Source organism: Chroicocephalus ridibundus, chromosome 1 (genome assembly GCF_963924245.1).
Source record: "Chroicocephalus ridibundus chromosome 1, bChrRid1.1, whole genome shotgun sequence".
Lineage (NCBI taxonomy): Eukaryota > Metazoa > Chordata > Aves > Charadriiformes > Laridae > Chroicocephalus > Chroicocephalus ridibundus.
Window position 1 is genome coordinate 163,324,493 of NC_086284.1, and position 277,663 is coordinate 163,602,155.

General features: G+C 46.1%; 15 protein-coding genes across 40 annotated transcripts in view; 6 read left to right on the forward strand and 9 right to left on the reverse strand.

Moving 5' to 3' along the window:
- Positions 1-8,004: 8,004 nt before the first annotated feature.
- Positions 8,005-22,626, reverse strand: IFT27 (intraflagellar transport 27). 3 transcript variants are annotated; one of them, XR_010069325.1, is made up of 8 exons: positions 22,490-22,626; positions 19,129-19,208; positions 18,012-18,071; positions 17,278-17,337; positions 16,202-16,319; positions 15,778-15,887; positions 15,344-15,564; positions 8,005-9,126 (listed from the first exon to the last, which is right to left on the reverse strand). XR_010069325.1 is itself a non-coding variant. In XM_063321880.1 (7 exons), the coding sequence occupies exons 1-7, from the start codon at positions 22,521-22,523 to the stop codon at positions 15,466-15,468; spliced, it is 561 nt and encodes a 186-aa protein (XP_063177950.1). In that variant the 5' UTR covers positions 22,524-22,626; the 3' UTR covers positions 10,574-15,465. The 3 variants fall into 3 exon arrangements, 1 of the variants encoding a protein (XP_063177950.1); XR_010069326.1 differs by lacking the exon at positions 8,005-9,126 and adding an exon at positions 10,574-14,777; XM_063321880.1 differs by lacking the exon at positions 8,005-9,126 and having other exon boundaries at positions 10,574-15,564.
- A 10,035-nt stretch (positions 22,627-32,661) lies between these two features.
- PVALB (parvalbumin) lies at positions 32,662-43,979 on the reverse strand. 3 transcript variants are annotated; one of them, XM_063321914.1, is made up of 5 exons: positions 43,705-43,979; positions 43,325-43,392; positions 41,217-41,349; positions 40,703-40,812; positions 32,662-33,697 (listed from the first exon to the last, which is right to left on the reverse strand). In XM_063321914.1, the coding sequence occupies exons 2-5, from the start codon at positions 43,383-43,385 to the stop codon at positions 33,675-33,677; spliced, it is 327 nt and encodes a 108-aa protein (XP_063177984.1). In that variant the 5' UTR covers positions 43,386-43,392; positions 43,705-43,979; the 3' UTR covers positions 32,662-33,674. The 3 variants fall into 3 exon arrangements, with proteins under 3 accessions (XP_063177984.1, XP_063177976.1, XP_063177971.1); XM_063321906.1 differs by lacking the exon at positions 32,662-33,697 and adding an exon at positions 35,085-35,302 and having other exon boundaries at positions 43,705-43,971; XM_063321901.1 differs by lacking the exons at positions 32,662-33,697; positions 43,705-43,979 and adding an exon at positions 35,085-35,302 and having other exon boundaries at positions 43,325-43,410.
- A 19,341-nt stretch (positions 43,980-63,320) lies between these two features.
- NCF4 (neutrophil cytosolic factor 4) lies at positions 63,321-79,607 on the forward strand. 2 transcript variants are annotated; one of them, XM_063321934.1, is made up of 10 exons: positions 63,321-64,029; positions 70,554-70,638; positions 71,840-71,993; positions 72,294-72,364; positions 73,127-73,254; positions 74,266-74,323; positions 76,037-76,135; positions 76,877-77,007; positions 77,101-77,166; positions 77,954-79,607. In XM_063321934.1, exons 3-10 carry the CDS (start codon positions 71,840-71,842, stop codon positions 78,180-78,182), a joined length of 936 nt encoding a protein of 311 aa, XP_063178004.1. In that variant the 5' UTR covers positions 63,321-64,029; positions 70,554-70,638; the 3' UTR covers positions 78,183-79,607. The 2 variants fall into 2 exon arrangements, with proteins under 2 accessions (XP_063178004.1, XP_063177997.1); XM_063321927.1 differs by lacking the exon at positions 63,321-64,029 and adding an exon at positions 68,592-68,798.
- Positions 79,608-81,448: 1,841 nt separating this feature from the next.
- On the forward strand, positions 81,449-100,148 carry CSF2RB (colony stimulating factor 2 receptor subunit beta). 3 transcript variants are annotated; one of them, XM_063321947.1, is made up of 14 exons: positions 81,449-81,702; positions 82,511-82,673; positions 84,844-84,973; positions 86,712-86,896; positions 87,216-87,364; positions 88,223-88,394; positions 88,480-88,612; positions 88,709-88,869; positions 89,745-89,890; positions 89,993-90,167; positions 91,182-91,272; positions 91,562-91,631; positions 94,854-94,957; positions 95,241-100,148. In XM_063321947.1, the coding sequence occupies exons 2-14, from the start codon at positions 82,604-82,606 to the stop codon at positions 96,436-96,438; spliced, it is 2,784 nt and encodes a 927-aa protein (XP_063178017.1). In that variant the 5' UTR covers positions 81,449-81,702; positions 82,511-82,603; the 3' UTR covers positions 96,439-100,148. The 3 variants fall into 3 exon arrangements, with proteins under 3 accessions (XP_063178017.1, XP_063178026.1, XP_063178035.1); XM_063321956.1 differs by having other exon boundaries at positions 82,514-82,673; XM_063321965.1 differs by having other exon boundaries at positions 82,578-82,673.
- Positions 100,149-106,710: 6,562 nt separating this feature from the next.
- Positions 106,711-122,820, forward strand: LOC134511188 (uncharacterized). The gene is made up of 15 exons (XM_063324818.1): positions 106,711-106,881; positions 107,404-107,589; positions 109,765-109,894; positions 111,644-111,810; positions 112,389-112,537; positions 113,014-113,185; positions 113,271-113,403; positions 113,499-113,659; positions 116,054-116,227; positions 116,308-116,460; positions 117,285-117,375; positions 117,665-117,796; positions 119,516-119,615; positions 120,031-120,302; positions 121,939-122,820. The coding sequence occupies exons 2-15, from the start codon at positions 107,502-107,504 to the stop codon at positions 122,804-122,806; spliced, it is 2,790 nt and encodes a 929-aa protein (XP_063180888.1). The 5' UTR covers positions 106,711-106,881; positions 107,404-107,501; the 3' UTR covers positions 122,807-122,820.
- Positions 122,821-123,521: 701 nt separating this feature from the next.
- On the reverse strand, positions 123,522-136,945 carry CIMIP4 (ciliary microtubule inner protein 4). 3 transcript variants are annotated; one of them, XM_063321990.1, is made up of 7 exons: positions 136,330-136,945; positions 134,104-134,179; positions 132,787-133,424; positions 132,127-132,271; positions 131,096-131,206; positions 130,832-130,894; positions 123,522-123,740 (listed from the first exon to the last, which is right to left on the reverse strand). In XM_063321990.1, the coding sequence occupies exons 1-7, from the start codon at positions 136,345-136,347 to the stop codon at positions 123,736-123,738; spliced, it is 1,056 nt and encodes a 351-aa protein (XP_063178060.1). In that variant the 5' UTR covers positions 136,348-136,945; the 3' UTR covers positions 123,522-123,735. The 3 variants fall into 3 exon arrangements, with proteins under 3 accessions (XP_063178060.1, XP_063178045.1, XP_063178053.1); XM_063321975.1 differs by lacking the exon at positions 123,522-123,740 and adding an exon at positions 128,530-130,296 and having other exon boundaries at positions 136,339-136,945; XM_063321983.1 differs by lacking the exon at positions 123,522-123,740 and having other exon boundaries at positions 130,169-130,894.
- Positions 136,946-137,029: 84 nt separating this feature from the next.
- On the reverse strand, positions 137,030-145,540 carry TST (thiosulfate sulfurtransferase). Its single transcript, XM_063322000.1, has 2 exons — positions 144,955-145,540; positions 137,030-137,516 (listed from the first exon to the last, which is right to left on the reverse strand). Exons 1-2 carry the CDS (start codon positions 145,538-145,540, stop codon positions 137,218-137,220), a joined length of 885 nt encoding a protein of 294 aa, XP_063178070.1. The 3' UTR covers positions 137,030-137,217.
- Positions 145,541-145,648: 108 nt separating this feature from the next.
- On the forward strand, positions 145,649-148,635 carry MPST (mercaptopyruvate sulfurtransferase). The gene is made up of 3 exons (XM_063322013.1): positions 145,649-145,786; positions 146,364-147,016; positions 147,638-148,635. The coding sequence occupies exons 2-3, from the start codon at positions 146,422-146,424 to the stop codon at positions 147,934-147,936; spliced, it is 894 nt and encodes a 297-aa protein (XP_063178083.1). The 5' UTR covers positions 145,649-145,786; positions 146,364-146,421; the 3' UTR covers positions 147,937-148,635.
- A 7,394-nt stretch (positions 148,636-156,029) lies between these two features.
- Positions 156,030-163,367, forward strand: KCTD17 (potassium channel tetramerization domain containing 17). Of its 7 annotated transcripts, none has more exons than XM_063322024.1 (7): positions 156,030-156,248; positions 156,876-156,984; positions 158,769-158,860; positions 159,776-159,871; positions 160,246-160,371; positions 161,027-161,243; positions 162,628-163,367. In XM_063322024.1, exons 1-6 carry the CDS (start codon positions 156,042-156,044, stop codon positions 161,192-161,194), a joined length of 798 nt encoding a protein of 265 aa, XP_063178094.1. In that variant the 5' UTR covers positions 156,030-156,041; the 3' UTR covers positions 161,195-161,243; positions 162,628-163,367. The 7 variants fall into 7 exon arrangements, with proteins under 7 accessions (XP_063178094.1, XP_063178102.1, XP_063178107.1 ...); XM_063322032.1 differs by having other exon boundaries at positions 162,718-163,367; XM_063322037.1 differs by having other exon boundaries at positions 161,099-161,243; positions 161,788-163,367.
- A 413-nt stretch (positions 163,368-163,780) lies between these two features.
- Positions 163,781-185,408, reverse strand: TMPRSS6 (transmembrane serine protease 6). Of its 5 annotated transcripts, none has more exons than XM_063322099.1 (18): positions 184,705-185,408; positions 182,919-183,075; positions 182,601-182,743; positions 182,339-182,406; positions 180,907-181,091; positions 178,126-178,167; positions 176,955-177,159; positions 176,462-176,598; positions 175,795-175,907; positions 175,217-175,326; positions 173,996-174,141; positions 172,936-173,034; positions 170,448-170,561; positions 170,038-170,154; positions 169,128-169,296; positions 167,323-167,594; positions 165,590-165,726; positions 163,781-164,886 (listed from the first exon to the last, which is right to left on the reverse strand). In XM_063322099.1, the coding sequence occupies exons 2-18, from the start codon at positions 183,073-183,075 to the stop codon at positions 164,728-164,730; spliced, it is 2,373 nt and encodes a 790-aa protein (XP_063178169.1). In that variant the 5' UTR covers positions 184,705-185,408; the 3' UTR covers positions 163,781-164,727. The 5 variants fall into 5 exon arrangements, with proteins under 5 accessions (XP_063178169.1, XP_063178161.1, XP_063178180.1 ...); XM_063322091.1 differs by having other exon boundaries at positions 184,604-185,408; XM_063322110.1 differs by having other exon boundaries at positions 185,343-185,386.
- Positions 185,409-187,028: 1,620 nt separating this feature from the next.
- Positions 187,029-201,893, reverse strand: IL2RB (interleukin 2 receptor subunit beta). 3 transcript variants are annotated; one of them, XM_063323539.1, is made up of 11 exons: positions 201,842-201,893; positions 201,575-201,651; positions 200,216-200,316; positions 199,756-199,882; positions 198,111-198,216; positions 196,819-196,927; positions 195,680-195,828; positions 195,078-195,258; positions 193,196-193,292; positions 191,338-191,422; positions 187,029-189,970 (listed from the first exon to the last, which is right to left on the reverse strand). In XM_063323539.1, exons 3-11 carry the CDS (start codon positions 200,295-200,297, stop codon positions 189,143-189,145), a joined length of 1,764 nt encoding a protein of 587 aa, XP_063179609.1. In that variant the 5' UTR covers positions 200,298-200,316; positions 201,575-201,651; positions 201,842-201,893; the 3' UTR covers positions 187,029-189,142. The 3 variants fall into 3 exon arrangements, with proteins under 3 accessions (XP_063179609.1, XP_063179602.1, XP_063179592.1); XM_063323532.1 differs by having other exon boundaries at positions 201,575-201,884; XM_063323522.1 differs by lacking the exon at positions 200,216-200,316 and having other exon boundaries at positions 201,575-201,884.
- A 2,435-nt stretch (positions 201,894-204,328) lies between these two features.
- On the reverse strand, positions 204,329-223,123 carry C1QTNF6 (C1q and TNF related 6). 4 transcript variants are annotated; one of them, XM_063322140.1, is made up of 4 exons: positions 223,006-223,123; positions 218,863-219,100; positions 216,838-217,283; positions 204,329-205,987 (listed from the first exon to the last, which is right to left on the reverse strand). In XM_063322140.1, the coding sequence occupies exons 2-4, from the start codon at positions 219,092-219,094 to the stop codon at positions 205,982-205,984; spliced, it is 684 nt and encodes a 227-aa protein (XP_063178210.1). In that variant the 5' UTR covers positions 219,095-219,100; positions 223,006-223,123; the 3' UTR covers positions 204,329-205,981. The 4 variants fall into 4 exon arrangements, with proteins under 4 accessions (XP_063178210.1, XP_063178202.1, XP_063178196.1 ...); XM_063322132.1 differs by having other exon boundaries at positions 204,329-205,991; XM_063322126.1 differs by lacking the exon at positions 204,329-205,987 and having other exon boundaries at positions 214,273-217,283.
- A 7,929-nt stretch (positions 223,124-231,052) lies between these two features.
- On the reverse strand, positions 231,053-236,598 carry SSTR3 (somatostatin receptor 3). Its single transcript, XM_063322161.1, has 2 exons — positions 236,194-236,598; positions 231,053-233,194 (listed from the first exon to the last, which is right to left on the reverse strand). Exon 2 carries the CDS (start codon positions 233,137-233,139, stop codon positions 231,934-231,936), a length of 1,206 nt encoding a protein of 401 aa, XP_063178231.1. The 5' UTR covers positions 233,140-233,194; positions 236,194-236,598; the 3' UTR covers positions 231,053-231,933.
- Positions 236,599-239,471: 2,873 nt separating this feature from the next.
- On the reverse strand, positions 239,472-249,364 carry RAC2 (Rac family small GTPase 2). 2 transcript variants are annotated; one of them, XM_063323559.1, is made up of 7 exons: positions 249,156-249,364; positions 246,347-246,418; positions 244,560-244,677; positions 242,960-243,022; positions 241,861-242,020; positions 240,504-240,642; positions 239,472-239,731 (listed from the first exon to the last, which is right to left on the reverse strand). In XM_063323559.1, the coding sequence occupies exons 1-6, from the start codon at positions 249,188-249,190 to the stop codon at positions 240,512-240,514; spliced, it is 579 nt and encodes a 192-aa protein (XP_063179629.1). In that variant the 5' UTR covers positions 249,191-249,364; the 3' UTR covers positions 239,472-239,731; positions 240,504-240,511. The 2 variants fall into 2 exon arrangements, with proteins under 2 accessions (XP_063179629.1, XP_063179623.1); XM_063323553.1 differs by having other exon boundaries at positions 240,508-240,642; positions 249,156-249,362.
- Positions 249,365-259,422: 10,058 nt separating this feature from the next.
- Positions 259,423-277,663, forward strand: part of CYTH4 (cytohesin 4) — a 20,144-nt gene continuing 1,903 nt past the window's right edge. Inside the window, exons 1-13 of the mRNA XM_063322171.1 lie at positions 259,423-259,558; positions 265,451-265,533; positions 267,868-267,968; positions 268,228-268,294; positions 270,625-270,743; positions 271,109-271,189; positions 271,886-271,998; positions 272,558-272,706; positions 274,700-274,811; positions 275,259-275,335; positions 275,713-275,784; positions 276,826-276,980; positions 277,307-277,663. The exon at positions 277,307-277,663 is cut by the window's right edge and continues 1,903 nt beyond it. Of these exons, the coding sequence (XP_063178241.1) occupies positions 259,540-259,558; positions 265,451-265,533; positions 267,868-267,968; positions 268,228-268,294; positions 270,625-270,743; positions 271,109-271,189; positions 271,886-271,998; positions 272,558-272,706; positions 274,700-274,811; positions 275,259-275,335; positions 275,713-275,784; positions 276,826-276,980; positions 277,307-277,379 (1,221 nt within the window). The 5' untranslated portion in view covers positions 259,423-259,539 and the 3' untranslated portion in view covers positions 277,380-277,663. The remainder of the gene's footprint in view (positions 259,559-265,450; positions 265,534-267,867; positions 267,969-268,227; positions 268,295-270,624; positions 270,744-271,108; positions 271,190-271,885; positions 271,999-272,557; positions 272,707-274,699; positions 274,812-275,258; positions 275,336-275,712; positions 275,785-276,825; positions 276,981-277,306) is intronic.

The window sequence follows — 277,663 nt, forward strand, 5'->3', positions numbered from 1 at the left end:
TCCTTCTGAGACATTTCCACTGAAAGAAGGAAGGGGTCTTGAAGAGAGAGGCTATTCTGGCACTCAAATCCATCAGGCACCAGCATCACATGTATGGATGGGAAAGCCATTCTGGAAAACTGTGTAGCTCATAGCTCCAAAGAAGCCAGGTTCCTCCGTTACTCTGTACTCTCAAAAAAAGTGCAGCAGCACTCTTCTAGTAATGCCAAACGAGCAACCTGGGTGGAGTGAGTGGAAGCAAAAAGGGCTTAGACACTCTGAAAGCTCACTCAGCCTTACACACCAGGATCGTTCAAAGAGGAGAGGGAGAGAAGGGGTCATGCTGTGTGTTTTCACTTAGGGCTCACCTGTGTAGCCCACACGGTTAAATGTTTATGTTACTGTTACAAATGGTAGTGCTGCTTTGGGTCAGGGTATGGTGGGCTCTACAGACAGAGGTTGTCTCTGCTGAGGAGCTTGCTCTGTTGCTACCCGAGTTTAGCAAGATTAGTAGAGTGAGAAGCAGTCACTGTAGAGGTTGTGGATTTGGGCTTGCAGGGGACCCTAACACTGGGAGAAATTACAGATTTCATCTATAACAAGAACAATATTGCTGAAGTGCCAGATTACATATCTTTACATTTAATGAGTCCAGTCAGATGCAGAGGATGACGCAGCAGCTGGGTCAAAACATAGACCCTCAAACCAATCCAGAACTATTGCCTTTATTAGATATTTCTACAGCTTTGGCAAGTTTGTTTTCAAGTGACTACAGCAACAGGAGAGGGGCACATTGTCCCCAAAGAAATTGCTAGTGTAAGAAGGCCAAGTTTGCAGGGTGATGAGTTCTTTAATCTCTGGCTAAGAGGAGTGAGACCTATGAGGGCTCAGCACATCTCAAGATCAAGACTAAACACGGCTTCCTGCCTCACACTTCCCAATTTCCAGAAATAATTCTCTTCCTGTTACCCTACTTATATACTCTTAGACCATTCACAATAATCCCTCTACAGTTCTAAATGCCACAGGAGAAGAATGGAACAAAGGCAATGCAAATGCCAGGATGTCCTGTGTGACTGCTTGTGCTGTGGCTAGATGCTGTGCTGAGATTTCATCTTTCCTACAAAGAATCATTAAAAATGATAATACAAAACAAGAATACAGAATAAAAACACTGTGGCAGATTCTTACAACAGTCGCATCTTACTGAATAGCGCAACACAGAATGACATCTATAGAAGAGTAAGGAGAGAGAAATTAATAGTCTGGAGGAAATAGAGAGATTTTAAATTACATTTTAAATTACTTGAAATGAGAAGCTGATGAGACAGGGAGCTGCAGGAAGTCTGCTTCCAATGGCAAACTAAGAGTGCTGCTATTTGTGGAGAGAAGGGGCAGTGCTGTAGGAAAAAAAGGGGCACAAGAGAGATGCAGGAAGGGAGATGAAGGGCATGAAGTCGGAAGCAACTGCATAGGATGGTAATGGAACTGAACAGAGTGTTTGTGGATTGAGTGCTGCAGTGGAGTTTTTCGGTACATAGGAGAAAATCAGACAGCAATAGCATATGAAAACTGGTATCTAGGAATCTTCATCCTGGGGAGGCCAGCTCAGAAGGAGCGGCTGTAATGAGATGTAAAATAGATGGAGTTGATGCAGCTGTTGATGCAGAGCAGAGGTGTTAATAGACAGATGCACCAGCAGAGGAGATGTTAGGAAAAATAAATTGGGGTTAGGGTGATGATTATAGAACTGGAAGCCAATGGGCAGAGAAGACAGCAGTGAGATATGATGCCAAAAAAGATGCTAAAATTTAAGAGTTTTCACTGGAGAAAGTTGAAAAAAGTCACATATCTGTATGCTTAGACAAGCAGAGGGGGTGATCAGAGTAGTCATCTCTAGCATCCAAAGCTGAGGGTCCCAAAGCACTTAAGAAACATTATTCACACCATATCTGCATGCTGGTGGTTTTGTTAGACCAATTTAACTAGCAAACTAAGGCAAGAAGATTTGTGGTTTTGCCAGAGAATCAGAGGTGGAGATGTTATAGATAGAGATAGGGAGATAGGGATAGAGATAGAGACAGCGATGGAGATGGAGATGGAGATGAGATAGAGATAGGGAGATAAATACAGATGGAGAAATCTTCAGCGGTCCTCTTTTCTTATCTTCAGGTTCATATAACTTGAGGATTAACATAAAAGACAGTTTAAACATCAAATATATAGGAGAGTAATCTCCAGCGGAACACTGTGACCAGAAGGGAAGAAAGGAGAAGGGAGATACAGGGCACAGAGGTCTAACAATTAAAATGAGTAGGTTTCCATGCAAAAGTGGTGCTAGTGCTGCCCTGAGAGTGCATAAAAAAATTCCTGTGTTAGACAGGAGTGGAACTCTGGCAGGGACCAAGTATGAGATTATAAGGTTGCAATACATAACTCCCTCAGTTTCTGACCTATATCTTCTTCCAAGCTAAATGTTGCGCAAACAATTCACTTAGCCTCATAACACTATTAAAGTAACGTGTTCATTAGTTTGCAGAAGCGCAGAGGCACTGAAAAATTCAGAAGATAATTGTAAGCCCACCAAAGTGGAAGTATTTGCACTGATTTTAGTGGGACCTGCGTGCTATTATAAATGAGTTAGGTACCGATGGATACCCAAGATACCTGTTCCAGATTGTGTCTTGAAGCTAGAACTCCTGCGCTCCATGCAAGACTCCTTTTTCTCATGCAACATTTTCTTCCATTGAATGGTAAACTTTGAAATGTTTGCTACTTGAAGATGGCTGGAAAAACAAAAGTGTCATCTCAAGATCCCCGTGGCTTGATTTCTTCAAAAAGGGAAAGGCTTCCTTTTTTACTTGAAAGAGATAGTGGGAGAAGACTGGGATTCCCAGGATGAATTTACCACCATGATGAATTGCTGGGATGAGAACTGTTTTGTCTCCCTTTCTCTTTGCATGCTGTGCTGAGGTTTGTATGTACAGCAGCCTCCTAATCAATAGGAATCGAAAAAAAAATAATCAATGCCTGCAACCCATTAGCTCTAACAGAGGGCAGGCTGCTAACAAGTCACTCTAGCTGGAATTCCAGTATTTGGTAAAGTATCCTCAGTGACAATTATGTATACATATACATACAAACTTACTGAAGAAGACTGGCAGAGAAAATAAGTTGTGAGAATGTTCCCCCTCCCACAAGTATGTCCATCCCCGTGTATTTGCATAACTATGTTAAACTAAAGACACTAACCCCCACTCAGATGCTGTCCCTCATACTTTTCCACTCCAGAGCACATATTTTTCTACACTCGATCTATAATCCTAGGCTACCTTTATGATGGACCGTTTTGCATATAAATAAGTAGATGCCTCTGCACCTGCATAAACCATAGAGCATAGAAATCCAATTTGAGACCCACTTATTCACAAGCATACAGCTATTCCTTCTCCCTTGCTGTATCCCCAGATCCTTCATGGAAATCCTCTTTTTTCTTACCACTCATACCCAAAACCAGGCAGAGATAGTTCCCACCGACATCCACAATACACCCAACCCTGGGAGCATATTCCAGGAAACAAAAAGTTAGTGAAAAGGTTATGGCACCGGTTTTATAATCAGAATCTGCTCTAAGGCCAAGGCACAAGGAAAGGGTCTCCAAAAGGGATCAGAGAAGCAAAAGGTCTCACTGCCCATTGTGCATGAAATAAGGGCACAAATGACTGTCTTGCTCCCAATAAAGCCTTTGTCCGTCCATCCACTGACTATAATTAGAATAGACTCTTGTTCCTGATCTGCCTCTTATGGAATGGATGGTCTCTCCTGGTCAACTTCAGAATCCACAAATTAAAAAAGTTATCTTTTTTGACAAACAGGTTTATGAAAATCCTGTGAGGAAATGTGCATTGGCTGTGGTTTGGTTCTTTAAGAAGAAAAAAGCCTGTTTTCATGTAAACATAGCAGTAATCAGAGAATTGCAAAGAATAAAGCAAGAAAGAGAGAGGCCTTGTTTTTTTCTGAACTGAAGGTTTTCAGAATCTTTGTGGAAGCATCAGCACAATGATAAATGCTGAGGGAAAGGTAAGGCCTACAGTAAGGATGGTTCATGTTGACACTGATCGATATTCCGTGATACCAGGCTTTCTTCCAGTGTAAAGGGCACAGATGGGGACAGAGAAGATGATCCTGTGCAACCTCATCTGTTCAGAATCATCATTTAAAGACACAATCCAGCCCAAACATGAGCTTTTGCCATCTGGTCTTCAGCAGATGCAGAGGTATCACTGGGGCTTCCTGTACGGGGCAGACTTGCTCTCCTAGGTCTGGTGGTACTGAGGCAGATAACCCCTCTGCAAGCCAGCTATACACACTTTGATCTTCTTTAGGACATCCCTAGCTCTTCTTCTGTCAGATAGTTTAGGGTATCAGGGGAGGAATATTGAAGTTTTGATTTCTCTGATGCTCAGTAATAAATCAGGGTTAAAAGAGACTCTTGAAGGAGCATCCTAGGAAAAACAAGAGAAACTGTTAGTCTCTGGGATAGGTTATTCAGTCCCTCTGACTTTTCAGAGGGACAGATCAAGAGAAGCACATATCACAACACCTATTCAGGAGTTCAGTGAGCGGGCAATCTTAGGAAATTCAAAATCACCAGGTCCCACTGATGTCAGTAACAGGCTACCGATTTTAATTCAAGAGGGTTTTTTTTCTGTAGTCTGACATAGTCGGGGAGACATCCCATGAGATGTACGTGTACTTCGGACCTGGTTTTAGAGAAAGCCAGCTGGTGTATTGTGTCCAGAGGAGCTGTTATCTGAATTCCTAGGATTTGGTTTTACATTACCATTGTAATGGTTTAGGATCCCCAATGTGAATTCCTATAGAGGAAGTAGGTTAAACACATCAGATCAAGCCAGTCAGATGCTAGACTGGAGCATTATGATGATGCACAGAATAGTATGCCATGGATAGAAATTGTAGAGGTGATATTCTCTGCCCTGGGAATAGAGACCTATTTTAAAAAGAAAGGAAAACACATACGTCTTTTTAGGCTTCTAACTCCATGTTTAGACATCGAAGAACTGTCCTGATTTTCAGTTGTGCTGAGCAGTCAGCATCTCACATTGATTTTGCAGAGATGTAGAGGCTCCAAATACCTCTGAAAATGTGAATGTCTGTTTTGATGTCTTAATGTCATTTTAGCAGATTAACTTTGACCTTGTATAACAACAAAATTCTTAATGTAAATGAAATCAGAAGTCCCAAGTCCAAATGCCAGGCACATCAGGATTTGCCACATTCAGTCATTCACTGCAGCTACTGACCACTTGTAAAATTCCTGGGAACAGTCTGAAAGCAGAGTTTACTCATACGGTGGCAAATCATGAGACGCGAGGAGTCTACTGCAGAGCAAAGCAATTCCCAGCAGTGCACTTGGCTCATGCAGCTCCACCAGATCAAGCTCAGGACCTTGATGATGCCTCTCTGCTGGTTATGGGGGTCTCCTTGGCAGCACCAACCCCAGCAGAGACTTGCCAAACACTCCAGCCCATCTGCCAAGGGTGTAGGGGTACAGTTCTCCCTTGTGCTTCTGTGGTTTGTTTGCTCTGTTGTTGTCCGCTTTGACGCAGTGAGCAGGTCTGGCGGGGGGCACAGGGAAGTTTATCTCAGCCGTGCTCCCCTCTCCATATCAGGGACACGGGAACATGCACAGGAGACAGCTCAGAGCAGGAAAAGGGAATCTCAGGCTGGTTATTCCCTGGGTTAAGGGGGTGGCTGGGAGATGAGCAGTCCCCTATGCAGAGCTGGTCCTCTTCCCACGCTCACCACTACTGCATTCTTTAACAGGACACTTTTCCAGGTTGCTTGATTCTGTTGGATAAAACTATTCAGTTGCCATCTTTCCAGTAGCCAGTCTGAAGCGACAAAGCACTTCTCTATTTCTCAGACCATTGGGACGCTTCTCTGCAACTGACCTATATTAGTTATAAGCTTCATTCGTTCTGGCCTGCGCTCCTCTCTCTTCTCCCACATGGAGCACTTGCACTGCTCCTCCCCCTCAAACAAACACCTTTACACATCCAAGGACATTGTAAAAATAAAATGATCACAACCTGGCCCTCCGGGAACCTCAGTTTTACAGTTTGTCCCGCTCTGATGCCAACAGAATTCACAACCCAGTTCAAGAGAGACAGACAGTGAGTGAGAGCAAGCAGGCAGACAGGCACAGGCAGAAGGAGACAGAGGAATCAGGGAGAGATAAAAAGCAGCAGAAGAAAAGAAACAGGGCAGCCGGAAGGAATAAACTGCAGCAACAAGGGAAGGCATGTAAACTAGGAGTCTAGAACACAATAGAGAAAGGGGGATGGAGTTACCGGGAAGAGTAAAAATTTAGAATTATAGAAAGTTGAAGGAAGAGAGAAAGAAGGAGAAGGAAAAGGGCAGAGGAAAGAACAGAAGAGAAAAGAAATGGTCAAGGGGAAGGAGGGGAGGTCAAGTCAGGCAGCAAAGCAAGGTGCTGTCTGTGACACAAGGCAGAAGAATTAAGAAGGTGCCCGTGAATTTGGGCACTGCTTTTTCACGTCTCCTTTTCCATTAAGAGTACACTGTGAGGAAAAGGGCAAGAGGAGGTGGAAGAAAAGGATAAATAAATGCCTGAGCTGCCATCTTAAACAGCTCCTAGTAGCCAAGTAGGTACACTGGAAACAGGCAGTCCACAGGTTGGAAATGCTCAGGTACGCATCCCAGTCCAGCAGGCAGGAAAGAGTCTGGACTAGCACAGTGGCATTTACACTGCCCGGTCCACTGGGTCTCTGTGTGCACTGGCAGAGAGCCCTGCACACGTAAAAATGCTGCTGGTTAGTACTGGGTAGTTGTGCTCTGATCTCTGCCCTGCACCCTCTCTCAGGTCCCAGTAAGAAAACCTCATCCTCAAAGACATGAGTGCTGCTAGTCTCCCTCCTGCTCATACGAATCCCCTTCCTCCCCCTGCCTGATCCCAGCTCTTGATCGCACTCCAAGGGCTGCCTTGCCTTCTCCTGCCCTCTCCACGGTTCCTCTCTAGCCTTGCTCTTTTGCTCCTCTGCTTTCTCTCTCTCCTCTTTCCTTATGGCTCTTCTTCCTCTCTGTCATGCATTCAGTTCCCCCTTACACAGGCCCATATAAACACCCCCTCCCCCCGCTTCCCCCTTATCTCCATCTCTGTAGTTATCCACTTACCTATAACTGTAGTACCTGGCTGACACACATCTCTCCCACAGACAATCCATCTATCTCCACGCCACACACCTGCCAAATCTGCCTGTCTTTCCTTCCTTCGCAGCCTTTCTCTTGCTGTCCCCCAGCCAGTCCATTTCTTTGCCTCCCCCTGCCCCAGTTCTTCTGTCCTTCCCTCTCTACAATCCATTCCTCTCTCCTTCTTCCTGACTCTGCCCATCTGTCCCTCCTTCCCACAGTTCTCTCCAGCTGATACACATGTACCCCGGCCCGTCTCTCTCTCTCTCTCTCACCCCTTCTTCCCCCGCTGCTTCACACATTTCATCTCTTTGTGTCTCCTACACACCCAGGCCCACGCTTGCTCTCTCCCATACTGAGAGGAGGCGGCAGCAAAGAATTTGCTGCTGACCGCTGCATTGCTAGGAGGCAAACACATGGCCGGCCTTGTGCAGGCCAGTTTCTGCCTGAGTGCCCCAAGTCACATATCCCCAGCATCATCTCCAGCACTGGGAAAACAGATGGTATAATAAATGAGCGCAGTCTGATAAAAGGAGGAAAGGGTGCCTGCCTCGGATGCCCCTCACCCGCGCAGAGACACACATCCAACATGGGCACAGCTCTCCCGCTCCTATACCAGTCCAGTTTCGTGCCAGAACTGGCCAGCTGAACAAGGCACAAGCTCTACCCTAGTACCAGATGGAGAGGAGAGGGGTAGAAGAGGGTGGTAGTGGATAGAAAGACCAGTGTTGCTTTTTTTTTTTTTTTTTCTGACAGCAGCTTATAACCCCAGAAAGAAAAGTACATGGCGGGGGACGGATCTAAGCAGTCTTAAGGCAATGGGGAGGGCTGCTAGCATGGGAGCTGTAGCGGAACTGTGGGGATGTATAGTTACAAGACCTCCATGTGCAGAGACAGGAGGAAAAAGGCAAGAGGCATGGACAGTGTAGAGGAGTCAGATATCAAAATGGCTGTGGACTGAGATGGCATGCAGTGATCACTTCTGTCTTGGTGAAGAGAGGGAAAGCCACCTGACTGGCAGCCTTAGCTGGGAGGGCCATCAAGAGCAATGACTTAGTCCGCTTAAGGGAAATATCCCCAGGTCTCAATAGGTGCAGAAACTAGAGGACAGTCTGCATTGTTCTGCTTTTGCCCATACCAGAACTGTCGTCCTGCCCTTACTCAGTTCCATGACGTTGCCCAAGAATGCTCCACTCCTCCTCACCTGCTCCACTACCTCCCCAGACATCTGCATGCAGAGTCTTGCAGCGTCATTTCCCCTGTGTTTACCTCAGTTACAAGAATCCCACACTTGTTACCCATTTCCAAACCCACCAGCATTCCTTTCCCAACTAACGTTTTCACATTCATTGCAGCCTGGTCTCTCTCTGCTGGCAATAGCACTGAAAAGCATTATCTTAACCCTGTAAAATGTCCTTCTAGATACTCTGTTCTGCTGTCCTTATGAGCTGTTTTTATGCCTGATGCTTCAACTGCAACCTGAATTCCAAAACTTCCAGTTTCACAGTCCCCAAACTGAAGCCACCCAACATCACAAAACCAAAGTCCTAGAAATAACACGCAACGGCCACGCACAACTGTTAGACTAAGAGAAAGTGACGCTTCGTGGCAATCAGAATATATTAGCAAAGGCAGCGAAGGGAAACCACTGCAGAAAAGAGATTCCTCCCATGCAGAGCTGAAGATATTTTTTATTGTAGGTAATTTTATTCATGAACAGAGTGATTTCTCTCTGTTTTACATTGACCTCACACACATTGCATTTTGCTATTTTTTGAGGTTAAATATTGATAGTCTGGGGAGACCTTCTGCTGTATGAACTGATTGTGAAGTTTTTGTTCGGAGATGTCAATGCTCGAGTTGTAGTGGGCACTTCTGCTTGGTCAGGTGAGGTGCAGGTTCTCTTTCCATTCCCTGAATGGATGAACATAATGTATTCAGGATGCTGCAGCACAATTAGGCACAAGTTTGTGCGTTGTCGTGTCCCTCCCCCCGCCACCCAAAAAAATAAAAAAAAATAAGCAAATAGATCACCGCACTTTCTGGCAAAAGAAAATAGAGATGGCACCGGAACTAATTTGTGTTTTAAATGACACAAAGTTGTGTGGTTAACAATTGTGTCTACTTCCCTCCACTCAAAAATCCCCTCAGAAGAACTGTACACAATCTGAATTTCCAACACCACTTCATGCTCTTCCACCTTGATAGTCCAAGAGTGTCCTTAGTTTACCTACTCTGTTTTTTCTGGTCTCACCTGGATATGCTGTTTCCAGCCACTGCTCCTCACAGAATGACAGCTTGCTGTTCTTATCTCCCCACACTACTCCTTGACTTACCTTTCTGGATTCTCGCTATCAAATCCCAGCATCAACCCTGTCAAGCAGACGTGCCTTGTACTACTGCCGGCTCTACATCCTGAACCTAAACTGATGGCTACCATTGACCTTCCTCACCATGGCTCTGAATTCTCCAAACTGATCTTGGCCCTGAAAATCTCTCTTCAGATTTATTTGATCTTACCACCTGCCCTCCCACCTGCAGTGTCATCCAGCTCTACCCTGTATCCTCATTTTCCCTCAATAGCTCTTACAAAAATTACTTTTCCTCCCACTTCATTTCCATACATCATTCTACAAGCCAGGAAAAGCCTTAGGTCTTCCCACCCCTAACTCCCACCCTGCCTCAGCAAACCCTTTGGGCTCTTCATGAAGGGATATAGACCCCACTCTTTCCTACATGTTCCTGTTCTCCTACTGCTCCTGCATTTCCCCTCTTTGGGACACAGCAGCTGGTCATTTCTGCCTTTATACCTTTCTGCTTACAGTTCCTAACTTGAAGCCCTCATATTGTGTATTTTTCCAGTACTTGTGCAGGAAGATTACAGGCTCCACATTTCTCCAGTTGATGCATATCTGGCTGGAGGGAAACTCATCAAACTGACCCCATCCCTGACCCTGGCTTGACATGTAGGGTCTGTCACATTTCCCTTTTAAACATTGCCAGATTTGGATTTGATCTCAGAGACCAGGAAAGAGAGCAATTCCAGGCTTCTCTTGACAAACAGCTCTAGGGGAGGAAATATGTGAAGCTGTGACAGAAGAATGAGAGAAAGACCCCCAAGGAGTGAAAAAAAACAAAAACCAAATGAACCAACCAACAAAACTCCAAGTCAGAATGAGAACAGCCAGTGTTTGCAAAAGTTACACTGCAGCAAGATCTGAAGAGCCAAAAGGAGGCTTGTCAGGACTCAGCTGGGGGTCTCCTGCCAGGAAATTACACTCTAGACTGAGCAACATCCCTATCTCTCGGATGACTTCAACAGGGAGTCGCAGCACCTAAAGAGGCCTGAAAAGACCAGAGATTGTCTTTCTCCCTCCCCCAAGCATTGTTGTTCCAGGTCAACAGAGCCAAGGGCAACTAGCACAGAAGACATTGTTCTCAAGGCAAGATGACAGCAGGAGGAAATAGGATGTGAGAAGCAGAGAGATGATGCGCCCTTAGGCTAAGAGACGTTGTGGGGGCCAACATGGCCCTTGAAGAGCTTCTGCTCAGACTCCACCTCTGCTGCAGAAGGTCCTAGAAGTCCCTTAACCCCAGCTTCCATGGAGTTCCATCTGCAAGATGGAAAAATTACTTGCTAAGAACAAGCAGAGGTGGATATTCTACATCAAAAGTGGATATGAGAAGGAAAAGAAGGACTGAGAATGCATGGGGAGAGAGAGGTCCCATCATGAATGGTGTCAAGAACAGAATGTCTTCCTGCTCCAGCAGATAATCTGCCGTCACACTGCTGGCTTTATACGAGCAGACAAGACAACAACTGCAAGCCGTTGCCACCTGAGCATCATAGATAGAGTAATTATTAAAAGCTGAGCATAGTCTTGAGCAGGGTATGGACCCCCATGGATCTGTGTAAGCACCAGTAGAAAGCAGTTGCTGCCTACAGAACAGAAATGCAGTGTTTTCCCTGCTGTCAGCACCTGCGTCAGGCTCCTGGTTTCTCTTGAGATACAGCCCTTAATTGGGATAGATTGTATGTTTTCTGCTGTAGCCCAGCCCAGCTCCCAGTTTAATTGCTAGTTTATGACTTAGCCTGTTTTGTGCTTTCCACGCTACTTCTTTCCCCACTTAATCTAATAGAATTATAGAAAGTATTGCTGGGAGGACCTCAGGAGGCCACACAGTTTATCCTTCTGCCCCAAGGCAGTATTTCATTTTCAACAACATCATGTGTCTTTTGCTATCAGGTCAGATCGGTCCAAGATGTATAGCGGGTAAAGAAATGAAGCTTACCCAGGGGAGTCCAATTGGCATAAAAGACTAAATCCAGCCCTTTAAGTCACTGTAGTTATATCAGAAATAACCCTGGTCCAAATGGTGTCATTTATCAGATCAGCTTTCTGAAAGATGTCCTTTCTTAAGTTTTAAGTCTCTAAAATGAACAAGTCTCTAGAAAAAAAACTGTTCTGACAGGCCCATTTCAGTATATTTAATGCTTTATTATGAACAGCAGTGACCACTCCATTGTTAAGACTGAACAGATCTTATCACGGTATGATCAGCTTTGAAACTCCTATTAACTCCCACAATAAAACCTGATCTTTCTGGAATTTTACATCCTGCATTTCACTCCACAGTAGAATATGTCTGGCAAGACAAAACAAAACCATTAAAGCATCTTTAATATGACGACTTTACACAAATGAACTCCCAGTAAAATTTCAGAATGTCAGTCAGCTTCTTAAGGTTCTTTCTTCCAAGACAATTTGACTAAAAATTCCACTTTTGTTTTCTTTCGTCTATTAATCTCTCTAAGAAGAAATGTCTTGCAGCCTTGGGAATAGATAATGCAGAAATTAGAAGGAAAAAAAAAAAATCAGCTGGTGATGTATCAAGCTAAGTAAAGCAGGGCACAAGTATAACAGGGATTCTATGCAGCAGAACCATGAGGACCAAATGAAAAGTAAGGAGGGACTCCAAGGAGGGAAGAATGGTTTTGTCTGATCAAACAAGCAAGCAGGAAAAAGGAGTATGTATCTCTTAAACATGGTTAAAGGCCTGTTTGTTTCCTCCCCCTTCTTTTGAAATTTCAGTTCTGGTTGAGCTGGGTCTCTTGTGCGTTGTAAACACCCCTGCTGAGCACCTGCAGCACCGCACAGCTGGACAAAGTAGGGGAGCTGTAAGAAGACAACAAGCTTCCTGGTCAGCAGACAGGCTTTCTGTCTTCCTCCCACTGTTCTCCACCATGTTTGTAATCCAGAGTGATGCTAAGGCTCTAAGCAGCAAACATGCAACCTCACCCTACAGACGTGACTGCAACGGTTACTGAACGCAGTAAGAGAAACTTAATAATGGTTTCAGATTCTTACTCATCCTGCTTGTGCAGCTCACCTTCTCACTACCCTAAACTCCATCACACAGACACAAAACTATTTTCCACCGCTTTCCTGTATCTGGCTCACATGTTCTCTATCCACTCTTCACTACTAGCCTCTACAACAAGGTCACAAATAAGCTAGGAAAATAGCAACAAGCATCACTTGCATCATGCTGGTACTATATAGTACATTAGCCAGGAAGGACAACATATTATGCTTTTAAAATGCATTTGGAATGACTGAGATGGTTATTGTCAAACACACCATTTTGAAGGACATGAAATTGTGTCTACATTAGTGGTTGAGATAGTCCTGTAAAAAGCAAGTTGGACAACATGCTTTAGACACAACCTCTTTTCTAATTCTAGTCATGGCCTGTGGAAAGATGGAAACGGGCAGTGGGTGATTCCCTACTGCTAGCTAATTAGATCATACATTTCCTCTCTCAGGCAATATATCTTTCCCTGCATGGGATGCATTTTTCTTCACTAACCTCTCAAAAGCAGCTTCCCTATAAATCACAAATCACCACTGCCAGCATTCCCTTAATGAGATCCTCCAGCTTTTGCATTCATTTAATAAAACAGCGTTCACCAATCTTCATCTGACTGGTGCTTTTAGGCTGTTTATTTGAAGTTATGGGAGGTCCTTCTGGTGCAGGGAGATTGAACTCCCTGGTTAGACATTGCATAGGATTCATTTTATCACTCATTCCAAAGGCATTCGTCCCCCCTATATACCACGTCACAGGTGGCATACACACCTGGCATGCTGTTTTCAATATGAAAAAATATCTGTCTTGTGTTGTAATTGCATCATCAATAGAACCAGGGGGAAATGAGTTACTAAATCAAAACAAACCTTCTTCAATTCTTTAACGAGATCAGCACAGCATCCAAAATAACTTTTATTCTTAATAGTCAGAGGTACTAGCACCTGCAGGCAAGACTCTACTCAGCCCATGTAAATCAACAGACACTCCCCAGGATTAACAAGACCACCCATATAAGATACAAATGCCAGTAACGCTAATCCAATTAAAAAAAGAGTGAGTCTTCTGGTTACCCTAAGCCCATGGAGGAGTCCTTCCTTCTTTGGAGGAACCAAGAGCTCTCCCAGCTGGTTCTGTCATTTTTTTGAGGTGGCTTCTAGCAAAAGAATCTATTCATTTTCTTTTCTTACGGGCTGAGCTCCTACTTTACTTAACCTCTTTACCTGGTATTCATGCTCCCTAGCTAATTCCCAGCCTCAACAAACTGTTGCTGGTGAAATGAGCCCAGATGCTTCTCCAGATTCTTGAAGTGCTTCATAAACTCTGCTACAACATCTGCAGCCATATTTCTTATGTTTAATCCAATATACTTGTCTTAGCATTGGGCATAAAAATGGTTATAAAATGCACATGTAAAAGTCTTGAAAGACAGATTCCTGAAAAGCCTGCTTGTAAAATCATTCAGCGCTCACTCTCTACAAAATTCATCTCCCCTTGCCCAAGAAAGGCTAACATAATCTGGGAGAAGAGAAAGGTTATGGTTTTGAACTCCTTGGTGTTAGGGTCAGTGACAAGGCACTACCTTACCACGGATGCTTTCATATACTACATTAGCAAATAGACTCTCATCCCCACAACATCAGTACTCCACATAAAAGAGCAGTACTCTCCAGGCTTTTACCCTTTCTGATACGAAACTTCTAAGCAGGCAGGGCTGAGTCAGAGTAACTTAGACAGACTGTCTTTCATTTCCTTGGTCCTATTTCCACTAGTGACATCAGAATTGTGGTTTTTAATCTGAAACTCAAGGACAAGCAGGGACAGTTCAACAACAAAGACGACTCTGATTCTAGTAAGGGATTGAGAACTGAACCTAATGAGAACACGGTATTGCCAAATTCAGCTGACAAAAAGAAAAATAACACAAAACCACTTAAGATGACAAAGACATAAAGAAGAAAGGATAATTTGTTTTAAATTTTGGACTCATCTTTAGAATAAGACGTATTCTTGCTATCTGACCCCATTTTGCCGATAAGGCAATTTAGATGTGCCCATAGGAAGTCCTGCTTGCTTCAAGAGAGGTAGCTTCTTGAGAAATCTTGTGACCTGGGACCAGCAGAGGGCACTGCATTACCAAGTGACAGCGGTACAGGTGCAAGACAGTTCCTACCAGGCAGTGAAAGTGAGCCACGCTGAAGAAAAAAACCAGATTCTAGAAGTCAGAAACACATACTGGACACCAGCATATCAGTCCTACAACTGGTAAGAGTAATACTGCTAAAACAGGCCTCAATCAGTGCTCAAACAGTGCTCAATCTCTTGGGCACTCCTAGAAACACACCTAAATCCAGCTCAGTCCCCACACATCTCAGTCTCCATGTGTTGATTTTAGGCCATAGGCCTCGTACTGAAAATGCATTTCTAGCAGCAGGGCCAAATTGGTCCTGCCCTGCAACATATGTATCAAGGATGGGTTGCTTAAATTAAAACAAATCCTGTCAGCTTCCTCTCTTCTTCCCCAAACCTCTAAATCCTTGCTTGTAGCAGCAGGAAGTCTGTTCAAACAAGAGACAAGACAATATCAAAGCAGAGAGCTGGCAATTTCCATTCTGCCCTCCCCTTTTACTCCCCGCCTCCTCCAACCTAGCAGACTTTCAGTAAGCAGAGAACCAAGGTAGAGGACATGAAAGGAATGCTGAGGTAGCAGCTTCGTAAGAGTGTCTTTCCACTTGCTTATTTCTAGTTTATTTTGAATTACCAGAAGATGACCATGAAGAAGCAAATAGCTCATCTTTTTTTCTTCTCTCTGTATTCTGTCCTGCAGGATTCTGGACACTTGGAGAAGCTTAGAGGATAAATAAGTCATTCCAGTCACGGCCCTCAAGCTAGTGAGTGAAAAGTTTCCACTTTCTCTTTGTACAGTTGGTGGAATGACTTTGCCAGGATGTGAAAAGGAGCCTCAAAATTTTTCATCTCTTTCTGTAAAGAAATAAGAAAGTTGTGAACGACAGATGGAATAAGCATTTGACTATATCTGCTCTAACTGCTTCACAAAAGACAGATTAAAACTGAGGGTGAGTTAGATGACAAACAAGTGGAAGAGTCCCCCTGCATTTATCTTTCTTTACCTGAAAGAGAAGACAACTTTACAAACAGCCACTTCCACAGACGGTAAAAGGAGCAGATACTCACCACTGACATCTCGCAGTATTCCAGGCCATGTTTCTCAGCCCACTCCTGTGCTTGTTTCTGCTTCACAACTCGACGACCAACAAGGTCTGTTTTATTCCCCACTAAGACACCTACAGAAAAAAAACATGAAACAAAGAAAAAAACAACAACCCAGAAATGCTGACTTTTTAGCAATAAATGCTGGAACATTTGTGGAAGTAGCTGAAAAAGTTGGAGGCGTGGAGAACAGTCTACAACTACCTAGAAAAGATTCCACAAAGGAAACATATTTGTGCCTTATCCGCTTTGTGATAAAAAGCAAACGAGTTGGAGGAAGCCATGCCTGCCCCTGGCTTAAAATAAATGTTGTATGCCACGTCTCAATGGGAACAACTGCTATCATACAAGAGGGCAGCAGATTACATGAATCTCACCCATTTCTTACCTGGGATGTGCACTCCAACTGCTTGAGCCCTCAGCTTCTCCAACCACTTGGCACAGTTGTTGAAAGACTGCTCATTAGTGACATCATACACAAGGCACAGGACGTTGGGTTGCTCCCACTGCACAGCAAGAAAGGAACATTGTCAGCTCTAATGAAACTGATGTGGTCAACGGCCAGCCTGAAAAACACGGCAAACACAGATGCTAAGACAAAAATAAAAAGCCTAACATACAGGAATCCTATGCCCTGGCTGAGGTTTCACATTTCACTTGAGCTGACTAAATGGGTAGCTGGCACTGGGAGAGGTGGTCTCGCTCTCTTTCCCCATTTCTGTCTCCACGGTCCTGCTCCTTTACTAGTATTGGCTCTGGCACTCATCTGATCCCTGGGGATGCGGATTCTTCATGCTGAATCAGCACAAAATTAATCCTAGAGAAAAATGTAGAAAGGTTTTCTTCCAATTTGAGAAGCTGAGCCAGCTTCTAGAGGGGTCCCTCGCAAACCAGATCTAGTGCAAGGGCAAAAGTGGAATCGCCTCTTGTAGAGCAACGACCCATTAGGTTGTCTCAGCCATCTTATGAAACCTCACATCAATTAATTGATTCCACTTCTCAAAATGACATAACACAACAAAGAACTGTACAGGTAAGGACACAAATGCATGAAGGAAAAAAACCCAAGGGCAGTATTATGCTCAAGGACAAGAATAAGTCTTGTTGGATCAAATACGTCACTATAACAAAAAAACCCCACTGTTGAAGCAGCAGCAAAATAGATGCTTTTCTAAGAAATAAAAATAACTTTAACCAACGGCACTCAGCAATTCTTGGTGAAATATCCCTATTTCTTTTGTAAGAAAACTGAATGACTATCTATCTGCCTTCTTTCCTCTGGAAAGTATTTCTTCTGGTACTTCTACAAGTTTCAGAGAGGTAGAACAGGATGCATTGGCAACTGAGGCAATTGCTCCCATTTACACTAAAGACAAAGTTTGCTACATCTGCCAGACTGGGGAGTTCAGATCTTCAAAGCAAAAGCACTTCTTTGGAAGAAGAGGACAGTTACATAAGACTTACCAGTTTCTCCAGCATTTCAGAAAATAGATCTTTTCCTGCAGAGTCAAAAATGAAGAATTCCTGAAAGCGGAAGCAGAAAGAAGGCTCTTGCCAGGAAAAATGCAGTGTAGGGAAAGTTTTTCAAAGTAAATACTGGAACTTGTAACTCTTGCATTTTGTTCAGTACGGCAGTGTCATGTTCCTATGGGACAAATTCCCTGCACTGAGAATACTCCAGTTCAGATAGTATGAGAAAAGAAACAGCTATTTTTCATGTACAACCAATAAAAGGGTTATCTCCAAGGCCCCAAGTCTAGTTTCCATCCCTACCGGAAACAGAATATGTGGAGTGGGACAGTAGCCTGCACTATTTATAAAAAATTATACATGTGGTCCACATTCCACTAGTGGGAGTATAGGGCATTAAAGAAAAATAACAGATAAGTTCCAGCTTCCATAGTTCTATGAAACATGAACCAAAACTGTGTGCCCTAAAGGACGGAACAGAATTCTAACAAAGCTGGCAACAGCTTTGGTTTCAGATGTCACGTTGGATACAACTATGTAAAACTTACATTTTTAAGATTAAACTAACCCTAGAGTATCAGCAATTGTACATGATCAGCCTCATTTCCTTAATGCAACTTAATGGTCTTATGAACATGCAGAGCTACCTTCCACCGAAATGAGACTGAAGGGAGGCTTGAGCTCTGGATGTCTCTTTCTGACCCAATTTATGTCACAGAAAAACTCACCACACTATCACTTGTCTCTGGAACCGATACAGCCTTCACCAACAGTTCTATGCCCGTTGTCTGTCAAGAAGAATCAGGAAAACAAGAATCAGACGAGTTTTTACGAGCCTGTCCAACTGCATACCAACTATGCATTGGATTGAGGCAATTCTTGTGAATCATTACGATCCCATCAAACACAGACTGCTGGGAACTCCTCAGCTCTGGTAACGTACTCCCACCTACATGTCAAAGCCACATAGATTTGCTCCGATGGGGGAAAAAATGGAGAATAACATCCAGCGACCTGCTTATACACAGCTAAGAGTATTAGCTGAAATCTGCAGGGCTATGCTCACTATCACATCGCTGCTCTAAAGCACGCCTTAGAACGTTTTGCGCCAACCGTGTAATCAGCTAACATATGGGACTGAGGTTATTTGTGCCTCTTCCACCTTTTATCTCATTCTGCTTTGTAGCTTGTTTGTTTGTTCTATTTCTATCCTTAACTTCTGGTTTCCATCTTTATTTCAATGAATAAACATATTTTAAGGGTTTTTTTCTACACACTCATATTTTCCTTTTCTTACTTTACTTATATTTACTTTTACTTTTATCCTGCTTCTGATTAGTCATCATCATTGATTCTCACACTGAAAGACTGCAAACTGTATCCTCTTCATCTGGGAACAGTTTCTGTAGATTATAATTATCTTGGGGCTATGCAGCACATCTTCATGTTTGCATAGCGATAAGCACACTGTCCACACGCACATTTAATAGTTGGAATTAAAAGCTTTCTCCTTCAGCAATGTTTTTTCATAGAGCACTCCCTAAAGGGGGAAGCTCTCTAACACCACAAAAGCTTGTAAAAACATTGGTTCAGCAGGAAAATTATAAAATTAATTAAATTACTCTGCATTAAGTTTCAAAACCAGCACCCACATAATGTAAAGTCTTAAAGAATAGCAAATGGTTTCTCTTCAGAATATAGGGTATAAGAGAAAGAAAACCCTGTAAGACCCCACCTTGAATGCCTCAACTTAAAATCCTGTTATTTATTATTCTAGACTTTCTTAGTTTTCTCATGCAACTCAGAAAAATGTTGGATAGCAGCTTGGGCCTGTTGTATGCTTACCAGCGTGTAGTTCTTCTGAAAATGAGCCCCATCATTGCGGAACATCTGGGCTAAAGCACTCTTCCCCACAGCTGGATCTCCTGCAAAACCGAAAACATAAAAGATTTTTGTTTCATGTAGAGAATCTTATTTTCCCTCAGTTCTGTTACTATCACATGCCATAAGAGCTTGGATGCTATAACTCTGAATACAGGAAAGATAACTGTCATAAGAAGCACAAAACAATCTAAAAGGTAATACCCACATGAGGAAATTAATGTTGCCATTATGCATACTGGTGCTGACATCAGATTTCTGCTCTATGAATGACAGTAAAGGTCCCCCAGATCAGGATGGAACTGCTCTTTGTCCTAAAATTCATGTCTACCCTATAGCCTTTACCTAAGAATTAAAATTTCCTAGATACGTCATCACGTAGAGAAAAACACAATGTGATAAGGGAGACTGGGCTGCATAGGCGGCTATTTCCTCTCCTTAGATTACCCATTTCCTCAGATTCAAATCCTTGTTATATAGTGAGTTTAGGGAAGAGACAGGTCATTTATACACTACAAATCTGCTTAAGCTGGTAACATTCTTTGATGAACTCTTCTTGCTGACCCTGCTAAGAGAGCAACTCTTGCTGACTCAGTGCTGCTGGTGGCTCATTAGTTGCATCCTGGGCATAACGGAAGTAAATGTCACTTGACTGGAGAGAAAGGACCTGCTGATTCATCCCTACAAGGAAGGAAAACCAAGGGGCTTTAGTTTTTGCTCTTCTAGAGCCAAGGTTTTCTGGAATGGCTTGCACAACACTGGGAAAACCTGGCAGCTGCCTGCTTTGGCCTGCTGTTACAAAATTCCGTAAGATCCAAAGCAATGGCAGAGAACTGCAGAATTCACATATGCCCATATCACTCCATGAAAAATATCATAATCCTCACAAAACAAAGACTTAATGTTCCCAAAGGGCTTATCCTCTCTTCACATACTGTGTCACTAGCCTGGATAGTTCAAAGGACAGGAACCGGGAATTAAATACCTCAGTGGGTCTAGCTTTACCCTTTGAGGAAAACTCATGACAGCCAGGCCTGGAATGCAAGTCTTTTATGTTATGTTATTAATAAATAAACCCTGAAAAGGGTATATTTTTACCCTATTACAGCTTCCTAGATGGTGTTTTAAAGGAAATTGGTAAAGTGATCTGCTAACATAACATTATAGAGGAGAAAGGGTGTTTTGGATAGTGACAACTGCTCCTAGACGCATTAACCAAAAGTAGTCCTTGTTTAAACATTTTCAGCATGCTTGCTTACTTTGAGCTGAGTTGGGCTCATAATATTTAGACAGGAAAATCTGGTAAGTCAGCTTGTTTGTTCCCTGATCAGTTCAAGCTTATGTGGAAGACAACACTCTGTTCCGAGTGGAAGCTATTCTGTATTTCAATAGACAATTAGATCCGTCTTTGTAAAATGAGATAGAGATGCATACATTGCTCCAAATTGCGCAGGCATCATCCACTGCAAATTCTTAACTAATGTGTTGCCTTTCTTCAATTTGACAGCCCCAGTTGTTCTTTCCCTCTTCTTATTCTTTGCCATCCTCTTAGCCCATTACATCACTACACTGTCTCAAAATAAGTTTCCTTGCCCTTTTCATTTAGTTTGGTCTCATCTGCCAGTACTGCATCCCACAGTATTTATTCCATCCATATTTCTGTTATTCTGCCAGAATCTGTAGTTTGTCTCTAAAATGCCTGATACTGCCAACTGCCTTTCTACAATGAAAACCTTTTCATAATGTCTCTATAGTAAGCTCAAACAACAATATCTTTTACTGTGTGTCTGTAAATTGCCCTTGAGATAATACAGGAATCGCTTTCTATTGTCAAGTTAATAGTCTCTCTTTTGCTAATAAAAGGCCTTTTCCCCTGTTGTTCTCTTTGACCTTGGTGCAGCTCCCAATGCTGGGAGCCACTCTATTCTTCATAACCATTTCCTTAGATACACAAGAGTTCCCTGTTCCATTTCTGATGTTTTTGCTCCTGCCTATGTAATTGCTTTTTCTTGTTCCCTTTAGGTTGTTGTGGTTACTCATCTCTTATGTCTCTTTCACTATATTGGTATCTTCTGCAGGAGAGAATTTATTTTGCCTGGTCTACTTCATCAATTTATTATTTTTAATAATATATGGATATTATTGTAGTACTTAGGAGCACTACATATGGGACAAGTCCTTCCTGTTGTTTGTGTTGTGAACAGAATTGAAAAGGCAGCTCCAGACCCAATTAGAATTAAACACATAACTGGGTCATCCAAAGAAAACCTATGTGAATTTAAAACGGTCATGGAATTGGCCTTTGGTAACACTAAACAAAACTTGGAAGACATAAGCAAAGCCTACATATTGGGACCTGGAAACTGCCAAATTGGAAATGATGTGTAAGTTTCAAATCTAGAAGACAGGCAAGATACACATGCTGTTCACAGTAACTATCAACAGAGGCATGAGGGAGATTAATTCTTTTGCATTTACCAAAGATCAGACCTAGCTTTGCGCAAGTTGATGGTTAGCTGCTTCTGAGGTTCAAAAAAAGCAAAAATTTTATTCCGGATGAAAGAAAACAGGTTTGGAGCAAAGAGTTAAACTGGGGCGTTGTCTGCATGCAAAGGTTTTATGGATTTGTGCTTCAGGCTGAGGATGCACAGAGCTTCAATGCAGAAGGAGGGAAAAAAAAAGTTTTCTTCCCACAGTGTTAACAGTCAGATGCACTTACTTTCAACACCTCCATAATCCATCCTGACTAAATAAACCAGTGGCTTCACCTCACTTTTTTTTCAGGTTAACCTCTAGTTTCCTTAGGGAAAAAGATGCTTCTGTGAAGTGCACGTGCTTCGTCTTTCAACTCTTTGCTGAGGCTCTACTTTTCCATCACACTCTCAGAATCATCCCAATTTCTGCCATGATTTTTTCCTCCAGCACAAAGCGAGTATGAGGCAGGATTCAACTGCCTACCCTGCTCCTTTCAGACCTTCCCCACCTTCACCCCACCTTTCCACACTGTAGAAATACTCTTTTTTCTTCTTCCTTTCTTTCTTTTTTCCTCACCGTTCCCGTCCCGAGGGACCCGAGGTCCCCACCTCTCTCCTGTCACCGCCTTCCCCACCTCTTCTCCATCGGGGCGACCCCTCGACGAGAGGCTGAGAGAAGCCAGGCCGTCTCCCAGCGCGGCCCACCGCCACCACCCGCCCGGGCCTCCCCCTCACTGAGGGGGCCCAGGCGTCCCAGCGCCGCCCCACTGCCGGCCTCGCCCCACCCCACGAAGCCCGCTCTAGGCCCCTACCACCAGCGGGGCGGATGGGACCGGACGGGCCGGACTCACCTGCCAGGAGGCACTTGGCAGCGAGCTTCACCATCGCCCCGGCCCGGGGAAGGCGGCGACAGCCGCTGCCCTCCTGGCCCGCCGCCGCCACGGCGCTCTGCCGCGGCCCTAGCAACAGCGCGGCCCTAGCAACCGAACGCCCCGCCTACTTCGGGGTGCGAACGACCGCCCTCCCAGCTCGGTTGGCTGTGAGCTCTGCTCATCAATGCCAACGCGGAATTCTTATTGGTTCTCTTGTCTTTTCCCGCCCACCAAACGTCCTGTCAGTCAAACCCGACCTCCCCCGCCCCTTCTGGGCGCTAAGGCGGGGCAGAGCGCTCAGCGGGTGGCGCCGTGGTGTTACGGCGGACGAGGGTGTAGTTTCTGCCCAGCAACTAAGTACGTTATCGGGAGCCGGTTTATTATTGGGTAGAAAGTAGGGGACCGTACCACAGAGCCGAAATTAACCCACGGGGGACAGGGCAGAAACTAATAGAGTTACTGGCTACGAGCTATGCAGTGGGTGCGCAGCAGCACCAAGGAGGGAAAAGACAAGTGAGAGGGAGGGAGAGAAGGACGAGGAAAGGGTGGAGGGAGAGAACCCTCCACGTCCTTCCTACGATCCGACCGAATGGGATCTTCCGTGCGGAAGCGCCCTCACCCCTACGCCTGGCTGAGGGCTTTCTGCGCATGCGCGCGGTCTGCTCGCGTGCCCTGGGGAGCGGGGACGGGCTTTTCCCCGCCCCGCGCTGCGCACGCGCAGACGGTTAACGGTCGGGAAGGGCGGCGCGAGCCGTTGGCCGTTAACCGTGGGCGGGGTGTCCGTTGTGCGGGCTGAGGAGCAGCGGCGGCGGCCGTGGGGTGGGAGGTGTGGGGCCCGCCCGAGGAGAGGGTGCGGGGAGTCCCGTGATTTGGGTCACTTTTCCCGCAGGGCTCAGAACTGGAGTCATAGAATCACAGAGTCACGGAATCATCTAGGTTGGAAGGGACCCTTTAAGATCATGGAGGCCAACCATCAACCTCACACTGCCAAAACCACCACTAAACCATGTCCCTCAGCACCACGTCTACCCGTCCTTTAAATACCTTCAGGGATGGGGATTCCACCACTTCCCTGGGCAGCCTCTTCCAATGCTTGGTAACCCTTTCCGTGAAGAAATTTTTGCTAATATCCAATCTAAACCTCCCCTGGCACAACTTGAGGCTGTTTCCTCTTGTCCTGTCGCTTGTCACTTGGGAGAAGTGACCGACCCCCACCTCGCTACAGCCTCCTTTCAGATAGTTGTAGAGAATGATAAGGTCTCCCCTCATCCTCCTTTTCTCCAGGCTGAACCACCCCAGTTCCCTCAGCTGCTCCTCATAACACTTGGTCTCCAGAGCCCTCACCAGCTTCATTGCCCTTCTATGGACATGCTCTAGCACCTCAAGGTCTTTCTTGTAGTGAGGGGCCCAAAACTGAACACAGTACTCGAAGTCGGGCCTCACCAGTGCTAAGTACAGGGGGACGATCTCTTCCCTAGTCCTGCTGGCCACACAATGGTGGTGAGTCAAATGGGAGTGGGAGTTGGAACTGAACCCTGCTTTGGTCTTTGCTGCAGCTGCTTATAATTCGGCCACAGATCTGCTAAATTTCACAGTGCCGGTTGGGTCAGCATGTTTCAAATGGTCAGTTTATGAGGCCTGTGTGTCCAGTGTGGAAGTTGAGCAACGTTTCATCTCAACTTCGGCCAACATCTGATCTGTTATCATTTCCTCCAGTTCATACTTTTTAGAATTATAGAATCTTGCTCAATTTTTCTTGCTTTTGACTGTTACTGTTCTCCTGGACAGAGCTCTCTTCTTGCTCACCAATTTCTTAGTTGCTTTCTTCTTAGTATTTCAGAGTTTTGTTCCTTTTTTTTTTCCTTTTTCTTTGTTAATTTTGTAGTCTTTCACACTGCAGTAGGTTGATTCCTTTAATTATTTGGTTTTTTTCTTTTTCAAATATTTTTTACTAAGATCTCCCCTGATGACTTTTAAGCTCTTTCTATGCCCTATTCTTAATCTTTAAACTAATCTTAAGCAGTCCAAGTCAACAGTGGTCTTGGGTTAGAGCTGAAAAAGATGACCGTGAAGCTTCCTGGATTTTCCCCTCCTTCCAATCTCTTTGAAAGCTCTTACACTGTTAGAAAGCATGTCATTAATAAGAAACAATAGTTTTTCAGGGTATAAACATTGCTTGTCTACGCTTTAGGTGCTTTACTGTGGAGTGCAGAATCTGCTTACTATGAAAAGCAGTAAGTTAGCTTGGGAAGAAGAGAATAATCAATAATGCATCAGTATTCAGGTTATAAGATTGGACATTCCAAGAGTAGAGTTGGTTGAGAATAAATTTTTCCAAGTTTTATTTTAACCTCGGGGTAATACATGCTTAGAAAGCAGCTTTTTTGGTCTTTTCTGGTATGAGTGACCCATTTTACATATCTGGGACTCTGTGACATATTTGCCAGACATCTAGCCAGACAAGCAAATAACATAAAAATAATAAGTACCTATAACAAAACCAAAGGAGCACATAAAAATTATTATTTCTGTGATAAAAATATGAAAGAGACTTCTTTAGCCTGAGTGGGCAGAGACTTTAATTGTAGATGATGACTGTAGCAAAGTATAGTGATGGAGTCACTACTAGGGGTTCCTTTAAAATGGAAAAGAAAAATTAATCCCAGGTCTCATTATCGCTTTCACTGTTTACTCTTCCATTCCTGAATCCTCCATCACATAAAACAGGTGTGCAGTTATTGATGTTCTCCATCACTTATGTCTAAATGGCTTACCTCCTTTTTCATCTTTTCTGCCTGCTGCTCCATCCTCCAAGAAATTCACTTGTCTCTGTGTTGTTCCATTTTGCAATCTTTGCATTATCCTTTGTTGCCTATTTGTAATATTGTCCTAGTTTACTGATAGGTCTGTATGCGAAGGCTTTGAGGCTCCATTATGGTGTACTTGAGATTTATTGATCGTGGCTGTAATGTAGTGGTATCCATCAGCATTTACCGAGGCCTCAAGTATCTCTACCATTTTACACTGGGATCAGTGTAATAGAAGGCATAGATTATGTTGGAAGTGAGATATTCATTGCTATTGAAAAATTCTGCGTGGAATCTGTCTGTCTCCTTTCAGTTTGCTGCTTTCCTATTAGCACCATGGTCCTCAGTCCCATTCCCTCATTTCCTACTTAACTCCGCATGCACTTGCACACAGAGTTCTTAATGGACTTGTGTCCTCTCTATTTCTCCTGTCCTTGTACCCCACGCTTTTTTTTCCCCACAGTCTCAGTCTTTTCCTCTGCCTGACTTCTCACAGGTAAAAGTTGTTTCCTTACTGGCATTGACAGTGATAGATTAAGGATGGAATTACTTATCTACACCTTGTAATCCAGGCAGAATCGCAGTCTGCTGTTAGCAGTCCACAGGGGTTGCTGCTGAATAAATTGGAGTACTGGTAGCTGTGCTCACTGAAGCTTCTCTCATCTTGAATACGTGAGAAAGAGAAGGGAAGAGAAACCCTGTGGATTTAAAAAAAAAACAACTCAAAACCAACAGAGGATGATGTTCTTACCCTAGAGAAGTGTTTATTAGGTTAAATCCTGTATTTACCAGCTAAAGAGAAATAGACCACTCTTTTTCTTCACACATTTAATTTCTTCCTCAAATAAAGCAAGAGTCCTATGTGTGGGAAGTGCCCCTTCTCTAATGTGAGCAGGATAAATTGACCTGACGGCCACAGGACCCTGAAATCTGAAGTCACATTCCTTTAGGCAATGGTCACAAAACAGCAGAGAAATTGCACGTGTCTATGTGCGGCTCACATTTCGTCGGGCTACAGAAGCCAGCAATGGTGGAACTGCAGCTCCAGTAGGAGCAGCAAGGAATTTCATAAGCAAGGTAAGGCTTTACAATGAGGATCAAACCAAGGGCATTCAGTCTTTTAGATTGATGCATGGCTTGTGTTTCAGATTCTGTCGGGCACTGCGCAGGTCGCTTTATTGTCTCCTTCACAACATGTACCTGCTAAAAAGTGATTTTTGTGAAGCAGAATTCACAAATGTTCCTAGGACTTGTTTTTGTAGTTATTCAAGTATAGATGCAAACATTCTGGGTATGTTCTGAGTTGAGCAGGTTACAACCTGTAACTTGAATGTGCTGCCTAATAAAAGCTACCGAGGAAGTAATGTATCTTTCCTTGGAGTAAGGAATGCTTCTCAGGAGGGCATTAATGTTGAGGAAAGGAATTAGTAGATCTTTCTGTAAGAAATCTCTTAAACCGTTTCAGCAGTTCTTTTTTAAATCTTAGGTTACTAAAAGAAAACAGTGTGACAAAACAAAATCAAAAATATCTTGCAAACGGGTGAATATTCAGAGTTCATGCAGCTTTTAAAATCTGTATAAAGTCTTACAGAATCAACTATGAGTGTTTATTGATATGTCTGGAGAGCTTTGAAAACTGCAAGAACGGATGTGTAAATTTTCTTGTAGATTTCCGTTCTTTACACTTTCCCCAAGTAGTAGAATAAATAGAAACTTCATCTATTTTGAGGGCTATTTCATTTGGCATCCCCCAAAATTGCATTTTGTTTCTCTTCAGAGTGGGGCTATTAGCACAGAAGTATGAATTTGGATGCTTTCTATATCACTGTTGATAATGGCATTATAGTTCCAGGTCTTCAGATTTTGCTCTTTTGTGGTAAGGACTGAGACACGGATATGAAGGCTTTTTGGCTGAGACTCGGTGCACTGAAATGTAAGATGATTATGAAATGGTTGAATCAGCCAAAGGATTTGTTGGCAGTTACAACAGCACTTCTGACTGATGTGGTGTATCTGTCGTTTGTTTTCTGACCTACTATGTTGGGAAAGTGGCAGTTAGAAATGAATGGTGGTTGTGGCATCAATGAAAAGTGGTAAATTGTTAGACGTAAGGTAGGTACCTACAAGGCTGTAAACTTGATTCGAGTATGCTAATTGTAACTTATGTCCTCTCTTCTGATGAATATGGAATGAGGGACAGATTTCTCAAGGATGCATTCAAATCCACAAGAATAAATATAAGGAGAATTTTGGGGGAATAAAATGAGCACAACCACATAATTCTTATTCCTCTTTGTATTAAAGCAGTAGTAAGCACTTAATAATTTGCTATTACCTATACATTTTGGTATCTTTCTAATGATACATTTTTTTAAACTGCATTGCATTGTGAAAATACAGGAAGTGGAGTTTGTTAACAATTAAAATATTAGTATTAAAAAAATCCTTCCAGGCAACGTTTTCAAAACCTGAAGATGTCTCTGAACCATTTGGCTTTTCAGCAATGCATGGACCTTCCCTCCAGTAATCAGCAGTTAAACATTTGACCTCTTGTCCTGTGCCTCTTCTGACCTGTCTAGAAGCTCTAGTGGCAAAGTGGGAATTAACAGAGAGTTACCGTGTTCTTACCCCCCGAGGGCCTAAGTATCCCCTTTGTTAATACCAGTGTTGTACCACTGTAACACCAGTGAAACCAACTGTATTTTTGTACATAAACCATTAATTGCTCAGACGAGGCTCTCCTAGAATTTTGTGTATGTCTGGAAAACTTCCAGCTTGAATCTTTATTTGTTCTTGCACATGGAAGCTAGAAAAATCAAAGTCACAATTCAGTGTCAGGTTGCACTATAAAAAAGAGAAATCTAGAAGGGCTACAAACAAAGCCTAAATCTTTATGTAGTTTTTAACAATATATTCCAAAGCATTAGACGTGAATAGCTGACCACGGCTCTGGAACTTCATGCAGAAAGTCTTAAAGCTGTGTAGATCTCTGCTTGGGGGAGTGTCTGTGACAGACTGAGGACTTGCTGTAGCCTTGTGTGTGCCCTGAACCTCTCTCAGCTGTGAGTACGCTATTGTTGGAGAAATCACTGTCATGCTCTTTTGCACAGAGTTGTGTATAGGGTGTTTGGATGCTGGTAAGTGAGCGTTAAGAATTCTTCTGCGTCCTGGGGAAGGGGTTAATCTGTTGAATACAGAATATATGACATCTTTAAATGAGCTACCCATAATTCCAGCATGCCAGTCATTATATGGTGATGATGATTATGATATCAGCTGGGAATCTTTTTTTGGATCTCTAGCTGCTGTCTGCTTAGAAAGCAGCTGCTACGTTTACACTAATGCCATATCTTAAGTTAAAAACTGTAAGATAGATTACATTGAATTAATGAGATTTATTAAAAAATAAAAGGTTATATTCTGTTTGTGTTTTTAGGGTTTGAGTGTTCAAGGTTTTCTCTACAGGCATGACAGCTAGATTTTTTTTTCCCCTTGCTGAAAACCAACAGTCAGCCACGTGACTCAAGGACCTGGAGCTTTAATGGAGGAAAGAGAAGAGAAATATTTGAGACTCCTAATTAAATTTTCAAGAGTTTACAATACTCTGTTTTCTATCATCTCCACTTTTCTAACTGGTTAATTTTTAGGCACAAACTTTTCCACCTTATCTATGTCCTTTCTTTTCAAGGTCAATTTATTATAATGTATTTATATTATAATAAAACCTTTTCTGCTCTAAGCTTTTCAAATCCCCCCTCTAATCATCTCCAATCCATCCTGCTCTGGATTTCCTTTTCCCCAAGTCCCAGACCCTGAATTTCTGTGTTGTTCACCCTCTGGCCCCTGTCTCAGAGCTCTCTGTCCATGTATTGCTGCTCTCTCCTTCAAAAGCAAGGCTCCCCCTCCTGCATTCTCAGTAGCTGTTTATACCAGATACTTCCTTCCCGTTTGCTGCTGAGCCTTGCTGGTCGAAATCTTTGTGACTTTCTTCCTACAGATGTAGGGCCTTGGTTCCTGCTTCTGATGAAGTCTTAAACATCTGGGCTACGCAGTGAACTTATAAAAATTCTGAATGAGAAGGATCCTGAGCTCGTAAAAGTGGAATACACACAGGAAAAAAATTACATGGGAGCCCTTCATTGTTATGTGTTCCGTGATTTATCTTCAATAGACTAGATGAAATTTCAGGTTAATTTTGACCTATCAGGGCTTCAGTGAGAAATAATTTAAGTTCTTTTGTATCAGTTATCTTCCTTTGGAGCATTCAAAATGAAGATACATTTGAACACGAGGATCCTCAACAGGCCAAAAAAAGACGTAGACTCATTAAATCTATGGGCAACTGTCTCTTAAGACTCCTCTGCTTTGCTAAGAAGGCTATCATGTGTGAACAAGAAAGTTAATACATGCGGAGAGGAACAGAAAAACACTGGCTCTAGTAATGGAGATTGTTACAGAACATAATTGAACACTGACTGCAGCAAAGCTAGAAGGAGACTTGCATTACAATGACATAAAATCTTTATTTTTTCCCCTAACCTCTGATTTCAGCTGTCTGACTAAGAGCAGGTGCTGGGCAATAGCTCAATTTCAACAACCATTGCAGCTGAAAGAGTAGATGCAATTGTGCTGTATCCAGCAAAATTGGAAATTACTTTAAGGGGGAAGGGGAATGCAAATGTTTTCAGACAGAAAATCTTCATTCATCTGCAGAAGGAAGCATAAAATTAGCACAGCCACATAATTCTTATTCCTCTTTATATTAAAGCAGTAGTAAGCGCTTGATAATTTGCTATTACCTATACATTTTGGTATCTTTCTAATGATACATTTTTTTAAACTGCATTGCATTGTGAAAATACAGGAAGTGGAGTTTGTTAACAATTAAAATATTAGTATTAAAAAAATCCTTCCAGGCAACGTTTTCAAAACCTGAAGATGTCTCTGAACCATTTGGCTTTTCAGCAATGCATGGACCTTCCCTCCAGTAATCAGCAGTTAAACATTTGACCTCTTGTCCTGTGCCTCTTCTGACCTGTCTAGAAGTTCTAGTGGCAAAGTGGGAATTAACAGAGAGTTACCGTGTTCTTACCCCCCGAGGGCCTAAGTATCCCCTTTGTTAATACCAGTGTTGTACCACTGTAACACCAGTGAAACCAACTGTATTTTTGTACATAAACCATTAATTGCTCAGATGAGCAACTCCTAGAATTAAAAACTGATGTTGCAATAAGATTTTGACATACTGATTCAGGCACTGACAAGATCCTTTCACTTAGATTTTCCTAAGTGGAAGACCAAATGAGTTTATGAAAAAAACGTCTTATCTAGCTGTATGTTCCATAAGCTTATGAAGTGCCTTCCAGTATTTTTATTTGGATCTTCTGATCCATTTACTGTTGTAGCTCATGCAGTCCCTTCTATTTTTCTGGTGGCTGCAGAAGGGTCTCTAATATTTGTACTTACATTAACTTCTGTCTTTAAAGCTGTATCAACCTTTCTTAAGCTTTGTTACTTTATTAACCAGGAGAGCACTAACCAGAAATGTAATTCCTTCCTTGTGAAGTAATTATCCCACATTAGGGGATCCTACCATCTGGGAAGGTTTTGACGATTGATCTCTCATGCACACAGCTAACCCCCTTCAGACACATTTGGCTTTCATCTCTCTTGCTTAGGAGAAAAGTTGTTTTAAATGTTGGAGCTCTAGAGAATGTTGGGATTTCTAGAGAGTTTGTCTCTTTGGAAAAGAGAAATGCCAAAATACTCGCTCAGAATGAAGGTGCAGCAGCTCAGGTTCAACTGCATTAGTCATGAGAGAGATCAGGACCTAGAGAATATATTTTAATCACTGGGATGTGCTAAAGCCTGTGCTCTTGTATTTGTGTTACCTACAGCTCCTGCATGGTGTTAGAACAAGAATATCAGCACATGCTTTAGCCACAGCTGAATTCTGGTGTGTTAATGCATGCCATATAATTTCTTTTTCATTTGCAATTGATTTATAAATAAAAAAATGTGTTCTGTATCTGCTGACTACTTAAATCTCCATCTGAGATTTTAGAGTCAAATGAAGTTCTTTTGTGTTTTATGCTTATTAATAAAAATTTTGTGGGCTGATTTGTGTCTTCAATTAACCTTGTATAAGTTCATAATATTTGATGATATTTTGTTGAGGCAGAACTTGCTGCAAATATTGTGCAACGCCACAGTTTTTAATTCCATAACAATATCAACTCTGTTTCGGACAGAATATTGTTAGTGTTTAAATATTGTAGCACAGAGGCTTTGATAAAACTATGTGTGTGTTGCTGGAGAGGAGAACATTAACTGCATTTCCAATCTTTGGAAGTATTCAGAAACTAGGGAAAAGTGTCCTTACTTGCCCCCAAAAGATGCAAAATCAGAAAAGGCGAAAGAAGCAAACAAGCAAGTTTTGCTTTGATGAAGTGAACAAAGAGTGGAAGCAATCATAGGACATTAGGCAGTGATGAGCTCAGGGTCGGTGGATAGGCTGTAAATATAAATCCTAGCTCAGCTTCTGCAAAGTGAACAGGTGTTATGGCCTCCAGTCCATTGATTCCCAAAATAAGACATGTGGAAAATTGCTGATCCATGAAACTCCATTAAGAGCTTGGCAGGACCCTTAAAGCATAAACAATTATGAATTTGTTGGTTAGGGGTTTAAACCCTTTTTGTTAAATGCTAATGTCATTTGTTAGGAAATTATGCTTTGTCTATGACTTGAGGATTTGGCTCTTCTTCCTTTTGAACTGTAGCGGAGAGTGAGCTGTATTTCCTACCAATATATAATACCAATGTGAACAAGTTGTGTCTTTTTTTGCATGTGTAAACATAATTTACATATCTTAAATCACCCAGTTCTGTCTCATTACAAACCATTGGCTGTGAATCCAAGGAAAGGATGTGTACTGATTATTTAAAATTTTGTTTTCAACATGGTGGCTGGAGTTGCAGGTTTTTTTCATAACTTCTACTGTATTACAACAGGGGAGAAAATTATGGAACACTTACTGTCCAGGACAAAGAAGTAGTAGTAAGATGCCAATTAATAAATTTAAGGTAAATGTTTTGTGGAGAAACTTAATTTTGCTCCTTTGCTTATGCATGTGAAAATTAAAACATCTTTCTTTATTAAATAGTCCATTGCAGGGTAATGTGGATTTTTTGTATTTATCAAGCGTACTATAGTCCACACTCTGCTGGAATCCTGGTTAAATTTTGTAGTAAATTCTGGTTCCTTCAGTCTTTACAGTAGTTTCTGTGACAGTCTTAAAAAATGAGTGTGATATGAAAATGAAAAAAAATAACATATTGCATGTATAATGTTTTATTTTATGTTTTATTGTAACTTAAAATTTTGCATTTGTTTGCTGCATTTTGAAGCCACTACTAGACAACTTTCATCTAACAAGAAGATTCTAAGAATTTTGGTTAATTGGAAATGGAGCAATTCAAGATTTGGGGAAGGTTTGGAAGGAATTTGGGTGGGAAAAGTAAGACTGTAAGATAAACATTGAAGAGCCAGCAGTGAAAAAAGTAATAGTTTGGTGGTGATTGATACAACAGTAATTTTAGGTTTGTGCAGAGATTTATTTTTATTACACGTGTTTGAATTTTATTTTTCTTTAAATATTGAAATTTGAACTTTGAATTTAAAATACAGTTGGAAAAAAAAGTGGTTTGAAACAGATTTTATGAGAATTCTGATTACATAGGTTCTGAGTATACCAGTTGCATATTTGAATAAACTGAATATCAGGTACTGTCACCATGAAAAGTAAAGATGGTACTTTGAAGGTCTCTCTACCCGTTGTGAGTGACATCCATATTGTAACTTTTTTCAGTTTGACTGTCAAAGGGTATTTCTTTTCCTGTTATCCATTAGTATATAGCTGAAAAATTTCAGGCCAAATTAGGTACTCAATGTTGCTTGTTCAGGAGTGATTGAGGGTATAACGTGATGAAAGACCGATAGAGAAATCATCGGGGTCTACAGACTTTTATGCCAGTAAAATATTCCCATTAATGTTGTTGTAACTTACTTTATTTCACATAATGTACTACAAATAATTTTTTAGACTCATTAATGGCTATGTTCTACTGTGCTATTTTTTGTTAAAGCCCTGGATAAAATTTCAGCTTTCATGCCATCAGGTGAAGCATTAAAATATAAATCCTTGAAGGTTCAAAGAACAGAAAGACACTGTAAAGGGCTTTGCTTACATAGCGATTTTTATGCCGATTCTCTGATTCCGTGGATATTCATTCGTGATACTTCAGTACTCGGTTCCTAATGTTTTTACTGTAGCGCTGTATACTCTTGTAATTACACTTTATTGCCACTTGAGGTCAGCAGCTGCCGAGAAAAAGTAAATAAACGGTCTTGCTTCACTGCAATCCTTTTTATTTGCTTTATTTAGAATACTTAAAAATCAATACATTATTCAGATCTGTATATACATTGTGCAAAAGCAGAGGATTTCTTTTGAATGCGCAGCAGCTTCAGCAAAAAGTCTTCCTTGCAAGTTACTACAGAGTGAAAATCTAGAATGGCTTTAGGGAGCGTTTATTGGCTTCCCAAGTAGCATTGGGTAATCTCTCTGGCAGACAATGGTACTCTGTACAATGTGATGGTGACAGAGTTTCAGCCTTATCTTTTTGTTTATACTAAATTAGTGACAATAAATCTGAATGGAATAAGGTATTATTGCTGCAGAGAATAGTTTGGAATCCAGCAATGTCAAATATGCTTCCTTTTTATTCCAGTAGTAATCAATGTTCTGTCAAGATGTGGGGAAGATGTTGCCTAAAAATGATGATTTCTTCCCCCCCCCCCAATCTTTGCTTTAAAAATAGATAAATAAATAAAAAGTAAAAAGCGTGAGCTCGGTGACAAAGTTTCTGAATAGGATTTGGGAAACAAACGTTTAGCTCTTGGCTCTGTCATAGGCTTACGGTTGGCTAATCACTTCCTTAGCTTGTATTTCAGTTTCCTGTATGTAACTCAAAGAATTCAATTCTCTGGTAAAGTTTTAGAAGAAATAATTTTTGATGGGATTTTTTGAAATAAAATTTTAACAGTGGGAGGGTCAACAGTAGCATCAGACCTGAATCTTGGTGTCCACTTTCCTGAAATTCATACTGTTGTTTCTTGTGAGTATTCTGTTTGTTCTGTCCTAGATAGTTGTGTAACATCACTAGTAAACATACCCTGGTTTTCAGAAGTGACCGCTTTTTAATAGTTTACGAAGTTATCCCACGCATGATTGGCACCAACTGATATTCCTGTCAAACCTTTTATCCAAAAATCCCCCTGCACCAGGCAAATTTAACAAATGATACAGACAAGTATCAATTTACCGATCACCAAAATGCAGCAGGGAAGATGTAGGTTAAATATTAGGAAATACTTTTTAGCTATAACACTGATTAAGTCGAAAGAACAAACTGCCAAATGAAGTTGGGTAATTGCCATCACTAGAGATTTTCCAGGCTATGAGTATGCATCCATTTAGCAGGGATGGCTTAAAAATAATGCAGTCAGTTTTGCCACAGTTCAGAACTTGGACTGAATGACTCATTATATGCATGTTTTATCCCAAATAATTTTTTAAATTTATTCCCACTTTACCCTAGCGAAGGATAAAGCAGCAGGGATGTCATCAAAAAGAGTAAATTTTTCTCTCAGCATGTGCCAAGCCTACATGACATAAGAAACAAGTTATAGTGAGAGAGAATAAAGCCCAGATTGATGTGACCTTTATTATTTTAACAGTGTCTTTCAGCACAATTACAGAGTTGCGGGATTGCAGAGAACAGAGCTGGAGTATAAAATAACATAAATAAATAGAACAGGAGCCAAAGCAGTCAGCAGGAGGTGGTTGGAATTGGGCAGTGAAGGATGGGTGAAGGGTTTGCATTGGTCAAAGCCTTTATGATTCAGCCACCAGAGTTGCAAATTCTGGAGAAAGGAAAAATTGAAAAAATAAATATTAAAAAATAAAATGTAAAGAAGGAGGAAGCATATTACAATGATTACAGAGTCACTGGTGTAGCAGAAACATCACAATAACAGAAGAACAAAGAAATCCAAGTTAATTGAAGGGAAAGTATGACTTGGGAAATCTTACAGTGAAATGAAAGGATTTTTTGAGGGTAAGGGAGATATGTTATACGTGCCAGACTGTCAAGACTGTCCACCGCTATTAATCTGAAGAACTTGATTAGTTCCCTGTTATTCCTTTGTAAATCTCAATGGGATGAAGGCAAGAATGAGAAATTTAATTTTGCAGTGAGATAAATTTCCTTTATATCAGAGTTTGGCAAAGAGACTTATTAATGAGTCTTTCGGAGCATTCATGTCCCTGTATTATAAATATATTACATTTAAACTCAATTTTGTAATGGCAAATTGACTGAAAATGACAGATTACAAAAACAAAACCTGACACAAACCTACGTAGCAATCTCTACCACATTGGTGATAACAAGAAAAATTCCCATGATCTCAGAGGGCCAGGATTTTACCCTGTGGCTTTTATGAGCATTACGCCCATAATATTTACATAAATGTATCTATCTGCGTTTTGGGTTTTTTTTATGCTTTGGTATGTATAACGCCTTTCAGCAGGGTGATAAAGCATGGAAAAGGCACATTTGTATCCCAGTGAATAGCTGCCTGGCATACTGCACTCTGAATACTGTATTACCCAAGGAGGTTATAATTCCTAACTCCATCTAACCTTGGAACAGTTACACTTGAGAATACCTTGCATGGTTGTGTGTGCCTCAGAGCATTAAAAATGACAGACTGGAGGGAATCCCAAGAACGGCAACAAAGATGATAAAGGGATTAGAGGGTATACAGAGAGAGTGGTTTATAGGTTTAACATAATCAGCTGAGAGGAAAATGACAAACAGGGGAGGCAGTCATCTGTAAAGGCTGAAGGGAAAATTATTGACGTTTGCCATAATGAGGAGTAATGTCCTGCAACTAAAAAAGACAGATGAAAATTAGGCATTTTAAAGAACATTCTAATGTTCAGTTGAAAAATGCTAAACTCTTAACAAAGTGAGATCTTTACTGACTGGCGTGTACAAACAGATACCACTTTTGACGACGTTTCCAAAAATCAGGTTGCCAAATGCTGACAAACCATACTGGAAAATAAAAGTGTCAGAGGGTTTAAATTAAATCCAAATTTATCCATCATTTTGAAAGATGTAAATCCAAATTAGGATTAGTGATGCAGATTACTTAACACAAAACATGTATAAATCCTGTGTACGGTGGGTACATAGGTCAAAAGTGTTGCAAACTGAATTTAAGAGATAACATAAAATACTTGTGGTAGAAAACTAGACTGTTCTGGGCAAAAACTGAAAAAGGCTATGATTATTAAATCACTGTGTGAATAAATCCTGCAGAGAGAAACATGAACTGCAATGGATGAAACCTTTCCAAAAGGGAAAACTAACTATGCATATTCTATTAGAACAAGTTGTCATGCTTGTTACAGCTAAATTAAATCCTTTTTATAATAATTTGTATCTATGGAATATGTTTGGAAAAGGTTATTCAGACTTGCAGCCAAATATTTTCTATAATACGTTATGATAGTGATATTATCACTTAATGGCAATATATTTCACGGGTACTTTCTCATAGCCAGCAAACCATAAAATACTCCTTTTTGAATAACTGCTATACGCTTTATACTTTTTTTCCAGGATTTTCAATGGACTTTAAATACTTCAAAGCTGTTCCGGTTGAAATATCTTATAAACTAGTTCACTATTTATTTTCCCATGAAGCTTAGCCCAAATGCAGGTGGCTTCTGGAGGCATTGTTACGAAGTTTATTCATATATATGCAAAACTGAGATAAGGCACTGTATATTAGCCCCTGTGTGATGGTAATTCTTGTAAATGTTTATTGCCTCTGACTGGACGGTTAATGAGAGAATCCTTGTGATGGACTACATCCTGTTTTCCAGTCGTAATTCTCCTTCCAAACAAAATTATATCTTTCTTTGCACAAATAATAGTTTTAAATTACAAGGGTTTAGACTATTTTGTCATGCAGAACAATTTACTAGCTACCTTGTGTCAAAGCTCTGACTTAAAAGGAGAGGATTGTTTCACTATGTTCAGTATAGTTTAGTAGTTTATAGCAGTCTAATGCATGCCCTGTAGTATTTTACTGAAATGACAGATATAATTACAGAGGACATGTAGGCTAATGATTTCTCTCATCGGATTGTGTTTTTTACATTATCCGTACAATAGCGAATCTGTTTAGGAAACTTCATAAGCAATGACTTACACTAATTCATTTTAGAAGATACAAGAGCACAAAGAGGGATAAGAAGAGGAGGACTTCCAAAAGATTTTTCTTTTCTGTTTTGACTTTTTCCTGTGGCAAGATCATGACTTATCAGTTGTAATTTTGAATGCTTGATGTCTCATTTTTACAATGTTTAAAGAAAATAAGTGAAATATTTTAAAATGTCTGCAGAAGTTGAGCTGTATCAAGAAAAATATTTTGACTTACTGGGATAAAAATTTGGATTTGTTCTGTCTACAGTGCATGAATTTTAAATTCTCTATGTACTTATTCAAGTCTGTCAATATCAAGAAACTGAAAGTCATGATGTGCATGTCCAGTACTAATACACAAAACAGAGTAAAAAAACCATTATGAGCAGAAATCTTCATTTTCTTTTCTCCTCTTTCTTATAAATGTTCTCCTGAAGCTAACAGAGCTGCTTCAGCATCGGTTCCCAATCCAATCTGCAAGCTAATGTTTGTAGTTTTATTAGGTAACCTGGCTTTGTCCTGAAATTTTTTTCCTGTTCATCCTCTTCTGTTCACATCAGTGGAAGATGAAGGGTGCTCAATGTCACACAGAAGATGATCATGTCTTGCATGAACAGGCTGCAAATTTTCAACTGTTTGAAAGTGGCAGATCAGCCACAAATTACAAATCTTGATCAGACAAGAGATAAGCTAGTGGAACTATTTCTGAGCTGAAGAGTCTTGCAGGAATGAGAAAAGGTTTAAAGCACGAGACCTAAGAGAAAATTTGTAATGTGAGGCCTCTAACTGGAAGAAGGCTGATTAGGTTGAGATTAATGTTTGTGATGATAGGTCTGAGAAAGATGGCTCTGTGGTGTTAAAAATCCATGAAGATTAATTCCTACAAGTGCTATGGGCTCCCAAGGGACAGTGTTCAAGGGCCATGTAGGGAATTAACATTAACCCCTGTGAAAGGCTGCATGTTTGTGATCATTTAATGGTGTACGATGCTGATGTTTGAAACAAGGGGTAAAGGTGAGGCCTGACAATTCAATTAGGGAAACAAAGAAATGGTTTGCAACAGAAATACAACATTGCAATACTGAATAGGAATGTGATATACATTCCTGACTTTACATTTCGTTTACATAGGTAGTTATAATCTGGAATTGGATTTATGAACCAAAGGAAATGCTGGAAAGTATCTGTCATCCTCGTCCTTTGGTCGCAGTCCCAGCTGTTAACTTTGCATGTATTTCAAGTCTTTCTGGTGTAACAATTTGCTGTTGGAGCCAAATTTAAGAAATGGAGAAGAAACAGATAATATTGTATAGTAGGGATATGACCAGAAGAAGCAAAAGAAAAAGGCCCTTCGTTCTCTTCTCATTACCATTTATAAATTCAGAGTAATTCCAGTTCAAAGTTAAGGAAGTGTAGAAGTTACAGAAGAAAGAGATAAGAAGAGGTGTTTCGTATTGCTTTCTTACAATGTACTGGCTTTCAGGCATTGTTTCAACTTTAAAAAAAAAGTTATGGTCAATCTTAAATAAAAAAGTTAATGCTATATCCTCTTGTATAAGCCAAAGTCATTCTGCAATATCGTTCTTTTATTCCAGTTGGTACTGCTGTTGTTTTCCAGCCTTCCGGGAATAACTGCAAATGTATCTGATGTGAGGTTGGTGGATCAGCTGTAGGTTTACTTACCTGAATCAAGTTTTCCTGTTAAAATCTTGCCCACTGATTTTAGTACCACAGCCACTAATTTTAATGGGAGTAAGGAGGACCCATATAATAAAGCATACAAAATGTCAAATAACGACACACTCCTCGGGTTCAGTAGCACTGCTAAAGTTTAGCAGGAACTTCCCCTAAATGTTTCACAGTTGCTTCTTTGCAAGTGTATTATAATCATGACCTGAGAAATTAACAGGCTTTACTCTAGAAAAAGGATCGTAGTCACTGATATGCCAGTGTGATTATGGACAGGCAGTTTCACCAGTATATTACCTGACTAATATGTCAGTGGGTGATTTTGTACGTCACTTTTTCAGCTTCTGAACTGGGAACCTATGTTAGTTTACCTTATTTTGCTTTTTATTACTTTTTTAATTGCTTTTTAGTTGGAGGCAACATTTTTTACAAATCCCAGAGATCAGGTAACACAGGGAGATGTGAGGTTTTTTTAGATATTTTTTAGATTTCACCCTATCATATGGCTTGTCAATATGGTGAAAACTTAGCAATTGCCTGCTGCCTAGATGATTTAGTACTCTGACCACAAACCTCTGCTACTATCTCCTACAATAAGGAAAGATTTAATTCAGAAATGCATCTCTTCATGTCTGTTCCAATGTGTCTCGGGGATACAGAAGAAAGAGAAAAAAGGAAAAATGTTGTATGTGGGCTAATTTGATTCATCTCAAGGAGGAACAGAAAACAGCAGTAATTTTTTAAGCAATGCTGTGAGAGGAAGAGTTGTTCTTTTCTTGTAGTTCTTACATTTAGTGAAAGGGAGTGACAAGCTTTCTCAGCTGTGAAGACCCACATAAACACTGGCAAAAGATGGGTAGACAGCTACTGTATAGAAATTCTGTAGCAACTGACTGTACTTTGAATTTTAAGAGCACTGCTTTGCTAAGTCATGCATTACTTTCCTATTTACTAATCATCAAGCAGAAATGCTGGTACTCAGCTTTTTTTTCTTTCTCTTTTCTAAGTTTTATAGTCAAGCCCGAGTCATCCGCACTCCACTGAAATCAACAGAAAAGTTAAACCAATTGAAGTAGAAGTTGGATCGCTACTTGGTCCTGTGCTGTAGTGTGCCTTAACTGTTATCTAGATTTCTGTAAACTCTTGCCCCCTCTAGTGTCAGAACTTGGCTCCTGTTCCCCCTAAAGCCTGCAAGCAAGGTATGGCAAATGTAGCAGGACTTGGCATTCCATTAAATCCAAGTTGTGCCCTTCAGAAGGTCACAGCCCCCAGTGATTCCTAGATTTCCTCAGTCCTTGTATATAAGAGTAATATTCCAATGTTACTGTCAAAGTTTACTCCTCTAATCACATACCATCAGCGCCAATTTTACCATCACCGTCCTTATCTCCAGCAGCCAGAAGAGCCTTCGTTTCTTTGTCTGATAGGTCTCTTCCCTCTGGGGTAAAGCCCTTCAGTACAAACCTAAAGAGGAGGCATGGAAAAAAGGAAAGTTTTTTTTCCAGAACAGTTTCACTTTTTGTGTATTTTTACCACTGATTTGATATCTGAGTTGGAGTCTATGATTGTGTCTTCTGTTATTGACCTTCTTTAACTTTCAGGAGTGCTTTACTCTGAAACTGCATTTGAACAAAGAACTACCTGCAAGGTATTGATCATTCATGTGTTTCAGGGTCCTGCAATAAAAGCTACAGCTAGCTACTTCCAACACACTTTAGATCATATAATCAGCAAACAACTGATTATTGCACACAAATACTAGTCAAGAGATTGAATTGCATTCTATTACCTGGAGTCTTGTGAAAAAGAAAACAGGAAAATAGACTCTTAAGGCAAGATTATATGAGAAAGGACATATCTTTACTTACTTTAATTCTTCCTCTTCAATGAAGCCGCTTCGATCTTTATCAAGAATATGGAAAACCTTCTTCACATCTTCTGGGCTCTTCTTTTTCAATCCTACCATCTCGAAAAACTTCTTGTAGTTGAAAGATTCAGCCGCTGTAGGAGATGAAAAGCCAGAGAACTGCTTAGGGAAATCATTGAAACGTATACCAACGCATACCTGTGGTTTTCTTCCGTACTGCTGCGTGTCCTACCCTGGGAGGCACCGTCTGCCCCAGTTGTGGTAAGAGCTAGACATAGGCACTGTAATCGTCCATGCTTCACAGAGACCAAGTGAAATAAACGAAGGGGCAGAGGGGCAGTGTCTCCATTTTGCAGCTGAAGATCTGAGCTACAGAGGGATGGAGACTTGCCCAAGGTCACACAGGAAGCCTGTGATAGAGTTGGGAGCTGGAGTCTAACATGCTTGATCTCATTTCAGTGCCTTAACACCGTTTTTTTTTTTTCTAAGTTTTACGCTAAAACAGTCATCTGAGAGTGGACTCTGACTATTAGATTGCTGTCATTTTTTGACATTTACACCGCCGGAAAAAAACCAACAAAACAACAACCCCGCTCTTGCTCAACTCCGGAGCCTAGCATTGACGAGAAGTGTTTCAAGCACATGGCTATTTCAATTTTGTTTCGTTTTTTCCTGAAGACTTACTAGAAATCAGTGTTGCGTTTTGACCGCTAAAGGTATGTGCAGTCGTGGTTTGTAAGCTCAGACACTGCAAGGGAGCGCCGTTCCGTGTGCTGCCTGCAAGACCTTGTGAGGCACGCTCGGCGCGCAGGAAAAAAAAAAAAAAAACCAAAAACAAACCAAAAACAAACCCAGAGCCCTTGAAATCGGAGCCGAGATAAATGAGTTTACCTGCTCCACCTCTCCCGTCCTTTAACTGCACCCGCTTTTGTCCCACCCATGTAGCCTAACGACTGGATTAGAAAGGTGTGGATTAGGAATCCAATACAGTGACCTCCAAAACGTGCTGTGGACTTCTTTTTTTTCCCCCATTGCATCCTTATTCCCGCCGCAGCTTTTCCTATTACGTAAAATTAAGGAGGCTCAGTCTTTCGGGATCCGCTTCACTGAGATCTGTCGTTAGTTGCTGCTAATTGCACCTGCTCCGGGACTTGGAGCAGACCCCAGAACAATGGAAGCTAATGAGAAAAGCAGCTGCTGGATGGAGCAAAGCAGTTTGTCAGTCCCTTTGACTCTCCGGCTGCTGAGTTCATTCGGGCTCAGCGGGTTTTGCGCTTCTGCCTGTGTGGGAAGGTCACCGCACAGAGCAGGACAGAAAGAGGCTGCTCTCCCGGGTGGTGGGATCAGCCAGGTAGTTTTGGGGGAAAATATAACGTGTGCATCCTGCAGCACCATTGTTGGCGTTTCCTCGGGAGCAACCTTAACTACGTGGATCCCTGTAACCGCGAAGAGGGTTGGCTGTCGGTTTAGGGGTCGCGATGAATTAGAAGGGCAGGGAATATCTGAAAGCCGGAGGGGTCTGAGAGGGAAGCATGGATCGCTGCAGCCATTCGTCCTGCAAAAAGCTTCTGCAGTCGAGCAGTGCACCCTTTTGCTCTACTCTTGTTTTCTGCTCCATCCCGAAAAGCAAAGCCCACCCCGGGGATTCCACACAGGAAGTAAGAAAAGAGCGGTTTCTTATCTCCTTGGAACGAGAAACAGCAGTTCTATAATACCTGAAACTGAATTTCGGAGGTCAGTGGGAAGCTGCCGACATCCACGGCTGACTTCCTTGTCCCACATCAAGATATAATCCACCCCGGGTCGCCGTGGGTTTTGTTCCCTTTGAAAGTATCCTCTCTGTAGAAGCAGAGTCTGCCCGCAATTACTGCTTGCCTTCCTTTAAGTATTTCACCTCTCTAATGTGCAGAGCAACTTTGCTGAGGATGTAGCCCTGCACCTGATAAACCTGTCACGCTTTCACTGCACTTCTGAAAACACATCCTCATTTGATATTTTGTCTAGCAGGATCCTTTAATCTTCCCCGAGTTTAAATAAATACACTGCTATCCTCAGCTGAAGAGGCGAAAGGGAGTAAAAGAGAGGGGAGAAAAAAAAAAAAGCACTCACCTGAAAAGGCTCCCACAGCCTTCTTGATATCCTCAGCGCTGAGCACGTCAGTCATAGCCATCCTGCAACTGTTTGAACAGGGAAGCAAGTGCGAAAAGATTAAAAAGTGCTTTTCTCATCATTTCTGCTCATATGACCAAAGCTGCAGTGCTGTGTGGGGATGGCACACCGGGAGAGGCTGGAGCCGTGCCAGCTATATAGCTCTGCGTGGAGAAGTGCCACGGGCTGTCGCTCGCCAGTTCGCAGAGCACCAAGTAGTCCACAGACGCGAGGGTTCGGCTAAAGAGAGGGGACGGGGGATGCCTTTTGCGGGGACCGGGGTGGGGGAGGACGCGAGGTGGGGGGGGTCGCTCCCTGGAAGGTCGGAGCCTGAGCCTTACTGGAGCAGCGCCAGAGTCTGTCGTGATACCGGAGGGGAAAGAGTTGTGCCAAGGTCAAGTTCTCGGGTGCGGTGGAAGAGCCGGTGGTGCAGAGCAGAGCCTTTTCCTTTAGTAAGTCAGGACGAGCTTCACCAGTTACATTCGGTGATGAGTAAGGAACTGCAGCATATGCCAAGCTTCAAGCTGCTCTTGAGGTCGGGAAGCAAATGTAATGTAGCTTTTGAACATTTGCCTTATCGCTCAAACACTTTAAACATCCCCCCCTTCTCCCTCCCCCCTCCCCTTCACGCACATATTCCTTTTAGACCTCGTTTCTTTCGGGCCAGTCCATATTAAGCATCATCCTCGCTGAATTAATTATCACATCCCTGCGAATCCCACAGATCCCGTTTGTAATGCACAATATGCTGCAGAACCTTCCGCGATATGATATGGTGAAACGAGATGCGAGGTGACAACATGCTCGTGCGGAGCTCCTGTGCAGTGGCGGGCTCCTCAGGCGGGGCCGGGCACTTCCCGACACCGCCAAAACAGAAAGATTTAGGAATTGTAATGTGTTTTCTAGGGTTGTTTTTTTCTCCAAGAAACTGTGCCCATATGGCAAGTAGTCCAACTCGTTCTCAGAGCTTGGGCGGGAGCCATTGGGCTGAGATAGCCAAGGTTAGGGCCCAGTAGTAGGGCAGATCTCTGCAGGAGCATTGGCATCTCTGCTTCAGGACAGATGGGGGAGGGCAGAGCGGTGGCAGCGAGGTCCCCGCGCTGCCACCAGCGGGTACAGCCCGGTCCCGCTGACGCAGTGGCACCCTGGTCCTGGGAGAGCGGCCTGGAAAAGGAGGCGGCTGCTGCAAAAACTCCTGACGCTCCGTCAGTGATTCCTCAGAGCTTTTAAAAGTACGAGCCCCCATCCTTTTCTGCGCGGCCCAAGTTCAGCTATAACGGGTGAGTCATCAGCATGTCACTCAGCGCAGAAGGACGGAGGAGGAGGTGACATTGGGGTCCCCCCTCTTTTTTTTTCTTTTCATTTTTAAACAGCGACTCTTCGTTGTGGGAGGGACTGTCGTTTTTCTCTCCCTGGAACTTCCCCCCCACACACTATTTCCGTGTATTTCCTGAGATACAGGAGAGGCTTAGCTTTCTCCAAGGACAAACAAGGAGACGGATGGAGGAGCCGAGTCCCTCTCCCTAAGCTGAACGCATCTTCTCCCCGATGGACAGGGAAAGAGGAGCGGTGCGCTCGGGTGCTGGACCCGAGATAAGCTCCAGCCCCGCAGAAGGGCTCCGCAGGGGTAGTTCCGGCTCAGCTGCCCGCCTTGTTTCGGCGCTGAGAGGTGAAAGGGTGTGCGATGAAGACGGTACCCGGGTTACTCGTGTCGCTTGCTATAGCAGGGTTCGGCTGGGAGAACGGAGTTGAAAAAGCCTGGTGTAGCACAGGTTAAAACCCAATCGTTACTCTGTTTTACGCCTAGGTTAAATGTAGACCCATCAATATACAGGTATTTACAAGAGAAATCAATGTGCACGAGGTTCTGTAATTGGCGTGCCTTTGCTTTTCCTTAACAGGCGGAAGAGGGAAGAGTCCCTCCTGGTCCCCAGGGCAGACGCCTGCGGCCTGATGCGACGTGGCCGTCCCGCTTCCCTGCTCTGCTCCGCTCGGCATCGGTGCGGTCTGCAATGGAGCCGGACCTCAGCCCCCACGGTTTCTTTTGCTTTCCTACGAACCTTTTGCAAACCCGTTGCTGAGGTTTCCTCGTTCTTGGAGGCACGGATCCTCCTTTTAGGTCCCTACAACCGGGAAGGCCCCCCGCCGGGGAGGCCAGGGAAGATGCTCTCCTTGCGGCTGAGTCGCGTTTCGGTGTCAGCCCCGCTCTGCTGACAGGGCAGGGCACATTTGGAGGGCTGCCCTCGGCCGTAACTCAAGCCGGTGGCTGGCAGAGGCGATGCGCAGCGCTGCCTGCCCTGCTGGCAGACGCCCATCGGCTCAACTAGCCTCATGCCAAGCAAACCGGCCAGAGGCGCGTCGCTCCCCGCCGTCGGAACCGCATTCCGCGGCCGAGTCCCGGGGACGGCAGCCCCGGCAGCCCCCGCCGCATCCCTAACGATGCGCCAAGCGTTTCGCTTTCCCTCGTCATCGGATCCGTCGGGCCGCTACGGCCTCATCGTGCTGTGACGGCGAAAAGTGAGAGGTGCCAGAAAACCGAGATCAGGTGGAGCCGTTTGTGGAGCGTAAATAACACTTCCCCCAGCTTCCCGTCCCCTGCTCAGGAGCCGGGAGGCCGGACCGTCCGTGGCCAGAAGTGTGAAAGCAGCGACATACAGGTTCACAAAGCGGACAGTGGGGGATCTGACACGGAGGGGTGGCTGAGGCCCGTCCCTGATCTCAGCGGTGCATCCCTTTTAAGGACAGCTAGCAAACTTTTAGAAGCTTTTTAACCACCGAGCTGTAGTCAAAACTGTTATGTTATTCTAATATAAAAGGCGTTTCACGAATTGGCAGTTTCACACTCGACCCTTCACCTTTTTCTCATCATCCCTGCGAGATGAATGACGCGGTTTTCTTTATTTCTGAGATTTTGCCAATTTTCCCGCCCGAACTATTTGCAAAATCCACACCGTGGATTTCCAAGTTGTCTGCACAGAAGCTTTCGCATAGATCAACTCCCCCTTCCAACGGCGCCAGAATGATGATATTCTTACTAGAGTAAACGATCAAGTAAATCAAGTAGAAATCAAAACGCCCTTCTCAAAAGCAAACAATTCAGGGAGAATTGCACGAACAGCAAGAAGCCCCCACGCCGAGCAGAAAGCCGGGAGTCCTTTGAAAAAAAGGTGACACGTTTCCTTTATCTTCCTAATGACCGCACCAAGGAGAGCAACTTCATCCCATCGTTTACTATCGTCTGTGCATAAAGAGAGATTTCACTTCTGCGACGTGTTTTGGTTTTTGCCCTTGGTTCACGACTGAGCATTTCAGTAAATTGTGTTTCCCGAGTCCTTGCTCGCGTGCTCCTTCACTTTCCCCCCTCCCCTTCCTTGTTTTGTTATTTCCATTTTCTCACTTTCTCCCCTCCTGTTCTCCTCGATCCCCCTCAATGTGTTCACCTATTTCCTTTTAATAGCCCTTTCTTCTCGTTTTCAGACTTCTCTGCGGGAAGCCGTTCCTCTGTGTTTGGAAGATTTGCACCTCTTTGCCCCTGGGCTTTTGTTTGTGGGCAGGGGATAGGGTCGCAGGGATGGAAGAGATCCTTATCTGCTTTCCTTCGGGCGAAGGTCCTGGGTTCCTGCCGGGAGCGGGCGAATCCTCGTTTGCTGTGGAAGTTTGAACATTTTCTTGCTACTTACCTTTTGGTTCTCTCCTAAGCACGCTTGAAAAGGGTGTTAGATATGGAGGTGGTCAAAAAGAGGTGGAACTCGGGGTAGGAACCCCACTTATATAATCTCCCCTGCTCTTTCTATTTTTAGCAGGTGATACCCACTTCTCACTGGTATCACATATTCAGGGATTTTGGTGGCGGTGTCACATTAATCTTTCCCTTAACTAATCAAGGAACACTATTAATAATCCTTGGCACTCACCTTGCCCTGGCTGTGAAAACCTGTTACCTCGGCAAACTGATGGTCCACTTGAAACTTTATTGTTAAGGGTAGAGGCAGGAGGGATGAATCAGCTATTTGGGGGCAAATAGGCCCTTCATCTTCCATCAAATGGAGGTGGCAGTGTCAGGGAGATCCATCACGATGAATCAGGAGGTTTCAGTTCGGGAGCTGGGACTCTGCTCAGAAGGATGCGAATAGGAAGATGCAGCCTCCTCATCAGAGAGAGGGAAAGCGAAGACTTAACTTACATCCAGGAGTTAGTCCTTTTCTCTCTTTACCCCCGGCAGATACCACTCGAAACAAGAGACAACAGCCCTAAACTGCCTCCCGCACGTAAAGCTGCAACATTCAGCTTTACTTCTTGGCCTTGAAGGAAGGCAGAAATAATTTTTCCTGCAAGCAACAGCTTTCAGGGGCATCCAAAAATCCGCATTCTGGGCCCCAATGGACAAGGCACTTGTAGAAGTCTAAAAAATGTACAACCTGAGCTTTCTTAGGAGAGGTGGAGCGTTGTAAATGAAGAGATACTGTATATACAGTCATAATACATTGACTGTAACCTTTTCGGCATATAAATTCTCTTTATGCTGAATTGCTCATTCCAGGGAAAGACACCTTTGAAGACACCTCTATTTTTACTCTGTCAAGCAATAATAACAACAATAAAAATGCCATTGAGGCCTATTTGCCATTCTGTAATCCATCTGGGGACACTTTTCTTGATATTTAATGTTTTTCTGGCAAGAAGAATCATTTCATAGAGGCCTATGAATCACATTTATCGGGAGTATATTTGTGAGTAAAGAAAAGAGTATTTTCTGTTTCAGGACTCAAATCCTGCAGTTCTTAGGTTAAAGAGCAACCAAGGCTGTTGTGATACAACTGAAATTATCTTTTGGGAAAGGCAGGTGCTGCAAAAGTGAGATTTGTTTTTTTCTACCTTGATTAATTGATCCTGGAATGGAGGAAAGATAATTGAGGTATGTACAGGATAAGAATATTTAAAAATATTTCTCTACTGCCAGTATCATTTTGATGCCGAGTTCTATGATAAATTGGAAAATCTCCAGCAGCTTTAGATAATTTCTAAAGAGGAAGCTTTATTGAATCAAACATGACAAAGGTTAATTCAATCAGTTTAATGTTCTCTCTCTTATTTATTTTTATTACACTTCCTGTAGTGGTTTTTGAATTTTCAGTGTGCTACAGTAGTAGGGGAAGTAATATTACCTTTCAGGTAGCTTTATTTCTCACAAACACTGTGTCTGTACCCTAGTTCAGAGCAGGTGAGGCTTTGTATTTAATTACAATGTGAGATAGATGACTCTTGTGGGTCCAAATGTTTCAACCAACAGCTGTGTTGCCTTTGGAGCAGTATGTTTCACAGCACCCTGTTCGCTAAATACAGTGATGTGGGGTTTGCGTTACACTTTCACATATCACATACCCTTGATGTTGTCCCAAGATTAGATTCTGGTTTAGAGATACCAGCATCTCATGGTGGTTAGCTGGGTGCTCTATTTCCATTTGGTAGCTGGCAGAACAGCTATTCTCTCTCACCTTCTTCTGGCAGTTTAGAGAAGATAAGGACTGCAGAACCGTCTTTTTGGCTACTGGAGTGTGATTTCCATTTCCGTCTGTTCCATTGGGATGAGTGCATTTGTCCACTAGTGAAAGGAGAGCAAATGCCGGGCTAGTCATTGTGATTCCTATGTGTAATTCAGCCATGTGAAAGCAATCCTGATTAGTGGAAATCCTTTCTTATCCTTTCAGTTAGTTCCTACTAAGGCTTATTTACAAAGAGACAAGCGGCTTTATGACCTTGTTGGGCATACAGTGAGGTCTTTGGTATATGTCAAGTCATTCATTAATTGAAAGTGGTTTTGTTGTTGGGATTTTTCTTTTTTTGGTGGTAAGAAGAATACAATCAAAACCTGACACTTCTAGGTTATTCGTACAAATCTGCCTGAAGCTGAAAGACATGCGGAGTTGTGGCAACAGGATCACTGAGAGTCCACCTATGTGAAATGATAAAATTTAGGGAGGAAGTTTGTGTTACCGCACTCATCAGTTTCAGTAATGTGGTTACACATTTACTATAATCTCAATCAGGTTAATTCAGGAAAACATTAGGGCTGGGCTTCCCCTTTAGAAGACATATACACTGCAGAGTTAATTGGGATGCTCATCCGTTGTAATTTCTTTTTCTCTTTCCCACCACACAATTGGGAATTATTAGGAAGATGAAATGTCAAAACCCACATTAGAAGTTGTCCAGAATTTTAGCACGAATCTCTCCTGGTAAAAGTACCACTAAACCTTTCATGTTGGTGAGTACAACTTGTAGCTTTATCAAAAGACACATTTACATAGCAAAGAATGTAGCGCTTATGAAATTTAGTCTGCCGAGAATGTTGTGATGTTGACAATTTTTACGCGTTGGAGAGGAGAATGGGCAAATTCTTGGAAGAGAAATCCATCAAAGGTTACTAAACTCATACAGGCCACATCCAGCTTTGTGAAGTTCCTGACCTAAAGTGGTTGGGATTTGGGGTAGGATTAGGGGAAAGTGTCATAATGTGATTACCATGTGCTTAGATTCCTCCAAAGGCTTTTGTGTATGTCCACTGCTGGGAACTGGATACTGGGTTAAAGAACTAGAGGAAACTTATTTTGATCCGGTATGGTGGTTCTTAGCTTATTTACCTCAGTGTAATTTATAATACCACACATGTGTGAAAAGTGGAAGGATCAGGTGGACAGAACGTATATGAAAAAAAAATCAGTTAAAAGAATGACTCACAGTACCCATAGAAAAACATCTTTTTCCTCTCTAATATAAAACAGGAAACTTCAGTCCATGTTTACTGTGACTGCTTCCATGCTGCTCTTGAGTTCATATATGCCCTCTTTAGGCTGTGTATGAGCATATTTATTTTCAGGTAAATATATATTTTACACTACTACCTTGTGACTGAAAATGTCAGTTGTTTTGTATATACTAATTGTCATTTTCCTTCTGCCAGATAGAGTATATCAGACTGATTCAGGCTTTTTAGGTTCCATTACTTCTTCATAGCCCATGCAATGGACTATTCTTTGGTTTGCCTGAGAGAAGTCTGTATTCCTAAGATCAGAGCTTAGTGGTTCCATTTTCACGTACGGCTCCTCTGATAGTTGTCTCAAAAGCTGGAAACAGCGAATGGCTACAAGAGATACCCCAGAGGCTAGAAGTAGGTCACTAATAGTCCATGCTACCAGTGGGCTTTGGGGACTTTACAGCTTTTGTCGCAAATGGTGTGGAAAAGAAAGTCAAATGTCTTGAACAGTATCACCCAAAGGAGATAATACAAATGAAAAGCAGCAATAGGTGTTTCTGTGTAAAGCCCTGGTGTGAGTTACGCTCAGATTACCACACAAGAAAAAAACTAGTGCTGAAAGAGTAGGTCTGTGTATCTTAACACCTCTTAGCAACTCTCAAATGGATACTTACAGCAGGAAAAAAAGCTGTTAGTCCCACTGGGAAAGCCTGACCCCAAGGTTAAGAGAATGGAAACGGTTTTCTTTACAACAGACATTTGTGGGTATCAGACATTTGTCATAATTGACACTCTGGTGTTGTTCACACTGGGATGGATAAGCCCATGTAATTATTACCACAGGGGTTATATTCCAGAAAAACGAGCACAGCAGAAAGACGGCTTCATTACTTATTCCCATTTATCCTAGGCTGCTGGTAGGAGAGCAGTCAAAGCATTTAGATCAGGGTAAACAGCTTTTGGGAAAATTTGACTTTAGTTTTAGCAGTTGGAATCCTGTGGTAACCCAAATTTTGATAGTTATTTTTTAATGAATCTGTTGTGGTTTTTTTGTTGGTTTGTTTTTTTTTTTTCTTACACTCTTATAATTTGTTTCGGAGCTGTTAGTGCACAGTGAGATGGATTTAAAAGTCATAGGTTTGTAAAGGAGTCATATCTTTCTGGATAAACGGCAAGTGGAAAGAATTTTATAGCAGTGATGCTCAAATGGCAAGTTGGGGCTTTTCCTTCCAACTTCCCAAGTGGAAATTGCTGGCTATGAAAGTCTATAACTAGCAGCAGAAAAGGACCAGGGTAGTGTCAGCTGTTTATTTAATGTCAATATTTCATCAGAAAACAATTCTTCTACTTACATGGTTGGTAAATGAGATAAATCTTCTCATGTTTAGGTCATGATTTGAATCCAGCCAAGGAGGATATCAGTAAATAAAAGTCATTGTTCTGTGTACTACAGACTGTGTTTCAGTCACCCTGATGAAATGAGTTGAACAGCCCCGGTCTGGTAATTAATAAACAGATAGACACAAAACAAACTTATTTGCACTAAAAGAATATCTCCATGTAGTTCACAGCCTGAATCAGACCCAAACACTGAATTTTCCAGTACTTTCTCTTCTTTATCTCTTTAGGTTGCCTAAAAGGAGAACTGCAGGAAGGAAATTTCTACTCTTGTTACCTATGCTAAACTTCTTCAGAGAATGGACGGACATTCAAGTGTTAGCTTGTTCAGCAGCATTCACTTCTGCTGCATCTGGGGTTTTCCCTGAGCTAAATGTCAAATTGAAAATTTGAGTTTATCTTTTGTAGCATTCTTATCCTCTGTCTTCTGGAGAGAATTTTATTAAAGAAAGACTCACTGGCGTATTCCTAAGGGAAGTATATTTTCCCTGCTATTACCTGTGTACCACAACTTCTTACAATTGCCTTTTAGATATTCGTTCTGATAATCATCTTATCACCCTGTTCACAATCTTATGTATGGAGATTTCTTTTTTTTCCTAGGCAACGTGAAAAGAGTTTATTCCCATGTTTGAAAACATTATTTGCAAAATAAGAAATAGTTTTATTGGACTAATCCATTTTATAGAAACTTACATTGCATTTTCTATATTCTGCACATTTGAATTGATGCTTATTATGGGCATACTTTTTTTTTTTCTTGGATGTTTGTATTGTTTCATCTTCCTAAAAAGGTTCACAGTGGTGGTGTCTTACATAAATCACCTTATTGCGGGGACTTTTTGCACTGCTTTCAAAACTTTGTGAATATTCCTTGTGTAGGTAAAATACATGTTTTAATCTAGAAGTGGAGCATTAACATGGCATGTGGTACAGATCTAAATGATACGCAACAGCACTTTAAACTCATGCTATGGGATTTTGGCAGTTATTTGTATGAAGCAGTTTGAGTTTTGATATCAGGAGATATTTGAGTTTTGATATCAGTGGGACACATAAGCTGCTGTCTTGAAAAAGAATGAGATATTTCAGTAAATTGATCATTAATATCTTGCTTTTGGATGAAACAGAGACTCACAAGGTACAAGTGATGTGCTGATTGGCAGCATTTTGCCTCTTTGAAATCACAGACTGGTAGGAGTTGGAAGGGACCTTCATCTAGTCCAACCCCCCTGCCGGAGCAGGGTCACCTAGAGCAGGTTGCACAGGAACGCATCCAGGTGGGTTTTGAATATCTCCAGAGAAGGAGACTCCACCACCTCTCTGGGCAGCCTGTTCCAGTGCTCTGCCACCCTCAAAGTAAAGAAATTTTTCCTCATGTTCAGATGGAATTTCCTGTGTTCCAGCTTGTGCCTGTTGCCCCTTTTCCTGTCCCTGGGCACCACTGAAAAGAGTCTGGACCCATCCTCTAGACACCCGTCCTTTACATATTTATAAGCATTGATGATATCCCATCTCAGTCTTCTCTTCTCCAGGCTAAACAGAGCCAGGTCTCTCAGCCTTTCCTCGTTATAGAGATGCTTCAGTCCCCTGATCATCTTCGTAGCCCTCCACTGGACTCTCTCCAGCAGTTCCCTGTTTTTCTTGAAGTGGGGAGCTCAGAACTGGACACAGTGCTCCAGATGTGGCACCAGGGCAGAGCAGAGGGGGAGGATGACCTCCCTTGACCTGCTGGCCATGCTCTTTTTAATGCACCCCAGGGTACCATTGGTCTTCTTGGCCACAAGGGCACATTGCTGAGATGTATCATCTCTGTTATTTTTCTGCACTTCTGTTGATGTTTCTACCCTCTAATTTGGGAAAGAAAGAACAAGTAGCAGGGCATACTAAAAACCTCATTGATCTCTGAGGTAGTGTACCTCCATGTCTTCCATTACTATTGTCTGACTGTCTTGGGATTTATTGTTCCAACAACACTTTCTCCTGTTAAAGGGCAGGCAACCGAAACACCAACAAACCAACAGTTTGCATGAGACCACACGATAGAGTGGCACAAGAAATTGCATCTTGCATCCTGTCCTGGGATAATATCTTCCAAAGTGGACCATACTCTTCTTTTTTGTTGCTCTAGATCTTGATTGTGAGAAGTACAGCTTGTGACAGCAGTTTCACTGCCCGCAGCAGCGGGATCATCCGTTTCACAGAGAGGATCCATTTGTTACTTGACCTCTTCTTTGCTACCAGGTTCACCCTGTGTATTGCACAGAATATTGTCTCTTTTCAGTTGGGCTTCTCTTACCCTTTCTTAATAGAGCTAAATTTTTTCTAATTATTAATATTATTCATAAGTGAATTTATTAGAATAATGCTTAAAGCTGTAATCGGAAGAGGCAGGGGAAGGAGAGTGGCTCTTGCTTTTCCCAGGAGAGGGAAAGTTTGCTAATGCCCTGTGAGGGAATGACAGATGATTTCTCTCTCAGGTTACACACGCTCTAAATCCTCTTCGCCATTTCTCTCCAGCAATGAGGAGACAGATGCTACTGTAACAGCACAGAACTTGTGCGAATCCCTTACAAGGACCCTTTATTACTGCTATGAGTAAAAACAAGCGACTCGCTTAGCCTTTCATCCTATTTTTAGAGAGGTTTATGTTTCTGAAGGACATATTTGATTCCCTTACATGGCTTTGGCTAGTTTTCTGTTGTTGACTTTTTTTTTTTTCCCCCTTTTCTTTTAGTGTGATATGGGAGGATGAAGGTGGGAGAAAGCAAGCGTCTGTTTCTCTGAGCTGTTGTGTTGGAATTTGTTAACCTGACATTTTGTGTGCTGTGATGTGCCCAATTCCCTTTCTAGCTGTTTCTAGTAGCCATGGGGATACAGACATCAGAAATCACACTTCTCACACACACTTTCTGTTCTGAAAAAAAAAGCTGGTGAAAATGATAGACAAATGATTTTGGAAACATATCTTTGATGTGTCCTCAGAGTAAATGCTATGAAGTCTTTGGAGAGGAAATTTGTTTTTGTTTCACCAGTTTACTGTAACCTGCTTTGCAAGAATTGCTTTTACATCCAGAGAGCTGTAGTCTCAACTCAGTTGTCTTTTTGGGACCTGAGCCATCTTCCATATTTGTCATTGGGACTCTTTCTGCCGTTTTTAATGGAGAAATTTCACCAGGCCCCTCTTCTAGAGCTTTTTACAGAAATTGCAAAGACATAAGGATCAATTAGTACCACTGAATAATTACCCTGTAGAGAGAAGCCCAATATGTTAGGAATTTGATTGACAATATCGGTCTATGTGGGTTCTAATCTCTTGTTATATATCAGTGCCTTCTGAAAACTACTGACGGTTTAGATTGCAATTGCTTTCCCACACATAAAAAATCTGTATCTTATGCCATTTCCTCTTAAGCATCCATGTTTTTTCTATGTGCTTTTTTCTTTTTAAGGAAGAGTACATACTGGATTGTCCCTTTTTATGTTTTGTTTTGTGTGTCTGTTTGTTTGTTTATTTTGTGTGTGTAGGGATACATAATTGTCCTCCTTGTGACATGGAAGAGCCATAGAAGTTCACAGTTCTGGAATAATAAGGGATTATCATATATTGTAATCAAAATTGACCAATTATTGATGTTGACATGCAAATTATTTAAGACACTGTATTTTACTACTCACTAAAAGCAGGAGTGAGAGCAGGAGGGATATCTGTTCTGATAATTATTTATGAGTGTGAGTGAGAGAAGCAAACAAGGGACTGGCTGATAGTGTGAGGACAAAGACTGGGGAACAGATACATGTGCGTATGTGAGATATATTGATATATGTAGATTAATACCTTTTCACCACATGTGTGTCAGTTGGAATGGATGTCTCGGCATGCATGCAGCCTTAACCTAAGTGTGTGTGTACATATACCTCCTCCATATATAATATACACACTTGTAGCGGAACGTATGTACCTGTGTGTGAATTTATGCACATGTATGCATGCACACACCTGCTACGGAATTAAAGGACAAGTTGTTTCAATAGTTCAATTCTGGCTCTTATAAAATCAGGGAAATTGTGGTGATCTTGAAAAATGTGTGGCAGCTTTGAGAAACCTTTAGAGAAAAGCACGGTTCTCCTACCTCTTGGTAAGTGGAACACTTGGAGCTTTCTGTTCCACCTCTCCTACCAGAAGTGCATCTGATACACTGTACAGGGATTTCAAAGTTTAATTTAGCTTAACTAACTCTTGGCTGCAATCAACTGCTGATAAATTTAGTTGGGGGATTAGGGATCCTTAAAGACTAATAGCTCCTTAAAAGGAGCCTGAAGATGAGACAGCAAAACAAAAACATCTGCTAAAGTCTCCCTTAGAATGGTAGCACACCATACAGCCAGAGTTTAGAGAAATAAATAGGTTGCTTTCAGGCGAGAAGGGATTTTTGTAGATAAAGACACTTGGAGAAAGAAAACCAGATGTGTAAGTATTTAAGAGAGTTGATCCCTTTACAAAGTGAAGGAAAGGATATCCTGATTGGAAGTAATACCATATAGCAAATACCCTTCTCCTGTAGTTCTAGATAGTTTGCTAGACCATAAAAAATAGCTATTGTTAACTCCTTTTCCCCATTACATCTTTTTTTCATAGACTGTCATGTTTAGATAAAGTCTTTACACTTCTGTGGCAGCATTAATTCAAGTCTGAATTCTTAAGCGTGGCTACCACATCTTCTTAACGCACTCTGTGGATAGTAAAGTGACCAGTACTTCATATATGCAGCCAAAAATGCAGACTGAAACCAAATCAACACAAGAAAACTCAGTCAGATATTTATTTGGAGAATAGACCTATTAGAAATCACTAGAAGCTTCTTTTCCTAAGTGCTTCTTTCTCAGTTCTGTTCATATTGCTTCACATTTTGTAGACCCAGCTGTCACTTAGGCCTTTCGTTAAGTATTGTACTTCGATGTCTCATAGCAAGGAACAATTCTTGTGTCAAAGGCACTGTGATCTTGCACAGCGTTCTGCTTTATGCCTAACTTTTAAACTATGAATAGTCCATCTGAAGCCAGATTTGGAGCCTAAATGAGAATCCAGTAACTATTTCATGCCTTTTTTTTTTTCTTGCCTTCTTCACGCAGCTTTCTGCTGTCCCACAGTTACATTTTTACATTCTATTGCCCAAGGGCCCAAGAAAGGAGTTAGGTGAGAAAAGGTTAAAAAGAAAAAAGTATTTGAATAATTATTATTCAAATTAAGATGGAGTAATCATTTGATAAAATTTAAATCTGCTTAAAAAGAAATGTCCTTTCACAGTGTTTAATTATCTTGTGGGTTTAGCAGCTGGATGGCTATTATTTCAGCAAAGAGTTTATTGAGATTTGAAGAAGGATTATAAGTAAAAGTAGAGTATCTGCTCTTTGCCTAGCTAAATCTGGTGGTCTTTGAAAGCATAAGACAATCACCAGCAGAAGTAAAAATGTGAACTATATTGCCATGGCAAGGAAGTGTGCTTTGTATTCAATTTTTTTTTTCTTTTTTCTTTTTTTTTTTTTTTTTCTGCAACATATGGAATAAAGCACTACTGGAAAGAAAGTATTCAGAGTAGAAATACAGGTCAGCTCTGATGAATCATGAGCGAGAGAAAATAACAATTTTTCTAGTATAAAGATTTCTGATGTTCATAAACTCTTTGTATAGTTACATCATGATATAGGTGGACTGGTAAGCGTACATGAACAGTGACTTTTGTGTAACTGAGAGCAAAATTACACTGAATTTTCAAATTATGTCTCTGAAATACCAGTTGGACTTATGTAGTTATGTGGTGAAAGTGTTATCTTCTGTGATTCTTGTTCTCTGAACCAGACATGTTTTTAAAACTCTGCAGCCTTTCTGATTGTTCACTAGTTAATGGTCTTAAGAGTCCAATTTCAAGTTGTGTACATTTGTCTTCATCCTTTTTTTCACTGTCAGTCATATAGGCAGGCATGCTAAGTTTCTATAACCAATCTATTTCTTACAGTAAAACTCTTGATGTCTAAAGGTCACAGCACTAACAAGAATAAAGAGACTGAAGGTAATGGGAGCCAAGCTATTTAGGCAAAAGAAAGACTGAAGAACTATATTTATAGCTAATAAAATTATTGCAGATCTAGTGCTTGTGTGGTGCATAAGTTTAGTCTCTCTACCCATTTTCATGGTAGCCAAATTCCCCTCCTCCCTCCATTTCAAGCACCGAATACTTGATGCGTCAGACACCATTTAAAGAAGGCTGCTCCATGGTACCTTAGGCATCAAACTCTCTTGTTTATTTTACATGATCATTAATGCAGACCAGGCTTTCCCTGGGATTACCAGATCAGTTTATGGGCTTCTTGGTCATTCCAAAGCTTCCTCACACACTTGATACACCTGCTGACAAGAGAGAGCTGACAAAGCAGGAACGGGCCCAAAGCCAAATATTTAGCTGCTCTTTAGGGGAGGTGCCTTGAAGAATTATTTTCTGACTCAGGATCAGAGATTTAGGACTAGAATAAAGGGTGAGATAGGGATCAAAAAAAGACAAAAAAAACATGACATGGAGAGGAAAGTAGGTTGGGGAGGAAGATAGGTTAGGAGAGGGATGAGTGCCACAAGGGGGAATGGTGAGGAGGGAAAAGTTGGTGTTCAAAGAGAAAAGAATTTGTAGGTGCATGAAGTAGGTAGTATAAGCAAGGCACAGAGGTCAGTTGATTGCTTCTTACTGTCAATCCAATCTGAATATCCACCAATATGTTTCGCTATGAAGTTATTAAAGTTAATATTTTTAGAAGTCTTGTTTTTAGGAGAACTTGTGTTTCCTCCCATTCCTTTTTTTTTCTTTTTATACATGAAATTTAATTTTATAGCACTGTACCATAGACTTTCTGAAACGTTCACAGTTGCTAAATGCCTGTGAGATTTTAATTTATGGCAAGCATATTGTCTTGGATAAAGTGACCAGTAACTCTGATGGAGACTTTCGTTAGCTGAAGATAGCATCTGGTATCTGAACATAGAATAAATAATGTTAGAAGGGGCCACTGGACATCATCTATGCAATGGCCTGCTCGAAGCTGGGCTAATATAAAAGATAGATCAAGCTCGTCTAGTCAAAGTTTGCAAATCTCCCCGGCTGGAGACCTCATAGCCTTTCTGGGACGTTGTTCTAGTGTGCTGTTGAATTATTTTTTCTTATTTCCAAGGAGATCTTTGCCTTGTTGCGACTTGTGATTCTTGTCTTCACCCTTATTTGTCCTCTGTTGAACTTTATCCAGGTTGTCAATATTTCTCTTGTTTTGGGGGCTCCAAAATTAGTGATAGTATTCCAGATACAGCTTTATAAGCACTTAGTAGAGAAGAAAAATAATTTCTCTTGACCTACTGGCTACTGCTTTGTTAATGCAAAAAAAAAAAAAAGAAAAAAAAAAAGAAGTGCATATATATATATATATATAGAAATAAAGGAGATAAACAATGAAGTTATATGAAAGAAGAGGAAAAAGCAAGGATTTGAGCAAAGCTTGCAAGTATCATGGATCTGAAAGTGTAGTTGGGCTAGGCAGCCATGCTATCAGGCAGTGTAAAAAAGGCTCTGATCTATCAGCTTTTATAATGGAGAGGTCTTGGCAAGGAATATTGCCACCTCAGGACACCTGCAGATTTTAAGTGCCAATACAGTATATCCCAGGCAGTGCCCATGAGGGCAAGATTCTTACTCGTCAGTTTTCCCTTCCCCTCTCCTAATGTAAATCATTTTGGCTTATCTAAGAGACATAATTTATGGCCAGCCTGCTGGCTGGTCAGCTTCACGTCTCTCATAAATTAGATAGCCAGACACATGTGGGTCAAGTTTGGAAATGCAATGTATGTCTTTAGAGGAGGGGTGGATTCTTCCCAATCCTTCTTTACATTTGATTGTTTCTACACATCCCTATTTTTATCTTTTTTGTTCCTCTTTTTGTCATGTGCATTGTCCTTGTTTTTCCTCTCATTTTCTTCTTTTTCTCCAGTTGAGAATGTTGATGGCTGTGACAGATCAGTATATGAACTTATCTCACTTTTATGCCTAATCTTTTGTGTAGCCCACCCCCCAGAAATGGAATAAAGAATTACGTTCCTCTTCCCAGTCTTTCCTCCCCTGCCTTGTTCTGTCTACGTAGGCACATATTTCATGATGAGAGGAACTGCAACGAAAGTTCTCTGCGTGTCAAAGCTCACAATGTTCTGTTGCAGCTGAACAGCAGTAAAAGTCCCAGCTCTTCTCAAATTCTCAAGAAAGATTATATTTAGTCTCAGATAGGTCTGTGGGCTATAATCGCACTTGCTGTACAGCAAGGCCTGAGATCTGTAATTTTTAAGACCAGGTCTGGTCTTAATTCTGCTGGTCAACATAATTATAAGAGAAGAAGCATTAGTGAGGAGGATGCTGTACCATGCAAAGAAATCTTTAGGCAGTGCAGTTTATTTTTTGTTCTGGTGTAAAGTGTTTGCAGTAGAAGTTATTGATGTAATTCTGTTATCAAAGTTCTTCTTAACCTGTAGTTTCCTCACTGTCTATTGGCTGATGCAGTTCAGAGAAAGAAAAGTTGGAGTTGGGAGAAGACAGTGGTATGGAGTGTTCTTCTTCTGGCATTATCAGCACCAGGGTAGAAGTACGTAGTATCAAAAATGGGTCTAATTCAAGATTTTCTCTACTGTGGAAAGTGATGATTACACTGAAAGACTTCAGCAAACTTTGGTCCAGTTAGCTGGAAGCAAAGAAAGATGTCTGGCAACAAAGGCTTTTCTAGTCAGTTAATGGGGATACATCCAGTCCAATCCTCTTTTGAGTATGATCAGGCCAGGTTTTGAAGGTTACTTGTCCATTCTCATTTTAGTGGAATATATTTCAGGGCAGTTTATCTCTGTGAGGTCCAGAGATGTTAACGAAGGTGGGGAGAAAGAGGCACCAGTTTCTCTTTTAAACCCTTGATTATAATCCTGCAGAAATCACTTCTTATTGTGTCTCAGGGTAGTATTGGAAGAGCCTTGTGGCCAACAGCCTGACTGAGTACTAGAGCAGACAGATAGAATCTAATGTGGGGAAAAAAAAGGACAAAAGCGAGTGCCTTAAGTTGACTGAGTCTTTGTAATTGCTGGCAAATTCACTGGACCGCTCTGTTGACAAACAGGACAAGCAGAGCTGGAGATAGATCCCTGGTAGATCTGAGAGCCAAAAATCAGCCAAACATCTTGGACAAGTTTGGAAGCTTCTTTCTTGTTTGGCTCCTTTCCTTCTCCCTTCCCCCATTTCTCTGCAGCAGAAACAGCGTGAAGGGTGTGTACTCTGGCAGGCTGTTGGAGGAGTCTCTGGCCTCAAATTACACAGCATGAGAACTCTGTGCATAAAATTAGCAGCAGAGTTCTGTGTATTAGGCGCCAGGGAAAAATGTCACATTCAGCAGAACTCAGAGGCGAGAGGTGGAACAGAAAGAACTGGAATGGGACATCAATCCCCCTCTACCTTCTACTGTTTTGCAGCAGACACATCTGAGAGTGTCAGAACCAGCTGGCTTGGAGCAAAGATTGTTTGGGTAGTAAATAGATTTTATTGCATGTCGTAGTAACAGGGATGTTTGATTTTTCTCTTCCTCTCTCCCCCCTTCACTTGCTCTTTATTCTGAAGATCTATTAATTTTTTCTCTTTTTTCAAGGAAATCACTTTTAGCTCATGAAGAAGTCCTGTTGACACACAGTTTTCTGCTCTCCTTTCCACCTTCCTGTGGTCTGATTCCTGGTGAGAAACCCACTGTAGTGGCATTACATTTGAATTCTGCAATAGCTTACACAAGCTGTTTGTAGTGAAATCTGGAAAACTAAAGAAGGTGCTGGCAAACAGGGCAAAGGCACTTAAGCAGAGAGAAGCAGCTATTCAAGGGCTAGATTCTTTAGATATTATCTCAGTAGCAGCTATCTCATTCAGAAAAAACTGTTACAGAAAAGGTCACGCTTTGAGGGTGTGTTTTGGCTCCTTCCTTACATCATAAAAGCAGTAAAATCCTTGCCACAACAGTGTTAGATTGCCCTGAAGCATATGCATGAGAGAGGCTGCATTAGCATCTGTATGTGGAGATGGATTGCCAAGAGACATAAATGTACGCTTGCCTAAATTGTTTGGGGATGTACATGTACACACATACATCCACTGTGTTGTCAGAATGCTTTTGTAAGACAAAGTTATCAGGCAGCAATGCTGGTTTAATGTGTTCCTTCCCTTTCGTTCTCCATATTGATTTCTGTGCTGTGAGCTGGGCTGGGAAATTGATCCGTGGCTTAAAAAAATATTTTTACAGCTGGACCACTTAGCTGATGTGTTTTGCAGCACAGCGTCAGACGTGCCTTCCAGTGGGGCAGGAAAAAGCAAGAGTACGTGAAGACAGGGAATTTCCTAAGCTGATACTCTCACCGTATAGTCATTTCTTGAAATCACAGCTTCAAATTCCCCCATTACCTTTGTTTGTCTCAGATTATTGTAGCAATCCACAAGCAGGGTGATGTATTCCTGGGTTAGATACTGCTCTGAGACAGACGGCTATTCTTCATTTTGTTTCCTTGTTCTTTTCCATAGTAGGGCAGGCTTCTGCTGTTCAACATATCTGATAGTTTAGCAACTACGTTCTTTTCTAAGGGTTCCGGAATCAGTTCTAAGGCCTGGCATCAGAGCATTACTGGTACATTTTTAAAAAGCTACATATTTATATTGTTTTCAGTTTGCACTGTAGGTGATTTTTAGTGCTAAGGCTTGGGTTGCTAAGGATAATGGTTGTAATTTCTCACTTTTCACCTGACTTTCCCAAAGAATTATACTTCTATTGAGCCTTTTTCCTTCTCACTCTTGCCCATGAGGAAAGTATTACTGTCAGCCCCATTTTACAGATGGCAAAGCTGAGGCACAAGGAGTCACGTAGCAAGCCAGTGGCTGAACTGAATACAGTTAATTGAGGTCTCTTATTTAGACCCGGCCTCAGGTAACAAGGCAGCCTTCTGTCTCTTGAGGTATTGGAGACACAAATTCCAGCCTTCCACACGTGAAACGGTCAGACGGGCAGCTGGCTTGAGAACAGTTTGCTTTTTGGTACAATAAGCTGATGGACTCATTCCACAAGTTTATCTGTCAAGGAATAAAGGCTGAAGTAATAGAAGACCAGTAGGTGAGGCAGCAGGTGAGGCAGGCTATAAGTATACGCTGTGAGGAATACTGACAGAACAGAACTTTGAAAATTACAGGATCTTGATACTTATTGCCTCTATATTTGCCACTTGCCTGCCTATCCTAATCTCTAGCCCCCTTGCCCCCCAATTTTATTAGGGAATATTGTCCTAATTTATGAACGATTATAAAATGAGCCGTAAACTCTCTATAATAAGCAGACTGGATGTGTCTGCACCAGAAAATTGTGCTGCTTTGACTATATCAGTGTAGCTTAAGTAGTACAACTCCCCTAGGGTAAAGACAATTATACCAGTGTAAAAGTGCATATCCAAATATAGCTCAGTCCCGAATGGGAAGGTACCTTTATACCAGTAATAACTAGGTCCACAGTAAGGCACAGATTTATTTCCTTAACATTAGGAACCTGAGGTGTCAAAATTGGGAATATGGTTATTTTATAATTCATGTATATTCCAAGGAGACAGATAAAACCTTCAGAGGGGGAATTGGCCCACTTGAGGTCTGATTTACTGGCCAGTAGTGCCTGTCTCTCTTCTCTGTCTGTTCAGAGAACTTCCACTTAACTAAAGGCAGTTATCTAAAGTTTCTAAATTAAGTAAAAGGAATTTGGTCACAGGATTTCATCAAATGGATGGGGAAATTAAACTATTAGGAACAGTGTAGGATGGTTTGAATGCATCACTGCACAAATTTTAGCAAATCCCAGCCCTATTTTGAGATTTGGGAAAGTTCAGTGATTTTTTTTTTTTGAGTAATTTTGACAAGTCTTTTGAACTTGCGAAACAGATGAAGCAGCGTTTTATTTGTCTTGAGTAGCAATAACTCCAACAAATTTTTGACTCTCAAGATGATTAGGAGACTAAAACACAGAGACTTTCCTGCCACAAAGGGTCACTGCTGCTATGCACACACAACTAGGGAGTAAGCTTCTGGAGGAATGGTTGTAGGCATAGCTCTCTCAGGAGTTCTTGGATGGAGCTATCCTGCTTCTTTGTCTGGAATGGACAGTTACCAGATTTTGACATTGGTAGTTGACTGGAGCATACAGGTCCACCTCCAGCTCACATCTGTCATACACAGTAGCAGCAGCAAGCTCTGCCCTATTTCTTCTCTGTTTGCCTTTTTTATTCTGGAAGTAATATGCTATCTGGATGAAGAAATGTTCTGTTGCTGTTTCTGAGCTTCCGTTTTTCTCGCTTAGCCTAGTAGTGGGCATCAATATCCATCTGAGCTCTGCAAGAAAAAAGAGTCCCATTGCTCATCAAGGAGAAGCTACTACTGTTCTGGTAAGACTTCCTCTAACTCTACCAATCTTAAGTGATCCTACTATATCAGAGAGAAATCCTGTATTGTTTTAAAAGATTTTTAAAGGAAGCACATTTATTGTAAAGGAAGAATTGTTTCCCACAGAGAGGAATATCACAATATTGCCTGTGATATTGCTATGCATAAGAAAAGCTGGCAAGATCTGGCTATGGCATCATAAACTAACAAAACCCAGAATGACACTGCTGAATGCATATTTCCAAAATAGCTAAAGCAAAACCTCACTTTCTGGGGTATTTTTTCCTGTAATACTCATTCCTTGTTTTGCTCAAGCAATTGAGGTGCCAAAGCCAAGATTCAGTTATGGGATTTAGTTTGATGTTCCAAGAAAAATGTGATTAAAAAAAAAAAAAGGCTGCTGTTTCTTTGCTGTTTGGTTCTGTGAAGTCCTTTCATGTTGAGTAGTAGTTTATTCTAGAAATGACACCATCAAATTCCACTGTCAGGAGCAGCAGGAGATGCTGACCTTTAAATTTCTTTAGTTCACGATGGATTGTTTAGCTGTGTTTGTATCAGCAGGGCATGATCATAGTCCTTTTCTGCAAATGCCTGCTAGTTACTTTTCATCCTAAACAAGGATTCATGGAAACTGTGTCCAGATGTAAATCAAAGCAAATTTCTGAAGTTCTATTTATCTATACCCCTGTGCCTTTTTTCCTCCCAACACAATGTGTGACAGGGAGAGTATCCATGCACTCAACCAATGTGGATTGAGCCATTATCTAATGAAGAATACAAAACCAGTCAGCTCAGCTTACCTCCTCTTTGTTTTTTTGAGAAGTTCACAAAGATAGGAAATTCCAACAACTTCTGATTTTGTTTTGGGTTTGTTTTTTTTTTTTTTTTTGGGATGGGTTTGTTTTCAGCTGTCCTGAAAGCATATACTGAAGAAAGAGTCTTGTTACTTGCCATTGGACCAACAGCCTTCTAAGGATTTTCTAGCACTGCCTGCAAAAGAGCACTGAAGATTACAGGGCAGACATGAGTACCTTATCTTATGTAACTTTTGTCCACAAATTTTGCAGAGCTGTAATCCATTATTCATGAGCTATTGTAATAACGATAAGCAGTTTAAATATGACTGTATTTGAAAATAAATATTGTAAAAATGTGTTAAAACATTCTGGAAAGCTGATGGTTACCATAAAAGCAAAATCTGTATAGGTATGTAATATGACTGTAAAATGGCATATAGCCCCAAATCACTTTTCCCAAATCAGTGTTATCAGTTGCAGTTCAGCCTAAAGCAGCCACAGGAGAAAAGACACTCAACTGCTAATGATGGGTATTATGCTACAGAAACAAATATTCCACATATCTTCTGAAAACAGTAGGTTCAATGAAAGTATCTATCTATTTGATGTTCAACTTCCATGCAGTGATTGTTAAAAGGTTATTTCTTTTACAGATTAATCTGTGATGAGACCGGACATCTTTCAAGAATATTATTCTTTTTCACTTTATTCTGTCACTTAACAAATTTGTTCTATGGCTGGTGGTTGAACATAACTATGCAGCACTTTTTCTAAGATCAGGTGCATCAGAGAGGAGCCATTATTCTAGAGCATACAGACACGCACAGCCAAAACGATAGGGTAGCTGCTGCCCTCGAGGACATGGTATGTGGTGCTGTCATCAGAATTGATTCAGCTGAGTGTATTTGCTATATTCCTTTGATTTACCTTTTATTAGTGGTTCACGTATCTTTAGTGAATTCATAGAATCACAGAATGCTTTGGGTTGGAAGGGACCTTAAAGATCAATCAGTTCCAACCCCCCTGCTGTGGGTAGGGACACCTTCTGCTAGACCAGGTTACCCAAAGTCCCATCCAACCTGGCCTTGAACACTTCCAGGGGCTACATTCCCATTTTCCATTAAAATTCCATGCTTGCTCTGGCTGTTTGGTTATAGCTGATACTCTCTGATTTCCAAGGTGCTATGTATCCTTGTACAAGTATTTTCTAACAGCGTGTGCATTAGACAGAAGGCCAGAATTTCACAGCTCACAGGCGCTCACGGCCAAAATAACATAGTGGGTGCTGGACTGCGAAAAGGCATGTAATAGTGTCAGCATATGGTCCTGATTCAGTCATCTGAGGATTTTCTTAGTAGTCTCCTTTAATTAATTAATGTGTGAGTATTTCTTGCGCCTGGATGCCTGCTTTCTCATGCACATGGATAAGGGTTGATGCACAGTGCCGTGATGACCACGCCGCCCATGCTGTATCGGTGGGTTTGCTAAAACTGAGAGCTGAGTATGTCAGCTGATGAAATTGGATATTTTCCTAGTCCAGACGTATCTCTTGACATGGATACTGTCATTACGGTATCGATTTTGTAATGGACTTTTATTTAATTCATCAATAATAAAGTTATTATTTGAGCAGAGAGACAATGTGGGTTTGACGAGACCTAGCTCATTTCCTCAGCCCAAATAGTAGAAATTACTATTTCTGCACAATAGTAGAAACTGAGAGAAAACACCTGATAGTCGAGACACTGATTTGGCACAGAAGAACGTGTCAAAGCAGTATTTCAAATCTTTGGCTCTCAAGGTGAGAGCCTTCTAACCAATCAGCTATTCACTCTTCTGCGGTAGGAATCTGCCTTTTTGTCAGAAAAGAAGGTCTTGGTTTTGGTTTAGTTCAGAACAGGAAAATATTGCAGAATCAGAGACTTTCATAGCAGGTTTAGCATTAGTCTGTAGTATTATTTCTGGCTATAATCTCTAGTAGAGCGTAGTGGAATTGAGGAGCAGCTCTCAATTAGTTTTACTCATCTTACAGCAAAGCAGTTGCGTAGACAATTTGTCTGTGAGGTTGTCTGTCGACTTGTTCTTGAAAAGCCATGCCTCCAGGTAAACAATAAGCAAGTATTTTTGCATTGTGTCATATCTTCTGTCTCTTAAAAGATGTATCTGCATTGTATCTAGATTATCTTCCAAGAGATTTGAAAAGATTTGAATATCCTTTTTACAATTTTCTTGTCAAAACTATGATATGTGTCAAATATAACCAGTTGCCTTAAAAGCACCCCTCCAGCCTTTCTATTTCACTTCTATTAAAGTCTGTGCAGTTCTTGGGCTTTCTACAATCTTTTTTGCATGTGTCAGGAGGGCCCCTCTGAATTTTCATGAGTTCATATATATTGATCTTGTGATTAAGAGTTCTGGTCAAGGTGATCTGTTCCTATTTCCTTCTGAATGTCAGGAGAAAGCAAGAGGATTGCAGTTAGAAAACTTGATTATTGTCTCTCTCACTCGTGGCAAAGGGAATAATGAGCCTGACTTCAGGGTAGATGAGGACTGCACATTTAGCAGGCCTAACCAAGAAAATGGAATACACACAGAATATGAAGGTCTGGGGAAATACTTACATCCAATGTCACCACTTAAACCAACTCTGCTAAGTCTGTGTGGGCAGCACAGAAAATCCAGTTCAGAATTTTGTAGCTTCTCCTGGTCCCTTCTGACTAAAAGACACTAAATCCTCTCTCAAATTCTATAATGGTGCCTTCAGTTATCCACAGGAAAGAGATGGTGAAGAATTTACTTCATTAAATTGCATTGAAATGCAGTTTACTCTCAAGGCTGATGATTACAGTTGTAAAGAGAGTTTTATTTTGAAGGATGCTGGTTGACTTTGGCTCCATTCAGATGAGAATTTTTATACTTGACAGCGGAAGAAGAAGGAACCAAATATGTATTGAACATGAAAATGGAAGAGAGTCAAAGTCTGAAATGGGGAGGCAAAGATACTGTGCATGACAGCTTTTGACTAGGGCAGATAAGCTATGCTGCAACTTATCTGCAGTGTTCGGAAATGATGGTTTCCTCCTCACTTTCGTCATTTTATTTTCTGCTTGAAAGATTGTCAACCGTTGTTATACAAATGCTATATCACTACCCTTTGTGTACAAGGCAGGACAGTCGGGATTCTCTTTGGGTGAGATATTACCCTGTCTTTGTAGGTGGCAAATGTGGATTGTTTTGAACACGTGAAGCTGAAAAGAGTCCTCTTTCAAGGACTCATGTCTTACTTGCATTGATCCATTCTTCAAAGCTCATTTCTGAATCTGCTGTGCCTCATACCCTGGACCTGTATGTTTGACAAGGTCGAATTTCCTGAATGTGCTTTCTGCTCCCACTTGAAAATTTATTCTTTAGCTCCACCTCCTGGCTCTTGGTCCATGGAAAGTAGGTTTCTCGGGAATCACAGAGCCTCAAGAAGGATCAGAAGTATTCATCCTATTTTACAAACATTAGTGTAGAGGTGTATTTGGTGACATTTTGGCTGGGGCAAAACAGAATTTGTTGAGACCACTCATACTGGTTTTCCACTGAGGCAGATGTTTCGGTGAAGAGGTGGACAACGGAATACGTGGCTCTCAGTTTCTGCTTTTTGTTGGGCTTTTTGTTTCTCAACTGTGGCAGTTTCAATACATGACAGACATCACAAAAGAGTCTTTCTTTATGACTGTTTTTTCTCTAGTACTTCCTCAATCTCAAGGGGGTGGGGAGGTACAGAAGAAATCATCCCACACTGAAACATTAAAATAAAGATCTCTGAGGCCTTGCAAAGGAGTCTTGATTCACGCAGGGAGAATTGCTTTGACCGTGTTGATCCTATTCAACCAGGAACTGCCCAAGAAGTGGAGGAATAGAGCTTAGCCATCTGGATTTAAGAAGCTGAAAGCCATGTCTCTTCCCCGACAGCTGCGAGAAAAGAGGTAGTGTGTCTCTCCCTCCTCCTGCCTCCCCACAAGCCTCCATGTAACTGCTACGATCTGTTTGTTTAATTTGGATGCAAGCTTCTTTAATGATTCTAAACAGCTTATTGTTATCGTTGTTTCCAAACTATTAGGCTGCTCAGTGTGGAGCAGACCATTTCTTAAGTTGGAGTGGACTTTCTTTCTTCTTTTCCTGGGGAAAATTCACCACCTAGGACATTAGTGTGTCATTGTCCTCTTCATAGCTGCAAACAATTTCCCTTTTACTGGTGTTTGTGATATGACTAATTATATCTCTTGATTTCCATAACCACATCCCTCTTCACAGTAAGTGGCAGTATTTAGGGTGTTGTGGGTGGTGCTGATTCATGTCATTCTCCCCGTACAGCAAGCTATTGCAAGACTTTGCATCATTACTTCAGCTTTCCAGATGGGCTACGCATTGTGGAAGCCCCTGCTTGGGATATTCTCCTAGCAGAATAAACTGAGCCAACTGCTGTGTTTTTTGTATTATCAGAATATTGAACATCACAGCAGCTTGGCATTTCTTAGATGATCCATTTTAAAGTTTCTCTTTCTCTCTACCTCATTTATTATCCTTTTTCCTTCATTCTTGATCCTTTTTACTGAAATGTTAATATAAATACCATTTTAACAACATTGAGTTCTAAGATTTAAGCAAAGGTGATTTTGTTTCTGTTTGTCAAAGAGGTAGAAGGTCCCGAGGAAAAGGCATGTGCCAATCCATGCTGGTTTACTGTGCGGACAATATAGTCCAGAAACATGAGAGTGTGGTCATATGGCTGCTCTTCGGGTGTTCCCGCGGGGATACTTCCTTCTCTCTTGCTTCCAATCCAATACTTTCTGGGATCAGTAAAGCTTATTCTAACCTTGCCCACTATCATGTGTTCCTTCACACATTTTTGACATTTTCAAACAATTATCTTTGTGCTTGCTTCAGCTTATCTGCTGTGACTGGGAGGTCTCCCTGTAAGTATTTGCGAGGCTACTTGTTCTTTTTTTCAAAGCCTCTCTAAGAGTGTGCTTTACTGTGATATTTACAAGAAAGCTTGACAACATTTTCACGGCTGATGCAGGCATCACTGCTTATGATATAGAACATAATAGAACTAATAGAACATACAGAACTTTGCTTTTTTTCCTGTTTGTGCTTATCCTTCTTTCTTATATGTATAAGGTACATTGTATGCATCTTACACGTAGAGTGTAAGGTTTTTAGGAATTAGCTTTGTGCTGGCAGTTTCTAGAGCACCTAGCACAACACAACTGTTTCCTATTCCCTACAGTAATGCAGTAATAATAACAGCATAAATCATGGTATATGATGATCTCCTTAGAATAAGAGATATTGCTGCAGAGTTATTGTAAGACTACTAGATCCTGTAGGAAGGATTAAGAATGCATCCACAGTTCATCATGTTTCTCAGGAAAAACTTACCAGATCAAGTATTTCTTTTGTAGTCCTGCTATTCTAGCAAGCCTAGGAACGATAGGGATGTTTTGCAGGCTTGATGAATCTTCACAACGGTCACTGACTTGTGCTGAACTTATAGAAACTTGGCATCTCAAGATCAGATCTTCAGAGAAAAAGAAAGACACCACGAGTTTCTAACTTCTTGGTTTTGACACTATACAATGTGAAGTTGCCTAACTATCTTTGTTCTGTATGGCATAGAAACCTCCAAAGGCTGGTGCCAGCATGAGTAACCTAAATCTTTTGTTCTTGCTTCACAGTGATTTTGACCAGCTTCCAGATGATGTACCTGTTTCAGCTAACATTGCAGACATTGAAGAGAAGAAAGGCTTTTCTAATTATTATGTAAGAAGGGAGATTTATCCTGTCTCTATATGCCCTCATCTGTGACTGGGTTGGTTGTGGGAAGCAAAATGCAGTTAATCTGGTGTAGTTGCTTTTTGGCATGAATAGTTCCATGCGGAGAACTTCTCAGTGCTGCTTTTTTTCTAAAATGGAGGTTGGTCTATCACAGATTTAGTCTAAAAATTTGTCTGGGTTAAATGTGACAGAGGTATCCTCTAACACTGCTTGTTTTCTAAATTCTTACCTAATTTCTGATTTATTTACTGTTAGAGTGCTGCATCTTTGGTGAAGATAGTGGAAAAAGAATTCAAAGAGGGTAGAAGGGCAGGGTCTTCATTATTGCATGGTACTGGCAAGTTAGGACGCTTCCATCTCCACAGAAGGTAGCATATTAATAAATCATGAAAGAGCACAGAGGAAGGGAATAGTAGGGAAAGGCAGTGTGAGATTTTCTGAAAAGGGGTTTTGGATAAGATCAGCTTAGTCTGAATTCTGCAGGATGTGCTGCTTTTGCTGGAGACATTGCTCATAAAACTTTCCTACTGCAGTATCCAGGTTTTTCTCTGGAATATAGTGATGTTTGGTTTCTCTGTCTTTATGTTTTCTGAAGGATCTGGCTGCAATGTGATTCGGAGGTCAGTGCATGGAAATCATGGGCTCCTTTAGAGCAAAGCAATTTTGGCAAGAGATAAGAAATAAGAAAGTGGTTGGAGGAGGTCAGACCATCATTTCTGCAACTGTGTACTTTAAAGTCAAAAAGAAGTATGAAGGCCTCCAACTCTGAAAATCAATTCATTTAGATGTTTGTCTATAGATTTAGATGTCCAAAGCATCCTACTGTAAAATGTTTGTATTTATCTTCCTAAAATGTTTTGTTTGTGACCGAGGGAAGGTGTGTAAGCATAAAGTAGTATCTAGTGATTTCATGTGTTCTTGTAAGTTTATGTAGCAGAAAGTAGCCACAGGGACAGGATTCACAGGAAAGCTGGACCCACACATATACCGCACTCTCTAGTGCTAACTTGTTTTCTGATACTTGAGCCTGCAGATGCTCAACTGAAGTCTTGATTTACACTCTGCCCCTAAAACAATATTCCCACTAATGCAGAACCGATTTTACGTTCCTATTGTATGTCTCACTTTCATTTGGTAAGTATTTATTAGTATGAACATCAGCCTGAATGCCTCTTCTCTGTTTCAGATGTTTGTCATTGAAGTAAAGCTTAAAGGTGGTGGCAGATACCTGATTTTCCGACGCTATCGTCAGTTCTATGCCCTGCACACCAAACTAGAGGAGAGATATGGGGCAGAGAGCAAAAACAGCCCTTTCACCTGCACACTCCCCATATTGCCAGGTAAGCTGCCAGTACCAAATCTGTGCATGACTAGCAGCTTTCTCAGCCCCAGGCTGTCCTAAAGAGGAGTGCGTTGTAGGGAAGTAGTTGTGACAAAGAACTAGCTCCCAGCTGCGGATGATGGAGAAGTCAAGTTCCATTGGCAGTCCCTCCACTTGTGGTAAAGTTCATTTAGAAACCTAAAATCCTTTAGAAAATGTGTATTTACTTGGAGATCCTACTTTCTCCTGATTGCTTAATTTCTCTGACAGACTCCATTTTTTTTTCTTCAATAACTGTCACGGGTTTTATATTTTCCAGGAAAAGTTTATGTTGGGGCCAAAAAGGAAATAGCTGAGAACAGGATTCCTATCCTAAATGTCTACATGAAGGTAAAACTTAATTTTAAGGTAGAGATTGTGTTGAGCGCTGCAGATACTTACCCCCTGAAATCACCTAAGAGAGACAGTACTGTTGTACTCCTAGGTATCTGCTTCTCTCTGTATTGTTTTTCCTGACGACACAGTGTCCACACTATGGGACAGCCCACAGTCCTGTTCCCCAGATTGTTCAGACTGCAGGATCTGCTGGAGTACGCAGTTCACAAAGGCTCACTCCCTGCCTTCATATAGATTATCCTTACAAAAAAAAACCCCCAAGATGTATGAGAAAGTGGTGAAACTCCAGGACTAGGAGAGTGAGGTGAGCTTCTGGGTGTACCTGCTCTACAGTGAAGACACAAGCCAGTAACATCGAGGAGAGAAATTCTTTTTGTGAAGGTTAACTGAAGACCTGACTTTAAATCAGTGAAAGTCTGAAGCACTGGCCAAGACTTCCAGTACTTAAGATTACCTTCTTCCCACAGTCATTCATGTTCTGAAGGGAAACACAAAGAGCAATTTACTCCTTCTGCTGTAAATCAGGCACAAAAAGAGTGAAGCAATACATTGGCCAACTCCAGGAGTAAACAGGAGAAACTGTCAGCTGTTCAGCTGTGTCCTGCTGAGCGAGAAGGGAGAGGAGGGAGATTTCTGGCAGTAACGAGTATCCTTCATGATTCTGTAGGTCAGAGAGGCATATTTGTGACACGTAAATAAACAGAGAATTGGTCTCTCCCACTGTTACACTCTGCTTCCTACTTGCTGTTGGCACAGAACCTACTCTGCCTACCCGTTTGGGTGTTGATGGATGAAGAGGTCCGGCTGTTCTTCTACCACTCAACCTTTGATGGTGAACAGGTGCCTCACAGACTGAGACGGCTTCGCCCACGGACACGCCGAGTGTAAGTGATTGATGTGTTTTTTCAGCATTGCTTGACGTAAGAGGTGCTGCCCAGTTTTCGCAGGGAGAGATGAGGATCACCACTGTGTTTCCCAAGTAAATCCATGAAGTCCTAAGATGAGTATCTTTGTGGTAGAGTGAATGCAGGGTATTTCTTGTTTTCAGTAATCTCTAACTTTTAAAGTGGATGTGATACTCGCATTAAAGGAAAATTCCAAAATAGGAGTATAGCTTGCTTTTAAAAAGATGCTGCTCAGGTCTATCTCCTTGATAATTTTTTAATGGTAATACCTACTATAATACCTACTATAATGTGCAGAATATACAGGCCAAGCTTAAGGACATAGGCTTGCACCACTGAACTCAATGTGAGTTTTGGCACTGAATTCAGTAAGATCTGGTTCAGACACTAAATGAAACTAAATTTGTTCCTGTCCTTTGTCTAAACAGGGGCCTGTCCTACATAGCAACATTGACACCCCTTTGGAGAACTGCTAAGTAGACGTCTTACTTCATTACCCTTCAGACAAAATAATTCTCCTTTCAACATAGCAAAGATGGACCCACTTCTTTTTCACTTACCTCAAACAGTGCAAAAACTGCACGTGTGTCTGCATTCCTGGCTGTGTGTATGATGGCAGAATTTGAACTGGATGCCATAAATGCTAGAAACAGGGATGCCCAGAAGGCAGAGTAGGGGGGCTGAGCAGTGCTGTGGAAAAGAGGTCCAGGATACTGACTGTATTGAAAATTCCATCTGTTCTCAGCAGCAGACATCATCAGATTGCTGCTGCTCTGCTCTGAAACAGAGAGAACTGGGGCAATGTTGTTGCATCCGTATTTATTTTTTTTCAGTGCTGCAAACAGATTCTCTCTCATGCAGTTTCTCCAGTGATCTACGGCTTGTCTGCCTCTTAAATAATGAAAATGCAGACACCGTACTACTGATCATGTAGTATTTTTGATGACTAGGAAGACATACTTACCTCCCTGTTGTCTCCTTCCTTTGCAGTAAGAGCATTTCACCTCAAGTGCCTATTTCTGACCGCACGGCAGCTCCACGGGCTGAGGTGAGTACTCTGCACAATCTGTCATAAGATGGGAGATTAAGCTCTGTTTTACTTTGGTGTCTCATCGATCAAGTTGCCTTTTCCAATTAGAGCTTGGGGAAAGAAGGGAAAGTGAAATCGACACAGGAAAGCAATTGATTTTAACAACAGGGAATGAAACAAAAGGTGGAAAGCAGTGTTCTGTTCCTCCTCACTTGAGTAATAACAAGGTCCATTGTGGAGTCAGAATGACAGGAGGTTTGAAACTGAGAGACATAAAACCATAGAATTGTTAGGGTTGGAAGGGACCTTAAAGATCATCTAGTTCCAACCCCCCTGCCATGGGCAGGGACACAACCCACTAGGTCAGCTTGCTCAGACCCTCATCCAGCCTGGCCTTAAAAATGTACAGCTTGCTGCCAAATGGTCCACGTTTACATAGTGACACACATAAATTAAATTTTAAACAAGCACAAGCTTCAGTCTCATTGATTTCAGCAGAAGTTTAAAAGCTTTGCAGGTGAGGCATCTTAGTATTTTCTGTAACATAAGTGTTTTACTGAAAAGTGCCTATACCCTTGTCTTTTGCTGTATATTGTCTTGGTATTAAGCACATGGAATGGCTTTGTAACCAGCACTTGTCTGAGCATGTTCTTTCTTCCTGGAACACGTGACTTTGCCATGTGAGATTAAAAAACCCGATGCAAGTGCTTGGAGGTTTGTTGGTTTTGTTTTTTACACTGAGTATGACAGGTCTTGGGTGTTACCTAGTAACTTATTAATATTGAATATACCTACCATAACTTTTCAATAGATGAAAAAAGGTTTTTGAAAGAGTTATTAGCGTAGACATATGAACGTCTAGCACAACAGTAGCCATTGTCTTTTTTTTATTAGGAGAACTCTTGGCATTAACAAGACTGAAAGAACCATCTCAACACAGAATAAAGAACACCATTTCATTTTTGCTCCTCTAAGAGCATTTAAATGCCTACCGTGTTCTCTAAGAACAATGAGAGATATGCATTTTTGATAACTCAGCCACTTTATTTATTCAAGGACAGCAGGTTAGGGTGGTAGTATCTGCTTAGCTCCTTTCCCACCCCCACCCCCCCTTGAAGCGGGCATCCAAGTTCCATTTTAACTACATGTCAATTTCCCAGACTTCCCAAATCTCTCTGTTCAGCATACAGGCTGAAAGCTAGATGTAAAACCAAAGTTAGTTACCTTTAAATTAGGACACAACACTTCTGCATTTTTTTTGAGGCTCTTCATGATATTTTTCAGCAGAAAGCTGTAAAACTGCAACCAGAAAAGAAACATATTTTTTTTCAGTTCTCAGGATTTCAAGTTTTCAAGTTGTGAGTTGTCTTCAGCTCTATTGACTTACTTGCTTTTAAGTGTTTTCAACGTCTTGATATTTATTTATTTATTTCTCTGGTGCTCAGTGTCCTGCACTTTAAGAATCCTAGCACGTAGCGCCCTCAGAGCCGTGTTTATCCTAGTGCTTTAACCACTTCTTCAAGGCATTTTTGTGTGTGATGAGTAGGAGAAAAAATTGTGGGAACTATAGACTACAGTTACGTATGTGGCCTTTCCCCAGAAATACATCTGTGAGGACAAAGTACATACTATGGTGCTGCTTTATGCTCTTACCCCAAGAACAGAACAGAAAGAAAGATTCACGTTTGTAATTCTGTGCATTAATAATTCCAGTGTTATTACTTTCCATAGGCACTGTTTGATTTTTCTGGAACCAATAAAATGGAACTCAGCTTCAAGAAGGGAGACTTGATCTATCTACTTAGCAGAGTAAACAAAGACTGGTTGGAGGTAAGACTGCGATAGCGGTACTGAATTATTAGCATATCTTGAAATACATGACTGGAAAGGGCTCTCCTAGTCCTTGGGACCTGTCTCCCCCTTTCAAGGAGAAACTGTATCATAATCAGGTCTTACTGTCAAGAATAAATACTTGACTCCAAATTTGAAATTGTTTCCTCCCTTGATGGTTTTTAGCTTACCAGTTTTCTGCCCTCTAGACTTCAGTTTTCATTTGCATTTGCTTCTGCTGGAATGTTTTTAAATTCTTTGGAAGTGATTAGAACACAAAAAGGCCACAGAAAGGAGACGGAAACTCCATTTCAGCGATTAATTGGTTTCTTGCCTCAGGGTGAGTTGCTATATACTTCATGCTTCATACCACAACACACGTCAGCCTGATTAGAGAGAACTTGGGCAATGCAGCAGTGTTCTTAAAAAGGATGAGGAGAACATACTGCGTGTTTGCCGATATCATATCTCTGCTTGCTCAAACACCACGACCTTCCTTGGTAACCATCTGATTTTAATTTTTTACACACTGTTTCACTTCCCCGCCTTGTATTTGACTATGCGATTGTATAATCTTTTTGTAGGGATACCATCAGGTCACTTCCATGGCCTTTGTTTTCTTGATTACAGGAGAAAAATTTTTACTGTTGTTTCCATGGAAATTAATTGAATTCCAGAACTTACTGCATGTGGCCCAAACTGGCATGGTTTTCTTCATTCTAACACTTCCTATTATTCCAGGGAACAGCTAATGATGCCACTGGGATTTTCCCATGTGCTTTTGTGAAGATCATAAAAGATTTACCACAGCAGGAAGACACAGTTAATAAAGTTCGCTGTTATTACCATGACGAGACTATGAGCACTGTCAGGTAGTAAGAAAATAGTCTTCCAGTTTACTGCTGAAGAAATGACAACAATTCTCTTGTCATGATATATAATGAATAGATTTGTTCTTGTTATAGGGATATTTCAGTGGAAGAGGATCTGAGCAGCATTCCATCATTCAAAGATCTCATGGAATTGATGAGGTACAATGCAAGCAGTCAGTTGTATGTTTAACATCATTTAAACGTTTCTGAAGTTCCTTCCAGTCCTAGATTTTCCACATTCTGCTTGGTCATCACCATGTTTTGGGTGTGAAATACTTTTCAAGTGTCCTGAAGAAGTTGCATTTTGACTTGGCCTAGGGCCATCTGTGAAGACGCTAGTCTGCCTTGGGATTGTCAGTAAGGATGGATGCCGCACACTTCTAACTGAATTATGCTGGGTAGAAGTTTCCATTTCTTGTTCTAAGACCAGAGCCATACCCCCATGCAAGGATCCGATATACCTCTTCAGGAGGCAGGACACCGCCTTCTAACACCTGGTAAACTAGTGTTAAACTAGATTAATCTGGTGTTGGAACATCAAAACATTAGAACAGCAAATGTTAGTGATAGAACACCTGTGCTAATATTCTTCCATTCCTTAACCTGCCCTCCCCTCAAAAAAAGCAACCATAAGTAGGCAAAAGTGGGTCGTAACTACAGTGAGCTCTTGTATATGAGAATTTTATCAAACTCACAGATTAATTGTGACAGGCATGTGGTGTTACTGCAAATGGTTCTCGGTTCTAACAGTTTTCTTAGCTTAAACACAATACAGCATGAATGTGTCTGTATCATTTCTAGTACTAGCGTATCAAGAATGCCAAGACACACAAGGCTTTGTGTGGCTTTTAGCAGAAGGAATTAGGTTGCCAGTTTACTGTTAATTATGCAACACCTCCCAGGCGTTCCTTGATTTCTGGGGATCAACCCATTTCTTTTCTGCCAGGCGGGAGTTTGACCAAGATGACATTGTTTTGAATTACCGGGACCCTGACGGTGATCTGATCCGGCTACTCTCCGATCAAGATGTTGAACTCATGGTGTCTCAGAGCAGGAGAAGGCGATCTGAGAAGCATTTCTTCCCTTGGAAGCTGCACATCACGCACAAAGATGACTTGGGTGTCTACAACACTAGTCCAGGAATAGGTGCTACTCAAACAGTAAGAGCAACATAAGCGCTATATAGAAATGTCCCAGTAGGTAGCTATACAGTCCTTCTGTAATCCCTCTCTGCAGACAGTTTCCTTTAACAAGCCTTTGAAGTAGGCTTGAAAGGAGTAATTTTTAGTAATATATTACCTTTCAATGCAAAATCTGTACTTACTTAGCTTTTTCAGCTTTTTAGCACTCCTCTGTAATAGAGACGTCTACATAGAGCTCACAGAAAGTGAGGAACAGAGAAATAAAATCACTGGCCGTATTCGCAAAGCAAGTCAGTGTTAGCCTGCAATAGAGGTTTAGTGTCCTGAGTCTCAAGACCTGCTCTAATCTCTATTCTTGCTCCCAAAGCTAATTATTTGTCCAGAATGTCTTCATAAGCTTTTTTTCTAGACTGCCATAATTTTCTCTTAGCTTGCTGATATGAAGGTTTGTGTGCCAGTGCTCATGAATGTGCAATTATTTCTGTTACTTGGGAGTCTGACTGGGCATTCAGAGCTTGTCCTGGAAGCATCAAGAAAACTTTTTTATATTTCAGTGAAGAAATCGCAGCCCACCTTTGCTTTCTTCTTTCTACTGACCAATATTTTGAATTCTGTGAATGAAACCCAGTACACCTGTGGTGTTCCTCATAGACCTTTTTGTAATTGTACAGACTACTTATTTCTGCATTCTGGGAAAATTTGTGTGATACCTATTCAAATAGCAATTTTTTCTCTGTCTGTCTTCTGCTTTCTGACATCTCATCGCAAAGTAGAACTAACAAGAAATTACTGTATCAGATTCTTCCACAAATAAAGTTACACATGAGTATATTTTATCAGTTTCTATTCAAAAGAATTTTTTTGGGGGGGATGAAGTAATTCTGCTCTTTTTTTTTTTTTTTTGTGTGAAAGTGAGATAATTTTAAAGAAGAGTTTGAAAGCTATTCATCTTTCCTTCAAGAGTCGTTCATTATAGAACAAAAATATATCTTGCAATAATTTCTTTGATGTTCATGCAATTAAAATACTTTCTTCTTGAACAAATATACTGCTGCTGATAAGAATTACAATTTATGTATGTTTTACATAAATTCTTTGATACCTAAAATACTGTATTTTAAAACTACCATGCAGTCATGATGTTAAAAAGATACCAAGTATAAATATAATCAGTAAAAAGTAAAAAGTTAAAAGAATTTTCGAACACCATGCTTTGGATTTGACTGTTAGTTTCTGTGGCATTAGGCTACACTTCCCCATTTAAAAAAATATTTGTCCCTGATCTGCTGCTGAAATTTGTACAGGCAAGAGGGAAGATTAACAAGTATCTGAAGGTACTAAGAAACAGTTAACTAATGATGGATAACTAACTAACCTGCCCCTCCCCAAACTGGCAATACAATGTTTTCTCTTTTTCTTAGATGTTACCTGTAATGCTATCAGGTAATAAGATCAACAATAACAATAAAAGTATTTAAGATGACTTATCCTTTAAACGGTTTTGTTTTTTTTTTCTTCCTGATGTATATACATAAACTTATTTATATACACAAGCTTTAATATTCTATTCTCCACAGCCCTGCATTTATGCATATATGTGTATTGGAAATAAAGGAAAGAGTTTATATATAAAGATAAGCATATTGTTTGCTATATTGGGATCCATAAATCATTTCTTACTTGACACTTTATTAAGTGCATAGTTGTAGCAGTATAACAATTCTGTACAGGCTTGTACAAGAAAATGCGTTTGGTCACCAAAGAGTTGTAAGATGTGCTACAGGCCATATCTGCTTTCCAGGTTCCACCTGAAGAAACCATGCAGACTAAATTTCAGAGGTAGATAACATATATTCAGAAGAGACGGAGATTATGTCTTCCTTTTTTCCAATGGTGGAAGGTTTTAGTTGACATTGTTTTACTAAAACGTTACTTCAAAGGCGTTGTAGCAATGCAGTTTAGGAAGGAGATGAAGCAATACACAACGGTCATGTTAGTTATCTTACACCTTGAGATACATAAGAGAATGCATTGTAAGTTTGAAGCCTAATTGGCCTGCACGGCCTGCAAAGCTTCTGGAGCACAGGATTACTCGTTACCTCTTCCTGGAGTTCAACAGAGCAAATAACATCTGAAGATTTTCACTGACAGCTGGATCCTGCGGTGCAACCAGCAACTCAGCAAGTCTGTCTGAAGATGGAGGAGCTGTTTGAGTGGGGAAGGAACGGGACGGGAAATGTCTGCTGTGAAACAAGAAACCTCTTTTCTAAAGGTGGGGGAAGAACACACATAAACTTGCTGGCCTCTGAAAATCACAGCAGGAGAATTCCTTTCTGCCTTTATGCTGTAATGCAAAGTAAATTCTGCCCGTCCAGCAAAGTCGCATATTTTCTCCCTTGTCTGCAGGTTTTAAATGCACACCTCCTGAGAGTCCCCATGACACACAATTTCCTCAGATTCTCATATTCTCCTTCTTGCTCTGCACGTTCCCCTTATTCACAGTATACAATTTTTTTTTGCCTTGTACATAGATGTAGCTCTTGTGAGAGCCTAACTGTGCTCACTGTGGTTTTGGTCAGTACTACAGGGATTTAGAGAAGGTGTAGTAGCAGTGCAGGACAGCCAGGCATATTCTGTATCTGGGGACTCATCTTAGCTCCGCGCCCCCCCCGCCCCGCCCCGTAGTTTACCCCTGAGAGTGCAAATCTGAGTGTGTCTTTCCCTTATGGCTACCTAACTTTCCTATAGATCTTATCTTATTATTGAAGGCTACTGGGCTAAGCTTTAAAGCTGGATTTAAACCAGCATGGCTGCCTTGGATGCAGGATAACTTCTGATCAGCTCTTCTCACAAGTTTTCTTGCATTTCCTCTACGTAGTATAATTAATTGTTGTTGAAATCGGTAAAACTTACTTTTTAAAATATTATTCAAGTTAAAGGGTTACAAAGATAAAGGTAGTTCTCCCCCCCCCATATATATATGTACAAATAAACATAAAGTACAGAATGATCCCTGCCTTGAAGATTGTTTAGCCTACAGTAAAGCAAGAAACAGCGCTGGAGTAAAAAACAGAGAATTCTTTCTTAGCCTTTCTCACTTCTGCTGCAGTCAATTCTCTTTTTTTTTTTTCTTTTTTCTGGAAATACATTAGTCCCGTGATTTGGTAATTGTTACCATACAGATTGGCATTGACAAATTTCCTTCCCCTCCCTTCCCAGTTAAACAGTTCCATCTAAGTACGTGCTTTGGGGGGCTAAAATAGGAAGTAGAGACTTCCTATTTCACAGGCAATTACACAGACTTCCCTTGAAAAGGCGTGGTCTGCTTCGTTGAAAGTGGTATTTGAGGTGCATAGAAGATATAGCAGTTATTTTGAAGACTTACTTGCCAAGAAAATCCTGTGGTTGGTTTATACCTTCTGTCTCCAGTTCTAGGGAAGTGTGGTTTTGCTGGTTTCTGCATCAGAGGATTCTGATGCTGCGGGGGGACATTGGACAGGGAGAGTCACCCGTCAGGTTGAATCATCTGCCTCACAGACAGCTCTGGATCCAGGTAAGGGAACTGCTTTCTCTCTGGGGAAAACAACCTGGCAGAGAATCTGCTCTCATATAATGGCTTTTGAATCATTAAGGGATTCCTTGGCTGCAATGTTTATTCAAGGACTCAACCAGCTGCTTCTGGTGTAAGGAAGAGGCATTGAGGAATTTGAAAGTCAATAGGAATTTAAAAGGAGTTTTTTCCATGCTCCCCTAATGTAGAAAAGAGTCTCATCTCTGTAACATACTTGAGTAGGTGAGTTTATTATACTTTTGAGAGAGCAATGAGAGATGGCCAACCGTACTTGAATTCCAGTATTGAACAATGCGGTCCATGGTCTTTGAACCACTCAATCTACTCTCAATCTCTTGCAACTTGTTTGGGGAGCAGCTGGAAAAGTAGCATGTTGAAGAGAAATTGGAAAGTGAATGAATATGGAAATTCAATCCTATAGCTCCCAGGAGCTATGTGGTTGAGGATCATATTTTAAAGGAAAGATAAAACACAGAACACCATTTTGGTTCATTAGGAAGACTTTGAGCAAGAAGAGCAGAAGGGGGAAGGAATTTGAAGGCTGAGTTCTCTTCACAGATTAGGGTTGTTTCTTGCTGCTACTCAGCTGAAGGAATTCCTGCACTTCCTTGGAAATGTGCATTTATTTCTTCATTCTTTGCTCATATTGCAAGCTCACACAATAAGAAGACATAAAATTTATCCTATAATAAATACTTGGTAGAAGTTCTTTCTGAATGTCACTCCAGCATAAAGCCTAAAGAAGTTCCCTAATTCAGTTTCACTTCTCTTTATGTGAAATGAAAACAAGAAGCTCCACAATAGGCCAAGCAAGAGAGTAGCCAGTGGGAAATGAAAACAATTGCCTTCTGAATTAGGATCAAACTTGTGCACAAAGGACAGTATGATCATGAAAGTGATTTTCGTCCTTCTGCTGAATCTGGATTTGATCTTCAGAGTCCAAGCGATTAGAGGTGAATTTTAAATTTATATTCTCTTTTAGCCTTTCATTATTTCCTTTCTTTTTGTATCTGTCTCCTTCTTTCAGATAATGCTCTTCCTTATTTTCTGCTTGCTTTTCTGATGGCTTCTGCTACCATCTTCTATGCTATAGGAGAACAGACGTCTTGATCAAAACCAGTGTGTAGCAGATGCATGTGCAGACAAACAAGTTGTAGGTTGGTGGCATGGACAGGTGAAATACTGGACAAATGGATGAGATGAATAAGTTGACTGGTTATTGAGTGAATAGGGAGGAGGAATAGACCCTGACACTGAAAACATAGGAAAATGAAGGGCTGCTTGATTCAGACAGTAGTGTACAGGGGTAGAGACAAGCGGACAGACACAAGACGGGGAAGTGTGTGGGGACTATCAAAGGAACATCCAGATGACCTGATTTTCTTCTTATGGAGTTGCTGACAGATAAAGAGACGATCTGCCGTATCTGTTGCTGGTGTTTCTGAGTTTACTGTCTTTCCTCTTCTGAAGCAGAGAGCTACTTTTCTCTTTTCCCCTCTTTTTTTCCCCTCTTTTCCTCCCCTTCCCTTCCCTTCCCTTCCCTTCCCTTCCCTTCCCTTCCCTTCCCTTCCCTTCCCTTCCCTTCCCTTCCCTTCCCTTCCCTTCCCTTCCCTTCCCTTCCCTTCCCTTCCCTTCCCTTCCCTTCCCTTCCCTTCCCTTCCCTTCCCTTCCCTTCCCTTCCCTTCCCTTCCCTTCCCTTCCCTTCCCTTCCCTTCCCTTCCCTTCCCTTCCCTTCCCTTCCCTTCCCTTCCCTTCCCTTCCCTTCCCTTCCCTTCCCTTCCCTTCCCTTCCCTTCCCTTCCCTTCCCTTCCCTTCCCTTCCCTTCCCCCTTCCCTTCCCTTCCCTTCCCCCTTCCCTTCCCCCTTCCTCTTTCACCTAATTGGATTTGGTGGAGCAGGAAATGGGAAATTTCTCCTTGGATCACCCAATGCACCGTGTCTACATCAAGACTAAACCTGTATCCATCCGAAACATGTCAGAATAAAAGTGTTGTCAGAAGGTGTGCCTCATGGACATCTCCTTTTTCCAAGACGGATGCCAATGCCTGTTGTCCACAGTAGCTAGGGGAGTTATGTTGCCTGGCCCAGGGTCAATTGCAGGACATGTCCCTTTGAGATCTCTGAGGGAAAATGTGTTACAGTGTGTCTCAAACTGGTCTCTTGGCATTCTGAGTCTTAGCCTTACAGTGAGACCATCCCCTTCTATGTAGGGTGCTCCATTTTCTGGTTATGCAAGGAATGCCATAGAACTTACTTTGCATTGGTTTTCAGTAGAAGATCAAAATAAAGTCCCTCTTATGCCTGCTAGCTAAGACACCATCATACTTTTCTGATGGGTTTTTGTGCCTGTAAAAAGCCCCTCAACCAAGCTGATAGCAGTTCCCATCAAGGAGAATTATTTGAGAGAGCTCACTCATGTTTGCATGCTGACGTCTCTGTCATCTGAAGGTCACATCCCAATAGTGCAGCCAGATATTACCTTCAGAGGAAATAAAGAGGAGAAGAAACAAACTTGCTTCATACTGAATTTACCAGGGGTGGCATGTGTTTTCCCACTTCACAGTTGTGAGGTTAAAAAAAAAAAAGTTATCCCTGCCGAGAGGTCTGGTCATTTCTGGGTCATAAATCTAGTTCCAAAAAAATTAGTTTGGGCATTCTTGTGAGTTATAACAAAATTCTTCCTAGAGCATCTCACTTTTAAATATGCCTTTCTAGTGTCATAACCTTTTCTAGTAGTTTAATGGCAAAGAAGTCCTATATATCAACACACAAAGATGAAATGTTCACCATATGCCTGCTGACCATGGGATCTACCAATCCCTGGAAACAATCAGTGTTTGAAAAGGGATACTTTGGCTGGAATTATGTGCCTTCCAGGCAGAAATGGTCTCACCTCATTGTTGTTACTCATAGCTTGGTTTGGACACTTGCACATTGTGGAGATGTGCAGAATGGACACAAATCTGTACGTATTTTCACTAAGAGTCGTTTTCTGGTGCCATGAGGAGAGTACTGTTATCGGTGCCTTCCCCATTCTGCTGGCAGAATCACTGTACCTCCTGCTATCTCTCACTATTTCCATTTGTAATCACTGCTTCTTTTTTGGCCTGAATTCTTTTCTCAGAGAGTATCCCTATGAAGAGCTTGAGCTGCTACAATGACTACAACTCACAGGTGACCTGCACATGGATGGAGCATTCAGAGGCTCATGCCCTCGTTGGTATGATTCTTTACCAAAGGAATGATTTTATAGAGTAAGTACCTGAAATGTGCTAGTGGAGATATTTTTACCACCTTTACAACTATTTTCCCATAATTTGGTTGTGGGACCATAGATATGAAAAAAAAAAAATGGGGCACATTGGTTGCTATCAATAGAGTGGGGAAGATGGTGTCAGAACAAGTGTAAGCCTGAGTGTTGTTTATAACCTAAAAGGGAGGAGACATTCCCCCTGTTATTTTGCCCATTTAGAGCATCATTGAGAGTATGGTTTCGATCACTTCTGAGAAACACGTCTAGACCGTCTGTTTGTGAGATAGAGAAAACTGGTAAGTTCATCTGTGCTATCACTTTTCCTCCCAGAGATACTGGTCTGTTTGTGACAGTATCTCTCTGTTACATCTGTTTCCTTATGAAAAGGGAACTGGATCACCAGAGTGAACCAATTGGGAGGAGAAGAAAGAACAGAGAGGGAGGAATAGTCAAGGGAGAGAGAAAGACAAAGATGGAAAGCTGAGAAGAAAAAGAATTAAGAGTCTGTGGATACAGGAAGGAAAGGTCTGGAAGGTCTTTGGAACAGGATCTTGAAGCTAATACTTCTGGGAAAAGATGGTATAAAATTACTTGGACCTTTGGAGGATTCTCAGGAACATTGTTACATGATGGAGTGTGTGGATCACATAGGAAACAGACAAGCAGGTATTAAGCGTGGACAGTCACACAGCTGAAATCAAAACGGCCAACGATTAGACAAGGTCAGCTCATAGATGCAAAATAGCTGACTAAAAGCCAAATTGTAACGTAATGCTGGTGAGTAGATAGAAATATCTTCAGGACTTCATAACCCTTGGGCTGACTCTCATTTAAGGGTACACACATGTATGGTCAGTCTCACCCATACTTCAAGAATATCCCTGGTTTCCTTGCTAATCCCCAGCTTTTAAAAATAGCAATAAGGCTGAATAATGCTTGCTGACATATAGTTGGCTGGGAAACTCCATCCTATCCTGGAAGGCAGTATTTGGCCTTAGATATTCACAACTTAATATTTCTCATCTGAACTGGAACAATATAATATACTGGGCATGAAGCCATAAGCACAAACAAAATTCCAGAGGGTACAAAAAGAAGCAACACATCTCTCCAGCAGCTCGGGCTACTGCAAGCACACAAAGCTTGCTGTCTAGTTTAAAATATTGTTTCTAATTTTCATGATGCTCCTTGGCCTGGAGAAAGGCTATATAAAAGGATGATTAACATTCTGGATGAAGTCTTTAATGAATACGTAAGGTCCCTTGGCAGAACAGAACTACTAAGGATACAGAAGTACATTTTGATTGGAGAATTTTTTTTTAAGTGTCTTTCTGGGACTGCAAAATGAATGTCTTCAAGAAGCTAAGGACTATCAGAAGCTTTACTGCCTTTTACTGAGTAAAAACTGCATTTCCATGACATTATATTTCATCCTACTATTTCTCACATAAAAATATGAGATTACGTAGAATTAGGCTGAAAACTAACAAAAAATAGACTGGTACCAAAAGATAACATTTTGCTGCACAATTTTGAAATGGGAAGGTATTTGACAAAACCCTGGGGTTGAAAATGTTTGTCATATTAACTGATGCAAAACAGGACTACTAGGTACAGTGAGATATAAATGCCCGAGTAAATTATAATAACGTAATGGGATGGAAATTTCAGGCATTTAATTTTGCATTAACTATAGGTCTCCAAATTAGGTCTTCATAGATCACTTTCTCTATACACAGGGAGAACGAGGAGATGTTTTGCAAACGCCAGACAGAAAATGACTCACATGAGACTTCAGACTCCTATGTGCACTGGGTTTGTCACAACACGACAGAAGGTTTTGTAATAGGGGTAAAAGATATTTACAGCTTCAAACCTAACAAGACACTTCAAGCAGAACTAAATGTTGATCTTTTCCAAAATGGTAAGGATTAAATACCAAATTCTCATTTTCCAGCGAATATTACAGATCTTTGAGATTGTATTTGTCGTTCAGTCAGGAAGTGAATCCCACTTCCATTGTGAAAACTGACAGAGTTCTGCATTGAGAGGACGGGGCAGGGAAGGCACAGAGCAAGTTTCCGGGAGCAGCTGGACCTGGAAGGGGGACTCAAGCAGGAGTTACTTGGTGTGGCAGGGATAAGATACTCTGGAAATGGGGAAGCTTACCTAGGCATTTTCTTCCCCTCTTCATGTCCCTGTCCTCACTATCTCATCTCATGGGTTGTACCTTCACCTTCCAGTTCAGACCCTCCCACCTCAAAACCTCTCGGTCAGCTCGATGACATCAGGAGACTTCTTGCTGACCTGGAAAGCAGCTGACGGAAGCCAAGGGCTGGGCAATGCCCTGGAGTACGAAGTCACTTACAAGCGGGAGTGGGAGTCCTGGGAGGTAAGAGCAGAGGAGCCGGGCTCTCCTGGTTTGGGCTGCACCCTCTTGGGCAGTCGAGAGCCTGTGGTGACCATTGTGTAAATGAGTGGCCTTTCCGTTCTCAGGCACTATGAGGAGAGTCAACAGATGTTGTTTCAGGTCAGGCGGAAGGGGCTCTCTCTTTCTGTTTGCAAGTGACTTGTCCAGTGAAATACCATTTGTTCTGAATTGAATGCAAATATCTGTTCTTCACTGGAAAAAGCACTGCGCTTGGTTTTGAGTGGGAATTGATTTTGCCCTGAATGCCTCCCAAATGGAATTAAAATGGCAAAATGGCAAAATATATTTGAAGATGCTTCCCCTTCCAGCAGGGTGTTTTGTTTGATTTTTATTTTTTTTTTTATTTTTAAGGGTTCATATCCGTTGCCCTATTGTTTCCTTAGATCTGCATATGTTTCTTTTCTGTACCTGTCAGCCCAATCCTTAATTTTAAGGAGACGTATCTTGGCGAGATTCCCACAAAATTCTGCACTGACCAGCATTGTGAACTTGTGTAGCTGGTACTGAAGACAACCAGGGCTCTGCAAGCACAGAAGCTGGCCTGCCTGCCGCCTGGGGTAGATTGTCCCCGACAGTGCCTGTGCCTCACCCTTCCTGTGCCATGCTGGCAGCATGCATGCTGAAGCCCCTTTAGTATGGGAGCAAGGAGGACTGCACGACAGCGTGTGCACAGACCATCACATGTGTGGGATTGCTGGGAGATGCAGCCTGGCAGTCACCTCCTCTCGCTGTTTCCCTGTGTTCCCTCCACCCCTCTTCTCCATTCCTTAACTCCCTAATTTCCTCCCTCCTCATTCTCACTCCTTTCCCCAACAACAGAAAGCTGCCTCCCTTGTGCTCTCCAACACCACAAGTTGCCGTCTCCACCACAAGGACCTTGTGCCGGGGAGCAGCTACGTTGCCCGTGTGCGAGCCAGACCCGGGCAGGCCAGTGGCTTCTCTGGGCAGTACAGCGAGTGGAGCATGGAGGTGTCATGGGACACCCCTGAAGGTACCGTGGGACGGAGTGGGGTGGAAGCACTGGCTGAGAAGCCAGGCCTTTCCTGTCACAGACCTTGCTCTCCTCTTCTCTGAAGGTGACCTTCAGCCCAGGAACCTTCGCTGCCTCTTCGATGGTGCAGATCGTCTGACGTGCAGCTGGGAAGTGAAGAAAGCGATCACCACCTCTGTCCTCTTTGGCTTGTTCTTCAGGGCCACTCCAGCATCAGCGTACGTGCTCTGCCTGTGGCAGCATGCCCGCGCCTCTCCCATGGAATTTCTCCCATTTTCCCTGATCTCAGCTCAACCTCTTTTTTCTCCTTTCAGAGAAGAGGAGTGCTCTCCTGTGCGTGAGAAGGCTTTGCCCCATGTCCCATATGTGATTCAGAGCTGTGAGATCCCTGTTAACAACTCCAGCAGCCAGAGCCAGTACCATGTGTCTGTCCAGGCCAAGACGGAGGAGAAAATAATTGAAGCCTACAAGAACAGTGAGTTGCTGTGTTGTTTCTTGCTTCTCCTGATTGTTTCTTGGAGAGATGTCTGTCTGGGCAAGTGGTGCTGAGGAAAAGTGGGTGGGAGGAGGAAGAGAGCAGGACTGATGAAGAAAGGAACTGGACACTGTGTCAAGTCAGAGGTCCAGGAGGGGTGGCTTGTAGTCATTGAGTTCCTCAGTGACACTTGTTACTCTGAGGAAGGTGGCAGCGGTGGAAACTGCTGTGCAGAAATTTGGGTTGTGACCCAGAGCTGCTTGGTGAGCGATTGTCACCCTGCTGACTTCTCTGTTACTAACCTTCATAAGCGTCCCAGCTGACAGGGAGCTGTGATGAGAGGTGTTTGTGGGGAGCGTGATTTCTCAAGAAGCCAGTGGAGCTCTTGCAGGTTTGTGCAGTGGCTCCTGGAACACTGCATGAGGTAGGACTCCTCTGCTGAGTGAGTTGTGCCAGGTGGATCATCTCTGCCTGCATGTATCTGGAGGTACTGGTGCTACTTTTCACAGACTAAAGCTGGGAGAGCCCCTGTAGTGGGTGAAAATATCAGGTAGTAGCCCCAAGAGAGCTGAAAATCTCTGGAAATGTGGCGGACCAATACAGATGTTTCAAATATTGCTTTAGTGCCTTTCTGTACACAGGGACTGCTGCCAATATTAACGGATATGGATTTTCTGATATTTAATGTGTCTACTGGTTTATTGTATTGGACTAGAAAATGCAGATGCGGAGAATTAAGAAGTGTTAAAAAGCCAAGACTTCTTACATTGCATAAAACAACATTGTTTTCAGTCTCTGGAAACTATTCACAGTAGTGAAAGGGAGTGCTGGACCAGTATGTTGATAAGTAATCTAAGACATTCCATGTGTTCCAGTTAAGGTGCTGCCACCTGCAAATGTGTCAGTAACAGTTACAGAGAACCAAGAGTATGAACTGAGGTGGACAAAATATGCTTTGAGATATAGCTTCATAAAACAGAGATACCAAGTCGAGTACTGGAAAAACAACCAATACAACACGGTAAGTCTTGAAAGTCCTAGAGTCCTGGATTTCTCTTTGCTGGGCAAATTGGAAAGACAGTTCCTCATGCCTTCATCATTTGTGCTTCTTTCTTCTCCCTAGACTGCCCAGAAGTTAAATATCAGCAATGATGAACCTCCCTTCATCTTCACCCTGGAGATGCTGGCATCATCTACAGAATATAGGGGGAAAATGCGCGCAAGGGTGAATATGCCTCTGGATTATGAGGGGCCTTGGAGTGAATGGAGTGAGGAGTTCACCTGGAAGACTGATAATGGTACTTTCCATGCAGGCTACTTCTGTAAGGTTTTGTGGACTGTTAATGGCTGAATGCCTCTATAGAAAAATACATTCTCTCAGCTGGGGCTGAAGGTCGGTCCAGCCATGAGCTGGCTGGGGTCACTTAACAAGGTAGCTGTCCTGTCCGCATCCTTGTAGTACAGCAGCAATGCTAATGAAGGAGGCGAGCAGGAATGACCTTTTAAGCTTGTTACCTATTTCCCTTCACAAGGTGAGTACAACCAGCCATAAAGGCTTCCATACAGAAAACGAAACAAAGATCCTGCCCAAAAGATCATCCTTGTTTCCTGATTCCAGTAGTCCATTCTGCTATCAGTGACTGAAGAGCCTGAGATTGGAAGAAGACAGAATATAAGTCCTCAGTCTTTTATATTTGCAGAGTGACTCTAAAGTTGCATAAAACACACAGTAGAGTCTACTGGAGATAAAAATCTTTACATGTGTTTGCTGTTTCTGGACTTGGAGGCAGAATGTCAGCTATCATATGGTCTTGTGCCCAAGTTAATATGATCTTACATGATTTGTCCTGAGGACGTTTGTAGTGGTAAGACAGGAGATTTCATGAATGTACTCAGGAAGAAATTGGTATGTTGGTCATGATCAATTACAGCCATTGGCAGAGGAAGCTCGCTCTTAGAAAATCTCTGAGACCCCATCTCTTCAGCACAGCCTGAAGACATGTCTACTGTTCATGGTGGAGTAAGGTACCTAGCCATCTTTTTATTAGCATAAATTGTTTACTGTGATGTCAGTAAAAAATAAAAAATAAAAAAGAATCAGGAAAGGAAACAATGAACTTCTTTGGTCATAAGCTGTTCAGGCCACTTGGTCACTCCCACTTTGGACGTTTGAAGGCCTCATGATCCTGTCCCGTGACACGATACCTACGCTTCCCTGATCTGCTTGCGTGAAGAGAAACCAGAGAGAAAAACCTGTTGCGGGAAGCAGCCAATGTGCAGGTGGATACCTTTTGCTCTTTTCTGTGTTTCAGTTCTGCCACCAGAGGTTCTCCCAGCGATGCTCCCAGCTCTCATCATCATCTTCCTAATAGCTGCTTATTGCAGCTATAGGTATTTCCTCAGGTAGGTCTGTGTTGTGACTAGGAGATATGGCAGCGTGTTGGCCATGTGGGCGGCATAAAGGCTGAGGCACTCCTTGTCCCCCATGAGAGAGAGGTCTATGTGGAGATGAGCCTTGGTGTGCGATGGGCAGCCTTGTGCGTGTCTGTGCAAGGGGGAGAGTTGGATGGTGACGTGCCGTGGCCTTGGTGGTGCCTCGCCGTTCGTGGCAGTGCAGTGTGTGAGGTGCAGTCTGTTTTGGTTGCAGTCACGGTGAGAAGCAAATCTTGAAAACTCTGTGTTGTTGTTGCAGGAAGAAGCAAATGTGGGAGGAAAAGATTCCAAACCCCAGCAAGAGTCTCCTGATTCAGAGCTACCAGCGGGTAAGAGAGAACTGTACCTTGAAGGGTGCATTATTTGTCTCTCTTATTCAGGACTTTCAACAGTCTTAAGAGTTCTTCTTGTCTCCTAGTCCACATTGAACAGATATCTTCATTAGTCTATGCCTTATTTTTGGAAGTTCTGGTCATATTCAACATAACTGTGTCCTTACATTTATACTAGTAGACTTTGTGTTGTGCTTGTCAGCATCACTGTGATTTAAAATCAAGCTAGAAAATTTTCAGTATTTTAAAATTTTAACTGACTAAAATAATCTAGTGTCATTAGCGAACTTTATCAGTTGGTGCCTTCATTCATCTCGAAATAGGAAGCAACACTAACTCAGTACCTTTTAGAATGGGGTGGTAGCCCTATTAAAGAAACTTTTATTTTAAGGAGCTGGATTTTCTGGAATAAATGTTACCACATGCATGTCTGTTACCAGGACAAGCATTCTTTATTGGAAATCGAGGAACACACTTAGACAGCATTTGGTCAAAGCTGTCTAAGTAGAATCTCTTTCCCTTCTTCCTCCCTTCCAAAAAACACCCAGCATCTGGAAAGGGTGGTATGGGCATCTCTAGATTTTGGTGGTAAAAGTCTTCCACTCTTGCAAGAATAGCTAATTCAATAACGTGCCCACCTCAACACAAACACACACACAGACAGGCTTTTTTGTATGAGAGTTGATTCTCTTTCATGTTGATAAGGGATGGATTACAGTAAGTATAGATCCATGGTAGTCCAATGAGTATAATTTACAACATGGCCTTTGTGTGCGATGAATGAGCACTTGCGGTATCTATATTTGTGTGTGAGTGAAGAGTTAATACATTTGTTAACCATTGAACATTTGTTACATTGCTGTAAAAAGAACGTTCATTGTAATGACCTGTTTTAATACATAATTTTCAAATAGATGGAAAAGACTAGGCATGGATTCTCTTGTGCCAGAAGACAAACTGGTGCTTATACTAAAGTCTCAAGTTAGTTTCTTTTGCCTGACCTCTACAGTAAAAACTGGAAACTTTTTCCTACTCTAAGAAGCACCTTAATAGCTTTATTTCCTATCCCCTACCCATTTTTCCATTCACAAGCACTCACCGCCTTAGTTTCATGGTGTTGAAAGATTCCATTCCTGCACTGAATTGCCTTATCCTAAATTTTGAAAACATCCCAGTAATTCTGTTTCTCTGGTCAGCTGGTACAGAAGAACAGTCATTATACCTCTATGGGTGAAATATTGCCCAGAGTGTCCTCATATGATGCTGGAAAAAAATAGACACTGCACAAAGCAGTAGCTTTGATCTTTATTGGTAGGAACCTGCAGCATCTCTATGAGCTCTTTCAGGGGGCAGTTCATGTCCCCTGTGCTATGTAAAGTTGAATAGAATAGAATAGAATAGAATAGAATAGAATAGAATAGAATAGAATAGAATAGAATAGAATAGAATAGAATAGAATAGTTCAGTTGGAAGGGACCTACAATGATCACCTAGTCCAACTGTCTGACCACTTCAGGGCTGAACAAAATCAATGCATATTATTAAGGGCATTGTCCAAATACCTCTTAAACACTGACAGGAATGGGCCATCGACCACCGCGCTAGGAAGCCTGTTCCAGTGTTTGACCACCCTCTCAGTAAGGAAATGCTTCCTAATGTCCAGCCTAAACCTCCCCTGGTGCAGCTTTGAACTATTCCCACTTGTCCTATCACTGGCTACCCAGGAGAAGGGATCAGCACCTCCCTCTCCACTTCACCTCCTCAGGAAGCTGTAGAGAGCAATAAGTTTCCCTCTCAGCCTCTTTTTCTCCAAACTAGATAAACACAAAGTCCTTAGCAGCTTCTCATAAGACAATCCTTCCAGACCTTTCTCCAGCTTTCTTGCCCTCCTCTGGATGCATTCAAGCACCTTAAAATCCTTAAATTGTGATGACTGCATTGCTCTTTAAATGCCTTTCAGTAGCACCCAGTGTGATCCTCTCCATTATTTTTCCAGGAACTAAGGTTAAACTAACAGGTCTGTAGTTTCCTGGGTCTTCCCTCATGCTTTTCTTGTGAATTGGAGTAACACTGTCTAGCTTCCAGGTAGCAGGGACCTCCCCAGACTCCCAAGACCTTTGGTAGATGGTCAAGAGGGGTCCTGCCATAACATCCACTAGCTCCTTCAGTACTCTGGGATGAATCCCATCAGGCCCCATGGACTTATGAACATTCAGCTGATACAGCTGGTCCCTTACAATTTCAGTGCTCACAAAGGGAAAGTCACTGTTCCTGCACTCATGGTCCCCTGACTCAGAAGGACTAGGCAGCCCAAGGTCTGTCAGTATTATTAAGACTGAGGCAAAAAATGCATTGAATGCCTTTGCTTTTTCTACATCCCTATTAGTCGGGCGATCATCATCAACAATATTGACTAATGTTTTCTTTAGACCTCCTCTCACTATTACCATACTTAAAAGAGCCCTTCTTGTTACTTGATACAACACTATCCAGTGTCAACTCTATTTGAGCTTTGGCCTTTCATGTCTTCTCTCTGCATACGTACAACAGCTCTGTAATCTTCTGTGAATTCTGACCTTGCTTCCAGAGATCATACAATTTATTTTTCCTCTTGAGCTCCAGAGGGAATTCCCTGTTCAGCCAAGCTGGTCATCTGCCCCGCTTGCTTGACTTACAACACACTGGAATTGCTCGCTCCTGTGCTTTTAAAAGGTCGTTCTTAAAAACCGACCAGCACTTGTGGACTCCCAAGCACTCAAAAGCAGATTCTCAGAGGACACTGCCAAGTAGCTCCCTGAATAGCTTAATGTTTGCTCTCTTGAAATCTAGGGTAGCAACACTGATGTCCCTTTTTTTTCTCATTACTCAGGAAATTTTGAACTCAGTCATTTTGTGGTCACTGTGGCCAACACAGCCACCTACCATCACATGTCCCATGAGTCCTTCTCTATTCGCAAATAGCAGGTCTAGGAGGGCATCTTTCCCAGTTGGCTCACTGAGTACTTGTAGTTAGGTCAGTGGTAAGGCAATATGGCCTTGAAGTAACCGTCTTCTCGAGAACAGAAGACACCTTCTAGTCATGTTAGTGATGTTGTACCCCTATTGCCAGATGCTGTAGGCTCTCCTATTTGTTTTCTGCATCCATGAGAAAGGTATGGTTCTTGATTCTACTGCCATTGAGACGTTGCTCATTTGTCATGTCTGCTTTTTCTTTTTTAGAAAGTACATTTAGGAAACTGGCCAACAAGCAGCCTGCTGGACTTCAACAAATACAACTTTTCAGAGAAGATGGAGCAGGCTAGCTTACTTCAAGTTGTGGACAGGTGAGTGAACAGCACATTATAGTGACACTGTGGATGATAGTCTCAAAGAGTTCCTTAAGTCATGGCAGGAAATAATCAAAAGTTCTGTCACTAAAAAGCCTATACAAGTTGCTTTTGAGGAAGGGATAAAATTTTTTACTATCTGGGTTAGCTTGCTTCTCCAAGAAGTATTTTTTCTGACCCTATGTGTAGCTAGCTATGTGTGTTTTCAACTAAGCTTGTTTTATATTTAATGTTTACCATAATATCTCTCATGAGGAACTTTTAACTTTCCCACATTCAGGCAGATGAAGACTTTGGCAGAGTCCTCTGAAGGGCAGGCTAAAAAGACAGATGTTTCCCCTGCTGCACTGGACCTACAGAACTCATACCATGCTTTAAATGAGCCAGAGCATGCCCTAGTTGTCTGTTCAAGTCACATTGCTGGTCATTCCTTTCCTGTTTCAAGGAGAAACAGTGCTGATGCAGGTATTGCTTCCCAGGTGGCAGTCCCTTGCTTTGCTTTCAATGGTCCATACTTGTATAGCCCAGTGATGTCCTCCCAGCCTGATGTGCATCAGACCCTGGAAGCGGACCCAGTGGGAGTCCGTGAGAAATCAGTTTCCCTTCAGTATGTGACCCTCCCAAAAGAAGACTGTCCCCAGGCTCCACAGAAGCAAGAACAGCCAGGAGCAGATCCTTCACAGCCCTTCCTGCCCCCAGGTCAGAAGGAAATGATGCGTCACATAGACCACGAGCAAGAAGTCTCACTGGCCCCACCAGCCTCTGGGAAAGGCACGAATGTGAGAAGAGAAGAGCAGAAATCTCCAAAGGCTCTTAGCTGTATCACGTCTCCTCAGCAGCGCCCCTTGGAGTACATCACCACAGAGAGCCTGTCACTGCCATCAGCCAGCGACTCCACCCATCCGCCACTTGTCACCGCTGGGGAGTTACCTTGTGACTCACAGGAGCCCCAGCCCTCCAGTGACCACTCTTGCCATGAGTTTTCTCCTGGGAAGACTGGTGTCATGGTTCCAGTATCAGGTCAAGCACCAACCTCTTCTCCTGAATTGCAGCCAGATACATTTGAAGACTATCTAACTGTCCCTTTAGGTCTCCATGGACACTCAGAACCCACAAAGATTTCTTTTCCCATCTTACAGAAGGGAAATGATCTTCTTAGAAAGCAGCCTTTGCCAGAGGGTAACTTGGTGGTGTTAAACCCTGACAGCACTGAACCAGTTTTCCTTTGCCAGGTTGGTGACTATTGCTTCCACAGCCTAAAATCCAGTGTGAAGATGGATATTAGTCAGGACGACCACCAAATCAAGAAACCTTCTGAAGGCAAGACAACACCTGGGAAGCCTGTATCTGATGATGAAGCCATCACTGGCAAGGAAAAGGATGTGTCAAAAATGCAGGCTATTCAGCTTTTCAAAAACCTTAAATCAGATGATTACTTTTCCTGGCAACAATCTTTGAGGATCACAGAAATCTGTTAAGTGGGCAAATATTAACGAATATCAAAGTTACAGGTAACTGAAAGAGGTTGCAACTATCTGCTGAAAATGAACCCTCAAATCTAGAAACAAATAAACACCAGTTCCCTTTTCCAGCTTCCAGTCCAACATGTTGAAAGACTTGAAGTAGCTCAATATCCTTCGCAATGGCCTTCATAGATTTGGCATGCAAGACAATACAAATATTGTCCTTTGGTGCTTTTCAAACTTTTTGGCTTATCCACAATGAGCAGTTTAGCCTCCTCATAATCCTGCGACAGATCGCAGTTATCTTGCAATAATACCAGATTGCCAGAGGCAAAACTTGTGGCAGGAAATGCAGACTTAACAGCATGAAATGCTATCAGAATAAGACACGCTTGGGAACCTTCCAAAGAAAACGTATATTCTTAAGAGCAATTTTGTTGAACTTTTGTGTGTGTATAAAATAGAGCTAAGAGTCACCAAGGAGCTTTCGTACCTCTACCTTTCCACTACTGGCATGAAATATGTATTGTCTAAGGTGAAGAAAACCCAGACAGTAATAGAAGTATAAATAAAAAATGAGAAAAAATTGTTGAAGTCCAGGAAACCTTTCTTAATGTTAAGGTACAGTGTATCACAGCGTATTCTAAGGGTAAGAATGAAACACTACTGGGATACATAAAGTGGGCTGTAGAAAACCGTGGGGGAAGAAGATACATTACAGAAAGAAAACCCAAGGAATCGTAAGGTTCAGTGAGAGGAGTGGAGTGGGGCAGGTAACAGAAAATGACAGACAAGAAATGTTGTGAAGGTGCACACGCCTATATCTGCTGTGGTTTTTCTACTTCTAAGTGTTGAAGTACTGCATTATTTTCTTGTAAGTTCATTGGCTGTTTATGCACGATATAATTAATCTTAGCTATGTAATTTATTCTTAGTGGCTTTTTTTCTGAGTAATAAACTTTGTTGAGAAAGAGGAGCCATTTTTTTCTCAGTTCTGCTGTAAAGAAAGTGGTGCAAGGTAATAGCATTTGTTCAGAGCTGCCACTCTGTGATCAGTAAAAGGCTTTCGATTCAGACCTGAAGGTAGGCTTGCATTCCCAAAAAACGTTTATTTTTTAAAATATAAAATTTGTACTAATAAAAAATATTATTTCTTCCTATAAATCTTTCCTTTCATATGTTAAGAGCATTGTGGTTACAATAACATTACTATTAGCTCATCTGATCAGGCCTCAAAAAATTCTGTGGGTTCAGCTATGTCACCTGTGAGGTAGGATGTTTTCTCCTGACTTTGCTGTATTTGACAGAGATAATGAGAAGGAGTTTTGTGTTTGTGCCAGCTGATTCCTCCTGCTGGGTTAATGGGACAGTGCTGATTCAGAAATTGCAGTGAAATGCATTGTTTTTTCATTGTTTTAAATCCTTATAAATGCCATTTTAAATCTGGAAGGTCTGCAAATTCCGTTTGGTGTTCTTGACAGCAAAAGGCAAGCAGCAAAAGGCAGCCTCTGACAGAGAATATTGACAAACACTTAAAGGGTTTTTCGAGTTAGTCCTTTCCTAATCAATGGATTTTTTTGTTAGTCTCTTCTTTGGCCTTTTAGAGTAACTCAAACAATTTCTTCCCGGCTATATGATTGTGCTCCATATGGGCATGTACTAAAAGGAGATGTTTGAATTTGTATGCAAATTTGGTATCTGAATTCAAATCTTAGATACGCATCACCTTGCTGGGCCTTGAATTGCTGTGATTTTAATAACCAAGAAGAATAGTGAGTGGGAGAACTTTTATTCAGCTCAGTGACTTTTGGATGAAGCCCATTTGCATTGTGGTCAATACTCTAAGAGCCATCTGTTCCTTCTTTCCTTCTGCGCTTCACCAAGCATTTGCAGAGACTGCTTTTGGAGACAGAATTTATCGATACACGAACATTTGATATGATCCCACAGAGCAAATATGATCTGAAGATCACCTCAGGAGCCTGAAACTTGCAGAATAACATGCCGTTGTCAGGTGAGGGGAGCTGTTGGTGGTTTTCTTTTGCAACTATAACAATTGTTTTAGGGCAGAATGAGTTTCTGCTCTAGGGACTCATTGTTCAATATCCACCTAAGCATCATTAAATAAAATATGTAATAAACATTGGAAGCAGGGGTCACAATCTACATCTCTGCTGTGTGAGAGGAATCCACTTCTTTCTGGGTTACAGAGTCAAAGCTTCCATAAACTTCGCCTGTTGCTGATCCTATGAATCTTCTGTTCTCTTCTGCATGAGGTCCAGCTGCAGTGGGGGTGGTGAAAAGCATTTTACAATTCTGTAGCCTGGTGATTCAAGATTTAGGAGCTCTTGTGAGTCCCAAGTCTTCAACTTGCTGATCACTAGCTTAAGCCCCAAAGTTACTGTGCAAAAGGAGGTTGCTGCTACCTTCCCCAGTGCTAGGTATCGATATGCAGGAGAGGAATCATCATTCTGATGATTCAGGAGCCAATTATGACATGCTCTTCTCTGTAGGGCTTCCCACTAAGTAGTTCCAGCCCCTCAGCCTGTATATCTGAGTGATGATTCATCAGTGTTTCCTATACAGTCAAAAGGAGAGGTAGGCATCTCAGTTAATACTGCAAATCACGTTTTACAACTCTCTATTTATTTTGAATATACAGTTATGAAATCATTGCAATCCTTTCCTTACTGTATGCTCAAACATCAAAGATTTTGCCTGTGTTTTAACAGCAGGCACTTTTCTCTTCATTGCTCTGAAGTAATCAGTCTATTATTCCCTTATCATAATCTTCCTCAACCAGAAATATATTACCTGAATTTGCATGAGATTAGGGTGACCTCAATAGTTCTAATTAAGATCCATGATGAACTACTCTGTTGTTCTGTTTTTGCTAGCCTGGGGGTTGTCTTTTATGTAAGGAAGAAAAATGAGGCTGAATGATTTGCTAGAGAAGGAAGCCTGTGGTGGAAAGCCCTCCAAGACCTCAAGGAACAATAGCTGGAAAATTTATGAGAACCCTGTATCTCTGCAGGGTAATGGAAAACAATCCCAACCCATCCTGCCAGACCCTGTGTATTTTCTTGTTCATACAGCTGAACACATTTGTACACACCATCTTGTTCCCATACAACTCCAGTGAATGACTTCTGCCTCTTCTCCTCACTCCCCACATGCTCCCTCTGCTCTTCCTGATGAAATTTCCAGGAAAAGAAACACTGTGTCTCATGTTCTATATGTGGGGAATAAGTAGCGGAATTACTTCATGCTTGTTTTGTCCCATTTTAAGTCCTTCCAAGTGGCTGCCAGGATTCCGTATGCTCCAACCCAACAACTCCTCATATTACATGATGGATGTTTCACCGTGGCACTAGGTGGGTGGACCCAGACTCATCTGCAGACTTTCTCAACATGAGCCAGCTTTAGCTCAAAAGCTTTGTAGATTCATTGTGTCCTTTCAAGTTTGTTGGTAGAGGAGCATATGGTCCTCGTTGTTGAAGGCTGGTTTGTTTGTCTAGAAAAGTAGATGTAAAGCTATCTGAAACAATTGGGTGGCTTTTCCTATTCTCTTTTTAAAAATTTTGCAGCTCCTTGTTCACAGCATGCACATACACCACAAACTTTTGAGATGAATGCTTCTGCATCTGCTGTAGCCTTGCAGTGTACTTCTAACCTGTTTGTCCTTCTGCTGCATTCAGAGGTACATATGATGTTGACACAAGTTTTTGAGTTTCTTTCATTCACTACAGATTCATAATGGATTCATGATGCTGTTTCAGCATCTAAAGACACCCTTTTCTTCCCTTCTACTTGCAGCAGAGACTGTTATATAGGAACATAAGACTAACACATTGGGTCTGAGCAGTCATTCCATCTTGCCCAGTATTCTGCCTCTGCCAATATTTGCAGTGGATGCTTAAAACCAGGGTGTAGTATACACGGAAAAGTACACAGTAAATAATTAAATCCTTAACTGATATATTTACCTGGTATCTGGCCCAGAGCCTTCCTGAGTTGGAGGTTACATCTAAACTGTTGTAGATAATATGTACTTAACAGCTTTGCCCTTTAGAGATTCAACTAATTCCTTTCTAAAACCACTTTATTTTTCGCTTCATAATGTCTGATAGTAAAGCATTTATCATTTTTTAATATAAATAAAAACATTAAAAAAAAAAACTGCCCACATTTTCCTGGACTCATTTTGTGCCAGTTGCATGGTAAGTTGTTCCTTTGTTCTTGTTCTAGGAGAATTGATAAACCGTCATTCCTTATTCACCATCTCCTGTTTGAGATGCTACAAACTTCTGTCAAATCATCTCTTGGTTGTTTCTTTTCTCAAGCTGAAGAATTCCATAGTAATTAGTCTCTCTTCCTATAGATCCCATATTTCTGATAACACTTCTGTACTTTTTCTGTTTCTACAAAGTATTCTACAGTATTCCTTCAGAGATGAGAAGACAAGAACTGAATATGGGATTCAAGAAACATGTCATTTAGTCTGCAGTAATTGACTATTTGTCTCCTTTCACAGGTTCTTTGATCTTGTATAGTTAAAATTATTTTTTTTGTCACATGAATTTCTATGTATTTATTAAGACTGAATTGATTAATTGACTGAGAGCAGCCCTGCAGAGAAAGACTTGGGGATAACAGTGGATGAAAAATTAGATATGAGCCAGCAATGTGAGCTTTCAGCCCCGAAAGCCAACTGTATCCTGGGCTGCATCAAAAGAAACGTGGCCAGCATGTCCAGGGAGCTCATTCTCCCCCTCTATTCCACTCTGGTGAGACCCCACCTGGAGTACTGCCTCCAGCTCTGGGGTCCCCCAGTACAAGAAAGACATGGACCTGTTGGAGCGGGTCCAGAAGAAGGCCACAAAGATGATCAGAAGGCTGGAGCACCTCTCCTGTGAAGACAGCTGAGAGAGTTGGGGTTGTTCAGTCTGGAGAAGAGAAGGCTATGGTGAGACCTTATAGCAATATATAAGCCTCTCAATAAGGGGGTTTATAAGAAAAATGGAGAAAAACTTTTTACCAAGGCCTGAAGTAACAGGACAAGGGGCAATGGTTTTAAACTGAAAGAGGATAGATTTACATTGGATATAAGGAAGAAATTTTTTATAGTGAGGCTGGTGAGACATGGAAACTGGTTGCCCAGAAAAGCTGTGGATGCCCCATCATTGGAAGTGTTCGAAGTCAGGTTGGAGAGGGCTTTGAGCAACCTGGTCTAGCGAAAGGTGTCCCTGACTGTGGCGGGGGATTTGGACCCTTCCAACCCAAACCATTCTATGAATCTATGGTTCTAAGATTCTAATTTTATAGCCCATTTATACCTAATAACTTAGTGTTCTCTCCATCAGTTAGACTGGAGTACCCTGGATAAAATTTTGTCTTTCTCAGTCACCCAGATCTCTCCGGTGAGGTCTCTCATTACTCAGTCTTCCAGATAATTTCTAATTGTGTTGAAGATTATAAATACCTGGGAGAACTCACTTAAAGCTTTCCTCCAATATGAAAACTAACCATTAATTTGATTTGGTTTCTGTCTTTAACTGCCTTTAATCTACATGAGAACCTTCCTTTTATCTCTTAGTTTCTTGGAACCTTGTTTTTGAGGGACTTCATCGTGCTTTTTAGACATCTAGGTATATTACACTAATTGGATAACCCTGTATTTGTTTGCTTTCTGGAGTTCTTCCAAGAACTCTACTAGTTTTATGAGGCATGACTACTCTCTACCAAAGCTATGTTAATTCTTTCCCACAACATTTCTTTCTACTATTTCTATTTTTTGTTATAGTTTGTATCACCTATCCTGTACTAAAGCTAGTCTGATTGGTCAGTAGTTCCCTGGATTCTTCTTTGAGTACTCCTCAGAAACTTGCGCTTGGTACTTATTTTTCTCTGATACTGAGGCCTGTTAAAGCCTTTTATTATTTACTGCGATTACTTGTTCAGCAATTGAATTTTTAAGTTCCTTTACAGATTTTATTACAAGAAAACAATTGAGTAAGAACGTAGGTTATGCAAGGCTTGTAAAGAAAGGAATTATGTTTTATTAAACTGAAAGATTTAACTGGAAAAGTTCATTATAAGTTATCATTTTTTGCTATATGTCTTGCCCCATTTACTTTTTCAGAACATTAAGGCTACAATAACCCTACCTTTATAGCATGGGTAGACTTAGAAAAGGCCTAAGTTCACTTTTGAATTTTTAAATTATTCTTTTAACAGACCCTTTGGCACTGCAAACATTTGAACTTTTTAACAGCTTTTTAGGCTTATTTTTGCCAGTCTTGTTATTGTTATGTATGCCCTTAAAACACATTATTGTAGTAAACTTGTGTCTTTGTTGTTTCAACTTGTACTGTCTTGTATATTATTCAGGACTAAATCAGTTTGTTTCTTTTCTTGTGAGTGCTTTCACAAATAGCTCCAAGAAGCAATCATTTATAGTGCCTAGAGATCCACTAGAATCTGTGACTAGGTCCACACTAGCAAATATAATAGACCAAGGTCTATTTCTGGCTGCAAGACCAATTGACAAGGAGCAGTCATGGAAGATTTGTGTATCCAATCTCTTTCCTCAACAGTAGAAGGTGGCCCCTTCCACACTTCATATTGAAAACCGTCCCTGGCTTGCTCGTTGACATAGCCAAAAGCCATGTCAAAGCGTTCGCTAATAGTTGAAGAGAGCCTATGATCTCATTCCAGAGCTCAGACCTTTGTCTTGTTCTGGTTTAGTGTACCAGTGCAGAAATGGCCTCATCACGGTTCACTGTGATGTCTTCCTAGTCTAGTATGATTGGACTGTACAGTTGTTACTGCTTGTCTGCCTTTCAGGACCTCTGGTCATCTCCAGCATTTCACTCACCTCCTTTTGGTCAGGTGATGGATAGCATAGCACTAACAGCATACCCTTCCTTTTAGTGTGGAATGAAATTCTGCTGCCATTGACATTCTGTAGTACAACACAACTGTCTACACGTACTCTATTTGACTCTATACTTTCTTTAGCGTTAACAGGTAAATGCAAACTACTCTTCTTGTACAAATGTATATTTATGTATTAGTGTTCCACTCAATATCTTCTTTTCATCAAACTTCCATAATGCCTATTACATTTGCTGTTTTTTTTAAAAAAAGGCATTTGCCAATGGTTCTGCCATTAAAACCATATTTTAAAAGGGAAGTATTTGTATAGACATATTTGGGCATTTGTCTTGATTTTGTTGCATAGTTTTATATGCTCTGCTTACCGGGGTTATTGTTTTTCTTGGTTTTTTTTTTTTTTCCTTAGTTTCTATTCTATTCTAACATTTTTTCTAAGTCATAGGCTTTCTGTGATTTCAGACCACACAGATATATCAATCTGAACAATTTACTTTCCACACCTGGCATGATTTCCTTGGTTTTCATTTTAAAATTGCCTCACAGCATTTTTAATCTTAAATGTCAGCAGCACTGATTCTGTTTTGATTAGGTGGAACCCATTTTATATAAACTTAATCTGCTTCAAAAATGTACCAGATACCAATAAATATAACCCCCTTTTCCCTACACAGTTTAATCAATCATGCACTGAGCCTCTGTTATCTGACACAGTGTATAAAGACAGGGCCATTGAAGAATGCAACTATGTAGGACCGCATTTTTAGCCTCCTGGTTTAAGCTTTGCTTTCAAGACCTCTCCCCTGCCATTTCTTTGTTGGTGGTGTGCATAAGGGCCATAACCATTGGGTCTTTCTTAGCACTTACTAAAAGAATTCTAGATTCCTCTAGATTCCATCTTTTCAACTGCACGCATCTTTTCTAGTAAAATGTTTGTCCATGTTTTTATTTACTTGGTCATGATCTTAATTTTATTAGAAGTGAAGGAGGTGTTCTTTTCCTGATCCTGAAGGGAGCCCATCCTACTTAAGACAGCTATCAGCCTTTGCTGCACATGCTACCTATTGAATAACTCATGGCACAGTGTTGGCTGGCACTCATGTCACCCAGGACCACTTTTTGGGAGGTGACCTCCTCCTGGAGGTGAAGATCAGATCCAGCAGATGAAGTCCACTCAGACCACCCAGGGATACCTGTCTACTGTGATATCAATCAGTGACATCACATGTCAGACAGAACTTCCACTGAGCGCAAGAGATGTTATAGATGCCTATACAGATATGACAAGACCCACACAGTGTCTAAAGGATGATTTGGCTTCATCCTCATGTCCTGTCATCCTCACGTCAAGCTGAAAGGCCTGACTTGTTCATTCATTCAGTCAAGTTATAATCTCACTTTGGGATAAAAGATTTCAACTGATTTACAAATGGCCTTTTGGCGTCTTGTCAATTCATGTTTCCGTGTTTTCTGAAAGCATTAATTAAAGTCTTTCTGGTCAAAGAGCCCATCCCAGTAGTCCTGAAGAAATTACCACTGAATTTGTGGCAATCTGCTCGCTGCTTTTTATATATATCCATGAAAGTGGCTTTCACTATGGCTCAGCAAACAGAGCAGGAGAAATCCAGGAATTTAGACTCATCCTTTCTATCTGGTCTTTTTACCAGAAGAGTTTTTTGACCCTCTACCTTAAGTTGCTGCTAAAAGTGGTTACTGGATTTCACTTTAGGTAGGGAATTAACATGCTAGTTAACTGCCTTTGTGAGGCCTTTAGAAAGAAAGGCATTGCTTCACAGCCTGATTATCACGATGAAGTTGCCTCTCAGCTTTCTGATGCCAAAGCTCATCAGGCCTTTGTAACATATGTATGTTTTGGCATGGTGATTTCTGTGCAAACTAATAAGGTCACTGATGGTTTCAGACTCTGCTGTGAGAGTGAATTTGCTGGTCAATTTGGTGAATTTGCTATTACTGATCCAGTCACATGCCATGCAAGCCCAAGTTCCTGTAGCAGCTTTGCCGAAGAGCCGTTCCTCAGTTCCATCCAAGGGAACTTCAATCTCACATTCACCAAGCATTGCTCTGTTGCAGAGGCACTCCATCTGACAGGTACATCCTTCGTGTCTGGGGATGACAAAACCTAATTGGAGTAAATTAAGTGAGAGAAGTAACAGAGTATTGCTTGGAATCACACACAGTGTGAGTGTGCTTAACAAACATGACAAGAACAAAAAGCAATTACTGATGAATGGCTGGAGTTTCAAGAGACATCGTGTATGGGTATTCACTACCGATCCTCATTTTTCTTCACTGAGATCTCTGCATAGAAGTGGGATAATTCTTCTGTCAGTTAGGAAGAAACTGAAGGGATAAACTTACAGCTCTTTTTTATCTGTGCCCTCTGGGGCCCATGAAGACAAAGTGTCCGTTCTCAAGCTCATGACTATACACTGTGTGAAACGTTCACTTTTACAGCATAACCTGAAAATTATTGCCAAGTAGCTTTCCCTTCTTCTTCCTCTTTTTGGCTTACTCTGCTTTTCTTTTAGCACTTGAAAAATTTTTCTAATGCACTTCCAGCTGCCACTCATTCATAAGAAATTGTGTATGCTGCAGATGATATAATCCAAAGTTGCCTGAATTCTGCTACTTTCAACTGATAAAGGTAGTGCCCAAAACTATAGTAGTGTCTTCACAGAGACTGTAGTCTAGGCTAGAGAAAGCCTCAAGAAAACTCACCACCTCTCGCTTCTTTTTTTCCACTCCCATTCCTTTTTTTTCCTAAGATTAAAAAGCAGTTCTAAATATATGTTAAATTACACTGTCTCCATTTGAGTGTATTTTCCTCGCTTCTACCGATGCAGAGTGATATTATCACTTAAATTAAAGTATGTGATCAGAGCATGGCTTGAATTTTAATCCCTTAACAGTGTGGGTTTGGTTTAAGCGGAATCCACACTTCTAGTGCTACTATTTGGATGGACAGAGTTTTATACAGGTCAGGCTTAGCAATAGCAATGTGTCTTTAAGACAACATTCACAATGTAAGCTAATGTTTTATTTAATGACTCTTTATGTCAGTGAATTTTCCTTTCAGAAAACATTGCACACAAGGGGAATGATGATTTAAAGGACAGGTTTTGAGTGCAGATCAGCAGAAAAGAGAACAAGCAGCGGAGTTCAGTCTCTGTTAAGAGATCACTACTTGATATTTGAGGAAAAAATTAGTCACAGTTCTCGGAAACGGTTTAAGCAAAATAGAACAGTGAAAAGTACTCCCTTCCCTCTTCCTATTAATTGTATGACAGCTGATCAGGAACCTAGTTGCTGTAAACTATGCTATAAACAGGAAGGTCGGAGTGAAGAAATCAAACCTGCCTCTGGTGCCGAAGACTACAACAGCACAACTGAAATGGAAATAGAGCAGAGGCTCGTTTGAAGGGGTCGGGCTGCGGGTGTCCCACTGGCAGCTGCATTTGCACCAACTCCATGTGAATGACAAATGAGAAAGTCAAATAACCACTTGCTGTGGAGCACCTGCCTTGAAGACCACGCAGCATTCAGGTAAGGCAAATGTGTTGTTACTGTGGAGAAGGAATTGGCAAGGAGCCTTCCCTCCTTAAACAAACGAGGACTTAAAAGATCTGTGAATAGGGTCTTAAAGCAAAGAAATAGGAGGACTGGATCTCTCAATTCACCGAAACCACATTTTTGTGAGGAGCAGGAGTGGTAAGAGAGGCAAGGAAGTGTTTCTTTTTGGAGAGGTTCATGATTCAATGGAACAGCAGGGTGTACTTTGTGTGGATCAGGTGGGTGAATCAACACCGATAATTAATTCCTTCTCATAACTTAGGGGTTATTTCTTACTCACAAGGTGAAGGAAGGAGGTGGAAAATCCTGTCATTAGTTCCAAACAGCAACCTTTGTCTTTGTCCTGTGGTGAAGAGGCAGAAAGTTTTCCCCTTAATAAATTATCTTCATATGAAACTACTCTGAGAGATCACATCGGTGTTGATGGAAGAGATGGTTTGGGACCAACAGAAGGCCCAAGGCTTTCCCAGCTAACGACATGAGTTTTGCTTTCAGCTACAACTGCTGACAAAGAAGGAAGAATCGTGGCTATTGAGCATGCATTTGAGGAAGAACAGCCAGTGATGCAGGGAGCTGTTGCCTGACATAAGATCATGCTTGTGTGCAAAGGTGTAAAGATGAGAGAGCTCATCAGTCTTCTTCTGGCTCCATGCTTGGTTTTGGGGATTAGAACTATTCGAGGTGAGTTTCAGACTCCCTGCCTCTATTTTTATCTCCTTTCTTTTCTATTATTTTTCCTTTTCTTTTAGCCTTTTCTATATTCATCTTTGTGACAGCAAGACATCCTGTTAGTGTACATAAATGTAGTTACCAGGCCTATACCAAACACTCCAGATGTATGTCAATGGGAGAGTTGTGAATGGTATTTAGGCAAGACCCCAAATGTCATGGAACAGAAAATGTTCAGAGTCTTTTAGCATATTTACTTAAATGGACTAGTCATGAAGTTTCACATCTGAGTAGGCTTGACTACAAGCTGTGACTTTGCCTGTCCCATTGTTAGATACTGTTTTGGTTTATACCAAACGAAAGCTTTTTTTTCCCCATCCGGCCTTTTTTCCCCCTCAATAATAGGTGTCTCTTTGTTGTGTATTGACTTGTCCTGCCTCCAAGTGACACCCTCCTTTTCTTCAGAGTTAGAGCAAGGGGTGGCTGCTTCCTGAGAGATGGAGCTGAGAGCCAGTTACTAACACAGCTGGTAGACCAGAGGCACAGCAGCTGTGCAAGCGAGGAACTTAGTCATTACTCATAAATGTCGGAGGGTCTGAAGTATTGAATAAAAGGTGTTGAAATAAAAGGTATTGAAAAATGTACCCATTGTATACCTGTCTTTCCAGACACAGACACATATCTCTGGTACTTGGGAAGATTATGCTCCCTTGCCTAACGGGATTTGCAGGACGGAATGCCATGGACTCTGTGGTGTCTCGAGCAATAACCCTACAATGACTGAAACAATCTTGTCTTTGCAGCATATTTCACTTTTTGGACGTGAAAGTGACTTGGCTTGGGCACAGGTGTTTTTTGCAAGATTAGGCATCAGCTGCAATAGGGCTGCCATAAATGGCAAAATCATTCCTCGCCATCTCTTGGCTGCTATTTCTGAAAAACAGAGCTCTCAACAAAGCTGACCCCGGGTAGTCCCCATCATAGCAGAGACAACTCCATCATCTGTTCTTGGAGTTTGAATTCTCAGGGAAGGGCACACTCATTTTCCCAGGTTAAGAGTGACCTTTCCTCAGCACAAAGCTCCTCCCTGCACAGAACTTTTTCACAAAAGAAAAAGGAAAAGCAGGTTCTCTGCAAAGCCACCTATGAGGTATGATTATTTACTGATAGAGGGACACAGATTTTTCAGCCACTAGATTTTTTTAAAATATGTTTTCCTTGTCAGGAAGCTTTCTCCTTTCTGTGACTCAAATGTTATTGTAGCTAACCAGGTGATTCTCCCCCTCTACTCCACTCTGGTGAGACCCCACCTGCAGTACTGCATCCAGCTCTGGAGCCCTCAGCACAGGAAAGACGTGGAGCTGTTGGAGCGGGTCCAGAGGAGAGCCACAAAAATGATCAGAGGGATCAGACCTCTCCTATGAGGACAGGCTGAGAGAGTTGGGGTTATTCAGCCTGGAGAAGAGAAGGCTCTGGGGAGACCTTATTGTGGCCTTTCAGCACTTAAACGGGCCTACGGGAAAGATGGGGACAAACTTTTTAGCAGGGCCTGTTGTGATAGGACAAGAAGTAATGGTTTTAAACTAGAAGACGGTAGACTTAGACTAGATATTAGGAAGAAATTTTTTACAATAAAGGTGGTGAAAGACTATAACAGGTTTACCAAAGAGGTGGTAAATGCCTCATCCCTGGAAACATTCAAGGTCAGGTTGGTCGGAGCTCTGAGCAACCTGATCTAATTGAAGATGTCCCTGCTTGTTGTGTGTGTGGGGTTGGACTAGATGACCTTTAAAGGTCCTTCCAACCCAAATTATTCTATGATTCTATATTCCCAGTAGATCTCATCACTCAGCTCCTCACTTCTCTATCTCTGCTTCTCCAGCTCAGTAGCAGAGCTTGTGTTCATTTTACCATTAGATATCAGGAAGAAATTCTTTACTGTGAGGGTGGTGAGGCACTGGAACAGGTTTCCCAGGGAAGCTGTGAGTGCTCCATCCCTGGAAGTGTTCAAGGCCAGGCTGGATGGGGCTTTGAGCAACCTGGTCTAGTGGAAGATGTCCCTGCCCATGGCAGGGGCATTAGAACTAGATGATCTTTAAGGTCTCTTTCAACTCTAACCATTCTATGATTCTATGATTTTCCACTACCTTTAGCCTCATCCATCTTCTGATTGTTTCCTCTTTTCAGAGAGCATCCCAGTGCAGACCCTACAGTGTTATAACGACTATGTATCCCTCACAACTTGCACATGGATGGAGTGTTCAGAGGCTCATGAGTTCCTGAATGTGACTCTAAACTTTAGCATCACATATGAAAAGTAAGTGTCTGGCTGGTGTTCTATGAATGGTCTAAAGGGGCTTGGCTGCTGAACATAAGAGATGGAGCTGGGCAAGACAGTGGGCTGGGCTTGCAGCCAGCATGGTATCCAGCTTGCAGACACCAGTGTTATGTCCAGGCTAGGGAGGAAGCTGTATTTGTACAGGATGAGGAACAACAGGAACCAGAGCAATCTAATCAAGTTGTTTTCATTATCTTTTCAATCACTCTTCCCTGATTTTGCTGTGAGACACCACACACAAAATATGGCAGGACATATTAATTATTGCACCTGAATGGAGAAGGATGTGTTACACTAGATGCAGTGGTGATAATAACTAATCAGAATGGCTAAGAAGTCTTCTTCCTTATGCCAGTAAGAGTATGGCTATGTTGAAATAAATTCTGCAAAACAAACTGTGAGAAAAACAGAAGTTGTACATGTTTGTTTGACTCATTGGGTTTCCTTTCAGAGATACTAGGGTAAGTCTTGCGCTATCTTTTTGCTACTTCTGCTTCCTTTCAAGAAGAAAACAGAACAGTCAAACTGGAGAGTATGAGAGAGAGGAAGCGACAGAGACGAAGGAAGAGACAGGGGACAGAGAAAAAGAATAATAGTAAAAGCAGGAGATGGAGAGGTAAACAGCAGAGAGATTGGAAGGTGGGAAGAAAACATGAGAAATAAGAATAGGAAGAAGTTATCTTGGTTCTGTTTTTGAGAGCTGTAGGATTCATTCATGAGTTGACCTGACAGCTGTTGAAGTCAATGGAGAAGCTGCCCCTTACAGTCCCTTGAGTATTGAATCACATTCCAAATGTCAGTAGTTTGCTGTGGATTGAAGTCTACAAACCACAGAACTGTTCCTGTGGCACAAAGCACTCCACAGGTCTGCGTGGAAATAAAGTTTTTATATTGGATGTCTGCAGTCCCATAGTCCTCACTAAAATTCTGTCCCAACTGCTAGTGGCATTTCTTTGGCTTACCTTCTTTAGTGTAACTCTAGTGTGAGCATGGCATAACATACACATGTACACATATATACTGCCGACGCTACTGTTATGGAAGCAACAAGCTTTGCTTGCTAAGGGAAAGGCAAGGTGAGCAGGAGCTGAGAGGGGTGACAGCAAGGCTTTGACCTCATTGACAGTGGCATAATCCCACGGTAACAACAAAAGCAGAACAGTGAGAGTGACCAGGGTCAGCCGTCAGTCCAGATCCCTAAGGAAGTCCCTATCCAGTAGCCAGGGTTAAGGTCAAGCTAGGAAGCCAATTCCTAGGATCACAATCAAGAACGTGTATCACAAGATACAGATATGGCTGTGTCATAGCTCAGGCAAGGACCAAAGGCAAGGGCCTGAAATTAAAAGCAGCTTCTGAGTGAAGGTGGGGAGGCCTTCAGTTGGGCTGATTCCATCTCAGACAGCTTGAACATGGGTAGCCAAAGCCTTTGTGGGGGGAGGTGTGGAAGAGCTTGTGTTCAGGGCCCAGATACCTACCAACCCAAGACTGCTACTGTGAGTGCATCTTTCTTTGAGGAAAGGAAGAGAGAATAAAGCAGATGTGCTTGATATTAGAGAATTTGTTCATGTCACTTAATGAACTACAGGACTATGCCAACATAATGCAGTAATAAACATTGAATTAGAAACAGGATAAAATGGTATCTAGGGAAGGTTTCAGAAACCACATTTTGGGCCATCTAGCAGCATCCCATTCAGATAGCCATGGTTTTTTTTTCTGTGTAACCAGGAACAAAGAAATGACCTGCACGTCCTACACAGGTGAAAACCACGCTGACTGCCAGAACTTCACAATGCACTGGGTGTGTCACATCCACGGATATGATCAAAAAAACTACAACTTCAAATTTGACCTGACACTGCAGGCAGAGCTAAATGTTTACTTGTTTCAGAATGGTAAAGATGAACCACTAAGTCTTGTCTCTATTTTTGACTATTTAAAAGTTTTTCAGATCAATGTATTGAATATCTAATCCTAAAAAGATACTTAGGTCAGCCCTTAACCTGAAATGTAAGCAAGAGTGAATTTAAATGGCTATAAGGCCATACTACCGCCTTCAAATTCAGTGCACTCAGGATAGACAAAAATGAGTCTATCTTCAATGACTACAATGGAAAAAATGGGGGTAGACCTGCCAGTCTTGATTGGGACTGGGGGAAGACATCAGAAAAGCCTTCTGTTTCAGCACCATGCTCTACATGAGTTACAGCATACATTTTCACAAAGTTGCTATAAAGCTGCACAACAGCACTGCTCTTCCTACTTTCCTCTTCTGTTCATGAATATCCTTCCTGGGTCTTGTAGAGTTTGCACTGTGTGGTGAAAAACAATCATGGATTATTTGTAGCAATCCAGGGAAATTATTAAATATCCAGATACTGTCACTCTGAGAACATCAGACAGGCATTTTCTTCCCCTCTTCGTGTCCCTGTCCTCACTATTTCATCTCATGGGTTGTACCTTCACCTTCCAGTTCAGACCCTCCCACCTCAAAACCTCTCGGTCAGCTCGATGACATCAGGAGACTTCTTGCTGACCTGGAAAGCAGCTGACGGAAGCCAAGGGCTGGGCAATGCCCTGGAGTACGAAGTCACTTACAAGCGGGAGTGGGAGTCCTGGGAGGTAAGAGCAGAGGAGCCGGGCTCTCCTGGTTTGGGCTGCACCCTCTTGGGCAGTCGAGAGCCTGTGGTGACCATTGTGTAAATGAGTGGCCTTTCCATTCTCAGGCACTATGAGGAGAGTCAACAGATGTTGTTTCAGGTCAGGCGGAAGGGGCTCTCTCTTTCTGTTTGCAAGTGACTTGTCCAGTGAAATACCATTTGTTCTGAATTGAATGCAAATATCTGTTCTTCACTGGAAAAAGCACTGCGCTTGGTTTTGAGTGGGAATTGATTTTGCCCTGAATGCCTCCCAAATGGGATTAAATCACGTTCCAGCAGGAGCCTGTGGCTTCATGTGGGAAAGTGGCAAAATATATTTGAAGCTGCTTCCCCTGCCAGGAGGATGCACTTTTTTTTTTTTTTTAAATTTTAAGCATACTTATCACCAAGTTCCCAGTTTTCTCCCTCCCCTCTCTCCTTCCTTTCCCCCAACAACAGAAAGCTGCCTCCCTTGTGCTCTCCAACACCACAAGTTGCCGTCTCCACCACAAGGACCTTGTGCCGGGGAGCAGCTACGTTGCCCGTGTGCGAGCCAGACCCGGGCAGGCCAGTGGCTTCTCTGGGCAGTACAGCGAGTGGAGCATGGAGGTGTCATGGGACACCCCTGAAGGTACCGTGGGACGGAGTGGGGTGGAAGCACTGGCTGAGAAGCCAGGCCTTTCCTGTCACAGACCTTGCTCTCCTCTTCTCTGAAGGTGGCCTTCAGCCCAGGAACCTTCGCTGCCTCTTCGATGGTGCAGATCGTCTGACGTGCAGCTGGGAAGTGAAGAAAGCGATCACCACCTCTGTCCTCTTTGGCTTGTTCTTCAGGGCCACTCCAGCATCAGCGTACGTGCTCTGCCTGTGGCAGCATGCCCGCGCCTCTCCCATGGAATTTCTCCCATTTTCCCTGATCTCAGCTCAACCTCTTTTTCTCCTTTCAGAGAAGAGGAGTGCTCTCCTGTGCATGAGAAGGCTTTGCCCCATGTTCCATATGTGATTCAGAGCTGTGAGATCCCTGTTAACAACTCCAGCAGCCAGAGCCAGTACCATGTGTCTGCCCGGGCCAAGACGGAGGAGAAAATGATTAAAGCCCATGAGAACAGTGAGTTGCTGGTTGTTTCTTGGAGAAATGCCTGTCTGGGAAGTGGGGCTGAGGACAGCGGGGGTGAGGAAAAGTGTGTGGAAGGAAGAAAATACCAGGTACTCACTCCTTGAAAACACTTTAGAGATTTTTATTTAACCATGTACCAAAATAAAATGCATAGAGAGTCTATGATATGCAATGAGATATTGATTACAATCCGCACCAGGAAAGTCAGGTGCAAGTTGGGAATTTTCATCAGGATTTCCAGCTCATAACTGAAATATTTTCTGGTGATGAGGGAATAAGCTTTCCTTGAACAGAACACAGTTTGGTTTTATTTGATTGTTTGTGATATTCAGATAATTTCACTTATTTAGTTTATTACACGGTCTCATATGAAAGTTGTCAAAGTGAAGTTAGCAAAACCTGTAATAGTAGTCCAGAACAGGAACATGATAAACCAGTTATTCTTTTGGAGGAGTCATAGCATGGGAAGGTCTACTAATTCTGATAATTTTTGAAGTTCTGCAATTTTTAATAAAGCAGAGAAAGCTGCCCTATCCAAAAGAAGCTGAGGTGAGCACTCTTGCAGTGCTCTGCAAGTGTGCCGGCTACACATACCTATAGTGCAATAAGAATAGAAATTTGAAACAGAAAACACTGTGCACTTAAGTCCACATAAGTGCCCTTGAAGGTGAGCATGGTCTGTAAGTAACTTACCAAGAATATCCAAAAGAACTGGAAAAAACCCTTGAGCATTAGTGGAGTTTACAAGCATGTATAGATTATATAGTTGTTAATGAAAGAATTACCCTAACACCACACTTCAGCAAATTTTTAGAAGAAACAAAGGTGTATCAAAAGATGAATAAATCCGTTTGAAAACTCCAGATCTTGGAAGATAGATTTTGTTTAAACTGGTAACAACTGGTGTTGAAGGGACTGGTTAATGTCTTCACTACTCATGGCTAACAAGTTCTTGAGCAAATCACACCCACTCTGCAAAGACCATATTTACTGCCAGGCTGAAAAGTCTCTCAAAAACCCTTTTGCCCCATGGCATAGGACTCTAGTATCCACCAGTCTTATCTCTCATGTGTTTCACTTAGTTTAATGTTTCTACTGCTTCCTATGGAAAAAGGCACCCTAGTTGTCTCCTCATAGCAGCTTTTATCTCCTTGGGAGAGCATGTTTTTGATCCATCCATTGATGATCCTGTGCCTATACTTCTCTTTGAAAGACCATGATAGCAAAGTATGACCAAGAACTTCTCTAGGAATAGAGACAGCAACTGCACATACTGACATGGCTTTTGTAAAAAAAATTTACAATATGAAGACTAGACGAAGCTGACAAGTAACTATCACAGGAAAAAAAAACCCCACACTTAAGAGCTGTCCAGTGTGTCTTTCCTTCCAGGTGTAAGATCTCTGACAGCACAGGTTCTCGGCGTCTCAGAAAATCCGAGGAAGTCAGAAGCCTTACAGTAGTCAGACTGAAATGATTTGGGGTATAGCTGCAATCTGCGTAGGGAGATGGTGATACATTAAAGAAATCCTCAGGGTGCAACAGATTATATGCAGCTTTTACAGAGCTTTGCTTCGAATCATAGACTCGTAAACTCATCCATAGAACAGAGGACGTTTAGTTCAGACTCCTGCTCAGAGCAGATCATTGAGGTTGGGTTGCTCAGAGTCTTATCATGTAAGTTTTGAATGTTTCCAGGGACAGAGATTTCACCCCCTATCTGGGTTGCTGTCCCAGTGTTTGGCCAATTTCATGGCAATTTCTGCGCACCACCACCCCCACCCCGTCCACTACCTTGACTTGCAACTTGTATCCATTGTCTCCTGTCCTTTCACTAAGTACCTCTGAGAGGAGTCTGGCTCCATCTTCTCTACAACTTCCTATTAGTTAGTTGAAAATAACAATTAGATACTTCTTAGTCTTTTCTTTTTCAGGCTAAACAAGCCCAGTTCCCTCTGCCTCCCAGCATCCACCATGTGGTCCAGCCCCCTCTGAACATCCCGGTGCCCCCCGCCCCCCAGACTGCCCGGGTTCATCAATGTTTTTTTTGTCCTTGTTAGTACATTTTTAAATGTATCTGAAATTGTTTTAATACTTCAATTATGATGCATGGTGGTTAGATTTGGCTGAGGAAGACAGTTATGAAAAGCAGTAGCTTTCTCAAGAACTCAGCGGAGCTGGCTGTTACACTTGATTAGCAAGATAACTTCAGGGAAAAGATGCTCTTGTGAAGTGCTAGTTGAAGCACACTTCTCTTGCATCTTTTACGTTTTAGGTATTATTGAACAACCTAGTGCAGGAAAGCTAAAAAAGATGCATAAGAAGGAAAGGAGTACTCAGGAACATAGTTGTGTTGATGCCTCTTCTCAAAATTGCGTGTTCCAGTCCAGGTGCCACCCCCTAAAAATGTAACAGTGACAATGACAGAGGATCAAGAGTATAAGCTGAGATGGACAAAGCATACATTCGATAAATATTTTATAAAACAGACATATCAAGCTCTATACTGGAAAACCAGCCAAATGCCAAAGGTAGGTGATGTAATGCATGGGACTGTGGGTGTCCTGTGAGCAGTATGGGTGGGAAAGTTATTTCTTCACTTTCATGGTTTCTTCTTTTTATTCCTCAGTTTTCCATAGACATTACAAATGATGAGCCTTACTACTTCCTGCAGAACCTGGAGCCATCCACATCTTATACCATAAAAATGCGTGCAAGGGTGAATATCCCAAATTATCCCAAGGGGCCTTGGAGTGAATGGAGCAAGGAGTTCACCTGGGAAACTAAGAGTGGTATATTTCAGTTTGGATTCTCTCCTAGGCTGTAAGGGCGTGACCGGAAAAGTAGTCTGTTTCTTAGGAAAAGAATCCTTTCAGGTGAGAATGTGGCAGGTAGACTCAAGCCAAGTTTCCTCCCAGAGTCTTCCCGTTGGCTGGGTCTGCCCTCTGTTCTCAAAACTGTGGGAACATGGAGAGAAAACCTTCACGAAGTCAGCGTCAAGATCAGGGCCTGGAAATGTGTGAGCAAGCTGAGGATAGAGGAGTTTTCACATAGTGGCTTAAAAACAAAAAGTTCTATCATTTTTGAAAATATCTGATAATATTTTTGGCTTCAAGATTTATCAGAAATTTGTGGTGACTCACATGATTTTAATGTTCCTGGCTGTGTATGTACGCACACACACACACACACACACACACAATCTGTGTATCTCAAGCCTGAAGTATACTGAAACTTAAATGCTGTGAGGATTAAATGGGGTCAATGTGAAATCAGATAAATTTGTGGATCGGGTCAGAGGTAGGAGTGTTTATGGACATATTCAGAAACTATAGGAGGCTGAGCTCTATTGGAGTGGAAAGCTGTCAATGGAAAGTAAAAAAGAATCAGGAAAGGAAATGATGAACCATTTTGGCAGCAATCTGTTACAGGCCACACTTGGTCACACCCACTTTGGAAGGTATCCCAACAGTTTGAAGGCCTCATGATCCTGTCCCGTGACACGATACCTACGCTTCCCTGATCTGCTTGCATGAAGAGAAACCAGAGAGAAAAACCTGTTACGGGAAGCAGCCAATGTGCAGGTGGATACCTTTTGCTCTTTTCTGTGTTTCAGTTCTGCCACCAGTGGTTCTCCCAGCGATGCTCCCAGCTCTCATCATCATCTTCCTAATAGCTGCTTATTGCAGCTATAGGTATTTCCTCAGGTAGGTCTGTGTTGTGACTAGGAGATATGGCAGCGTGTTGGCCATGTGGGCGGCATAAAGGCTGAGGCACTCCTTGTCCCCCATGAGAGAGAGGTCTATGTGGAGATGAGCCTTGGTGTGCGATGGGCAGCCTTGTGCGTGTCTGTGCAAGGGGGAGAGTTGGATGGTGACGTGCCGTGGCCTTGGTGGTGCCTCGCCGTTCGTGGCAGTGCAGTGTGTGAGGTGCAGTCTGTTTTGGTTGCAGTCACGGTGAGAAGCAAATCTTGAAAACTCTGTGTTGTTGTTGCAGGAAGAAGCAAATGTGGGAGGAAAAGATTCCAAACCCCAGCAAGAGTCTCCTGATTCAGAGCTACCAGCGGGTAAGAGAGAACTGTACCTTGAAGGGTGCTCCTGGAGAAGTACAACATGGAGTTATTCCAGGGTGAAAAGAAAGAAGGGAGGGGTGTGTTGGGGTGTCTGGTTGAGGGAGAGCTGCCAACTCAGGGTCTGGACTGTCACTGGGCAGACTGCTGACCTGTCTAGGAGGATTATGAAGCCTGTCTGAGCCTCATGAAACCCTTCACTACAGACTTTGGTCTTCTGTCTATTTTCCTACCTTGGTGTCCAGGGTCTCAGAGTTGAAAAAGAAAACCAACTCTCCCCTCTGATGCATCTGGTCAGTTTTGCCATCTCTTGCCTCCAAAATGCCTCCCAGACTCCTCATACATGTAATCTGTTGTCCCTAGAGAGACTTGACCTTTCTCTGTTCCTGGCCAGGATGTTGCCTGAGTGCCACCTTCAGTAGTCTTTGCATGATTACCTCCCTGTATACTCCTCTGCAGTCACTGGAGGTTGACTTCATAGTGTGAGAGCTACACTTCCTTCTACATGCTATCCTTCCTGGACATAGACATTTTCCTCCGTATAAGAAAGGAGAGGGCAAAGAAAAGGAAATGTATAATTTGCACAGTCATATCTTTGGAGGCATTTTAAAAAGTAAGTGGCTTCTTTTTTCTTCCATCTCTCTCCCTCACCCATTTCCTGATTTAATCTGCAAGGGCCATTGAAACCTTGTGATACATAGAAATTATATCCCAGTAGGTTGATATCACCAAAAGAGGGACTGCATGGAGCATACTTGGAGTTTTTATGACAAGAGCGGCTAGGTTCCTTCCTGGCGCTGACTCTTGCGTGTTTCAGTTTCTCACTATCATAATTCCACAGCCTTATCTATCTGTGAGTCTCCCCTGGAACCGTTGGATTTGTATTTGATCTCACATCTCTAATGTCTCTATCTCCTTAAGGCAACGCTGCTAATCTCCATTCTACAGGCAGAGAGCTCATCCTATTTTTGCCACTGTGTTTTATCTGCTACTTAAGCTAAATGACTTCCATCTCATCTCTGGCTCCCTGCAGTGCTAGCCAGTGATGCACGACGCCAGGGAAGAGTGGTCTTTACAAAGATTAACTTAACAGTTACTTCTTGAGTTGCAACATTTTTAGCTTTCCACCCCTGTTTTCCCCATCAGTCTCACCCTCTACCTTGCAAGTCCTTTTGTCTCATTTTATATTTTCACTTTAAGTGGAATGCCTGGTCTTAGCATTGCCCTTAAGGGTGCTGCACATGGTGGGCTGTCATGGTCCTCAGCTAACTGTTCATCTGGCACTCAGTATTTCTGAGCCTCTTATTCAGTCAGCGAACAATGTCTCTCATATTTCCTCTCAATCAGCCAGTCACTGGTTGATATAGGGGAAATGTGAAACACCAGACTGCTTTACATGATGCACACCTGCATGTTTTGCAGGCTCTGATAAATCCCCCGTGCAGATCAGGCATTGTTCTGAAGTTCCTTCTGATTAATTTGGCTGTTGACAATCTTCATGAACTTCTTTTTCTGTCCACGCACAATAATCAACAAGGCCATTCACCACTCTAAAAAGCATCCCAGTAGCTTTGTTGCCTATGTCATACCCAGCTCTCCATCCACAAGTGCTCTCTGTTCTTAGTCTTGTGGTTTTGAGAGTTTTCATCCTTGTAGCAAATTCCCTTATCCTAAACTTTGGAAATACTGTTTATCTGGTCAGTCAGCACAGAAGGACAGACATTTTAGCTCTACAAGTGGAATGTTGCCCGGAGTATCCTTGTATACTGCTGAATCAGGGTGGGCATCACACAAAACAGCAGGTTTGAAGTTTATTGTGATGGGAACCTGCAGCTGCAGCAGCCCCTGACTCCTGTGCTGCATAAAGACAGGTCAGGGGTAGGCAATGTGGAAGTGAAAGAATAGTCTTCTGGAGAACAGGACATACTTTGTACCCACAGCCATGGGATTGCTTCCACATTACCATCCACTGTAACTGGAAGACTGAAGGGAAATGGATCTCAGCTTGCTCTGACTAGAGAATGAAGGTTGAAATGTGAAGAGATCTGCAGACTGGAGCAAGGAAGAAGGAGGGAAAAGCTGATAGAAGATGTTAGAACAAATCGAAGTGGTATGGAGGTGCCAGGAACAGATTCAGACTGGCAGTTTTTTTAAACCTGTGTCAATCTATTAAAGATTGCCTGTAGCGATATTACTACTGTGTTTAGGTGGGGAAACAGCATGGCCCTAAAAATGAGAACAGCAAGGTTGTTGGGACAAAAGTTATTTAGAAAAGATTACTTCCAAAACATAGGCTGATATACTGGTAAAACTAATTATACAATGTGAATGCCTGGAAGCTTGTTCTTGCACTGTCTATCACAAAAGTGCCACTAGCGTTTTTGTGCCCATGGATCCTGGCTCTTTCTGGCCTCAACGTGATCTCTCTTTTCTCAGAAGTGTAACAATCTTAATTTTCTCTCTTCAGGAAGCTGTCAGCCAACAGCCAGCCAGCCAGGTGGGCTTCAATGGGCAGAACGCTTCCGAGGAGGTGGAGCAGGTTAACTGCCTTCAAGTGCTGGATGGGTAAGTAAGCAGACCACTCCTGACTCCTTTCTGGAAAGGTTCTTTACTAATCATGGTGTAAGAACAGGCTGTGCATGGATGTTACCCATTATGATAGGGAGGACAAAGAATTTTCCTAAGTTTGTGTACACCTTCCAAACATCTATGGAAATTGTAATGAATTGCTGCAGCTGCCAACCTTGCCTTCCTTGGCTGAAAGTTTGAGGCTAGAAACCTGATCCCTTTCTTTCTCTGCATTTCCTTTGGAAATAGGTTTGAATAAAAGGCAATGACCTAATAGAATGGAAATCTTGTTGGTTAAATTCCTCCCAGACTGCCTGAACACAACCTCCCTCTCAGAAAATACACATACTCCCTTATCTCTTCATCCTCTGGAAATGACATACTTTTTGCTCCTTGAAGCAAAGTCTGACTTTGAAAGGGGGATGCGAAAAAAGAAGAGCTGCGGTGGTCCCGGCCAGTGTGTGGCTGATCAGAAACAGCTCCAAATTGTCCATATAGCCTCAAATTTATGTCAGATCTTCAAAGACAGAGCAGGGAGATGACCATAGTGCTCTGTTCAGGAAAATACCCTGGGTTGCAGAGCGGTCGGGGAGGCTGACACAAATTAAATTGGCTCTTGGGTTTCATGATCATTATCTGCCTCTTAGGAGAGTCAGCTCTTTTTAATAAATATTTTTGTAAGTCATGTGAAGGGAAGTTGGATTATGTTTGTTGGTTCTTTGTAATCTTTGTCTTCTCCCTTTATCTAGCTTCACATTCAGTGCTTGTAAGAGACAGGGGCCCTTCATTTTGAAGAAGTAACTGCAAAGTATCACGGAAAGCTCGAGCCCTGCATAAACGCTGATGCTAGCAGTCACATTGCCTGAGTCCATACTGCTAAATAAATCAGGGCCAAGATGTAGTATCAGGCACTGCCTTGTAACTGCTCATACTGCTTTGTTGTCAGCACTCTTCCTGCCATGATTTGGCCTGTGCCAACTAGTGCTCTCCAAGGCAACATCCTGGAACAGTCTGGGAGATAGCAAAGGGTAGCAACCATTCCCAGGGGGCAACATGGACATGACCGTACCAGGTTAGGCTTTGTCCAGTGTCCTTCAATGGTATTCAAGCAGGCTTTGCACCCAGGCCATACAACACACAACTTTTTCACACTATCAATACAGCTGTAACCCACCCATCACATTATGTCATGCACTTTGATCCGAAAAAACAGTCACAAAACCTTAGCTGTGCTTTAGACTGCAGAGACACTGTGGGACACCCAGAAGGCTGCCATGGCTATACAGTGTGGACACAGCCACTCTATGCCATTTTACCAGAGGGCCAAAGAATGGCCCCTGGCTCTGTTTTATTTACAGCAAAAACATAGCTTTTCTCAATAGCTGATTTGTGCTTGCACGTCTTGGCATTGAGACGAGTTGGAGTTGGCAATAACCAGTTGATCACTTGCTGTGTCACAGAAAAAGCTGAGGCTTGCATCTTCCGAGGAAGGTACAAGAGATGTTGCCAAAGGTTCCTTCTAGCTTCCTGGAAGACAGTGTACCCCCTTAGAGCATCTCCTGTTTTTATGCAGTTATCACCTTAGTAAACTGTCATTTAAGCAGATAAGTCCTGTGTTTTTTCACCTGAACAGGATGACAAAAAGCAGTCCAGCAGAGTACCGTGGAGCTGAGGCAAAGACAGTGCAAGTTTCCCATGCTACACTGGCTCCACAAAACTCCTGTTGGACTTCTGAAGGGCCACATAAATGCTCGGTTTCATCATCCACACTTGTCTGCCCATTGAATCAGACTGCTGGTCCAACCTGCTTGTTTGCCAGGCTTCCAAGCAAGAGTGCTGTTCACGCAAGTACTGCTCCCAAGACTTGCTTTGCTTTCAATGGTCCATACTTGTATAGCCCAGTGATGTCCTCCCAGCCTGATGTGCATCAGACCCTGGAAGTGGACCCAGTGGGAGTCCGTGAGAAATCAGTTTCCCTTCAGTATGTGACCCTCCCAAAAGAAGACTGTCCCCAGGCTCCACAGAAGCAAGAACAGCCAGGAGCAGATCCTTCACAGCCCTTCCTGCCCCCAGATCAGAAGAAAATGATGCGTCACATAGACCACGAGCAAGAAGTCTCACTGGCCCCACCAGTCTCGGGGAAAGGCACAAATGTGAGAAGAGAAGAGCAGAAATCTCCAAAGGCTCTTAGCTGTATCACATCTCCTCAGCAGTGCCCCTTGGAGTACATCACCACAGAGAGCCTGTCACTGCCATCAGCCAGCGACTCCACCCATCCGCCACTTGTCACCGCTGGGGAGTTACCTTGTGACTCACAGGAGCCCCAGCCCTCCAGTGACCACTCTTGCCATGAGTTTTCTCCTGGGAAGACTGGTGTCATGGTTCCAGTATCAGGTCAAGCACCAACCTCATCTCCTGAATTGCACCAGGATACATTTGGAGACCCTTCAGGTCTCCATGGAAATTCAGAACACACAAAAATGTCCTTACAAATTTTTTGAAAGGAAGTGGTTTTTTTTCCTGAAGAACCTGTGTTGAAGAACTACATAGTAATATTTAATCCTGGCAGCACCATAACTGTTTTCCTCTACCATGGGCAATTTCTATCCTATCCTCAACCTAAAACCCAGTAAGAAGGTGCAGATGAGTCAGAAATATCCCCAAATGTATTGGGTTTGTGTGGCAAGGTTTTGGTAGCCGGGAGCTACAGGGGTGGCTTCTGTGAGTAGATGCCAGAAACTTCCCCCCTGTCCGACAGAGGCAGTTCCAGCTAGCTGCAAGACAGACACACTGCTGGCCAAAGCTGAGCCAATCAACAACATTGGTAGCACCTCTGTGATAACATATTTAAGAGAGGGTACAAACTGCTGCGCAACAGCAGCTGAGAGAGAGGAGTGCGAATATGAGAAACAACTCTGCAGACACCAAGGTCAGTGACAAAGCCCAGGGGGGAGGTGCTCCAGGCACCGGAGCAGAGATTCCCCTGCAGCCCATGCTGAAGACCATGGTGAAGCAGGTTGCCCCCTGAAGCCCATGGAGGTCCACTGTGGACCAGATATGCACCCTGCAGCCCGTGGAGGACCCCATACCAGAGCAGGTGGATGTGCCCCAAAGGAGGCTGTGACCCTGTGGGAAGCCCACACTGGAGCATGTTCCTGGCAGGACTTGTGGACCCATGAAGAGAGGGACCCACGCTGGAGCAAGTCTTCTGGCAGGACCTGTGGACCCATGAAGAGAGGGACCCACGCTGGAGCAAGTCTTCTGGCAGGACCTGTGACCCCGCAGGGAACCCATGCTGGAGCAGTTGCTTCCTGAAGGAGTGCATCCCATGAAACGGACCCATCCTGGAGAAGTTTGTGAAGAACTGCAGCCCATAGTAAGGATGCATGTTGGAGAAGTTCATGAAGAACTGCCTCCCATGGGTGGGAACCTATGCTGGAGCAGGAGAAGAGCATGAGAAGGAAGGAACATCAGAGACAATGCGTGATGAACTGACTGCAACCCCCATTCTCCATCCCCCAGCGCCACTCATGGGGAGGAGGTAGAGAAATTGGGAGTGAAGTAGAGACTGGGAAAAAGGGAGGCATGGGGGCAAGGTGTTTTTTTAAAATTTGGGTTTATTTCTCATTATCCTACTCTGAATTGATTGGCAATTGTGCTGCTTTTAGCTGGGACAGAGTTAATTTTCTTCATGGTAGCTAGTATGGGGATATGTTTTGGATTTGTGCTGAAAACAGCGTTGATAATGCAGGGATGTTTTACTTACTGCTGAGCAGCGCTTACGCAGAGTCAAGGCTTTTTCTGCTCCTCACACCGCCCCACCTGCAAGTAGGCTGGGAGCTCACAAAAAGCTGGGAGGGGACACAGCCAGGACAGCTGACCCCAACTGATCAAAGGGATATTCTATGCCATGTGATGTCATGTTCAGCATATAAAGCTGGGGGAAGAAGGAAGGGAGGGACGTTAGGAGTGATGGCATTTGTCTTACCAAGTAATCATTATGTGTGATGGAGCCCTGCTTTCCTGGAGATGGCTGAACACCTGGCCACCAATGGGAACCAGTGAATGAATTCCTTGTTTTGCTTTACTTGTGTGCGCAGCTTTTGCTTTACTTATTGAACTGTCTTTATCGCAACCCATGAGTTTTCTCACTTTTACTCTTCTGATTCTCATCCCTATCCCACCGGGGGGGAAGTGAGTGAGTGGTTGTGTGGTGCTTAGTTGCCAGGTGACATTAAACCACAACAGCAATAAATTAAATTAATTTCTCCAAGTCAAGTCTTTTTTTTGGCTGTGACAGTAATTGCTGAGTGATCTCCTTGTCCTTGTCTTGACCCATGAGTCTTTCATCACATTTTTCTCCCCCTGTCCAGTTAAGGGGAAGTGATAGTGTGGCTTGGTGGGCACCTGGCAGCCAGTCAAGGTCAACTCACCACACTGAGCAAATAAGTTATGGAAATCCATTAAAATTGTCAAATAGCTTGCACATGATGGTGGATCCATCAGTGGCAAGGAAGACAATGCACAGAATATTGAAGTCATTCAGATCTTCAGAATGCTGAAGAAAGTTGTTGTGGCAACGAAAGTAGCCAGCTTCGAGATTCAGAAAAGCCTGCTGGAGTAGTAGGGGTCTTAGATAACCAAGACAAAACCTTGAAAAATGATAATCCCGTCTTCTTTCCACAAATGCCACCTCTCTTCCTCAGCTTCTAGTCCAACATGCTGAAAGACCTCAAGCAACCCTTCCCCTCTCTTAGTTATATTAATGTATTTGGTAAAAGGGACAGGCCATAATTCGTATGTACCTGCATTTAGACAGGCTTGCTTTGCATTCCCCTGATAGGTGTGATTGGCAAGGGAAGAAGCCAGATTTAGCTAGGGCTCCTTTCTAAAAATAGGTAATCAATTTCAGTTCGAGCCTCTCAGGTTATAGGAAAAGAAAATGATTTTGCTTGGGCACATAATGAGCTTGGATAATCAGTTTTCCTGCTCGAGAGCAATGAATCCAAGGGTTTAAAAGAAAAGGAATTTTATTAAAAGGGATAAAGTGGCAACTCAGCATAAACACTGGTAGGCCTGTCTACTAAAATCAGCAATAGAACCTGAAAGGTTCTTGGTAATGTAGCCTACTCCACTGTTTTGGCCAGAGCTGAGAGAGTCTTGTCCATCTGCAAGGAGATGTTGCTCTTAAACCTCTCTTACTGTTTCCAAGTGCAGTGATCCCACCTCTGATACTGGGTGGCTGCTCTTGGCAGCTTCAGCTCAAAAAGCCTTGGTTTTGTCTGCAGTCCCTCATTGCCCCCTCAACATTTCAGATCAGAGAATCAGAGAATACCAGGTTGGAAGGGACCTCACAGAACCCCGGCCAGCTGAATCTTCAACGTGTCCAATGTTGGGGAATCCACCACTTCCCCGGGGAGATTATTCCAATGGCTGATTGTTCTCATTGTGAAAAATTTTCCTCTTGTGTCCAATCGGAATCTTCCCAGGAGTAACTTGTACCCATTACCCCTCCTCTTTTCCATGCGACTCCTTGTAAAAAGGGAGTCTCCATCTTCTTTGTAGCCACGCTTTAAATACTGGAATGTGGTGATAAGGTCTACCCTAAGCCTCCTTTTCTAAAGGCTGAACAAACTCAATCCTCTCAGCCTTTCCTCATATGGCAGGCTTCCCAGTCCTTTGATCGTCTTTGTGGCCCTTCTCTGGACCCTCTCCAGCCTGTCCACATCTTTTTTTGTGTAGTGGGGATCAAAGCTGAAAACAGTATTGCAGGTGTGGCCTGACAAGCGCTGAGTAGAGTGGGACAATGACTTCTTTATCTCTGCTGGTGATGCCCTTGTTGATGCAACCCAGCATCCTGTTGTCTTTCTTGGCCGCAGCAACCCACTGTTCACTCATATTGAGCTTGTTGTCCACCGGGACCCCCAGATCCCTTTCCACGGAGCTGCTCCCCAAGCAAGTAGATCACAGCCTGTGCTGCACTCCTGGGTTACGTTTTCCCAGGTGCAAGACCTTACACTTGTCCTTGTTTAACTTCATTCTTGTTAGCCCACTTTTCCAGCCTATCCAGGTCTTCCTGCAGGGTGGGTCTCCCTTCTGAAGAGTCCACTTCCCCACTCAGTTTGGTACCACCAGCAAACTTCATCAGGCCACACTTGATCCCACCATCTACATCACTTATGAAGACATTAAACAGCATTGGGCACAATATTGATCCCTGGGGGACCCCACTTGTGACAGGCTGCCAGTTTGCACAGTAGCTATTCATCACCACCCTCTGGGTGCAGCCTGTTAGACAGTTCCCCACCCACCACTTGTCTAGACTGTAACACATCGGTTTGTCTAGGAGGAGACCGTGGGAAACCATATTAAAAGCCTTGGAGAAATCCAGGTAGACAATGTCCACCGCTCGCCCCACATCAACAAAGCAGGATCCTCAGAGAGGAGCCTGTGGCAAACAAAACCCAGAGAACCCTGAGGAACACACCATTTGAATTTTGGTTTTGGTTTTGGTTTTTTTCACTTTCTTGCTCCATGGCTCCTATGCTCTACCACTATCAAGGGGAACACCACAGGTAACTCCTAACCCTCAAAACACCATTCTCTCTTGATGGATAAGTGCTTTAAATACCCTTAAACATAGGACACAGTTATATTTCAACTCCAGTGCCTGAAAGTGAAATCCACTGAAGTAAATTCTCTTGCTCCCTCTCTTTTGTGATCTCTAGCCACTTCAAGTAGTTCTGGATTTCTCTTTTATCCTATTATAGGCAGGATCAGCAGTAAGTACTCCATTCTTCTAGGAATACTGGGTTTACCTCAGGATAGATGTAGCTCTGAATTTAAGTTTTATTTCAGTGCAAGCTTTACAGCACAAAGGATTGAATTTAATAGCAGGCTGAAGACTCTGATAAGAGTTCTTGCAGTGGCTATCTGCTGTTCTTACAGTTTTTACCATTTCAAAACGAGCCATTCAAAATCATTTGCGATGGAGATACCAAAGGCTGGAATCGTTCAGGATAGCACGAGATAGGCAGAAGTCAGGAGGTTAAATGAAAAGAAAAAAAAAAAAAGATTGGGAGGAGAACAGGAAATCTTTACTAAAAGTGACATCCTGCAGAATGATCTGTGCCTCAACTGCAGGGTTATGTCTCCCTGCATAAACTGGGAATCACCCATTTCTGCCAGAAATACCAGAAGTTATGAGGTGAGTGCTGCAGAGCTTGGATGTAATTGGTCTCTTCTATTTCAAATTGCTGTAGTATGATTATCTATTTTTCAAGTGCATTGACTGTTTATAGATGACTAAACCCGTTCTTAAATAGCTATTTTGGTGAATGATTTAGCTAAGCCAACCCATTTTTTTTCCCCAAGTTCTGCCCTGCCAGATAAAAACATTGGCTCAGAGCTGCCACCCAATGATCAGACCTTGTAAAATCACTTAAATACAGGGTACCTATGTTGCAAAGTGCTGAGTTCAGTGAGACAATATAGCGGAGACCAACTAATTTCTCATTGGAAAAAAAAGGCAGCGAAAGGCCATTTCCCCCCTCCCCTCCCTTTCCAATCCTCTTCCCCAATATCTGCATACCCCATCACTCATTGCCTTGTCTGCAACAAGGTGTTTTGCTTAGAAAATGTAATTTATTAACCTGTTAACTTTGCTTTTTTCTTCTGTATGGATTTTTCTGCTGTTTTACCAGGTTGAATCAGTTCAAAGTGTGGGTATGTGTCAGCACCAGCACAAACAAGCACAAAGCTGAGAGCAGAGGAATGGGTAGAAGGGAGATTTCAGCTGCAGTGAGCACTGATTTCAGCCTTGTTCTTGTCTAACTGCATCTGATGTGCTATTTGGAGATTCCAAAGCTGGCTTTAAATACACACGTTTAGGTACCCAAAGCAGTCTAGTCAACCTGGAGTGCCACACAGGGTAATCTTGCCAAGGTTCTGGCTAAATTAGTCTGTTCAGCACTCAGAGACTTCAGGTATTGATTGCTCCCTGTAGCTGAGCTGTCTCACTGAAAGCTATCTCAGTTACCTCCGCAGCCTTCACTGTGTCGCCCATCAAAAAGCGTTTGCCCCTGGCTGTGCTGTAACATTTGGCAAAGCAAAGAAGAAGATGAAGGGGGGTTGTCACGTGTACATCCCCTTGGCATCAAACAGCTGTCACACATTTAAGTGCATTATACAATGCCAAATATTTTGTATTATTTAAATGCTTATAAACATATTATTTTAATTCATAAAAAGTGTACGGAGTTACTTTACTCCACTGCAGGAAGCAAATACCACAGTTTGTGGCTTGGTATGGTGGTGCACCGGCAAGACCTTTCAGTCTGTTTCCCTTCTGATCAGTGTCTTCAGGAGACGTTCCGAAATAGCAAAGGGTATTTGCTCCAAGCTGTACCATAATCCTGCAGTCTGCCTGCCCTAATGTCTATTTCTAATGTCTATTGGAGATAGATTTGTAAATTTGTACACTGATTCAGCCCACATGTTATGTTTTGTGTGCTAGCTGACTGTGCCCTGAACTGCCTGCTTCCAGTATGCCAATGTCAGTAGATTTCTCTTTGGGCCCATATTTTCCAGATTAGGACTTGTTGTGGTCTCAGAAGACAGCATTTGTTATGTACCTGGGGTCACGTTGGTCATCAGTGCTGGATGCAACACAGAGAACAGGGTGTTCCTAGCGAGCTGTGCTGTTTTCAGCTGAAGCTAGAGTGGTGTGTGCTCAGACAGGAGCCGCGTGGTACTGATGCACAAGGAAAACCCACAGGGAGGTTTCTACAAGCTGCCATTTGGCCAGTCTCCTTAATTTGAAAGACTTGGACACATGCCTGGAACATCTGAATTCCAAATGGTTAATTATTGCTGGTGGAAAACAATTATCACTTGATTATCATTAGTTACATTTTAACTTCACTACTTTTATGAAGTCAGCATATTGTTATCTAATCCCCAGCCGATGAAGGGTGAAGTGACAACCCTAATTCTGCCCCCAAACAGTTCACATCAGGAAGCAAAGCATCAATCTTTTAAAATGGTGAAAGCTTGGGACCAGATGGGAAAGATCAGGGCACTGCTATTCCCAGACACGTACTTTGTGATTGCTGCACCAAACCGCTACACTTTGGAGCTGGAGGGCAGGATCCTGCAAATAAGGGCCATTAAACACTGTGAGAAAAACACATCAGGAAGCCCTAAAGACCCTGCATGTCCTGCATCGTTCAAGCCCTTGGGTGGTCTTTGGTTACTTGTCCAGATAAACCCTTCTGAGCTTCCAATTATGCAGATTGTATGGTGGACACAGGTGCTTCTCTCTGAAAGACATTTATCTTTGAGTTAGGGGAAGGACTGACCAGGCAAGTGTGGCTTATGAGAGCTTCAGTAAGGGACCATTCGCCTTGTGGGGTAATTTGAAGACTGGAGAATCCTGGGGCTTCTTGAAGCTTTCCTGTTCCCTTTAGGTGGGATAAGTTGCGTGTTTTTGCATTGGCTTGGCCTGTAAATAGTATGGGCTTTAGTGAAATACCCTGATGCCTCCTCTTCTCAGGTGAGTTTTTGTTTGTTTTCGCACATTACTGCTGCTCCCTGCCAGGGTAAGAGCTTTCCCTGAAATCCTCCATGTGGCAGATGTAACAACAAAACTAGAGTGGTGAGCAGAGAACCCTCCTTTCCTACCGCCACGTAGGCATCTGGTGCCAATCATACTAAATTGTGCCCAGATTACTGAGTGGACATTGCTTTTCTGGCAAGAGAGCCTGAATTCACCTCAGAAGCATCAACAGGGAGCTGGTTCTTTGCCTGGTGTGCCCAGCTGCTACGTACATACAGCTCTGAAGCTTCCCTGAGTGGGAGTTTTACAGCCTTCAGTGTGGGGAGAAGTAGCCAGCATTCAGGTCCTTGGGCAACTCTGGTATATTCCCAGTGCATCCTCTGTACTTCTCTCTGGACTGCTGGGGCAGCTGTTTTCGCACATTACTGCCGCTCCCTGCCAGGGTAAGAGCTTTCCCTGAAATGCTCCATGTGGCAGATGTAACAACAAAACTAGAGTGGTGAGCAGAGAACCCTCCTTTCAAGTATCAACCTTCAAGTATCATGAATCTTCTGGCACACAGGGGTTTGCACACAAACACACATACACACGCACCCCCCCTGCCCCCCACCGTTACCCTCTTGAACCACTCACAGGTCCTGCTCCACCTCGTATGCTGAACAGATGAATTTCTATATGGCCTCCACTCACCACCACTTCCCTCTGCAAGGGTCTGATTAGTGTGTGAGGCACGCACCGACAAAGCAATATTATTTGTATTCACATTCAGCTGTATCTTGCATTGCTCTCCCCAGAGACACTCTAATTGAGAGGGGAAGACAGCACCAGCAACGAATCTGCTATTGACAGCTAGCATGCAATGGGTTTGTGCTTTATCTGGAGGTTTATTGGATGGCTGAGGAAAAAGATCCCTCGTTGAATGCCCTCCAATCCTCAGCCTTCATCTTCTAAGGCTTGCCTTTTTTCTTACCGTATTTGTCCTCCAGAGCTTTCTGCAAGTTAAGATTTAGGGCATTTTTCTGATGCCATTTCCCTGAAAAGAATGCAAATCATAGTTCAGTTACAGCCTCCCTTCTAATGCTATTATCCCTCAAGGATTTTTCTAGCTCCGCTCTTGTGAAAATGCCAACTTCTAGTCTCCCCGCACCTTCGCCCAAACCCATGCATTGTCCTTGACAGAAGCAGCACCCATCTCAGGAATTCAGCAATGTACTTTTCCTGGCAGAAGCCATACCTAGCTCATCTGTCCTCCTTCCGTGCCAGTTCTTGGGGTCCCTGGCTGCCTTCTGAATTATATCAGGAGTATAGGAATCTTTCATCAAGCTTCGGCTCTCCAGTGGGCCACCTGCAAGGAACGGCAAATAATGAACTGTACAGAGAAATCACCCTACTGCAGTCCTGGACTTGAACAGGAGAGCAACACCAGCAGTTTCAAGGGCTCAAGAAAAGGCACACGTTGACTGCAATACCTTTGATCAGGTGTGTGGCTAGGTGCTGAGTAATAGCTTCATCATCACCCAGGAGGGAGCTCGTCTTTGCCAATTTATCTGCTTTTCATCCTCAAGTATGAGACACGCACAGAGAGTGCCACAAGGTACCATCTCTGTTTGTATCCCAGGGCCCTTTCTTTAGTCAAGTGCCCACTTATCGCCTGTTGAATCCTCTCATTCATGTGAGTAACCTCCTATCCAGCAGCACAGCTCCACAAAAAGCACCATCTTATCACTCCAGGCCTTCTTGAGGTCCTTTTCTGCCACCATACTTAACAAATAGTTCCCAACTGTGACTTCTCTTTTTATCCCCTCTTGACTTTTAGCCATTAGAGGGGGCTTTATTTTAATCTCTCATCCTTTCCTCTTCACCTTCCTTTTTATTGTACCCTTTCCTTGATAATAATGATTTTCAGCTCCCTGGGGAAAGACGTCTTTCCTTTTTGTGTGACTGCACAAACCCAGGACAATGCAGTCTTCAATACAGCAAGGTCTTGTCATGAAAGGTACTGTACAAGGAAAAAGAATCTGTCTCATGTTGGTATATGAGAAACTGGAATCAAAGACAATTATTTCAGAGTTTCTTGGATATGACAGTAACAAGAATGGGATGAATGCTTACTTCCCAATAGTTGTTTAGATAGAGGGATCCCTGGGCATGTTGGAAACAGAGGTTTGGGGAAGACATTTCAGAGACCTCTGAAAGAAGGAGGAATAAGAGGGGAAAGTGACGATCACCTACAGTCAGATCTCTACCCAAAGAAGTGCCCCTCACCTTGGAAGATATTCGATCTTAGGTTAAAACCCAGTTGGTTGTAATCAGCAAAAGATGTAGAGTTCAACGTGTTTAGCATTTCAGTACGGTCGCTGAGTCTTTTCTGTCCCATGATTAATGCTGCCTCGCACAGAGCTCGCCGTTCCTGAAAACACGAACAAGAAACCACTGTTACTCCACACTCCCTAAGTGCAGCAGACTCCTGGCATTTCCACCCCTGCATAGGTCTTTGAGCTATGACTAATCCCTGGGACCTGGCTCTGTCCTTGAGTCTCCCTCAGCGGCTTCTGTAGGCATTGCAATTGCATGGGACAACTAGGACTGGTAAAAAGGGGGGGAATTAGAAAGGGATTATGGTGTTGGGCCCTGGACTGGGTCCTGATACCACATTGTTTTGCCTTGCTGACCTGGGACTCGGCCTGGCTACAGGAACCTTATAAATGAAAGGGGGATGGAAAAACAAAACTAAAAAAGAGATGGGAAAGGCTGTCTGTGGAATGTGTCACTGCCCTGTAGTGTGAAGCCCAAATACATCCCCCTACATGTCTTCTAGAAACTGCTAATATACTGCTAATATCCCACCCACTCAGTCCCCTGCTACACCATAAAACCAGCCTTCAACCTGCCACAAAGGACACAAGAAACAGCTTCCTCTGATACCTCTTTATCACTGGTAAGTTCACATGCACTGGCAAATTTATATTTGCTGTTGGCAGAGACCAAGCTGTCTCCCTCCTCCAGAACAAGCTTCCATTCTGCTTTCCCATCTGGCCCTAATGATGCTAAGGATGCTCTTGCACTTAATCTGCCACAGGTCTCCTTGGCTTTTTTGCAGCTGGCTTTGATGGTCTTCTGGGAAGATCCAGGCCCTCTAGACCTCAGTGTTTGGTGCTGGCCTGCTACTGGTTTGACATTTGAGATGTATTTGGTGTCTTCTGCCTTCCTCTGCCTAGATATTGCACATCGGTGGTAAGTGCTGTTCCTCCCTCTTGGCTCATGCCCCTCTATTGGGTCTTCAGTAGTAGAAGTTTCTTCTCCTTCCTCTTCAAGACTTATTGAATGAAGACTCTGTGTGGGAGGAGTTTTGGCCTGGAGACCAAAACTTTGTTTTTTAGTTTGAACACACTTTGCAGAAGCAGATGCTTGGGATTTAATAGATGTGGAATTCTTTGCTGTTCCCTGAGCCACTGGGCTCTTGGAGATCTTCCAGGAGGCACTGCTGGGGCTCCTTTGGGATGTTCTCTGACTGCTGGGACATTCTTCTGGAAGATGCTCCTGTTCCCCTTTCTCAGGTTCCACTTAAAGACAAAAAAAATAGCTAAATGAATTTGATACTGTTTTGATGACAGGTGGTACCATAAATGGAGCTGGAAACAACCAGACATGTCATTGTGTCATTGTCAGACAACAAAAGAAACATTAAAAGTCTCAAAAGGGGAAAGAAAAAAAACTCAACAAGCTAGCGGCATTATACCAATCTTCCTGCTGAACTAGGTGAAGGTTCCTGAGGAGTCTTAAATGTTCTTCAGAGACGAACATGCACAGAAGTGTGGAAATAAAAATCTTGTGGTCAAACACGCACACAAAGGTCTGTGTTTTCTTATGTTTAGGGGCCCATCCAACCCATGATCACTCTCACTTTCGTGAACGTGCACATATAGTCTCTGTCGCTCATCAGTATTTGCTGATGAGTTCACAGCCCATCAGTGGCTTATTGTGCTAGAGCAGGAAGGTAGTGAGACAAGTCCACCAGTGGAGGAAGACACGCTTGTGGCAGCGTGATTTTAACCCATCAGCCCATGGCACAGGAGATCCCTGTCTGAGTAGTTTTCACTCACAGAGGCACATGCAAGTCTGGACGGTGTGAAGGGAGGGAGGGAATGACACACAGCCTCACAAGCTGTGCTGCAAAGCAAGCTCTAGAGGAGGGACATCTGAAGGAGGGAAGACAGGCATCTTCTCTTCCATCTTGCTTACCTGAAGTACTGTTGGACAGCACATAGTGACTTTCTGCCACATCAGGTGTAAGGGAAGCTGGAACCTCCACCACACCCTTGGAAGAGAAACAAAGGCTGCGTCAGGCTCAGAGATGGGAAGGGAGGGGAAGGTGGCTCTGCTCATCTTTAGATGACATAGATTATTCCCACACAAATGCATTCTATGCCTTCCCAGATCAAGACAGAGCTGTCCCTGCCTGCCTGCATGGTTGGTCCTACAACCCATTATCCTCTCAGGTTAAAAAAGCACAGACGTTGTACAGGATGTCACATTAACAGCTCACATGGGACAGCCTGCCTAGGACATGGCCAACGAGTGCCTCTGGGGAATACTGAGCTGCAAGAGTTTTTACAGGCAGTGGTGCAGACACGAGCCAAAATGGCAAAAAAAAACTTCAGTGAAAATGTCTTTTTTTATTCTGAAGCACCTAGAGATGTCAGACCTGTCATGTGCTGTCCAATTACAACACCTCCTTCCTTGGGCACGTTAAAGTAAGGCCAGAAGAATAGGGACAGGAGGTGATAAACATAAAATGTCTGTGCAGTGCTGGCTATGCAAAGAAAGGGAGACAGGCTGGAGACAGGGTTTTTCCCCTGATTCTGGGACAGACTATCCCCTGGTTTGCTTTGCTAGCCCTGCTGATGTGACTGATCCAACACCCAGCCTTTGCAAACTGCCTCCTGCACTAGGAGGAAGCCCGTATCTTTCCTGCAGAGGGAATGTCTGTGTAACCCTCAGTCATGTCCTGCTGATAGTCTGTGTCCCTCTTTCCAGCGGGACCCTACAGGCTTAGCCCATGTGAAACGTCACAGGTCACAACTGAAGCCATGGCGCACAGTGGTGAGTATGGCAATTGGAGTCTGCTGGCACTAGCAGCAGTGCAAATGGCATCTAGATCAGGTAGGGATATATGTTTGCATTTGTCGAATCAGCTCACGACGTGACACATATGCTTTCTTTCTGCTCTTGAGGCTAGTTATTGGAATGAAGTCACAACTGCCAATGGGGCAGGAAGCCTACAGCTTCAAAGCTAACTCACCAGGCCTGACTTGAACCAGCAGCTTGTGTTTTACACTGTCCCAGTACTTTGCAGCAGCATTTCTGGTACAATACTGGGATCCTGAAGCCAAAGTTACTGTATCAATCAGTCTCCAGGAGCCAGTGCTGTGTGCTCTGCACATGTATTAAGGGACAGAACCTCTCCCACAAAAAGAACAGGGCCACAAGAGATGAAGAGAGGAAGCCAGTCCTGGCTCACTGGGCAGGATCTGCTGATTTTCTGTATTCCTTTTCATTCTTTTTGAAGAAGAGCCAAACATTTACTCATGATCAAAGTGCAGGAATCTGGGCTGCTAAATAAACTCCTGTGTTAACTCCCACCTCCTACTTAAAACAAAAACATGTCTGTTTGTTATTATTACTATATTCAGTGGAAAGAACTTTCCAGTTTGCTGTTGTATAAATTCCTCCCCTCCCATTTCTTCCAGTGAAGCAAAATTTCTGTGTAATGAGGCAATGTGCTCATTTCCCAAATCCTGTTCATGGGTAACTTTCATTTCCACATTTCCTCCTGGACAAAATGATGCTGAAGCCTGCAACTGTTCTGACTTTCTAGTTTGTAAATGTATATGATGTTATTGTTATTGCTTTTTGTTCACTTTACTTCTGAGCCTGAAGATCCAAAGTCAAAGCACCACTCTAAGACTCCTACATCTTGACACCAAGAAGGACTTTAAGGCCATTTGACCATCTTCCAGGATAACAGAAGCCACAGAACTATGTCTACTTATTGCTTTGCTAAGCCAAATGATCAAAGAGCTAAAAAGGATTAAACTTGGTCTTTCTTTCTGAATGAAAAAAAAACCAAAAAATGTATGTTTAGCATAGACTAAAACTCTGACTTTCCTGACATGCAGCCATGGAGAGAAAGAGGAGATGTCTTTCCCAGGCAGAAAATTAACCTCCTCAGACAGGTGTAACAATTGGTATGCCATTCTCACCAGCCACCAGATATGGTCAAGAATGGTCTTATATACTTTCCACATCTGGCTGGACCCTCAAAATATGAGAAGATTTCAGTGCCTTTCCAGACCTGAGAAGCCCCCTTGCGTGCCAAAATGACATTGGATCTTTTTCTTTTTCTCCAAAGAAAAGATACAGGATTTAACAAGAGGCAAAGCCTTTTCCATCCTTTTCCATAACTACCTCTCTCACCTCGTCCATGATCCCTGATGTGGTGGCACAGTGCTTTGTACAAGCCAGGCAAGCCTGAAGTCCAGGAATGGAGGTGGGATGAAGGCTGAAGAGCAGAGATGGTTGCTAGGGAACAACCCTCCCTCTGTGAGCTGTGGTCTCCATGGGAACCAGAAGAAACATGGCAGAGATCAGGGTCATCCTAGCTGATTGTAAAAAAAACAAACAAACAAGGAGGAGAGTAAAAGTCTTATGTCTCATGAAACACCTGTGCCCAGAAGATCTCATCAGATACACAGCGTTTCTTGGAGTCATGATAATCAACAAGACTGCAATTCAGCAGAACTAGATCCTCTAGTATCTCCAAATGCTCCACATGAACTCATGGATCCCCATCAGAGAGGTAGCGGAAGGTGCCCCCATTTTCCACATTAGAAAAGAGGAGATGGTGGGCTGGCAAAAGGTCTTATATTGAGTCAATGACAGAACCACAGCTTGGCCCTCCTGTGTCCAGTACCCAATGCTGTATTTTAGCCCCAGACTTTTCACCCGTTCTGCTCCACCATGGATCTGAGCTTTCACCAGACCACTGGAATTTCTGCAAGTCTCCAGGGAAGACTGCAACTCTCCTTCATGTTGCAAAGCTGCTTTTCCCACCCAACACAAGCAGGTCATAGGCAACAGAGAAGAATTAGAAATATTCACAGATGCATCATCTTAGAAGCAGATTTTATTCATTGTGAGAAACTGAAAGATAGACAGAAAGCTACTCATCATTCTTAGAAAAATTGGCAAAATACAAATCAGTACGCTTTTTCTTTACTTCCACCTCTTCCCTTTCCCTGTAACCTGGGCTGGAGGCAGCTGCTAGATCTCATTGCCCAAGAAACCAATCTCCCTCTAGGCCTTGTTGCGCTTCAACTCAGAGACCTTGTAGCGAGGTGGGGCACGGTGGAACCACTCTGACCAGGAACCATCATAAACAGCCACATCACGCTTGCCACACAGGTAGGCTGCCAGGGCAATGTGACACGCTGTGACACCTTTGCGGCATGTGGCCGCCAGCGGCTTTGAGAGATCCACTTTCTTGTCACGGAATATTTCTTGGATCTCCTCAATACTCTTCTCATGGCCAGTTTCTGTTAGGAATGAGTGGAAGGGTATGTTCACAGCACCAGGGATATGACCAGATTCCAGCCCTGAAAGAGTGAACAAGAAAAGGAAACATGAGTAAGGAGACATTAATGTAGGTGATGAAAGACACCTACAAAAGAGACATTAAAGAGACATCACTGCAGATACTGCAACTCTCTCCAAGATAGTAATTTTTTTCAGGTGATGATGAAGAGGCAAAGCAATATGAAGCTAAAACGAGGAGGACAAAGGTTATTCAATTTTGCCGAAGTGAAAACTTCCAGAATGTTTAGCAAGCAATGAGAAGTAGGAATCTGAAGAAGCCCTAGACGTGACAAGAATCAAAGAACCACCACAGAAAAGATCCTAACAAAGGCGTTAAGGGGATTTGTGCAGAGGAATGCAGCAGTGCATTTCTGACCTTCCCCAAGCATGCCAGCAGCGTGTAGTGACAGAGCTTTCAGAAGTAAGAAGCGTAGCTTGTACGTGGAATTTGTGAAATTAGTTATCTGTTCACAGTTTATTCCCGTGTCACCTTAAAATCATATTTCAGAAAAGTAAAGCAACCTCAAATTCAGCCACATTACTGCTTAGGCAGCTATCCTGGGGCAGTCCGGTCAAAGAAGTGTCAATTTAGATTTTGTATCAGTTTTTATCCACTCCACAGATGAAATCAGCATGGGTTCTGTTTTTCTACTGGTATAACTGACCACTTCAGGCAAACTGAAAGTTGCATCTCAAGAACAAGGTCTTTAGAGAGAAACAGATATAAAAATAGGATGGGTAAGATTTTCATCAGGCCCTTGAAATTCAAACTCTATCGCTATAGGCTTAATCAAAGTCCGTTACACCCAGAGGAAGCTTTTCCAATGACTTTGAGAGGTTTTGGATCAAGCCTCATTGGAGCAGGAAACTATATGTTATGTTGAAAATGCATTTCAGGGAATGGTTCCTTGCTAGGTTTGAACTTTTAATGAAACAGCCCCAGGAAAGTCACAAAAATAGTAATCTGTTTCACTGACAGCTTTCCACTTGCCTAAGTCATCAGGGTAACTGATCTCAGGAGATGGGAGAGACTGGGGCAGGGAACCCTTGTCACGGTCAAATGATTAAAGTATACCTAGTCAGAGACTGACGTCACACAACTGCACACACTGCAGTTTTATCGCTCGTGCAGAGTGATGTCATGATGTGATGAGACATGTCATAATGGGAAAACGGGGTTTTAGCAGGGTGTTGAGGAGGGGAACTTTGCTCTGCTGGATGAAGAGTGAGAGCCTAAAGACAGCCAAAGCTGCCCTGAGTCAGCTTCACAAGATCTCTCCCTGTTCCAGATGGACCCTCTTTGTTTCTCACTCCCCGAGTGCCTTAGAAATCTGGCACTGTTGTCTAGTCGTCACCTCATGCATCCTTCAGAAGTGTTTAGCATTACAGGGAGAAGTCAGGAGAAAAACTGCTGACTTCTGGAGGGACTAACTTTTTTTATTTTTTTTAAAAAAAGACAGTGTTTTGGACTGATGCTTTCCCCGCATCTTTTCCAGTTCCAGAAAACAACAGTTCACCACTTCAGTACAGAGAAATGCAAAACCCACGCTCCTTAATATAGTGTCTGTATGACAAAGATGAAATAAAATTAATGCAAAAAATGAGCGTGAGCAAACCTTGTTTGTAGTTCTCAGACTGCAGATCTTCTTACTGGAGAAAGTTACATGCCTGGGTTGGGCTACAGCTTTCCCGCAGAGGGAATGGTCCTGTCTCTGTCATTTGGCAAGGGATTTCTGCAAGGCTCTGCTGCGGTACTGGTGATCACCCCAATACAGACAAATCTGTGAGCCACAGAACAACACTCTCACAGCATCCTGGGGCACTGGGAAGTGTACTGAGATCAAGAAGTCCCGGGGGCTGAACTAGAAGACCCAGCTCTTGCTCAAACAAGCTTGCTGGGCCATCGATTCAGTTCTTAGGCGTCCCAGGCCCTGTGGTCATGATCGCTTTTCTAGACTGTTCACACATGTTAGAATAGGTAGGTTCGTACCCCTCTCTTATTGGAGACTGCCGTGACATACTCTCACCATCCTTAACTGTTCAGTTAGGAGCTGCGCAGATTTGAAAAGAACAGTCTCATTTTAGAGCATTTTTGACTTTGATCTATAGGGAGACTTCCTTGGTCCAGAGATTCAAAAGTCTGTTGGAGTCAGAGACCAGACTCTGCGAGTGAAAGATAGGGAATTCTGTAGCAACTGCATTTATGCATGTACGTGGGTGTTCAACTGAAAGAAAGAGCTGACACTGCACAACCACAATCCCTTGGACTGCCTAAGACGTGCTCTTGAGTGGTTGAGGAAGTTTTATCAGCTCTCTCAGTGCTAGGACAAGAGCAGAGAAACACAGGACTGGAAGGCAAGGCTAGACGCAGCTGTGATCTGAACAGTGGAGAGGATACATCTGCCCTGCCTCATATGACACAGAGCATACTCCACACCAGATTTACGCAGAGACCCTTAGAAATTCCAGGAAGGAACCCTAGGATTACAGAGCCCGGCTCCCAGCTACTACAGCTTTCACTTTATAGGCTTCCTCTCATAAAAGTATCCATCTCAGAACCAGTTTGGATTCTTGCCATAAGACTTTCTGCTGAGGCACCTCCTTGCTCACATGAGGAGGAATATTATTCTCCAGCGTTAAGTTTGTCAGAGTCAGTTTGTACACCATTTAACCTTGAGCTAACATTGCCCTGCGGCTGAAATAGCTTTCCTTCCTTTCTTCTATTGCTCCAACATGCTGACGGCAAGCACTCAGCACTCCCAACAGCCTCAAACCCAGGAAGAGCTTGTTAGACACGCTTTCACTGCCTTGGCCACCTTAGAAACAGTTCTAGGTGACCACCAGGCTTCTGGATAAGGAAGCGGCACTTCCTAGCATCTCGGTTAGTAGACAGGAGGTTAATAATTGCTGTTGTCAAGGCCAAATCATATCTGAGGTTCTTGCACCCAACTAATTCATCCAAGTCTTGTCCTACTCTATTGCTGGGTCTTCATCTTGTAAGAGAAACACAAGCAATTACATGTTTCAGGCTACTAAGCATCCAACCTTGCTCTCTGTAGCGTTATATTTCCCATCACTTCTATCTCTGCAGATGGTACCTCACATAATACTCCCAGTGTGATCACTTAAACCTTCCCAAGGCTACGCCAGCAGCACGTTTCGGTAGCAACTCCCTATTTTCAGTGCCACAATGATTCGGAAAAATAAGAAATAAAACACAGAAGCATAACGATGGGACCATGATGGCAACTTCCAGCCCCACAGATTTGCTTTCCGCACAAGCTATTCTTATCGTCCTTTAAGTTAGTATTTTTGGGAATCTAACAGTACTTGTGCTATTTGCCCTCTTCTCACACTGCACTAATAATTGCCTCTAATATTATGTCCAAAGTATTAATGAAGTCCAAATGGAACAAGTCTACCTCGTAGGTGCTTCCAATGGCTAGAAGAAAAGATCAGACATAACTTCAAGGTATGCATGTTCCCATTTGTCTTATCTGGCAAATCAATTCTGTTGGCAAGGAAATAAGAGCCCTCGGCTGCAGCGCAAGTTTACCAAGGTATTTTATTCAATTTTGCCTTAATTTCAAATAATTTTTATTGAAGACTTTTTTGAAAGCCTTACAGTATCTCCATGTTATAATAGATCAAGAGCTGCCTAGGTTGTGCTGCACCTGCTATCCTAAATACAAATACAAACTTTGCTAGTGTTTCTGTCCTACAGAACCATGCTCTGATTAAATTTCTTAAATTCTTGCCTTATGGAGTTGCAATGTCACATAACTGATTTTTGACACATACTTGGTATGGAGATCATCTGCCTCACAAATCTGAGTACACAGATATCTTTTAGTTATACTCCCTCTTTAGAAGTGATCATTTCTGCTTCTTTCCCCGTCTTCTTGCTACCCCTCCCCCTACTCTGCAGACTTGTCCTCAGGAGAATAAAACAAAACGGTAGCATAGACTCAGTATAATTCTAGGGCTGTACACAAATAATCTTTCATCTGGAACCCCTGCTAACTGCATAGCAACCCTATTTACTCTTTCTCTCCTTGTTCTCTTTTTATTCACTTTGCTCCAGCAGTTTTTGTTATTTGTTTTAAGTCCTTTTGCCAAGTCTCACTCAGCTTGGCTTCTGGCAATCCTCCCTCAAAATTTGTAACCTGTAATATGTTATCTTCTTCACTGCTTAATCCCCTTTTCCACATCTGTTAATATTCTCTGCTTAAATATGTATTTTTTCGTTGGCTATTTATCTAACTAAAACTACAGACCCTTCCCTTTCTGATGAAAGCTCCAGATGGAATTTCTTAATGTCGAAAAGATAAAAGATGTGCCTTGTCTACATTTAACTCCCTGTGGTCTTGGAGCTGGCAGGCTGCAGATAGCCATTCCTTTCCAAACGTTTCCTCTACTGCCTCCTTTTTTATCTCTCTCTTCGTTCAAATTGTATGCCTCGGAAGGGACCACTAGTGATCTCACCCAACCTACATGAACCCACTGAAGGAACACTTTAAGCTTGGTCCTGGCCAGTTCCCTGAGAAGTCCTCTGAGCAGTCAGATCAATAGGCCTTTGCCACCAATGTCAAAATACTGCGTGCATCTACAGCAGAAGAGTCAACTCTAAGAACCAGCAAGGCCCCATGGTGCTAATTCTGGCACCCGATGTTTATCAACCTCATCACAGCGATGGACAGCTTTAGAATGTAGGTTCCTGTGGGTTGAAACAGACTTTGATAAAGTCTCTCACTCTCCATGTCATGCCTTGAGCAACATTTAATTCTCACTACCACTAAACATTCAACCTGAGCAAAAGCTGTATATTTGGGACATGGAAGACCAAGAGCTGGGAAAATGGGCAAAACCTTAAGAGATGTGTACGCGCAAGGGAGACAAGGACTACCCAAGGGCCGAGAATGAGAAGAAAAATGGTTGGAAGCTCACAAAACAACTTTGGGTTTGCTTTCTTTTTTAGATGACGGATTTCTTAACTGACAACTTTCCCCTCTTTTCTCAGGTGTCTGCAAAAGAAATCAGAAATTTGCAACTTCTTCGTGTGCTTTTTTTCAGCTATAATTCTTGTTCCTCAGTTTTCAGTATCCAATACTCAGAGAGAGTCAGCACTGGTAACCATCATGTAATTATTTTGACCCTCTGCCCCTGGATTGCCTGGGATTGTCTCAGCTCAGGCTGGTTTCATAGACCTGCACCCTAACAGCACCAAAGCTGGCCCTTACAGAACTTGGCTGGACCATTGCTGAATCACAGCTAGTGAGCAGACCTGAGCTGCTAGTTCCTCCAGAAACACTATGCAGAGACACCTTTAACCACTCAGTGACTAGGTCAGGGCTGCACATTCCATGGGCTTATCCTGCACACCACGCATGAACATCCAAGCTTTTTAATCCAAAGCAATATCTGCATTTAAGACCTGTGACACCTGGCTTATAGAAACACCATCCATCTTTCTCCATCCTGGCAACCCGGGTAAACCTCTCCCAGCAACTAAAAATTAGCCACGTATTATGACTTATCTTAAACACTACAGAGATCTAAATCCCAGCAAGGTAGCTACTGCATAAAAATAAAACAGGGACAACTAATTCCTACCACAAGGAACTGAAAAACTAAAGAGGCAAAAGTCAGCTGAAATTAGCCTCTTCTAGAGATGGAGTTCATGGAACTGGAGAGATTAATTGACTTAATTAGGAAGTCAAGAGCTGAGGCAATAATTAAACTGAAATCACCTGAGAATGTAGCTAGTTCCTTAACCTCAAGACCATTTTTCTTCTCTAAATTGCAGGCAACTTTTCTCTTCCCTGATTGGGTGACCCCTGTAATTAATCAGCATTGATTTCAAATCGCTCTTTTAGGTGTAAGTGCTGCCTTTTACCCACTGCTGGCTGTAGCATAGCTTACTGGCTAGCCCGGTTCAGAAGGCTGTCAAGCTCCTGTGGAATGAGCAGCTGCAGCTGGAGTGCTTATCCTGCTGGATCTGCTGTGGGAAGCAAAACTGGACCACCACAAATAAACTGTTCCATGCTGACTCATTTCAAAGGAAAAATCTGTTTTCAAGATGCTGTCAGGGGCTGCGGTATTTGTCACCTGATGACAACTCCCACTTTGGGAAAGAGAACACAAAATCCAACCAGCTCCCAGCGAGAAGCATTTTATTCACGTCTTGAGGTTAAAATTCAACCTTCACTTTGATGGGCTGCAGTAGGCAAAGAAACACAATGATCGACAAGCCTAACTCCCCCTCTCTCCCTGCAACAGTTTCCTCTCTCCTGTATGCTGTCTTGTACAGGTTGAGTGTGCTTGGGAAGGGGTGTCACTGTAGACATTTCAGCAAACTACGCGTACAAAGCCACTTACTGCCAAATGCTCCTGAGATCTGGACGCAGGAATTTATTTCAGGGCACGATGTCACACTCAGTGGCTGTACAGCAGCCCGCACATCAGAAAACAGCCAGAACAGAATGACAACCTGCAGGTGAGGCAGCAGTGCAGCACTGTCTCAGGATCACAGAAGCCTTGCCACATGCTCACTCCTGCAGCGTGGAGCTCAACTCAGACCCAATAACTGTTGCTGTGCTTTTCTCTGCTGTTTTTGAAACTCTGCATTTCTTTTTAAACCATTTCTGTGATTCCCTTTCTAAGGACAGGTTATTCTGGGGTATACCAAGGCTTAAATTACACAGGAAGGGCCTCCTTTAACAACTTGAATTCCATTCTAGGCACATGGCTGCACCTGTCCCCGTTGCACAGGACTTCTTCTACCCCTGCTGCTTCTGTGTCCAGTTTTTGACCAAGGTAACAAAATCCATTTTTGTTCCTGTTACTTGGGGCATGCAAAACACAGAGGTTGACAGCCCATATATTCGGGAAGGGTTTGGGGCTTTTCTTCCTTAAGCTTGTTAGATTTAACGGCAGAGAGCAAAAGGACAAAGATCAGCTCAAGCTAGTTCTCTATTTGTTAGGAATCAGAGCAAGAAGGAAAACATCCCTTGGGTTACTGTATTGCCTAAAACCTTAGCTTTTGCTGGTGCACTCATTATGGTGAGAGGTGCCTGTATGAATACTAATAGCTTGCGCAAGTCTGGTGGTGTTAGATAGGACCCTGAACAAAACCCATGGGAGCTCTCACCTCCTGTGTTTGTACTCTGCCTGATTAACTTCTGCAGGGCCTGGGATGAGGGATCCCGGAGCCAACTGACTGCAGACCTTTTCTGCTATTTCCTCCTGCAGCTTTACAACCCACTCCAAGAAAAGCTGCCTGTGAGGGCACTGGGATCTGAACGCTCAACTGTGGATCCCCTAAGGTAAATCAACGAGTTAGGCTGAGGCATGCCTGTGCATTAGGAAAATCTGTTTGCTGGCTGGGAGGAGTTGTTACTCCTGGACTAGTATTGACGCTCTGGTGCAGGGGGCGGGTGCTGTTCCCACCTCCATTACCTTGGTCCAGCTCGGTCCCCCGGAACCGGCCCTCTGGGCGGGAATCCACCACCTGGAACCGCAGGGACCCCACGTTCTGGATCATCTCCTCAAAGGTCTTCACCAGGACCGTGTTCAGCCTGGCCTTAAAGACGGCCGGGGCGGGCTGGCTGACCTCCGCCGTGACAGGGTGGCCCTCCTTCACCCAGTTCTTGAAGCCGCCGTTCAGGACGGAGACCTCCTTGTGCCCGAAGGCCCGGAACATCCACCAGGCGCGGGGGGCGTAGAAGGTGCCCAGCTTGTCCCCGTCGTACACCACCACATGGGTGTCATTGCTGACCCCCAGGCGCCCCACATAGTCGGCAAAGTGGGACTCGCTGGGCAGCATGAAGTCGTAGGGGGAAGACTGGTCTCGGCACTCCTCAATGTCGAAGAAGGACGCCCCGGGGATGTGCCTCTCCTTGAACTCCTGCCGGGCGTTTCGCTCTTGCGGCGGGTACCAGGAGGCGTCCAGTATCCGCAGGCTCGGCCCTACCCGCCCGGCCCGCACGGCCTCCGAGAGCCATTTGGCGGTGACCAGGGCCCTGCCGAGCACCTGCGGCGCCATCTCGGAGGGCCGAGGCCGGGAGGGGGCGCCGCTGCCGGGGAGACACAGACACACGCACACACACCCCCTCCCCACACACAAAATGGCGGCGGCGGCGGGGGGAAGCAGCCCGAGGGGGCGGTGCGGGGGCGGGCGGCACCGCCCGGGACCGGCCCGCTGGGAGGGACCCGGCTCCCGCCCCCTAGCGACGGCCATGGCTGGCGGCGACTGAGGGCGAGGGCAGCTCGGCTGAGGCCCAGCACGGAGGTACGGGGGGGGGGGGGGCGCGGCGGGTCGTCCCCGCTCCTTCCCCCGCTGCTGCGCGGAGGGAACCGCGGCCCCGCCGCCGGGGCTGGGGGCTTCCGGGGCGGGAGGGTTCGCGGCGGGAGTTCAGCCCGCGGGAGGGGCGGCAGGGCCCCGGTAAGGCCTTGGCTGCAGGTGGGCTCCGGGGCGGTGAGAGCGGTGGGGCAGAGCCCCCTGTGGGGCCGCGCCTCACCCCGGGGCGCTGGATCCCCTCTGCTCAGGGTCCCTGAGGCTGCCCCGCTCCCCTCTTGCTGCTGTCAGCGCTGGGTGGTGGTTGCTGCAGGTGGAGGGGCCAGGCTGGGCACAGGGCAGGGCTCTGCCATGGCTGTCACGCTCGGGACAGGGTTTGGGCTGAGCTCTCCTTATTTTCAAGGCTGGCGCATTTCAGAACCCCATCACTGTAGGCTTAGCCAGCACCTCAGTGGTCTTTGGTCAGTCGCAGTGGTCCAGCGGTCAGCAGGTCTTTGGTCCCAAAATGCACCTTTGTCCAGTTGCTCTCCATAAGGCTGGGTGCTAATTTGCGATTTTCTTCCTTTTGCAGTCAGGCAGAATCAGGCAAACCCCAGGAACCAGGTAGTCTTGGCCAGGAATTGGAAACAATGTCGCAACAACTCCTCTACCGTGCTCTGGTGTCTGCGAAATGGCTTTCAGAAGCCATCAAATCCCAGCAACCTGGTCTGGCCTTGAAAGTCGTGGATGCATCCTGGTACTTGCCAAAGATGAAGCGTGACCCAAAGCGGGAGTTTGAGGAGCGCCATATCCCGGGCGCAGTTTTCTTCGACATCGACCAGTGCAGTGACCGCACTTCACCTTACGATCACATGCTGCCCAGGGCTGATGACTTTGCTGAGTATGTGGGAAAGCTGGGTGTGGGGAATGATTCCCATGTTGTTGTATATGATGGCAGCGATCAAGGTCTCTTCTCAGCCCCCCGGGTGTGGTGGATGTTCCGGGCCTTTGGACATGAAGCCGTCTCCCTTCTGGATGGCGGCTTGAAGAACTGGCAGCGAGAGGGGAATGCACTGAGCTCTGGGAAAAGCCAGGTCACTCCCTCCGAGTTCCATGCCTCCTTGGACAAGTCCTTGGTGAAAACGTATGAGGATGTCTTAGATAACTTGGATTCCCACCGCTTCCAACTAGTGGATGCACGTGCTGCAGGACGGTTCCGGGGAGTAGAGCCAGAGCCCCGAGATGGTAATGTGCCACCTGAGACAATGGCATAATAAAAAGGGGCTTCATTTAAGGTGCCCATCAGTTTGACTCCTGTAGAGGTAACAAAGGGAAATATGGTTGTTCTTTATGGGATGCGACTTGAGACAGTGTATCTACCTGTCCTCCTCTCCTTTTGACTAGCAAGTGCAGCTCTTTGAAAATTTAGGAGTGGGGAAGCAGTTTATTATTTTTTTCTCATGAGGGGCTGGGATGAGGAGTGTAGCTTTCATACGCCTCAAAGATAATCATCGGTCTCTTCATGTACTGGTGCTGCTCTTCTGCTCGGAAGGGCCTGTGGAAGTGCTTCAGTCAGTGCTTCATCAGAGTGGGTTGCTCTGATGCGGGGAAGATGTGGAGGGAACTGGGAGGAGGAACAGAACTTGACAGGATTGTATCCATGTGGTAACCTAAAGGTTAGAGCCATCCTTTCTGAGTAACCAATAATCTAGTAAAGCAAAGTTTAACAAAAATAAATGTATTTGTTTTAACACCATACACATACAATAAATCATAAATATCCCCAGTGAAATAGAGAACAGGTTTTGCAATGGATTTGTCCAAGACAGTAGAGGTTAATTCCTATCTGTATTGCTTTTCCTCCAGGAATTGAGCCTGGTCATGTCCCTGGGTCGATGAACATCCCCTTCACTGATTTCCTCACAGAGTCTGGCTTAGAGAAGACCCCTGAGCAGATCCGCAGTTTGTTCCAGGAGAAGAAGGTGGACCTGTTAAAGCCCTTGGTAGCCACATGTGGCTCTGGAGTCACTGCCTGCCATGTGGCTCTGGGGGCATACCTCTGTGGCAAACCAGATGTTGCTGTGTACGATGGGGCCTGGGTGGAATGGTACATGCGGGCACAGCCTGAAAATATTATTTCTGAGGGAAAGGGGAAGACAGTGTAATAAGTTGCTTCGTCTTCCACCTGTGCAGATAATTTGCCTTGAAACAGGATTTGGAAAAGATGGGTTTAGCATTCCTTGTTAAGTGTCATGAGGTGAAGGTGTTGGATAACAAGTACAGGCACATGGTGCTTTGGCACTTTCTCCTTATCCTACCACTGCTGCTTAGGAACATAAAGATGACCTGCACAGCCAGCTCTAGGTGACCCTTCTTGAGCAGGTGAGGTGAGCCAGATGACCTCCAGAGGTCCCTTCCAACCTCAGCCGTTCTGTGATTCTGTGGCCTTTTTACAGTATCAGATGGAAGGGAGAGAGTGCTGGTGGCAGCATGGGGAAGTAGTTGAGTCAAGACAAGCTCATGACTTGGGACATTCCACCATGTTCACTCACAGGACGGTCATACTTATATAACTGTGCCTCATGATCTTGCTCTCTGCCTCTGTCGTAGAAGCCATCCATGCACTTTATGGCCATTTTGAGTGCAAAACTTAAGGGAAAGACGTAGATTTTTAAAGGAGCAAATATGGCTTCCAGTTTGGCACTTAGGTTAGAGACTTGGTTTGGATTTCTTCTTGCACTTTGACTCTAACTGCAATGTGTACTTAGCCAGTTTTGTACCCCCATGGTCCAAAATCCCCCTTGGGGAAAAAAAAAGAGATATTGGGATTAAAAAAAGAGTAAATAAACATGTGTTTCAAGGTCTTCCTGCTGTATGGAGCTTATGTGAGCATTGCTTGGCTGATTCCAGGAACTCCATCTTTATGGGATCCTTTTGTCTTGACGATTCAAATGAGATGTTGCTTTCCCTCCATCTCTTACCCTCAACAAGCCCTTTGGGCCAGGAAAGACAATGGCGTGCCTCTCTCTTGGGACTTTTCACCATCTTCCTGATGGACTGATTGTCTGTTTGCTTTTCGGCCTAATACTCCATGTTAGTAAGTCACAGCCCTGTTCTTCAAAGACTGAATGTCAGTTCACATGGTGAAAATCGGGTGGCATGTGTGTTTCTATTCTTACCATGTAACCTTAAAAAACTTAAGGGAACTGAGGCCTACAGAGGAATAGGCTGTGATGGCACATCTTTTTTCCCCCAAGACTATTGTCTTATATCTGGGAATTGAAATTCCCCTGTGTATGCTTGACAATGTTCAAGAATTTGTTCTGTCTAGGATTTTTTTCCCCTTAAAAAAAAAAAACCCAACAAAAAAACCCAAAACACCAACCAACAAACCAACCAAAACCCCCAACTCTGCACCTATTCTGTCCCACTGGTAACTTAGAAAGTTGATGAGACAGGTTCTGCTCTTGGGCTGGCGGCAACAGGTACTGGTGGACATCTGAGGGTGATGGGGTTGTCCTTTCTAGGGGATGCTATGGATGCTTATGGTCACAGATTTGCAGGGTACCCTCCTAGCCACTGAATACAAGGACTGTATCCTTTCCTGTTGGAGAGTGTTTATTCTTTGCATTTCCTTTGGCTTCCGTTGGCTGCAGCCCTGGCTTCTTCCTGGGCTTGATTTGCATGAACACAAGCTCCATTTCTGCATACCTCCTGTGGAGCTAGAGTTTTACTGTCCAGATTATTTCTTTGTGTCCTCCCCACCCACGCATACAGCCTGACCCTTCTTTACACTCATTTCCAGTGACTGAAAGCATTCAGTTTCCATGCTTACATTAGTCTAACCACATAGCTCTTCAGGGGCTTGGGGCTGGCGTTACAGCAAGTGCTGAGTATACAGAGTGTGCAGGGGTCTGAAATGAGTGACCCTTTTGTATGCAGTGTACAGACCCCTTTTATACCAGATCCAGATAATATGATCTGGATAAAATAATAAACTTTTATTATAGAATCATAGAATGGTTTGGGTTAGAAGGGATCTTAAGGATCATCTAGTTCCAGCCCCCCTGCCCTGCGCAGGGACACCTCCCACTCGACCAGGTTACTCAAAGCCCCATCCAGCTTGGTCTTGAACACTTCCAGCGATGGGGCATCCACAATCTCTCTGGGCAACCTGTTCTAGTGCCTCACCACCCTCACAGTAAAGAAATTCTTCCTAGTATCTAATCTGAATCTCCCCTCTTTCAGTTTAAAACTGTTACCTCTTGTCCTATCAGTACACTCCCTGATAAAGAGTCCCTCCCCATCTTTCCTGTAGGCCCCCTTTAGGTACTGGCAGGCTGCTATAAGGTCTCCTGGAGCCTTCTCTTCTCCAGGCTGAACAACCCCAACTCTCTCAGCCTGCCCTCACAGCATAGGTGCTCCAGCCCTCTGATCGTCTTCGTGGCCCTCTGCTGGACTCATTCCAACAGGTCCATATCCTTCTTATGCTGAGGACTACAGAGCTGTTTATATTTGCCAGCTTCCATGTAGTTCTTTGGGGTTAGACTTCCCAAAAGGGCTTCCTTTACAGGTTACAGCATGCCCTGCAAATCGCTAAGACTTTCAGTTCTGGATCTAATTAACGGTTTAATTAATTCTCTTCTCCTTCCTGCTGCGGAAAGATTTTCTACTCCCATCCTTTTTGAATTTCCCCACCCAGGTAATCACTGTGGTTTTAAAGGCCGGTAGCAACACCTTGCTTTATCCCAAGTGTGGTAATTTTCTAGCAACTGTTTCCTTCAGGGGAAAGGGAAGAACTAGTCAGCATGTCATGTAGGACATCTGATTGCAGTCTGTAACTGAGAGGACTTAAAGAAACCAAGCCTTTTTAAGCTGAAGTATGGTGTTGACATGAAAACGAAAGGATAAGCACCTGCTGGGTTGACTGGAAACAGCAAGTAGTGCTAAACTGTCTTGTGGAGGGGCCTCCCAATCTGAGCAACAAGGGTGCTGCTTTTAAGACACTTTAACATAAAGATACTTGTACAGACAGTGTTGTCTAGTATGGGATCTTACAGCAGGGTCTGGCTTGTGACATCTTTCCAGTTAAGGATTTCTAGGTTCTCCCACCATCAGCCAAGCTAAGAGGCTTTCACATGGTGGATCATTAAGGTTTAACACCCTGGGTGTGGCTGGGAGGTGAGGCCAATTTTGCAAATATGTGGCCGGGCCCCTGTGTACAAATAGATAAACAGGACTGCTGTGCCTGCTCTGTTTCTCCAGGGAAATTTTCTTATTAGAGAAAATTGTCATATTCTTTCAGACTTTGTTAATCATTTCCAGTGGATGCAGGGGGCTGGCTTTTGCTCTCATCCTTCCAGAACATTTGGCAATACCGCTTGAGCACTGTGTTTCTTTTTTCCCACTGACTCCAGTAGTCCCTGGGTCAGTGGGAATCTCTCTGAATCTCTCTGCTTCCTCTTGAGACTGAGCTGCTTTCCTCTGTCTTGTGTGTCGCGGGGAGGTGTCTAGTGCAGCCCAGCCATCCACCTGGAGATGGCAAACTAAGTGAAAGATTTCCCTCTCCCTTTGCTCTACATTTTGACTGTTTGGCTTGATGACGTCTTACAGAGCCCTTGTCCTCTCTGGTATGTGTGCCCAGATTGGCAGTATTCAATTGCCCTTCTCCTGGCCAGGTTTTGAACCACAAAATCTCAGAGGTTTTTCAGTTTCCCAGCTTTTGGCAAATCTTTTACCAGATGCTTAGCTTTGCCTTGATTTCCCCACAGAGGAGAAATTGACAACTTCCTCCCCATGACAAGATACGTTGTCTTTCTGGGGTATGCCCTGTTACATCATGTATCAACAATCTGTCCAAGAGTGTCTTCTGATAGTCTCCCTGCTCTTAGTTGAGATCTGTTCTCATGCTGCAGGCAAAGCAGTGGGAACGTTGTGGAGACCGAGACAATGTTTTCAAAGCCTGTAGACTGCAAAAACCTATTTTGAGCCATAACAGATGCTACTGGACATATGGAGCAGCTGAGGGGACTTGCACTAGGACTATAAATGTTCTGCAGATCTTTATGTCCCTGACTCAGGGGGTGGGTTTCCTATGGGAACTAGAAATGGGGAAGGGGAGAAGTGGATATGAATGCAGATCTCTAATGTTTATGACTCTCCTGTGGAAAATTTGCCACAGGGAAAGGGGAATAGCATATCTGTGGTGGGATGAGGCTCATGATGGCCAAAAGGAAGCCTAAAAAACAATCCTGATGTAGGAAGAGGGTCACATTGACTTGTGACTAACTTGAGACTGGAGCTTTTACAGCTCTCTATAAATTTGAGAATCCCAGGCCAGCATGTAAAATCCGTACTGGTCTGTTTTTACTATCTGTAATACTTTTGTCCTGAAGCAGTTTTGGGCTCTGTGAAAACAGTCTGGTCAATGGTTCTCCAACAGTAATCCCACAGTCCCTCACATGTTGTCTTCATCCCCTGCCTTCCTTTTCCTTCCCTACTGCTGCCCAGCAGTCAGGTTGCACTGTTTCATGCTTTGTTTCCCAGAAAACCTTTTGTTCCCCTGCAAACTTTCCCAAAGCAGCCTGCCTTCTGACAGCACTGCTGTCCCTTTCCACTAATGAACACTGCAATCGCTATTACCTGCAGGGTTTTTTCTTGTTCCTTCTATCTGTGGCTGTTTTCTCTCCTCCTGCCAGCATGTTTCCAGCAGAGGTGCTAAGTGATGCACATACACACACAGGCTTCGCACACTATTCTGAATGCAGGTACATTGCTCACAGACCTCACCAAGCACAAGGAGGTGGAGAAAGATTAGCTCGCCTGCATGCCATGGGGTCTTTCTCGTCCAGTTCCGAAATGCCTGGCTCAGCTGGCAGTGAAGCTGGGCTCTGTTGGCTACAAGTGGACTGTCTTCCTCCCGCCCCCAAGTCCTTTGTGAGAAGTTTTCTTTGCCCAGTTCACTGTTGGTTTAATGGAAAATGTCAGAGTATTACTTGTCCTCCCCACCACACTTCCTGGAAAGAAGAGAGAGGAGACAGTTTCTTCTCTGGTGCCTCATGCCACAGTGCGTTCATTAACTAAATGATCACACAAGTTTAATCCCAGCCTGGCAGAGTGGTGACACTGTGCCAACACACGGCGATCCCTGCTCCCACTGATGCTCCACAATGCACCAATTCCCTAAAAGCAGCTCTGCAACATCAGTGGTGCATCGTACTCCGTGTACCCAGCTGTCTCATCAGGCTGCAATGTGTGTACGGAGTGCCGCAGTGTGTGTAGCTTTCTGCAGGTTTGCGTTGCAGGCCTGCTGAACCAGGAAACTCTCAGTTTACCCCCTGTTCTGTGTTCCTCAGCTCGTGTTCAGCCCCACTCACCTGTCTACCCAGTGGCTGTCCAGCTTTTCTTGCCCCCAGTCTGTCTGTGCAATTGTCCCCATCATTTAACTGGGTACTCAGCTGGGCTGTATGGCATTGTGAGCTCTTGTTGTGTCTCTCTTTCTGTGCATGTGTTTTATGTATAGTTATCATCAAAGCAGGAGAAACATGTATTTGATTCTTTAAATTTATTTCTCCTCCGTTCTATTGCTCAATTTTAATGGACCTTAACAAGGCCATGCTAGTGGCATCTCAGAACTACGTCTGGTGATGGAGTGCAAATCAGGCCTGTATTTAGCCCATACCACCGACTCATAGCATTTCAGCTGGTAACTCACCCTGGACTGATTTCTTGCTAAAGAGCATTTTCCTGTGCAGTAGGGAACACCCTGGCCTGGGGGTTTTCCAGTAAAGTTAGTGCTGTATGTTGCAGAAAAGAAGGCTCTGGGGATGGGAGTGGTGTACCTTGACCTCTTTCCTTACTCATAGTATACCTCTTTAGATTTATCAACTAACCTTTCACACCGTGACCCTGGGGTGAGCAAGACCTGAAGTGCTGGCCATAGATGGAGGCTGGTGTTGATGGAAGAAGATATGCTCTGAATGCAGACCCTCCCTGACCTGTGAGCAGCATTGGCATGGGAGGGACTGGTGAGGAAGGCTTCGAAAATAAGAGATGGGACATAAAAAGGAGCAAGAGGCTGAGGGGCTGTGAGAAGAGGAAAGGGAGACAGGGTGAACCCTTGATAGAAGAAGGAAGAGAACTAGGGCAGGGCAGATTTCTTGAAGGGGGAGATAAGGGGCTATAGGCTGCCACCCAACTACTGTATTCATATCAGAGAGCCACAGTCCTCACCCGAATTCTCTGTTGGGGCTGTGGCCAGCACAGAGTCCTGCATCCCTTGCACACCAGGGCGCAGGGCAGAGCTCTCAGATTTGATGTGGTTTCACTCAGAGCCCGAGGTAGGAGGGCAACAGTCCCTCAGCCCAGAGCTGTGTTGCGCTATGTGATGCTTCAGCTCAGGTCAGTGTTAGTCTGAGAATCTTTGATGCACACCACTGCTCAGTGGAGACTGGTTCAAGGGCTGGGCACTAATTTTGGCCAAAGCCTGCTCCATACGGGTAGGCAAAAATAATTTTTCATCCTCTCTGTCTTATTGATCATTCTAGTGCTGGCCAGCTCCTATGAATTACAGGAGATCCAGAGTTATTTGAATTTACAACCTGCAGTAGCTGAATTATTGCTGTGCTTAAATTAGCTGTAGGTCAGCAATCTCAAAACCTTTTCCGTGTTGCGCTCTTTTCCCCTGCTCCCCTTTGCACTCCTCCTCAGAAGGAGCAAAGTACACAGTTATACTGTCTTTGAGAAGGAAATCCTGGGTGATTTGGGGGAGGGGTGACGCTGCCTTCATGTCCTGTAGTGATAAAAGGGAGTGATTTGTAAGTGAAATAAAAGAGGGAAGGACAAAAAGGAAAGGAATATGAGTAAAACATAATCTTTCTTTGTATCCACCCTCTTCCCCCAATAAACCCCTACCTCAAATTCGCAAAGATCTAGGTGTAAGAACAATAAAGTGTCTGCAAGTCACCATGGTGCCTCTGCAGTGCTGCATTGCCCTGGCAAGGAAGACCCAGAAAGTTGCTTAGGTGAAGGAAGACTTTGGGCCACATTCAGGTGAAAAAAATCAGCCTTTCCTTTCCATTCCTAATATGCCCGAGCTGCTGGCAAGCGCGGCTGGGCTTATGGGAGTGGGAAAAGGAGAGCTGCTGGAGAGAGAGCTTGTTGAGGTTGTGTCTGTGCCAAGGAGTGCATTTCAACAGAGTCCCGTGGGACGTGAGTTGCTGAGCTCCAGGCTCAGCCTGGCAGGAGCGAATGGGAGAGGCAGGGCTGGATTCAGCATAGCAGGATTGGCACATCAGCCTCGGCGGGTGATACATGCCTGGGGCAGAGGTAAAACTCCACTCTAAGTTAAAATCTGAGCTCTCTCTTGTCCAGACACAAGCAGGCATGGCAGGAGCACAGAGAAAAGACGCTGTCTGGCATGGTTTGTGCTGGTAGGGCAGCACGGGGCGGGGAGTTTGCTGAATCGGTGAGTCTTCTGAGCTGGAAGAAAAATTCTTCCTGCCCCCTGCCAGCACTTCATGCAGATCCAGGACACAGTTTGCAGAAGCATCCCTACATATGTTAGCAAGAAGGCAACTTGTCTGCACATTCTGCAGCAAGAACAGTGTGGCAACTGATGCGGCACTGAGCTGTGAGCCTGGGATAATGGCTTTCCTGAAGGGAAAGCTGCGGAGTACAGCCCTGACTGGCTTAATCTGCTTACTGCCAGGGAGGAGGTTCTTCTTCCTGACTCTGAGGAAGCTTGCAGGACTGGAAGGACCCAGGACTGGAAGCAGGCAAACTACCAGCTGCAGGGCTGGGGTCACGTAGTACAGTTCAGCCCCCTTCATTACGTCCTCTTTTGCAGTGGACTGGGAAAACTACAGTTCCCAGCACCCTTTTGTGCATGTCCCTGCAAACTACAGTTCCCAGAACCTTTTAATGAGCCAGAGGGGATGTCTATGGAAATAAATGCCGACGATTTTTGCATAACACCCTGCACCTCCAAAGTGTAGTGGAAAAGGGAACAGGGGAAAAGCCAGGGAGCATCAGTGCTGTTGAGCTGTGATTTTGTCCACTCCTGGTAGCTGCAGCGATATCTTCCAGCACAGAGCATTCTTCCTCCCCCTCAGGACCCCCTAGGTGGTCACAGGGAGGACCTTGGCCTCCGGGAAACAGGGCTGCTGCGGAGGGAAAGGCAGATAAACTACAGATCCCGGCATTCCCCGGCAGGCAGCACCTGCGGCAGTCCCTGCACGCCGGCGGGGGACGGGGCGGGGAGGGGTTGAGGATGAGGATGGAGGGCGGGGAGGAGATGCAGGGTGCCGTGGGGCTACGCTGCACCTGGGACACCCCACCATCCGCTGGCACCCAGGCCAAGTGGGTGAGGCTCAACGTGGGGGGCACCGTCTTCCTCACCACCAGGCAGACCCTGTGCCGGGAGCAGAAATCTTTCCTGTGTCGCTTGTGCCAGGGCGAGGAGCTGCAGTCGGACCGGGTAAGGCAGCTGGGTTGCCTCCTGCACCCTGCCCCCACCGAGACCGGGGAGGGCTGGAGGGATGCAGGGATGGAGCCAGACCCTGACAGCTGCAGGAGTAACTGGGTGCAAAATGCCTGCTCTTTCTCCTGTGAAAGATTTCCCATTGCCAGATCCCACCTTGCTGTGTTGTAGCCTGGTACCTGTCTTCCCAAGCTGGGGAAAAGAGAAGCCATCTCTCCTCTGCCCCCATTCACCCCACCTGCCTCTCTGTCACCCCACATCCCCTGCGTCTACCTCCCACCTGTATCTGCCTGACTCAGCCTTGTCCCCTGTAAGGGGACTCTCTGTTCTCTCACACCAGGCCTGTACGCACAGATGCAGAAGGAGACTGAGGCCTGTTTTTTTGGCTTTCTCAGCTGGGTCAGTCTATGCTGAGGTGGGCACGCTGGGCATGCCAATTCAGGAGTTAAAATCCAAGCTGGGCTAGTTGGCTAGGGACTCTTAGAGGCCCGTGGTTTCCAAGGAGTCTTACAAATTGTGGACATTTTTGCTTAGGTTTGTATTTTCTTATGGTTTGTAGCATCTGAGGGTTGGTTACAAGTTTCCCACAGGGTTTTTCTCCTCGTGGTCTATCTCTGTTGCTAGGATGAGACTGGTGCATACCTAATAGACCGGGACCCCACTTACTTTGGACCCATCCTGAATTTCCTCCGTCATGGGAAGCTGGTGCTGGATAAAGATATGGCTGAAGAGGGTGAGTCTTGGAGCTCAGAAACTTACCCCTTAACTTCACTGCTGTAGCCAGGACACAATAGGGCTTATTATTGACCTCGTCTCTGATTCTCCTTTTGGAGATTGAAGTGCGGGGATTTGAGAACGCTGTCCTTGCAGCTCTTGGAAAGCTTACTGATATTTCCTTTACTAAAGGGGTTTGGAGTATGTGAGGAGGGTGTCCTACAGGTGTTGTGGCTTCACAACTGTTTGTTCAACAGAGATGTCATCAAGATGGAAGTAGGCAAGATCTCTCAGCCTCAGTAAATCATTTTATTACTTGTTCCTGATCCACTTTTAACCAGGCTCTGTGACTGAGTTTTCTGTTAATGACTGATTGTTTCTAATTAGGAATGAAAACCCAGCAGACCAAACAAAATCAAGCTCATCTCTTCTACTGACTGTAATAAAGACCATCATTAATCAGTGATATGCGATGCATGCTGCTCGTGTTCTGATGGGTTGTGGCCTGCAGCAATTCCAATGGAGCAAACCAGACAAACCAATCCCTCATATGAGGTTGACAGAGGGTCCAATAGGATAACTCAGTAACATTGTGGTGTTACCAACCAGTGATCCCCAATGCCTTGTTATTTTTTGGATGCTGGAGTCTAACGAGGAGCCAATTCCAAAGACAGGCTGTGCTGTCCAGCCCTTGCCGAGCACAGTTTCTGCATGTTCATTAGTCTTCTTGCCTCTCTCTCTTGCGTATTTTTACCTAATGCAAGGAAAGTTTTCTCCAGAATCGTCTTATGAGTTGTAATTCAAAAAATATATCAAAGCAGTGGTACAGAATTGTAAAAAACACAGTTCTGAGGTGTTTCCTACTTGTCATTTCTTGTAATCCTGAGGTCAGACAAAGTTCTTCCGCAGGTTTTATCATCAAATCTGAAGCATAAACAGGAGTTCCATTCATAGCTTAACATTGTCTTTACTTCCTGCTGCAGACACTCAGGCTGGCGTAAAACTAACCCATTAGACAATTCACGGGTAAGTGAGGTTCTCAGAAGAGGTCTGAGTGTGTTGGGTAGTGAAGGATCAATGTCCCTGCCTGCTTTGTCTGTGTACTGCCCTGGGGGCATGTGAGTGTTGGCTCCTAGCTGCCTTTCCCTCACAACCCTGTGGGATCCCACCTCCCTTTCCCTGAAGGCCTGTTAGCAAACAGGTGAGTCTCAGGAGAGGTGACAGATGCAGCTACCATAGAGAAAAAACCCAAACCACTTCTCTGTTTACATGCTGTGAGGTGAAGCACAGGGGAGAGAGCCAAAGATCATCTAAAGTCATATCAGGCTGCAAGGTACGTGCAACCCCAACTGGCCCAGGAGGAAAGCTGGGATTTTCTGGGGCCTTTTGGTGACAAGGTCAGAACAAGTTGTGGTTCTCTGCCTTAAGAAGAGGCCCTGAACAAGGTGGTAGGTAACTAGTAGTCATTGAGAGAGGCTGGAGCCTACGTTTATTCTCCTTGGCCAGTTATCTGGGAAAGGTATTAGCAGTCCTTGGCACAAGCCTTCACTGGCAGTGCCTGTTTCTGTATTAACAGGCAGCATAAGGAAATCGGGGTGAGCATTAGAAATACAATGCAGAGGGCCAGGGTTCAATTCTCCGCAGTAAGAGTTTCAAGCAACAGAAACCTGTTAGAAAGTGAGGCTGCAATGTCATTGCTCCCTATGGAGCTTGGGAAGTTCAGAATTGATCTTTTGCAAGCCAGAAAACAAAGACGGGCTATTAACTTTCTGTCTTTGTGGTCTTTCTGTCTTTCTTCCTTAGGGGTCCTGGAAGAAGCCGAGTTCTATAACATTGGTCCTTTAATCCGAATAATCAAGGATCGACTGGAGGAGAAGGACTACCCAGTAACTCAGGTATGGAGAGAAATATCAAGGAAAGATAGAGTGCGGTGGGCGATGGAGGGAATGTGGGAAGGGAGAGGTGAGTCTAGAGGGAGGGCAGGCTTGGGAGAAGCAGCAAGGAGTGGAAAGAAGCAACTAATTGGAGTTTATGTGCTAATGTCTACAGAGCAAAATCTTGCAGGGGACAGGCTACCGCCATTTTAGTTACAATAAACAAGTTACAGGCTTGTTTTGCATCCCCAGAAGTAATTCTGCATGTAGCCCTTGAAACTAAATCAGCTCCTCTAACTTTTGGAAGAAGGCAGCTTGTTGCTGTGGGATATGGAAGAATGTTTGTGAGGAGAGCAGAGGCATGGGGAGTCCTGGAAGTGTAATCACAGTGAAGAGCACAGGGATACCTGTAGAGAAACCTGGAGGGAACGTATGAAGAGATGTCTGTGGAAGACAATGCGGCACAAGGAATCAATCCTGTGGCACAATCACACCTCATCTTGGCGAATAACCTTTTAAAATCTGTCTTCTGGGAGTGTTGGCTGATATCTCACTTTTCATCGTGTCTGCCTCAGGTTGTAAGCCTCCAGCAACACAGCCACTTTGCGCTCACAAAACCCCGTCAGCATTTGTGGCATTTGCATAAATGACTTTGTAACAACAAATGCAAACTCCCCCTTGAAAGAGCCTGGTATCTTCTGGGGACAATGCAGGAAGCTCTCAGCTCAGTTCATTCTCTCCAGAAGAGATACCATTGTTCTTGCTCCTCACAACACCATAGTAGAAATTTGGGTTGTGGTTTCCACTCCTCTTTAGCCAGAGCCATGGGGAAGAGGACAGGTCTGTCAAGAAGGGGTACTACCACTTCCTTCAGCAGGAGGGCAACAACCTTTAGCATCTGACTGTTGTCAATATGCTCTGCAATTTTGCTGTCAGGTGCCTCCTAAGCATGTCTACCGCGTGCTACAGTGCCAGGAAGAAGAGCTCACTCAGATGGTTTCCACTATGTCGGATGGATGGCGCTTTGAGCAGGTATGGAGAGGGTACAGGAGGCTGGGCAGGAGTTGTCTTTTGGGGAAAAGATCATGGATACCGTACGGTTCCCAGGCAAGTCACCTTCCCTCTCTGAGAATATTGGGTCAGCCATTGATGATGCTGTCACACTGGCTCTCTCTTGCCCCTTCTCTAGAAGTTTAGAGGATGCTGTGTGATGTTAAGCTGTTTTGCATCCTGGCTGACTCCTCTCCTGGCTCTCTGTGCTGCCTCCTCACCTTATTTATGAGGCCTTTCTATTGAGGGTAGGGATTGGACTCCATGCTGCATGGTGGGCTTTCTGCCTTGCTTTCCTAGTGAAGTGGATGTTTGCAGTAACATGCACTTGTGATTCTTTTTCTCATCTTTTCTAGCTTGTAAACATTGGCTCATCCTATAACTATGGGAATGAGGATCAGACAGAGTTCCTGTGCGTGGTCTCTAAAGAGTTGTACAACTCCCCCAATGGCCTGAGCTGTGAGGCCAGCCACAAAGCCAAGGTGAGACCAACTTTGCTATGGCCCTGCTCCCGTTGCCTATGAGATCCTTCACTCTTGTTTGCTCCATTTTCCTTTCCTCTCTCCATTGTGGCTGTGGGGCACCTCAGTGGTGAAACACAGGGGTCTGTCCTGGTGTTCAGCACCATAGCATTACACCCATTGCCCAAAAGGAGGAGTGCGTGTGTTGAGAGTGGTGGTGTCTGGCTGTGTGTGGCAAATGGCTTTAGCAAGTGACCCTGGCATTTGTCATGCTACTCTAACATCCCCCTCATGCCTCCTCATGACCATGCTGCGTGTGTCACTCTGCTGCTAGGGTGTGATTTCCCTGGAGGTTTTGCAGCATTCTCTTTCCTTTTGCTGAGTCCCAGCCTAAGGGGCAGGAGATCACCTGCTCCCCTTTTGAGGGAAGGACAGAAACCTGCGGCAGTGCATGACGTCCTGTAGACACCTAGGACGTAGGAAGGAACACTAGCGACTGATGGCAGTTGTTGGGCAGTGGGATCACAGCACTTGTAAGTGGATTAGATAGCCCTGATGTGATGCTCCAGAGGAAGACAAGTCTCTTTGCTCTCTCACCCAGAGCTGTCTTGGCCATGGGGGAAGGTCCCTTTCTATTCCAGTGTCTTGACCATTGCTTTATTCCCTTGTGTGTCAGAAAGAACTGCCATGGCTCATCTTGCAAGTATCTCCACTCTTTCTTCCCTTTGTCCTGCATGCTGGGCCACAGAGCACAGAGGAGGACCTGGAGGAGGAAGAGCAGGAGGTGGAGGAGGAGGCAGAGGCAGAAGCAGAAGCAGAGGAGAAAGGTGCAGCAAATCCTTGAGGAAAATGATAAAAATAACCCCCCAAGCATAGACCCGTCCACCTTTCTGGTGAGAGCTCACAGCCAGCAGCAGGGAAGGACTAGGGCAGGTGTGGGGTGTGGGGGCAGTCCTCTCCAGGAACCAGAGTATCCCTGGAGATAAAGCCGACAGGGGAGGGCTGTTACCGTGGCTGCTGCTTTGTATTTTAAACTGTTTGGTTTATTTACGATTATATTTTTATTTGCAGACTGTCCATCTATTCCGGATTGCACTAAACTCTTTCTTCCTGCAGACCCTCCCTCCTGCTCCCCTTCGCGTCCATCCCAGCACTGTCACCTACCTCCTGCCCTGCCCCACTCCCCAGTCTCCTGCATCCTTCCCTCTGCTCTCTTTGCCCCTGCCCGGGGCCCTGTCTCTCTCTGCTCCTCACTTTTCCTCCTCTGCAGGTACGCTACCTGTCTGCACTCTCAGCTCCTGCCAGCCTGAGCTCTGCATGAGTGACTCACTTCCCTCCTGTGGGTATGGCCCCGGTTTGTAGAGCTTGGGGAGGGGAAGGAGCGGAGGGGGGGAGGTTGACTCATCCATAAGGCGGCTTTTCTGATTCTCATCTTAGGTGTGCTTTTACCCACCAAGCAGGCCCTACGGCTCCGGACCAGAGGCTCTGGCAGCAGAAAAGAGAGAGTGCAACTGGGAGAAACGAAGAGGGGTGGAAATGAATGCAAAACAGGCAGGGGTAGCAAGGGGAAGGGGGGGAAGTCTGCCATGTGTCTGCCTGACACGCAAGCCAGATCGGTCCTCCCGGCTGCCACCCGCAGCTCCTTTGCCTGCCAGCCCAAGAGCACTTTGCAGAAAGCAGCTTGTCTTCCCCTCCCTGCTCTCGCTTCCCTGGACTTTTCCCCCCACCGCCCCTGCCAGGGTGAGAGTGCCGCGGGGAGAGGGTGGCAAAGGCAGAGTGGAAGTGGCTGGTCCCTGCTCCAGATGTTCTTGCAGCTGCGTGCGAAATGAGCCTCTGTGCTGTGTCTGCTGCTCAGGGAGGCTGCCTGGCCAGCGTGCGTGGGGCTGGGTACAGAAAGCTTTGGAAGGAGGATTCCTCTCTCATACTGGAAAACTGCAGGGCTCTTGTTAAACCAGAGCTGCTCAGTGCCACTCCCCGTCCTGGTGGAGGGCACTTGTTAACTGGCTGACATTTCTCTCTCCCTCTGTTCAAGAGCCTCCTTGTCTGTGGCTGTGGGACCTGAGTGTTATTTTCTTAAAAGTCAGTGCATGTTAATCACGTGGACTTTTCCTTCCTTTTTCTCTCTTCTCCCATGCTCAGTCCTCTACTTCTTTCTTTTCCTTCTGTTCTCATTTCTGCTGTCATTTCCATTTTCCTGTTTCTTACCTTCCCTTCCATTCAAAATTTCTTTTTTTCCTGCCATTTATTTTGTTTCTCTCTTTCTCTCTCCTTCTGTAGCTGTTACAAGCCAGAGGTCTGAGGATGTGATCCCAACACTCCACTCCAGCCTTTTAATTTCTGGTTTATATCTTTATTTTTGTACTGCAGTGTACGGCAGCCCCTTGTCCCACAGCGACACTCCCCGGCCCCCTTCACTCTTCACACGCAGCCGTTGTTTTTTACAAACTCACCTCGGAGGCCTGAGCCTCAGCCCTGGAGGAGGGCAGATGCTCCAAGGAGCTGCAGGAGCTGGAGCCCACAGACTCCTGCCATGCCAAGCAGGCTGGCTTTCCTTAATGTCACAGTGGCCCCTGCTGGGGACATCAGTGATCAGCCACTGCAGCCTGCGGTCCCTTCTTGAACACCCTGGATGCGACTGGGGCCCAGAGGTGGTGGCAGCTGCTGTAGGGCCAGTGCTTGCCCTTTTTGATGTTGGAGGCAACTGGTCTGGGCTTGTGGCCGGAGGGCAAATGCAAAGCCACTGCCCTTTGCTGGGCCACCTGCACTGCTCGCGGGGTGTGCCTGTGCTGGCTGTCGTGCTCGTTGGTGCCTCCCTCCCTGTACCCCAAAGCAGCTCTGTGTTGGCAGAGTGAGGAGGAGGCAGGCGTGCTGCCCCGGTACCGGGAACACGCTGGCACCCGATGCCGTGTCTGCTAGCGTGAGGAGATCCCTGCCTCAGGGAGCGGGGCATTTGCTTCGCTGCTGTGCCTGAGGATGCCAGGTTGTAACTCCTGAATAAAATTCACAGTCTGTTCCTCCTTGCTGCCTCTCATTTCAAGCGGCAGAAATTTGGTGCTGGTGGAAGGGGGTGGGAGCTGGAGGAGTTTGGATTCATCACCTGGAGCCACCAGAAGCTGCCTGTGCTGCGCCTGTCTTCTGGGGGCTGGAGGTACTTCCCACTGCATCTGTGCTGCATCCCCGCTGCAGGTAGGCTCCGGAGCAGGTTTCCTTATTAGTATCTGCGCCCCTAAATCAGAAGAATAAGTGAGGACCACCTATCTAGCTAGCGTATTGGCCCCACTGTGCCTGGGGGACAGCCGAGAGGGAGGGCCAGGGGTGTGGAAGCTTTTGCCAGTTCCCAGTGCCAGGATTGGAGTTTGGTCAAAAAGCTACAAACCCCAAGACAATTTTTAACAGAGTAAGGCAAACTCGAGCCAAAAAAACCCTCAAATTAATTTTATTTGTAATTCCAGAGAGTGGCCCATTGTATATATATACACACACATATATAGATGTATATCTTCAGTAAAAAAACCAAACCCATAGCAATGACTGTTTAAGCCCTGTGCCCTGAAGCCTTCTCCTTCACCTCCTAGATTATCTAAGTTAGGAGATGGAAGCAGATGAGAATCCCTCATGTTACAGATATTTAGAAGGGCTGAGGGAAGGGGATGGGAGGCTGCTCCAGAGTTTCTACTGAGGGGCCGGGGCCTTTCCCTGAGGAAAGTGCAGTGATGGAGGCTGGTGCTGCTCCAGCAGGGAGGCAGGGCACGCGCTTGGGGGTGTGATGCTGGACTCGTGCCTGGGAGTCAGTTAGACGTGAAGAGTTGCCTGGCTGAGCTGAGCAGCACACGACAGCTAAGAAAAGAAGTAATTAGGGAGATGGAAGAGGAGGAGTGATGGGAGGGGAAGGGGGAAGAAGGACGAGCAGCAGGAAGGAAGAGGGAGGCAGATTGATTTCACAGTTACTGGAATCTCTAACTACATCAGTCACATTTTCTTTCAGCAAATGTTCCAGCATAAGATTGTGGCTGAATCACATGGTTCATGGAAAGTTCAGCTCCCCTTATTCCTTTTCTCAGAAATCATCAACTTGGGACCATGGCTGTGTGCCGTGTCATTGTCCCCCCCTGTCCCCCTCCAACTCTTTTGGATGGATGGTCTAAAAACAACTTGGGATGCTCCCTGGGAAGCACTGAGGGGGGAAAAGGGTCTGCCTGCTTTTTCCTACAATCCCCATGGCAGCCTTTTTTTTTTTTTTTTACCCTGCTCAGAAGAGCATCCTGGGTATGACAACATCCCACACAGAAACTCTTTCTGAGAGGCAAGTGAGCAAGATCAAGAACAAGTGCCATGTGAGCGTAGGTCTGATGGGGAGAAGGCAGAGATGCACTTTTCTCAGCTCATGGTTTGGTTCATCCAGCCCAGCACTTGAGTGATCCTGGTGTATACTCCATAGCGATTTGGACGTGCGCATCCCATTCCCCAGCTGACCAAACCAGCCAGAAACCACCTGCCACTGGGTTCCTTGCAGGCCAGTGGACCTCCAGAATCACCCTAGAGAAAAGGAAAGAAAAACGGGGTGATGGTGATCCACCAGCTTCTCCTGCTGTATGATTACACCGGCTTTGAGTCTCTCTGTATGCAGATTCCTGTATCCCTCCAACTCATGCCTGGGACATCTGCAACATCCCTTGTACCTTAGGCAGATGTCAAAAACAGTCTCCAGTGCAAACATCCAACCCATTGTTGCATTCCTTCATGATACAAATTCCTCCAGCTCTCAAGAAGCTGACAGCTGTATTGTTTCCTTCTGCTCCATGTGTCATTTCCAAATACATGGAGAGCAATATATGGAGAGCTGGTGGAATTTAACTGGATAACTGGAGGTATGGGAGACAGACGAATTCCTTGAGCTTGGTAGTAATGAAGAAACAAACAGGTTACTGTGTGTGACAGATGCTAATGAAGCTGACGGGGAAAGAGACTGATGTAGACTTGGAAGTGGGAGGTAAAGATCGCAGAATGGACTGAAATGAGAAAGGGAGTTTAAGTGTGTTTGGATCCCGTCTAAGGCAAAGATGCTGGGGAGAAGTGGTCCTCAGAGCTGTTGTTGGCCACTTAAACCAGAGGAAGGGTTGGGGTAGTCAGGCATTTTTTGGTCTTTTCACCCTCATTTCAGGCTATGAAGAGCATTTGGGAGACTTGGGACACACCCCACCTCCAGTAGTCAACCCTGATCCCACAACTCCTCTGTTACCTGGCAGGCATCTTTCTTGCCCTTGTGGTACCCAGCACACAGCATCCTGGGAGAAATCATGTAGTGATAGGCTTCACTGCAGATGTCCTGCTGGATAAGCTGCACGTCCACCTTCTGCAGAACATTGCTGATGTGCCCTGAGGGGTAGAGCACCAAAAGCAGTGCAGGTTAGCAATGGTGGACCTTCCCAATGGTGATCCCCTAGTCCATGCCTATCTGACTGCATGCTGACAGCTGCCATCTGAATTACTGTTCTGCTCTCCACTGGCATCACAGTCTCTGACCTTCAGCAGAGCGTTTCACCTGCATGAAAGGAGCAACATTCCCCTGCAGTCCCTTTCCCTACAGGAATATGTTGTGGGCACTTCAGATTTTGGAACGAGGGTGATTCTTATTTGAGGAAATCTCTGGGATGCTAGAGTTTTGGATTTACTTCTCATTAAAATGGTTGTTAAGTTCTTCTGGTTAAGTATGCAAAGCAAAGTGTCTGCTTCTGGATAGACCCGTGAGTATTTCCATTTAGGAAGCAACTGGAGCAAGTGTATGAGTGTGAGTGAAGGCACTGAGCTGACCTGGGTGAGCACATCTACATTCCTGTGCCAGGCACCACTAAAGAACAGCCTGCACCTCTTTGTTGGTCCTATGGGGAGGCGACACGAAGGGTCATGCCCCTACAGCTAAACTCTTCCTCACAAAACAGAATGGACTCATCTGTACTGCCCCATGGGAACAGGTCTTGGCCCATGCCATCCCTCAGGAGTGTGTGGGTGCTATGTGGCCAAAATGGTACCAGGGTGCAAGCTAACAATTACACAGCATGATCCTCAGGGGACACCACTCAGACCCTGCACTGCTCCCATTGAATTTACTGCTACAGGTGTTACTGGGGGGACCCAAGTCCTAGGGTCTTTGACATGGGGAAAATGTTGCTGCAGGGGCCTCAGACAGGTGTCCGCAGGAGATCCTACAGGAGAGATGGAGAGGGACTCTTTACCAGGGACTGTAGCAATAAGACGAAGGGTAACAGTTTTAAACTGAAAGAGGGGAGATTTAGATTAGATATTAGGAAGAAATTCTTTACACCGAGGGTGGTGAGACTCTGCAACAGGTTGCCCAGGGAAGCTGTGGATGCCCCTTCCCTGGAAATGTTCAAGACCAGGCTGGATGGGACTTTGAGCAGCCTGGTCTAGTGGGAGGTGTCTCTACCCACGGCAGGGGGTTGGAACTAGATGATTTTTAAGGTCCCCTCCAAACCAAACCATTCTATGATTCTATTATTCTATTCTTTGATCCAGTCCTGGTTTGATGAAGAGCAGTTTTTCATCTCTACTTTCTCTGGTCAGGCTCTGCTCCTGGGGAATCACACAAGAGGAGCCCACGTGTCCGTGTAGGCATGGGGCTGGGCTTTAGGACTGGGTCTGCTCCATGCTGTGGCCGCAGCTGAATAGACCCTTGTCAGACCCCTAATTCCTGAAGGGCTATTCTAGTCTTTGGATGAAGGAACACAAGCTGTCCCCATATAGCTTACCAGACTCTCATGCCTGCCTCTCCAAATGAGGTTTCAGGTCGCTCGACTGGTAACTTTGGCCAACCTGTGACCCCAAATCAAAGGGGGTGAAGGAGTCACAATGCTTTGGGGTGAACAGAAGTCTATTCTGCCTACCCCACATCTGAACCTATGTTTCCACCTCGGCTCTGCTATAGTAGGCCACCAGCAAAGACCTTGCACCTACCACCTTCCTTGAGGGCTCCCCAGCCAGTGATCCAGCAATGAAGGCCAGGCTCAAAGAGGTGAGAAGGGGCGGGCAAGCAGATGGGCTGGATTGAGGGTGAGATGATCACAGGATGGTCCAGCTGGAGCAGGGCCACATCATAATCATGGCTGTCCTCCTCGTAGTAAGGGTGGAGGAAGAGGCGGATCACCTTGAAGGATACCTCTGTGTGGCTGGTGGCATTTTGCAAATGTTTGCCCAAGTAAACAGTCCAGATGGAGGCAGAAGCCAGTCTGTAGGATGCAACAGAGAAGATAACTCATCACATGAACAGAGAAGTATGGGCAGACCGTGGCTGCTTCTGTCACAGTCTTTTGAAGGGTATCTGATATGGATGATCATCTCCTCAGAGCGGCCTCTTTTTTAATTTGTTTACTGATTTCAAGAAACAAGTTGGGACATCTCTTTGATGCCTTGCCGTGCTCGTACAGTGGAATCAACTTTGGGCAGACACTCCTACACACAGGCAATTTGCTCATATTTACTTATTTCCCTTAGCAAAGCAGGCTAAAAGGTATATGTAGGTTAGACAAGCAAGCGGGGCTTGCTTGGTATGACTATGGTAGGACAGAGAGCAAGAGCTGAGCTGATGAAGCAAAACTGTGAGGTGAAGGAGACATGGAGAAGGGGAGCAAGCTCTGAGAAACTGATAAGAGTCAGTGAAGCAAGAAAAGCAGCTCAGAGTTAAAAGGTACGACAGCCCTTTAAAGAAATTACTCTATTTCCCCCCTTACTTCTTAACTCTCATCCCACTGAAATTCTCTCCCTGACACTCACATGCGTATGCGTACACCATCTAACAGGGCTGTGCTATCTCCATCCATCCTGCATTGAGAATCTCTAAGATGGCCAAATTCATCCCACGCAAATTCATCAAAAAGCCTGCCCCCAGTGCTGGTGGTCTTCCTTGCAGGGTTGTAGGACTCAAGTAGGAGTGTGGCAGGACCAGGGTGAGGTGAGAAGCGGAGCTGCAAAGCAGCTCCAGTCCTACCAATGTTGGTGTCACCATATAAGGATGACCAGCAGCTCCTCCTCCCCAAGCTCACATGTCATCAGAAGGGAAGGGCAGCTGGGGAATTCCAGCAGTAGTAGCTGGGAAGGTGGGGGATCCCCAGTGTCTCGCTGGTAGAGGAAAAGGGGAGTTTGGAGGAGGTGGAGACTGGGCCTGAGGGTGGACACTCCTTCTCTCACCCAGCCCTGTTGCCCAGCACAGCTGTGGACCTTCCTCCTCCTCACTTCTTCCCAGTTTGAAAGAATGGGTGAACCCCCTTGATCTGCATGTTACTGCTACTGTTGTGGTACGTACACGGGGTGGAAGGAACTGGGGAAGAGACTGTGCTTCCTCCTGAAAGGGCAGACCCTGGGGGTGGGCAGCAGGGGACTCAAACAGCATCCCCCACAGGTAATGCTATCCTGGCCCCATCCTAGCACACGCTGACACCTACATGGTTTTGACAGCATGGGGACAAGCCAGAGCCAAAGCAAAGGTGGAGCTGTGAAGTGTCTTCCATTACCATTGCCCTCACAAAGCTGCTCTGTGAATCCCTGCGCTGCCCCTTTTCCCCCGCATGCCCAGACAAACAACGGTGTACGTATCCGTACCCTTTCCTCCAGCTCCAAGGCACCGAGAAGCATGCCACAGGTGCCAGATGAGGGGTGTGGCTGCCCCATGACATTTTCACAAGCCAGATGATCCTCCCATCACACATGACACGGAAAGCAACACAAATCCTTCTCCTGCCCAGCACGCTCCCCTCTCCATTTACCTCTCGTCCTGGAAGCAGTGTGCGGCTGAGACCACCCAGCGGTCAGCAATGAGTGTTCCCCCGCAAATGTGGCGTCCCCGAACTTGCAGACTGGCCTGCCACGGCCATTCCCCTTCCACAGAATTCGCACCACCCACGATCCTGCTGAGAGGGGCTTGGAGCCCACAGTCTGAGGAGGAGGAGGAGACACAACAGGTACTTCAGGGGAGGAAGGGAACACGATATACTGTGCCTGCCCTTACTTTCCTACTTAATTGACTGAAGAGACTGACCTCTAATCCCTTGCCTTACCCAGCCAGCAGATGCTTTATGTACTTACTGTCCAGGACAGGTCTAGCGTGCACTTCCTCCCAGCACGTATCTCTGCCGATACCTGCACAGCACCCTTCAGAGCGGTGCCCTGTCTGTGCTACCTGCTATCCTGTTGAGGGACCCTCGCAGTTGTTCCCTTTCATTGCCCACCGAGGCTCCAGAAAAACCAAGCAGGGAAATCAAAACACGAGCTCTCTCCCTGCCAGCGACCGTGCGGTCAGGGGTGATTTTCCTGGCTGGAGCCTTGTAGGATGGCATTACTTCACACAAGCCAGCACAGCGGTCCAACAGGCAGCCCGTGGGGTAGGACCTGGCCTGTGAGACTCGTCTGCCTGGCCTGATGCCTCTGCCTGAAGGAGATGGGGAGCAGCTGTCCAAAGAGTAAACGCCGGCTCACAGCTCAGCACAGAGAGCCGGCTCGTGGCTGCTGCCACCCATCCTGCAGTGGCACTGCTGCCACGGGGCTGGGGTAGGGAGACGGTGGTGGAACAAGGGAGGGTGAGTGCTTGTGCTGGGGTGGCAGTGGGAAGAGGGGTGACTTGCAGCTATGTGGCATCCTGAACCTGCCGGGCTGACGTGCGACTGAGCATTTCCTCACCGCAGCGCTTCTCGTCGGACAGGTCCTTGCAGTCTGCAGTGGTGTCACACAGGGGGTTGGGTTTCTTCACACAGGTCCCGTCTTCACAGCGGTAGGTGAAAGGACCACAGGGGACCCCTGCAAAGAAGAAGGGGAGCCAGGGCTGAGGGAGGGTGGCAGTTTGCAAACACAGGCTGAATTCCTCTGAGTGGGGAAAAAAAAGGCAACAGAGAACTTGGGGGAACTCCGTAAATGATGACAGGGAGTTTCCTGAGCAAGCTTGGCCATCTACAGAGCAAACATTGTGAGGAGGTCAGGCACGTTAACTTCCAGCTGGTGCCCTTACCTCTCAGGAGGGAAATACGCTACCAACAGCCTTGGCTTGAGCGTGAGGGAAGGTGTTTGCCAGCCCAGCGCCGTCCCCTCCCTACCTCCACTGCACTGCTCCTCGTCGCTCCCATTGACGCAGTCCAGCTGCTGGTTGCAGACCTTGCTGAACTCGATGCACGTGCTGTCCTCGCGGCACTGGAACTTCGCAGGGCACACTGCGCGGGAGGGAAGCACCCAGGAATTAGGCATGCAAGGCAAGGCGTCAGGCGTGAGGTCAGGGCTGTAAGGGCACCAGTAGGCTCTGCAACTTCTTCCCGCACTTCATAAGGATTTGGCAGCTTGTGCTTCAGACCAGCTCTGGTTTAGCACAACTGTGTAGTCTTGAAAGAGACTGCCATGCAGAGCAGGACCCTGGCTTCCTTTTGCTCAGGAATCATAGAATCATAGAATTGCCTAGGTTGGAAGGGACCTTTCAGATCATCTAGTCCAGCCATTAGCCTAACACTGATAAAAACCATTGCTAAACCATATCTCTAAGCACTATGTCTACCCATCTTTTAAATACCTCCAGGGATGGTGACTCAACCACTTCCCTGGGCAGCCTGTTCCAATGCTTAGTAACCCTTTAAGTGTAAAATTTTTTCCTAATATCCAATCTAAACCTCCCCTGACGCAACTTGAGGCTGTTTCCTCTTGTCCTAAGTTGCCTTTGATCTGAGGTCTTTGCTGTTGGTCTTTGCCTGATCTATGTTGTAGGTATGAGTGCACCCTACCTTGTACCTTGCTGATGCTGACATAACTTTCATTGGCTTCTTGGCTTGGCCTCAGACCTGCCTCATCACCATGGATTTGTCTTGTGATCACTGGGCTCTTGGTTGAACCCGTGTTACCACCATCACCAGACCTGCTCTGTTTGCCTTGTTCAGGTTCTGTAGGACTGCATCCTGTCTGGAGAGGTCACTGTTCCTCCTGCCTTGCTGTTACCCTCAGCCTGTGTGTCACCTTCCCCTACAGAGCAGCTGCTCTCCTTGCTCTCTGATACAGATGAGTCCTGAACACCAATGGATTCCTCAATGTCCATGAGCTCTGATAGCTGCTCAGGATGGAGATGGGCCTAAGGCCCATCACAGAGTTTGACTTCTGATTATACATTTTCATAGCAGGAACTTGTCCTGTGTTTGTGTGTATCTATGTGCAACACCAAACATGATGGGCCAGTACCTCCTGGGCATTTTCTTCCTGCAATGACTATAATTTCTTCGGTAATTAGCATGAGGCTTCCAGATGACTAAAGGCATGTGAAGGTCTGAGGAAATGTGAACATTGATTTTAAAGGCAGGGACTGTTCCATACAGACATGGAGTAAGTAAGCAGAAATGCATCAGTGACAAGAGTATAAGAAAGGAAGGAAATAATGATGTTTCTATTTTCTTTTTCAAATATAAAGGAATGTTTGAAAACACTGAGAAACAAATACTTCTTTTGTTTAGTCTTTGTCTGTGTTAACCTGTGGAACTGAATGAAACAAGAAATTCCTGGGGCCAAAAAGTTAACAGGATTCAAGAAAGGATTAGATATTCTTAAGGATGCACATGTATCCATGAGGGAAACAAGCAAGCCCTGATGTCAGACAGCTGGATGATTGACAGTGCACCATCAGTAAGACTGCAGAGAATACAAAACCCAGCTACAGCGATCCTGTGAGAGCTCTCACATTTCCAGCACTAAATTAAAAACTTCCTTGAGAAAGATTTCTCCTTCCTTTTACTTTAGACTTTTCTATACCTTCCTCTGAGTCTTTTGGAATTGGCCAGTCTCTAGTGGTTCAGGGATCTTTTTGTCTGTGAAAACACATCTGTAGGGGACAACTAATGAAAAATTAGTGATGGCAGCAATGTGATGAGCCCCCCACCTCACGCAAGGGATGGGAAAACAGATTAATTAGGTGTCATGCCTGAGCCTGAATAGCTGTTCCTGTGAGAACGGGGTTTTGCAGGAGTCTGGAATGCTGGGGACAGTGTCTGCGTCAGCACTAACTGCTGTTGGCGTAAAGAACTGATGACTGGATGAGGACTTAGATGCTCCCAAACTGGAGCACAATATATGGGTGAGGAACTGTACAGATCAAGTATCACAAATGGCCTGGGGGGAAACGGGAGAGAGCAGGGCAGCTGGTGGGCTTAGGGAGGTGTGGGCAAGGTGGGAGGGTTGGGAGGGGGATGCCGAGTGGTATGACAGCAGAGGGGGCTGTAGGCCAGGGCTGAGGTTGATTGTCAGGCCTGGGTGGGGAGAAAGCAGGACGAGGTGGGGGACAGCCTGGGCAGGGGGCTTCTTTCAGGTTGCCTGGAGCTCTTGGTGCATGGATACTAGGGGGTTCTCCCAGGAAGACTCTGTTGTGCACAGGAGCAAGAAGCATTGCTGCTCCTTCCCGAGAAAGACGAAGCTTTAAAGGATGCAGAGGCTTAAGGTCCCGCAGGGGTGGTACAAGGCTGTACCCAGGCCAAATGAACCCTCTCCATCTCTCCCTACATTTGGAGGAGCAAGGGGCTCCAGGAGACCAGGGACCAGCGGGGAGAAGAAATCACTCACCACAATTTCTCTCATCCAGCCCATTGGGGCAATCTTTGATCCCGTCACAGACTGGAACACACAAGCCGTTCACTGAACACAGGAACTCCCCAGGACAGGCTGTGAAACCACCAGAGAGTAGTTAGTCCCCAGTGACTGGAAACCTTCTTGCAGCAGAGCACCGTGGCTTGAAAAGTGGGGCGTGGAGCTGCACACCTTCCTGACCACACGCGTGCTGCGGCAGCGTGCCGGTGGCACTCGTTGCGCTCCCCAAAATCTGCCACGTCATCCACTTCAAACATGGGCAAATGGAGCCAGGCTATGCACCAGGAGAAGGAGGGCTCTTTCCCTGCTTCCCGTTGTACCAACGGGCAAGAACCAGGGCGACCACCCACCTGGTGTGTTATACCTCTGGTTTAGTGCTGTTTCATGGCTCCTGAGTGCTGTGGGAAAGCTGAAATAGGTTCTTTGGAGTTGTTATTAAAACTTGGTTGGGGCCTTGAAGGGGTTGGTGTTAGACACGTGTTGGCAGGTGCACGCATTCAGGGACTGGTGTGCATTACAGGCACCCTTTAGGATGGAGATGGAGAAACCTTGGAAAGACAGACTATGGTCATACATTTGCATCTGTGCGTATGTGTATTTGTGTGAGGTTTTATTTGTCTCTCACTTGCACAAATTCCAAGGTGAGCAGGAAACCGCTCTCTGTAAGAGTTCTTATAATCAAAATAGAAATCTCTTCAAGCCAGAAATGGTCTCTCATTGAATTCCCAAGGCCAGTCCATGATGTGAGCACAGGAGTGAGGCTGTAGACAACTCTCGGACCTTGGGCTTTGGCACATGGATGCTCTGGCAACATGAGACAGGGCCACATGTGCAGAAGCATCTTTGCACGTAAATGCCTCTTCTTTTTGGGAAACCGGTGGTGTGTGCATCACTGATTTGTGAGCACGTGCCTGAGGGGCAGATGGCAGCTGGGGCTCCCAGGATGTGCCTTGTGTTTCTCCTGACACAAGCCAAGTGCACAGGGGCTGCTGGTAGCCACCACCCCACTGGGGAGCAGGGAGGAGCCTGAACTTACGGTCAGATTGGTTGTACAGGCTGTAAGCTGCCTGTACGCCGGGGCCGGTTAAGGAGATCTGTGAGGTGAAGGTGATGGTGATATCAGCAGAGGAAGTGACTGGGATCCGCTCAGCGTAGGCTTGCAGGGTCCGCAGGCCACACAACCTGAAGAGTAAATACAACCTGAGGAGTAAATGTCACGGGCAGGGAGGGAGGAGAAGACAACAAAGTGGGGCAAGGGGGCTTAGCGGGGCTTGGGTGGTAAGGGGGCCACACAGACTAGGTGGGGGGGGCAAGCCAGGAAGGCAAAATGCTTTCAATATGGCATGAGATCCAGAGTGATCCTACTATCTTTGGGCATTTCCCACTTTCTGGGCAAGTGATGAATTCAGGCCACACAAAGCAATTCAGTTCTTACGTTTATCTTCCCAAAGAAGCCATGTTGTAGAAACTGTGGCACTGACTGTTTAAGAGAGGAAGGCAGGGAGAGAAAAAGTGGAAATCCTACACCAGGGGAACAGAGCTTTTGGATCAGACCCTTCAGAGGAAAAGAAGTTACTCCCACAGGAGCAGTGGAGAGGAAGTTAATGAGATGGGCTGGGGGAAGTTTGGGAGGGAAAGGGGCAATTTTGCAGTAAGTGGGAGGAAAAAGAAAGCCATAGGTCCATCCACCTTGGAGACTGCTTTGCGGAAATGGAAGCACAGCAGCTCTTGCTCCTTTGCACCTAGGCGGTGGTAAGCAGCAGCCCCAGCTACGTATGGATGCTAATTTTGGGAAGTCCCGCAGAGGGAACTGGCTGTAGTCAAAGCAGGAGGATATGGAGCTAGGTGAAAGATCTGTACGGAGGTGGATGCAAAGCAATGGCACGCACAGATAATATTGCAGAGGTGGTGACAGGCAGATTTGCAAACACAGGAGACGTGGGAGGACACCAAGGTTACACACACAGGAGAAAACTAGGAAGCCTGATGCAAACAGCAAGACAGACAAGGCAGGCTGCTAGCTGGAAGGAAATCTGTAAGAAATGTGCTCACTGGGGGGGAGCCTGTGGGCAAGAGAGGCTGAAAAAGAAGTAGAAAAGCAAGAGGCACCAGCACAAACAGTGGCCACTGAGTGTGATGATAGGCTTTTCCTTCCTCAGACCTGGTGGCTGAAGTAAGCAGGGAACCTGCAGAGGTTTAATCCCAGTTTAGTTCCAGGTGGGTAGTGAGAGACAGAAACCAGGACCCCAGCACACACCTTCTGTTCTGAATTATCCACTGGCCTTGGGTACAGGGCAGGTCGTGCTTCTGTCTGCTGAGTGCGTAGGCGTCAAACCACAGGGTGACCCCGTAGTCGAGGGAGGGGACCTGCAGGCGAGGGGAACCAGAGCAGAGTGGAGACGGCTCCTGTGAGTGCTGCAGCCCACTCCGTGCAACAACAGCAGCCAGGGTAGACGTGAAGTGGCGAGCTGCTGATTCACACATCGCAGGCCAGAAGGAAGAACCATTTAACCTGGGGCCACGCTGCAGCCCAGCGTGCCTCTGCCTCTGGTCTCAAAGCATGGTAATTCCTATGAATTCCTAGCAATCTGGTTCTGCCTTGAAGAACTCCTCCAGAGACCAAATTTCAGATTCCTCCTCAGCTACGGCATTTCCGCCACAGCACGCAATATTAGCCTCCTCCCCCTTCGGAAACTCACATTACGTGGAGGTTAGGCAGGCTGCCACCCTCTGCTTGCTTCCCATGATGATCTGACTGACAGCGCTGGCTGTAGCCCCCCCCCCAATGTGGCTTTCAGGGAGGCGGGGGCTGTTCTTGTGGGAGCTGGCTCTTACCCTCATGTGCCAGTTGCACTGGGTGTTGGGCGAGTAGTAACTGGGGTAGTGTGGGGTGCCGATCTTCCCCTGCAGCTCCAGGTCTTCCCGCAGAGTTATGTTCACTTCGCAGGCTGTAAATACAGACATTCAAAGCCCGGCCACCTGTCAGCTCAACCTCGGCCTGGGGATACCATTGTAGGAGGGCAGAAAAGGATCTCTAAGGCCTGATACTAAAGGTGACTGGGTTGTTCCACCATACACCTTCAAAGGGCCACTTCTACCTGGCAAGACTTTTAGCCTCCTCCTCTTGTCCAGAGAAGGGTAAATGTATATTGCTGCCTTAGACTCTTCCATTGACTTGAGATTTATCTGCAGGTGCGTCTGGACATGATGTCCAGGCCACATCTAGTCTGTCCATGCATGATAGCTTGGCCTTCTCGTAGAGTATCACGATCACTCAGTCTCTGCTTGCCAGAGCCTGGGCTGTAAGGACTTGAGCCAGATGCTAATTTATGACTCCAGGTGAGCAACATTTAACCTGCTTTTTACTGACCACCTCTACCCTTGCAATCTCAAGTTAATTCTGCTCCTAGTGGGGATGCAGCACCTCTAGGAGTGGTGAAGTTGTAGGAGATAACCCATCTCTCTCCTGTATCTATGGCCGCTCTCCTCCAGCCTTCCTCACCTTTGAGAGGCACCACCTGTGCTGAGAGGATGAAGGGGTCATAGTAGCTGTACATTGCTTTCTTCCATACAATGGACATGACAGGGCCAGATGAAAGGACTTCCACAACGGGCTCCTGCCGGCTGCAGCCGTAGATTCTGAGGGGAAAGAGATAAAAGGATGGGAGTGAAGTAAGCGACAAACAAACGGAAGAGAAGAACAAGAAAGAGAGACAACGAAGGTCTGTGTTATCCACAGCACAGGCCTGCTGTGAGGCACTAACTGAATCAAATAAAGGGCCAGCAGAGAGGCAGCTTGTGCTGCCTTAATCTCTCAGACTGCACGGCTGGCTGTGTGATATCCCACATCAGTGACTTCAGCTGATCAGCGAGAGGCAGGTTCTGCATCAAAGAGAATTTCCTCTGATGTAGTCTGACACCTTCCCCTGCTGTGGTGTGTCGTGCCATCCTGCCCGGCTTCCCCGCCGTGCTCGCCCTGCTCAGGAGCTACCTACGAGGTGATGAGGTGTTTCTCCAGGGGCCCAGCTGCATCATACATAGCCAGGCGGTCCCTGCAGTCCGGGAGAGTCCATTCCAGGCGTAGCTTGATCATGTAGCCCTTGAGGCCGTGGAGGTGCCAAAGACAACTGGAGGCCAGGTAGTCAGGGCCCTCCAGCCTTAGGACATCATCCTCCTGGACATAGCTGTATCTGTAGCAACCTGAATCCAGGGGAAAGATAGAGGGATTTAATCCTCAGGGTGATACAAATGGAGGGAAAGAGGGGCTTAGGAGTGATTGTAAGGGATATTTAAGATATGTGATTGTCACTTGGGATATCAGTGTGAGCCCTGTTTCGGGGTGAGGCTGACTCATGCCAGTGATTTAAGTTTCCTCTTACATATGTTGCAGTGGCACAGGTCCCCTCATACCAGTGTCCCAGTTTCTCTCTTTAAGAACTGTCCCCTCTTCCTTGGTTAAGCCAGTACTATCTCAGGCTTTAAATATCAGCACAGTGCAGTTACCTTCCCTTGGCTTAATTTTCTTTTTCATCTCTTTCTCCTATCACCCCCATATTCTTCCTGGATTTACACCCTCCTCATCTGATTTCCAGGTTTCGGCAGGCTTCCAGTCCAGGATTTTTGAGTAAAAGTGAGCTTAAAGGTGAGTTTCCAATAGTATATCTAATGCAAGCTGCCAGCCACAGCACTTACAACACTGCCTGAAATTACTGGAAGCACCTTCAAACATGGCTTAGACAACAGTCTCCTAAATGACTGACACCACATCCTGTGCAGAGCCATGCAGGGAAACTCCCACCCCACTCAATAGGATTTAATAGGGCCTGGAATTAGCACTGTTTTACCAGTACAATAAGCTATTTGACAGGAGTCATCAGGACAGGGACAAGACTTTACTAAGGTGGCTGCACTGCCTCTGGGAGCTGGTGTCTCTGCACAGTGGTGTGCTACTGGGGCAGAGGTGTCAGGATGCTCAGAATGGTCCAGCAAGTAGCCACGTCATGTAGTTTGGATCTGGCCAAGCAGCGGCACTGGTGCTCCCTTGCGACTGTTCTCACCTCCCCTTCCCAGGATTTACAACTCCTGGAAACCAAGAAACTTTCTGTCCCCTGTAAAAATCCCTCCCGCAAAGTCACAAACTCAAAAGGAAAGGAAAAAATAGCCTACCCAGCGTGGATTTCAGCACTACTATGTCTTTCACACTGGATTCTGTTAGAAAGGAAATATATAAAGGAAGATAAACAAAAAGATAAACTGGCAGTATCTGAATGCTATAATGGCAGGTGATGACTCCCTTCCTACATAAATGGCTCCCTTAAAACTTTGACACGGGGCACACTCCAGGTGCTTCTCTGTCTGCTTTCAGAGAGCAGTTCCAGTCATGCCTTCCCTACCTCATCTCTCTGGGAAATCTCTCTGGCCTCTGCCCCAGATCCAGCAGCTCTGATTCGTGCTCTCCAGCCCACCAAGGTCTTCTCTGCCTTTTTTCCTCGCTCGTTTTTGTGTGCTATTCCAGGACAACCTCTTCCCCTTCACAGGAGGGCTGGGCATTGCCTCTGCCAGCCACCCCTCTCCTTTGCCAGCCACACCACAGGGCTCAATCCCACTTCCCAGAGCCTTCACCCACCGTCTCCTTACCCCTCCCTTGCTCTCCCAGTTTAAACAACCCTCACTGAAATGCATGGGAGTTACCGAGGGTGGGGAATGAGGTCTCTTTAAATGACCACTGATTGGTAAGCTACTCAACATCCTTGCAGAGTCCACCTCTGGAGAAGTGAGTTGCAGAGAAAGCCACCACCAAGGACTACAAATCTTTGCAAAACAGAGTCACAGGGTGGACAACGCTATTAGGAGATCTGGGCTTTGCTCCAGCGTCCCAGCTGAACTGGGAGCGGCCAGAGATCAGGTGCTACTGGGAATAATGGCCAAAACAAAAGGCACTCTGAGATCAGTTGGGTGTGAGAATTGCTGTTGGGGGCTTGCCTGGGTCAGGGCTTTGGTCTTTTGTAGTTCCTAAGCAGAGCTTGCAATTCTGTGGGGAGAGCTGAGCAATTTTTTCACGGTGAAAACAGATGTTGTGGAAAAGATGATCCTGCAGGCATAAGGCAGGCCCCTAGAGCAGCTCACGTGCTGCAGGGAAGGAGTATGCTGAGCTGATATTAAGTATGATTTTAACTGAAGGTAATAAAACTGGGTTCCTGTAAGGAGAATGATGTTCTGAAACTCTTTGGGCGGAAGGGGAGGCTAGTGTCCTGGGGCGAGTGTAGCTGTTAGTGAAAATAAAGCACTGGAGATGTTGGAGAGGTTCCTGCGCTAGTCAGTGGTTTGCAGCTCTGTGTCTTAAAGCAGGCTGCAGTGAAACTTGATGTTTAAAGCTACGCAGGTCAGCAAATGAGTCTGTCAGAAAGCAATGAAATGCTAATGACTTGCTACTAGCTAGCTATTTTTTCACTCCAATTTTGCAGAGCAAATGAAGCCAGAGGTTAAGTCACTGGCTTGAGGTCACCCTGGCTCAGCAGTGAAGAGGTTTCTGGCTTTTGCCTTAGTTGCTAGGCTGTGCTTCTGACTGGAGAGGGAGGAGGAAAGGACTAGGGAAAGCAGAAGGAGCTGGAGAATCTACAACTGGTGTGTTAATTCCAAAATAGAAAGAAGTGTGGTCTGCTGAAATGAATAAAACAGTGAAACAGGTGCAAAGGGAATAAGAGGGAGCTGGGAACAGCTAAAAAAATGGCACCATCCTTTTTATTTGTTTATGAGTTACATTGTGAAGTGAGTAAACGAAGGGAAAATGGTCTGACTTGGAAGCATTTAGCATATTGTCTTATGATATCTTTCTTAAGAAAGTTAATTTAGATTGGCTGAGCATAAGGTCTAGTATGGTGGAAACAAATCATAAGAAGTAGTAAGGGACTAATGGTAACTGAGGGAGGAGATGTCTTCATGAGATGCTAATGCAGCTTCAGAATAAGATCTTAACACAATGTTCCGGATGAGAGATTGAAAATGGTTTTGAAGAAATCAAATTTTCTTTGGGGTTACAAAAAAAAATGACCCCCAAAACAAAACAATTGAGACGTGGTGTGAAAAGTGAAAGAAAATATGGGTGGGATAGATTAAAATAAGATTCGCCTTAGAAAAATGCGAGATAACATGCCTGGGGGAAAAAACTTGGAGATGTAACATTTCACGGGAAGAAGAAACTTGGAAATGAGAGTAGCAAGGGGAGAGAAGAAACACAATGTATTTAAGATGTTTGGGGTTCTGTAAGAGGGATTAGATCAGTCTGAGAAGTTAAGTCTCATTTTAAAGACCAAATACAAATTCCATTGGACTTGGATGCATTGAATATAGATACAGTGCCTAGTCCTTTATCTAACACCTATTTTAGAGAAGTTCTGTAGGGATGGCTTTTTGAATGGGCTATGATCTTCACTTTGGGCAATGACAATCCTTAACATCATGTCAGGAGATGACGTGGCAACAATGCTTTGTCTCAGAGTAAGACTAGTGGTGACTCAGGTACAACGCCTTTGTTCTTCTTGCGATCAAGTAGCCTGGAATAATCTCCCAAAGGAAAGCAGGAAACCTAATTGCTTGCTATTTTTGAGCAGGGCTGATCAAAGTCATGACCCATGTAAGATCTTACTCCACAGAAGCCAAAACTGGTGGGAGAAGGAGGAAGAAAAAAAAAAAAAAGTGTTACCTAGCTGGTTTTGGTCAGCTGTGTCCCCAGTAACCTTTAATCCTTCAAAGGAATAATGTTTTTTTTTAATCATACTTCAGTTCTTGTCTATCAGGAAAAAAAATGTGTAATTGTATCTCCTGATCCTCACTTCTTCCCTATCTTCTTCGGGTTTCCTCTACCCCCTTTAGTAGGGACTTCTGGCCTCTTCTCCTAATCTCCCTTCTCTTGACTGCTCAGGCCACAGCTGAGCAGATGGTACTTACCCAGCAGAACCAGTGAGTCTGGGTTCACTCTGTACTCTGTCTGGTAGGACAGGCTGCCCGAACTGTTGAAGCTGGTGAAGAGCTCTTGGTGGAGCATTGTGTTTACCTTCTCAGCAGTCACCTCCTTCTGCTGACTCTCAGGGATTTGGAGGGCAAACCAGAAGAAGAAGGTCAGAGCCCCCTCCCTAACAGAGAAATAGCATGTTAAATATCCTCTCTCTTCCTCTCCAGAATCACTAGAGAGGCAAACCCCAGAGATTAACCCCCCACTGTTTTTCCACACATCCAACATTTCTGCGTGGACTTGCCAGCTGCGCTGCTGTGACCCAGAGGAACAACTCTGAGGACCATGAAAGCTGCTACATCCATGGTGCTAGTTAATGCTCAGTCCTTTGGAGGAAGAAGCCATTTTATGCCATCTGGCTTTAGTGATGACCATACGTGGTCAAATTAATGTGATAATTAATCAAGACTGGTCTGATGAGTAGTCTCATTTCAGGTAGAAGTGACCTTTGGTTATTACTGAACAGAGGTTGAAAAGAAATGCTCAAGACTTCATTGTCTCACCTCCCAGTGGTGACAAGTGGATGATTTATGACTCTGTACCTTACCACAAGCCATTAATGCTGGGCAGGCTCAAGCTGCAGAAGACTGTGACTGGGAAAGCTCTGTTCAACCAGCTGGCAGAGAAAATTGGCTGGGGGAGGGGGAAGAGATGTTGAAACAAACCTTTGTTCAGTAACAGGCTAGAGGAAGAATAGCAAATGAAACTTTTCTTTCCCCAGTTGAAAATGGAGTTACATCAAAATTGGAATTTTCCTTAGCTGAAGGACAAATTTAGAGGTGCAATTTTCCATAGAAAAAAATCAGGAGCAAATGTATACGTCAGTTTGGAAGTTATTCCTGCTTTCTTGATCTACTGTGATGACCTGCAAAGCTGTAGTCCTACATCTGTCCCATTCCATTCTTATCCTATTCCCAGGTGGACTGTGCTTCTTGGCTGGAACACCTTTTCCATCGTGCATTCTGACCTCTCCCTTTTGGTGCCTAGAATCAGGCCATAAAATGATTTTCTTGAATTAGAGAAATTAATTTCCAGCTGCTTAGTTTCTACTGAGAATGCCAAGCCCAGGGTTGTTTTGTTTTTTTTTCAATTCTTGACAGTGATTTTTTTCCTCTCTTGAACTTTTGCCTCTCTGAAAAATTTCTCAGTTTTGGCTTTTCCTCATGACCTCAGATGAAAATGAACATCTCAAAATATCCCCAGCTCTGTCATGCTGGAAACATTCTGGATCTGGACTGCCCAGACTAGCCTAACCCTAATGGTGGGGACTGCAGCAGTTTGTCATGGCCAGATTTCAGTGAAATCAGAATACAATTGACTGTAAGCTTTCACACACGAAGAAGCAAAAATGCTGTGGGTGCTACTCACCCAAAGGCATACACTGTGCTCGAGTTGTAATATCGACCCAGCTCTGTGGCACGAATGAGTTCCTTCAGCTGCAACGAGAATGTCGTCTGATAACTATTGTGCAATGTTACAGTGGCAAAGGACCTATGGCCAACCCTATGTTCGATCCCTCTTGCTGTATAGACCCACCAAGACTGTCACATGGATGGGGGTACCTGACCCCTTCCTCTTTCTACTCACTGAACTGCCTCTGGGCCAGCTCTGGTCATTAAATTGCCCTCACCATCTTCTGGAGCTTAGCTGACTCCAACCAGAAGGCTCTGGACTCCACCTGCCCAAGGTCCGGGGAGTATTGGCGATTGAGGACCTGGAGGCTGCCAGAGTAAAACTGCAGGACGGACGGTTCCAGGTGCCATGGTCTGTAGTCTGCCAACAGAAGACACTACTGGATTACCTTGCTGAGATGCAGGAGAGAGGGGTTTACCCCTATGTATGAGTCTATAAAGATCACCCAGAGTCACTAATGCACTTTGGGCTGGGTATTGCCTTGACTATACCCCATCCACCTCCCACGCAGGGACAAAACATGTTGAATTTTTACCTAGGAAATACCAGGTTGCTGCAGCAGCTCCAGCCAGCAAAAGAAAGGCTAACCCAAGGGGCACATAGCGTAGGCAGTCACGGGAGTTTGTCTCTGACCCGTCCTTTGAGAGGGAGTTGGCATCTTCCTCTTGTTCCTCGGCCTCCATCAGGGGCATCTAGTGACACAGCACACCATGGTCAGGCTGGGTTTTCTGCATCCCTTTACATCTATGTCTGGAGGTGCTCTGCCACCTCTGTGCTCCTCTCCCAAGATCCATAGCCCCAAGAGATCTCTGTGCTAACCATCAAAGACTTTACTCAGTGCAGATGTGAGTAGAACTCCTAATTCAGTGGGAGACAGGCTTACAGGACACTGTCCTGTCTACGCCTCCTGGGTAACCCCTCAATTTTCAAAGGCGTTTCCTGGGTTTTGCTTCTGCCAAAACCACAAATGAGTACAATAATGGATTTCTCTAGAGGCAAATATATTGTCCTCCCAGGCTGGGAATGGTTTTAAAACCAGTATTTTATTGACCTAGAAATCAATGCAAAAGAAAATCCATGACCTCAAAATGCACACAGAAGTTGCACACAACAGCCCAGCCTGGGAGCCTAAAGTTGTACTTTGCCTGCTGAGCCATTTTGTTCTTGGTCCCTAAAGGTAAGCAAACCTTGCCATTCCCACCAGACCATGTGTCCCAGGGTTAAGTCCTCGCTGGCACTGGCTCACTAGCTGAGCTAGTGAGGAAAGAGCACCTGAACAATGTCCAGCCCTTCTGCCACCCTCTGCTTGTGCCAGGGGACACCTTCTGGCTTTGCCCCTCATTTAACCAAGGCTACTTCTTTTGCTTCATCCTGACCAGCACCCCTTCTGTCAGCCCCAGACTCTGAGGATAAGAAATGCCATTGCCCAAGAGAGCCACATTAATCTTGGTTACCTGTCTCACCCACCTTCCTTCTCCTTTCCTCTGCCATCACCCAGTGCATGGCTGCCCTCAAAGGCTTTCTGTGTTTCTGTGGCTGAAGAGGAAAGGGATGTGAATGCACCCACGTCGGAGCGCACAGAGGTCCTGGGGAATGCCTGTGCCATGTCTACGTGTCTGCGAGTCATCTTTGCGCCCAGTGGTGCGCAAAGGTGTGACTGTGTGGGCATGAATGCACAGGAGGAACTTGTTGCAGATGTGGATACCCTGGAATGGTATCCACATGATAGGGGAGAGTGGTTTCCTCGGTCTCCTTGCCTTCCCCCAGTTACTGAGCCCTGATCCTTCCAGGCTGCCTTGCAACACAGAAACATGCTCGCAGAACATAAGCACTGGGTAACTTACTCTGAAACATTAAACCCAGCTTCGTGAAGATCGGTACTTGGACAATCAGCTACACATCTGCTTGCTCTAATGCACCTTTCCGGAGAGGCACGCTGCACAAACAGGACCAGCACAGACTGCCTTCCCTTCCTTACCACGGGCCTCTTTTTTGTGCAACACCTGGGGAGGATCTCCTCCCCAGTGAACCAGGTTGGGTGGTCCAGGAGAGCAAGTGCGCTTCTCCGCTGTCACAGCATCCCTTCGGAAACAGCAGGCACAAGCAAAGAACCGCAGACGGAGGGGTTGGGGGAGGAGGGCAGGAAGCAGCAGTAGAAGAGCCTCTTTGTTAGAAGATTTGATGGTAGGCACGGGGTTTCCCCCAGACCTGCAGACCTACCTTTGAAACCTGCTGCCGCCTGTGAGGCCTGGCCCACACCCGCCTACGCAAGCCAGCTCACATACACATGGAGTGGGGTAGAGAGGAGGACATCTATTTACCCAAGCTCAAGGTCTCCCCAGTGATCAATAACCCGATGCCATGTCCCTTCAGCTCGGCCTTTGTCCTGCACCGTCCTGCCGCGATGGGTCAGCACACCCTGTGCAGTGGCTTTTTTCTTTTCTGAAATGGAGGTTTTGGAGTCTTGCAGGGGGAGAAGATCCGCAGGCTGAACAAGGGGAGCCTGGAGAAAGCCAGGGTAGGATCACCTCCAGCTGTGCAGAGAAGAACAACCCAGGAGGCTGGTACAGATAGCTTATGTTGTCCTCCTCAGGGAACAAGAAGTTGCTGAGCAACTGATATATTTCTTAGCTACCCTCCTTGGTCCCATTGGAGGGAGAGGCAAAATGCAGGATGTGTGCTCCCCAGGACAGGGATGGAGCAGATGATGGCTGGCAGGTGTAGATTGCTTGAAGGAGGGAAGGTAGCAGCAGACAGCGGGTCCGGTTACCACCGTGGTCATGCAGATGACAGCAAAGCACAGCGTCTCTCAGTCCCCACCTGCAAGACTCCCTCTGGTCTTCTTGTGCTTCTTGCTGCCCAGTCTCCTGATGCTGGGCTCCCTGTACTCCGTTGCACCACAACTCGCTCCTCCCTGCAGTATCTGCTTTTATTCTAGCCTCAGGTCCTCCTCACCTACCTTGCCTGCACCACCTTCTGCTTACAGCCCCGCAGCTCTGTACGTGCTCCTTTGTTTTTCACAAAAAGCAACCACGCTCCAGCTAGCCCAGAGTAAATAAAGTTACTCTGTCAATAAATGGGGCAGGCGGATGGGGACATGGGTGACTCTTGACCTGGGACTGAGCTCCAGCCAGTGGTATTGACCTAGGGCTCAGACCATTTGGGCCAGAGCTCGTTTGAGCTTATTTTGGCAGCTGGGCAGGGATAGCTGCTTTCAGTGCTGCACCTGGTTCAGGTTTAGTCTGGGACTGGACGAAGACTGAAAGACATTGCTGTAGTTGCCTCGTGGTGGATTCTAGTAGATAAGTGTTGTATGTGGATGAAAAGCTGAAGTGTTTGACTGGGAATGTGTCAGTGTGGTTATCCTGACTTACTCATTGCTGTACATATGGGAAACTGAGGCACACAATGACAATAAGAAACACTATCAGAACTGCTTGGGAGTTTTAAGAGACCAGATTTCCCTTTAAAAAGTTACTTTCAGCCAAAATTTCCCCAGATAACTGGGGTCTAGCTGCGTTTTTAGACATACATGTATACGTATATGGCTTTCCCAAGCTTACAGTATGAGGGTTTGCCACAGTGTGTCAGAACCCAGCTGAGGGCATTTCCCGATGCCAGACACCTTAATTTTTGTATCCATCTTTCCTGGAAAGAAGCATCCTCCTTCTCTGGTGTTTTCAGCAGAACAAAAAAATATAGAAACTCAATCTGATCTATCTAAGCAAGGATACCACATCTATCACCACAGGCTTTTGAATCAACCAAGGACCCAAAACCTTGATCAGATTTGACTTCAGAGGAATTCCTTTGCTGCAAGTACCCTTCACTTTCTGCTTCTCCACAGTAAAAAAAAGGAAGGGATGTGGGAGGAGGCTGAGAGTAATGTTGCCTCTTTACGAAAAAGGTGTCTTGGAAAGAGGGAGATGAGAGATGTGACAGCTATCTTTGCTGTCTCTGGGCTTAAGATAAAGAGAGAACTTGTCTGCGGTGGTTAGCTCAGTATTTTCCACACAGTGCTGGCGTTCAGCTTTGGTTTGCCTCTGGTACTGATGGACACTGTTGTAGCATCTTTCTGTGGTTTTGCGAACCACATGCTGGGTGTTCGCATCAGCTTGAGAGGGGACCGCTCCCCATGTGACATTTCCAAAGAGGTCTTGGGGACCCAGCAGAGAATGGGCACCGCATCACTGAGAGTGTTACGCCTTTGGTATTCACAACCTGGGTTACTCACGTATGAGACCACATGATCTTGTCTTCCTGGAAGAAAGGTCCGGTTATCACCAGATCTGATGTTGAGCACTTCCTGCCGCAGTGTGTCACACATTCACACCCAGCGTGGTGGCGAATGCAGTACTAACATCTTGCCAGCTCGAAAATTGTCAGCACTTTCACAAGGAGGGGGGGAAATACCCAGCCGGCAGGATGGCCCTCGGGGGTCTGCAGCATGATCACTTCCAACTCCGCTTTCTGTGTCTGAGTCCCCTGGTGGAGGGAGTAGGAAGGAGGGCTAAAGGTATATTGGTCTGAGCAAAGCTTTGCCTAGTCCCCTATTCAGAAAACCTGTTAATCCTTTTCCCCCATCCCAAAGGACAGAAAAACACCGTAGATTTCTTAATATTTCTTTTATTTACAAAGAGGCAAAGTTTTTTTGTTTTTTTTTTTTTTGTACTCATCTTAGCAGCAAGAATAATTGAGAAGCTTATGAAGACCTATATCAGGACAGGATAACCATCAGCACAACTAGGAACCTTGTCCCGTGTGAGACAGCAAGTTGCCCATTAGGGTCAAGGGATTCAGTGTCTCTTCTTGAAGTCCATCAGTGATCAGCTGGGCAAGCCTTGTGCTTCCTTATCTGGGAAGCTGTGGGGTCTTCCTCACCTGCTGTCTCCTGGAGACAATGGAGCAGTCCACGTCTTGATGCAGGTGCTGAAGAAGCTGATGAGAGGAGAGGTCATAGCTCCTTCAGCCTCTCAGCCACAGGCAGGCTCAACTCCTTTGAGCAGCTCTTTTGAGGTGAAATCCAAGCCAGCGGGTGACCCAGTAGCTGGTACTCATAATGACATTCAGGCCGCATAATGCAAGGTCAGGTAACAGCGTGGGACCAGGACAAAGGGGAAGCTCAACGCTTGTGCAGACAGAGTTAGGGAAGAATTAGTTGTGGCTGATACTCACAGGGGTGACAGAAGCACCAACAAGTTCGATATCCTTGACCTTTTTGAAATAAAAACTCTAAAAGGAAATATCTTTATCACAGGGCTGGTATTTTCCCACTGCTGAATAGTCCAGAAATATGGCAGAAAGCAAACAGACAGTACAGAAGTTGAATGCAGGGATGGATGTAACCAGAACAGCTTGTCTTCCTTTGCCTTGCCACTTTTCTTCTGCAGTGTGCTGCTTTTTCTCAACCCAGATCAGCAAATGCAGAGGTAACAAAAAAAAAAAAAAAAAGAAAAAAAAGTAGTCTTTGCTATCCCCTTTCTTTGTGAGTGGATGGAGGTTTTCTTTTCAGCAAAGGTGCTGATTCGTGGGTTAGTTTCTGGGCTCATTCACCACATCTTTGCTGCTAATTAGGCAATGGTTTCCCTTGAGCAATGGAAGGAATGGGCAGCACCGTTGCGATGTTTTCCACTAATACACAGGATGTGGGATGAACTATTCTGCAATCAGCTTATCGTAGTCAAATAACCGTATTTTGCCAAGCAGGGCAGAGAGGCTTTCGATTTCATGAAAAATATTGCAGCAAGAATGGGAAATTGTGTGCGCTCTTTTTACTGCCATCATCAGACCTGGGGGAAAGAAGGAGGGGGGAGGGGATTTCCCCAGTATTTTTAACTCAATAATGGGGATTTCTTTTTACACTGCACTGCTTAGACAGCTGACATAGTTGTGGCTCTGAGCTGACCCTAGAGACTCAAGTCTAAAGCTGGACCGAGTAGCTCAGAATGTAATCTCTGATTCAAACTTGAGGTGGGGACATCACAATAAAAATTACACTTTTGGGCAGTTAACAAGAGATTCTTCATCCACTTCACCTTCAGCCCCAGCACTGACTGGCAGTGCTACTGTCCCTTGTACAAAATCTCAAAGCCACCTCTTCTGACATTTCTCCCTCACATTAGAAGTTTTTAGGCTGGGACAAGGCAAACGGACCATACGCCTGCTTAGCTTCAAAGCTGAGTGCTATTTTACACCAAAATACAGAGCACAGAAGTGCTGGCACAGCCTCCTAGTGGGAGCTGGGAAAGAAGAAATGTGCTGGTGAGGTCTGGGATGGCACTTGAGCAGTGTGGGAAGGGGTTTCTATACCATTGGATCCAGCAATAGCAGAGAAACAGGTTCAGTTATGAAGATGAGTCCTTGTTGGCCTGTACAGCTAAGAATGAAGCTTCTGTGTCTCCATTACCTGTGTCACCACTGAACAGATTTAATATGCTTTTATCATTCCCCAGGTATTGCTTTATTGTCCACTAGCCCAGTTCTCCATGCAAAGTGTCCTCCACTTTCCAGTGCTCTGTTTCACTAACCCTAGGAACTGATGCTACCCCTGTAGCCATCCATGAATTTACACCTTGTACATCCTATTCCTTTTCTGGTTTTGCAGCCCTTTAGAGTAACTGTGTTCTCCAGCCTCATTAAAGAAGAGTTCCCATGGGTTTGATCCTGAAGCCACTTTCAAGTCCTGAATAAAAAAACTGTCCATCCAGCCTTCCCAGCAGAGAAGACCTTTCCCACCTGTGGATTTCCTCCAGGCAGATGCTAGACAGGGCAATGGCTGTACTGGCTTTGGAGGTCCCTCAGAGAAAGGTAGGCACCAGTGTTTGGGACCTGGCTGGAGAAGGCTGTTCTGCATGAATCCTCATCCTGGTTTTGCCTTAAAGGTGGAGGCTGAGAGGAAGAAGAGGTAGCATGTGCTGTTGGTGCACAGGGGTCAATCAGAGGGCCTGCCTTCCCACTCCCCTCCGTTACTTCAATAGTATCGCTGTCGTGCAGGTCTGGTGGGTCAGGAAAGTCTGTATTCAGCTGGCAGAGGGCCTCAGCAGGTTGTAAAGCTGCTTTGTCCATCACCTTCTCATCCTGGTTCAGAACTGGTGTGGATGAGGTGCCTTCACTTGACTGGAGAGCCCCAGAAATAGCCATGGCCTGCTGGGCTTTACCTTCTGTCTCCTCCACGAAGGAGCTGTTTTGGAAGCCATGGGCTGCCTTGATACAGTGAAGGAAGTTGTGGGACAACACGGGCATGTCTTCTGCTAGTGTGCAGAAATCTGGGGAGGGGAGAGCATGGTAAGACTTGCCATCCTCGCTGCCACTGCCCTCTTGGGTGAAAGGCTCATAGGTGAAGTAGACCTGACAGGGCTCAATCTCAAAGGAGTTGGGAAGGTGGAAAAAGAAGTAGCCTTGGTTGGTGAAGCAGCTGGATACAGAGTGCCCACTGGTTTCTATGGGAGGATCAGGAGGCAGGGTTCCCTTGGAAAGTAGAAACTGGGATTCTTGGTCATTCTTCTGCATCACTTCAAGCATGGATATCTCTGGGGTTGTGCTGTTCACACAGTAGGAAGATGTGGAGAATGGGGAGGAGAGCCATTTCTGATGGGGAAGAAACACAGAAGAGAGACTGTTATGCCCAAAGTATAACACTCAGTGAGGAACCAAAGGTTTCTTCTGAGCACCCACAGCAATCAAGTGACCTTTTCTCTGTCCAAGCAAGAGTTGCCAGAGGTGGTGGGGAGGGAAATTCACATTCATGAATTCATGTCTCATCTGCACGATTTTCAGAGAGAATATATGTTTCTGTCACTTTGAAATGAAGAGTGGATCTCGCAAGCCTATGTTTTGAGATTTCTGGAGAGGGGAAAGGAAGATGGAGAATTAAAGGGAAAGGAAGAAAAAAAATTACAAGACCATAAAATGAAGGTGGAAACATGAAAAGCAGTACTGAGATGCATCTCATGCAATCTATCCCTAGGTGCTGAACCAGTTTCTGATACATCTACATGGCCCTATGTGATTTCTTGTCTCAAGTGATCTTCCAGGCCCTTTGTGCCTAGATTTCCCCACTCACCATGAGTGACATCCTGCAGTGCATCATTATCCTTAAAAAAACCCTACTTTTGATAACACCCAAATTCATTGCCTTTATGACCAGTGAAGCAATTTTTCTAGTTCTTTCTGCACTGAGAAAGTGTCTTCAGTGCCTGCTGCACACCCCCGCCCCCCTACTCCACACTCTTCCCCTGTAGTTTAAGTTTTCTAAGTTTTTTTGCAGGTAGGCTTTTCCAAAGCTTTGCTGTCCTCTGGACCCTCTGCAGTTTGTTTCCATCCTTCCTAAAGTGAGATGCCCCTTGGGATCACCTCCCACGTCTTGGATCTGACACTCCCTTTAATACTGCACAGAATGGTAATCGTCTCCTTGCAGCTGTCCATACTCACGGAGAGATTAGGGGAAAGGAGAATGTATGGGTAGATAAAGAAGGGAATGAGACAACAAGAATGCAGAAAACAGCTAAGTGCCATTCAGTGTGACGGCAATTCACATTAGGAGCAGAGGAAAGGCTCATAGCCAGGAGGAGGGGATCACAGCAGGAAATCTGGGGAAGAGCTTGGCAGCCTAGGGCAGGCAGGGAGGGACAGAAGTGGGGTGGAAGGGGGTCTGAGAGGCCAAGTTCCCTCCCTTGTTTTCTCTCAGGCTCCCCGTTAGGGGAGCAGGGTGCTGAGGTTTGCGTGGTTTGCCGTTTCTCAGTTCTGTAATTAGGGACGCCTCAGACGAGTGTCAGGTTTTAGAAGGTCAGAAAATAAAACTCGAACAGAGAACCCAGCAGCTGGTGCTACGGGCACATGTCGTGTGTGCACATGTAGGTCTGATAACCTGCTGGTTGTCCCAGGCATGTGCAGATGGACCCTCCTTTCCCTCATTTCTCCTTTATAACCTCATGGCTCCATCCCCAGTTCCATACCTGAATGTCACCTCCGTGAACCGAAACGAGTGGGGGAAAGAATTTCTCGGGGTCTGGGATGTGAATCTTCAGGATCTTCTTAAACCTTGAGAAAGGAGAATGAGATGGAGGAATGAAGCAGGGCCTGATCCTGACCAATCTGGCATTGTGGTATGAGTAGGAGAGAGAATTGCAGCTCATGTGTACTACCATGGTGTGAGGGGGAGGTAAAATAAGAACAAGCCTGAGGGCTGTCCTTGCTGAAATGCAGTAGCTGAGGGATGAGAGGTATAGAGATGAGGCAGTTAAACCTAACATTGGACCATACCCACCCCTCAGACTTTTCCCTAGTGAAGCACAACCAGTAGTTCACTGGTTTCTTCCCTGACTTGGCTGGCGACCTTAACTTCTCCACTTGCCCCTTTAGCCCCTTGTTCTGATAACAAGCTGGGCAGGTCTCCCTTGTTTCCAAGTTCTAGAAGTTGTGATTTGCCCCCTCTTTGCTTTCCTGCCACTGCAATGACTCAGAGGACCATATTGGCCTGAACGGGACCATCGCTGCCAAAGCCGTGCTACAACGTCTGTCTGTCCCATTATCAGGACACTGTGTGGTGTAGCATGCCCTGCATCAGCCCAGTGGCCTCTGCTTTACTGTGTTGTCATCCCGAGGCACCATGAAGTGATCTAATCTGCTCTTCAGTCCTTCAGAGAAGTTGGCTGATCGTGTCAGCTCTTTGCTGAGGGTTTGGTGTGGGATGCTCCGAGGAAAAACCCTCCTGACCTCTGTAGGCAATCAGTGTACTCTCTGAAGCATCAGAATTTGCTAGTTCTTGCATATAAACTACCTTACATCACTGCAGATGCTATTTTTATTCATGCGTGTCTAATCCTTCCTTGGATCTTACCTCAGCATTCTCTTCCATCCAGTTCCCCCAGGTTAATTATACTCTGTGGAGAAAGGAGCCCTTTTTATCTCACTCTGTGCCATACAGCTAATACTTCCTCACCCTTGTGTTATGACTCAAGGTAAAACACAGTGACCAGTGTCTTTCTCAGTATCCATCTTCCTTCAATATGCATCTCCTTCTTTCCTTACAGAGAAGCCATCACAGCCTCTGCTGCCTCATCCCTGAGAACATTTTTCCTGCTCCCTGCCACGAACATCAGCATTCTGCTTCTCTGCCCCTGTCCTGAGAAGAGAAAACCTGAGGCCATTTCTAACCTTGCCATGCTGACAGGTCACTCTCCCTATTATTGCACGGAGTAACCTTGTGAGACGCTTTCAGTTCTGAATAAAAGCAGTGCCTGGGTAGAAGCGCAGGCAAAGAGATCTTTAAAGCATCATGTAGATGTTTACCAGCATGTGATGAGACACTTCAGGACTGCACAGACCACTGAGAGGAAGAATTGTACTCCTCATTTTGGCTGCAGACCAAATGTCACTATGTCATGCCTGAGCTCTTGCCGGAATGTTCAACCGAGAAGGTAGCGCTACCTAAGCTTGCTTGGTCCTTTCTATTGAGGGATTGCTCAACCCAGTGGCCTTCTTTTTAAGATGCCATTTTGTTGCATTCCTGCTAGGGAACCCCACTCTAACCCACGGACAACAAAAGTGCTGAGGCAGCTGTTTTGAATTCAGCCAGGACATGTCACGAGGTCACAGGAGTGTGGCACGATACAATCATGATGGTGAAACCACATCATCTTGGGTGGTGATATATCTCCCCAGACAAATGTCATCCTCAAAAGGTTGGACTACAAATCATATTTTTAAGTCACTCTCTATCCTGAGTAATGCCAAGTGAAAAATAACCCTGGTTTCAAGAAGACACACCAGATACAAGAGAGGAACAAAGAGGAAAAGTTGTTTCTCATTTACCATTTCAGGGTCCGTAAATTAATAAGGAAGGCAGTCCCAATGATCACAAAGATGCAGGTGGTCACTATAAGTGCTGGCAAGACTGGACGGGACGTTTCTGCAAGGTGAGAGAGAATGAGGGAGTTGCTGTGAAAATTTAGACAGGATTCTGGCAGTAGGAGCTACAGCCGTTCCATGGTGGTTCAAGATGATCAGTGATATAAAATTGTAATAAACAGGTGGTCAGATAAATGAGTTCTGCTGTGTTGTGTAGGATGCCTTTGAGGGTTTCAGAGTCTACTTGGCATTGCTTAATAGATAATTAGTGTTGAACAACCTGAAGTCCCTGTTCATAACAGTGCCACAGCTGGGGATTGCCACAGATGAGGTGGCATAGTGCACTTGTTAAAGTGTCCATCAACCTGTCTGTCTCATGGCAAAGGAAAGCAGGGAGTCCAAAAATCAGCTTAAGTGGAACTGGAGACTTGAAAGAGCATTATGAGCCAGTGGGAGAGACAGAGTCATGGGGTTCAGGGTTCTTTAAGAAAGCAGGAGGACAAAGGATGGAGAAGGTTAGGTGTCAAGAGGCTGTCTTCTTTCTTTGGAGAGGTGAAGGAAAGCTTTAGGAAGCTAGGAATTTTACAACATTCCACCACATGATGATTTTGGTACTTGGATTGTGGGCTTAGGAGAAAGAGACTGAGTTCCCACATTGACAGCACTGCTAGCACTCCTCAGGCTTGTCTGGTATTATCTCAAACTTTTCTTAATTTGTCTTTCACACACATCTCCCCAGTGCACTTTTGCTTGGTCTTGCTATTCTGGTGCCTGTCTCCCCTGCCTGCCACCCCCATGTCCCTCCATCCCTAGTACACCTTGGTTTGGGTCTGCAGAGCTCCTCTGGAGTAGGTGTGAGGGAGCAGATCAAAGTAAAAGAAGGAGGAGACATTTTTAGGACATTCTTTCTCTGCCTGTCCTTGAGATGCTGCTAAGATCACTTTGTCTCCTCTGCCTCTGGTACCCTGGTTATCTTTGGGTCTTGGTTGCTATGACAACTGGTTGCGGCTGTATCCTATTCATTGACATCACACGCTGTCAAAATTTGATCGCCACAGCAACACAGTGCCCTTTCTAAACATAGCTCCTCTGTTTATACCAGCACCAGGCACAACAGAGAGGGGCTGAGCAGAGGCAGAGTGGGGGCGACATGAGAAGGAATAACCTCTATCTGCTTATTTTTCGGAAAAGACATGAGAGAGACCACTGCCAATGACTCACCAAAAAGACTTGCTCAGGGCACTATCTTTCAAGGATGGAGGTGTCCTCCCTGCTGTGGTTCGTGGTAATGACTGATGCAAGTCTCCGCGGACCTTGTTGGAAGGGACTTACGTGTAAGTCTCTCTCATTCTCCATGAGACTTTGCTTCCTAGGCTCAGGTCTCCTTTTGTTCAACATCTGAGTGCTCTGTTTCACTGCATTTCACTGATCAATGGCTTCAAGGAACTGCTACATTTTAGAAAGCTGGATTTATGTCCCTAGGTCACAGGAGCACCAGGGAAAATGCCAGTCCTTGCCACTGCTTCTGCAGGTCAGACTTCTGGCCTTACTGCTCTGGGGAAACAGTTCCTGATTTACATTTTGTGGATTTTTGCCTGGCTTCTGGAAGTCAGAGGGGCTCTGTCAGGGTCAGGACATCTTTGTCCTTAAGCCCTGTTGAGCCAGCCTGACCTAACAGATTAGGAGGGGCAGATCATTTCCAATCTTTCTATTGCTCTTTGATTAACACAATCCTCCCACAAACCCATCTTCCTCCCACTTCCCAGCCTGCTTTGGCCCTTCTACTTCGTTTTCCCTGAGTTCCCTCTTTTCCCTCCAAGCCAGACTGCCTGACTCTGATCCTTACGGTTGGCACGTGTCCTCCACAGTATCGTCTCGCTCCAGTCGCTCCACACGCCTTTGTAGGTACCTGAGGCTCTTGGCCTTGCACGGACAGCCGCCTCGTATTTCAAGCCGGGGGAGAGGCTCTCAAACATCATCCACATCTGGTCCTGCTCAACGGTTAAAATGGTGAAGTTCTCTGCCTTCTGGAAGAAGGGTAAAATTAGAGCACCATCAACACCCTGCCATGACTTACAGCCTCATGTACCCATCTCTTCCAAGGCCCTCAAAAAGGACCTGTCTCAGATCCCTACACCTCAAGCACTGCTTGTTCACCCCGGAGGAAAATTCTTCTCTTTACTTTTTTCACCCCTTTCAGGTCTGTCCTGGAGCCGTCTGGGTTTCTTTGTGGCAGGACTAAGTAAAATAGGATTCCCATCTGCCTACATGTCACCACAAAACACTGTCAGCAGGTGATGAAAGTAAAAGGGTGAGGGGGTGTCATCTGCTCTGCAGATTCACCAAAACCGGTTTCATCCCAAGTGGAAGCCCAGGGGCAAGTTGGTTGACATAAAGAAGACTGGGATTCGTACGGTGACAGGTCCCAGTACCCCACTCTGTACTCACCTCCCAGAACAGACTTGTGTTTCGGTACCGCACTTGATATTCCCGCTCCCCATCCAAATAGTGAGAAGAAATATTCAGGGTCCATGTCAAGTTGTAGGTGTTTTCCGTTTTGTGAATCAGCTGAAGGTTTCCTGGAGGCCTCAGCTTTACTGGAAAGAGAGAAGGATCAGGGCTGATACCTCTGCACTCTCTGTCTGTAACAGGGCTCCACCGCCAACCCCACTGCAGCAGGGTTGGTGTCTTGGCTGTGCTGACAGACTCCAGCCAGCCACAACCAGAGACTGTTAGTGAGTTCCCTCTCTCTGTTCCTCCTTCTTCCCCACTGTCACTGAAAGCAACAGGCTTATTGTCTCTTACATTAAAGGCAGCTCCTCCTGGGAGCCTGTGAGAGTGGCCCCTGCAGTCATTGCAATCAATCCCACATGGCCACGCATTCTATCTTGTAGGGGTGATCCATGAGGCAATTGTATGGACAGGAATGGAGCATGGATGGGGAGACAGCTGCTTTCCAGCTGCTCTTTCAGAGAGCTACAGCCACAGGGGATGAAGTTATACAGACTGCCTAGGCTGATCCTTCCCAATCCCTGACTCCAGCCATGCCTTTTTTTGCCTTACCTAGCAGCAGCTCTATTGAACGTCTCCTTGAGCCAGGTAAACTCACACATCCAGCAAAAAGATGACCCAAGCAGATGTTTTTCTGCTGGATTAGTGAGCTGAATCCTTTCAGCAAAGACTGATGCATGCCAAAGCTGCCTTAAAGGAGGGTGGAATCGCATATCTGGTAGGAGCAGCAGGGGAAGACCAGCAAGACTTTCCCTCTTTCTTGCAGCATGTATTTTTCGGGAGGTCAGCTGAGCTGTCATTGCCTATTTGAAGCCAGAAGTCCTAGCACAAAGCGCTCTCATTTAACAATGTCCCAGATATAGGACAGGATAGGAGGTAGCTGGCATGACACTGCGTGTTAGAGGTGCAAGTGGCAGCAGTCAACGTGGTTCATCTGTGCTGGTTGTAGCAGGGGACAAGGAAAAGACACAAGTCTAAAATCATCCATGGGTGGCGCATAGGGGTGGACAGGGCAGAGAAATTAGTTATAAATTTATGGGGAAGCTTCAGAGACTGCAAGACAGACGAGTACTCACTATTTTCAAGTGGACTGAAATCTTCTATTCGCGCAGGCATAGACATATTCTCCCCAGTGTTGCAATGGACAGATAGGGTAAGACGGTCTGCAGCGGTGAAGCATTGAGTCTACAAGGAAAATTTACCATTAGGGACACTAAAGCCTCATAAATAAGCATTCATCTTTCTAAGCATTGCCTGTGTATAAGAGGTTTAGGAATACTTGACAATAAATATGGACAATATTTGTGGCTGAAAGGCATAAGCCTCAGCAGTGAGTGAGGAACCAAAGATTTATACTTCACGTGATTAGATTTTTTTTTGTTCATTGGCGAGAAGGGCACAAAGTATTGTGGTATGGTAGTTTGCTAGGATTGCTGTATGTGCTGACTAAGCAGGAAAAATTTACTTGCTATGAGTGACATTTATTGAGAAAAGATATTTTTGCTAAAACATTTTGTGCTCATTGGTAAGACTGAGGTGACATTAGTATTAAATATTACTCTTGAAATGCAGTGATACTAACAGGCCGTATATATCATAGAGTATTAAATAAGCAATAGGGAAATGAGCTTGATTAGAAAGAAAAGATTTTGGAGCCATTTACCAACCCTGCAATTTGTCTTTGCACATGATGTGCAAATGTAAGAAAGCTTGTCTGTCATTAGAACTGGTTGTGACTTTATCAATAAGGAGAATTAGCTCATATTTGGATTTGGTTTTTTTCTGAAAACACAAGAACTAGAGTAACTCTGGCTATGACTGAAGGGAGCACATAATGAGTCTAAAACCAGACTGTTTTAAATGAAGAACAATAGCTAGAGGATTTGCATTACCATTAGCTCCAGTGATGTGTTGTTGTTGCATCTTGCATTTGACATATCTAACCAGACTTCATAGGAGTTAATGATCTGGAAAATGGTACTAAGCTCTTTAAGCAAAATGAGGTCAAGAGGTGACCTTAGAGCTGGTGATGATGTCCATCCCTCCTCAGAGGAAGGGATTAGAGACAAACCCAGGCAACTGAGACATGGGACACTGCATGTGATCTGTCTGTCCTGCACCTCTTCTGCATGTGTCAGGACAGCACGGCCCAGCTCACAATGAAACCAGTCCCTCCTGCAGGGGAACCCACAGGGGCGATGCATATCAACAACACACAACATCAAGCCTAACCCCAGAACTGGAGGCAGGGATTAGGTTTGGGCTTTTTATACTGCTCCTGGGTGTCACACTGTTTATACACCCAAAATCAACATACAAATCCTTTCCACCTTGTCATTAGCCAGAACATCCCAGACAAATTACTCACATTACTGTTTTTGCTGAAGGTCTTGATGCATCTTCTTGGCCCAGCCATGTGTTCTGCCTTGGGTAATTCACAGTGCTTCTTGAATTTTTCAGTTAAGGGAAACAACCTGGGTTTTAAGCAGGAGAACTCCAGAAATCAGGGGAGGCTCTTTTGTATTTAGTCAAACTTTATGTAACACTAAAGGCCTTTCAAAGCATTTTGCATCCTACTATATTTGCTGAACAGTGTACAACAAGGATGTAATCCCACTTTCTCTCCCCACTGCATCGCTCAGTTAGCTCTCCCCAATGCACCCCAGTTATTTAAATCCAAAGACACCAGTAGGTTTCCAGTTTCCAAGTCTTCACAAAACCCTCTTGCTACATTCTCTGCTTCCTGTTGATATCAGAGAGCATGCAGACCCTAAACACACCTGTTGCCCACAACTGCGCTAACGTGGCCCTGGAAGACAGGTGCCTGTTTCAGGCCCTCTAGGCTTTACAGGTGTCCTTCAAGCCACTGACAGTCCCATAGGATCTCATATACTGAGTGGATGCATCTTCTGAAACAGGTCACATCCCAGTCAATCAGGACAGTACATCACACTTGGCAGTGCTGCACCATGACCTCTCTTCTGCTCTGACAAGTGTGGCTGGACAGCCTAAGCTGAGCTATGGCACACGGGGTGACAAGGGTGGGAGAGCATCCCTGGGGTTGCAGCTTGAGGGGGTATCAGACTGAGCTGCCTGCTCCTGCTGTTAGGTCAGATCAAACCTGGGACTCGCTGACGGTGCAGAGAGGTGGTGTCCTAGAGCCCTGGTCGAGCAATGGCACAGTTCCAAATACAGCACGAATTCCAGCCCCTGTCTCAGTGATTCACACCCATGGAGCGATATAAATGTTTTGGCTTCCTACGTCCATGCACCAGGCCCCAGAACATATTTGCCCATCTCACCCCATTGGAGGTGCCTCTATGACGGTCACAAGCAACACACCCACTGCCAGAATCACACTGAGCCTCTCCTAATGACAGGCACCCAGGAAAGCCCTGGGGTAGGCTGGTAAATCTTTTGGCTAAAGACATCGTACTTGGAGACCACAGAGACTCAGCCAGCCCCCACTGTAGTGCTGGCCACACACCTACCTCTCTGCTGGGAGACGCGTGGGAGAGGTAAACATCACAAACTGAGAGAGATGAAAGGGCCAGGGGAGGTAAGGGGAACAATATTTACCTTCATTTATTGTTACTCATGGTGCAACATCCCAGATCATCCTGGCAATGAGCAAATGGCCCCTCTATAACTTTAATTCCACCCTCCTCCACCCCAATCTCTATACATCCTCCTTTTCCATTGAAAATGCCATTCAGTCCAGGGGGTGACTACCAAGGAGGAGGGATTTTTTGGAAAATGAAGCACAGACAGAGCTATAGAGCTGGAAGATAGGCTGTGCTAGACAGTTTGGGACTGTCAGATGACAAACACTGAGCAGTGGCCAGCATCTCAGACCCCATTCAGTTAAAGACAGTTCAAGGCAAAGCCCCTCAGCTCTGTGACTCCACTACACCCGGCCTGGGGAGGGGAAGCCTACATTTTTTTTAAGTGGTAAACTTTCCAGGACACTTCATTCAAAGCATTGGCTTTCCTCAGCCTCTCCAGTCACCCACCTGTCATAAAAAGCAAACATCGATGAAATCTCCAGCTGGCATGGTGCTTCAAGCAGCTCCCTGCTTGGGGTCCAGTCACAGAAGAGAGCTGCCCGCGAGTCATACCAACAAGTGAGGCTGGAGGCACCTGCCAGCAGGGAAGAGATGGACAGCAACGCGGACGAATTAGAAATTATGTTTGTCATTAACCATCACCCTGGACAATTCTGCCCCATCCCAAACTACAGACAGACTCCTCTGCTGGGTAACTGACTCCAACTAAGAAAGGCAGAGCCATCCACTTCTCTATGTCCTTGGAGGCTGATGTGCTCATAAGAGATCTGTAACTATTGCAACCTCCTCTTGGCTGTGCGTTACACCACGAGCATTGCACAGCAGCACACCGTGGCACACACACTCCTCTGACTGACCACCCTCCCTGCCCACCCAGCTGGCACGGGTGAAGGGAATCACTTCTTACCTTGTGCCGAGTCTGATGCCTGCAAGAGAGGCGTGAGGCTGAACAGCCAAAGGTGACACAGAAGCAGCAAAGAAGGCTTCATCTGTGCTGGTGGTGACACACTGAAAGAGATAAGACGCCCCCCCAGCATAGCTCAGCAATGCAAATTAGGAAGTTGACATCTCACAGGAGGCATGCTCAAAGCCAGCGCCGATCTGCCAGGCTCAGAAACTCATACCCTTTCCACTCCAGAGTCTGTGCTTTTCCCTCAGCACCTCATCGCTCTCCTGCCTTGGGTGCTTTGCTCAGCACTGAAACCCTTCGCAGTGCAACACAGACAGGCTGTTTGCAGGAGTGATGCCTCCTGGAAATGTGTGTGCGAGCGCACAGCGGTCCGCGTGTGTCGTCTCAGGCTGCTTGCTGACTCAGGTAGAGAGTGGTGCCTTGGCTGCGCGCGGCTTGCGCTTTGAAGGGTTTCTCTTTTTGGTAAGCCCTAGGGCTGAAATAACTAGGTGCTTGCTGAGTAAGAGGGGTCTCTGGACGCAACCGACAAAAGTTAGTTGCAGAGCTCATCGCTTAGAAGGTAGGTTTTGAATGGCTTGTTTGGGACAGAGGAGGAAATCAGAGAGAAGTTTGTCAGGTTCTGGAAAGTCAAGGTTTTGCCGTATCACACAATATTACGGTGTCATGCACAAACCATGCATCATCCTCACCAAATAGACCCCGCACTGCCTTGGAAGGAGTCACATTTTTAGGCATAGCAGAAAATTTGGCCTTTGTAATTAGGAAACTCTGCAGCACCCCTCATCCACGCACCATGGCACCCAGAGAAACTCCTTGTCTTACAAAGCCTGTGCAGCCACTCTCCATATGAGGCAGATGGGGCTTACGGTCTTCTCATCCAAGCCTCCCTCTCTCCCCATCCACCTGGACACCCGTACCTCGAGGTCTGCCTCTGCCCACAGGAGAAGGAACCACCCTCACCTCTCAGCAAGCCTGGAGCCCAGCCAGAGCTGAGCAAAACAAGACAGTCCCTCTAGAGCCTGCTGGGACTGCCAGGGGAGTGGGAAGAGAGGGTTTATAAAGGGCTGGCATGAGGCATAATATCGATTCCCGTTGTGATAAAAGATTAAGTTCAGAGGAACTAAAATATGACGACAATGCATTAACAGACAAAGGGGAGAGAGAGGGAAAGAAAGCAGGCGGTGTGGTTGTGAGATGTGGGGTATGATTTGAGAGGACTGTGGATAGACGGAGAGATAAATATGTGCTCAGCCCTCCCCAACAGCAAGATTCAGTTTGTCAGACTGAAACTCCTTCCAAGACGCTTTTCAGATCAGCCACCCCCATGTGGGAGAGAGTTGGCATCACCCCGTTTACCTTCCAGCTCCAGGCAATGAGTGGTCCAGATGAAGAGTCCCCGGGTACCAGGTCGTGAGGTTGGATGGAAGCAGGTGCTGGACATCAAACAGTGAGGGGAACGGGAGGAGGGAAAGGGAGAGGGATGGAGGTGGATATCTTAGCTCAGTGCATGTCCAGGTGTCAGCCAGCTACTGGCATGAGAGGAGAGGTGCCTGCAGCCTGGCAGTTCTGCTGCGGAGCCGTTCCTCTCGTACTTGCACGGTCTCTCTCTCTTCTCCCTCTCACCTTTGCACAGGAAGCTGCCGCTTGCTTGCCTTGTCAGACTGAGACGAGGCCCTGAAGTATCGAAAAGGCTAGCGAGGCCGAGAATAAAAAGCCCCAAACCACGTCCTACTTCCTGCTGGTAAAGCAATAGGTGCAGAAACAAGGGTGGAGGGATCAGGTGTTATCTTGCAGTGCTCAGATATACTGGGACCAGTTTGTAACTATTGCTGGGAAGCAAAAGAGAGAGAGAGAGAGAAGGACCTGTCTTCTTGGGACACCAGCAGGAGATCCTGTTTCAGACACCGAAACAGATCACTCATATCACTCTCGGTGCCTGTACACGTGCACAGACCACTTTGAAACTGGGGATAGGAGTCAATCTGCAGCAGAAATACCATGGAACACTTTGTGAAAAATAACTCGAGTCATTGACCTAAGCAACACCAGAATGAAACCAGTCTCAGCATCAGTGCCCCAGTTTCAGAGGATCCATCCTGGGTCAGAGCAGGAGTGGAACGAGGGCAGTGCTGAGTGTGAGCAAGCCTGAAGCACAACCTTCACACTTGCAGATGGTGTGACACCACAGGAACACCCATCCCACGGCCTCCCTACCCAGCTGAACACCACACTCGCTCCACAGAAGGAAGAATCACCCCCTCCGACTTGAGCCTCGCAGCTAGTCCAGACAGGCAACACCACCCTGCATTAGCTGCAGTGTCTGTTTGGCATGGCTTGTCCATTCAACAAGCCAGAGGGGGTGCAAAAAATATGTCCACCTTCTTATCATAGAATCATAGAATGGTTTGGGTTGGAAGGGACCTTAAAGATCCTCTAATTCCACCCCCCTTGCCATGGGCAGGGACACCTTCCACTAGACCAGGTTGCTTAAAGTCCCATCCAGCCTGGCCTTGAACACTTCCAAAGCTTCATGTCCCCTCACCTTCACAGGTGAATAACCCCTCACAGGCCCTGCAGGGCATGTTTAGTTTTAGAAGATCCTTTCACCACAGGCAGAGCTCTTTCCCAGCACACTTTGCCTTCACATCCCAAGCCAAGCCAGACATACAAACACAAATCCATGGCCAGATGATTGCCCAGTTCACAGATAGGCATGCACATGTATACGTGTCCGTGCACACCTCTCTTTTTCTATACACAAATATAATTCTCTGAAATGCAGCATATCACGTTTCCTGTCTGGTCTGAGCCGCACGAAGATGGCCGCTGGTGTGGGGCCAGATGATGAGAATCTCCTTTTATACACACAGTGGTCGCCCCGCTCTGTGCACCTCACCTTTCTCTCCAAGAGCAGCTCAAGGCCCAAGCTCAGGTCCAGCAAGCAGTTTTTGCTGACCAAAAGTTGCCAGAGGCTTACCTCAAGTCTCCAGGCAGCTCCTTTTTGAGGACTCTATAAACCTGGAGGATAGGGCCTCCTTTAACAACAAAGGGATCTTGGTTTCAGGTAGTTGGAAAAGGGTGTGGGAAGAGGAGGAGTTTTTAGTCACAGGCAGCCCAGCCCAGAGACTGGATCTCAGAAGATATTAGACCTCAAAAAAAAATAGTTTTGGAGTAAAACAGTGATATGAAGCTATGGGCAGAGCCATTTTGAAGGAGGTTGCAATAGTGGATTCTCATGGCCATTTCTGGGAGAGCATTGTGGTTAATGACTTAGCGAGCTGTCTGGAGTGCAACACCTCTTTCCTTACCACGTACGACACGGACCAGGAGTCTGAGAGGTATCATTTGAATGCTCTTGGTAGTCATCTGAAGACTCTTGTTATCACCACCCTTTGTGAGGGCGACTGGGGAATCTGACCAGCCAGCCTCTCTTGAAGGGAGCAGGAGAGAGGATGAGCTGCTTGCTTTCCTGCTCTGGTAATCACTGGCTGTGGTATGTGCACCTTGGAGGCTCCCACCAACTGTAATGGCATGTAACATCAGGGCATAGCCAGCCTTTCCCAGGCACTCTTAAAATGAATACAGATTACTGTGGTGGAGAAGTCCTCAGCTGAAGCAATGAAGTGCTCTCTGAGTAACTTCTTGGTATCACCAGCTCTGCGGCTGCAACGGAGTATTCATGTTAACCATCATTTTTCCCGTTTGTCCTTCAGACTGAGAAATCTGCGCTTTCCTTCAGACCACAGATCACTTCGGGAAAGCAAGAGCACAAAGCACCCATTTTTTATTGTTCAGCTTATCAAGGGGAAAAAAAACCCAACCACTGATTAATTTTTTTTTCTTTTTTCATTTTTTTCAATGTGTAAGAATCAGATGAGGTTGGTTGTGCACTACGGTACTTGAAACAGTGGAAGAGGAAAACTTAACATGTAGTTAGTCCCTAGAGAAGATGAGTGGCTGCTATAGTTGAAAAAAAGGATTTATCTGGTGAGCCAATTCACTGGAGACTGTTTTTTCTAGATCTTCATCTCTATGATAGATTCTTATGCTGATTTTTTTGCTACCTAGTAAGGACTGATGTCACATAGAAGACTTTCCCAATGAGGATCCAAATGGAGAGCCATCTCTCGTCTATCCAGCCACCTTTGCTTAACATTAGTAAGGGATATACTTCTTTGTCAAGTGTGGCTGGAATTGATTGACTTTTCCAAAACTGGGGGGGGAATGGTCCAATGGATCAGCTAACAGACAGCTGAACATTGATGCCTCAGCATCAATTCATCAGTTTCCAGCATTGGAAACACAGTTTTAAATGTGCTAAAACAACAACTGCGTGGCGTAAGTAGGAAAGGGTTTCCTACACAGGCATCGTGTCCAGGCCCCATCTGATACAAACAAATACACTTGCCACCAGCACAGCTTTCAGACTTGATTGCCCAGGATGTCGGGCTGCTGAGAGTTTGGCACTTTTTATCTCCTTTACACCGACATTGTTAGGAATGGTGCCATTTTTAATGTGAGAAGCCCAGCAAAACCGCATTGTCAGCGACACGTGTGATGTGTTCTTGTGACTACCTTCCTGTCCCCATAATGGCGACCGAGACGGGTGAACTTGCCAGTCAGCATTGTTGTTTGGTGTCAAAGCAACAGGTAAAAGTGTGGTATTGGAGGTTTGGTTAAAGGTGTTGTTTGAGCCAGATCGGTGTTTCAGGAGCAATGTAAGTTTTAAAAATCCTCAAGGCTGGGGCAGGTGCTTACGTGCAGGCTGAACTTTTTCCCCCCACTCTGCTTTCATTAGAGCAGAGCAGTGCTCTTGAAACTTCTCATTTTCAGCTGTGCATCCACTGAGAGTCTCTGCAGAATGGCAGAGGTGAACAAGAGAACAGAAAGAGTGAAGAAGTGTGAAGAGCAAAGGTATTGCGTGGTATCGAATTGTCCCGCGATCCATCAACATCCCTTCCCTTTGCTGGCTCTCAGCTGGGACTGGAGCCCCAGGCTAACTGGGATGCCTTGCCTGCAGTTTACAAGCCATCTGTCTCACCAGGGGCAAGCTCAGTGAAGGGCTCAGTAGATCCATCTCGGTGTCCTGTCCTCATGGCACTCTGGAGTCAAGCAGTGGGAAGGGTGAAAAGCCAGCAGGAGGTGAGAGAGGGAGGGCAGAGATGCCCTGATGGCCACCCAAGTTCTCTTCCTGACAGGATACACTGTGAAGATCTCTAGACGCTCTGCAGGTTATTTTTGGTACTTTCCAAATAATGTTGTTTTAGCTATAACCTTTACATTGAATTTCCTGCCGTTCATATATGTGCGCTTCTCAAAACTCCGACGTTGTTCTACATCTGCCGTTATTTTCCCCTTAAATTGTGGTTCTACTCCGAAAAAAGTCTGTAAGAATGGCCCCGCGGGGAATCACTGTTTAGTGTATCAGTGAGCTCTTTATTGAATTTGTTCACATTACGGGTCTAAAAGAGGCTTTGCTTTGTATCAAAATGGCAACCTCGGGCCAACGTTAAAGAGGTTTTTTTTCCTCCTGCTCCATCATTCCTACGGATATTGCTGCTATAGGCTAAACGCTGCCTTCAGGTTAATCTCCATCACCGTGTTTAAGTGGAGAGGCATTTAAGCAATGGAGTTTAAGTTCTGGGATCAGGTACCACAATGGGAGTAGCCACGCCAGCCAGCAATCATTAAAGCCCACCTACACAGCAGATGATATTCTTGCTTTTCTTCCCTTCCAACTTCTGTCCCCCAGACAGTGTCCTGTTAGATCTGCCTGACAAAAGCAGAAGACATCAAATATACACGTTATATACAAATACACACAAAGTGTTCAGAAGTAGGGATTCCCTAGCCCTGCAGGCTAGGGAAGAACATGGATACAAGTAGTAAGAAGCTGAGGCATTTGCAGGCACTCTCACTCGTGGCAAGCCTGGGGCCACAGGTGGGAGGGGGATGGAGGAGGTGTTCACTTTCACTCCCTGACGGTGATGGTCACAGGCCCAGAGAAGTGGGGAAACAAGGGTGGGAGGGTAAGCATGCTATTTTTGAGCAGTTTCGCTCTTAGCCTGCCTGGCTGTGAACACATAACTATGAACTCATAAGCATGAGCACGGGACGGTCACGAGATGTCCCCGCTCAGGACCTGAGCCCCAACTCCTTGTTATGTTTGGGTAGAACTAGATACTGTCAGGACTTCAGTCTGAAGAACTGAAGCCCACGCAGCAGACTCAAGGCTTAAGAGAGCTCCTAGGTGTGGATGCCTGCCTCCTTGATGGGTGCTTGTGGTGCCACAAGGGCTCCCCCAGGGAGGGAATTCAATGAGTCCCTCCCTAGAGGCACTCAATAAAGACTTGGACTGTCACCCTGGCCTGGCACTCTGTGTCCCTCAGTACCCTTGGGCTCAGCAACATGAAGGAAGGTCAGTGCCTGTGCCCTCGTCTGAGCCTGTGGACACAGTGTGTGAGGCAAAGCAGGCATTTGAGCCGCAGCAGTGTGGCAAGTGATCTCTTGTCATCTGAATTGGGGCGTCTGTGTACGCAGATGACCTTAGCCTGGCACACCTGCAACGGAAAACTCACCAGTGTGAGCTGGAAGGAAGGTGGCATACCCGTGGGACTATCAATGTATTTGTACAGCTCTCACATCCTCTCTGTGTCTCAATTTCCACAGCAGAGAAAGGGGCACAAAGGACATCTTCCCACCTTCCTCAAGAACTGAGATTCTCAGACCAGGCACCAGATCCTGCATCACACGCAGATGTCTACTGCCCAGGTCTGTCATATTGATTTCTAGTATTAAAACACGCCTGTGCAAGTCCCTGAGGGTTCCCCTGGGATTGAATGCTGAAGATGCGCAGCCAGAGTGCTTACTGAAATTGCTGTGTTGAAGAGGGGAGTGCCTGTGCAAGTTATACGACCTACAGGAGGGCAGCACTGGATTCAGAGACCAGCCTTATACCAAATCTGTGCCGGAGCAAGATAATGAGCTGAAAGCTGTCTGATTTGCTATTCTGCGCCAGCAACCGCTCTCATCTTTGCAGGAGATTATTGCCTTATTACCTGGGCGGTCTTGGAAAGATAAAGCCCCGCTCTGTTTTGCAGCTTCCCAATGTGCTAAATCTCTCTCTATTTAAAGTTAGAGGGGCTTGTGTGGGAATGCTTGACAAGCCTAATATGAAGCAATGATGGCTTCCAGACCTAATAAATTGAGAAGAATTCAGAGATTTATTGTACAGTCAAAATTGCTTGAAGGCAAGACATGATACTGCAAGGAGATTCTTGGGAATAAACCCTCAGGTGCTTTGACTAGCGAAGCCTGCTCCCAATTTAATCACATTTCCCTTCCTTCTCTAGAGGAAAAAATCATTACAACAACCACCCCCACTCTGCTCAGAGCTCTCCTTGCTCCTTCTCCATTTTCTTCATCTCTGTGCCTGAGCAGTTTCTAGAAAGGGAGTTAATTAGATTGTTGACTTTGTTTTGAAATACGCTTGATGATGTCATGCTTATCCAAACGCAAGCCCCCTGCTCCCCCTTCAGCCCTTCTGTGGGTTACTGATTTGTGACTATGGCAATTATTACTTTTCATGTCATTAAAATGCCTGAACAGAAATTACTTGTTTGGGGGCAGTTGCCTGTCTCTCCATGGCTCGGTGCTCAGGAATTGTGCTCCTGTCTCTCCCCTGGCCTCAGTCAGGAGAGACATTTTTTCCCCTGCTTCGTGGTTTCTCAGGTTCAGCCCCCCTCCTTTTGCCCCTCAAACATCACTGCTCATGAGCACTTTACTCTTTCTTCCCCACCTTGGGAGGCAGAAGGTATGATGAGAAAGGCAATAGCCACAACCAGTGTGCCTGGGTGGAAGGAGTGGAAGGGAAGGGTGAAGTCCAGGCCCACAACCTGACCCAAGGACTTGAGGGCACTTCAATCCTCCAAGTGATGTACTGGCTTGTGAAACAGGTCAGCCCAAAGGGCTCCTCATTCCTCTTGGGAGCCCACCTCTGTCAGGGTTTCAGCTCTAGGCTGGCTCCTCTGAGGACTTTTCCTCCTAGGGAACCCTTCTCTGGGGTGAACTGCCTGTAGCACAGCAGCTCTGCAGCTTGATGAAGTTTTTGTGTATGGTTGCATGCAATTGAAGACCTCATTTCCTGGACTGGGGAGATGGATTAGGAAAGGCTGCTTGTTACTGGAGACTACTAACCAGACCATGGTGAACACTGCAAGACCATCACCTGGAGAAAAAACAAGCAGTGTGGAAATTAGTATTTTCCCCACTATAGTCTCTGAGGAGCCTGAAGGTGTTCCTTGAGAGATGCGACACAGAGCCCTTTACTTGTGAAACATTTCAGATTTGTTGCTATAACACAAAGCCCAAGCCACATCTCACCACATCTGCCCCATTGACGGTGCCTGTATTTGGGAAAGAGGGAGAAGGAGGTCTGAGGGGAAATGCGACTTGGTTGCTCAAGAGAAAAACAAGACCAGGGTGTCACTTTCCTCCTCTTCTGTTCCTTAGGGTGGCATGCATGGATAGGAAGGGAATGCCTTTTTGAATACCACCATTCCCTGTTGTTGCAATACCTCCCGCCTAAGAAGCAGAAAAGGGCACAGAGCATTGAAACAGTTCATAATTTCATCCTCCCTCTCCCCACAGCTCAAAAAAAGCAGTTGCAGCCCTCGCAGCCCACACGGGGCCAGGAGGGCTGTTTTTGGAAGGGTGCCGTGCCCTGCAGTTGGGAGCAGGCTGTGGAGAAGGTCGGGGAGAGGGGGGGAGCGGGGGGGCGGGGAGGGGAACATGGCCCCCCCCCCGGCCTGCACCTGTGCACACATTCGCACACATAAACACACCCGCAGGCACGCACGCAGAGCTGCAGCCGAGCCGGGAAACACAGAGGGGATCAAGCACTTGGCTCCACTCGCATGCTAACCCTGGAAACAGGCCAAGGACAACACGCGTCCCCAGGCACCCAGGGTCCCTGCCCTTAGCCACGGTCTACCCAGGTGGGACCTTAATTCTAAGGGGAAACTGGCACTGTTGCTTTTATGTTCCAAGGATGAGGGCGTCAGTACATTTCCCCAGCGCTGACCTTCCCTGCACCCCAAGAGAAAGGGTCCCCCCTTTCTTCCTCCTCTCCCCACTCCCTTTGCAGGCAGCAGGTTCCTTCATCAGAGATGCTCAGCTCCCGGAGGGAAGGTGGCAGTTGAAAAGGGCCACTCGGTTTGGTTTTTTTCCCCTTCGGTCTTGGAAACGATGCCGGCAGCCTGGTGCAGTATTCGCCCTCCTTCCCCCCTCCCCTGCCTCAGCCCCCGTGAGGGGGGAGGAAGAGCGTGGGCGGTGGAAGGAGCTGTGGTCCCCAGATGTGTGAATTGTTGCCGAGTAGAAATAGCGCAGCACGGACAAACAGCGGAGCAGCTCAGCTGAGAGCCATTGCTTTGGGCTTGCGTCACTGACCTTTTCCTCTCGCCCTTCTCGGTCCTCACCTGACCCTCCCACCGCTTCCCCTGCACTTTGCACTCAGAGAGCTCTCTGCTTTGCAATGGTGAGGAGCCCTGGCCCAGGAGCTTAAAGGTTGGGGGGGGGTGGGGGGGAGGATGGAAAAAAAAGCCCCACAGCAAACAGAAGACAATGCATTGATCCTCCCTCCATTTCCCCAGAGTTCAGGTTGCCATCCTGCAGGACAAGAGAGTCACAGTCTGAGCCAACACACCACTGTCCCTGCCTGGTCTAGCCGTCGCCATGAAGATATAGCTGTGCTGCCTCCACAGCTGGCAGGGTTGGGGATGAGGGAGGAGAAGCAAGCCTGGCTTAGGGTCAGGGAGGTGCTTCAGACTCTGGCATATCATGAACAAATGGAATTTCAAAAAAACATGTCAAAGCCTTGCAGGACCAAGCTTGAAGTGTGGTACAACTGTAAAAGCCTGCATAAGTCTTCTGAAGAGTCAACCAGTGTCACCAGCATACCACATGGAGAGAAGCAGGAGTCGGAGCAAAGCAAGGTCTCAGGAGGTGTTTTGGACTGTGTGTGGAACAGTAATTCTGTGGGCCCTTGGCCCAAAAGATCTGCTTAATTGCTGCTCGTGGCTGCAGGAGACAGGCTTGGTTGCCTATGAAGCCCTTTCTAGTGATCTGCCTCGTTCCACTACTTCAGGGGAAGAATCGAGGACAGGTGGGGGGCAGTGGGGGGAAGTGTCTGTAGGGGCAAATGGGAGAATGCCTTGAGCCCAGAAAAGCATGTGTGGGGCAAACAGAAGAATGCAGTGAGCCTCTGGTACCCCATGGAAGATGCTATGCCCGAGTCTTGCTCTAGGATGCCATTGTGTCAAACACCTGGAAGGTAGTCAGAGCTTCAGAGCAGGGGACCAGAACAGCGAAAATGATACCTGCAGGATCAGTGCCAGTTAGACAGGAGACTGTTGTCTTCCTTCCTCTCCCTGGGTGTTTTCTTCCCCTGGCTACTTTGAAGCATTGCAACTGCCCCCAGTAGCAACCAGTGAGGCTTGGACACATCTCCTGCCTCAGAGGTGCACTGCAGTTTGCATTGTCTGGGCTCCCTGGCAGTGGAGGCACCTCAGCAGCTTTGAGGTTGATGCAGGTCAGCCTCACTTCTTGAAGGCATGGATGCAAGTAGCTTAAAGTGAATCAAGAAACTACCCAGCCCCCCACCTCCCACTCATCCAGGGCTGCATTCCCAGCCTTCCCAGGTAGATGGGGAGCCCCCTGCTCCTTAGCGTCTCCAACCCAAGAGCTCTCCATCCTGCTCCCTCCCATTTCAGCCATTGCAAACAGAGACGGGGAAAGATTTTGCAATAATTCCCTCATCATTTGCGAGTTAAGTGACACAAACTCAAGAGATGGGACAGTCTGTGGGTTGAGAAACTGTCAGAAGCCTTTGATTTAAACCTGCCCTGGCACTCACCATGGTATAACTGCAGGGAGAGAGATCACAGAGGGCTTGTGGGAGAAGGGGGAGGCATGTCATGAGGTGAGGGAGCTGTGCTTGTACCAAAGAGGCCTGGAGCCTCAGCCCCCCTCGAACCACGTCCTGATAGCATCTTCAGAGCGAGCCAGGCTTGCAAAGGGCAACAGTTTCCGTTGGCAGGAAGATGAGAGATGTCCATATGGGGCTGGTACGTGCATGTGCATACATGTGTGGGTGTCATAGCAGAGTGCGCACCGAGCTGGCCTCTGAAGCCCAGCATGGCTTGGCAGATGCCCATTTTCCCGCTGTGGTCAGAGGAGGGCCGTGCCATGTGAGGCAGTGGAACGATCATGCTTTGCAACGCAGCTGTGCCCCACCATCCGTGCAGCCACAGGCAGGGTCCGCATCCAGCCCTTTGGGCCCAACGGCAGGTCCCAGACAGCAATGGGAAAGGGAAGGTGAGAAAAAGGGAGATCTGGCACAGGTTCAACCCATTGCTGGCATCTGGCTGCGATGCACTGGATGGAGGGAGGCGAGGGCTCTGCTTGCAGCACTGGGCGATGCTGGCTGGGTCGTTGTATCACCCCCGTCTCTCTCCCTGGACTCTGGGAGACAAACAAGGCCGAGGTGTGAGTGAAGCAGGTTGACTGGGTGGTTTGGGCGGAGAAGAGGGACAGCAGGCTGGAGCAGAAGGGGAACCTGCTACGGTACAGTGCAGCGACCCCCTGAATGGTGCACAAATCCCTGACGTGGGGCAGACCCTGTACCATGGCTGGGAGCTGGGATGAGGCTTTAGAGGCTGCCAGAGACCTTTCCCATCCATCCCATCCCATTCCCATTCCACTGGATGCCCCATCTGTGACAAAGGGTCAGGGAAGATGCAGAGCCAAGATGCAGAGCCAAAGTGCTGCGCCCCTGCTCTCCCTGGTGCTTTGGGTGCAGGCACATCTACCTGTGCCCATCTGAGTGCCCTCAGAAGGGTTAAAGGTCTCCTTTTGTATACCTTTTCTTGCTCTGCTTCTCTCTTCCCCTTTCCCACAGCTATCACAGGGCAAGATGTTGTTTCAGGGCCTTCAGCTTCTCCTGACATGTACTTTCTACCCCGGAGACAGCACCATATCCTGCCCTTTACCTCCTCTCTCCCACTTCCCCCCCCCTTTCATACCTGCAAGACCACAAACCCGCAGGAAGCCAGTTTAAAGGGCCAGCCCCTTGGCACATACCTTGAACAAGTTTGAGACGTGGCCACAGAGCCCTTTGCAGCAGAGCTTGGACCTGTCTTTCAGGAGAAAAGAGAGGCACGGCCCCAGGGTAGTGCTGTAGCTGCCCACCCCAGGGCATGCTTCTTGCTTTGCCTGGGAGAGGGGTGCTGGCTGTCACCAACCCCAGGCTCAGATACCTCAGGGCAGCCCCATTGCATGGAAAAGGACCCAGCCCATGGGTGAATGAGGTGAATGGAGGTCTCGTGGCCTTCAGGGCATGGCTGCACCCACTGGAAGGGCAGCAGGGCTGGTCTGACCCAGTGTAGCCCTTGTTCCTTCAACAGCATTACAGGGTCCACCTGGCCTGAGCTGAGCCTCACCTACAGCAACTCCCCAGCTGGGTATCCATGGTGTGACGGGTGGCACCAGCTACAGATCCCGCCTGTCACCATGCATCTTATCCCCAAGGGATTTGGCTGAAGAGACTCTTCATATGGCACTTTCCTCTGCAAATGGGCAGGCTGAAGGACCGAATCAAAGAAAACTTTTCTAGAAGGTCTGGCTACACATTTCCACTCCTCCCTCACTCCTCACCTTTTGTAACTGTGACAAGATCACCTCCAATCTATCAGCATCTCACCTCAAGGGGCCAGGAACATGCACAAGCGCAACCCCTGCACTTCCTGAGGACACATTTCTATCTGCTTCCTCAGAAGTAAATAAAAAATGCGAAGAAGGCCAGGCTCTGACCTGGCAGAGTATTGCATTTACTAGAATATATGTAGCCCTAGCTGTGTGCCTGACACAGGACACAGGACCTGTAAGGATGCGTGTGATTATGTTTTCTATGCCTTGCCAAATGAAGCGTCTGGTACACGTCAAAACACCGGAGAAGCTATGTGAAGATGAATTAAATTCAAAACAGAAGGTCCTACATGGGCATCTTCTCTTGTTTTCTTGTCCATTCCTCCACTTCAGCAGGAGTCCCCTCAGTCCAAACCCCAAAGATGCTAAACAAAGCCCTACTTACCTCTTTGACACACAGTGATAGCTCCAAAAGTCATCTCCCTGCCCTTAGGACTCTATCCCTCCTAGGATCTTCCACTCAGGTCTCCAAGTCTCCACTCCCACCTCACGTCTCCCCATTTTCCCCAACTTTATGGGCAATCGCCACTTGTCTTTCCACCTCTGACTTGAACCTCAAGCCTTTCTCATCAAACACAGGTTTTCCAAAAATATGTGTCCAGCTTAACTCTGGAACTGCCACTCACCTCATTGTTAGCAAGCACAGGTGTGTCTAGTCAACAGTTTAATGTCCCTTTTACATCTGTACTTCCTGGTCTTCACCTCTTGGCAAAGAAAAGAGAAACACCACGGGGAAAACAGAAAACACACATGCTTACTAAGCACTTGGTAGAAAGCTGAGCTAAAAATTTCACAAGATAAAGGGTCTGATCCCCCTTATGAGAACTCCAGCATCAGCCCAGCCTTCCTCAGTATAATTAATTACGTACTTTAAGCCTAATCCTACAACCCGTTCTATTGTCCTGGGTTTTTTTTTGGTAATTTCCAAAGAATCCTTCCTTGAATTTACTTAAAGCTTTCCCAGCAAAGAGGAGAGGGTTGTCATTAGAAGTGTGCAAGCAGTAAAATCTTAAGGTAATGGTTCTCCACAAAGGAAACAGACAGAAGATTGCCCCGGATTGCCCAGGGAAGTTTCAGAGCTGAGTTAGACTTTGTACCTGTCTCTTTCATGTCAGTGTCTTTTCCATCACACTATTCGGCGATAACCAGAGCTAGACGGAATAGGTTGGGAGGGAAAAGCAGATCTAAGTGCAAAACAACCAGAGAAAAAAGTTTAATACCACTGAAAAAAAAAATGTATATATACACACAAAAGTTCTTGGAGTTTGGTTTTGTAACATAAAGCACCATTAATTCCACAGTACATTACAACTCAGCCTACTACACCTTCCAGAAAGCACACAATACTCCTGAAATCTGATTTAGCACCAAGGGATTGCCATCTTGTTTAGCACCAAGAAGCCTTTTAAATACACCCTTTGGTCCCCCTTCCCTCCTCTCTCATGTGCATCAGGCACCATCTGGCTGCTTATGGGTAGCACATAAGACCTATCACTGGCATTCAAGCACCAAATAGAAATGGAGGAAGAAGGAAGCTTCTTTCTGGAGATATTCAGTGTTAGAGAGGCTTGCTTCTCTTCAGGGAGACATAGGGGCACTATACACTGTAGATTAGATAGACAACATCTGGGTTTGCAGCCTGTTGAGGAAGAGAGAACGGGATTTGATCCTGAGCAACACCTCCAGCATGCTGCTGCTTCTCTACTGCCTGAAATCCTGCCTCTGAGCAATTCCACATGCTTGACCTGCTAAGGGAGGGGAAGAAACTCAGTCTCCCTTAGTTCCCATGATCCCATCATCACAGGTTTCCCTGGGAAAAAAAAACAGCTTTGCCTTAGCGAAACCTTTTTTTTATACCCACTGCCTCAGTGACAGTGGTGGGGAGGATTGAGGGCAGAAAGTGCCTGAAACTCATTCCAGTCTGTGCAGCTTCCTTAGCAAAGCAGGGAGGGTAAGTAAACAGGGCAAGAGAGAAAATGTCCTGCAATTCTCTCAAGTTCATTTTGAATATTTACCCTGGGTCCCTGTGCCTTTGCCATCCTGGGCTGAGTGTACCAGACCTAGTCCTGTATAATGATGTGTATCTCCTATGGGAGAGCTCTGGTAGTCCCAGGTGCTACAGGCAGAGACCCTGGCTAATCGTGAGACCGCAGAAGCTAGATAAGTCAGAAGACTTCATTATCAGTGATGGCCAGAGGAGAAATACAGTTTCTCCTGCTTGTCCTGTCCTGAGACTCAAAAAACAGACAACTCTTGGCACTGCTGTTTATGGGAGCATCACAACATGTGGAAGCAGGTTTCCCAAAGTGCTGAGTCAGCCTCACCTGCTCCCCCCAGGACCATAGTGATCCCAGAGGGATGTGAGTGAGAGCAGTGTGAGACCAGTACAAATGGTACTAGAAAATCCTGCCGCTGGCATTCCTTTCCCACTGCGACATCTCCAACCTGACAAGAAGAGCGAGGGTTTGTTTTGGCCACATGTTTTTCTCAGTTGCTCTGATGAGATTGCCAGAAAAGGGCACAGGGCACGTGGCAGGGAAGCTTTTAACCCTGGGGTGAGGTGCTGTAGTCTCACCTCTATCTCTTTTCCGTCACAGAGAAAAAGAGGTGCCAACCTGCCCAGGTTTAGAACTGATTTAACTGCATACAGCCTCTAGGTCAGGTCCTGAAACAGTGGTCTCTCAATACCAGCTTGGGAGAACCACCTTCAGGAGGACCAACCTAATGGCACACAAGAGCCAGGGCCTGGCCCTGACTCTCCCCCCACATCAGCAAGTGTTAGGGATGACCTCTGATACCAATGGAAGGGCACAAGTGCATCTCTTCCAAAAAAGAGACCAGATTCTCGTTCACTGTCTGGACTAGTTTCCCACAGCTGGGGAACCAAGACCGAGTATCATCCCAGGCGAGGTTTGGGAGGGTGGTTTGGTAGGGTTGTCTCTCTCTGTCTCGTTCTGTGCTTATGATCCCTAGTGGGAATAGAGTGGTGCGGTCTACTGATTCAATGGCAGATGCCTCTGAAGGATCTGGCTGGGTGTCTGGCCCTTAATCTCTTAGAAGAACTAGAGCTGGCACTGAGGAGAACAATCCCACCAGGCCTAGATTTTACAGTCAACTTTGACTCTGTGACCCAGAAGAGTGTCTAAGGAAAGCCAGTTACATCCTTCAGAAGGTCAACAGTCCCCTTTTTGAAAAGACAGTGTCATCTCTCACCACTCCTACATCTTCCTTGTGCTACAGGAAGCCATCAGACCCCACTCCTCTCTCCACACTACAGGTGTGACAGGTAACATTAAGGCCATGTTGCAGGCTGTAAAACTGGCCTCTCTAGCTGGGACATAGAGGAGCTAAGATGCTCCTGGGCAGTGGGGACTTTCTAGCCCTTTCTACGTGAGTCCTTTGTGTATGAAGCCCCAAGGAGGGACACATCCCCAGGAACAGCGGTTTGTCATTCCTCCTGCTCTAGGACCCTAAATGCCAGACACAATTCACTGGCGGATTTAGAAACAGACAATAACCTAAGTTGGGGTCATGAGGTGAGGGGGCGAGAGATGGTAGTGTCATGCTGTAAGTGGACAGATAGAGGCCTGGCTACAAGAGGGTGTGAGGTGGGAGCCAGTGCAGCAAATTTCACACTCAGTGCCTGAGAACTGACAGGCCCATTTCCAAGTGATTTGCAGTGGTTGCGGGCAGTAAAGAGAGAGAGAGAGGAAGAAAGAAAAGGCCAAAGAGGCCTCAAGGAGAAGGAGAGGCAGTTAGTCAAGGCTGGGCTTGACCAGGTACCCGTTGAAGGTGATGTACACATCAACATCATCACTGTAAATGGCATTCTCCCGCTCCCGCTTGTAGAGCCTCACCCAGATCTCATCATTTTCCTGAAGCTCCAGCATGAGGCTCTGGCTCTGCATGATGCTGCGGTCACTGGGTTGGGCATACAAGATGACTGCCTCTTCTTCGTTGTGCATGATGTGCATGTAGGTCTCCTTGAAGTTCCAGGTGTGGACGTTGAGGCTGAAATAGTAAAGTCCACCTACATAGCAGTAGAATTTGCCATTGAACATGTCGAAGTGGCTGTAGAGGTTGACGAAGACGGTGTCAAAGATCAAGACCTGGAAGCCTTCACTACTGTGCAGTGCTTTCTTGCGACCGACGGAGAATGCAGCATACTGATGCTTGCAGGGGTCTCCTGCTGTGCCCATCTGTCCTTTACTGCCTTTCTGGCCCTGGGCACCCCGCTCGCCTCGTGGTCCTTCTTTGCCCCATTTCCCTGGCATCCCAGGCTCTCCTCGGTCTCCTTTCTCTCCTACAAGAGGAAGCAGAGGACACAACTCCTATGTAATACCAGAGGCAGAGGTGCAAGTGGCGGTGAAAAAGACTAACAAGGAGGCAGAGGATTGCTCAAGGGTGGGGCAATGCCAGAAGAAGGAATGCTCCTGAAGGTCACAATATAATTGTGCTTCATGGGAAAGGAGATAGCAGACCTCTGGGTGTGACCGGGGTCTCTTCTCTTTTGAACCCCCTCCTCACCACATGATATGGTCTTGCTGGAGGCACTATGACCCGCCCCTAGGAGACTTCAGCCCCGGATGGAGCCCAGCAATGCAAAGTACCGCTGAGGCTTTTACCTTTTCTTCCTCCACAACACTCCTTTACCTCCACCACAGCCCCTGCCCTCCTGCACACCTCTCCCATGACCCTCTTATCCATGTAGTGTGAACACTGTTCTTGCTGTAGGCTGGAGATGGGGAAGAAGTTCTAATGCCTGTGGAAGAATATGACCAGAGAGGGACAACAGTGGTCAGTCAGAGGGAAAAGCTGCAAGCTGGACTTGGCGGATGGTGCAGTGCAAGTTAGAGGGCTGGTACTTTGACAATACCGGCGTCCTTTGGTTTGTATGTTCCCTGTCACACACTTGGGCAGGCATCGATACAGAGAGAAAGCAGCACTAGAACGTACTTTATGTACACAGAGAAGAGATGGGGGTCAGAGCAGCCCCCAGCACAAGTGACAGCATCCCAAATTTGGGCCTTGTTCTTTTCCTTCTCTCCGTCCCCTGCATGGTATCGCAGCACCCTGCTCTAGTCCAGGCCTCTCTCTGCCCCAGACATGCTGCTGAGCTTTGATGGATTGCAGCTGTTTCCAGGCTGGGCAGGGAAGGGGGAGCATCTGCCCATCTAGCCCAGAGGAACCACAGGGCAACAATAAATGAGTGTAGCAGGATCCAGCTGGGAACAGGCTTTTGCCCACAGCGAAGTCTAAAAGGGGAGCCCTGAAGGGAGGAGCCAATCTAAAATAAGGAGCCTTTTCCTGCTATCCAAGCCAGCCGCTGCAGGGTGGAATGAGCTGGGGGTCACTGACAGCTTGGAGGTGCTTGCAAATAGCTGCTGCCACCCCTTGCCCTCCTCCCGCTCCGAAATGCATGTGACCCATGGAGCTGGAGAAGGTTTCCCCGCAGCCTTCCCAGGTGCCAGTGCCTACCCTCCAAACATGCTTATTTTGCAGCTGGATAGAGACCGCTCCTTTCCTCAGGCACTACAGGACTCTGGGAGTCTGAGGCAAGGACGGTGTCCTCCCAGGTTGGCAAGAGGTTCCCACCGCCACTCCTATGCTAATAGGGAGGAAGAGCTGGTAGCGGGCAGCATCCTGAGACACCAAGGTCACAGCAGGGATACGCATTGACTTCCCTTCCCCTAAGCTACTCTTCATCACAGCACAGAACATCTAAACCCTTGGCACAGTATTTGGGGGCACATACCCTTCAGGAGGGCATCTGGCAGTTTGTTAGCACAACCAGCATGCCATCAACCCAGCTGTTGCTTCCACCATAGTGCCACCAGTCCCTGAGCAGGGCTTGGCATCCCGGGGCCAAGATGGGCACTTACCCTTCAGTATGGTGATGTTGATATAGGGACGGACCTCCGGTACTGGGTAGGGCCAGTGGTGTTGGCTGGGAGGGAGCGGTGGGGCATCTGTGGTAGGGTCCAGTGGGTCACAACAGCGCTTGCAAGCACCAGGGTCTGGTTCTGTGAGGTTGGGTTCATCAGTGGGTGCCCCAAGCACAACAAGACGGAGAAGAAGGAAGGCCAGGGGTGTGCGCAGGTAAATTATGTCCATGCTGACCTGGGAAGATATGAGGAAGCACCAGAGTAAGGTATAAGAAGGGGAGGACATGGGGGATGGAGCAGAGATCACCACAAAACATCTTTCTGTGGCTGGAGCCAAGGGGTGGGACGAAATGGCATTGTCCTGTGAAGGGAGTTTACATGCTTGTCCCTGGAGGTTCAAGGCTGCAATCTGAGTAGCAACCGCACGGCCCAAGAGTATGCCCCACGCCCTTCTGCCCAGACCAATGGAGGCTAGGTGCTAACCCTGGAAGAAGGCTTGACCCTCACTAGGCAAACCACTGGAGCCACTGGAAGATTCAGTCCTCAGGCTGGGATAGAGGAAGGAGCCATGGCAAAACACAGAGCCCCTTTAGCAAAAGCATACTGAATCTGTGGGGAGGGCTGTAGAAAACTCCTCCAGTCCTCCAGTCACAAGGTACCAACTCTTTACGGGAGTTAACCCAACAACCCCCCTATCCCAGCTGGAGTCTGACCCAGGACTGTGGCCTGGAAACTTAAATTCAGCCCCCTTCCTTCCGCCCACCAAATCCCATCCCTCCCTCTGCCTCAGCCCCCTCCCACCAGTGTTCAACGGTGTGCTCAGGCAAACCCCAGCACCTTCCCAACGGGATGTCCTCCGAGAGCAGGGGGCAGTGCCAGGCCTCTGCAGACAGACCAGAGGGGAGCTGCTCCACAGCAGGGGAGGGTGAAAGAAGCAAATCTCGGGAGCAGGCAGCCTCCAGAGAAGCAAGCTGACGAAAGACAGACACGCAAACAAGCTGAGAAAGCCCCTTTCCCAGCCTCTGCCCTCCCTTCCCTCTGCCTGCACCCCGGCGCAGCGTGGCAGCTCACCCCGGAGGCCGAGGGCTCCCCTCTGTGCTTCCCAGCCCCTGCTCGCCGGCTCCCCTCCGCCTGCAAAGCCGGCCCCCGGGCCCATGGCTTTAAGAAAGCTGGCTCTTGGCACAGGCACTGCTGAGCGCTGGCTGGGTGCTCAAGCTGGGCTTGGACCTGCTCCCTCCCCTCTCCTCTCCCTCCCCTCCCCTCCCTGGCTTTGGGCGCTCTCCATTGCAAACCGGCTTGGGTTTCAGCGCTTTTTAACTCTTTCCTAGGTAGTGCCTTTCCTTATATATATATATATATGTATATTTCTTTTTTTTATTCCTCTGCCTTTTTGCTTCCAAACAGCCTAGCCCCGGCCAGCAGAATGAGGGCAGCACAGGTTGCACCCCGTGCAAAGGGTGGGCAGGCGGCAGGGCAGCGTCCCACCGTGAGCATCTCAGGATGGGCAAGGTGAGGTGCATGGGTACAAAAGACGGGCTTTCCTTCAGGTGGGTTGGTGCGGGACTCTGCCCTCACTCCTTCGCGTTAGGCACTCGTCCCAGGTATTAGTCCTTCACTTGGCTGGCCATGCTGTCTCCCCAGCTCTGCCTGTCCCGCTCATAGTCCCCAAAATTCATCTTTCATTCTCTCCTGTGTTGTTTCTTCTGCATGTCACTGCAGCTCCTCGCCCCAGGCGTGATCTTTGTAGCAAGCTCATCTGCCAACTAGGAGAGGTACCAGTTTTTTCCCTCTCTGGTCATCCACTCTCCTGGGGCAGAGCCCCAAGCCCTGTACTCCAGCGCATGTCATCCCCCGGTCATGTCCCCGGTTAGGTCCCTGTCTGAGCATTTCGCACGGGAGGGATGTGCCTGGCCTGAAGCACAGCCCGGCTGCGGGGAGCTGCCTGCCAGCAAAGCTGAGGATCTGGAGCAAACCCTGGCCCTGATCTTTGTCCCCAGCCTGGCGCCGAGCTGACGTGCTTGTGCTCTTGGGGTGAGCACTACGTGGCTGCACCAGAAGCTGCGAATGAAGGGCATTTTTGGGGGAGGAAGAGTTGGGGGGAGGGGGGGGGTGAACAGGAGACTTTTCTTACACTCCAGAATCTGTTGGGAAGAGGATTTTGGGGATCCTACCCAGCAGCAAAACTGGATTTGGGAACTTATACTCTGGGGGGAGTGCACACACGTATCTTTGAGAGGCAGAAGGAAGAATGGGCAATAGCTCTCTTCTGCAGGGGCCAGAAGTGCCAAGTCAGCACTGTGCCTCCTGCAATTTCCAACAGAAGCTGGAGAAGGCTCCAAGGTTTCTGAGGGGGAAAGGGTTTTGTGCGTGTCTACGTGTGCTTAGACTTCTTTTTTTTTTTCTGTTTTCCTTCTCCCATTTGTTTAGTTTGGGAATGGGAGGCCCCGCTTCCCAGAGAGTGGCTGGCGTTTGGCAGGACCCCAGCACCACTGGAGAAGCAAGCGGAAAACTCTGGGAAAATATGTGCTGCGAGCTGGGGGGAAGGGAGGAAGGGGGGGCTGGGAGGCCTGGAGATATTCTCAGGCTGCCTGTCAGCCTAGAGCTCAATGAACATGGAGTGAACATGCCTTCCAGACGGGGTGGGAAGAGGACCAAGAAATTCACTGCTGTGCTCGTGAGTTCCTAGCTGGGCTCCAGCACTGACATGCAATGAGACCCATTGCAGGTATCCCACGTCTGCCTGTGCCTGTCTCCCCTTTTGGAAAATGAGATGGGGAAAGGTTAGCACAACAATTCTTGCTAATGGAGCCTTACCAGCTGACAGAAGCAGGTTTTTGTGATCCGTGGTGTTGTCTGCTCCTGCCTGCTGCTGGTGGGGATCTTGGCAGCTGCCAGTACTGTTGAAAGTCAATAAATTTTCTGGGGTGCATGAAAACTCTGAGACTGACACTGAAGGCAAAGTTCCTCTCTGTCCCATCAAAGCTATTGCAGTGCCTCATTCCTTCAGGCTTTCCTGCCCGGCTTATTATTCCCCCTTTTTGCAGCTCGTGGCCTAATGTCTGACCTCATCTACTTTTACAAGGGGAACAGGTAACAGGGAGGCCATCACACTCATTTCCATCCTACATTTCCATCTGTAGTCCTGAGTTGCTCAGAACCAAGCAAATGTTCTTTGTGGAGGACCTCATCAGCTGGGGCCTTTGCCTTTGTCTCATCTGACTGCAAGAACAGCTCACAGTGGGCAGCGAGCAGGACTTTGTATTTAAATGTCTCATCTGAGATGAATAGGGACCCATAGGGAGCCACCAAACAAAGACTTGGACGGGTGGCATTGCCCAGCTGGGCAGCAGTTTATGCCAGTAAAGACACTTTTGCCAGGGTAATATCGCCTTCCTCCCTGGAGGGAACTGGCTGCACCAGCAACATTCTGCCAGGGCAGCCACATTTGCAGGAGGTTTTGGCTTGTATGGCTGAGTGCTCAAAGACATGAGTTTTGAGAATGCTGTCCAACAACCCTGTGCCAGCCATGCTTTTAAGTGTAACCCAAGCCTGAAGGCACCTTGTGTGCTCGACAATCTTCCCTCTCCCTCATCACACACTCTGTCTTGGAAGCAGCCCAGGGAAGCTTTGGCCAGATTGGACTACAACAATCCCTGCTCAAAAGCAGCTGCTTCCTCCTCCTTCTGCATTTCCTCCCTTCTCCTGCAATCACCCCAACACGGGCAAAGAAGGAGGATACAGCGTGGCTCTCCCCCAGTGGCTGTGTCCCATCCTATTAACCCTCTCCACCACAGGTACAGAAGGAAGGAAATCACCTGGATGTTTTCTCCCCTTTCCAGTCCCTGTGTACAGCTCAGCTCCCCTGCTGCACATTTGGATCCCCTGCCCTGCTACACGTACACACGTACTCACGTCCACCCACAAACACCCACACGCTCGCCCTTCACAGCTCCTCCTTCACCAAAACCTCTGGAGCAAAGGTATCATCTACACCAAGAGGCAGAGAAACATCCCCTTCTCTTCCCCTTCCTGGCTGCTTCTCCTCCACCACAGTCGCATTCCCTTTCCGTTTTTCCTCACCCCTCTGCCCCCACTCTCCGAAAGCATGGCAAGCCAGGAGGGGAAGCAGAAGACTCTTACCTCCGCTCCCCTCCGGAGGGGTCCCACGCTGGGTTATCCGTATCCTCAGCTGCTCCTGGGGAGCAGCGCGGGGAGGGAGGGCTGGCGGGGCCCAGCTGACTCCAGCCAGATGCTCGCCAAGTGCTTTTATGTAATTACTGTCTTTTCCATCCTGCCTCCAAGGCTTTTGTGAGTGTCTCCCCCCCCCAGCTCTGGCCCGTGTCAGGCTTGGCTCTCCCTCCTTCCCTCCCTCCTTCCACCCACCCCACACAGCATCATGATTTGCTCAGCTCAACAGCTGATTCCTTCTGGAAGCAAAGTTCAGGCTTTTGGCTACTGCCGTTGCTACCCTTGGAAAGAGAGCTCACGTGTTTCGAGAGCTGGGAAGCGATGGGCAGCGCTGCTCTGTGCTCGCCTCCTCTCCACCACTGCCTGGGTACCTTTGCCTGGCCCTTCTGTAGTGCCTGCAAATGGGGAGGGGGACACCTGGGACATGGAAAGGTGGCAGTGTGTTTTTATGTTTCAGTATTTTGGGGTGCTCTCGGGTTACCCTGTAACAGCAGCTGGCCGTCTGCCGATCATCTCTGGCCAGGCTGCAGAGGGGGCTGGGAAGACTAGGTGAACTTTAAAGGTCCCTTCCAATCCAAACTGTTCTAAGATTTTGTGATACCATGATAAGATGAATCTTTTCCAGCCTGTGGACTCCACGGCTGTGCACAAGGCTTGTGTAACAGCCAGCCCTTGTTACCCAAGAGCACCAACGCGGTATGAAATTACTGGCTTAGAATATCTCGTACGTCTCTGAGGATGGGCAGGCCTGTTGGACGTCAGCTACATTGCTCTCATAACTTCTGTCCATGTGGGGCCTGGACCGACCAGGAATGACACGTTCCCTGGCTTTACACAAGCTGCTGCTGCCTTTGAGGGCACTTCTGCCAGCAGGGATTTCTGCGCTGGGCTGCTCGGCGGCCTGGACTGTCTCACACAGAGATCAAGGCCTGGCAAAGACGCTGAATTCTTTTTTGCTGCGCATTGCTGAAACGCCACGTGGCTGAGCAGCCGCTGGAAGAGCCGTTCACCTGTACTTATTGCTAGAGCAAAGCTGTTGCTAGACCCGGCAGTCTCTGGCCCTGAGCATGAAACTGTGAGCTGCCTCCACGGCTAGTCCGAGACACTGCGTGTCTGCCAGACACAGCTGAACCGTGTATCAGAGAGTGGCAGACAAGCTGCGTTGGTTGGAGATGCCATGTGGCTAAGGGGACATCACCTAGGCTGCCCCTCTCCCCATAGGTAGCTTTTTCAGCTTGAGTGTCCCGTCTCTTACCCCCACCTTGTGACCCTGCCTGAGAGACCACTGAGGGAAGGAACTGTGCCAGTATCCACCCCAAATTCTGGTGGGCGTGGGACTACAAGCACGAACCCAACTGCAACCAGCAAGACTTCGCTGCCTTGTGAGCACCTGGGCTCAACCGCTTGGCTGGGTGGGAGATACCAGGTGACACTGCAGCCTGTTTGAACCAGTTTTTAAAAATAACCATCCGAGCTTGCTGCCTTCTGCTTCTCTGCATCTGAATGCATCTGAACGCCTCCTCCTCCCATCCTCTCCTATGTAGACCCAGGAGTTTTTACCCCTGTCCTGTGCTGTCCTGTCCTACACACACTCCTAACCCTGCCCTGAGGAGTTATCAACAGCAGGTCGCTACTGGGAGCATCTCAACTCTCAGGAGCAGTGCTGAGAAAGGTAGACAGTGGTTAGGGCAAGAAAATTTTCTTCCAAGGTACCCATGAGCTTTCTCACCAAAGAAACAAGCACTTTGTGTCAAGAGGGGGGAAGCTGGTGTTTAAGAGCTCACAGAAACTCTTGTATCTGTGACGGGTACGTCCCACTAAGGGAACCACCCTGACACTGGAGGGGTTTGAACCAGAGAGGTTCCACCATTGCTTGGCAGCACTGTCCTGAGTCTGGTCCTAAAACTAGTTGAAAGGGCAAGAGTCCTGCTGTGTTCTCTGGCCATTGGATCCAGCACGAGCATGTTCATCACTCCGTCTTCAAGGCACAGGGCATAGGCATTGTTTGATACCTTTGTGATAAAGTTTGATGCATTTCATAGCAACAGATCTCTGCTGAAACTGTGTGATGCCTTGCAGTAGCTGCGATGCCTCTCAGGGTCTAACAGAGGGCTCTGCATAGATCTCCAGGCCCACACACCTGCAGGGTGAATATATGGGATTTCCCAGAAGACAGTGGTGTTGGAGAGGAGTCTGGACAAAAATTCCAACAATATAATTTGTTTCTGCACTCATCACACTGTGGGGAGTGCAGGCGTGCTGGGACCAGCCATTTGTGCAGCATCCCCGCCAGGCCTAGCCCTGCCTCAAACCCAGGTGGGAAAAGAGCAATGTGTGACAGGCTTGAATTAGAAATAGTGTGGCCAGCAGGACTAGGGAAGTGATTGTCCCGCTGTACTCAGCAATGGTGAGGCTGCACCTCAAGTACTGTGTTCAGTTTTGGGTGCCTCACTACAGGAGGGACATTGAAGTACTGGAGTGTGTTCATAGAAAGGTGGCAAAGCTGGTGAGGGGTCTGGAGCACAAATCTTCTGAGGAGCAGCTGAGGGAACTGGGGTTGTTTAACCTGCAGAAAAGGAGGCTGAGTGAAGACCTTATTGCTCATTACAACTACCTGGAAGGAGGCTGTAGTGGGGTGGGGGTTGGTCTCTTCTCCAAAGTAACAGGCAATAGATCAAGAGGAAATAGCCTCAAGTTGCACCAGAGGGGGTTTAGATTGGATATTAGGAAAAATTTCTTCATGGGAAGGGTTGTCAAGCATTGGAAGAGGCTGCCCAGGGAAGTGTTTAAGTCGCCATCCCTGGAGGTATTTAGAAGACCTGTAGATCACAGAATCACAGAATGGCAGGGGTTGGAAAGGACCTTTGGAGATCAACTAGTCCAACCCCCCCTGCCAGAGCAGGTTCACCTAGAGCAGGTTGGACAGGAACGCATCCAGGCAGGTTTTTGAATACCTCCAGAGAAGGAGATTCCGCAGCCTCTCTGGACAGCCTGTTCTGGTGCTCTGTCACCCTCAAAGTAAAGAATTTTTTCCTCATGTTGAGATGGAATTCCACACGTTCCAGTTTGTGCCCGTTGCCGGGCACTTCTGAAAAGAGCCTGGCCCCATCCTCTGGACACCGTCCCTTTAGATACTTACAAGCATCGATGAGATATCTACAAGCATGGATGAGATAAATGATGTGGTGCTGAGGGACACGGTTTAGTGGCAACTTGGCAGTGCCGGCTTAGCGGTTGGACTCGATAATCTTAAAGGTCTCTTCCAACAAAACGATTCTACGAGTCTCTCCCGGTGGCTGCCTGCCCGCCCGCCCGCCCGGTTGCCCACCCTCCCAGTTGCCCGCCCGCCCGGTTCCTTGCCCGCTCGCCCGGTTCCCCGCCCGTACAGCGGCTGCCGACTCCCCCCTGCAGGAGGCTGGGCGCAGCGCCCCGCAGGCTGCCGTCGGCGGGCAGCCGGCTTGTCCTGCCGGCGGGTGGGTGGCACCAGTGGCCGAGGGCAGGTGGGGACAGGGGTGGGCTCACGGTGCTTCGTCCTCTCTGCAAACCCCCCCTTGAGAGCTGCTGCCGGTAAAGGCGGCCGAAGGAAACAGCGGTGGGGCACAGCCCATGAGCGCACAGCTCGTGAATCGAGGCGTATATATTTCTTTCCCACAGGACCCTGTTTGTCACGTATAGAAGGACATGCTGCAGTCCAGGCACGTGGCTTTAGCGGGCTGCATTGACGTGCCGGGTATGTGTATGCATGTGTTTGTGCATGACGTGGTAAGTGTGAGATCTGAGCGAGCCGGCTGCGCTGTGCGTGGCGTTTGCATATTTTATGCTTGGGAAGGCAAAGAACACCAAGTTTTCATGAGCAAATATTTGCATATTTTCCACTCGTTCGAGCGGATAAAGCATTTCAATTCTCTGTTGCATCCTCAGGAGAGCCAGGAACATCTTTTCAAGGATGTTTCCCTTTCTTGTGTCTCCCTGTCTCTTTTATCTACTGGCTCCCCTATTTCAACAACTGATTAACTGCTTCCTGCCCCTTCCCCACACCCCCTTGTTCCACGGTCCTCTACAATAGCTGAAGCAGAACGTGACCTGGACAATCTGGCACTGAGCTGCTGTGTTTCCCTGCTGATGACAAATACAGCGGCTCCCTAACAACAGCTTCAAATGACACTAAGTGTGGGCTGTGTTAGTAACAGCCTGGAAACACACCCTCGCCTCTCCACGCTGGAACCCCTCCCCGATCGCGATTCCTTGCCCTTCCAGTTTCTCCCCTGAAGATCCACCGCAGAGCAGAAGGGTCAAACTGAGTGGGTCCGAAGTTGCCCCAGGCCACTTTTGGGCTGGCAGGAATGTGCTTGGGTGCACACGTATGGTGGGCCTGTGTGTGGGGAGGGCCATTTCCAAGGTCCAGTTGTCATCTCCTAGTTGTAGCCCATGCCTGGGCGGTGTGTATGAAGGCGTATGCGCTGTGCTCTTGTGTTCATGCTTAAGGCCAAGAGGTACGTGCATGTCTGGGTATCTGAGCATCTGTGTGGGTGGCCACATATGGTCTCACGCACACATAGACACACTTAAATCAAAGCACCCACACATGTGAATATGTATATATATATTTATACATATCCACACATTCACATGTACCCACACATACATGCATGCAATCACATAAATACTCATTCATATGTGTGTACACACATCACATATATATGCCTCTCTATACCCGCTCTTGTGCACTCTGACGTGTGCGTGTGAACTCTCTGAGCAGGTGGCAGAATGGGTTCTCCGTGCCTCTAACACCCTGCCTATGATCAAATGTTTGCTGGGAAGAGGCATTGCACAACGCTGCTGAAATCATTGCGGCCTTTTCTAGTCTTGCAGCTCCGATCTCTACGTGACGAGAATAAAACCTTTTGTGCAGCACAGGGCTTGATGGAGCCCTTATCTCCGTGTCTCTGCACCCAGAATAGAAAAATCCATTTCCCCATCTGACTGGAACAAATCCCCCTGAACACAGCCAGAATTTCACTTAGCCATTGCGCAGGGTCCCGGTGGCCTCTGGGTTGCCCAGAGTCAACCACACCATCGTTAGGAGAGGAAGAGGGATCACAAGGGCAGTCAGATTAATGCTATTACCACAGAGAAATCTGGGGATTCACCAGGAGGGAGACAGAGCTGAGGACAGCAGGCAGGGGTCAGCAGGCAGCGAGGTACTGTCCGTCATTCCAAACGCCTCTTCCTACAAAAACCAGCCTTTTAATCTATGGTGATACTTTGCAGAATTTTGCAGCACCTGTTTTCTCCTCATGAATTTCAGACAAAACCCCCCACCTTTTCTTTTCCCTCCCCCAGTCTTATTTTCGGTTCATCTCCATTTTTTTTTTCCCCAATTTGTCACTGAAAAATAGGATGCAGCGTAGGGGGGAGAAGAAAACACAAGACAGAAGAATATGATACTTGTCAACCTTTTTTCTTTTCAATTCCTGTTTAAACTAAAGACCTCCAGGTTTCTGCAGGTCTCCGTGGAAAAAATTTTGTTTTCCCCAGCAGGATCTCCTGCCGAGCTGCCTTCCTAGTGGGCTCAGACTTCATGTATCAAAATGATATCTCCTTGGCGCGCTTGCTCGGCGCTGGCATTGCAGTGCCTGAGCTCTTCAGAGATGCAGGTATTTTAAGAAGCCAACCAGTCGGTGGAGTTTCTTGAGTGGTGACTTGCAGCAGATGGAGCTGCAAAGGCGTGCAAAATGAAAGTCTCAGCTCAATTCGGTGGTGGAGGAGAGCATCTCTGCTCAGCATATTGGCAGCCGGGCAACTCCCCCGTCTCCCCACGGCAGCTGGGCAGCCACTCTATGGAGAAGGAAAAACCCTTCCTATATCTGGCCCCCCACCCATCTGAGCGGCCTCCTCCAAGTTCCTCATTCACTGTTGCACATCTTCTTCAGTGCCTGGTCACCAGCCACGAACAGCGCTATGTGCTCCCCAGCTGATACCATTTCTCCTCGGTCCTACAGTGATTGCTGCGCCAGTGGTGTCCAGCATTCGCCTTGCCCTGGTCCTGACTGCAAGAGGAGCAACACAGACCCCCATTTAAGGTGCTGTGTTGTCTACCTAGTTGACAACTCACTTGCCAGACCTTTTAATCTTCCTACTGTTTGTTGCCCCATAAAGAGGCAGGAGCTTTGTCAGTTCATCTTCATTCTGCCAGGATTTCTTGATTGTGCTTCATCCAGTGGATGTTGCAGGAGCTCCCCAACAGAAAAAAAAAAATAAAAGAGGCTTTTTTTAGTCCAACAGACTGTGTATCTCATGCCCATGAATAGTTTGGCTTCTTTTCTCACTGGGCAGCTGGTGCGCGGATGGAAGGAGGAGGACATGTGAAGAGGTAGCAGAGGATAGAAACTGGCCACCAAACACTTTCTTTTCCCCATGAGTTGAGCCAGCACTCCTGGGGGTCTTGACTGCCCATGCTCAGGGGAGTACACCCGCTTTGCAAGAGGAGCCAAGCAATGTGTGGTATTGCTGGTAGCTGACATCCTGAGGCTGAGCCTACAGGCATGGATGGCTTGGCACCAGCATCCCAGGCTCAAAGATGAAACAGACGATAGAGGATTCATAGGGACAATTGTCACCTCTGTCAGGGAGATGATGGTTGTATCAGTGTCTGACAGCACAGCTGAATGGCTTTCGCTTGGTCATGTTTGCAGTCCCTTCTCACCCTTCCTCTGTTTTGTGGCCTGGCTATGACATGTCTCTTCACCTGATGCTCTGCTACGGTCTTTTCCCAAACTCAGGTGTCCTGCACTCCAGTTCCCCTGATGCCCAGCAGGCCTTCACTTCTCACATCACCTTTGGGTGACCTTGTCTCTTGCTTCCTCATAAAGTGACTCTGTTCCCATCATCCTCAGCTGCTGCAGCTTGCTCTACTTTCCAGTCCCGGGCTTTTGTCTTCTGTCCCAGCACACTTGGCCCCATGCCAACCCTTCCCACCTTATGCCTCTTCTCAAGTAACCCGTGAGACACTTTTCCATCACCCAGCCAGCTGTCATCACTGACCCTTCATGAACTGCCTCCTCCAACATCTCTTGACCTCAGGGAGGCATGTCTCCTGCTGGTGGATCCCTCCTTCCCATTTGTCAAAGTTATTTGTGGAGAAAAGTGCCCAGATATAACCAAGGACTCTGGTGTGACAGTCTTCTTGGTGGCTGTAGCTTAGCAACAGCATTCATGGAGAAGTTCAAGGTGTGGGGCAGACATTTAGCAGAGCCTGCAGGAATGAAGTCAAAGTGGAGGGAGCGACCTTCATCCCACCCACCCTTGTACATTGCTGCTCCTCTAGCCTGCACACTCAGACGGGCCCACCCACAACTTCGCTGCAACAACTGATGCACAGACGCAAGCTCTCATCCACCACTCACAGCAACACACAGACTCACACTCTTACCCAAGCGTTCACATGCGTGCGCACGTTTCCATATATACTTGTATGCCTACACAAGCGTATATACCCTCAAACATCCCACAGTCACATAAGCACACTTCCTCATCTGTGTTTGTATACACACGCATAGCCCCATATCTACATTTGTACTCATTTACACACACCCTACAGCCACACACAGATTAGGATCAGTGGCCAACCCGTGCACATGTCCCCCCAGCAGTGGCTCCTCGATCTCTGACCCTGTTCAGCCATTCTTACACACATACAGTCCAGTGATCAAACTTTCGCACACAACCACCTTTGAACATGTGCAGACACATCATTTCTTCTCCATCCCGAGCCAAATACCCTACCACTTCCCATAAGACAAATCAATTCACACGCTGGACATCCCATGACCTCCCTCTGCTCCCTGCCCCGATCCTGGACTGATACATGTCTTGGTCTCCTGTACCAGACAAACAATGACCCACTCAACTCAAAGTCATTGTGTATTCTCAGGAGAGCCAAATCTATAGCACCCTCCCTCCCCTAAACACACTGAATGGTTCTGCCCAGTTGGCCTTTTTAGTCCAAATGCTTTTTGTTTATTTAGAGTAAGGCTTAGGGAGAGGAAAAGGGGAAGGGCATTTCAGCTTGTAACAAAACCCTGCCTCCAACCCATGCCTTGTTGTCTTCTTTTCTACCCTCGTTACACCTTACACCAGGGTGCAGAGGCACCAGGAAAACCCTGAAGAATGCGAGGTTCAGGAAAGAATTGTCCCATTTGTTCTCCCAGGTAAGTGTCATCAGCCTGCCCAGAGTCCATGAGAGCCCTGGAAAGAAAGAGGAGGGTTTGAGCAGTCAAAGCAGTCTCCAGCAACAACCAGCATAACTAGGGAAGTTGTCCCCAAGACTTATTGAAGAGCTAGAGAAGGGTCAGCCATCACGCAGCTGGTATGTCTTAGCTACAGACATTTTTCTTCCTGTTCTTCCTTTAGGGTAAACTGCTTCTCATGTTTATAAGGAAGATAACCAAGGCACTGGGATACCTATTTCTAGATCTTCAATGGCACGTGTCATACATGTCATTTTGAGGACTTCCTGCAGGTGCCACAGTCAGATGACAGCTGATGCCCTTCATAGCTGGGTGATTTAAAGATGGATCATGCAGTCTAGGGCTGACCTTGCTCTCTCCATACTGTCAGTGCCCATCACCTCTTCAGTTCTCCCTGGATTGAGTCCTTCCTTTACCTGGTACCACAGAAACCTCAGGTGTCCCTTCCAAAGCCAAGAACAATGCCTTGCTTCTTCCACAAACTCATGGAGCCCTCTTCATCTTTAAGTAGAGTCTTGGCCTTTAATATTCCCTTGTATCAACCTCTCCCATTGCCTTTGAAGTGGAAAAGCACACAGGGTGAAGGGGATCCAATGTCCCAATATCTCTTTCCCCTGCACCATCCCTTTCATCATAAATAACTGACGTGCAACTTGTTGCTCTTTTCACATCCCACAGGTTCTTCGGGGAGTGGTTTTTGCTCATTGCTTTCTCCTTCCCCACTGCTTAGAGGGTGTTCCTGCCTCTCATTACCATTCTGGGTGATCTTGCTGATCTCACCCTCTTCCCCTTCATCATCAGTCTTCTCTGGGGGACATGCTGGCACCTCCTGGCTCTGGACTCGGCGGGATGGCCTAAGGATCGCCCTCCGGAATCCTTGCTTGAAGCGGTAGGAGAGGAAGCCGTAGATGATAGGATTGGCACAGCTGTTGGCATACGGCAGTACCACCACGAGGAAGTAGACGCCAAAGAGGGATGGCTCCTCTGGCAGTGGGCAGACGACATTGATTATGTTGAGAACATAGAAGGGGAGCCAACAAAGGACGAAGACAGCCACAACAGCCACCACCATGCGCGTCACCCTGCGCTCTGAAAGCTTGTGCTTGGAGGACAGAGCCCTCACCCGCCTGCCAGAGGAACGGACCTTCACGACGATAAGAAGGTAGCAGAGACAAATCACCAGCAGTGGCCCAAAGAATCCCAGGGTGGCAGTGTAGACGATGAAGCCAGCTCTCCACACGGAGGCAGGCTCTGGCCACTGAATGTGGCATGTGCTCATCCCTAAGGGGACATCTGAGAAGACCACAACAGGCAGCACCACTACGGAAGACAGCACCCACACAGTTGCACTCACAGCCTTGGCCACCCGTGCCGTCCGCCATTTGGAGGACTTCCCTGGGTGGACCACGGCCAGGTAGCGATCAACACTCATCACTGTCAGGCAGAAGATGCTGGTGAACTGGTTGATGGCATCCACAGCCATTACCAGGCGGCACATGAAAGACCCAAATGGCCAGTAGGACAGGGCATTTTGTGCAGCCAGGAACGGCAGGCCCAGCATGAAGAGCTCATCAGCTAAGGCCAGATTCAAGATGTAGACATTGGTCACTGACTCGCTCACAGACTGCCGCAGGACCACATAAATGACCAGAGAATTCCCAGCCAGCCCCACCACGCAGACAATGAGGTAGACCAAGGGGATAAGGATGCCGCTGACAACCACACCAGGACTGCTGGTGGTGGAGACGTTGGGGGTGGTGAAGCCCGCCCAGCTGCCAGAGACATTCCCCTCCTCTAATACCGCTGGCGTGGGGAGGCTGAAAGCAGAAGTGTCCATAGCAGAGGCAGGGAAGAAGGCGGGGGACAGTGTCCTTGCAGGATCAGTTAGCAATCTGCAGGTGAAAGGAGGAGAAAAAAGCCATTGGTATTGGGGACATGACAGCTGAACAAGCCACAGATAAAATCACCACGTGAACTGTGTGTAGGTATGGATAGGCATATTGGAAGTTGAGGTGAGTTTGTGGATGCTGGCAGTCACTGGAAGACGTAGGACAATATCGACCCTGTCTAGTCCTGGGAGGCACACTGGGCATGGAGGGACAAACAGGGACATGCCTCAGTGTGGGCCAATGGGTCTTCTCCACTAGGGAAAGGTCATCTGGAGAAAGAACCACAGACTAGGATAGGGACAGGAAAATTTCTCATTTTCTGCTAACGGCTCCAATACTGAGGACTAGTCACCAGGGGCCTGATTCTCATTTATGAGTGGCAGGTGTCTTACAAACAAAAGAGGGAAGAGCATCCAGTGGTAAAGGGCCATTCCAACTCTGGCTCCCCCATTCACTGAGTATCCTCCTGCTTGCTGAAGCTCTTTTTGGACTGGCCATGTTACCATGGGATTGTTAGCCCCACCAGCAGAAACAAAAGCACCTCCGCTCTCAATCCAAGCCCAGAGGCTGAGCTCAGCACCTGAGCTGGAAGATAGCTGGTCTGTGCAATGCCAGTTTGAGAGTAAAGGAAGAGACAGATTATTTTGGGTACACCAAGAGGGATCAGTCCAGGTCCCTCTTGTCTCTTCCTCTCTTGTTTTCTCTCTCTCCTTCTGCACCCTGCAACACACTGCTAATGGAAGAGGCTCTGCCTGCCCCAGCTGTTTGCAACACCAAAGCAGTGTCCCAGCCCTCCTAATCTGAGGTGCCCAATTGCCCGTCACATCAGGGTTTGGCATGGAAACAGCACTCAGCTCACTCAGAGAAAGCCTTGAACAAACAACCTGTCCACTCTCCACCAGCTCTCTGCTGACACTGGGTGAGAAGCTGCAGGTAGAGAAGAGGCAGATAAGGGAAGGTTGTGGCTTTTGTCTTTTGTCAGGGCTCCAGATATGTGAGCGACAGAGACCAGCATATACTCCAGACCAGAGACACCCTGGCAAATCTTATGCAGGGAAGACTTGTGATGCTTTCAAGATCACCCAGGCTCTGGCAAAATTTTCTGGAAGTGGACTGGCAGGGTCACTCTCCTGATGAACTACCTCCTTGGAAGCGAGCATGACGTAGTGGAAGAGAACAGGGACCCTAAGTCTCACCTTTACATATCCCACCAAAGAGCTCTGAAGCTCCTTTGTTATTGAAATGAAAACTGGGGATCTCAAAGGAAAGGACTCCCAAGGGAGGGACTACTTTCAGGAGGCCAGAAACACTCCAGAAACTTTTTTCCCAGATGGGATTCTCTGTAGCATCACAACTTTGTTCACATGTGTCTTGATACTACAGCTTTTCTTCTTCTTTGTAGATGTCATTCCAACTTCAGGAAACCTTAGGGGAGACCTGAGCTTTGGATGAACTCCTTGTACATCAGATAGGTAAACCCAACAGAATCCACAGGTGTATCAAATCTTATGCTGAAAGAGCCTCAACTGACAGGCCCCATGAAACCACAATTGGGCAACTATGTCTTAAGGCCATTTCTATGGGCTATTGCATAAATGTTTCCTGCTATGCTTAAATGAGCTTTGAAGGACTGGAATTGTTTAGACTTTATTTGCAGCTGCCTTGGGCTGTGACACGCTGTCCTTCTAGAAGCCCATCTCTCGGGGTTCTGCAGTACTGGGTTGTTCCACACATCATGAGTGGCTGCAATGAATGGGCAGAGCAGGAAGTGATTTGAAACTCTAAGCTCAAGGATCTTTCCTCCGATAATTTTTTTCCAGTGCTGTTCCAGTGACGCAAGTCACTTGTTGGAGGAAAGGGGAGGGCAGTGGCTGCTCTGGAGACAAAGATGCCTGCAAAGGGGAACAGTATGTTCATGAAATGATGATTGTCTAAAAGGTGGGGACATAGTTAGGAATCCCTTTGAATATTCCTCCTGCATGCAAAGGAATTTACAAAAAAATGCATTTGGAGACTGAGCCCTGCAAATATCAAGTATGGATGGGGACACTCGTGCTGGGGCTGAAGAGCATATGGGAAAGTGCCTGGGGTCCAGACCTCAAAGCTAATTGCTCGGGCTGTTGATTAGCAATACAGTAAACCCAGCCACAAGGCTCCAAAAGCCCTATCAAAAATGCTAAGGCATGCAACAAAGCACTGGTTCACTATAAACTCATTCTGCTGCTCAGAGTGCTGCAGTGGAGAAACTTTGTCTTTAAGCAGGCATGGTCTGTCTGTGCCATCCTAACTTTTTCAAGTACCATCTAGCAGTTCAAATGCCATATCACATATTCTGGCTAGTTCGACAGAACAACCGCAGGACACCAGTGCCTCATCTGCATTGGATTCACTCTGCTGGCTTCTTCGGCAGCAGCTGCATAGGCAGGAACTGATGAGGAGCCTTGGCCTCAGACTGACAGTGTATTGGCATCTGCTTGGCGTCTGTCCCTAGTGATGTGGACTGCACCTGTTGCGAGAGGCTTGGGATTCCCTACCAGGTGCTGCCAGAATATATTTGGTCCATACATCTGGAGAGCGGGGGGAAGGCAGAGAGGTAGGAGGAGATGGTAAACTGGCGCTACTGCTTTCATTAGGAATAAAAAATAATATATTTTCTGCATTGAATGGGAGGAGGAGGTGGATACTAAAAGCTGAGCCTAGACCTGGTTACAAAACAGGAATGGAAGCTGTGAAGGATCCACAGAGTCCAATAACCTGCAGTCCCTTCTGCCACCCTCCCCTCCTGTCCCCCTTGTTTCCCATGGCCCTGCTCCAGCCCAGGACTCCCCCTGCCTCACCGCCGGGCTGAGCTCTCTGGTAGGGACCAGACTGGGCTGGCAGAGTTGGGGGGATCAGGGAGGGTCGGCAGGCTTCCTTCTCTGGGACTGCAGAGTTAACTTCTGCATGGACTCATGCCCGCGGGAGACATCTGGGAAGAGCAGGCAGAGCTGCCTGGTACTTACGTGTCGTTGGGATGTACATTTTCCTCTGCTTCACCAGGAGAATCCGAGTCATATTTTTCCCTTTCCCCTTTCTTAAAAGCAATTGAGCAGAGCGGTCCCAGGAGGGAGCGAGTCCCACCGTGCACTACCGGAGACGCGAGTCCTTCCTCCCGCACCTGCCCATCTCCCCCTCCGTGACTGGTGTGGGACTGGGGCCCACTCCCGTGCCCCGCTGGAGCTGGGCCGGCCCCGGGGATACTGGCCGGCGTCCCTCCGGGGATGCGGGGTCCCTCACCCTCAGGCCGGCGGGTCTCTCCCCCGCGCTCCCCTCGCCATCTGCGGGAGCGGGGGCTCCTCCGCCGGGCAGGCGGCGGGGAGCGGCGGCTACCGGGGGACGGATGCCGGCAGCCAATCGGCGCCACGCACGGAAACACCGGCAGGAGAAGGAGAAGGAGGGGATGGACGATAGGGCAGGAGAAGGGAGAGGGGGTGGCGGGGGGAGAGAGAAGGGGGGAGAAGGCAGGCGCAGGAGAGGGGCAAGGGGAGGAGGGGAGCGCAAAAGGGGGGATGGAGGAACGAGGAGTGCGGTAAAAGAAGCAGGGGAGAGTGGAGGAGAGAGGGAGAGAAAGAATAGAGGGCTGCAAAGAGCAGCTGTGTGGTGGGAGAGTGGTGCGGCAGGAGGAGGGGTGCTTGGCTCGACCCCCCTAGGTGAAGGGAGCTGTGTCAGTCGAAAGCGCCCCGCGAATGCCCGTGGACACACAGAAGAGGGGCTCCTTGTTTCGAGGACGACCTTGAAACGAGGAGGTCCCGCCTTGCGGGCAGGACCGGTGCTGCTCAGACACGCGGGGATGTGGCAAAACCTTCTGGCTGGCAAGATGCTCAGAAACCGGGGTGGATGCGGAGCACCCAAACCCTTCTCCCTTCTGTTCTGCCCTACAAGCACCATCCAGACAGATGGAGCTGAGGGCAGATGGGCAAACAGGGGGTCTGTCTGTCTCAACTCTGTCCCTCCCCTGGCTTCACCCACAACCTCATGTCTTTTGCACATTCTTTGCAAAAAAGCTCCGGTTCAACAGCCCCAAACTCTTCTACCAAATTTCATCCCTGCTGCAAGAAGTGGACCCAGAAGAAATGGGGGAGGACAAGTAATTAAGTTCTTTTGTGTGAGCAGTTCTCTCAGAAAGGAAATTAAGATTTCCCCATCTCATTTCCAGCACAAAGTGCTTCACTGTAGTCCCCATCCCCTGCCCTTCAGCCAACATCAGTGACTCTTTGTGCTGTGCAGTCACTCAGCTCTTGACATTTGGCACTGCTCTTATGAGCATTTGAGCTCCTAGGGCAAATTCCAGCCTTAGCAGAAGTAGGGAGTATCTCTGTGAGCAGAACACAGCCAGGGTCTAAAACCTGGCCTTCCAAACCTGCTTGAGCAATTTTATGTCCAGCCACTGCTGCTCAATGGTGAACAGGTGAAGGCAGCACAGGGCTTCAAAGCTGTCAGGATGCCTTAGCCCAGACCTTGGGCGACAATGCTGTCTGGAGACACACAGGAGAGATGAGGCCTCGCTGGGGAAGGAATGGCATGGGCAGCACCCAGTGGCTACCTTTGTCATGGCAGGACAGTTACCTGCAGCACCATGCAGGGAACCCCTGAGCTTATGTCTTAGAAGACACAGAGCTATGCAACAGCAGAGCTCTACCCAGGCCGGCTACACCTTGCAGGTCTTGTTAGCCCAAGCACAGTCACAGGGTCACAACTTCCAGGTCTCCAGCTCGCTTCCTCAATGCTCCGAGTCCTGCCTTATTCTCTGCCTCAGCTCCAATGGCGTTGAATTGTGTTGGAAGGAGAGCTTGCCATGTGCACCTCCACAGGTGGGCAGATACAGGAATTTTGCTTCATGCACATGGTGAGCCTCTCTTCTCTGCATTGCTGTATGTGATAGGGGACAGGGCAGACCGAGAAGGCAAAAGCCAAGGCTTGAAAACTGGAGGGGAAGTAATAACCTACTGAGAATTCATTGTTTTGAGTAACGTTTAGGATGCTAAAGGGAGGCTAGATCCCAGCCTCAAAGGCTTTGTGTCCCTTGGCCTTCCACAGGTATATGCCCACACCAGAGACTTCATTTCTGCTCTTCTGGAATCAATGTTAATACAATTTACGTTATCTTTGGCTGGGGCTTTTGCAATTCATCCGGCAGCAGCGCAGACATTTGTGGAACTCGCTGCCACAGGATGTCCTCCAGGGTTGCTCTGGACATTATCAGTCGATAATGTTTCACATCACTGAATTAACTGCCTTACTCAGATCCGGCCATGAATTGAATTTGCAGAAATTTCCCTGGCAGCAGGGTACCTCAGGGCCTTCACTGTGGCGGGTTGTTGCTGACACTCCCCCATGCACCTCCTCGGTGCCTTTGAAACTCAGAAGTGGTGCCGCGTCGGGGGAGTGGTGAGCTGGCTCAACTCCACCGTTGCTCCGTGCCCTCCTAGGACTGCAGGATTTTGCAGTGCCAATCATGGCACCCTGAGCCCTCCTCCCTCCCACAAGCAGTGGCAGCAGCAGCCACCCTGTAACACCTCTTACTCTCAAGTCCCTGCAATGCATCAGGAAGGCAGGTGCTCACAGCTACCAGATCCATAGTACCGTCGGGACCACTCTCCTCAGCTTAATTTTAGTGACTTGGAGGCAATTTGTCTGGACTGGTGACTCATTCCTGGCTCTTTTCTTTTTTTTTTCTCCCCCCCCCCCGCCCTCCCCCTTCCTGTTCTCGCTCTGCCGGTGCCTGGCAGCATGAGTGAGTGCCAGTACCGATATGACTGCGCGTGACGTGAGCTTAGCTGCGTTAATGCAGAAATGTTTTGGCGAAAGGGTGTCCCCGGCAGTTCCCACAGAGAGGAGTCTGGTCCCAGGTGTCCCCTCCCAAAGCCTGCATCTCACCCTCTGTGTGTCTGAGAAGGAAGACAACTTTTCCTTCGAACACATGGAGGAAGAGGAAGGGCAAAAAAGCGGAGGTGGACTCACCTCCCTGCCTTTGGCTGGCACACGATATTTGCACTTTGCTGAGGAATGCAGGGGGGGCTCAGCTGAGAACTCAGCAACTCGGTGCATGAATCAGGCCTCGTCTCTTCATCCTATAGCAGCTGGGGCTCCCCGGTACCAAGCGCAGTGTGGTGCAGCCCAGGTTATCACTGCCAAAGGAGGGGCACAGCTGGCAGGTACCTCCACCCAGCTGTCCCACTGATCACCACTTCAGGACTCTGTGTCCTCCCCCGAGGCGCAACACATCACGGACATGGCGAGAACGTATGGTCTGTTTATTGGGTCTTACTCACTACGTTGTGACCTCGGAGGCTGGTGAGGAAGAGAAGGGTCAGCCAGGGTGGGGTGAGTGTGGGGAAGTTGTGCAAACGGACGAACCAGTGCTACAGACCCACAACAGTCTTTGAAGCCAGCCAGAAGTAAAAAGCACGGTGACCGCCACGAGGTACTGAGCTCCAGGATGCTGGAGCCGTCACTCTCCTGCGTGCTGGGCAGAGCCTGGCATCAGGATGGGGCTGGGATCTGTAGCCAAAAATGTGACAGACCTTGTGAAACCAGCTTGGACGTTTTCCTGCTCTCCCTCCCTCTGTGCTGGTGGTTGGTGGGAGAGCGAAGGGGCAGGGTCCTAGTTAGAAAGCTCTCACTCTTCTCTCTCCTCTCTCCTCAGGCTCTGGCCGGTTTTGGCTCTTGTCCTGAAGCCCCCCTCCTCCCTCTGCTGCCTTGAGTTGAAGGGGAAGGGCAGGTGGGGACAATATGAGGAGTAAAGGAGTCTTAGGGGAGAAGCTGCTGCCTGCCAATGAACAGCAGCACAAAATCCCCCTTTCGGTGAGAAGGGCTTGGTAAGAGGAAGGGCCATTGGGCAATTGCCATGAATAAGGAACAGCTTTGGGGTTTTGCTGGTTTTTGGTGGTTTTTTTTTTTTTTTTTTTTCTCTACAGGCAGAGGCTGCAACTTCACAGCTCTCACAGCAGGTCATCCCCAGGGCAGCTTGGACACAGTTCCCTCTGTGGCAGAATGTGACAGACAGTTCTTCTTTGTGAGGGCAGAGGTGGAAAATCTTGGGCCAATCTGCACCAGGAGATGGGGGCAAACCTGCCCATGGGCAGGCAGCAAGGAGTGGGAAGTAGTTCAGGGGTCCGTGTGCTCCGTCACACCAGCAGAACTGTTGCCTCGCTCCCTGTCTCTGAGGGTGACCCATCCCACCAGCCACAGCAGGTCATAGGAGCCCATCGGCCCTGACCTTTCAGGAGCAGGAACGGGCCACTGGTGTCACTTCCCAGGGGTCCTTTCAGACTTACTCGCTTAGAGGAGGCTGCATACTCGTTTCTTTGTCCGGGTGGGCTGCGGACAGAGGACCGCTCGGATGGCCTCGTCAAACACCGTCTTGAGGCCGCGCTGCGTCAAAGCCGAGCATTCGAGGTATTTCACGGAGTCTGTCGGGAGGAAAGCAGGTGCTGTAATGGGGAGGAAGGGAACTGGGGTAGGCAGTGGGGGTACCCAGGAGGCTGCTGCGAAGGGTCCTCAGAAGAGAAGCATGCAAGAGGAATGCCACAGATCACATCAAGCAGGAAGAGCTGCATGTGCCTGTATCACCAGCACGTTTCTGGCTCCCAACACCTCACAGTCACAACACCCTCCTCCTTCGGTGCCCATTTTACAGTGTTCTGAGGCACATACACACCACCTAAACACTCCCTGAGTCTTGTCTTGAGACGAAGTCTCAAGTCTCCTCAGGCTTCGAGTGTCGAGCACCTCTGGTGGCACATGGCACCTCCCTTTCGGGATTCTGTACCCCCAAATTCTCAGAGACCTTGTGCTGAAGAGCAAGGCACCTGGATCTTGCCTGAATTGAATCGACACAGCTCAGGTGATCAAGCACCATTCACTCACTCAGGCAGTCTTGATTCAGGGCAAAACTTGCCAGCTGTACAAGACCAGGGTCTGCCCTTGTAGCCAGAGCAGAGCCATCGTGTGAGGCCGGCTGTGTTATCCTGGTCGGACACCCTCTCCTCTGAACTCCTGGTTGAAAACTTCTCCCTCAAGCTGTGTTTCCCACCCTCTCTGCTGCCTCTGCATGCTGCATCTGAGAAGAGAGGGTACCTGGAACAGGCATTTGCGCTTGTCCCGAAATACAGGAGGGAGTTGATGCCCCTGGGGTGAATGATGGGGTTGAGACACGCCTGCCTGGGGTTGCATGTCTAAGCCCCGGTAGCTGGAGGCAGGGACAGGAAGCTGCAGTTGCAACTCTTCCTGAGAGATGTTAAAAAACTCAGTCTTCTGCCTCTTTCCGGATGTGGAGGAGAGGCCTCTGCCCACAGAGCAGCTGTGGCTTTCACAGAAAAATATTGGCCCAGATAGAAATCGCAGAGTGAAAGGGGAGGGGAATGTGCAAGTGCATATAATTTTGTGTGTGCATGTGTAGGATAGTGGCCAGAGAGAGGCAGAAAACAGAGGGTTGAGGGGCTGAAAATTCCTCAAGGAGCAAAACTCCTTCCTGAGCCTCCTGAAATGCATTCTGTCCCATGACCCTTGATGTGTCTCCCTGTGTCCCTTGGAGATACCTCCAAGGAAGCCTCATTAGGTTGAAGGGAAGGCCTTATCTTCTTCCACTCTCCTTTCAGTAGGTCCAAGATGTTGTCCCAAGCACATACCAATTTCCTTGGCCAGAGCAAGGCCCTGAGGGTAGGTAATGGGGGATAGCTTCTTCTCCTTCAACTTCTCAATGGTATCCTTGTCATCACGAAGATCCAGCTTTGTGCCCACAAGGATGATAGGAGTGCTAGGGCAGTGGTGCCGCACCTCGGGGAACCACTAGCAAGGGAGCAAAATGGCAAAGTTGTGAGAAGTTGTCACACGTATGGGCATGCACCAGGTAAACAAGGAGGCATCTGTCAAGGTTTAGGCTGGGCTGGCCATTAAACGAATGACAGAGGCTCTCTTTAACCTCTCCCTCCCTTCCCAGAAGAGAATGGAAAGAGAATAAGAGAGATAGACATGGGTTGAAAAGAAACTAGAACTACTTTAATTAAATACTAATAACAAAAAGAAAATATAATAATATCAGTAAGAAAAATAATGAAATATATACAATGGGGTGCCCATGGGATCAAACCCCTCATGGGGCAAGACACCCCTGAACAAATGTCAGGAAGATAGTTAACACCCTGTCCTTCCTCACAGCCCTTCCATTCAGTATTGGGCACTAAAGCCTGGCCTAGGCAAGCCCCTGTTGCTGGGTCCACAAGAGAAATCCCTGACGTGAAGCTCAAATTCGGTTAAGCAAAAGCACAAGCTGCTCTTCCCCCCTCCATGGCTCCCTGAAAAACAGGGAGAAACCTGAAAGGGGTAGGAAGGAAATACTACGTTGTTCTCCTCTCCATTTATCTCTCCCTTCTTCCCTCACTTCCCATGCAAAGGCTGTGGGTAGCTGCTTCTCATACCCTACGGACTGGTCCTGTGAGTCTGTGCTGGGACAGTCTTGGCTGAAAAGTGACATCAGAACACAAGCCTGTGGTCTCACAGCTGAATAGCCCAGCAAGATGAATATTAACCCTTTAACAGGGTTGGCTGCTGCCTTTGAGATGACCCAGAAAAGACATCTGAAGGAGGCTGATATTTTAGTTCCTCCTGGCTGACACAAAAAAGAATCTAGATGTCCCGTTAGCATTCTCCACCCAGTCATTCTCTTTGAAAGGCTACCACCAATCTCACCCTCCTCAACCCCTGATGGACCAGGATACTCTGTCTCACCTTAGCACGGACGTTTTCATAAGATGCCGGGCTGACAAGGGAGAAGCAGATCAGGAAGACGTCCTGTAGGCACACAACCATGGTGCAGTGTTAGGATGAGAGCAGGGGATTGCGTGACAAGAGGCAGGGAAGGGGATGAAGAGCTGGGTGGGCAGCATCCTCCCTCTGCAATAAAGAGGGTCATGCTAGGGAAAGCTGTCTCTCACAACATAACACAGCCCTGGCTGCTGCTAATTGCCTCTAGGGAGAAGGATATTTGCTCCCCTGACTTGTGGTAACCATAGCCACCATTATCAGAAGAGCCAAATGTTTAACTACGAGGATGGGGTTTTTGCGGTAGGCACATTCGTCCTGATGGGAAATGGCCTGACAGTGTCCTGCTCATCTCTCACAGAACACCAGAGAGCTTTCAGGCCAGAATAATTTTGCCTGCTGTTGAGACAAAGCTTGGCTCAACCCAAAAAAGTGCACACGCAGGATGCAAATGAGTCTCGGTTACCCACATTAGCACTTCCCCTGGGCATGGCAGAATTTAGATTTCCATTAAAAACAAAACAAAACAAAACAAAACAAAACAAAACAAAACAAAACAAAACAAAAAACAAAGCAAAACAAAACAAAACCTTCAGGGTTATATTTCTTTCATCCAACTTTGTCTAGCTAAACAAGGATGTCAGGCCCAACATATCCATTTCCATACTTCTACAACTGCCAGAGGCAAGTACCTTGGAGCACATCCAAGTACGTTGGAGAGCAGTTCCCCCACCTTTCCCTGGGATGTGTCCCAGGTGGGTGCAATCATCTCGCTGAGAAATGCACCTACATACACAGAGTGCAGAAGGAGCCTAGGCAAGCAGCTTACACCAGGAGTCTGACTTTTAGGTGGCTGAACCTGGCTGAAACAAATAGTGCCTTCAATTCCTAGCCCTTTCAGTTACAGTGGCAACCTTCAGACCAGCGGCTGAGGCAGCAGGGTCTTTCTGAGCTTGCCAAGAGACTGCTTGGAACAACATCCTCCAGGGAAGGTGACCTTGAAACCCTGAAATCACTCTGTCAGCATGGTGAAAAACGTGATCACCAGTATCTGAGGAGAGGCATCCATTTGTTCTGTTAGAGGCTTGGGCTTAGTTGAGGCATCAGCAGATCAAATACATGTGTCCACACATCACATCTCTTTTGAAAGGCAGAAGCCAGAATAGTGGGGTTCATAAAAATATGAAAAGCTCCTGCCTCAGCTTCTAAATTCCCTGAGCAATATTAGCTTCACAAGAGGAGGGTTTTTTAGCAGGGTTGTGTAAATCATCTGTCCCATGCTAAAATCAGCGTCAGCTGGACTCATAAGTATCTTTGAAGATCTCCATTTTCTTGCTAAGTTATCCCAGTAATAAATTTCATCTAAAGGCTCCAAAATACCCTTAGATATCTTTTACCTTTAGGGTTTCAAGGCACTTCTATATCAACAGAGGTATTCCCAGGAAAGAGCAGAGACAGATGGGAACAGTCCTACCACTGTGTTAGGGCAAATGTTGATTTCTGCAGTGGGAGACAGAGGCATATCTCAGGCAGGAACAAGGGATGAGGAGCATGGAGTGTGACCCACCGTCTGCGGGTAAGAGAGCGGCCTCAGCCTGTCATAGTCCTCTTGTCCAGCAGTATCCCAAAGCCCCAGGTTTACAGGCTTGCTGTCAACCATCACGTTGGCGGAATAGTTATCAAACCTGAAACGCAGAGACATAGGCTCAAACAGGAGAAGAGGGAGCCCTTCCGGGAGTGTAGGTGAGTTTCACTAGGTGTACCACAGAGCAAAGTGCGGGGATTCCTCTTCTCAGCTGATGCTGTTTTCCTGTAAACTTCTGGCTTACGGACTTCCCACTCAGCATCACCCTCCTCCCTATCACCCAGCTGTCCTGGACAGGTACCTGGCTGCAGCTCCACCTTTGCCACCATGCACGCAAATCCATAAACCCCGCAGCTTCCCCAGTATCCTTCCCACAACAGTGTCTGCTCTAGCCACCCTTGTCTTTCTTTTGTGCTCTAAACCCCAGCTTTCTTCTTAAAAGTGAAGAAGAACCCATGTCTCTGTAGCTCCCCCAGAGCCCTGAACTCCTCAACACCCCTGCTGGAACTGCTATGCCAAGGTGTGTCCCCTTACGCTTTGAAAACCCAGCACGAAATATTTAAGAACAGCTGACAGGATTGCATGCTTGGAAGCAAAGACTTATTGGAAAAAAAAGGCTATTAAATCAACAGAGGTGTTCCTTCCCTGGGTTCTTAGAAAGTTTTCTTTCCTGTTCCTTTTGGTAGATTTTTTTTTTCAGGTTAAGGCGAGGGGAAACAGTGATAGGAAGGAACCGATGCAAAGACCTTGTGAACGTGCTCACAGCACATGCCACAGTTGTAAGATAAGCTCTGCTTCCCAGGAGCACGAAATGGCCTCCCTTTCACATCTCCAGACACAAGCCTCAGACGGGAGGAGAAATGATGTGTGACATACAGAATGCATGGCCACTTCACGGCTACACGCTGGGAAGGGATGGTGCCCTTCCACCAACCAGCTTCTGAGAAGAGATGGGATTTTGTTACCACAACCATTTTTCAAAATGTCTATTGCAAATTGCTCTGAAGAAAAAAGTGAGTCTTGAAGGTTTTCCTGCACCTATCCTTCCCAAGGAATCTGAACCTGAGCTGTCAGTCTGACACATTATACCTAGCTCCTTTTCCCACCTCAGGGAGGTCACACTCCACACCCCAGTGGTGTGGTATGAGTATATGTGGTGCCCATCCCCAAATGTACCCCACACGCTGCAGGGAGACAAATGCATCTGACCACTCAGCTGAAGACAACCCTAACCCTGCTCCCTATTCCAACAGTCTACACATGTCCCAGCCTTACCCACAGATCCACTGGATTGCATAGGGCTTCTACTCTGGCAAAGAGCTGAATCCTGCACTCCTACCGTCAGGGTTACCAGTGCCTGCTCCAGTGACAGTGGGTGCCTTGGACAAGGAAGGAAGTGGGTACACGTGTCCAGTCCCAACTGCCTTCTCTTGGGTCTGGCTCAATTTTTGCAGCCTGGTGCCTGGTTGTTTTGCCTAGCAGGACCCCATCTACTACTTGTAAACATAGCAGGCAGAGAGACCCTTGCGTTGGTTTGTGTCTCCCAAATATCCCATTACGCCAGGGTTTTATAAGGCCACTTGTGCTTCTGGTGAAAGGTGGCAGATCCAAAGTGTAGAGGCACCTTTGGTAGTTTGACAGCCCTTCCTCTGCTGGCATGGAGATTGCGACCCTGCCTTCAGAATGCACAACAAGGGGTTTCTGCACCCCTTTGCATTCAGCTTTCCATGTCCCCACCCCATCCCAGGACCTGTTTATCTATTACTCACACAGTGGGGATGTATTCTCCTGGGAAGGCATTGGTGGTGTAGCTGATAAGGAGACAGGTTTTCCCCACAGCTCTGGAAGAGAAAGAAAAAAAGAACAGTAAGTCGTGGTAATGCAGGCGAGATGGGGATAGGACAATCCTTCCACACCTCTAAGCCAGCCCTGTCAGGAGACCCCTGAAAGCAGAAACACATTCGCAGGACCAGACAGTGCATAAACATAGGTCAGACAAACAGCAGGAAGAAAGACAGGATGTCACCCAGAAATGTTTGTTGTCTTTGAGCACGAAGAGTTGTTTTTACGGTCTGGTACAGAGATCACTCAGCCAAGACATATCCACTCTGAGATGGAGGCGAGGGCCCATTTTCCAGTGTGTGCACAGTGCCGTACGCTCACAGCCAGGGTAGGTGCATCGATTCGGTGTGGGAGTGCCATGACAAGGCTGCCCAGCCAGCTACAGCCCCCAAACACAGGCACTCCTGCCAGCGCTGTGGCCAGGGACTGGTAGCACCTCCTCTTGACTTAGCCACAACACTTTCTAGTCCTGCCTGCCTGCAGTAAGCTGCAGCATCACCCGCAGAGAGAGCTGTAAGCAGCCAGCAAGGTGCCTCTCCCTGTGGCTGACGGAGGCTGCTGGTGTTTCTGAGCTAGACGATGGTGCTTCCTCTCTCCTCAGCCTCCCCCACACCCATGCTGCAGCAGGTTGGAGTGTAAATAAGCCAGGGTAGCAGCACAGTCCAAACTGGGTGAGAGCACTGGTGTGAGGGAGGTGGGAATGGGGGCAGTAAGGGTGTCAAGGGGAGGAGAGTGCTGGGGAAAAGGCTGGAGTCCCACTGCTGGAGATGCTCCAACCATCTCAGCTGTACCTGCGAAGTCCCCTGTTGCAGAGCTTCAGACCTGTCTTTTTGTGTGCCCTTGACAAGAACAGCTGGCATCTTCTCCCTGGTCACGAGGCACCTGCCTTGGTCACTGCACTGTGGGGCAGCTGAGGAGGAAACTGAGCTCTTCAGCATGCTCTGACAATTGTTTCTTCCTTCTGCAATCTCCCTTCCTTAGATCCTCCTCTCTCAGTCCCTTCTTTTTCCCCAGCTCCCTTGCTTCTTGCATGTCTTAGAGATATTGAGGGAGGGCCATGGAGACTTCCTGAAGCTTTACAGGACTGGGGGTGGGTCAGTCGTGAAAGGAGGGACAGTTCTGTATAAGCGTGGTTGAACAGAGAGGAGCACAAAGCATCAGTGAAAGGGTGAAGCTTACAACAAAGCTATTGAGAGAAGAGGTGAGGTTAGTAGCACCTGTAGGTTCCTGGGACCGAACTTGGGGAGCGTTAAGGGGTCAGTGATGTGTGATGGAGGGGGCTATGGGGCCAGAACAGCTACAGGGCAATGTGAGTGGCTTAGCTGAGTGGCAGCGGAAGGTCCTGTGTTTCATAAGGTTGAGCCAAGGAAGGGTGAAGTGGCTGGTATGGCTGGGAGGAAGGTGAAGGGTGATGAACAAAAAGCTCAGAGTGAGGGGGGGATGACTGGATTGCTGTGTTGCAAGATGGTGAGAGGGGAGGTGCAGTGTACAGAGAAGGAAAATGATGGGACAGAAGGCATTTAAGAGGAGTTGTGGTCAGAAGGGTTGAAAGCAGGACATTTTGTGGGGTTAGCCATGATATGAGGGGATTGCTGCCTTGGGGGATGGCTACAGAGTTAGTGCAATGTGTGAGGGGGAAACCAAGGGGTTAAGAGGGCAAGAGATAAATTCCCAGTGGAGTTGTTCACCCAGCTCTAGCTTGCAGCCTTCAGGGGACTTTTCTTAGAGGTGATGGTGTTTATCTGGGGCTCTGTCCTTCCTTGTCCATTCTCCCCACCCCCTGGCCCCAGCCCCTGAGAATACTTCTAACATGTACTATTATGTTTGCAGACTTCTTCTTCCCCAGGCAAGTTTTGAAGGAGGAAGCGACTGTGGGGAGCAGGGCTGCTGCAAATGTCTCTTCGTCTGCTACCTGATAGCTGCCCCAGATAACAGTCTGGCCAGCTCCTAGCTGGGAAATGAATTAACCTACTCCATGCCAAATGTGGACTCTCCTCCCCTCCCTTCCTTGCATCTACTCATCCCCCTACAGAGCAAGAAGAGTCCCCATCTGCCCCATCCCTCCCGCCCCCAGCAGTACTGACTGCTTCACTTATTGATGGCTTAGATCGGGCCATTTCCAGGGATCACAGGACATGGGCAGTGACGCCATCATGCTGTGAAGGCAAGGTTGCGTTACCTCCCACTCCCAAAATGGCATATACTCGTGCCTATCTCAGTGGAAAGAGCTCCTCCTCCTTGTGCCCACAGAAACCCCTGCCAAACAGTCTCCCCCACACCCCAGTACAATGTGCCAAGAAAAGCTGAACACAGAGATACCGGAGGACATCTCGTCAGGACCACAGTGCTATGCCCTCTCTCAGGCAGCCCCAATGAGCAGATGGCTTTCAAGGAGCCATTCACCTGCAGAAGAGCACTTGAACCTCACAGGTTTTAAATCTGACTCCTACCTACAGGTTGAATCTGGCAGCTACACCACCACCTCCTGTGCGTGGGACAGACCTGCTCCATTTTCGATGCCCCTTATGCAGATGCCCTTCAAAATGTCCTCTTCCACACCCTCCTGAGAGGAAGGTCCCTTGCCCTGGGGAGGGAAGAGCGAGCGAGAGAGGGAACACAATTTGCAGGAGGTCAGAAGCAAAGCTGGGGAAGTTTCACCAAGCAGCTGCCTTCTTTCTTGTCCCTTGTCACCGCCATTCCCTCCCCGCATCCACAGCAAACCAGCCGGGTACCTACCCATCTCCCACCACGACACACTTGATGGCTTGCATGTCTCTGGACCCGTGGCAGAGGAGAGCACCCGGGGCAAAGGAAAGTCAGGCCAAGGCAAACAGCAGGGACAGACGGGCAAATTTGTCTATGAGCCCTTGTGCTGCAGTGAGCGACAGGTTGCAGGGAGGGAGGAAGTGGAAGAAGGAACTTTACTCGACGATCACCCTCCGGTCCCTCCTCCCCTCCCACCACAGCAGCAGCTCTGCGGCCGAGGCCGTTAGCTGAAGGCGGGGCATGCATGACTTCACGGTTGGGATGATGACTGCCGTAATTTATTTTTTTTCACCCCCCCGTGTCTCACTCACTCCCCTCACACCCCATCTCAGTGAACAGCTGGGGGCACCAAACTGCTTTTACAGGGGAGCTGAACAAGGGTTAGAAGCGGGGTGAGATACAGGAGAGGTGGATTTCCTCCTCCCTCCTTTATCATCCAAACTTTGGAGGAGTTGTAAGCCTGGAAGAAAATCTGAAGTGGGAGTAGTGGGGTGACATGGGGCAATGAAGATTTTCCAGGTCTTCCCAGTGCCCCTGAATGTCAACAGCAAAACGTCACAAGGAACAACGTTTTCTGTGGAGGCTGAACAAGGAAGTTAAGCAGCCTCTAGGAAGCAGCAGCCACCCCATGGCTGCCCTATCCCTCCTCTCCTGTGGTGATAAGGTCCTGCCGCTCTTCCCTACCTGCCCGGATTACTAGTACAAAGAAGTATTGTGTGAACCTTTGTGTTTACCATGAAGTGGAGCAAATGCATCAAGGGATGCAATGATCTGTTTTCTCTCCCCTGCCAGTACTATGAGAGCCAAGACTGGTGGATGGGAGGAGCCCCTGCAAACCAACTTCTCCTTATCCACCCACTGGTTTGAGTTGGAAGGTACCTTTAAAGGTCATCTAGTCCAATCCCCCTGCAATGAGTAGGGACATCTTCAACTAGATCAGGTTGCTCAGAGCCTTGTCCAACCTGATCTTGAATGTTTCCAGGGCTAGGGCATCTTCCACCTCTCTGGGCAACCTGTTTTAGTGTTTCACCACACTCATCATAAAAAATTGCTTCCTTATATCTAGTCTGAATCTACGCTCTTTTAGTTTAAAACCATTATCCCTTGCCCTATCACTACAGGCCCTACAGGTCTGTGCTTACCTTTCTTATAAGCCCTTTTTACGTATTGAAAGGCCGCAATAAGGTCTCCCTGGATCCTTCTCTTCTCCAAGATAAATAACCCCAACTCTCTCAGCCTGTTCTCATTGTCCTCAGAAGGTAAAAGGATTTTAGAGCTAAACAGCAAGGAAGGAATTACCCTAAGGAAGAAGAGAAAGGAGGCTCTATTCCTTCCTTTCCCTTCTCAAAACGAGGGTCTGCCGCCTCTTCCTTCCTTCTCCTCCCATGCAATGCTGAGCCTGGAAAAGTGCATATGTATGCACATCTGTGTGCTCCAGCCTGAACTAATGGGTGGATGGGCAGGAGATGGGTTTTATAGAAGAAGAGATGTGGTGCCACAGAAGTAATTGTTATTTCCAGGCTTTGTCAGGAGGCCAATTAGACCAAGAACAGTGGGTTTTCAGCTGGGATGTTCCTAAAGGAAGGAACTCTGAGGCAAAGTGTTTCTCCAAAGGTTGGTGACCTTTCCGCTGCTGCAGCCACGGGAGGCTGTTGCAACTAACCTGCTCAGGAGGAGAGCTCTCCCATCCATCACATGGCACTGGCTGCAACCCAGAAATCTTCAACTGTGGAACATTTCCAAGTCTTGTGGCTATTTCAGAAGCACAAAGCGACCAGCGGTACTAGGTGTTCCCTCTGTGGGTGGTAGGGAAGAGGGAAGAAGGAAACCCACTGACTCCTCTGCAAGCGAGAGCAGGAACAGGCCATAGGAATACAGGTCAGAGAAGGACAGAAGGCAGAGTGACAAAGGCTGTTACAGGTAGAGCCACAGCAGGAGCTAGAAAGGGCAGGCAGGTACAGAATACAGCAGGCCAGGAGACAGGGACTCAGTCAGAAGAGAAGGCAGGTATATTTGGCTCTAGAGAATGCTACTGGTGGATGGAGAAAAACCCTGGGCAATTGGAAACATTGAGAGCTCTCTGTAGGAGACATCTGAGCCACAAGTGAGGGTCCAACGAGCTGGAGCTGGTGGAGTCCCTAGGGATTCAGGGAGCTCTAGGTTGGGCAGGTCGCCTGGGAGAGGTACGTAGGGAGCTCACCCCTTTCTGGGCATTGTTGAAATTGCATTTAGACTCAGCTTCTCCAAAGGAACATTTCCATTTTCACCCTGTCTTTCCTCTGAAGGTTTCCAATAACCCTTTTGTGCCCGGGGAGAAGCAGGATGGGAAGAACAGAAAGTGAACACCTGGGATGAGAAGGATGGGGACTGAGGGGAAAGGAGCTGGGGAGAGCTGGAGAATACATTGAGTCTTACCTGGAACAGAGTAACAGTCATGTGAGGATAATGGATCTAGGGACGGGATTCAGGCTAAGGGAGACTGGATGGAAAACCAGCCAGTGGCACGGTAGGACCTGGTGGCAGGGATGAAGGAGGACCACTGACCTGCTGAATGACAGTGTGTGCATTTGTCCTTGTAGTCTGGCATATGGGCTTGTGGGACTGGCAGCATGGAAGGGAGTGGGGAAGAAGAAGACAAGTTAAAATTGGTCAGGGAGGAGGGACTGTTGTTGAGACCCTGTGTCCAGGTGAGCTCCATGTCAGTTACTGTACTTCTCTATGGCAAAGAATGAGCTGTGGAAGTCCTGGCGAGAAGGTATATATCCATCCCCCTTCTGGGGATTTTGTAAGATAATTGCTTGCTATTGCTATGGGTAGCCAGTTCTCATCCCAAGTCAGAGATCTGTGCTGTGAATCTATAAACGTCCCTCCTCTGCCAGTGCCTCTGTAGAGGGACAATAGGGATCTACATAAAGGCTTTTAGGGTGTTTCTTTCCATCATATTTAAATTATTAAAAATGGGATATGACATTCAAATAACACATATTGTAATCACTCTGAGAACAACTGGCACATGATACATTAAAATCTCTCAGTTGTACATGCTGCAGGAAAGGGAAAGAAACTGCAGGATATAGACCCAAAGCCTCTAACTGATCACATACAGATCTGTTGCTGCTCTGATGTCCTCTCACACCACCAAGAGGTGCTCTTGACATGAGTTTCCTTCTGCATGTGCAGTGAGGCTGAGGGAAGGCAGGCACCCATCTAGGGCTTCTTGTTCCCTTTACTGAGTTTGAGGAAGACGCTAATGGGAAAGAATTGCTCAGAGAGACAGTTTTGTTCTGAGAGGCTTCCAGGGCCCTGGGATGGGTCACCTCCAAGTGACTCATCTGTGCTGGGTTTACACGGCACCCATGTGGGGAAGCAGGCAATGCATGATACCATTTTTCCCCCCACAAAGATCCAAAGCGGCAAGGAACTTGGGTGACTCCATCTCTCCCCTTCTTTTGGAGGGGAGCAGGGGGGTGTTCTGCTCCCTCAGAGAAGATGGGAAAAGGGTGAGGGGGCTCCTTCAGAAAAGGTGTTCGCACTTCACAGCCCTGCACAGGAGGGTGGGAGCTCAGCAGGAGGCTTGTCCTTCAGCACAGACAGAGTAGCAGGGGGGAATCCTTTCCTGGGGGGTACATGAGGATCATTTCTTTGCACACACAGGGCATGGCCGCAGCAGGTATTCTCATTACCCTGGGCCCTGATAGGATTTATTCAATGTGGGCTATCGCTCAGGCAATCCTGAGTGGCCGTGAGACCTTTTCTGTGTGTGCTGGGCCTCCACCAGGGAAAAGAGTAACTTGCTTCAGCCTGGCCAGGCTGCAAACTGTCCCCACTTGCTATATTCCCCTTTTGCATCTTCCCACTTCCCCATTCACACAGCTTCGTACCATCTGCCTCCTGCTTTTAGTTCTTGCTTTGCTGCTTCTCTTTTCCAAAAGTGCCACCCCTCCCTGTTGCTGCCCCCACCTCTCCCCTCACGGCTGGGGTTGCCACGCTCGTCTGAAAAGCCTGCCCCAAATTCAGAGCTCACATCATAACTGAAGAGAGGTGATGCGCCTCGGGCCATGATGCTCTCCAGTCCCTGTCAGAGAGGGCATGGAGCTGCTTCATACAGGGTCTGTTTTCTAACGTGGCCACACCAAGGGCATCTGTAGCCTAAATTTATCCTGTCAAGCAAAAGCTTAGGAAAAAAAAAGAAGTTTCCAATCCAGCCTCACTGAACACAAACTACCTACGTTTACAATGTAACACGGAAGCAACTCAACTTGAAAATGGTTTTTACTGAGTCTTGGACCTGTCTTACTCACGGGCTTTTCTGGAGATCAGCCCTACTGCAATAGGGGCAGGTGGTCCATTCCTGAAACTTTGTGTCTTGAAGGCTCCTCTGTCTTCACAGTGTGAAAGCTCTCAGTCTCTCCAGTTTGGGGCAAAATATCAGGTCCGCTGACATCCTCCTAGCTGGAGCAATGAAAGAGGTTTACCTCCTCCATCTCTTCTCCACTATGTACCTGAGTAAGCAGAAGACCATGGTACAGACCTTTGGGCATCAACTTTGTTGTGATGGTTGATTCACACTTGCGCTTCCCTCAGTTGAGAAGTTGTTTGCAGACTCTAAATCATACTGTTTTTTTATGCCTTGGCCTTATCTGGTTCTCTACCTCTGCAAGTCCCCAGCGATTCTGATATGGGTTTCTATTCTTACAGATATTTTGTTCTCAGCCAGTGACAACCCCCATCTTGCTGATACCACCCAGTTACTTAACGGTAACAAATGCAGATCAATATCTGCCTGTGCGTCCTTTCCCAAGAGGTGCTCAGACAGTTCAACAACACTTTTCACCTGCCTGTTGTAGAGGGGAGGTTACAGGGACTAGAGTTTACACGTGTAAATTCTAACTTGAGCGTCAACTGCTTGGCTTGCCTCCCCTGCCTGCTAGCACTCTTCATACTTTATCAGATGTTAGCTATAGTATGTTTTGTAAAAACGGATCTAATATATATCTTTACCAGGAAGCTATGGTATCGTCTAGGAAGGCTGCATCAGGGAAGTGAAAAGAGCTGTTTAGAGTACTAAGGAAATCTACAGCTACTTTGTTTTACAAGACTAATATTTTCGGAACTACCAAAGTAAAATCTTTTGCTTGACTTCTACCATTTCTTCTCAAAGGCATAAAGCTTCAATACTGCTGCACTTCTGAGTCCAACAAAAAAATCCCTCTGGCTCTTCATTCAAGTTTATCAGACTCTAAGTGACCCTCCTCTAATCTTTATAAGAGCTGGTTTATTTTTTTTCCTGTGGCCTTTTATAATCACCATCTTTCTATCTTTAAAATAGACTCCAGTTCCTTGAATTAGTAAAAGCAGTTGAGGACAGGCTATTCCAGGCACTCTGCAGTAGTAACTTTACTTACTGCCTGCACGTTTGCATCCTGAGCTACTGACCTGGCTGTCACAGTCAGTGTTGCCCCTCACAATGGACACGGATTATTTTATTCCAATTGTTATATGAAAAATCCTGTTATTGTCTTTGCTTTAGTGCTGTTTTACCTTGCATGCAAATACTGTCTGTGCAGCTTGTAATCCCCACAATACCATGTAAGAAGTGCTTCACTCTCTCCTGACATACTGCAGTCCCTAAGTCCAACCTGAATGGAAGCCTAAACCTCCTGAAGGGGCTATTGAATTTGTACAGACCTGTATTTTGTCTCTCTGTGGACAGTTGCGGGAATATAGCTGTCATGTTCAGCACAGAGAAATATATGGCACTTTGTCATTGCCTTTATCCCCTTGAAAGTAGTAGGAAATATTTATATTTCCTTTTTATCTAAACAATCATTTTAAGCCTATAACAAATAGTAGAAAAGTGCACCCATGCTGTTGGTTTGGTATTTTCCTTTGTGATCATGAGAACAACAGATATTTCTAGCTCCAATTTTAGTCTCTGTGTACAGTCAGGGAGCATCCTTCGAGAAAAAAAATGGTTGGTAGCACCGGAGGCACAGGGAGCAGCCTGGAGTATTGATCTGCTGCAGTCTGGCTAGTCTGCCCACGCTTGATGAGGTGAGAACTGCTGGACCAGCCTGGGTGCCCCCCATTGCACACACTCCCACCTCTTGCCTGCACAGCCCCAGCCTGAGATAACCAGGGCTGGGAAGGATGTGCATTGGCAGAAGCAATTCCTGGATCTAACCCCAGTCCTGTATCAGAAGCGCTGATTTCCAGGGACCTGCTTCTTCCTGTCCTTGTTCCCAACAGCTCTGGAGGCACAGGAGAAGCACTGCTTTATCTATGGGGTGTTGGATGTGAAAGGGAGTGATAGGAGGGGGAAAAAAGGGGCAAATCCCACCCCAATCCAAGACATATCTGACCTGTCCCAGTCCCCTTCACTTACCCTGATACTATGTAGGCCCCTCAACACCCCCTAACACCCATTCCTCTTGTTCCCTTGTTGACATCTCTTCTTGCACAGCTAAGAGAACTTTGCACCTTGGAGCCCAGTATGTCTCGGAGCAAGGAGAGGCCATTTCCAGCTCTACTCTTTGCCTTGTTGAAATAATCTATATCACCTCGAAAATGTTCTTTGGATCTTCTTCCAGTCTCCTGCTTTTCAAAGGAGTGCGTTCCTTGATGAGATGTGCCCTTGATCTCATCTGGGTTGCTCTTTTCCCAGATGTTGCTGCAGTCATCATAGTGGTTTTTTCAGATGTATAGGCCACAAGTTTCTCTAGAAAGAGGAAGATGCCAGAATCAGTGCCCAACATGAGCCAGTCCCCTCAATGTGGGTATCTTTCAGCATAAGTTGATTTTTGCTGCATGTCAAATTCTCCTTGCTTAGTGTGTATTTGACCTAGGCTGTATCTATGCTGGTCTTCTCCCACAACACCAGTGGGAGAACCCATGTGCTCCGAGCCACTGGCTATTGTGTAGCTCTGACCACACTGTGTAGTATTTAAATCTCACCTCCCCTAGGATCCATTTGATGTTTCCTTGACCCTGGGGCATAATTAATTTTTATGTCATCTTGCTTGCTTATGTTTTCTTTCTTGCTTGCTTACTAGCTTTCCTGCTTTCTTGCTCTCCTTCCTTCCTTCCTTCCTTCCTTCCTTCCTTCCTTCCTTCCTTCCTTCCTTCCTTCCTTCCTTCCTTCCTTCCTTCCTTCCTTCCTTCCTTCCTTCCTTCCTTCCTTCCTTCCTTCCTTCCTTCCTTCCTCCCTTCCTCCCTTCCTCCCTTCCTCCCTTCCTTCCTCTCATTCTCCTTTGTTCTCCCTTGTTCTCCCTCTTTCTGTGTCTTTGCCTTTTCCTTTGCTTCCCCCCCTGCCTTTTTCACTTGAAATAATGAGAGGGTTGTGTTGTAGCCCTTTCATGGCATTTTCATGCCATGACCACAGAACATGTGTTACTTACCTTAAGGGCATTTCCAGATGTATTGCTGGCTGGGGTAGTCTTGGTATCCACCTGAGCTCACTAGAGATCTGTACTGCTTGTCTGGGATGCTCAAGCAAACTGACCTGTCATCTGGGTATAGGCTTCCTCAAGAAAGAATGGCTGTTTTGCTCCAGAGTAAGGCTGGAACCAAGCTAGTTTGTGCACTATGTGAATGAGTGGCAGACTAAGGACCAGGTGAGGGAGATATACTTACCCTACAGTTTGGAAAGAATGGGACATACTCTAGGCTTAGTTTAGTTCTACAATCCTGTCTCACTTCTTGTGTACCCTCAAGAGAAAACATCTCACAGGTCTTTTGTTTTTACATGAAATAGGCTTATGCAGTTTTTTAATGGTGCTTTTCCTATTCAGACTCCTCTGGCTGAAATAACAGAAAGCATTCAAAACGAATCAAGGCCAAACACTGCTAAAAACAAGGCTCCCAGAACAAGGAGAATGCGATTAGTGGAGGTGATAATTGAAATGAATTAGTAGTCAGGGTGTCAAAGCAGGGCAGTCAGGGATTCCAACCGACAGGCAGGAAAAGCTGTGAAAAGAAGGAAGCATCAAGGAATTAAGAGATGCAGCAAGCATGGATTAGAGACACAGGTACAAGTTTTGCATTGCTTTCTGCTGGAGTGGCTGATAGTACTTCTGCAGTGCACAGAGGAATCCATTTTGGTGTTTGCAGGGTGCTTGTGGTTTGGCCTGTCCACAGACACATGCATAAGAACAGCCCTGATGAAGCTGCCCATATACGTCACCTACCTTTGAGGCAGGCAAGGCCAGGTCTTTCAAGGAAGTGCTTTACATTTGTGTGTGTCTGCTTGATGTCAGCTGCAATACTGCCGAAACAATTTTTTTTGTGGAAAAAAATGATGTAAGGACTGCAGGTGGCAGGCTGGACCCAGCCCCAGTGCAAGAACTGGGACACTGGGCCGGACTGTGGGGCAGTGAATTCTCCTCTGCCGTGGCCCAGAATCTCAAGACAGAAATTGAGTTTACCAGGGGTGGGTTCTTGGCAATTTGTGACCCAAAGGCAGGCCTCTGATAAATTTTAACCACGAACACTGGGTGTAATGAAGGTCAGGGCAGACATGGGTGTAATCATTTGAAATCAGTTTTCATTAATAAAGCTTGGTGTCTTCTCCTTCCTTTTATCACTCCCGAATAAGCTCCTAGCTGCTTCTTTGAAAATATTGACACTGACCATGGAAAGTGAGTGTGAAACTTTGCCTCTGACTCTTCCTAAACATCATAGGTTATTTGAGACCCTGCCTACAGCTGCCTGCATGGATTCATTCTGGATTTCTGCCACCCCTTAACATCTTTAAGGTTGGGATATCTCCCACTCTTAACTGGAGGTTCATTGGGGCACTTGTTCTCTCCAATAACAGCACTGAACCTATAGCATAACCATATGTCAGAGCAAATGCAAGTACTGAGACGAAGGGAAGGCAACCTGTGTCTTTCTTAGTGAGGTTGAATGGCCCTAGAACAATGGTCCTTAGCCAGAGTGTTCAGGCAGGTCCTACCTTTTGCATCATGCCTTTTAAAGGGCCAGTTGTTCTCTCCAGAGGATCTCAGACCAAGCTCAGTTAATGGGAATGTGGAAAGGTAGCAGCTCTTCCTTTCCTAGTGAGTCAAAAACCTTCAGCCTCACAGGATCCTATTCTAAATGGTGGCAAGCGTAAACAGATGCTAACTCCAACTACATAACGAGTCAGAGGGTCATTTCTTACTTTTCTACACATGCAATGCTCTTGCAAACTCTACCTTGCTGTCTCATGGAAAGATGGTAGGTAGACGTCTGGACCTGTTTTGCTGTCCTGCTCAGGGCCTGCTGTGAGTACAGCAACAGGCCAGGGAGCTAAGGGTATACAGAGTGCTGCAAAGGTAAGTGTTTGTGTGTGACGAGGAGCCATCCCTCTACAACGTCAGTCCTGCTAGAGGAGGCAAGAGCCCTGTTCGGGCATCACAACTGGTTTGAATTTTACCTTGACCTATTTCATCAGTTCTTCTGGCTCTGAGGTGGTGTTCTCCTGCACACTTCTTTTTTCCCACATTGCCTACATCCAGAGATCTACCACATAAATCACATGGCAACCAAATACAACTCAAGGGGAAGTGTACAGACTTCTGGGGCTGTGTGGAGGGGATGGAGGAAAAAGAGCACCCTTCTGCTTCGCAGGTGAACAGAGCAGCACAAAACTGTCCTGCTAATGCCAGCTGTCCCACCAGCAGGGATATCACTAAACCAGAGAGTCCTCAGTTCACTCACTTCCTTACTTACAAGGCTTCCTAAAAAAAACAGTCTGTTAGTGGAAAAAAAAGGACCAAGGCTTAGAGTACAAGTCACTTAGTGGCTGGTGGGGGAGGGAAAAGAAGAAAAATACTCTCTTCTCCCCTCCATCAACCATCCTCCAATTTTAGAACATTCATCCCCCCACCACCTGCTGCAGAATGAAGACAGGAAGAATTTTTCCTTTAAAATGAAACCACTTCCTGAATCAGATGGATTTTCTGAATCAAGCACTTCCTTTTTTCCCCGTCTCTCTTCGGAGTATTTCAGACAAAAGCCCAAAGTACTATCAGCCTCTAACTACTCATTTCAGTCCCCTGAAACTGAGACGAGTGCTCAGAGATCCCCCAAAAATCTTCTGGGATGGAAATGCCTTTGTGGGTTTGCATTTCAGAAGTAGTCAAGAAGACCCTCATAGCAGTATGCACGTACAGTTTCCTTGACTGATGCGACTCTTGAGATGAGGTCGGAGGGACGAGGAGAGGAAGGGAGGAGTCACGGGGCAACCCGCCCCCCTAATGCTGCTACGATCTTGGTCACTGGCTCCAAGTTGTTTCAGTTCTGTGAAGCATCTGAACAAGCAGAAGGCAAGGAGGAGCAACACTTTTGTTGAAAATATATTGCACTCTTCAGGATGGACTTTTGTCCTGCTGGTAAGCCTTGACCGTCTTTTGCCTTGTTTTCTGTGAGGGCTGTGCAATCTGTTTGATGGGGCAGAGCACACCATGAAATCCCAGCAGCTAGAGTGGATGCTGCAGCTGGTGGCTGGAGGAATGAGGCAGTGGAAGATCCCTGGTGGTGCAGCTGATTGCTTGTTAGCCTTCAGCATTAGGCATGGTTTTTGTTTTACTTGCTCTCCCGTAAGCAAACTCCTTTCATATTGGGAGAAATTTTCCCACGGATTTGAATGGCCTTTGTGATGAGAGTGTCTACTACTGTGATCCTTTGTGCTGGTGATCCTGAGCTGAGCTGGGAACCGACTCAGGGGTATCAAGGGTATATGTGACACTTGGGATGAGCACCTATAAGCTTTGGCTTCTCTTCATGCAACTCTGGCATGGCTTGCAAGCTCCCCAGTGGTGTTTCCCTACAGCCCCCAGAAGCTGGTTTGCCTTTGCAGAGCCTCTCATGCAGCTGGGTGTCCCAGTGCAACTCACTTGCAAGGCTTTTGGTGCTGGGGCCTCTCTTGCTTATGTTCGTGTTAAAGGTAAATTACTGTATTAGAGTTCTACCAACCCCAAGTGACCTGCAGGTGGGCCTGCCTGGTCCCGAAATAATCTCAAAAGTCAGATGTGTGTGGGGGGAGATAAGCCACATCTGAGAAACCGAGAGAGACCTCAGGTTTTATTTCCTACTCTGGCAGATGATGGATAAAGTGGTTGGAATTCAGCAGGGAAAGGCTGAATTGCCAGACTGAACATTTCTAGCCTCTGGCTGAGAAAGCTCTGAGTGCGTGTCTGTGCAAAGGCAGCAGACAGGGAGAGATGAAGGGGAATAGGCTGAACAAGGGAGAGGAAGAAAAGGGATCAACTTGCAATGGCCCTACTGTGTCTGACTCTCTGTCCCGACGGGCTTTTGCATATAGGATATAGAGTGCAGAGTGAAGGGAAAAAGCAGTGCCCAGTTTCAACAACTGTTCTGCACTTTTTAGCACTTAGGTGGGTAGCTCAAACCACATACTAGCCTTGCTTGTCAGGGAAATTGGTGGTACCTATGGGAGCTGAGATCTTGCCAGCATCTGGCTATGACTGTTGGTGAAGGTGGGTCTTCTCAGATCACCCAGCCCTCACCACCTGAAAGCAACTGTGGACAAAGCTTCTGCAGGACAAGCTGGGCAGGAGGAGGGGGGATAATTCATGTTTTGCAGCTTACTTTGGGGTGTGTTTTCCACAGAAAAAGTGGCACTCTGAACTGATGGTCTGACACAGTCATTCACTCAAGTTATGTGGTAATTATGTCTTATAAGTAAGTTACACACTGCTATAGCACAATGAGATCCTGCTCAGGGACAATGCAGGTTTGCTTAGCTCTGGCTAGAGGCGGAGCCTGGAGACAGGCAATGCCTGAAGAGACGAGCTGGTTCTGACTGATGTCTTTGCTCAGTCCCAGCCTGTCACTTCACAGCTGGGTAGGAAAGCGGGCTTGTTTGCTGCTGCTCTACCTCGGGAGCCAAGGCTGCCCCAAGATGCAGTTTTCGGGTGAGCTTTAGAGCGCTGGATGTGTTTAAAGTTGCTCAGTTGTGGCATGATTTTCCTCAAGGTCAGAGGTCCACATGCACCTTTTCCTGGAGTCACTCCTACCTGGAGACGCAATGGTCCTCTTAGGTACATGTCTGCCACAGTTGCGTGTGGCTGAGACCTATGTCTGTGGGGAGGCTGCTCTTCCCACAGTGGATGTCCTCTTCCAGCTTCCTTCAGGATCCTCTAGTGACTGTCTGGGTGAGGCCACAGAGTCAGTATGCCAAATCCGTGAGCTTAGTGTGTGAAACATGGGAGACCAGACTGGCACCGTGGCATCATGTACTTGGCTGTGTGGGGTGACAGCCATAGACAAAAGTGGCTGGAAGCTATCCTGATTGCTGCAGGTTGTCTTGTGGGATAAGGGGACCAGGACACAACATAAATTCTTATTCACACCTTTTTCCCCATAGCTGGAATGTGCAAATTAAACCTGTGTGAGGTTCATGTTGAATTTCTTCTGAAATAGGCTGGAAGAGAACTGTGTAGTGGCTGCAGGAGAGAGATAGATTGGGCTGGGGGGAATTGAGGAACTGGTACACTTCCCGTTATCTGCCTGGCACCAGCCTGGTACCTGGCTGGGGAGGTGGTGGTCTGTGCTGAAGATGACACAGCAGCCATATCAAAAAAAAAAAAGGAATTTCAAGTGAAATTCTTCCACCAGACAGCTTCATCCAGGCAGAAGGTGCCCATCAGGCTGCTCTGCTTGTGTGTTGCCATGGGTGGAGATGCCCAAACTCTTTAGCAGCCACACACAGAGCCCTAAATTGCTTTCAAACGGGTCAGCTGAACCTCTGCTGTTATTCTGTGGGTGGGTAGCACGTGGATGGTCTGTAACAGTGCTACAGAGGCAATCATTCTTCGTAACCTTCTGCTACTGTTTCTGCAGTCCATCCTTTCAGCTCTCCTGGGTAGTCACTTCCCACTTACCCCTGTGTCCTAAAAGTTATCTTCCTATTCATATACTTTTACTTGGGATTGAAAGCCTCACTTAGCACCTGGGTAGCTCCGCACAGCCCTTTGAAATGGGAAATGAGACCAGCAGACACAGCACTCTTTGCTGGCCACCTGAGTGCCCGGACTTTTGGGTAACTCCGACCTGCCCTCCAAATAGGGAGGCTGAGGGCGTAAGTCACCACATCTGGAATTGAAGTCTATGTTCTGTTTTGAGTGACAGCACTAAAAATACAAGCTTGGGCAATTCATGAACAACTGGCAGGTCTTTCTGGGTCTGCCCTGAGAGTGGGGAAACAATCTCAAGAGCAGGTGTAAGCCCCACAAAGGTGATGCTGATGTGCTTTCCTTTCAACATTTGCTCTCTGAGAATAAATTCCAAGCAGCAACTTTATGTCCTCTCTGGAGAGGATGCTAGCCAGTTTTTTACATCTTGTGTCTGAACTGGAAGACTTCAGCGTTGTTCTGTCTGACAGCATCCCCCTGAAACCTGCGGGTGTTTTCGTGGTGTGTTCTTCATTGGGGTGAAATTTCCCCCTGTGCAGAGAACCCTGACCAGGGGCTATGCTTCATCTGTGTCCTGACTTAGCCCTAGAGGGAAGTGGAACTTGGTGGTACTGAGGACTTTGACAAGGCTGAAGCTGTTCCTCAGTCCCACGGTGCAGGGACAAATTCCCTCTGCCATTGCAAGCCAGGCAGTGCTTCTCTTGGAGTGTCCCTCTCCTGCCGGCTGGGCTCGTTCTCAATGTGGAGAACAAAGGAAAGGCCTGCTCTTGTTGTCTCATCTGCTGCTTGCCCAGCTGCCTCTGTTGCCTTCACTGCCTTTCTGTGGATGCTTCCCCAAATGAGCCTTTTGTGTTCACTTCCCCTAACTGTAGACCCTCAACGTGTGCAGTAACATTGACGGACAACCTCAAAATAGGATTGAGCAGAGCATTAGGCCTTCTGTTAGGGAAGCACAGTAACGCGCAGACACTGACCTCAGAATTATTTTCCAGGGCAATCAGGGACTTAAGCTGTCTAGGAAACAGGAAACCTTACAAGGACCCTCTCTGCAGCTCAATCTAAATTGCTCTGAAAGTTTGATCCATCCATTTTTTTCCTTACTATGTCACCCTTTCCTGTTTTTTTTTTTACCCTTTGATTGCCTTCCCTTCTCCATGACTCCTATGCTTTTTCTCCCCCACCTTCCCCACACACAGAGTCCTTCCCACGCTTTTCTCATTCTGACAAACTGGACAGGTAATTCACTTGGGAGTTGGGGTTTTCAGGAAGGGGGACTGAGTTATTTACAGTCTCAGCGGGGGTCGCGTGGGTGAGATATTGTCCTCTGGGAGCTTCACGTCTCTTTGAGATGCTTTAGGCTGCTTCAGTAGACACAGAACAACTGAAACAAAGCAACCAGCCACGCTACAGACTTTGCTGACGAGGTGGGGGAAGGGGAGGTTCCTCAGGTATGCCCTGCTTACGTCCCTTTGTGGAAAGAAATACAGGACGAAGGGTCTTGGTGGCAATTTGTCAAGGAATCACCCCAGTGATTCCACAATTATGAGCCCCCGCGGGGGGGAGAGAGAGAAAGCTGGGGAGACCATGAGGCTGGCCTCATCTTGTGCGGACGCCAGAACTGTGGGAGACACACAGTAAGCTGAAAGACCCAGGCACCACAGGGCTGACATTGAAGGGGAAGTCAGCAATCCGCCTAACAAGCAGCAAAGCCACTGCATGGGGTTTTTTGTTGTTGTTTATTTTTGGTTGGTTGGTTTTTGTTTGCTTGCTTGCTTCCTTGCATGTTTGTTTGTGTTTGTTTTCCCCTCACATGCTCATTTGGCTGTTATCAGCCGCTGGATGACACAGGTTTTCTTCCTCCCTCGACCAGCGTCAGCAATCAGTCAGCTTCTTTCAGCTCTTCAGGGGAGTTGCTTGCAGAGCCGGGAGGGGACGTGGGTCCTTCCCAGCCCTGGCTTCATGCTGGATCCTTGCCTAGTGATTTCCGCCCAGAGGCTCAGCAGCTTCTCCCCAGGGAACGCAGCGCTTGAAAACAGCGGGAGAAGTGACGGGAGAGAGGCTGCAGCCTGAGAAAAGTCAGAGGACAGACTTAGCACATGGAAACCCAACCAGGCAGGAGGGTGAGAGAAAGATTAGGATCAGGGAAGGCAGGTCTCTCTGAGCTGTTGTGGCCGTGACAGGAAAGAAGCATATGTGCTCTGAGATGACTCCCCTTGCTCCCTTTTCCTTCTGTCTGTCTTGGCTGGTTCCTTCCCCTTTTTTCCCCACTCGTATTTATAGCAGTTGTTTTGCATGTGAGATCCACACTAAGAGAATTTCCAAGGCAGCTGGTGCCGCTTCCCCTTTTTCCAGGAAGAAGGGAGGCCCAGAGGATTTTGGTTTATGAAACAGTGGAGCAGGGCATCCAGTAACCTGACGTGGCTCCCTGGAGAAGCTTTGTCTCACAGAGTTTGGGTGCAGCAAAGACCCTGTCTGCAAGTTCTGCAGTGACCTCCCAGGAGCTCCAGTGCTCTCAGCCTTGTCTGAGCCCTCTGTTTTTTTTCCTGGGGTTCACCATCTGCTTTGCCTCTCTAGGGCTGCAGCCTCCTCTTTCTCCTTGATTAAGAGGTTGTGCTTCACCTGGTTTATATTTAGCAGCAGTGCTATCACCCCAATTCTTCTAGGTCTTTTATGAATCATTTTGTGGTTGCCTTGGCTCTGCTGGTATCTGTTTAACTTCCTGTACATTACAAGGAAACCTCCTCTTATTTCTGCATTGTCTGTAGTCCACAGAACAACAGCCTCCCACAGATGCTCCTTCTTCAGCAAGGCTTTCATCCCCCCAGATCCTGCCCTCAGACTTTAAAAACCTCAATTCTCTCTCTTAAGCCATTTCTGACTCTAGCTGTGGTGGATCAATCCATGAAGCCAGTGGCTCTTCATGGGAGGTTTGGATGTAGATTAAGTAATTAGGTCACAGCTTTTCAGTACATAAAGGTGACTGACATAAAAACCACCAAAGAGCATTTGGTAGGACCTCTTCATGCTGCTCGCAGCAAGCAAAATCGGTTGAGTAGGCGGGGGTGGCGGGGGGGATGTTGCTGCAGGGTTACATCAGAGGGCTACCAGCACAGCGGCTAGCTGCTAGGAGGGATATATGGGTTTGTGCTGCTCACTCCGGTCTGAGAACCATTTTCAGGGCAAAGCTGAGGTGCAGTGGCTGCAACAGCGGGGAACATAGATGCTGAAACACAGGAATCAGTGCTGCTGTGGCATGACCCTAGGAGAGGATAGGCCCTGAGATGTTGAGGCAGCTTTTCCTGTGATATGTGGGCCCTGGTACTATTCTCAGACATCTTGTTCTTCCAGGGTCAACTGACCTGAGTGAGGCTGAAGAGGCTGAAATAGAGACAATCAGGCAGCACAGACAGGAGCTTTTGGAGGACATTAAGGTAAGGACGATGCTGTTCCTCCCGTCTGCCTAGCCTTCTCAAAACTGTCTTCACCAAGGAGTGTCTTCACCAAGGAGTGTCTTCACCAAGGAGTGTCTTCACATAAGAGTCAGGCCATGCAGAAATGCTCTTGCACGGGAGACATTTGCTCTGGCATGATCCAATTTAAATTCCGAATTTCAGGCTGCCCTGCTATATTTGCTACCAGTGTACATCCAACCTGTGGTACTCTCTGCTGCAGGAGTCATCAACTACCCTAATAAGACATTTGAAAATGTTGGTCAGCCCATTAGCAGGGATGAGCTGGGATTGCATATTTAGGATTAGGGAAATGAGCATGACTTTACTAAGTCATACTGGCAGGGGTCTGGCTCAGCATTTATGATTATTTTTAATTACTGATTACCTGATAATGACATATCAGTCCTAGTTACCTGATGCATCCCCCTGTGTTTATTAAACTTTTGTTTGGTTTGTGGACCTCTAACAAGCTCTTCATGCAGGATCCTGTCTCTTTAGAGAGATGTGATGGCAAGACCTTCTACACAAATTTTCGTGGTTGAACTTGCTTTTCTTCTTTTCTTTTAGCAGACCCAAACATTTATCCACTGAATCCTGAAATGTCTGAAAGTGTCAGATTCAAAATCAGTCAGTAATATCGCATCGCAGCCATGCATGGTCCCATACACTTTCTATTCTATTCTGCCTCCACCACCATGCAATATGGTCTCCCATTTGAGAGAGCTCATTGCACTGGATCATGGGACTTGCACTGATTTTCCCCACAACATGAAGATGTCCAGGTGCCTGCGGAATAGGTGCAATATTTCCTTGTGTAAAAGATTAAGCCAAACTCCCTACTACTTCTCAGGCCTCCAGATTCACCATCTCTGCTGCAAATCAGAATGGTTTCTTATCTTTTCTTGCAAAACAGGCTATGAACATATGTGCGTGTGGTTTGCTTGTATGTGTTTCTTAACTCTTCCATTTTCAGAAGGGGCAATGGGCACTGTAGGAGGCAGGATGCTTGAATAGGAATACTACATTTTTTACCCACTCTGGACAGAGAAAAGCTGCTAGACTACACAGACCCATACTCTAAATCCCAAAGCCATTAACCAATGGGGTATCTATTGTCCAATGGAGCAGGATGAGTTTAAGTGAAAGAGCACCGAGAACTAGACACATTGTCCCAGATGGATTTCTTCAGAAAGTATCTAACAATACCCTTTAACGCAAAGATGTGAGGGGAGAGAAAGGAGGGGAGAAGATGGGTCTAGACTTGCCAGTTACACTGCCAAAAGACAGCAATGAATAAAATAACAAAACTGATAATAATTTGAAATTCAGGAGTGAAGATCACAGCTTTGTTATGTTTGCACAATACCTAAAGTCTGGGGACTGATGAAGCACAACAGAATGAAGGCCAGAGCAAAACCGAAATCCAGAAGCTCTTTTAAATTATGGGATATTGGAGAACTCCAGTTCCTCTATTTGGGTGCATATTGCGGCCCCACCCTCACTTCTTGTTGAGGCAAGATCTGTTATAAAACAACCCTTCTTCCCCTGCCCATTCTGGTTTGCACGGGGAAGAATTCAGCTGATTCCTGGAAGAGAGCTGTGACGAACTCTGGCTCTGAGGAGGACCGTAATGCAGGATGGAAGCAAGGAGATATAGACATCTTCATTTCCTTGGTAACACAGAATATCCAGCCAAGAAGGCCATGGTCTGTCAGGGGCCTAAAAGAAACTGAATTCTACAATTGATTTTTTAAAATTTGGCAGTGATTGCTCTTCTTTTACTCCTCCTCTCTTCTTTCTCCACCTAAAGACAGGTATCTGCTCAATGGTATTTGAATGATAGGTGTGTTAAAAACTCTGTGTTTCACAATGATGTGGCTACTTTAGGTTCATATTGACCTCACATTTGCTGGTTCCACTTCCCCTTTCCTGGATGTGTGGTATGGCTATGCAAAGTAAAAAGTTAGAAGGAAATGGGCACAATGGAAGGAGTCTCATATCTGACATTGTTTGAGGAACTGAAATCAACACTGGGGTGAGTTCTCTGACACTCTCCACACTGGCTGAGCTTGATTCTCCAGCCTTAACTGACAACAGGCATGAGAACATCCTTTTGCCCCTCTCTCCCATTGTTTTAATCTGGAATCCAGCAGAGTCACCCCAGAGCAGTGCCCATTTCAGAGACATCCTTGGCTGGTCATGACCATCTAGCCTGTACTTGTCCTATGATTGAGGAAAGAAGTAAGACATGCTCTGTACATATCTGCTGTTTTTCTCTTCATCACCTTCATCCTGCTGATATTTCTTTTGCAGAAGCTGAAGGAAGAGATTGCTCAAGTGTTTGCAGAGATTGAGTGCTTCCAAAATGCAGAGGAAAGGCAAGAGGCAGACAGTAATCCTGGGGAGCAGACCAGGCAAGTGGGACAAGATGGGTATTCTTTTGTTTACAAAGTCTTTCTCTTGATGTTGAGAAAACAAAAACACTGATGGGATTTTGGATCACAACAATGACAGGGAAATGAGACCAGGAGTACCCTTCTCTCCCCTGATATTTCTCTTTTTATTCCTGGATAGTCAGTCTCCTGTCCTTGAGATATCTGAGTTACCTTGTGAATGAGTTGAAACATGGCCCTTTATTCTAAGTTTGACTTTCCTTCTTCTTCGTGTTTGCAGCAAACTATCACAGAGGGATAAACTTCTGTCCCTGGGCCGTAAGAAATTCAACATGGACCCTGCAAAGGTAGGATTTGCTCCTTCCATTTATGAGGAGAAAGCTGGGAGGAAGAACTTCTGTTGGTTACTGGTCCACTTGCAGCCACCCATGTCGAAGGAACTACAGCATGGGACTGTGTGGCTGGTTTCCTACCTCACTAAGGCTCCAGTTTATAGCACCCTCCTTTCAGTTCCTGAATAAGGTCTTCTGATATGATCAAGCTGTGTTGCCTCTCCACTTCATGAGCCTATAGGCCATCCCATCAGGTGCAACCCAAAATTAAGAGAAATAAAGGGAAGATGGTTTAACACTGCCAATGTGTCAAGGAGCCTTCAACCCAGTGCTCCTTCAGCCCAGCTCTTCTTGCCTGTGAGAGGCTAAGAATTGGCCATAGTGTGGTGGAGGACGCAGGAAGTAAGAAGAAGGTGAGGTATTCAAGAGTGTGTCAGGGTTCTTGGCTCATTTAGAACAGAAGAGGACAAGCTGCCTCTGTAATTTTGGAAGTAGTTTTGGTTTTGATAGTACTGGTTGGATTGTGGAGTGAATCCAGGTTTTCCACTTTCTGGGACTCTGACCAATGGGGTACAGACTCCATAGCCTTCAGCCCTCTGCAGAAAGCTCTAAAATCCTCATGATCAAGTACAGAAGATGTGAGAAAGACAGTTTTTTCTTCCTTCCTCCTCACTGGTGCACCATTTTTTTGAGCTCTGTAAGGAAAACCACAAGCTGCGATTGAACGGTTGCTCATTGTCAGTTAACCACCACAGCTAGCATCTTGGGTAGCTGCTGGTCTGAGTGACAACTTTTCATGCCTCCTCCTCTGCTGTGCTGAGAGATTCAAGATGTCTTTTCCCCAGTGTCCGCACCAGAGCTGGAATGCTTGCCAGTCCCCTGGACATCCCTCTGCCAGTGGGAGCTGTCTCAGACCAGTGATATCAATACTTACAGCCTGCGTGAGAGCAGGTTTCCTTTTGTCTTTCCATCTGACCTTGGTTTGAAGCCCCAGAGACATGTCTGTGCCATGCTGTGCAGAAATACCTGAACTAGTTCTGACCCCAAATCAGTTTAGCTTCGTTAGTTCAATGCTGATCAGCCTGGTCTAAATGTTATACTGTGCGCCTGTATTGTTTTTACTTTAGAATAAGCACATGCAAATCTCTGTTTATTGCTTCCCTTTTGCCATATGCCATAGGCTGACACGGGCTGCAATGCAAGGAACTTTCTTTGCCCTCCTTGCTAAGGTGATACTTCTTCCATGCAGTGCTGATACTTTAAATGTGTTCCTACCACCAAGATCTCAGGGCAAATTCCTGAGGCTAGAGGAGGTAGGCGTTAGGAAGGCGGCTGAACAAAACCTTTTGGGAGAAACATTTTCTTCTGGAAAATGGAGCTACATCATCACTGCAATGCTTTGCAAAATTAAATTGATCTTACCGAAATTCCATCTGGGGAAAAAGAAAGGAAAATAGTGTGGAAAAATCTCACAAACATTTCAATTTCTTCTTTTGAAACTGCTTTTTCTTTGGGGCATTTTAGAAATAGTTTCTTATATATTACAAGGCAAAGTGAATTGATTCTGTTGAAGTGAACATTTTGATGGATCTAAAACAATTTTCATTCCTTTATTGTATTTTGTGAGGAGAATTGCAATGTGGTCTGGAGAGTTGCAGTGTTTTTAGATATTGCTAAGAATCTGAACAAAACCTCAACTTTCTGTGACTTCGAAAATCATGAAATTCCCTCTAAAGTAGAGTGTTGACTCTTTGCACGGCCCAACTCAGACCGTCTATATTCCATAAAAAGCATACTCCACCCTTACTGGCTGGGGAGGATGGAGCTGAAAAGATTGCAGACTTCTCTGTTCTGTGGCGTAGAAGATAATTTGGGGCTGTCTCAAGCCCATATTTTTGTCTGAGCATATTTTTTGATTTTGTCTCTTTTTAAACAAACATTTTTCTCTTTAAGTTAATTTAGAAAAAAATTACATTTAGAAAGAGAACGCTGAGATATTTTGATTGAAAATATTAAAATGAACTACTGTGCCTTAAATCTACTTGCTTTTTGGACTTTTAACCTACATCGCCCTTTTTCGTTAGCTTGAGTTTCTGCCCCAGTGAAACATTTATGCAAATCTAGGGACAAAATGGAAGTGGGACTGACACACCGCGGTAGATGAAGAGGGACAGAACAAGGTGGGGGAACATGGCTGTGGTCTTCCATGAAGGGAGGGGCTCAGGAGTAACAGAGGAAGAAACGTCATCAACGCCAAGGAAGGCTGATATCAGGGTGTTGAGGTTCTACTTTCTTATCTGGCCACACAGCTGTCTTACTTCACTGTCTTGCTTCTCCTTCCCCAGGGGATCCAGTACCTGATTGAGCACCAGGTACTGTCCTCAGACCTGCAGGAGATCGCCAAATTCCTCCACAAGGGTGAAGGCCTGAACAAGACAGCCATTGGGGATTACCTGGGTGGGAGGTAAGCAACGCAGACAGGATGAGGAGGTCCTGTCCAGCCTGGCCCCTCTCAACTACCATTTTAGATGACCCCTGGCAGACCTCAGTCAGGTGCCAAGACTGAACACACCTCAAACTGAAGTGGGCTGGGTGGGCAGTACACTCCGGGGAGGGGGCCCTTTGGAGTGTGGCTAAGGCTGGCCATATGGGCTACCTGTCTGTAATGGGGTCAGTCTTCCCAGACAAGAGTGCGCATCTTGGCTTCTTATTGGTCAGAGGGGAAGTGGAGGCTGGGATGGAGCCAGGTGCATGTCATCACATTAAGGGGCATCCAAACTGAGGAGGATCAAAGCTCTCTTCTGACCTTTTCCCCCTCTCCTCTCCCAGGGACCCCACAAACATTCAGATCCTCCAAGCCTTTGTGGCATGTCATCAGTTTGCCAACCTCAACCTGGTGCAGGCACTCAGGTGAGTGAGCATGCAGAATGCAGGGGATGGAGCAGGAGCCTGCTCAGCCACTGGGTCTTACCACCCAGGAAGGTTGTGAAGACCTACTGGGCCAAAATGAGGCTTCCCAAGGCCCTGCTGTGTGTGTTGGCCCCAAGACCGTTGCTCTGTGAGGTGTTAGCACCTTTTCTTGGGGGAATTCTTTCACGGAGTTCTTGGGGAACTCTGCATACGGCCACTCCTTGTCTGTACTGGCCATATGCAGAGAAGATGGGGAAAGCAATGTGAGTCATCATGGCTTGATTACTTAGGGGGATGGGGCAAGTCATTTCCTGCACCAGGAAACATGTCTGTCCACAGTGCCCATCATGTCAGTGACAAAGTGACTCTGTCTTAGGGCATCTTGTTTTCTTATAGGTCAGCCCTCTGGCAGGACTTTCTCTTGGCGTCTCTGCTGCCTTGCAGGGCAGTCATTAGGGAAGAGGAGCCACAATTTCCAGAATGCTTAGTTCTGATTCCTCCTTTTAGTGTGCTTGGGCTGATGAGCCCAGGCAAGTTCTAGAGAGAGGAGGAGACCTCCTGCTCCATGCACTGTGTAGTCTCCTCAGTGTAATGGGATGACTTCTTTTATTTTCATGATAACCCATGGGTTGGGGGAAGGGGTAAATGTCCCTTGCACTCAATCTGACTAACTCTCTGGCATGCTGCTCCCAATAGACAGTTCCTATGGAGCTTCCGGCTGCCCGGGGAAGCACAGAAGATTGACCGGATGATGGAGGCCTTTGCCAACTGGTACTGCAAGTGTAACCCAGGAGTATTCCAGTCCACAGGTAGTTATGGGGAGAAGAAGATCTTTAAAGCTGAGCTCCATTGTTTGCTAGAGAGAGGATCTTTCCTTTTCCATTCACAAAGTACAGACGGCATCACTTGGAAGTGTGAATATTTTCCCTTAAGCTGAAGAAGGCAGCCCAGTTCCTGTGAAGCTTTTCAATAGGCTGAGGGTCTTCAGTCCTCCTTTTGCTACCTGCTGCAGTCCATCCCCATGAGCAATAGACTTAAGTGCTCCCAGCCCCACATGACGTACGCCTCATCACAGCAAGGACAGCACTGACAGACACGGGTCTTTCCTGCTGGCAGAGCCATTATCAGACCAGATCTACCCAACTTGCCCCATTACCCTGAGTGGATCTCTAGCATAGGATATCAACTTTCCTCTAGCCCTGTCTGTCCCTCTTACTCCTAGCAGAGGGGATATCTCCCTTTTCTTCCTACAGTGGAGGGGATAGGACTGTTCCCCAGTGACTGGAAACCAAGCCACCTGATAGGGTGTGGGTTGATCTGCCCTGTAAGACAAGTGCCACCCATCCTGGTTTTCTTTCTCGTTGCCAGATACCTGTTATATACTCTCCTTCTCTATCATCATGCTTAACACCAGCCTGCACAACCCCAATGTGAAAGACAAACCTCACTTTGAAAGGTTTGTATCCATCAACAGAGGCATTGACAATGGAGGGGACCTGCCAGAAGAGCTCTTAAAGGTAAGAAGACCTTCCATTTTCCCATCAGTCCCTCTTTTCTCTCTGTCTTGGGGTTCACTGAGAAGCAAGGTCCACAAGCCTTAGTGTAATACAGGCCTTCTGCTGTACAAGGGGAAGGGCTACCTCTACAACTACCTGAAAGGAGGTTGTAGAGAGGTGGGTGTTGGCCTCTTCTCCTAAGTGAATAATGACAGGACCAGAGGAAATGGTCTGAAGTCGCGGCAGGGGAGGTTTAGATTAGATATTAGGAAGAATTACTTTACTGAAAGAGTGGTCAGGCACTGGAACAGCCTGCCCAGGGAGGTGGTTGAGTCACCATCCCTAGAGGTGTTTAAGAAACGTGTAGATTTGGCACTTCAGGGCGTGCTCTAGTGGCAGAGATTGTAGGTGATTTTTTGTGTGTGTATGGTTGGACTCGATGATCTCAAAGGTCCTTTCCAACCATGAAGATTCTATGATTCTATGAAAGAGGGCAGTATGTACAAAAGCAAAGCTGGAAAACATGGAAACTGCTTTGGAGACAGGCTGCACACATGTTTGTTGGTGAGGACATGGAGCAAAAAGACGGGGCTGGAGACATTCAGGGAATAGCAGTATTAGTTAAATAAAGTTTGTGCTTTTAGTGTGTCCATGTGAGATACTGTAACTGTGTGAGAGAAGAAGATGTGAGCTGTGGGGTGTCTGTGTGTCATGTAGATATGAGATTGTGTGAATGGGACACCCACCTCTGTGGGAGGCAGCTGGGCACCTTACTCTTTTGGTCAGCTTTGAAAGTCCTAGCCCCCAAGGGGACTGACTGTTTCTTGTGTGTGTCTGTGTGTGTGAGACAATGTCACCGTGGCCCAGATGATTATGAATCCCTGTCTCAGCTGCCTCCAGTGTTCACATCAGTCAGGACAGCAGTGCCTGACCTCTCTTGCACCAGGACGTATCTTTGAATGAGTAGAACCAACAAGCCACAAGTGAATGTCAGGGGCTTTTCCAGCACCTCTCACAGCATCTGCACAGCTCTCAGCAGGTCCATGGCGTCTCTGATCCCAGAGGCTGAAGATGCAGAGTGGGGCAGATTGAGACAGGGGATGCATCCATTTGCAAAGCTGGAGCTAGCATTTTCCCAAAGGCTTAGCAGGCATGGGACCCACCCTATGAGGCAAGGTAGAGGTGGGCAGCCTACCAACATGTGTCTAGCTTCACCCAGCCAACCTGAGGGAAATAACTTGTGCCTTATGTCAAAGAGGCTGCCTGCATCCCATGCTTGCCTTTGCTGAGCAGCATCCCCTTGGGGTAAAGGCTTTAGATATTTCTCCAGAGTGTCATTTCTTTCAGGCAGTTTGAGAGAAGTTGTGGGAGCCTGTAGTTTAATTCTTTTTCTTGGCGTTGGGCTTGTGTAATAAGCGATGGCAAATCCAATGATGTGAGCAACATTTCTGTATCCCTTGAAAGCAGCCTCCCTGTCACTCTGCTGTTATGAATGTCACACTGTGTCCCCCCCAGTGCAAAAGCCTTGGTTCTATGGAATGTGCCTCCTTGTGGTCATGTAGATGTGCGTGTTAGTCTCTGCATACAAGTTCTCAGCAAAGTGTTTGGCACCACCAACCCAGGGCCTAAATAGGACTGCAGTCTCTGCTGTGCCATGTCCTTCCCCCAGTGCCTTAGTATTACCCACTGTGGCACTTGTGACATGCTGGGTTTGGTCACTGCGGTCTCTCTTGATATGGGTACATGCTTTTGTGTCTGTGGCTTTCCAAATTGTGTCTCTTTTTTGACACAGGATGCAGAAAAGAGCTGGTGATCACCCATGAGATCCTGTGAGGTGTAGGCTGAGGGTTGTTGTACCCCGCCAGCGCTCAGTGCACGCTCTCTGCTCCATTCACCCACCTGCCCCTGTGGAAACAAAGTGAGGAGCCAGGTGGCCCTAGGAGGGTTGTGTACAAGCTTTGTGAGAAATCTGTCTTTCTTTCTCTCTCTTTCCCTCACCAATGCTCTGGGGCAGAACCTGTTTGAGAGCATCAAGAACGAGCCATTCTCCATACCAGAGGATGATGGGAACGATCTCACACATACTTTCTTCAACCCTAACCGTGAAGGCTGGCTCCTGAAACTAGGTAAGGGGGAGGATTCTCCTGGCTCCTCTCAATTGCGTGCCCGCCTGCCTCCCACCACAAATATACCCCCAAGAACCCACCAGTATCTCCACTGTCCTTCCCTCCCTTCCTCTGCGACGGGGTGAGGCTGACACCTGCTGTTGAAACCAGCCGCCTGCTCTCTCCTCCCAGCCCACTCCTGCAGGCTCTGACTGCTCAAAAAGGGACTCAAAAAGAGATCCCTCACCCCTCCCCATTCCCAGCCCCATCGGAGTAAAATTGTCTCCCTCTGTGTGCGTGCCCACCACACGGCATCACATCAGCGGTGAGCACCACGGATGCCTCCTTGGGGCTGTTCTACGGGGAGAGCTAGGAGTGTATGTCTGTGCGGGCATCTCTGGAGCTTGAGGGGGGCGGGAAGGATGGCAGAGTGTGTGACTAATGGCTTTTGAACCTCACTGCCTTTAGGCGGACGTGTGAAAACCTGGAAACGCCGGTGGTTCATTCTGACCGATAACTGCCTCTACTACTTTGAATATACCACGGTAAAGGCTTAAATCCTGGTTGGGAAACTGTGTCCTGGGTGGTTACGAGCCTCTGAGGGGCCAGGGAGGAGGAGAGGGTAGGGGGTAACTCTTTCTTTCAACGCTATGCTCCCAGACTGAACTCAGACCTCCCTTCCCTCCTGTGCTCTTTCCTCACCTCTGGTCTTGCGGAGGAGAGAGGCTGGACACTGCAGCTATTGCTGGGATCTCCTGTTAACTAAGCTCCCCGTTGTGTAAATGGAGATGGTGTCCCCAGGAATACACTGCCCCTGTCACCCCCCTGCAAAGGCACACGTCTGAGAAATCAGGGAGGCTGTAAGCAGTGGCATAGGTGCGGGGAGCATATTGGGTGTTAATTCATGTTTCCTTGCCTTCAGGACAAAGAGCCTCTGGGCATTATACCCCTGGAGAACCTATCAGTCCGGAAAGTGGACGATCCCAAAAAGCCAGTAAGTCTCCATTGCTTGGCACTCTGCCAACGCAGGCTCTCAGGTAATTAGAGGGAAGAGAGGATGCAGACGCCCTATTCTTACCTTGCTTCTCAGGGGGAAGGTGCCATCCCAAACTGCCTTGTCCCCCCATATAAACACGATGGTATCTAAATAGGATTGTATTTTACTAGGGAAGATCTGGTGTGAATGGCTACCTATCCTTTGGCTGGCTGCATTGTGTGTGTATGTATGTGTATTCCAGCACTGGAACAGGCTGCCCAGAGAGATGGTGGAGTCTCCAACTCTGCAGACATTCAAAACCCTCCTGGACGCGTTCCTGTGCAACCTGCTCTAGGTGACCCTGCTCTGGCAGGGGGTTGGACTAGATGATCTCCAGAGGTCCCTTCCAACCCTATGATTCTGTGATTCTATGATTCTATGATTCTAGGTGTGTGTGTATGTAGGGGCACAGAGATGAGTGCATACAGCTGACGCCCTCCTCATTTGGCACCAGGAGATGTGGGTTCAATTTCTCTCCCCAGAGCTCTTCATAGTTAGTTACAGCATGTGTAGACCAAACAGCTTGTGGTGTCAGGAAACTTGACCAGGAAGTGATACTCTGTCTGTGGATCTTCTATGGATACCCACTCTTTGGTGTGGCATGGCCCTTGGAGAAGTGTATTCTGCCTGTGTGGTGGCACCCAGAAGAGAGGATGTTGCATTTGCTTAAAAGGGGAGGAGATCTTCATAGGTGAAGCAGAGTTACAGATCCCAGGAGCTTTCTGATAACTGTTGGTCCTCCACTTCTCCATAAACCCTCTTTTAGTGTCCAGCCCTTCACAGGAGGGCTGTGTTTACCTAAGAGGGCTGGTCTGGAGATCTAAACTCATAGGGGAATACTTGGGGTGGGGAACGAAAGGCTCTCTTGCATTTCAGAGACAGAATGCTCTCCTCCCCTTTGGAAGCTCTCTGAGCCCATCACCCATGGTTGAAGGCAGCTCAGGTTCCTTGGTCCACCCTGTCCTCCCCTACTGCTCAACTTTATTCCCTTTCTGACAGAACTGCTTTGAGCTCTTCAATCCCAACTGCAAAGGGCAGAAGATCAAAGCCTGCAAAACAGATGGGGATGGGAAGGTGGTTGAAGGCAAGCATCAGTCCTACAAGATCTCAGCAGCCACACCAGCAGAACGTGATGAGTGGATTGAGGCAATACGGTGAGGAGACCAGAATTGGAGGCCTGAGTTTGCCTTTGTTCAGCCCCAGGGACAAATGGTCACACGGTTTATTTGGCTACTAGTGCTTGAAAAAGGGTGTGGAAAGATATGTTTGAAGTCTAGTAACTGTGGTACCTCTTGACTTCAAAGAGTTTCAAGGTCGCTTCTGGAGATTCTCTAGCCACAGCTAAATTCTCTGCTGTGGGTCTGCAGATCTCCAGTCTTACATTTTGGTGAGTGGTCTCTCTGCACAAGTTCAGTTAAGATGCTTGTACTTCTCTCCAGCATTAAATCTTACTTTTTCTCCAATTTCCTCTTATTTCCAGGACCAGCATCACACAGGATCCTTTCTATGATCTGGTCTCTGCCCGTAAGAAAAAGATTGCCAGCAAAAACTGAGCCCTGAACTGGTCACTGGCAGCAGGAAGATGTAGTTGTTGGACAACTTCCCTCCCATGCTGGGCTCTTCCAGTGAAGAAATTTGGGAGCATTGGTTCCCTCTGTCTCCCACTTGGCAGGAAGATGACTGACAGGACAACTTGCCAGATTTGCTTCTTCCCTTTCCAAACTGAAGGCAGAGGTGCAGGGTGCGATCCACTGAGGACTGTCAGAACTGTTGGCACAGTGTTTCCCGTGTCCAAATGTAAAGGGTGAACAGCAACTGGCCTTTGGGTTCTCCCATA

What these genes read in the sequence shown, in the direction of transcription:
- IFT27 (XM_063321880.1), bottom strand. Translation starts at nt 22,523, where the DNA reads ATGGTGAAGCTCGCTGCCAAGTGCCTCCTGGCAG. An exon ending in TGCCAAGTGCCTCCTGGCAG is followed by an intron (nt 19,209 to 22,489) that starts GTGAGTCCGGCC and finishes TCGGTTTTGCAG; the next exon opens with GAGATCCAGCTGTGGGGAAG. An exon ending in AATACTGCGAGATGTCAGTG is followed by an intron (nt 15,565 to 15,777) that starts GTGAGTATCTGC and finishes ATTTCTTTACAG; the next exon opens with AAAGAGATGAAAAATTTTGA.
- PVALB (XM_063321906.1), bottom strand. Translation starts at nt 43,385, where the DNA reads ATGGCTATGACTGACGTGCTCAGCGCTGAGGATATCAAGAAGGCTGTG. An exon ending in GGCTGTGGGAGCCTTTTCAG is followed by an intron (nt 41,350 to 43,324) that starts GTGAGTGCTTTT and finishes CATCTCCTACAG; the next exon opens with CGGCTGAATCTTTCAACTAC. An exon ending in ATTGAAGAGGAAGAATTAAA is followed by an intron (nt 40,813 to 41,216) that starts GTAAGTAAAGAT and finishes CCTCCTCTTTAG; the next exon opens with GTTTGTACTGAAGGGCTTTA.
- NCF4 (XM_063321927.1), top strand. Translation starts at nt 68,767, where the DNA reads ATGTCTCTTCCCCGACAGCTGCGAGAAAAGAG. An exon ending in CGACAGCTGCGAGAAAAGAG is followed by an intron (nt 68,799 to 70,553) that starts GTAGTGTGTCTC and finishes CTTGCTTCACAG; the next exon opens with TGATTTTGACCAGCTTCCAG. An exon ending in CGCCCACGGACACGCCGAGT is followed by an intron (nt 73,255 to 74,265) that starts GTAAGTGATTGA and finishes CTTCCTTTGCAG; the next exon opens with TAAGAGCATTTCACCTCAAG.
- CSF2RB (XM_063321947.1), top strand. Translation starts at nt 82,604, where the DNA reads ATGATCATGAAAGTGATTTTCGTCCTTCTGCTGAATCTGGATTTGATC. An exon ending in TGTTGATCTTTTCCAAAATG is followed by an intron (nt 86,897 to 87,215) that starts GTAAGGATTAAA and finishes TTCACCTTCCAG; the next exon opens with TTCAGACCCTCCCACCTCAA. An exon ending in AGGGCCACTCCAGCATCAGC is followed by an intron (nt 88,613 to 88,708) that starts GTACGTGCTCTG and finishes TTCTCCTTTCAG; the next exon opens with AGAAGAGGAGTGCTCTCCTG.
- LOC134511188 (XM_063324818.1), top strand. Translation starts at nt 107,502, where the DNA reads ATGCTTGTGTGCAAAGGTGTAAAGATGAGAGAGCTCATCAGTCTTCTT. An exon ending in TTTAGCATCACATATGAAAA is followed by an intron (nt 109,895 to 111,643) that starts GTAAGTGTCTGG and finishes CTGTGTAACCAG; the next exon opens with GAACAAAGAAATGACCTGCA. An exon ending in CAACATGGAGTTATTCCAGG is followed by an intron (nt 117,797 to 119,515) that starts GTGAAAAGAAAG and finishes CTGCTGAATCAG; the next exon opens with GGTGGGCATCACACAAAACA.
- CIMIP4 (XM_063321975.1), bottom strand. An exon ending in AACTTACCAGTGATAAAGAG is followed by an intron (nt 132,272 to 132,786) that starts GTATCAGAGGAA and finishes TCGTGTTTTCAG; the next exon opens with GAACGGCGAGCTCTGTGCGA. An exon ending in AAGATCGAATATCTTCCAAG is followed by an intron (nt 131,207 to 132,126) that starts GTGAGGGGCACT and finishes CGTTCCTTGCAG; the next exon opens with GTGGCCCACTGGAGAGCCGA.
- TST (XM_063322000.1), bottom strand. Translation starts at nt 145,540, where the DNA reads ATGGCGCCGCAGGTGCTCGGCAGGGCCCTGGTCACCGCCAAATGGCTC. An exon ending in GGGGACCGAGCTGGACCAAG is followed by an intron (nt 137,517 to 144,954) that starts GTAATGGAGGTG and finishes TCACTCTTTCAG; the next exon opens with GGCTGGAATCTGGTCATATC.
- MPST (XM_063322013.1), top strand. Translation starts at nt 146,422, where the DNA reads ATGTCGCAACAACTCCTCTACCGTGCTCTGGTGTCTGCGAAATGGCTT. An exon ending in AGAGCCAGAGCCCCGAGATG is followed by an intron (nt 147,017 to 147,637) that starts GTAATGTGCCAC and finishes CTTTTCCTCCAG; the next exon opens with GAATTGAGCCTGGTCATGTC.
- KCTD17 (XM_063322024.1), top strand. Translation starts at nt 156,042, where the DNA reads ATGAGGATGGAGGGCGGGGAGGAGATGCAGGGTGCCGTGGGGCTACGC. An exon ending in AGGAGCTGCAGTCGGACCGG is followed by an intron (nt 156,249 to 156,875) that starts GTAAGGCAGCTG and finishes CTCTGTTGCTAG; the next exon opens with GATGAGACTGGTGCATACCT. An exon ending in AGGACTACCCAGTAACTCAG is followed by an intron (nt 158,861 to 159,775) that starts GTATGGAGAGAA and finishes TTTTGCTGTCAG; the next exon opens with GTGCCTCCTAAGCATGTCTA.
- TMPRSS6 (XM_063322083.1), bottom strand. Translation starts at nt 183,886, where the DNA reads ATGCACTGGGTGATGGCAGAGGAAAGGAGAAGGAAG. An exon ending in AGTGCAACTGGCACATGAGG is followed by an intron (nt 175,327 to 175,794) that starts GTAAGAGCCAGC and finishes CCTCGCCTGCAG; the next exon opens with GTCCCCTCCCTCGACTACGG. An exon ending in GTCCGACGAGAAGCGCTGCG is followed by an intron (nt 169,297 to 170,037) that starts GTGAGGAAATGC and finishes CCTCCTCCTCAG; the next exon opens with ACTGTGGGCTCCAAGCCCCT.
- IL2RB (XM_063323522.1), bottom strand. Translation starts at nt 201,659, where the DNA reads ATGTCCAGCACCTGCTTCCATCCAACCTCACGACCTGGTACCCGGGGA. An exon ending in TCATTGCCTGGAGCTGGAAG is followed by an intron (nt 199,883 to 201,574) that starts GTAAACGGGGTG and finishes CCCTGCTGGCAG; the next exon opens with GTGCCTCCAGCCTCACTTGT. An exon ending in TTCACGGAGGTGACATTCAG is followed by an intron (nt 189,971 to 191,337) that starts GTATGGAACTGG and finishes CTTCCCCATCAG; the next exon opens with AAATGGCTCTCCTCCCCATT.
- C1QTNF6 (XM_063322126.1), bottom strand. Translation starts at nt 219,094, where the DNA reads ATGGACATAATTTACCTGCGCACACCCCTGGCCTTCCTTCTTCTCCGT. An exon ending in CAACATCACCATACTGAAGG is followed by an intron (nt 217,284 to 218,862) that starts GTAAGTGCCCAT and finishes TTCCTCTTGTAG; the next exon opens with GAGAGAAAGGAGACCGAGGA.
- SSTR3 (XM_063322161.1), bottom strand. Translation starts at nt 233,139, where the DNA reads ATGGACACTTCTGCTTTCAGCCTCCCCACGCCAGCGGTATTAGAGGAG.
- RAC2 (XM_063323559.1), bottom strand. Translation starts at nt 249,190, where the DNA reads ATGCAAGCCATCAAGTGTGTCGTGGTGGGAGATGG. An exon ending in ATGAAAACGTCCGTGCTAAG is followed by an intron (nt 242,021 to 242,959) that starts GTGAGACAGAGT and finishes CTCCCTTGCTAG; the next exon opens with TGGTTCCCCGAGGTGCGGCA. An exon ending in TGCTCTGGCCAAGGAAATTG is followed by an intron (nt 240,643 to 241,860) that starts GTATGTGCTTGG and finishes TCCTCCCGACAG; the next exon opens with ACTCCGTGAAATACCTCGAA.